Source organism: Pseudonaja textilis, chromosome 1 (assembly GCF_049901715.1).
Source record: "Pseudonaja textilis isolate UNSWEBS1 chromosome 1, rPseTex1.2, whole genome shotgun sequence".
Taxonomy (NCBI): domain Eukaryota; kingdom Metazoa; phylum Chordata; class Lepidosauria; order Squamata; family Elapidae; genus Pseudonaja; species Pseudonaja textilis.
In genome coordinates, this window is record NC_141990.1 from 194,747,594 (window position 1) to 194,984,386 (window position 236,793).

General features: G+C 38.8%; 3 protein-coding genes across 13 annotated transcripts; 1 reads left to right on the forward strand and 2 right to left on the reverse strand.

Annotated features, from left to right (window-relative positions):
• The first annotated feature begins 618 nt into the window (after positions 1-618).
• WDSUB1 (WD repeat, sterile alpha motif and U-box domain containing 1) lies at positions 619-40,056 on the forward strand. 7 transcript variants are annotated; one of them, XM_087920160.1, is made up of 12 exons: positions 1,069-1,286; positions 2,072-2,487; positions 3,738-3,922; positions 5,417-5,506; positions 6,238-6,331; positions 7,605-7,638; positions 10,385-10,425; positions 10,572-10,678; positions 12,203-12,382; positions 14,796-14,936; positions 20,728-20,950; positions 24,501-25,227. In XM_087920160.1, exons 2-11 carry the CDS (start codon positions 2,090-2,092, stop codon positions 20,904-20,906), a joined length of 1,449 nt encoding a protein of 482 aa, XP_087776286.1. In that variant the 5' UTR covers positions 1,069-1,286; positions 2,072-2,089; the 3' UTR covers positions 20,907-20,950; positions 24,501-25,227. The 7 variants fall into 7 exon arrangements, with proteins under 7 accessions (XP_087776285.1, XP_087776286.1, XP_087776284.1 ...); XM_026697184.2 differs by lacking the exon at positions 24,501-25,227 and adding an exon at positions 39,878-40,056 and having other exon boundaries at positions 1,098-1,275; XM_087920162.1 differs by lacking the exon at positions 24,501-25,227 and adding an exon at positions 39,878-40,056 and having other exon boundaries at positions 1,098-1,269.
• On the reverse strand, positions 22,127-183,272 carry TANC1 (tetratricopeptide repeat, ankyrin repeat and coiled-coil containing 1). Of its 5 annotated transcripts, none has more exons than XM_026697174.2 (26): positions 182,883-183,272; positions 119,389-119,468; positions 93,017-93,217; positions 81,637-81,741; positions 77,247-77,377; positions 75,636-75,825; positions 72,394-72,651; positions 66,763-66,888; positions 65,405-65,683; positions 62,756-62,907; positions 60,529-60,760; positions 57,873-58,039; positions 56,074-56,681; positions 52,470-52,578; positions 49,897-50,019; positions 46,576-46,812; positions 44,485-44,670; positions 39,833-39,911; positions 37,913-38,046; positions 37,071-37,194; positions 36,626-36,801; positions 35,066-35,198; positions 32,759-32,850; positions 26,615-26,761; positions 26,016-26,116; positions 22,127-24,708 (listed from the first exon to the last, which is right to left on the reverse strand). In XM_026697174.2, exons 2-26 carry the CDS (start codon positions 119,447-119,449, stop codon positions 23,352-23,354), a joined length of 5,508 nt encoding a protein of 1,835 aa, XP_026552959.1. In that variant the 5' UTR covers positions 119,450-119,468; positions 182,883-183,272; the 3' UTR covers positions 22,127-23,351. The 5 variants fall into 5 exon arrangements, with proteins under 5 accessions (XP_026552959.1, XP_087776280.1, XP_087776281.1 ...); XM_087920154.1 differs by lacking the exon at positions 182,883-183,272 and adding an exon at positions 182,206-182,308; XM_087920155.1 differs by lacking the exon at positions 119,389-119,468 and having other exon boundaries at positions 182,883-183,202.
• Positions 183,273-204,103: 20,831 nt separating this feature from the next.
• On the reverse strand, positions 204,104-219,954 carry DAPL1 (death associated protein like 1). Its single transcript, XM_026697187.2, has 4 exons — positions 219,764-219,954; positions 208,989-209,076; positions 206,865-206,925; positions 204,104-204,355 (listed from the first exon to the last, which is right to left on the reverse strand). Exons 1-4 carry the CDS (start codon positions 219,825-219,827, stop codon positions 204,236-204,238), a joined length of 333 nt encoding a protein of 110 aa, XP_026552972.1. The 5' UTR covers positions 219,828-219,954; the 3' UTR covers positions 204,104-204,235.
• Positions 219,955-236,793: the final 16,839 nt, after the last annotated feature.

Consider the following 236,793-nt stretch of genomic DNA (forward strand, 5'->3'; position numbering starts at 1 on the left):
AATTTTATTTTAGCTCTCCTCCCCTCCCACTTTTGCAGTCATCCAATGAAGATGAATAGTCTGGGATCCAGGACACATAAAAGGAAGCACTTCATACCACACATAGTTATACTATGGAGTTTCCTATCAGGTAATGGCCACTGATCCAAACACCTTAAAATTATATCTGATTCACCTCTGAGACAGGATGTTTCCTTAAGAACTCCTTCGGAATGATTCAGTAAAAGACAGCAGTCATTTATCAACTTTATGGATTATTGCTTGTTCAAGTGACATTAAATCTAACATATCTTAATCCCATCAAATGTTTAAAAATTTAAAAATTCTGATTGGAACTCACATTTGACTAAACATTTAAAATCTTTACATTCCTGATTATTCTGAGTATCAGTAAATTATACATAATTGGATTCAACCTCTTAAAGCTATTATTAACTATCAGGAGCTATTTATAGCAGCACCATTTATTAAAATAGTAGGCAAATTACATTCTATCTACTGCATTTGCCTAGAAAGAATTAGTGCATTCAAAGCCACCACACCTGACATCTGTGGATATGATTGGTAACACACCGGCACTCACACCCACTTCTAGACAAATGACTGTCTTCCTGTGTTATGTCAGGAATACTTGGATCTGGCAACCCAGGTTAAAGATTAAAGCTTCAATTACTTGTTTATGTTGCAATCATTACAATCTTGAAATTTAGATGGGGGACTGTTGAACGTCTGCCAGTTGAAAAATCTGGAAATTGAACAGTTGACCAAGTGCAATTTCTTCCAACACACCTGTAAGTCGCAGCGATTATTTTTAAGGGGTTTAAGTTCAAGGCAAGTCTGCAAAAGACCCATTATTCTTTAATCCGGTCACATTTGTTGGACTATTACGGCTCGCAACCCTTTTTTCCCCCCATTTTGGTCTTAAATGCAGTTTCCGCCTTTGCCAATGCATAGGATCGGAGAAAACCGGAACGGAGACTCCAGACCTTGTTTAGCATGGTGACGTCACGCCACCAACACGCGCCCCCTCCCTTATTTTGCTTCCGCGTTCTTAAGAGACGGTCACGTGAGCACAGGTTCGGCCGGTTTTTAACCGTACGGCCCTTCCATCTTTCCCTTCCGGAGAGAGAGAGAGAGTTTGAGAGAGAGAGAGAGAGAGAGAGCAATGGGCGCGGCCACGTGATCTTGTTTTGCTTCTGACAGGTCGGGTGTCCTCGTGCCGCGCGCCTCCCTCAGTTCCTGGCCGACAGAACGGGCGAATTCCCGAAGGTAGAGGTAGGAATAGAGTGGAGGGAGGGTTTCCCGCCCCCCTCCCGGATTGCGAGTGCTGGGGTCCGCTTCGGGGCCGTTAGAACGAGAGCGCCCTCCGGTGGTGGGTGGTCCCCTGTGTGCCTGTCATAACCGCTTTATTCTGGGGTTCTCCCGCCTTCTTCTGGAAAGAGGAAACGGGGAAGAGAATCTCTTAGTTTGAGTCTTAAGTCTTTGAAAGGATGGGACTTTTGCCTTAAAAATGTTTCCAAGTACGTCTCTCGAACATGAAGCAGACAAGATTTAAGTGTTAGGGACTTCAGGAAATTATTCTGACGTTGTTGGAGGCTGTGTCAAACAAAATCCAAATAGGCATTTATTTCCAGTGTGCCTGATTAATAGGAGACCTGCAGCGCCCATGTGTCCTTGGGGGAAAAAAGACCAGCCTGAAAAAAAGGGAAAATCTGAAAGAGGTTTATAAGAAGAACAAAAATAATAATAATTATGTTTAAAACTTTGTTTTTCAAAGGGCAATTCAAGAGCGAAACCAAGCAAAGAATTAAATTTAAAGGACGGCTTTCTAAAATAAAGAATAATGGATGTAAGGTCTCTATAAGTATGCAACGTAATCCACAAATTATGGTTTATTATTTTGGGTTTAGCTTTTTACCTTTATTCTGATTTAAAACTAGTGACAAAGCATTTTTTGTGAGGACCAATATTTTGGTAATGATAAATCGGCTTTCTTAGTAGAATGTTCAATGGAGTGTAACTTAATCCAGAAATTACGAATCATCTTGATTTTTGGTTCTCTTTATTTCAGGTAACTTTACATCACCAAATGGTTAAATTAATTTGCACTTTGGCAGACCACAAAGATGATGTCAACTATTGTGCCTTCTCTTCTTCCTATTTGGCTACATGTTCCTTGGACAAAACAGTCCGTCTGTATTCGTTAAACAATTTTGGTGAGGTTTCTTACTCACCACTGAAAGGCCACACTTACGCTGTCCATTGCTGTTGCTTCTCTACTTCGGGACACATTTTGGCTTCATGTTCTACAGACGGCAACACAATTTTGTGGAATACTCAAGATGGGTTGAAGGTGGCAGTGTTGGAGCATCCCTGTAGAAACCCTCTAAGAATTTGTCGATTTTCCCCTGATTCTACATATTTAGTTTCAGGAGCAGCTGATGGAAGTATAAATGTGTGGAATGTTCAGACGCTAAAATTGTATCGGTGAGTATATCAAAGCTGAGGCTGTTAGAAATTGTAGAATTAAGTCTAGCTTTATTTGTATCTCATGCTTAATATAATCTAAGAAGTTGCATTCCCATTTCTACTCCAATAGCTGTCTTAGCCAGGGGTGTGATTCTACCGGTTTGGCCCGGTTCTATAGAACTGGTAGCTCCGAAGAGCAGCTGACACCAAACCGTTCTCTCCGAAGATCTTCTTTTCTTTGGTTGGGCCCACTTGCCTGCTCAGGCTCTAGGCTGTCCTTAGTTGCTTTGCGCAGCACAGCTAAGTGCCGTACATCAGCAGGAGATGGTGATTGCTTGCAGGAGAAGTTGTTTTGCAAGTATTGCACAGGTGCGCACAGCGTGCACTCATCGAACTGGTTGTTATGCCGATAGGATCCCATCCCAGGTCTTAGCCTTGTGAACTAGACCTCAAGAGAGTTTTAGGTCCAATAAGTGTTGATGGTACCACTTGGGAATGGCTGATCAGGCTGTCTCATTTAATGATAAAGTTAGGACTGCTTCTGTGGAAGTCAGGGCAAACTTGTTCCTTGGATTTCAATGGATTGAAGAGAATTCTTGAAATTCAAGTATTTGTTTCTGTTGTTTTTTTAAAATGGCATGTCCTTCTGTACAGTATCATGTTTAAAACCACTCTATTAAGTATGAAACAATGCAGTTTTATGTCTGCATAATTATTATTTTAGGCATAAAATATTTCAATAAGAATGATTAATTTTTTTGTGTTGCATTCATGTGAATCAGTCAACTGACTGGACATAGTGCTAAACTGTGACTCTAGCCCTCTTTTCCTTAGGTGCGACTGCAGTATCCTGTATTTTTTGTTTCTACGAAATTAATTTACCTATTATGTGAATCCTGGAATATCTTAGAATAAACCAATTACAAATTAAGTTAATGATTCTTGCTTACTTTAAATAATTATAATTAAGATTTAACATAATTTAGAATTTACACATAATACAAAATGGAGCAAAAAAAGGAGTATAAGTAGTTTCCTAAATTTCAACGAGGCCTTTTAAATATAGCCCTGGCCTTGACAAGGGATTCACAATGTCTTGATATTTTATAATTACACAAATTAAAATGTTGCAATATATTTATAGCTTAGATAATTGCTCTGTTTGTTACATCAAAGATTAGTTTGAAATATTCTTTTAGATTTAATTTGTTTCCCCCAAACATGTAACAGGGTTTTAACTACCAAATTAATTTGTTCTTGCTTTTTAGATCTGGTAATGTTAAAGATGGATCATTGGTAGCTTGTGCATTTGCTCCTAATGGACGCTTCTTTGTGACGGGATCATCCTGTGGAGATCTAACTTTCTGGGATGACAAAATGAAGTGCTTATATAATGAGAAAGCTCATGACCTTGGTGTTACCTGCTGTGACTTTTCTTCAAGGGCACATTCTGGTGAGATAATTTACTGCTTAAATACATCTTTTTAAAAATATCTTGTCGGTTCCAGCCTTAACTTTTATTTGTATTCTTGTCCTTAGTATCTATAATTGATGAATATAAATTCCTTTTGAAGTTTCTCTTTAATTTAATTCCAATGTAATGGATCTAAAACCACCTTTTTCCCCTTAAGTAATATTTCCTGTCTAGTGATCTGTCTCTTTTGCAGTATGTAGGGCATATAGACTGATCTTAAAGATATTTACTGGGGGTAAGCCCTATTGATCACAGTAGGAGTTAATTCTTAGTAGATATGCAGAGGATTGTATTGTGTAAAAAGTTTATCATATTCTACTTTCACTTAGAAAGTGCTTCAAGTAGAAAAGAATTTTGGCTGCAATTAAAATCATGCGAAATTACTTATGATTTTTATTTGATTTTATCTCACTGTTTTACTTTATAAGTAATTCAAGGCAACAATCGTACATAATGCTGCTTTGCTTTCACTGAACACACTTTAAAAGGACAATAACTTTAACTTCTTCATATGAAAGATGTTGTCAAATTCAAAGCAATTAATTTCATTTTTTTATTTTTTCCTAATAAACATGTTTTTAGAATTGCTAATTGGCTTCTAATTGAATATTCTATGCTCAGTTCAGCTAGTGTTATGATTTCAAATTCCAGTATCATAGGAAAAATGTCAACATCCATATATCAAATTAAGCCCTTCTAAAATATATACAATATTTTTAAGTTATTGTTAAAATTAGAATGAAAGATGTCCATTTATCCTTGTCTATTTGGGATTCCTTATGTTATACTAAACGTGTGTGAATTGGAGGGGTTACATAGAACAATTGTTATGTTATGGAAAAAATCTTTCCATTCTAGCATATTTTTATTGCTTCCGTGCTGCTGCTAAATTCAAGAACCGTCTGATTTACAACACAAAACAAACTAGATATAGCTAGTCTTCAACTTTCCACCATTTGTTTAGCCCCCGCTTGAAGTTGCAGTAGCAGAGAAAAAGGTGATTTATAATCAGTCCTTGCACTGACAACTGTCCCCATAGTCATGTGATCAAAATTTGGGCGCTTAGCAACTGACATGTATTTATGACGGTTACATCATCCCGGAGTAATTGATTTGAAGCTTTCCCAGCTGGCTTCTGACATGCAAAATCAATGGGGGAAACTGAATTTGTTTAATGATCACATGATTCACTTAACAATTCTGGTTACTTACTTAACAAATGTGGCAAGAAAAAGTAATAAATTCAGCCATTCCTCATTTATTTACCGCTTTGCTTAGCAACAGAAATTTTGGTCACAATTCTGGTCATAAGACAAGGACTACATTTAGTCCACCAGATTTGTGAGTTGTGCGCAGCAAACTTCTAATTATGCTTAGTTTACTAGAAGAGGATATTGAAAAAAATAGAAAACCTTATTTTGCTATGTTCCTCATGCATTTCTCATGCATTTCTGAATATATCTTTTTTATTAGATAAGCAAGATGCTGATTATTTCAGAATGGCATCTTCTGGTCAGGATGGCATAAGTAAGATCTGGCTCATTTCATCTTCTGATTCTACAGGTATCTTGAATTTAAAAATGCTTATTCTTTAAAAAAAAATTACTTGCCTTTCCACTGCTTGGATTTTTAATTAGGTCTTGTTCAAACAATAAACTAACCCATAAGACAAAAAAAGTATCTTACTGAACAACTGAATAATCCTTTTTGACAATTGTATAAAAAATAAAGAAAATAATTGATGATACAGTAAAGTAACATATTACAATAAATCAATAAAAACACTAACAACAGAGAGAGAAAGGTAAAGAAAGTAATCATTCTTAAGAGAGTGTGCAGCTTTTTCATGTAATTATTGTTCATAATTTTGATTGATATTAGAATGAGGGTTAAAAGTTATATTTTTCATTCATTAATATGAATATGAATTCATTAACATGCATTCATTAATAATACCCAGTGAGGTATGGCTCTGTCAAATCAAAATATCCCCTATTTTGGCCCCAGAATTGACTCTAAAGAGCTTCCAAAGCACATTTGGGGGTAGGGGGGTGGGCGGAGAAAATTTTGTTATGAAAATAGCATTTTTAAAAAAGCCTTCCTTTCTATCCTACTCTCCTTGCTTTCATGGAATACAGAACTAGAAAATTAAAGAGCAGCCAGATTTACAACACAAAATACAACCTAGATACTGCATTGTGCAGTATATTTTACTTTCTATTCAAAGGTGACAAGGTTGTAATTTGATAAAAAAAATATTTTCATTAAATGTTTGTTCACCTTTCAATGTTTAGGATTTGACCTGAGATGTAGATGTACCTTAAGTGGACATACTGCCCCCGTTCTGGCTTGTGCTTTTTCCTCCAATGGGCAGGTTTTAGTTACTGGGTAAGAATCTTTGTTTAATGTATATGTTTTACTTCTGTAGTTGGTTTGCTCAGTTGGTTCTTAGTTTTTCCCAGTTCTGTGTTTTATAAAGATAGACCTTTATTTACCTTATTTCTAAATTGATAAGTGCTATGATGCCATTGACAATACTGAGCATCACATTATATCCATCTTAGCTCATGAATCATTTTAAGAGAAGGCTGTTTGAAAACAGTGTTGAGCATTTGTAATTAACTCAAAATCATTATAGACCAATCTCCCACATTTTAAAAAAAATATGTAAGGAAAAATATATTTGCAAGTTCTGTACCGATCATCAAACTTTTTATGTGTATTGAAAAAAATAAATATTTTTTTTTAAAAGATGGCATGCTTCCATTAAATACATTTGCAAAACATATGTTTTTGCAACAGAAAGTAAATATAAACAATCATACATTTAAGATGCAATATCAAAAGAATGTTCCTACTCAAATGTCAATTGCTTTTGAAGAAAGGGTTATTCTACATTAATATAGTGCATTTCAAGGTTATGGAGCACGGCAGCCCTAATACTACTTTTGTTCAACCAAGCAGTGGATCAGAACTACAGGTAGTCCTTGAGTTATGACTGTAATTGAGTCTGGAATTATGATCATAAGTCATGCTGGTTGTTAAGCAGATGTCTGATTTTTCAACCTTTCTTGCAGCAGTCATTAAGTGAGTCACCACAACTAAATGAGCACAGCAGCCATTAAGTGAATCCATTGTCTGCAATAGGCAGTTTTCCTGAAGAAAATGCCCAGGGGGGTTGGGGGGGGAGAAACATCGAAAATTGCACCCAAAATGTAATCACAATGGGGGCTGTTGCAATTTTAGGTTGTAAGTAGGGCTCCATAATAACTTCAAATGTTCACTAAGCGACTGGTCATAAATCGATGACTACCTGTACACAGAATACAAATCAAAGCCAACAAGCAAAATCATTTAAGAAGTATATATTACTTCTTAGAGAAGAGATAATTCTTAATTATTGGATTCTCAGCTTTTAAAATATTCAACATATTATTTTGGTGGTTCTAATTCTTCTGGATTTCTTTTCATTCCCTTTGAGTTGCAAAGAAGGTTATTGGAAAGTTAACTATTCATAATAATCACTGCACTCTAGTACTGAGCTTTTTGCTCACTGTTTGCTGTAATATTATTATGATTCTTGTATGATTGAAACCTTTTTTTAACTACTCAAGGATGAGTACTGATGCAGTTATGATATATCATCTTTTTTCCTTGATAGGTCTGTGGACAAAACTGTAATGATTTTTGAAACTGTAAGTATTTAAGTATTTAAGAGGGAAAGCCCTCATTATACAAGGATAACAATATATTAACATTCTGTTAGTAGGCATTGCAAAAATTGCTTATTTGGTAACTCTTATTTTTATTTTATTCTATTTTAAATTGTAAAAAGTTCAGCAAAAGTTTTCTATACTTGTAAGCCTAGTCATAAGTCCCCCACACTTTTATAGGAGTTGGGCAACTAAACCATCCTATAATAAGTATCCAAACTCATATTGTTTAATTCATGTTTTTTAAGTAGCATACAAACAGTGAACTTTATGAATCAATATTGTTCCTGATTTTTCAGGTGTAGATTTTATCTGCCCCCATTACATTGTCATTTACATTTCTTTCTACGGTGAATAAGTCCTGGTTTCAGGTTTTTATGTCTGAAAGAAAAGAAAAAAATGCAGTTTTAAGCCCTCTGATCAGTTTCATGTTTTGGGTTTTCTTAATCATTGTACTATGTCTTGTCTCAGCAATCCATCAGAAAATATAGATCAGAGTTACAGAAATTAAATATCTTCCACTATCATTATTTTCATTGCCAGTCACTTGTCTTCTGTATTTTTCCTTTCCTTTTTGACCCTCTTCTGTGGACTGGAAGGACGGATTTATATGAACTTAGCTTCTTGAGTAAGTTCATGGAAACATAAAACAGCAGAGAAATTTAGTAATTAAAAAAAAAAGATAAATACTTTCTGAGAGTTGAAAGTTGCCGTTAGGAACTTGACTCCTATCATTTACAAATGCCAAACTAGTGTGTTTCATGATAAGCTATGTAGGCCAGGTATTTGCTTTAGCCTTTTTTTCCCTTTGAATCTATTATTCCACAGAATTATTTGTAAAAAAATATTTAGAATATTTATATGTCACTTGTTCGCATTACAGTTCCAAGTAGTTTACAGGGTGTAGAGAAAAAGTTTCCCTTCTTGACAACCAGAAAATGTTCTACTTCATTAAAAATTATAACTTTAATTAAAAATGAAATAAGAAGATGGATTATATCCAAGATCAACTATCTGCCAGCGGATAAATTTCATCAGCCATTTACCAAAATTGATTTAGGGGGCTGCAACTTTCTAATGCAGATGGGGAAAAAATTTTGGGAAGAGGAGACAAAGGCATTTTTAATATCCAATGTACTGTTAATGTGGAAAAGATTGCAGTCTCAACTGAAACATGACTCTGATATTTTTTTTCCGTGTACTTTTTGGTCACTTAGAGGAATATATCTATCTTTAAATGGTACAAAAGTTTTAGCCACTGTTAGTCCAAATGTCTTTGAAAGTTAAAAATAGAAAATGGGGATTTGATATACACAATAGCAGGGTAGATTCTTTGGCTTTGTAAAAACAAGCAGATAGCAAGTTCTGTAAGCAGTTATGTGATAGTGAATATACAATGAAATATTGTACAGTACACAACTGCTTATACAACTTGCTATCTGCCCATCACTGGTCTTTACAAAGCCAAAGAATCTTCCTTGCTATTTGGTATATCAAATGGTGATGTGCTTGCTATCTGTTTGTAAAGTTTTATTGCAAGCTTGTTTTTTATACAATCATGGGAAATTTTAATAGTTAATTTTGGAATATTTCTCTAGTATTTTTGAGGTTAATTTGAGTACTGTATGTATAATACTTCAATGTCTTACTTTAGATAAGTGTTAGAAAAAATTATGAATTGCAAAAATAATAAGAAAGACTTTTATGGTACCTTAGGAATGAGCAAAATTATTATTGGAAACTATAAACTGACCCTAGTGCTTTAAAAAATAGCTTTTTCAATGGAAGAACAATGTTTGTGAAGGGGTAGCATCTCGTGGTGAAGATGCTAACTACAGAATTTGTTATCCACTTAACTTGGGTGGTAGCATAATGAATTCTAGTCACATTTATGTTACTTTTTAATATTTTTGAAGAATGTGGTAATCCATAATCCTAAATAATCTTCGAAAATATATATAAACATTGGGTAGTGGTTTTTTCAAAAAATATTCTGCAAGAATGTCCCAAAGGTGCTTTTTCAGGAGGCAACTGGACTTTCTGGGTATTTTTCTTTCCCTTCTCATCCAAGAAGCTTCTTCAGTTCTGACTAGATGGTGGGGAATGGAAGGATTTATATTCCTTGCAGACAGCTGGTCATTTGCTTCCTTTTAGAGGGTCTCTGAAGCACCTGGAGGTTTATCAGTCCCCTCAGGGTCACCTGAGTAGTGCTCCTGTAGTGTTCCTGTAGTCTGCAGTTCTTTCCTCTGGAAATCCATTTTTACTCCCACACCATTCAAAGGGTGTTCATCCCAAACTGTATAGCTAAAAGTTTGTCGAGATTCTCAGTCACCCAGGTCCTGGTTGTTCCAAAGGGGCTTTTTCAGGAGGCAACTGGACTTTTGTTTTTTTCCTTTTGAAGACATTTCACTTCTTATCCACAAAGCTTCTTCAGCTCTGGCAGGATAGTGGGGAATGGAAGAATTTATACTCCTTGCAGACAGATGGTCATTTGCTTCCTTTTAGGACATTCTGCATGAATATTTTTCCTGTAAGCCCAGTTGAGTAAGGGATACCTTTTTCTCTATGTTTGATAATGATCTACTGCAATTTTTAATAGATTCAGTTTCCTGTATTATAGATCTCTCTAAATGTATTCTGTACACCTGTACTCTTTGGATGTAAGAATGGTGTGTAAAGTTAGTTGTAAATTCCCTTATTTTTTTATTTGTTTGTTTGGTTTGGACAGAACACTGGGAGCAACCTGCACATTTTGACTCAGCATACCAGGTAGGCCATTGGCATGTATTAGTATATTGCTATATTATTATTATTATTATTATTATTATTATTATTATTATTATTATTATTATTATTCAATTAAGGATAGCATTTGAAACGTAACATATATTTATCAAATAACGTGTTATTTCTAGATATGTTACAACTTGTACCTTTGCACCAGATATGCCATTATTTGCTACCGGTTCAATGGATAAATGTGTCCACATCTGGGAACTGGAATCAGAACAACTTTTCACAGGTCAGTACTAAAACATTTTTTTCTCCTGCCTTATAAACATTATATCAATTTGTTTTACATCCTTACCATCCAAGTTTAAACCCACATACTTTTATATGTAAAATACTTTCTTGGTTGCCTTTTGCCTCAAGTAAGACTCCAAATAGAAGCCTTATCTAATCCCAAGCCTCAATGAGAAATAATCAATTTGCTTCCAAGAAAAATTCCTATTCCATAATTTTTGAAAGATACAGTTGGAAATCCAGTTGTACTTTTGGATTAAATTGGCCCTCCATTTTTATCCAACCATCTTAAATCACACATGTCAGTTCATAATATTAATCCAGGATTAAATCATCATGTTGTTATATACTTTTCAATTAATATTAGTTTGTTGTACTAGTGGCCAAATCAAGCAACCCAATCAACTATGCAATTATTGTAGCCAACCATCTGAAATAGGCTGAGGCTAGCACCTCACCTGCCCCAACCAATTAATTCCCCCACAAAATATTCTTACTGCTCTACCAATTTCTCATTACTTTTGGTATATAGGCAGATCTAAAAGGATTGACACTCATTTGTACATTAAAGAAATTACCCAAGAAAGAACTCGTGTCTGTTTCCTCAGTAGAAGAAACAATCAATTTTTGTATCACCCTAGATGATTCTATCTTTACTTATAATCAAAGGCAAGTTATTCCGTTCATCTGAATGTATTGTTTTTCAGACTGGCAATTCAGCTTAGTCATTCTTGTCTCTGTTTGGCCTCAAAGAGGTCTCCAGCAAGAGTTTTCTATCCTATTAAAATTCAAGGAAAGACACATTTTAATTGTATAATTTTGAACTGTGTACATCAGACTTTGATGCACTAACTATAGCAATAGCACTTAGACTTATATCCGCTTTACAGTGCTTTACAGCCCTCTCTAAGTGGTTTATAGAGTCAGCCTAACAATCTGGATCCTCATTTTACCCACCTTGGAAGGATGGAAAGCTGAGTCAAGCCTGAGCCTGGTGAGATTTGAACTGCCAAATTGCAGGCAGCCAGCAGTACTGCACTCTAACCACTGTGCCACTGCAGCTCCTATAGACTGTCCCTCTCCATTAGTTGAGAAAATGGGATCCTCCAGAAGCTGTACATTGGAAGAAGAGGATAGAGTGACTCATCAATTCACTCTTTCCTTGCTACCCATGGCTTTGTGAATTGTAACACTGTTCTCAAGTATCTCTCAGCCTTCCAAAAGTACTTTTTTTGGAAACACAGATGGAAAAATTAATCAGGTTAAAAAAAGTAAAAAAAATTAACAGCACAAGGAAATATATGTTGAACATGTGTCAGGATCAATACATTAAAAGAAAATAATAAATATATGTCTTCTAATTATATAGCATATCAAAAAGATTTATGTTACATTGCACTTGCTAAAATCTGATGTAAAATCTGATATATTTGTGCCACCCTTTATACTTGGAGCAATGTTTTAATTGTTTCTTTTAATTTGTGTTATTTAGCTATGTGAGTTCATTTTAATCTTTTCTCAGGAAGTCCTCTGATACGGGAATCAAAGATTTCTATTGATAACTGGACAGAAGATGATGTTTCCATTTGGCTTCAAACACATAACTTGCAAGACCTAGTTGAGATTTTTAAAAGAAACAATATTGATGGTAAAGAATTGTTAAATCTTACAAAAGAGAGCTTGACTGATGATTTAAAAATAGGTAAGACCATTGAATGAAGTATTTTACATATTTTTTAAGCTGAATATTCTGAACATAATTTATGCAAAACAGCATAGCTATTAGTAACATTAATGGTTTTAGGAATGTTTGCATTTGTCTTACATAGAACAATATGAACATTTTGAAAAATAACAAGTCCAGGTTGTCAAAACATTCCATTCTCATGTGAACCTATGATGTATTTATCAACTGATTGCCATTTAATAAATAATTTTATATAGTTTTTTTGGCATAGAATCCAAGCAACAGGTTTTAGGCCTAAATACTTGATTTCGTAAGCAAGTTATAGAACTTCAGTGCCTTTTCGTATAAAATATACAGATTATTTGACTCTTATAATCAAATACATTCTATTCCTTGATTTTACCCCTTGTCAGATTCTTTTTTTTATTGAAATAATCATACAGTCAAACAATGATTTGATCATACAAACAAGTGAGAATGAGGATTGTATAACAGACTTGGCTTTAACAAGAAATAACATGTCGAATAGAATGATCTTCCTTTTTGTTAGTCTTTTATTCATGTTTACTATTCATTGTACTACTAGTGAGAACCACAAAGCCATTTCACCAAATGATCTTTCTAAGTCTTAAAAATAATTGTTAGTTTCTATAAATAAATATATGATATATATGTGTGTGTGTGTATGTGTGTGTGTGTATGTGTATATGTATATTTGAACATTATCTGTGAGTTTCATACACATAGAAATCACAGATAATTTTCATAATGGTTCCCTTTTGTTCCATGAATTTTGTTGAATATTCAAGGGTACTGAAGTTGCCAAAGCTTATCAGTTGAGACTAATTACATAATGCTGATGATAGGCTTATATAAAAATTGAAATCAGTGGGATTGAAGATAGGCTGACCTCTCCCGCAAGTGCACCAGCACTCTGTGGAAATATCAACATAATACGTCAGCGTATAGGGACTTTTAATGACACCCCTAAGAATTAATTACTAGTTACAAACAGGAAAATAAGAAGAAACTTGGCAGAGTTGATCATAATGAGATCTGCAATAAAAGGTAGATAAACAAAATGTAAAATACATTAGTTAGCAGAATTTGCTGAGCTCCATAATTCTGATAAAGCTAACTGAATAGGAAGAAGGCAGGTGTACCTGCAGGTGTGTGTCATTCCTTCATTGCTTTACCGCACAATATTTCTCAGCCTATAATCGAATATAAATTTGTCTTCCTGATGTTTAACTCAGGCTGTGACTGTGATTGAAAACAGTTGTGCAGGCCCTCTTCATCATGATCACTGTAGAACAGAACTGTTGTTAGCTTATTTACTGAGTTTTTCTAATTCCAAAACTTGAATTGTACAGTACTGAAATCTGAAATGCACTTTATTATCATTAAACAACAGGAGATTAAACATTATTCTATGTAACTTAGAGCGGGGATGTCCAACTCGCGGCCCACGGGCCACCCCAGCCCCTTTTTAGTGAAGGGGGGAAAGCCGCACTATGTCACATGACAACAATGTGACGCCATGAGTTTGACTCCCCTGACTTAGAGCATCTTTGACTTTTATTGTTTTATCAACATACAAATTACAAAGAAAAATAAAAAAAAGGAAATTAAGGGAATGAAAAGAGGGGGAAAGAAAATATGAGATGCAAAGGAAGAAAGAAAAAAGTGTTGACTCACAACTTTTTTTAGCACAGTATTTATTCTATATAACTTTACCTAATAATATTACATTCTGTTTCAACATTTCGTGTCAATGTTATGTAGAGATAGATTAATTTGAAAACAAGAAAAAAATTCTTATTCTTGAAAAATCCTCATTTCCAAATTTGAAATAAATTTACATTGTTTTTTATAAAAATGGAGTCCAGGGCAGCTTAAAAAGCTCTTTTGATTCTTCAGATAAAGATGATACTTGTAATATTTATTACAGTCATTGACTAGAATTCAATAAGCGAGCAGCAGATGAAACAACATAAAACAGTATTATTTACTACAGGATTACTGATGCAATGTAAATGTATCTGTTTTTTTCAAACAGCATAACAAAACATGGCCATTTAGAGATACTGTTTGGCCATGTCAAGCCATACATGTTCATGCTTGTTTTCTTGACTATAATTTTTTTCTGTTTATAATATCTTTCTGTCACTTGAACTAAACGTAAGTAGGCAAAAAAGAATGTATTTTTTTCATTTTATATTGTCCCTATTACAGATAGCTTTACATAAAACCATTGTTTGAAGTGTTCTCTCTGCAAATTTAAAAGAGAGACATGATTTTAGCTTGTAATATTTAGGAGAATTACATCAAAAAGAAAATTATTTTACATAATTTGTTAACCGTAGGTTGCCTTGTATTATTTTCCAGTTAGATCTAATCACTGAAGTCTCTAATGTGACTTTTCCAGAATCTCTAGGTCTTCGCAGTAAAGTTTTGCGTAACATTGAGGAGCTCAGGAATGAGATGAAAACTGCCTCTCTAGATATTCCTGATGAATTCCTGTGTCCCATAACCAAAGAACTTATGAAAGAGCCTGTGATTGCTGCAGGTAAGCATTCTGAAGGTAGCTTAGTTTTATTTATTGTTTTGGTAGAGATTTAGTAATGAAGAATATGTGTTTATAAAGCAAGTTCTGTATATTCTTTTTCTATCAATCAAAGGCGCAAGAAAACATTTTTAGTTTTAAGTATCACCATGTTGATTACATTCACAGAAACCAATAGAAATGAACCATAGTATAATCATGATACAGTGAAAGTCTATTAGACAATTTGATATACTATATTATATATGATGGAGGGTGTGTCCTAATAGGTGGCTTTTCTGTGTTCTCATTTGATATGTCCATAACTGGCTGACCAATACTGCATAATGTCCACATTTGTCTTTTCCGAGATGCATGAAGGAGAATCTCATTAAATCTGAAGCAAAATTGTGTGAAGCCAAAAACTGGAGCTTTTCTCATACCTGATTATTATCAGTTTTTAGATTTAGAAATACTCTTCATTCTTTTTAAATGTTGAATTATACAACTTATAACCACAGTGGAGCCCAACATTTATGTTGGTCAGTAAGAAATTTGTTAAGTGAGTTTTGCTCCATTTGACGACTTTTCTTGCCACATTTGTTAAATGATTCACTACAGTTGTTTAATTAGTAACACAGTTGTTAAGTGAACCTGGCTTCCCCATTGACTTTGTTTGTCAGAAAGTTGCAACGAGATCACACGACCCCAGAAAACTGCAACTGTCATAAATGTGAGTCAGTCGTCAAGCATCCAGATGTAAATCATGTGACCATGGGGATGCTGTAATGATTGTAAGTGTGAAAAACGATCCTAAGTCACTTTTTTCAGTGTCATTGTAACTGAATGGTCACTAAGCAAAATGTTGTAAGTCGAGGACTATCTGTATTTTAAATTGACCATTTTGAAAATTCAGGGAGGATTTAATGTTCTCAAATCAATTTCAGTGCCAGCATAATTCAGAGCCTCAGAGACCAACCTATTTGTGGTGGTGTTGAAGATTTCCTGGTTTTAAGAGGTTGTTTGCAAGCTTGCAGTAGAAGTAGTACCACAACTTATGGCAAGGACAGCCAAAGGTTCCCCTTGAATGTTGGCCTTTTCAGTCTGGCTAGAACTCTCTTGCTTGGTCCCCAAATGTATAAACATTCTTTAAAGTGTTTTTTTTAAAGCCTGGATGCTTGGTTTTCACATTTGAGTATGTCATCAAGCCTCAAACCTCCTATTTCAAAGGGGTTTGGATGCGTTTGACTCTTTCATTTAAAATTAAGTCCTTCTTCCCTTCCGTCCTTTTTTCTTTTCCTTTCATTCCTTTCTTTTTTTCTTTCTTCCAACCTATCTCAATCAGTGTCTTTGGAAGGCTTACAGTTCAAAAAATATATTTCAATCAAAATAGTAAAGCATTTTAAAATAATAAAACCAATAGGAACAATAATCATAGAATACACCGACACTTCAGACTTAATAGAATTGCATATAATCTGTGGACATATGATTGTCAATTGAACAGTGATAGGTTTAAATAATGGGTGGAGGTTGCTTTAATCATGTAAACTATCTGTCAACCTAGCTTTTTTAAAGCAGCATCCCTCTGGCAAAGGTTCATGGAATGGCTATCATTCTGTTCAGTTCTCCATTATGTATAAAGTTTGTAAAAACATAGAGGTCACGAGAACATCGGAACGTAGTAGGCATTTTGTAAGGGAACTTACAAATTACAAAGGTGAACTGAGGTAGAAGAGGGGCATTTGGCTGATTTTGTGGCCTGGTGTGGATTCTTGGCCCGGGGGTAGATTGCTTGTTTGCTGAGCACGTAGTCCGAATTTACAGATGTAGCTGACTCAGTAATCAAGTGACTGCTAATGGTTGGAACTGCATTTGTCAGCAAGCGGCTACCCCTCAGGCATCATTCCTAGGAAGAGATCAGGCAACAAGGAGTTTGTGACTAGAGTGAGTTAGCCAGCCAGCAACAGCAGCCAATGAACTTTGCTGGGGAAGAACAAGGCAAACTGAGATCTGACAGAGAAAATGAGGAATATTCTGTGATTATCTGCCAGGAATGCACTGTTTATACTAGAGTGGTACCTTAATTGTGCCTATTGCAAATGGAAACTTGTCTTTTTAATGAAGCATAAGGTAAAAGAATTGGAGGACATCTTCTCTTAAGACACATCGGAGAAGCAAAGTCCAGGATTGCTCAGAGCTTTTCATGAAACAGCTGATTTCCAAGGAGGGGAAGGCACAGAATGTTTGGGACCAGGATGGATAAGAAGGGGGCCACAAAGAGGAATGCTGGAGCGAGCACTTGGTGATATCTAGCAAAGAACAGTGGGCAAACTAGGAATAGGTTTGTCCTCTGGAGCCAGCAGCCAATTTGAACATGTGAAAATGAAAAGCTAGCTACAATTCCTGAGATAATTCAGTTACCCCAGGCTTTCCAAAATAATTGAAAGGACTCTCAACACTGCGTGGATCAACAAAACCAAAAGCTTTTCACTGAGAAACAAAAAAATAGTGTCGGTGTTGATGAAAGGATCACCCTTGCAAGGGTCAGAAGCGGATGTGTGTGGACCAGGCTAGTTATTGTGAGAAGAATGGTGTCTTCTTGGTGCACGTATTTAGGACTTCATGGAAACATTACTGTGGCTCATGCATTCATTCTGGTCACTAGCCATTCCTTCTTATGCATAAGGGAACAAATAAAGAAAAGTATAAAAGCGATGTGAGGGGTTATATCAGATAACCAGTCTACTTGCCAAAATGATAATGGGAGTTTTCAATTATCCTAGTTTCTACTTGGAATTTTACTCTGCCCAAAGTCAGAAATTTAACAAATTTCTTTCCTCTCTTGTTGATAACCTCATTTGTCTGGAGGTGGAAAGCCACAAGACAATCTGTTGTCTTGGACTTGCCTGCTGAAGACTTGCATGCCATTTACACATTGTAATGCACATAACTGGAAAAATGCATCAGATTTGAAATTAAGTTGGATTGCCTCCTATAAGTACACATTTTGACTGTCAGCAGACACAGAGTCAAACTATAGTTTGCTTTGTTGACAGAATGAAGCCTTTGACATTCAACCAGATCATTCTTGGGGGATTAATGATCTGGACAAAGCAAAATCCGGATCATTGCAGTTGATTCGTCTTTTGGCCCAGACAAATACACTGAACTGTTAAAGGAGCTGACTTTATTTCTCTCATAGTTCTCTTCCTCTTGTTGCTCTGCACCTACTCAGTGGGCCTGCCCTGCCTTTCCAGCACCATGAGCCTCCTCACCTACTACTGTTGCTTTAAAAATGATTTCTATCAGTACTTGATATTAAAACAGGATGCTTCATAATTCCTCAGAATATTTAAATAAGTTTCTAAGGATTTAATTTTAGAAATTTGAGAATGATTAATGAATTCTCAGTTTTACAAGTTAAGCATTGCTTTTTTAGCTATTTTATTTTACCCACTGCAGCCTTTGATACCATGCCAAGCTTTATTTTGATACCATGCCAAGCTTTATTTTCAAAGTTATTTCTGATGAAGTAGGAATTAGGAAGATGTGAACCTCCATATTGGTATCTTCCCATTCTATTAAATCAGCAGGCAAGGTATGCTCCAGGTCCCGTCCGCAATGGCGCGCCATCTGGCGTGCCTAGAAAGACTTCATCCTGAAGTTTTCTGGCTTTTCACGGGGCCTTAATGATCTGGTTTTGCCATCAAGCCAGGACTCCTGGTAATATAGGGTGGAGCCAGTTCCTGGTTGTATCAATTGTGGGATGCAGTGAAAGTCTTCTGCTGCTATTTTATGCAATTTATAATTTTGGTTATTGATTTTACTCATTTTTAATTGTTGGCTGCCCAGAGTCATGTGTGTTGGATTGGTGGCCATATGAAATTATAACAAATACAAATCTTCCTGAAAAATAACTATTGTAGCTAAGCACAACGGAAATGGAGACCCCAAATTTGAAAGCCCACATTCTTGATGGAAAGCTATATCTGAATGGAAAAGGAAAGCTATATCTGAATGCAGCATGTGCTAAATTATTTCTTTCTTATTTCAAAAGGAAGGTGAGGGAAAGTAGATTACAAATTTCTAAATTCTTTGGAAAGTCTATGTGACTTAAGTAGGCAACATTCCCTACAAAAATTGGTAGTACATTTATATGCTATTTCTTTTTCTTAGCAGAACTGAATATCACCTAGTAACGTCACAATTTTGTGCTTCTGTTTTATACATGAAGAGCTTAGGACACAAGGGACTCTGTGTAGCAGTTTTGATGATTCCTTTGACAGCTTTGTGATGAGTTTCTGGAAATTAATTTTAAACTCCAGGATTAAAGTAACAGACTCGGCATACTGAGAATTTTAGCTCACTTATAACAAACTAGGAGAGAGTGAGATGTGTTTATCCATCAGTAGAAAATGTTTAGTGACACATTTTTATTCCATCTTTTTGATTTCATGAAAATCAGTTATTTCCAGATGAGAAAATATTCATATTGTCTGATGAATGACTGTATGGTATGAGGTTCAGATATATTTGATTGGAATACAGTATTTTAATTCTTGCAGGGGGGAGGCGGGGGGAGAGGGGATATTTTTGTACTCGTGGGGCTGCCAATGTCAGTGCCTGCTGCTCACGTGAGTGGGGCTATGAGTGCCTGCATCTGGCTCTTACAAAGTGGGGCTGCGAGCATCAGTGCTCACTGCTCGCATGAGTGGAAAAGTGCACATGTGCGCTCACCTGCCACTGGCACATCTTAGCTCCTAATGGGCCACAGCCCGGTAGTAGGCCGCAGCCCAGGGGTTGGGGAACCCTGTTCTAAAGCATTAACACAAAGAGAAATTGAGCCTTTTCTGTTTCTAAAACCTACATTCTGCCCCACAATAGCTATGTAAAATTGAATAATGTTTAAAATACAAGAAAAATATTTTATTTGCAAGTTCCTTCATTATTCCATGCTTATGTTCTTATTTGGCATTATTGAGAATGGGTTTTTATCAAATCTTTGCAATCTCAATTTTTTTTTCAATCCTGCATTTTTTGGGGGGTGGGGCAAAGACTTTGCTTACAATTATAAAAATGTCTTACTAGTACATAAAATTGTAGCCCTTAATGAGGCTGTCATCTGTAAGTATAATACACAGGACTTAGTTTTGAGGGGAGCAGGAAGAGACATGCTTTTCCTGTTTACATACTGCAGGTGAAGAAAATTTCAGTGTGTGAAGGTAACACTTGTACAGTCCGGATCCTGCAAACAGGAATTTAAATTGTCAAGAAAGGCCTTTTCACATAGCAGAGTTCTCAGCAATTGTGGCCCTCCAGTGCATCCATGTATGCATTATGACAGTGCAAAGCTATTTGGATCAGTTCGCCATGCTGGGGCCTTTCAAAAGCTCTGTGTGGCTGCCTCAGGAGCCGCCTCACAGCGTCTGAATATGAATGACTAGTCAAGACAGCACTTCCAGTCTGAATTGCTGCCAAAGCAGCAGGAGCCTTCTGTAAAAGATGTAAAAGACACAACACTTTGTCACTTCAAGCAGTGGCGCTGAATGATTTTGTGTAACATAAAACAGTACTTAATGAAATTTTCTACATTGTATTAATCTTTTACATCTGTGCATTAGTAGATTCTTATTGCGTTAGAGTCAGAGGATGCAGTTACGAAGTTCATACTGATTTCTTCCAAATAATATATGTACATTTGTGTCTATTGATACAAAGTTGATCCATTTCCTATCTGAAGAGACTAGTTTTTGCTTTCAGGTATGATTTATAGAGCACGACTGTTTTCAGGAATGCTTATTTCTTTCTTTAGATGGCTACTCCTATGAGAAAGAAGCAATAGAAAATTGGATAATTAAAAAACGCCGTTCTAGTCCAATGACGAATCTCCCTCTTCAGAGACTTTTACTTACCCCAAACCGAGCACTAAAAATGGCTATTAATCGCTGGTTGGAAACTCAGCCAAAATATAATGAAAAGCAAGCACCTTAAAGACTGTCACCTTTTTTTCCAAATTAGAGGAAATGAATCTAAAGGTATGTAAAACATTTCAATAGTGAGCTGCTTCCTGTTGATACGGTGCACCTTTTTTTAAACCATGGGTTAATTGATAACATTATCTCAAATAATTTAACAAATGTCAGCTATTGAGTGTTACAAATGATTTTAAGTGTCTGTTATTGAATGAAATCATGGCTGCAGTGATATTTATATTAAAATGGATTCCATTGACGTAGGACTTGGTTTTGATTAAGTATGCATGGGTTAGAAAGTAAGTTTTATTAATTTCAAGACAGTATATAGCTTGTAATAGATTATGCTCTGCAGTAAGTTATTTAGCAACCAGCCAAGTAATGATGTGACTTTTCCTAGATTTCGATATCAGAGCTTGCCAAAAACTCCTGGGCTGAGCCCATAGTAGACCAGAAATAAAGAATTGAGGCCAGGGAGATGCACGTTTTTCTATCCCTGTCCTGGATCTCTAAGTGTACATATTTATGTTCCTGTTTATTCCAAAGAATGTGGGAACACCATGGCCCTGACAGAGAGCAACAGGTACTTAGATCTTTGGGATCAAAAGCCTTCTTGCTCAGCCTTCTTCCAAATACCTTGTGAAATGGGTCTGGGGTCATGTTTGGTTGAGCTCAGAAAGAGCTAGTACAAGGAGCAAGAATCTGAAGTTAGTTTTCCAGTTCTCAGATTTCCTAGGACTCTTTATCAAGTTGACATGACCATGTGCTGTTAGATTTTGCATGACCTGGTGTTAACAGCAGAATTATTGCCCTGAAACCATGTTCCTTTTATTAAATGTGTTACAAACGACCCTTGTCTTCAGAGGACTATGATCAAGAATGAAGTGAAAAACTTCCCAGACTATGCAGTTTAACTAAAAGGGCATCTCACGACCAATTATATACTTTGTACAACTGCAATACATTCCTATTTCAGTGCCTTTCTAGATGTGTAGCCTAGATAGAAAGTTGACAATTCAACCAAAGTTGTGGCATGGAATAATTGTCAACTTATTGGAGACCAGCTGTTGAGTTCATCTACAAATATTAAACACTCACTTGGGTTCCAACAATTTTTGGAAGAGAGAAGTAATCTATGCAGATTGTTCATATATTTTACATTTGAAATGGATCCTAATTAAGCTTGCATTAATGATGACCTCAGCGTTGTGCTGTAAAACTACACTACTGAACCAGAAACTATATTAATAATCTTTTATTTAATAAGAGAAAAATACAGTAGCTGTGCAAAAAATAGATCTACAGAACAAGAGAATAAGATTGTACAAATACCAAGATAAACAATAAATAAGCTACAGAATAGATTAAGTCATTCCAAAACAGACTTTTTAATGCTTTTTTTAAAAAAATGTGTGAAGTTGTTATAATGTAACATATATTCTGTACATATGGAAATAAATTTGTTAAAGGGACTACAGAATTTTCCAGCTTATACAACCAGCCTTTATTACTTACAGGAGCATCCTTACAAATGTGCCTCTTCAAGAACAATTTGTAATTTAAATAGATATTTCCTACTGCATACTGAGGAAAGTATCAATGGCCTTTATGTAAGCTTCTCCCTCAGATAGATATTAGATGTTCTATAAAAAATACTCTATGACCTGTATTTCTCTTTGTTTTTCTGATATAACACCTCAAAAGATGTTTAGATAAACTATGTAAAGTGCTGATTGTATGTTGTTAACTTGTCATATGAGTCAGTGCAATAACAAAGATGTTGAATAAAATGCATGCAAAATTTTACTTCTTGCCTCGCAATAATGATAGACAGCCTCAGTTGCATGGAATAAAATATCACTGCTGAAATATTTGTAAAGATGATACATTTGCCAGGTTTATAAAAGTGGGAGAATAACAGTCAAATCTTCCTTCTAAGAAAATACTCATTGACAAAAGTAAAGGTTCTGTGGGTTCCATCCTCTGGAACCAATAAATCAAATTTAAACAATAAACAATATACATGACCGAACAAAGTGAGTTTTACAACACAATCCTATAGTCTGAGAAGTAAATTATATTTATGTTCATTGAGACTTAGTCCCCAGTGACTGTATATACCACTGCAGCTTCAGGACTGCAGATTTTTAAAGTACATTTTTTTTTTTAAAAAAAAAGAAAAATTAGTTTGCTATACTGCCACAGGCTGCGTAAATCCGAACTTGCAAAGATTGGCATAATTGATGGAACTTTTCAACTGTGTTAAGAAATACCTTAAGAACCTATTTAAAAAAAAAACGACAATAGGATAGCTGGGTTAATGTTCATATTGCAGCTATAAGATCACATTTTTGTGATACACTCCCTAAAATATGAATAATAGCAGTAACCTATATGCCACTATTGCAATATGTGTTACAGCCAAAAGCTCATCCCTGTTATTAATTTGCAACAGAACAGTGGCTCATACATTAGATTCTACAAAAGATCGCTTTGGTTTTGCAGAAGTGATGTGACTGGAATGAATGTCTTTGCTTAGCTGAGAATGCTGTTTGGAAAGAGCTTCCTGATATAAATGAGCCACCGGCTTACCTATCCTGTTATCTTGAGGACCGGCAGATGCTTGGTGCCTTAATTCCTCCAGTTCTTTAGATTGAGTTCCATTTTGGAGATTGTCTCCTATTATTAGGGAAGAGGGAGAGAAAGATAAACCCTGATGTGCAGAGTTGCTTGCTGGTTTGGAAGAAAACTCACAGCTTGCAGATAAAGCTGTCCCAGAACTCTTCAGGACCCCTTCTGTAGCTTGGCTGTGCCAACTGCGATTTGAGGGGTTCATCTGCTGCTGTTGGAAGCGTACAGTTTTATCCATGATCCCCATGAACGGAATACTGCGGGACCGGTGTTCGGCTGAACCACTCGGACCAAGCCCAGCTTTGTTCTCCTTGAGTCGAGTGTCGAGATTTTGTCCTGCCATGCATTCAGAAAAGCTGCTGCTAGATGACAAACTGCTTGTTGAGCTGGAAGGTGCCATGTTGACAGAAAGTAAACTGGCGCTACTTGGCTGCCTTAATTCACCAGTTCCTTGACTTAATGGAGGAGGAGGATACACCGCCAGCTTCTCATGTGTCTTGGACTTACTCATGAAAGATCCTTTGTCACCATGCTGCTGCAAGTAGGGAACCTGGCCAGCTGCTAATCTTTCATTGAAAAGTGCACAGGTACCGCCTGCTGATACTGTGTGTGCCCCATGCTGTGCTTTATTGTTCGGAGTCATATGGTGCCTGGAAGTGGCAGGGCTTGAAGGAAGATACTGAAGGTGCTGAATCTTTGTGCCAGACTGGCTAGAACTAAGTCTTGCCCCAGCCTGGGCAGAATTCAGATGCTGACTGGTTTTTACTATCTGAGCTTGTTTCGTGGACTGCACAGACAAGCCAGGCTCTCGCAAGTATGCACTGCCAGCTCTGTTTGGAGGAGATACAGGCCTAAATTTCTGCTGGGTACCTTCCTGAGGGTTTCTGCTACAAGATAAAGAAGCCTGGGAAAGTGGCAATCTTGGCCTAGCTGGACCAGGTTCCTGTTCACACAAAAACTCTTCCTCTTTTATCTCTTCCAGGCTGAAGTGATCCTGCACAAGTACTTCACCCTCATAGTCAGAGTCATTGCTCTGCTGCATCGCCTGAAAACACTGCTGCTTTTGTTGCTGCGTTCTCTGGAGCTGTTTGCACTCCTCTTCAACTCGAGCTAGCAGTCTCTTGATTTCTTGGTTTCCAGGGCACAACTTTATGGCTTCCCGCAGATCTGTGAGGGCTGCCTGAAATTGCCTGGAAGAAAGGAAATCCAAAAAACAATGGGTTCGACACATTCCTCTTTTCGGTACAACAAGCCACAGTATATATATTTTGGCAGTTCTTTATATATATTTCATAACCCCACTTGTAAATCCCTTCCAAGAGTACCATGATAAGCTCCTGGCCTTATTTCCCAAAGCAGTTTCAAAAAAAGCAATCCCTTGTCAAAAATGCCCTTAGCAATAAAACCGTTTTCATGAAAGCGGCTTCTTTTCTGCAATGGGCTTTCTTCTGAAGGAGATAAAGGACATTGTGTATAATCCAGAATGGTCCTGAGGAGTCTGGAAAGGTTCCTCTGCAGAACTGTGTGTCTTCCCTTAACATTGTATTCTTAAGTCATATGCACATCTGTGTACATTTCATACTATGGTAAGTTTTGGATGTGCTACAATATGCATCTAGAGAGCATGCAAAAATGTAAAATAGTAAAAAGTTTTATGTTGATGAATGGTGTAAAAATAAATTTGATATATTAAATAAAGATAAGATAAATAACTTGGTAAATGTTCTCTTATGTCAGCGACAAAACAGTATAATCTGCTACTTCCAAATATAGGAACAATAGGCCTCAAAACTCTTTTAAAAAATTACTGACAAAGAACAATAGAAAACCTAACCTAGTAAATTAAATAAATGTGGAATAATAGTTATGCTTTAACATAATTTTCTGTTATTACCTTTAAATGGTATTTGTTATCTTGGCCTCATCCAGTTTTTAAAATGTGGCTCCTGACTCAAAAAAGCTAATGTACTGCTGTTTTAGACAGAGCGCCCAGTCCAAAAAAATGTATCTCAGTTTGGAAAGGAAATAAATACACATAACCAAGCCTTGCTTTTAGCAAAGCATTATGTTTTCTCCTCTTTTTAGAAAATTATACCAAAAAGGGTGATAGTAAGGCTGTTTCCATATATATTGCACATCCCAATATTTTCAATTTCGTTGAAGTCAGTGTTTGATTATGGCATTTAAGGAGGTGATTTTAGCCATTTTTTGTGCTCCTTCCAAAAATATCCCAATTAATTTTTTCCTCATAATACTGTAAGTGTCAGTTAACAGTTTTTCTGTTCAGTTACACAGACCATCATGGTACCCCACTAAGACTGGAAATTCTGCCAGCATAAACAAACAAAAGTAACACAAAATATCCATTAACAGCTTGGAAACCAGTAGAAAACTTCTCAGTCTTTTGTCAAAATGTAATATTGAAGGCCGTATCATCATTCTTACACATTTTTTTTAAAATATTACCAAAATATTATTGCAAAAGGGCTTTAAGTACCTGCTGTTCCTCTTGGCTCTTGCCCTAGCATAATATGCTTCATAGGATGTGGGTTTGAGGTCAAGGGCCTTGGTAGCAAATTCCTCTGCCATGCCAAAATCCTGCCAAAAATAACAGTGCAGAAATTAATGTAACCATTTGACTGAGGAGTATCTGCTTAGATAACCTCAAGACATCTTCCTAATCCCACTTCTGAATCTGTTTGTGATCCATCTATACCTGAGATACAGATGATTGCCATGAATTGAAGATGTGGGTACCCAAATTGCTTTCAGAAATACCTTGATGTCTGAAAGATCAGACATTGTAAAAGATGTCTGAAAAGATATGCAAGCAGTCACACTTAAACACTGTCCAGAACACATGGTGCCCTCCCTCATCCCCCACCCAATTTAAACAATACTAAAAGAGCCAAAACTTTCAAAAACTTTATGTTCTTGGATGAAACTGTAAGTCATTACAAATGGTTTTTTTTTTTTTAAGGCAATTGTCCATTATCCAAAAAAGCTGCTGATTTAGTATTATCTAAACTGGCACTTCCGCCCAGAATTATTTTCTGCAAGTCATACCATGCGGGAAAAACTTGGAAAGGAGCTTACATTAGTTTTTCTGCGACATCTTGATAAATTCAGGTATAAGGAAACCCTGAGTTCATTGAAAGCTTTCATTTCTTCTCCAAAACTCTCTCGAGGAAACTTCCTTAAGGCATACTGATACCGCTGTGCTGCCTCTTTCATCTTCCCTTTCTGCAGATCAAACCACAGAACAATAATATTTCATTGCTGAAAGTGTTTTCAACTTTAAAATAAACTGGTAGTCCAGTGGGCATCATTAAAGACTAAAAAAAAGGTTGACTTCCGGTTTGAAGGGCTTCGGCGACAGACAGAAATCCACGATCATGCGCGGTTTCTGTCTGGGCTAGCCACTGGAGCGCCCCGAGCCAGTTGGTTTCGGGGCTAAGCCACCCCATAGAGGTGGTGAAGAGGGGGGAGACCGCCAGCAGGGTTGAGGAAAGACGCATCTGTCCTCTTCAGCTGACCATTACTCCCTTTCCCAAAGGCGGTTGTAGCGGTGGTCAGAAATGGCCAGAACGCAACCGGAAAAGAATGTGCAGGAGGAAGATAAGAAGTGAAAGTTTTGGCTGACCGGGTTAAATTGTAAAAGCAACAACCAAGGTACCCTGGAATTTAAACTTACAAAAATAACATCGCTCCCAAAAAAGTCGGAAGCAGCGAAGGAAAGTGAAAAGGGAAAGGTTTGGCTTTTTTATTTCTTCTCTCTCTTTCCCTATACTGACAACTAAGAGACTTAAATAAGAAATCGGAAAATTCCGCTTTGACATCAATAGGCAATTAAGCTGAAAATAAAACAAAATGCCAAAGGGATAATAAAGATTTCTGGACATTAAAATTTTTCTTTTTCATAAGCAGGTAGGGAGAGAAAAAGAATAAGGGCAGGATCTGGAAGAGGGAGGAGTCTGCCTGGAATTAAAAAGTATCTACAGTAAAACTTCAACAAGACTTCTAAAAGATACATTTTAACTGAAACTTTGCAACTAAATAGTAACCCCAGGAAGAGAAAGTGAAAAAAAAGAGCAAAAAAGAAACAGCTTGCGTGTATTTGGATTATTTGGTGATATTTGGATTCTTGGTTATTATGTTTGAATGACTAAAATCAATTGGGTGATTGTTAAAAAATTTATACAATGGCACCACTTCTGGATGAATTGAAAATGGAACTTAAAAAGTACAAAGAAGATGCACAAGAAGGGAAGGGTTCTTTTGGCTTCGTTTTTCAATTCTTAGAAATGGAGATTTGGAACTACGAGAAACAACAAGAAACGCCTGCAAAACAAGAAGACTGGGACAAAGAAGAAGCCATCTTTAATGAACAAGCAATTTTATGTGGGGAAGAAAAAGGAAAGGGAGAAAAGAGAATGGAGAATTTAAGACTTAAAAAAAACAACCAAAGAAAAGAAATATAATTCAAAAAATAAGTATAATACTGGAAAGCAACAGAAAAGGGGAATGCAGAAGAGAGAAATAGAGGTAGAGAGACAAGGGGGTAAAAAGGGGAGAGAGAAGAAGAGAGGGAAGAAGGAAAGGAAAAGGAGTTACAAAGGACCGGAGCAAGATATAGAGAAACAGGACCTATTTAGAGATAATGGGTGAAAATCTAACTGAAAAGGGGATTCTGTAAAGGTACATAAGATTGTATTGTTATATTAGCAATAGAAATAACTTTAGAAAATTGGAAATAACATATGATTAAAATGAGGGATAAAATAGTGTAATTTATTGAAATGTTTGTGAATAAAATAAGTGAAATAAAATAAATGAGAAAATTGAATTAGGAAGGAACGGGAACATTTTAATTAGTTAATCTTTTTTAAAATATAAGTGAAAGGGGGGGTTAACTATGCAAAGCTTATAATTGTTCCCATAGAAGTATGATATTTAATTGAAAAGTAATGTTAAATATGTTAAGACTTTAATGGATATTAATATTAATGATAGAATTGAATTGGAATGGAATGTTGTTTTAATTATATACATTTATAATTTTTTCTTTTTTTAAGAATACAGTGTGTATTTTAAGAATGTACCAAGCAGAATCCGAATGGAAGTTATGTATTATATTGAACGTTACAACTTTAGGGAAAAGATATAAAGGCGTCATACTCCAATCAGTAACTACAGGAGAAATTTTGTTTAATGAGAAAAGGTAATAGATAATTGAAACAGGACAGACAAAAAAATATAAATACAATGATTTGAATTGAGATAATTAAAATAAAATTGAGAAAATTAAAAGAGGGGAGAAGCTATGCAGAAAATGTAAAATAGTAATAAGATATGGAATAGAATATAAAAATGAGCATGAAACTGAATTTGTGTCTGTACAAAGAAATGTAACCTGGGATTACGCTACTTTCAAAAAAGATGTTTTATTTGTATTTTTTTTCTCTTTGTGAAAACTCAAATAAAATTTACAAAAAAAACCCTAAAAAAGGTTGATTTTTCTTGATAAACAGTTTGTACTTCACATATTTTACTAAAAATAATTTTTACTGGATAATATAGACTTGGAATTTCATGGAGATTGTTTGAGGAATACTTGCATGCTTACTTTCAGGGCCTATTTATGTGAGTCTGCTGTGATATGATAGGGACCACAAAGATTTTTTTAAAAACTAATTAAATCTGAAACTCCATTCTGTATCTTAATGAACCTGGGTTGTTTAAAAATATTTTAAACAATACCCTATGTAAATGTGTAACATCTTACCAATCAGTTTAAAAATTATGAAGCTATTTCATTTTGGAAGCTAACTAGATTTCAACAATAATGATCTTTTACATCAGGTACGGAAGCAAATAATATAGTTGATGAAACCTAACTATATTTGCTTCATACCTGAACTAAATACATGGGAGTGCTTTGAATATTCTTTGAAAAACAAGTTATATCTGTAATAAAGACAATATTTTTTCATTTACAGGTATTTTTCTGTTTTAACATGTATATTTGTAAAGAGAAAAAGATTATACAATACAAAATAGTGTAATTCAGAGCTACAAAGCTATGAGTAAACTACACTGCTAAATTGAATTATGCATGGATTTTATCAACTTTAGAGATATTTCAGAAGGAAGCGTGCAGAGTAGTAACTGTATATTTAGATAATATTTATGAATCATTAAAGGATATCTTTATACGTAAACCCACTTAAATCAAAATTAATTAACACATAAGGCAGATTCACAAATGATAGTTCTATAAAAAGAATGAGAAAGTAGGGAGTGATCAGGTGCAATTCCATAAATCTCATTAAAATACAATCTTTCAACTTGCATCTTAACTTTTACTTGAAAGTCATTTAATTAATTTAAACTTAAGTTATCATACTGATTTTTTTTTTAAATGAACAGAAAGACATCCAATATATTTTAACTACTAATATAACCCTAATATGCCTTACATCTGGACATAATTCAGATTTATTTGTGCCTCTTAACTTTGGCAATTTTACAAAATGCGTAGACTTCAAAAACACAAAATATGCTATCTGGAGAATTCTGGGAGTTGAAGTCCATGCCTCTTAAAGTTGGTTGAGAAACACTTATACAGATACTGAACTTAAGGCAAGCCTTGCTGTGCACTGTGATTCAAATAGAACTGTGCATTGTTTTGAATGTGGAAAAAGGCCATTTCAAAGCACATTGGCGCATGTGCAGCATCACTTGGCAACTCCTTAAACCAACACCAACATTTCCTGGGATCATGTTGTAGCTGCAGAAGGCAGCTGCTGATGGCTGTTAGCTGTGAAGTACTCCCCCCTTTCTCTCTTGGTTTTATTCATCACACACAAAGGCCTGTGCAAATTATGGTTCTGGAACATTCTAAAAGCTTAGCTTTATCATTATATCAACCTTTAGCATTTCAATTTACTGAGCTGAGTTCCAAAGGCTACTCCTTGGCCAGGGCTTTTAACTCCTTTTGGAAGTGTTGTAAAACGACATAAGTCTTGTTAACGAGAAATGGATTTCCATCAGGAAGAATCCTGTGCACCTTAAAACATAGCTCTTGGTTCCCTATGCTCTCATTTAAAAACAAATGCTTGAAGGCAGGGGTGTCAAACTCACATCGTCATGGTGGCGTCACGTGACTATCGGGACTTTCCCCCCCCTTCGCTAAACAGGGCATGGACGTGGCCAGCTTGTGACGCATCCGGCCTGCAGGCCAGAGTTTGACAGCCCTGCTTTAAGGCATCAACGGGATTTTTTTACCCTTCATCCTCAAACTGGCTTCGTGTAATTATCTAGATTGGTTCGACCTCTCTTGCTAGTTCTTTAAAGTCCCTTGTGCTAGTGAACCATACACAGAACTTGGCAGTCATAGCTCCATATCTAAAAATGAAATTGAGAGGAAAGGAGAGGCGAAATCTCGCAAAAGCTTGCATCTCTGGTTCTCTTTTCTCAGAGTGGGCAGAGATCAATTATCACAGGGTCCAGGGTGTCCCTCCACTTCTCACTACTCTGCTTAGGTTTCCTGCTTCTTCTTTTCCCTTTGGAGAATAAGCACAAGCTCCCTTAATCACTTTTTCCCCTCAATCTTTTAATTTAAAAAATACTGAATGGATTCACAGTTTATGAAATCATCTTCTATTCTCAAAAGTCTTTCAAAAATTGCTAGGACCTAAGGCAACTTACTTCTCCAAGGGCTGCTGACCATGAAAATTGTTCTCTTGGTTAATTACTTCTCTATGTCACACCGAAGAACTCTGTGCTCTGCAGACCAGTGAACCTTACATTGTTTCACACAAGGAAAGTTAGAGACCTGCCAGAAAACTCAGCACATTTTTTGTCACAAAGACCTCAAAGCTCCATGCCTTTCATGGTGGGAATTGGCTTACTTCATAGCTCATCCGATTCTAAAGGGCTGCTTTTAATGGCTGCTGTCACTGCCAGAGGATACCCTATCAGGACACTCATGGAGGGTTCCCAGCTCCAATCCATCCAACATTACGGCTTGGATGTTGCTGACTGGCCTCATGCAGATTTTCACAAGACAGAGCACTATTCTATGTTATCGCAGACCATCACTCTACAATATGCTTTCTATTCTCTAATATGAATCACGTAGGGAGTCATAAAGAATAATGAGAGGTCAGTTTTCTATAACTGCAATTCTTCTCAGTAATCATCTGCACATTCAGGCACTTCTCCTTTTGAGCCTCTTATCGCATCAAGCTCCTTAACCCTACACTCTGGAGGGGCATCTGTAATAAGAAGGAAATGACCCAACCAAATGATCAATTTTAGAATGTTCTAGAGCAGGGGTCCCCAACCACCGGTCCCCGGACTGGTACTGGTCCATGGAACAATTTCTACTGGGCCGCCGGTTTGCTGGGCGCCGCCATCTTGTTTTGATGAAAAAGTGCTTCCGGTGAGCTTTTCCGGGTAGAAAGCGGCGTTTGGGTGCTGAAAGAATCCTCGCGCCTTAGTTTCATCGAGGGGGGGGGGGCGGCTTCGAACAAAACCAAGGCGCGAGGGTTCTTTCAGCATGCATGGCAAGGCGAGCCGAGCGACTGTCCCGAAGCCGTCGCGAAGCCCATCAACACAAGTACAAAGGAGGAGTTGAAGGTGGCGGGGAGAAGTGGGGGACGGCTGGCTGGCTGGTCGCTCGGCTTGCCTTGCCATGCATGCTGATGCCGGTACCGGGCCGCGGATGATTTTGTGATGCCGGTACCGGGCCGTGGCACAAAAACGGTTGGGGACCACTGTTCTAGAGCTATAGCCTTCACGGGCACAAAACTGTAAATCTGAATGTACTGGTTAGAAGTATACAACTAGTCATTGTTATTTCTCCTATGTAAGATTACACAGGAATCACAATTACCTATACTATGTGATTTTTACTATCATTAGGGAAACCTTACTAGAATCAGAATTACATTGTATTATATTCATGCACAATTCACATATGAGTACAGAAATCAACATTTAAACAGTTGCAATAACCATTGCCTTGATTACACCTTTATATTTTAAATGAAGTTATTTTATCTTTTTCAGTCAAGATTAAGATTATTAATATTACAAATTAAAGCAAATATACTGTAGTACAAAGCCACTCTGCATGTTACAGTAGTTTAGCAATCCATACTATGGATATTTTACCAGTACGTACACCAGTTCACTCATTCATTCAGATCTCAATCAATACAAGTATCCACCTACTTTATACATTATGTTTCCTTCTTCAATTAACTTCTGTAGAAGGATAATCAGAATATCAGGTTTTGAAGTAGCCATGGCCCATGCTGCGTTTCCTGAAATAAGTAAAATTAACACTTAAATGCATTCTAAGATTTTTTTTTTCAAACTCCTATATTTAGGTAACTCAACAGTGCCTCTTAGCTGATGCTATCAGGAGTTCTCCCCCATCCCAATTTTTATCTAAATATGAAGCTTTACAGCATAATGGTTTGTCTGGCTAGAACAAACCAGCTCTTTTACAAATAAAGAATGCAATTAAGAAAGCAATCTTAGCTTTTAGGCTGTTGTTGAATTTTCAGGCTAAATCCTGACATGAAAAAGGGATGTTGCTTGCAAGTAAATCAACAATTCCTGCTAGCTGTTCATGATCCAAGAGTCCCATACAAAGGGGGATGCTTTAGTCTGTCTTCCAACAATATCAGGAGGTCTTGCTGATCTCAAACCATCATCTTTGAAACGGATTCTGCAGGCTCTTGAAACTCAAGGTGCTCTAGAACAGTTTTCCTGTACTGGGTTATATTAGTATGGCTTGCTGGTTTTTGGAATTCCATGTATGTCACTACAACTATCTCTTCAAATCTGGGTATCTGGATGTATTGTTTAAAGGAACACGTTCTAGGATTTTCACAGGCTTTACTAAGCCTATATATTGAGGGCTGAAAAAGAAGATTCAAACTTTTGTTTTGTTTTGTTTTGACACCTGGACTGAAGAGAGCGGCTCTTGGCTTTACAAGTACCTCATTATACTTGCCACCTTAGCACTTGTGGAAGTGTGGAAATAACTTTCCTCAAACAGAGTTCTTTCTTCCCAAGAAGAAATGGACCCTACCTCACTGTTCTGGATAGTGGGAAACAAAAGCAGCACAGAAGAATTGCAATATGCAAAGAAACAAAGCCATTCCACCCTGGATATAGTGCGCAGTTCCTCATCCAGAGTCAGGAGGAAGTCAGGGTCTCAGTGAGATGACTCAAGGTGAACGTCAAACCAAGCAAGCTGGATGTGTTGTCTAGGAATCATCTGCTTCCTTATTTGTCCCAGCGATTAAAGACATTAACAATACAAGGGTTGTCCGAGTTAACCAAATCAGATTTATTGTTTTTATTGCTCAGTTTCTAAATGCTTTGAGTCCTTTGTTGTAACTGTATAAAGAACTTAATAAATCACTCTAAAGTAGGAGTGCTTCTCCAAAGGAGCAGGTCCAGAACTTTTAGACGAATGTTTTTTGTTGGACCCTACTTGCATGAGGAACCCTACCTGCATTGAGGAAAACCTGGAGCAATTATCCAGCCCCTTCTAGGTCAAATTACTGCAATATGCTTTACATAGGGCTATTTTTTAAAACTATTTGATAGTGACAATTAATAAATAATGCACAGCCACTCCAGGTGCAGTCTCTGGAAATGTCCAGCATAACTATTCAGGGCACTGTGTTAGTAGCCAGTGGACTTTTGGTTACAATTTCAATAGCTAGCTATTACTTTTAAAATTCTACACAATTTTACATAATCCAGATATGCTTAGAACTGAAGACAAGCAATCTATCCAGGATATATACTAGACAGGGACCATGGATTATGGGTGAAGGGGTTTGGCTCTCTCTATATGCTCCATCCTGAAGGAATTTCGCCTTCCCCAATAGCTTTCACAGAAGAACATTCAGAGTGCAATGTTGCCAGGCATTGCTATGGGAGGGATTTAAATATAACTTTAATGAAAATATTAATTTTGTATAATGAGTTATGCACCACTGAAAGTCCACATGGAGTCGGCAGCCTAGAAATATTGTAATAAGCTTAGCAATGTCGAATAATCTATTTCTGTCTTGTTCTTGGACAACTCCATTCTTTCTAATCTTGTTTTGTTTCTATTATAGCTGCTAATTTTTCACGATCTGTAACAGATATATAACCTTCGAATGTCTACGCTCTAAAAAAACCAGTCGTGAAATGTTATATGAATTAACTGAACTATTAATCTGATTATTCTTCATGTGTTTAATAAGTCTACCTTTTTGTCACAATAGTAATTACAATTCAGCATTGTTTGGAGGTACCTGGGAGTTAATGCTCAAGCTTTGGATAGTTATAGGCTAAGAATTTAACTTAAAATAGATAACATTTGAATTGCTAAAAATCTCAGTTTATTTAGGATATGGATGATATTAGTACTAATATTAATATTTAGAATATTTATAAAAGTCTAGTGCAAACACTTTGGGCTTTAAAACATTCCTAAAAGGTGTTATTTTCTCAACACCTTTCACTGACCTAACTTGGCTCCTTTTCGAAGCAAGGTGACAACCACCGATGTATTTCGACATCCAATGGCTCTGTCCAGCGGGCGCATTCCACTGTTATCAACATGCTCAATTACAGCTCCCTTCTCCACTAAATACTGCACCTGTAAGCAATAAAAATGTAAAGCAATAAAGCTTTTTTTCAAAAAAAAATCAACAACATTACTTTGTGGTAATCGGTGCAGCCACTCAATCCTCAATTTGAAACAATACAATTGGGAACAGTTATTTCATGTATTCGTTTTGTACATCAAATTCCTACTACTGTAATGCTTAGGCTACTTGATCAATTAAGTGCTCTACAGCTGTTTTTCCAGGAAGCATAATCTTGAAAGACATGATTAATTCATATTTCTTAATGTATTCCATCAAGCTTCAAAAAACCTTTGGCATAACTTGGTTTGTAAATTAAAATATTTTCTACAGGCAGACACTGTATTTAAAAAACACCAGGTTCTTAAACCATTTATATTACGAATATCCAGACTTTAACCATAAAATACCCTAAGCATTTTTTATACTTTTATACTTGGCTAATCCAGAACATAACCGCCTGAAAAATTTTACTCAAGCCTAGACTTGCACCTGTGTCATCTCTTCTGCAGAAGCTGCAGGTACAATTCACAGTGCTGGTTATCATGTTTAAAGCCCTACATGGCTTAGGGCCAGGTTATTTGATGGTCCACGTCTCCCCTATTCTATCCACCCACCTCATCAGGGTAGGAGGAATATTACGGGTCTCATCAATTACAGAATGTCATCTGATGGAACCACAAAAAAGGGTCTTCTCAGTGGTAGCCCCTTTGTTACCCCCCGCCCCCCCGAAGATATGGTTGGTCCCCACCCTGCTCCTTCTCCAAAAAGCCATAAAAACATTGCTTTGTTAGTAGGCCTCGATGGAAATGGAAGTAATTAAGTGGCTAATCTAATCGGACTGTTCTACCATGAGGGGTAGGATAGGGTTTATTATTATATGATGGGATCTTTTAAATTTTTAAATGTTGTAAGCTGTTTGAAGTCACTTATATGTGAGTTGGGCAGCTATACAAATTTGTTGGATGAATAAATAGTTCTGCAGCTAGACTGTTGTTACAGGCATCCGTACCATATGAAAGTGTACAATGTACAAATATATAAAGTACAAGCTACAAAAATTAACACAGAAGTTATACTCAAAGACCTCTTTCGAAGATCTTTTTTGCATCTCATCTATTGAAATCACAATAAACAATGCAATTTTGAAGTTAGGCAGTTAGAAAAAAAGGGTATAATGTTACTCCTTTCGGTATTTTGATCTGATGGTGTGACACAGCATTGAAAGTATTTTAATTGAGAATCAAACGAGCAAAATATATGCATTTCTAAAGTATTCAACATTAAATAGCAGCTCCATTAAAAAAAGTCTGCTAAATGTCTTTCCTGCACCTACAAAAAAAGCAACATGAATTTGCTTAAATAGTAAGGTAATGATAGTTTTACTTGATTTCAGGTAGTGAAATTGACAGAGAAGATAAAATGCATCCTGGCTTACAATATCTGAGTCTCCATAGAATGCTGCTAGATCCAAAGGTGTCCTTCCATTCTTGTCTGTTTGTCCTATTTTGGCATCTTTTTCAACCAAATATTGGACCAGACTCTTATGTCCTTTGAGGCAAGCCCAGCTCAATGCTGTCAGGCCTTCCTTATCCACTAATGAAATATCAGCACCTATATGCAAACAAACAAAAAGGAATGAGAAAATGTTTTTTTTAATTAAGCTGATATTCATATGTGGTATCTTTCATTTAACTGTTTAACTTTCCCTAGAAAACTCACAACACACACACATTTTAATTTCAACTGGAGTTTGGGTCTTTGCCTGGATTCATAAAAGTTTATGTTCAAAAATACATCAACAATAAATAGTATCTATATTAGAATAATTGGAAAAATAAGGTCATTTGGAAAAAAAGCTTTGGAGAAGCCATTCATTGTACCTTTAGAGACTAGAAATTCAACAGTGCTCAGATGTCCTTCACAAGATGCCACCATGAGTGGTGTTCTGCTTTGCCTGTCACTTAAATTTATATCAGCACCATGTTCCAATAGAAGTTTTGCTATCTGGAAAAATGAAAAAAAAAAAAACCTCATTAGTCACACTGCAAAATTGCAATCATTGAAAACAAAAGATGTCTTTCACATGAACATCTGAACCTACAGAAATTCTGGCCAGCTGACTGAAACACATTTAAACCACAAAATACAAATTTCTCCTAACCATATTTGACCAGAGGATAGTAGGGAGTTTCCAGAAGTAAAGATGTGACCCAGAAGTTCTTTGAGATGCCCCAGAAATAATTACCTGACAAAAAAGCCCTATTTTGGGACAAGTCACTTCAAGGATACACATCAAAGGATTTATTAAGAGCCTTGGTGGCGCAGTGGTTAGAGTGCAGTACTGCAGGCTATTTCTGCTGACAGCCAGCTGCCTGCAATTTGGCAGATCGAATCTCACCAGGCTCAAGTTTGACTCAGCCTTCCAAGGTGGGTAAAATGAGGACTCAGATTGTTGAGGGTCTGCAACTGAGAACACTGAGAGCTTATGCATCAGAGACAAATTCCTTGTGTGTCCAATCATGCTTGGCCAATAAAGAATTCTCTTCTCTTCTCTCCTCTCTTCTCCCTACTCTTTCCTAAATCAACTAGTTTTACACATTTGTAGTTATATCTAAACAAAGTCTTGGCTTTTGTTAATTCATCAGATTTCCTTTTGATTTTGAAAATGGCTACACTGAGTTTATATTATGGATGTTTCCTTCCTTCTGTCAATTAAACTCACCTGCCAGTGACCCTGACGCACGGCACAGAAAAGTGGAGCTATCCCTCTCTTATTAGGTCGTGTAACTAGGGCCCCATGTTCCAGTAAGAGCTCACACGCTTCCAGTTTTCCTCTCCCAGCAGCAGCAGTCAATGCTAAAAATGAAAGAAAAAGGGGGAAAATGTACTATTAAGGATTTAAAGGGGACCAGAAAAACCATAAGAACATTCTATGTATTAAGGCTACATAGAACATATAATTCAATAATCACTGCAAGGGAACTTCCCTATACTCTCAGATTTTAACCTTCATTATCATTATAGAGAGGAAAATAATTCAGTTTGCTTGTATTAAAAATCAGAACACTTGTCCCTATCTCAATAAGGTTATTTGACTCAAAAATATGCTTGAACTTTTATCTAAAATACTACAGGAAATACACATACAGTTTTTAAAAACAAGGCATTTGGCATTGGGGACAACTCTACTTATTTTAGGATTGTGCTGACCCAAGCAGTCTGATAGTTGGATTTATTCTTTCTAACTGATCACTTATGGGTAGTGTAAGGCAAGGCTAGCCATCATTGTAAAAACAGAATGCAGACCTGTCTTCTATCTCAGCATTGCTCATAGCTCTAAGGTCACTTAAGATACAAAAACAATGAATCTCAAGTATACCATATTGGGGAAAAAGCAAGGCCAAAGATTAGCTTGTACTGGGCTTAAAACAAACAAGCTCCTCTGGGACAAAAAAAAAACCCCAACTATGCTCAGGAATGCTAACCATTCTAGTTGAGAACTCCCATCTTTAATCTGTCTGATGAATTCTGACTTTAGGAAAGAAGTTTAAATGAAAATCTAAACAAGAAGCTGATGCAAAATGGAAAATATGAGAGCAACCCATTAGACCAGAGGAATGCTGCCACAAATGTTGAAAAAAGTTGGGGTGAAGGAAAGAACATTTTTCAGTTAAATGATTTGAACAGCTGAAAGCTGCCGTACTCAATATAAACTGTCTCATTCGCTTTCCTGTATCTCACATGGCATTTCAAATAATATCCGTTTCACAAATGCTGGCTTTTGTGCAACTTCTGACACAGTGGAGCAAAACATATTGGAATTTAATTTCTAGAATACATCTTTTCTGGCAAAATAGGACAGCAGCTTTTGCACTACTGAATCAGGCCATGACTGATTTCATCTCACTGTTTTCCATCATGACCGCAGAATTTCAGGCAGATGTATTTTTTTGTGTGCAACCCAAGATAGAAATTACAATCTTCTGCAAGTCAAACACAGCCTCTATTGAACACTGAGCACCCTTCCATTCTCAGATACTGGTCTAGTGTTGTACATCACCTAATTAGACAGACCCACTGAAAAAAGAAAAGGATCGTTCCCTAATAAATAAATAAAAATCATACAAAGAAATGGAAATTAATACCTTGAGCCTCACTATGCGTGGGGGCAATCCGAAACCACTAATTAGAATTAAAATGACAAGAAGATGCACTAACTTCATTTAATTAAGTACTTTTTCATTGCACACTTTCCACAAAGAAATGAGAAGAGGCTCTGACAAAAGAAGCAAGCAAACTTTAAAATAAACAAGCACTGCCATGACAAAAAATTGTTTTGAATTTTTACGTCTAACATTGCTTCACAGAAGGTAACAGTGTTAAAAAGTTCAGTTCCCGATTCATGCTTATCCTGAGTATTAATACCATGACATAGTCACCCTGACACTATCATTGCTATCTCTGGGTACACAAACTATCACCAGGTTTTCAATAGTGAATTAAGTTTGGTAATTATGTGTCCTTCCCCCCCACCCCCACCCGCACCCCAATTGGTTAGCATTGCAATCTACACAATTCACTCAGCTTTTACAATGTACCATTGTTTGGAAAGGTTAAAAAAAAAAACTTTTAGCACATATACCTGTTTCTCCCCACAAAGTATCTGTTTCGTTGATGTCAATTATAGGCTCCTTGTCAATTCTTATCAAAAAACGAATGACCTAAGGGAAGAAAAATGAAAAGGGAGGAACAGAGGACAAACAATTGATGAAGTCCATCAAATCATGAGTTTGCTCAACTGTTGCCCTTCATTACTCTGAATGGTGCTTGTGTAAACACTGGGTTTCAATTAAAGGACATATTATACGTAGATCGTACTGTATTAAATTAACAGCAAAGCTGACATGGATGTAGCTTGTGAATAAAGCAGGTCTTTTTGCCTTTTAGCTTTGAAAAGTTCCAAATTAAAACTCCCCAGTATTCATCAACTAGGTCAGTGGTTCTCAACCTTCATCACGGACCACCTTTAAATACCTTTTCTGGCCACGAAACATGACCTCAGACCCGCCCCCCAAGACTTAAGATTTAAATCATAACATTTCTTCAAAAGTCTTCAAGGACTTCCTGTGACGACACTACCCTCCCCCAAGGAATCCTCAGACCACAGATTGAGAACTACTGAACTAGATCATCATCAGGTGTGGCCAACAGATTGTCTCAGAAGACGATGTGCCTATTAACTGTTATCTTATTCCCTGCAATGTGCAGCTATATAAGAATACACATATTTCTCATTAAAGTGGCAATAAGTCCCAACAGATTTTTGCATAAAAAAACAAAAATCAAACAATTCCATGGGAAATGCTTAGATGATTCTGAGTATGATTCTCTTGAAGACTGAAATCATCGCTGACATATAAATACAACCTTGAAAACATAAGAGCTGAATTCAATGTTGTTTGACTTGTGTTATCCATCAATATTCAATATAATTATGTTGCACTTTGTATAGAAGACAACTGGGTTGGATTTGGATGGTTTTATGGAACTTTATGGAAAAGAAATTTGGCTAAAGCTAAATGTACACAATATAAAACACAAGTGCGGTATATATGTTAAGAGAACTGTAGGTGGGGAATTAAAAAGTTCAAAATCTGGAAAATAAGTAGGTGACTTATCAACACTAAGTCTAAGTTCTAATGAGTAAGACTTATTAGAGAAAAAAAAGTAAGGGTTTAAACAAAGAAGTCTGATAACTATTTCTACTTTCAAAGGTGAATCCTACATATAGTATATCACAGAAGTAATACCCCCTCACATTTTGTAAATACTTAAAGATATCTTTTCATGTGGCAACACTGAAGAAATGACACCTGGCTACAATGTAAAGTAGTGAGTATACAGCTTGTATAACAGTGTAAATGTGCTGTCCCCTCAAAATAACGCAACACACAGCCATTAATGTCTAAACTGCTGGCAACAAAAGTGAGTACACCCCTAAGTGATAATGTCCAAATGGGGCCCAAAGTGCCAATATTTTGTGTAGCCACCATTATTTTCCAGCACTGCCTTAACTCTCGAGCATAGAGTTCACCACAGCTTCACAGATTGCCACTGGAGTCCTCTTCTACTCTTCCATGATGACGTCACAGAGCTAGTGGATGTTAGAGACCTTGCGCACCAACACCTTCCGTTTCAGGATGCCCCACAAATGCTCAATAGGGTTTAGGTCTGGAGACAGGCTTGGCCAGTCCATCACCTTTACCTTCAGCTTCTTTAGCAGGCAGTGGTCATTTTGGAAGTGTGTTTGGGGTCATTATCATGTTGGAACACTACCCTGCGGCCCAGTCTCCGAAGGGAGGGGATCATGCTCTGCTTCAGTATGTCACAGTACATGTTGGCATTCATGGTTCCCTCAATGAACTGTAGCTTCTCAGTGCTAGCAGCACTCAGACCATGACACCATGCTTGACTGTAGGCAAGACACACTTGTCTTTGTAGTCCACACCTGGTTGCCGCCATACACGGTTGACACCATCTGAACCAAATAAGTTTATCTTGGTCTCACCGGACCACAGGATATGGTTCCGGAAAGTCCATGTCCTTAATCTGCTTGTCTGCAGCAAACTGTTTGTGGGCTTTCTTGTGCATCATTTAACCCTGGATCAGAGGTTGCCACTTAGAAGAGCCAAAGAAACATGGCTTCTCATTACCCCCTGTTGTCGAGTGGTATCTCTCCAGACATTTGAATAGCCCTGATGATCAATGACTTGTGAAGACTTAGCTACTTCATCAAGCCAAACAGGCAGGGATGCTATTAATATCTTTCTAGATGAGTAATGCCTCTTTTTAATGTTTGAATTCCGATGTATGTATATACAGCTGTTTTATAATGTATTACCTTGGTTTTAATCTTTGATCATTATATAATTATTTTAAATAAAATTTATGAATTTGAATCCTATGGAATGGCCTATAAACCCTGCAAGCAGCCAAATTTAACACAAATTACTCTCCTATCCCCCCCCCGGCACATCTGGACTAGGAAGAGGAGAAGAAAGGACAGGCTGCTCTGCAGTTGACTACTGTAGCACAATTGCTAGCCTCTTTATCATACCAACTAGAGGAGCAGTATTAGATGTATTGCCTTGGCCTGTGGGAGGAAACACAAAGAGCACAAAATTGTAGGTCTGCAGTGGTCTAGCATGAATTCACATCCATCTGTTACATCCTGTGTACAGCCATGTTCCAATTTCTGAGATTTTACAGAATTATTAACTTCATTACTACGCAGGTATGACTCAGTACTTTTTGCTTCTGGATATTATAAATTCAAAGATAACACAATCATTTTCCCAGAACACATTCATCACCATTCTTCAACCAATTCTTCCTTCTTGGTGAGGGTTAGGTTCAGGACAGCAGATACTCTTGTGCATTTTGATCAAGTTATGAATAATAATAAAAGGGATTTTTTTGTTATATCTAATTCTCAGCAGTTATATTCCTAGCAAAAGTCAGTTCAAATTCCCTTTTCTCTGACACAAAAAAGCCTCATCTGCATAGCCTGTTTGCTCATAAACTCTGTTGTAAATTCCCATGTCTATTCTCAGCAGATGTATGTCTGACTGATGGGGGAAATCTGTGATATTTGGGTAAGAGACCACTTCTATGCTAGGGTCTGGGTGTGATGTGAACCTCAAAGGAATTTCTTGTTGAGAAGTTTCTTGGCTCACGAATGAGAGGACTGATTGCAACAAACCAGTTTAATAAATGCCTCTCTATGCTTTGTGACCTTTCACCAAAAAAAAAAGAAAGCCATTTATGCCTATTAGAGGGTGAAAATTTGTTCCCACAATGGCATTTTTGGAGCCTGAAGTTTGAATCTTAGGTGCCTCTGATAGGAGGGTTAAATAAAAGTTAACAATTAAAAAGCAGAAAAAAGTAAAACATCAGTAAAGAATAATCTTTACTTTAAAGTAAAAAAGCTGTGAAGATCAAAAACAAACAGAAGGGAGGATTGGCATGGGAATGTGTGTGTGTGAGCCTTACCCTGAACATTTTGTAAGCTATACACATACACACACACACACATCTACACACACACGTCTATAATATTAACTTGCTATTTTGGATATATATTCTGCCTCACTTAAAACAAAAAATTAAAGAAGCAATTCTTTGTTTTTACTGTTTTTTTTATACAGTAGATGATTTCTTTCAGAAGCTTCTAAAGCAGAGGTGTCCAACTTGTGGCCTGTGGGCCAGATGTGTCATGCGCTGGCCTCGCCCATGCCCAGTTTAGAGAAGGGGGGAAATGTCATGATATGTCATGTGATGATGCTGCGAGTTTGACGGCCCTGCTCTACAGGATCTACTGCTAATAATGAAGGAACGTATAAAAAAGCAAACTATTTCAATATGAATTGAATCACAAATCATTATTGTTCATAACTATCTGGATATTCTGTTCCAATTAAACAGAAATTTTTCACTTTGTTTGGATTTTATTTTAAAACCAAAAGGAATCTTCTATTTATAAAGGAGACCTAATCCTGCTTTACTCCATGCACAGCATAGAGTTTAACATGTTTTTAAAAGTGGTAATAAAATATTACAAATGTTAAAGTGTGCAAGCAAAGATTAATTTCATAAAATTATAGATGCATCAGCTGAACTTTTGAGCCCAACATCATCAATGAAGTAGTTTTAGTTGCAAACTAAAGTATGTTGTCTAGCTAGCTGAAACCAAGCCCAAAATCAAAGGCAGTTAAAAAAATATAATACCAGTCAAGACTCTTTTTTACTATACTTATTAAAATTGTGAGCATCCAAGTTTGGCAGTGGTGCAGGCTGGCTTCAGTGTCAATCCAGTATAAACAAGCCTATTGTATATGCTAACCATTTTTTGGGGAGGTTCCCATATTACACAAAGATGCAATAAATATAGTTCTTTATATGGGGGAAAAGCATCTGTTTTTTAAATTTATGAACAGATGTAATGAGCAGTTGGAACAACCTTGAGGAACAGGAAGGAGAGCTGGAACCCAAAGAATCGATAAAAGAAACCTGAGTCCAGGCCAGAACTGTAGCCTGAGAAAGCACTACAGACAAGAAATTCCCAAGTTCTCATAAAGATAAAGAAGGGAGGAAGGGGATGGAGGTGTATTCATACTGGTGAGATTCTGTTAGAACAGCTCTATAATAAAAGCTCCCCCCCCCCCATGACTTTCCTAATCTGGTCTACCCCGAAGGAGTGAGGCTGTGGAAAACCGAGAGGAGGAGACAAGTTACCTGGCCGTGTCCCATGCTTGAAGAGGCTGTCAGGGCCTGCTGAAGAGCCTGCTTCTTTGACAGGGAGCTTTGCTGGTGAGGCGAAGTCTGCCAATCTATGCTGAGCATATATTCGAGAATATCAGAGTGACCTCTTAGAGCACTGTGAACCAAAGCACACTGTCCCTTTTTGTCCAAGTGATCGATCTATTTTAAAGGGAGAAGAAAATGATGCATCAAGCAAAATAATAACCAAAATAACAATCTAATAATCCAGTTAAGAGTCCATCATACCAGGACAAGGACCCTGAGGCCTTTAGGGCTTTGGTTTCAGCACTCCACGTATTACAAAACAAACATACTGTCTGCTGAAACTAAATTTATTATAAGGTCATTTTTAAAAAAAAGAGTTATTAGAAGGCCTGATACTACATTTCAAACAAAATGATTTTTCCCTTCCCCAAATGATTTCAATGTAGGTATTATAAACCACTGTAGTCGTTGCTTTTCAGACACAAAAGATTGGCCAAGGTACATGCAAAAGATAAAAATCCTAAATTCTTGGCAACCTATCATTACAGGGTACCAAGAATTATTTACTAGCCAATGTTTCCTTCATAGTATCAACAACGGGAAACAGTGCGTGATAGATCAAAGTAATAATAATTAATAATAATTTATCAGACTTGAATACCCTGAGTCTACAAAAAAACCACCCTACTTGGAACAGCTTATATCCTCCGACGCTACCTTAACAGTTCCTAGGTCCTTGGTTAGGACTTGAGCTGTTGAGCTACCAACCAGCCCCAAAGGCTGTGAATCTCAACAACAACAACAACAACAATAAAGGGGTGATCTAATTTGACTATACACTGATGCTTTAGGAAGCTCAGAGGAAGAAGAAAAAGGCAGTAACAGCACCATAAAATGTGTTGGAGGGAGAGGCAATCTGTTAATTAGTAATTATTTCTCCTGACTCAAAAGAATCTGTAGAAAGGGAGGGATGAGATCAAAGCTACAGCAAGCTCAAGATCCCACAAAAATTGCACTGGAGTGTCATGCTATACATTTTAGGGTATGTTTGCAATGTCAAAACCCACAGAAAAAGGATGGGGCTTATGGAGTTGTCAGGGTTCCAAGTAATAATCCCATATCAAGCAAAACTTTGAGGCAGGCGAAGTCCTCAAGGAATAGCTTTATTGGAAATACCATACTGGCACCGATCTGGTGAAAACTGACTCTAAAAGTTCCTGCGTTTTCCACCTAATTAAAAGTGAAAGTTTGTCACTTCCCTCAAACCCTCAGTCACATGGTCCAGTCAGTACACAGTCCAGTTGCTAGGTGACTTCAGTCCCCTCCTTCTGAACACCTGTGGGACTGTCCTTGGTTCCCATGGGGAAGCATTTTGTTTTGACTACAGCACCCCAGCTATCTCTATTCCCCCTTGCCTATCCCTTAGCTCCAGTATGTGTCAGCACTGAAGTGGAAAAATAAACATGGCCTCAATTCAGCCAACTTACAGTTGACAGTAGTGCTGCTGTTCTTGTAAGCATGACCCTTCTTGCTCTCCATAGAGGCCACTGGATGAGGCTGATTTTGTAGCACGCACAGGTACACGTCAATATTCTACCTCTCAAATCTCTGGAAGGGCACAAGCTTCTTCTAATAATCTTACACCTCTGAACAACACATGTCTCAATTTGAACTCTTTCCTCTGTTCATTTCTTTTACTTCTTGCAAAGCATCTACTCTTACTCAAGGATCCTGTTAATGCTTCCATTTCATTACTTATATTACCATTTTAACCATTTCTTGGTAAATAATTCTCAAATAATAAAAATACTTATCCCCAACTCTTTAAGAGACACTAAATGTTAGGGAAGTAGGGCCATATGTTGTTGCATCATGTGGCTTTAACTTGAATTTTCTTCAAGCAATTTTGCGTAAACTTGAGCAGGACATCAGCCCCAGGGTTACAGTTTTATACATAATTTTTTACGTTTCACTGACAGAAAGCCTGCTACAACTAAAGCACTGTGGAGAGGAATATAAGTCTAAGTGCCATTGCTATTGCTACCATTCCAAGCATGCAAAGCCTCTTATGACACTTACCTTTGCTCCTCTTTTGCTAAGAAGTGAAACTATGTGCATATGGCCTGCAGCTGCTGCACAGCAAAGTGATGTCATCCCATTTTCAGACGCTCCATCAATCAAAGCCCCAAATTCTAGAAGGAGGAGGACCATTTCTTCATGCCCAAGATGGGATTGCACGCACAATATTGGGGCATTGTTGAGGACTTCTGTCCTGTAATTTACATTTGCACCAGCCAGAATCAACAGACGACTCACCTAGGTTTAAAAATAAATAAATTACCATCTCATTTTGATAATATTATTTTTGAAATTCATTTGATTCTGAGTGTTAAAGCATGAAATTGATTCACCCGAAGGCCACTCCTTTATTCTATTAATAAAATATGTATATATACTTATCCTTTATTATTTTATAGGTAGTCCTCAAATTATGACCAACGTTGAGCCCAAAATTTCTGTTGCTAAGCGAGACAGCTGTTAAGTGAACTTTGCACTTTTCTTGGCACATTGTTAAGTGAATCACTGCAGTTGTTAAGTTATTAACATGGTTCTTAAATGAATCTGGCTTCTCCGTTGACTTTGCTTGTCAGAAGCTTGTAAAATGTGGTCTCATGTCCCTAGGACACTGCAACAGCCATAAGTGTCTGAATTTTGATCACCTGAGCATGAGCATGCTTCAACGGTCATAAATGTGAAACCCTTAAGGCCCTTTTTTCAGGACGTTGTAACTTTAATCACTAAATGTTGTAAGTCGAGGACCAGCTATATAATCTAAGACTAAATAAACATTGAAACCAGAAGTGGTATTCAGCAGGTTCTGACCAGTTCTGGAGAACCGGTAGTGGAAATTTTGAGTCGTTCGGAGAACCGGCAAATACCAACTGACTGGCCCCGCCCCCATCTATTCTCTGCCTCCCATTGAGTCCCAGCTGATTGGCTGGGTCTTCTTTTGTTGCCCTGCAAAGGAGAACGGAGCTGGAAAGCAGGTTAGTGGGGTGGGGTGGGGGGGAAATGGGGATTTTTGCAGTAACCTTCCTTCCCCTGGAGTGGGGAGGGAATGGGGATTTTATAGTATGCTTCCCCTGCCACGCCCACCAAGCCACACCCACAGAACCAGGAGTAAAAAAATTTGAATCCCACCACTGATTGAAACTTATACAACAATTCAAATGTACACAGAAAAATGACAGCCCAAACCAATCAAAACTGTAAGGAAGGTGCTAATCAATTCCAATAAGTTAAAGCTACAGATTGAAATTTCACTACTGTCCTTTATACTTTATAAAAATCAACAACAAGGAAAGCACGGGTATCCCTTGTTGTGAGCAATAAAATATATAAGTGGCTCTTTCTGGGTTTTTTTTAAGATGAAGACATTCTGCACAGCCTACTTTTTTCATCCTATGCTATCCCCCCAAAAACCTTCTAATTGGGACAAAGAAGAATAATATAAAACCAGGTGGCAGGAGGTTTAAAAGGAATAAGAATGATTGTATAAGCTGTTTATGCACACAATGGCACACAGTCCTCTGTGTTTGCATTATTATTATGGGTCATATTTATAGGCTGCTGTGCCTTAAATTATTCATTTCACAAGTGCAGTATCTATTGTCTAGATGCCACTTTTATAATCTACAGCAACTAACTGATGTTCAGCATAACATTTAATACAATCTATACAGGTAGTCCTTAACCAATTACCACAATTGAGCCCAAAATTTATGTTGCTAAGTGAGATGGTTGTTAAGTGAATTTTGCTCCATTTTACGACCTTTCTTGCCACAGTTGTTAAGTGAATCACTGGAGCTTCCCCATTGACTTTGCTTATCAGAAGGTCGCAAAAAGTGATCACACCATCCCAGGACACTGCACCCGTCATAAATATGAACCAGTTGCCAAGTATTCAAATTCTGATCACGTGACCATGGAATGCTGCAATGGCTGTAAGTGTGAAAAATGGTCATGTAACTTTGAATGGTCACTAAATAAATGATGGTAAGTCGAGGACTACCTGTGCATATTAAACAGAGCAGTTTTGGTGTAGTGATTAGGGCATCAGGCTAGAAACCAGGAAAATGGGCAATCTAGTCCTGACTTGGGCACAAAGCCAGCTGAGTGACCTTGGACTAGTGACTTTGTCTGAGCCCTAGGAAGGAGACAATGGCAAACCACTTCTGAAAAACCTTGCCAAGAAAACTGCAGAGACCTGCCCATGCAGTCTCCAAGAATCAGACATGACTGAACGGAAGAAAAAGGAGCATATTATAGCATTTTCTGTATAAGAGAACCAGAGAGACCAATGGTCTCCCAACATGTTTTAGTAATATCTTAATGTAATATTTATCTGGGACTGCTGCAGTCACAGACTTTAATCTAATTGACTCAGTATGATTTTCCACTTAAATATTGCTCTGGAGTAAGCTAATAAACATTATTATGGCAATTCATTGGCAATTTACTCAGTATAACTGCTGCCATTATTACCATAAATTTAGAATCCTACAGATTACAGTTCCTTAATACAAATGCAAGCTGAGTTGCACTGAATTCTATGGCTCACTATTAAACAATTACAATGTTATAATTCTTAAAATTATAAAGACTATACACACAAACAATCTCTAGTCCTCTAATGGTAGTGTATCAGGCCAAATGACACTAATGAGGACATTTGATTTGATTAATTTGAAGTATGATTACATTCAATGGAATCCCAGTTGAGGCTAACTTCAGCTAGTCCAGTGTGGATGACTTTGATGTAAATGAAGAATCAGTTTATTCAAGTAATGTACATCCATTCATAATATAAAAGGCAGAACTCTATCTACCCTGTATAGAGAATTTGGCCACCTTAACTAGTCTAGCCTTAATATTTGTAGAAGCAATGACTTCATCCAGCTTTCTTCCACTGAGGTTTTTCTCCTGATTGCAGATAGCCAAATATCAGAATCTGGGCATATTTTTGTAATAGCACATGCCTTCTTTCATAAAATTGGTTGCTTTTTCTGGCCTTACTCTCACTGGTTCTGTTTGCCATCTTAACTAGTAATTTTTCAAAAACAACGAACTTTTGAAGGAAAAAAAAACTTTTCAAAAACAACCTCAATTGAGCTGAGGTTGGATACAATGGCTGACAGGGCATCTTTCAACTTTATGATTTGAAGACTGATGGAATATTCCAGTATTTCTCTTCATACTGTAACAAATTCGCAACACATTTAAAACCTACTATTATTTCCAAGTTCTATTTTTTAAAAAAGAAAGTTGTTTCTCATCCTGCCATACGAACTACCAATCAGAACACAAATTGGAAACATAACCAATAATTTATTTTCTTACCTTTACATTTGGTGTGTAGAGATTTCTCAAAGAGGCAAGTGCTGCAGACAAACTATCAGTGCTGTAGCCAATCCACAGAGCCTGAAGGTGACTGGAAGAAATGCCCATTTTTCTACCGAGCCCCTGGCGAGACACAATGAAAGGTGATGATAGCAAAAACTCAAACAACAGAATTGCAGGGAGGGGAAACTACACAACGCCTTGGATGTTCCTTGACATTAAAAAAAAAAAAAAAGCCCTCATGGACTAAATTCTCACAGTTCAAAGTGGTTATCATAGTGGCTTATCAGACATGAAAATAAATTTTAGGTGTATAATCCTTTAAAGCACATGTAGCCACTCTGAACCCTAAAGGCCTTAGGGCAGGGGTCTCAAACACAATTTACCTGGGGGCCACTGGAGGCAGAGTCTGGGTGAGGCTGGGCCGCATAATATTATACTTTATATTATACTTTATATTTATATTATACACTAATATTATACTTTCATATCACGGTGGGGGCCACAGGATATCGTCCTGTGGGCCGCAATTGGCCCGCGGGCCGCGAGAATGAGACCTCTGCCTTAGGGTCTGTCCCTGCTGCCTGTTGAGTGTTTTTTGTGCCACCGCATGGATATAGCAACAGGCAGCAGAGCTTTCTCCCTGCCTGAAAGGGGGGTGGGGGGAGTTTTACCTTCTTTTTTTTCTGACCTATAACATAAAGAAAACTAGAATCTGATGGAGTGCCCAGAAGGGAGACAGACATCTAACTATGCATGTTTGCATAGATATAGATGCAGCTCTTGGAACAAAAAAATTGCCCATCCAATGTAAAGGTCCCTGAATGGTCTGTCCACTCCTGAGGAAGCTCGCTCTACATCCAGAGATTTGCTAACGGTTGCCCTACTACTAATATCCCTTTATAGAACAAGTGGTTGAGAGAATGCTATAGGTGTAGCTCTAGTCTTTCCCCCAATTATCTCAAGCTTTTTCAATTTCAGTTCCAATCTGGCTTTGGGGGAAAAAAATAATCTGTCTTTCTAGTTATCTGACTATTCAATTTATCTAATCAGTTTATATAGACATCTCTCTCATATTTTATGATTCTGGTCAGCTTACAATTAAAATCGTAACAAAAAGAAATCTAGAAAATAAAGCAACCATACAAACAATACAACCATTAAAAACAATTAAAACAAAAAAATCCCATACAGTATAACCATGGTCATCCTGTCAGATAATCATACGGGAGACAGAGAAAGTGCAATTTCGGGACATTTGGATGCTACCAATTATGATATCCTCCTATATTGCCTTGAGAAATTTACAGCAATGAATTATATAGTTACATGGTGTGGATGAGGGTGTACATGGTGTTTTTGATTCTGGTTTGGAGACACAGATTCAGAAAGTAGTATCTGAGAGCTGTGAATAATTTACTGGCATGATTTTGATCCTACCAGCATTTAGCATCAAGATAAAGCCCTACAGCTGAGTGCCATCAATAGGAGTTAGTAAAGGTTAGCAATGTTACTGGATCTGCAACCAGCATCTACTGAATGGGGTGGATGAAGGTCAATAAACTGAGGCAAGACGGACACTTTTTGGATGGGTAGTTCCTAAGTACTGGAATTGGGATGCTGCCACATTCAACGGGGTTTAGATTCTCTCAGAAGAATAGACATATGATTTGGAAGCGTTCCAAGAGCCATCAAGAATATGCGAGGTCTATGAATAACCAGGAGACCCTATTGCTAACTTCAGCGGGTATTCAAATATGCTCTTAAACTAACTATTCTAATAGTCTAACTATTAATATTCAGGCACTGATAAATTCAGATTTATTAGATTATTTTAATGCATGTATTTATAACATTTATTTTATACTCTTCAAGTTGGTTTCAAAAGGGGGAGCTTGGTTAGAATGCAGGTTACTTATGTCAATTTTACACCTCTGTTGAAGAAACTGCCACGGCTGTCAATTATATCCTGGGGTAGGTTCAAAACTCTAAACAACCTAAGGTCAGGACAGCCAAGGGATCATCTTTGTTGTTCAAAGCTGATCCTATTTCTGAGATCATTGGGGGAGGATTTAATGCATGTACTCAGAAAAACAAGGAACTGTTTGGTGGCCTTCTGTTGGCAATCTGTTGTTTAGTGATATTTAAAGGTTTTCTCTTTTTTGTCTCCATTCTGGAATGCTCAAATCACTGAAATTCTCAGAGCACCTATTATTATAATTTAATGTTACACTTGAAAATCCGTACTTAAACCAAGCCTTCTCCATTTGAACGTTGAAGTAATGACTTATGTTTCTGCATTTGTTTCCTTTTCTCCGTTGTTTTAAAAACTGGGTATTTTGTGTTTTATAAATTGTTTTGGAATGCTTTTGTATATGAGGTAACAATAATAAAGAACAACTATATTGCACAACAACATGAGGTTCACAGCTGCCAGTTCTTTAATGGTTTTGGCCTCCAGTTCTTTCCAAGCACCAAGAATGTTGTACTGTAAAAGGCACTGTGACAGAAATACCTAACAAAGAATAAGACAAAAGGGCAGATTAAATGGCAGAATAAGATATATCTCTTACCTTAAAAATGTGAGCTTTAAGAATGTGATGCCCGAGTTCCATTGTTTGCTGACGGTTAAGTTTGCCTTCCTGACGTGAAAAGAGGAATGCAAGAAGGGCATGCCCGTTCCTAAAGGCAACGATAAGAAGAATGGAGACAAATTTTAAAAGGTTCCTAATAAGTCCCTTCAGAATATCTCAACCGACAGATCGTCATTCTCTCTTTCCTCTGCCTAAAGTTTAAATGTCAAAATATATTAAACTTAGGAAGTAACAAAGCTATTAGCGCTACAGATAGTCCCTGACTTATAAACACGATTGAACCTAGACTTTTGGTTGTAAGTTGTTGCAATTGTAAACCAAGTCACCACGGGACCAGATTCAATTTCATGACCATTTTATGAAAGCCATTAAGTGAGATCAGTAAGTAAATCATATGGTTATAAGTCCTCATTCAACTTATCCAATGGCCTTTTTTTTTTTTTTGCTGGAAAAGCTATTCTCCAAAGCACCTAAAGGCAGAAGAAACAATAGATGGAAGCTAACCAAGGAGAGAAGCAACTTAGAACTAAGGAGAAATTTCCTGAGAGTTAGAACAATTAATCAGTGGAACAACTGGCCTCCAGAAGCTGTGAATGCTCCAACACTGGAAGTTTTTAAGAAGAGATTGGACCACCACTGGTCTGAAGTGGTGTGGGGTTTCCTGCCTAGGCAGGGGGTTGGACTAGAAGACCTCCAAGGTCCCTTCCAACTCTGGTACTCTGGTCTGTTATTCTGTTATTTGTACATCATTCTGAAACTAAACTAGTTCTTTTTAGGAAGAAAACATATTGTATTTATAATACCAGTACAAATCAAGTATAAAGATGCATGATTACAAAGTTCTGCAAACTCCCTGCACAATATTCAAACAGCAAGCAGATATACAAATATTTTAGTTTTCCCCCAATCATAATAAAACTATGGCAATGTAACTATGCTAATGTAAGTCAACGTTAGATCTTCCAAAAGATGACTTCCAATGTATTTCAATGGATTAATATGTTATGCATGTTAAGAGATTAAAAGAAACAAAAAGGTAAACACTTATTTGAGCTCAGCTTCGTGACCTCATCATATTATATTCTTCAAATAATACAGAAAGCTTTTTTTTTTTTGCTAACTTCTCAGTCTAGCCTCAGAATTTCCTTCCAATTAAGGACTAACGATTAGTTTTCAAGATCAATCAAAATATATGCTGCCTACATAAAAACAATAATAAAAAAAGAATTATCAAGTAATGCAGTATAATTTAATGTAATTTATTAAATCTACATGCCACCCATCTTGAAGTTCGGGGCAACTATTGAGTAATTACAGTCATTACAATGATAAGGGAAGGCAATGCTTTGGTGACAATGGACACTCTTAGCATTTTGTGAGATGGTGAGGGCCACAAAATGGGTGAAGCCACATCATATATACAGGTAGTCCCTGACTTACAACAGTTCATTTACTGACCGTTCAGTTACAAGAAGTAGGGCAAAAAGTGACTTATGACCATTTTCACACTTATGACCATTGTAGCATCCCCATGATCACGTGATAAAATTTCAGATGCTCGGTAACGGGTTCTTCTTATTTATGATGGTTGCAGTGTCCTGAGGTCAAGTGACGATCACCCTTTGTGGCCTTCTGACAAGCAAATTCAATGGGGAAGCCAGGCTCACTTAACAGCCATGTTACTAACTTAACAACTGCAACGATTCACTCAACAACTGGGGCAATAAAGGTCATAAAATGGGGCAAAACTCACTTAACAAACATTTCACTTAGCAACTTAAATTTTGGGCCCAATTATGGTCATAGGTTGAGGACTACCTGTACAACTGGGGGGAGGAGGGCAGGGGAAGAGATTTTAGAAATCTTCCTGAGTCAATTGTGCCTATCTAGGGCAGTGATGGCTAACCTTTTTGTCGTCACGTGCCTGCACCCATAATGCAATGCGCGCACAACCCTCCCGCCCCCTGCGCGGGCAACCCCCTGCATGCACTGTGTGCCTCTGTGCATGTATGTGTGACCCCCACTTGCTCTGTGCATGCGCCTCTCGCACATGCCCTGCCACCCAAGCATGCGCAGCAATACCTGACAATCAGTTGGCTGGTAGTAGGCGCCCGCGGATACGCAGTGGACCTGATCTGGGGGGGACAGCTTGCGTGTTAGCAGAGATGGCTCTGCGTGCTACTTTCGGCATGCGTGCCATGGGTTCACCATCTTGGATCTAGAGTCTTTGTGTCTGTGTCTGTGTGTGTGTGTGTGTGTGTGTGTGTTTTCATAAGGTTTTATTAGTATAGTATAGTATAGTATAGTATAGTATAGTATAGCATAGCATAGCATAGCATAGCATAGCATAGCATAGCATAATAATAAACTATATCAACTATAATGTATTCCTTTTTTCCTCAAAATAGGAGGAAATTATGTCTTCAGGTTTGGGGAATCCTCAGACAGGCCTCCTGGGCCACAAAAAATGTTTACTGCAGACTTGGGGCTGCAAGTTAGCCACCCTTGACTAGCACAACCTGTCTACCACAAGGTTATTTGTGATAAATGCCTCTTCGTTCTGAACTGAAAGACACCTTGGAGCAAATTACTTTAGTGCTATTTAATGGTTTTCACACACGTAACTGAACTTTCATTATTTTTATTTTGAACAATAATCTCCCCCAAAGTCATATCACAGTGTTTTTAAAGCACGCCTGGGTTTCAGTTGTACCTTACTGTAATTTTTGGTGGCATGAAAAACTCATCTGAAGACCCGTTAGAGCCTCAGTCAGTGTTACGTTTGTGTAGCTAAGAGAGCCTCGAAGGATAGACAAGCCGGGCACGAAGTCCCCAATTTTGCATACTGAAATGCTCGGATTGCCAGAACTGCAGCAGCAGCGGGACTAGCATGCAAATGATACATCTGCTCAGCAAAAGAGACCTGATGAAGTGCATTTCTCCAGGAGCCAACATGCTCATTCATTCTCCTTCATTAAATTTTGAACGGCTTCTAAATTTAGAGCACCAAGCAGCAGGGGCCCATAAATCTCAGAGAGCTGAACCTTTTTCCCCACCCAAATGAGACGAATGTCACTGTAGACATCAATAATCCCATTACAGACCGTACCCAAATTTATTTATAGGATTCACAAACGACAACTGGGGCAGAAAAATACTTATCAATGTCCCAAATTTAAAAACTTAATAGAATTCCTCCGATGGGTTCCCTCCTACCCTATTATTCTATATGATGGGAGGATATATAAACATTTGGAATAGATAAAGTAAAACAAATATCCCGTCTGTCCGAGTGTCTATAATCTCTGCAAACCTGACAAAGTCTTGTCTGAAAGTATGCGCAAGAATAATTTGGTGAAGAATTTTCAATGCCGGACAGACTCACTAGCATTATAGCAGTTGAGAACACCATCCTTGCTGTTACTAAATTTAATAATTAATAATTTATTCCTTAACAACTGTAGGACACTCTACTTTTGGATATGCACACACATCTTTTTATTTATGTATCTCTCAACCAACCTAAGTGTACAATGTGATGGCTCTTTAAAAGTTTTTCTCTTTAGTATCTCCTATATTTTACCTTGGCTCACACAAGAAGTCAGTGCTTTCCCCATCTGCTCTCCAAACAAGCCACTCCCTGAAGGAGGGATGGCAGAACATGCGTGTTTTGTCACGTCTTTTTATCAGAAAGCCTGAAAGGGCCTCCATCCTTTGCGAGAACTCTTCCCACTCCTGTTCACCATGTATCTGGCCAGCATTAATTGCTTGGAAGATCTGGTCATCTGTCATTGGATGAAGAGATGCTAGAGCCACATTCAGCACCGGGAGGGCTCTTTCAAAGGCTGAATTTGTCATGAATTTCATGTTGCACTGAAGCAAATAAAGCTCAGAAAGAGATACTGGAACGACTTTGTAACTTGCACTTTTAATCACCAGGTGATCCTTCTGGAAGAGATCTAGCGTCAATTTCAAATAGAGATAAGATCCCATGCTCCTCAAGATCAAGTGGTTGCTCACTTTCCCAATAGTCATGGCATCAACTTTTCCATTGAGGGAAATATTGTTTATTATATCCTGGCTGGCATTGATCCTGTACTGAATATATGCATTTAAATCAGACTGTATTTCTTTGTTTTCCGAAAAATCATCTAGGGAGATTGTGAAGAAAGGATGTGAGCTGGTTATTTCCTGCATTAGAGAAAGAAGGAGAAAGAAATAGGTACTTTATAGCAATTTGTCAAACTTCATTATTATATTTACTGATTGTAAACCCATGCTAAATTAAAGCTGGTGAAAGCTTTTTGAGTGAGAGTCAGAAAGACACATTAGCACTAGTGTGTATTTATTGAATGAACAGGAACACTTTGGTCTATCAATACCTTTGTTCATTTCCTATATTCATACAGACAATTAAATATTCAAACACTTATTATCAGAGTCAAAAAAACAACAACCAGATTCCTTATGTGCACAAAAAAACCCAATGCATTTATTCTAGTCTGCCTGAATGGTTTATATAAAAAGCATTCAAAATATTTTATTTGCACTCTAAAATGGCAATCTTTGATACAGGTCAAGTTCAATAACTTAACAGTGGTAGACCCTGACCCTGTTCTTGTGACCAAACAAGAGTTACTTAAAAGCTAAAGGCCCAATTTACAGTAAACAAGGGGATATGGAAAACAATGAGACATCTTATACTCATGAAAAACCTTTCCCCAATATGCTTTAATAGGGGACAATCATATGACTTTCTGACATATTGTTCTGATAGTCTTCCTGGTTAGGCCATGGTCAAGATTGGGAAGTGAATCCCGCTCTATACTGATCCCTATCATTCTTCAATTCAGAGATTTATAGTCTACAATACACCTTGAAATCAGATTGTATTGGAGAAAAGGAATTTAAAAACAAAACTTTGAAACCACAGATGTTTCATAACAAAAGAGAAAATGGAAAGAATAGAAATTCTAGCAAAAGGACCTGTGTGGTACATAATCATAATCAGGTCACTGCAGATGCTTCAGAATGCTACATTGCTCTCAACTCCTACGTTTTAGATTTTAGTGAGCATCAGTGTGAGTCAAACTGACTTCACAGTGGCTTTGGTGTGGAGCAACATTTTTACTACACAATGAAAACACTTGAATACAAATATTGCAGACTCAAAACAAATACATTATGACCTTTTGTACAAGCCTCCACTGCGTATAAACTATGATGACAGCCATTGCTAGGTATGTATAGTTAGTAAGAGCAAAAACTGTCAAAGTGTTCAGATTAGTCCTTCCAAGTAAAATTTAAAACAGTATTTTCTGTTCTGAGAGTGCAATGTTATTAACAGAGAAAAAAATATACCACCATTTGCTTAAATATTACCTGAAAGTTTGTTCTTACAGTCACAATCAGTTTTAGCCATGGTGGAAATTTAGAAATAATATTTGTGATAAATGAAGAAACTGTATCTCCATAATCAGGTTTATGAAATTCAGCTTCATTTAATCCATCTATCAAAATGATGCATTCTTCTTCTGAAATTTTCTGTTCTGAAAGACACGATTGTGAAAAAGCAAAAGAGGTAAGAACATTTATTAATAAATTGCAGCAATGAGATTTCTGATTAGAAAAGCAAATATTAATGCCCTTTAATTTTTATATAGTGGAACATAGGATGAAGCAAATAATAAAAGGCTATTTCCTCTTGACACACATTGGCCAACTTATTTAAATATAAAAAGTGGCCTATTTTCTAAGAAACCTACAGTGAAGATTCCTTTACAATTTCCCCAAAACATGTCATACTTTTAAATAGTTAAAATATTTTGAAAAAAAAAAGATCCTTTGCATGTTAATAGAAATGCTAAAATATATTAAAGATAAAAGAAAAAAAGAAGATACGGAATATTTTCAAACATGGGACTTGTTTCACCAATGGTTGGACAATAGAGGTAGAAATTAGGAACTAGAAAAATATTATTATGTAAGCAAATGATCCAGACAATACGCTGTTCACAAAGCACTTATGTATGATAAAAGAAAATGTATAAATAAACTGTTAAAAAAAAAGAAATACTAAAATAGTTCACTCAAGCAAAATGTTATTTTTGGCAATAGTACTAATTTAAAAGCTGACAATAGGTCCAAGATATTTATTGATAAGAAGTCAACATGCTTTAATGTGCTTTCATTCCCTGGAAAAACAGTTCCTACATGCCCAAATATTCATATTTTATGCTATTTTTTATGCAGCAATATAATCTATCAACGTATTACCAAAATTCTCAAGGTGTGATTTCTTTGTTATTGTTCTATTTGAAAACATTATTAAATACATATTTTAAGCACACACTATCTAATTATAACCTACAGCACTTCTTTGTATAGAAGGATTTAACTAAAAACGGTAGGAATATTAATATAAAACAATACTGACACAAATTCTGAAATTCATTACAAAGGTCAACGAGAATAAAAACAACAACACAGCACTGAGTAGCTTCACGCCTTCTTGAAGGAACCCAAACATCCCATTTCAAATTTACACAATGAATTATAGACCAAAAAGATAAAACAAATACTGTATTATGTTGTCATTTTAGAATCTTAGGAACAATAGAGAAGATGATCAAGCATGACTAACAACCAAAAAAAAAAAAAAAAGTGCTACATGTTTTATCCACTTAGTTATTTCATCAAAAAGTAGCAATCCAGGCTGGTATTTGTTTCAATTTCTATCTAACAAATATACTTAAATGAACAGATAGCAATTGCATTCCATTTTATCTAGAGAGTGGCAACATTGCTAAAAGTGGAATGATTACAAAGCATTTCTGGATTGTGGAATAAACATATGCGCGAACCCACTGCTGAGGTTCCATTTTGCAAATGGACGCACAGCGCCTCTCATGAATAATTTGTGTTTCCCATTATTGTATAGATCAAACCGTTTGGAAGTATATCAATAAATAGACAAAATTATAATCTAGAAAACTTTTGATGCTAATGTTCATTATTAATTTAAGACTAATATATCAACTCTCTCTTTCTCTCTCTCTCTCCTATCTAATAAATATATACATAATCTGGAGAGCTCCATGCATTCACAGCTCCTGCTAGAATAGAAGGTGTCATCTGTGGCAAGAGAGCTTTTGCACAATACCATCTGGCAACGTAACTTCAGATAGTCATTCATGCCCTAGTCACCTTAGTTACCAAGCACCTTGCCATGGCAGACCCACATAGCACCTCTGCTTCATGAACTGTATTGATTACCAATTTGTTTCCGGGTACAAGCCAAAGTGCTGATTTTTACTTATAAAGCCCTATGATATATACACGGCAATACCATCTCTAGAACCCTGGATGTATGTCTTCTCTCTAGAAGCACCTGCTTTCTGTAATGGGGTTCATCCTGAGATCCAGATTGCTCCCCCACTCCCCCCCCCCGCTGTTTACAAGAGCTGTGAAGCCCTGGGAAGGGAAGGAATGAGCAAGGAAGAGTGACATCCCTCACTTCATCACGCTTTGCTGTCTTTTAACAATGTATCATTCACTGTAATTTATTTGGTTGTTGTGAGCTGCCCCAGAGTCCAACAGCATACAAGTTTAACTAATAATAACACCATTCAAAGGTGCTGAGCTTGTCAATTGGAAAGCTTCACACCCCAGGTTTGAACCTGAGCACCACGCAATGGGGTGAGCTCCAGTTCCTGCCCATCTAGCAGGTTGAAAGCATGCAAACGCGAGTAGATAAATAGGTACCAGTTTGGTGGGGAAATTGTGTGTGCCTTTGGCATATAGCCATGCTGGTCACATGAGCACTTGGCCAGGAAACAGGTGACCATTGCACCCTAGAGTCAGACACGACTGAACAGGAAACCTTTACCTTCTTTACATCACCCCCATCCCATTTCACTCTGTATGGTATTTGTTCTCTTCTTTCAAAGAAAGGAAACCTCTCCATTGTTCTCCAGACCGCTGCTATGAAATACTCTACACTTTTCCATATTGGCCACGTGTATGTTTTCCTGCTTACCTCTCCTAAGATTCACCAGTGGTTCCAACACGCCTCGTTTGAATGCTGCCACAGGATCTTGAACACAAGACCTAAGGCTAAGCATACTTTGTAGGTGTGGTTCCTTTATCAAAAGTTCTCTGTATGCTGTTAACTGAGGTGAGCGGCAAAGTAGAGCTGCGATACTATGCACAAATTCTGGGACAAGGCATGTGTAAGTGTTGTCAGCTTGGCAGTAATGATAGGCAACAACCTTTAAAAAAAAAACACTGTTTAGAATTTCTGGCTGATAACCACACAAAATAATGAAAAAGGAGTATCCCAGGGTGAAATGCACTCTTAATTATTCCTTAATTAACCATTTGAGACATAAAACTCAGAAGAATATGCAGTGTATGTGCAGATCTCACTGCTCTATTTTAATACGCAATAATTAAAATTAGCAAACCTTTTTCTTCAGTGTGCATGCATATATTTTTACATCCGTTAGCTAAATATATTTGGCCCCCCAGCATTGTACATCTAATATAATTCTCTATGCAACAGTTGAGTAATTTGTTTTTATTTTTTGCAACAGCAGAATCACAATATGGCATTTTTTCTTAACTGTATAATTTCATTTACAAATATGTCTATAAAACATTATTTTTCTTTTCTAAAAAAATCTTTACATTACATAATATAATACATAATATGTAAGAGTTTTAAGAATATTCAAGAAACGTTTAGGGTAGAGTTCTTAATTTATGCTCGGTATTTCACAGAAACTCTTAAAAGGCCCTTGAAAGTCATCAGATATAATTCATTTGATGGCCTGTATGTGAGTTTTCAAGAGAAACTCATTATCAGTTTCATCCATTCTACAGAACATTGTCTTATTCAAGAATACAGACACATTTTGTCCCCCATTACATCATCTAAATCATCTAAGGACTGGGAATGGGGAGATGTAGCTAATTTATCATTCTTTCACTTCATTTAAGGAAGCAAAAGAACTTTTTTTGGCAAGGCCAATTGCAAACAAAAGCACCCCCCACCTCACCCCGGGGCCAATTAGGATCAATTCTTCAGCAGGAGAAAATGTTTTAAAAGCTGCTACTTTCCATCTTATAATCTTGGTCAGCATCAGAGATCCTGTGTTGCACATTGAAAGAATTTATTCTGTACCCAATGCCAGAATAAACAGTTAAAGCAACAGGAAATAAACATGGCACCTCATTAACCCCATGGGGAAGTTCCTGCCAATACGTAAATAAAACCGGAAAGTTTTAGTCCACATATTCAATAGAGTGGCAACCCAATCCAGTGTGTACAGCCTGTCATTTTGTTCATTTGTTTGCTTTTTAGCAGAATGCTATTTGGTTGCTGACAATCAACTCTACCTTTCTTTGGAAGTGTGGTTTCAAAGAATTAAATAATTGTCATGAACCTTCTTTTGGAGTCTCCACAGTTTAGGTACATTCAATTAGTGTTCAATTCAATTTAATTTCAGCAATTGTATTCCATTATTCAGAAATACAGCTGAATTCCAGAGTGCAAACCCAAGCAAGGGTGCATAAAACTATAGCTTTAATTAAATTACACTACATTAATGTGTGTGCTTTCTAAACATAGCATGGCATTGAGGATGACAGCATTAGGATAATAGTTACTTTAAGTAAATACTTCAACACCAAAGCAAATCCTCTTCTATTTCCAATCTTTTGCAAAGCTTTCCTATTTTCACAATCCTTCCTCCAAAGTAAAGGCATTAGAATTATCCCTGGTGCAATCTGCTAATTCCAGTTTACATAACTGTTAGATACATCAGTGACGAACACACTGTAAGCTGCTAAATCCAGTGTTTTATTTCTCCTCCCTCCCTCTTCATACCCATCATATGAAGATGAGGAAGGAAGTTATATTGAATAAACTACTAGGAGGAAGGGTTGTTCTTTTTGGAATTACAGATAAACTCTGCCAAAGTCAGATAGAAGCAGCAAAATTAGGAAGGGGAAAATAGTCTCTTCTCTGCCTTCATGCAGCAAAGTGAGCAAGTTTTATTAAACTAAAAACAATGAAATAAAATGGTGAGACACAGCCTTGTCTACCTACACAGCATCCTGAATTGTTTGTTTATATACATATACCATACGTGTCTGTGTGTGTGTACAGTACAGTATAAATGTCGCAGGGAGAATGTTCACAAACCATGGCTTTTGTATTTTCATAAGACTGCGGGGGGGGGAAATATCATTCAATGTACTACCTTGGATGCAAGGCGTCTAACTGATTCATCCGTTTGGTTCTGATGTTCCTCGACAGGAGGACCGGCTGAAGTTTTGGCTGGACTGGTACCAGCTGAAGGAACCAGAGATGGGGGGAGCTGGCTGAGAGGAATCTCCTGACCAGGATCATTGGCTGCAGGGGAAGAAGCAGAGACCAGAGTTATAACCGACGGCATCCATTTGTGGTATAAATTATGTCTCTGTAATGCTGGAGATGTTTAGTCTTCAAGAGAAACCTAAACCTTGTTTGAATTTTGTGTTCTTTTCTCAGGTGTTACCAGTTATGACTCCAGAGTATAGCTTCTGGCTAGGCTTCCCTTTGGAGTCTTCTAGTAACAAAATCTTGGCACGAGAAGTTAACTGAAACAAGCCAGCATCTCCAAAGAAGTGGATTACAGAAAGGGCATTGTACGTGCATGCATGCAAACACACACATTTTTTTTTTCTCCTGCTACCACAAAACTGTGTCATGCTACACTGATTTCTGTTTGTATCTTCATGTCAGGAATTTGAAAAACAATCACATTTTGTCATACAGTCTTACTCCAAAAAGGCTACAAATCAGCAAACAGTATATATAGGTGTGTGTGTGTGTAGGTGGGTGGGAAGAGGGGGGGGAAATAGACGGACAGGCATTAATTATGAGATACAATGGACCTCAACAGTATTTAGAAACCAGCCAAGAACTCAAGGCCAAAAGCACTCATGCTACTGTAGAGTATACAAATACTGTGTGGAGAGGGCATCTAATGAATACATGATGAAAAAAGACCTCTCCTTCCATTCTACACACACCCCCTCCAAGTTCATCCCAGTTTCAGGGGGCCTATTAAATGTGGTGATTAGCTATGCTGTGATCAGGAAGGGAAGGGAAAAGAATAGTAAGCGAGAAGTAGAATTTGTGTCCAGCTCTGAACATGAACATCAACTGAATCAATTCAAATTTGGTACAAAGTCATCTTGTGAAACAAAACAAATAAGTTAAGTATTGAATCTGTAGATTTGCCAGGAATATACGATTATTTCTTCCCTTCAATATATGATTCAGTACATGAATTTCCATTTTTTTTCCCTTTAAAGTAGAGTCTATTTTCTTCTTTAGAACTCCCTAGACGTCTTTTTAAAGTGGTTGATCTTCTGGCCTTCCACAATTTTATCTGTAGCCTCTGGCTGAAGCTCTGTGTCCTCTCTTCACACACCAGTTTTTGCATCATTTCTGGAAACAGGATAAATAGCTCCCTGTCACCAGCTGTCAAATCCATCCGGCACATATAAGATGGCACCTAGAATCCTGCCCATGTGGATAAAGAAGGCTGACATAGGCTGACTAGAATCTGGACGTGATCCACACACTTTTCACTGAAGCCTTCAGGAGAAATAGCTCTTCAGTTTCCCTGCCAAAACATGATCCAAGAAAATGGCAGGCGGCATCATCAACACAATGGGCCTTTCACTTGCTCTCCCCCCCCCTCCGCCCCCCCCCTTCCTCTTAATTTTCTTCAGAGTTTCCTTTTCCAAGCCGCTTTAGCTTCTTGGCCCACTTCTTTCAGAACCTTTTCCAGGATCTTTATGAGAAAAAGCACACTACCCCAGTGAATGGAGCAGAAAGGAACCGCATCTTCATCTCCGCTCCGGGCGAATAGGAGTAATCTCCCAATAGGCAAGTGATCCTAGGGTTGGATTAAGGAATGCAAAGCGCATAGGTCATAAAGGAGGTGAACTTTGCAGCCAAACAACTTTCACATTTAGTATAAAAAAGACTGTTTACAGGACCATGTACAGAGAGTCCTTGACTTACGATCACAACAGAGGCCAGAATTTCTGTTGCTAAGTGAGAAATTTCTTGAGTTTTGCTCCATTTTATGGCCTTTGTTGCCACAGTTGTTAAGTCAAGGGTCTTCAGACTTTGCAAATTTAAGACTTGTGGACTTCAACTCCCAGAATTCCTGAGCTGACTGTTGGAGGAATTCTGGGAGTTGAAGTCCACAAGTCTTAAAGCTGTCAAATTTGAAGACACTTGTGTTAAGCCAATCACTGTTAAGTTAGTAACATGGTTGTTAGGGGAATCTGGCTTTCTCATTGCCTTTGCTTGTTAGAAAGTTAGAAAAGAAGCTCACATGACCTTAGGACATTGCAATTGTCATCAGTCAGATGCCAAGCGCCTGAATTTTGATCACATGGCTCTCTAAAAGGATGCAAATGACCAAGCTATCTGCAAGGAATATAAATCCTTCCATTCCCCAACATCCACTCAGAGCTGAAGAAGCTTCTTGGATGAGAAGCGAAACATCTTTGAAAGAAAAACCAGAAAGTCCAGTTGCCTCCAGAATAAGCACCTTTGGGACAACGATGGCCTGGATGAATGAGAATATCAGTAGTAAAACAGTGAAACACTGTTTTTTCAACAGTGACTAAACAAATGGTTGTAAATCAAAGAATACCTTGTCTTTCCATATTAATGGGGGGTGGGGGTGGGGTAATAACAGTTTTATGATCGGTTAATGGAAAGTTTACTACCCTTTAGGAATGGCAATCCATATAAGACACATTTACACAAAAACATATATAGCTCCCCTTTATGAATTGAATATTTTTTTCCTTAAATAGGAAAAAAAAAGTTTCAAACCTACTTTTGGGAGAAGCAGAGCTGGTGGAAGCAATTTGCCTCATGCGACCTCCATGGCAGCTCAGTGCCACAAGCTTGGAAATAATGGCCGTCTTCCCAAATCCCACATTTCCAATGACAACAGCTCCCCTCGTCTCTGTCTGCTTGGGATTCTTCAACTTTTCTTCTATTGTTTGAAACAGCCAGTCTCTTCCGACAAACACAGAGTCTGTTGTTATGCTTGGCACTTCAAACAATAATGGCTTTAGCAAAATATCTTGAGGCTTATATGGGACAAAACGTGCTAAAAAAAAAGGAAAGACTTCATGAGAAGACAAAGCAATGAAAAAACTGGGGTTGTTGTTTTTATTAAAAAAAGAACTTAAATCCTACAGAAACATCTAATCTGCTTTGAAATTCAATAATCTAGTCCAGATACAGTGAGTCCATTTTAAAACGGAAAAAAAACACACATATTTGTCCAGGCTGTTCCCTTACTCTCACATGACTCCTTCTTCCAGTAGGAGTGCTAAACAAATTGGGAAGTTAGGCTCTCTAATGAGCACGCTAGATTTTTCACCCAAAATGCTCTTAGTTTCAACAATCATGTTCAGTAAGCCTTATCCCTAATTCTACTAAATAAATGTGTGATTTAAGACTTAACAGATATGAAGGAGGATTAAGGAAAGGATGGGGATCCAGCATTTATCATATAAATTAGAAAGAGAAAAGGCGGCAGAACAAGTCACAAATTCTGAGAATACCCGCTATGAAGACAGATAGCCCAAAGGGAGGAAAAAGACGGCAGCAAATTATAAAACCGGGTATCAAGCAATGGAAAATGAGTTCTAACTAATGTTGACTTTAAACACTCAGGTATAATGTTCTGGGCCCAGAACTTATTATTTTGAAAAAATACAATATTTAAAAACAAGTCACCTTTGTCTTTCATGACCATAGATATAGTGCGGAGTTCTTGGTGCTCTCTGAGCCTGGTTGTTTTCTTGCAGACATTTCATTACAAAACTAAGTAACATCATCAGTGCTAGATGTCAGCACTGATGATGTTACCTAACACTGGTGATTTCCCTAGTTTGGTAATGAAGCATCTGCAAGCAAACAACCAAGCTCTGAGAGCACCTAGGACCCCACAGTTCAACCCTGACCCACAAATATTCTCTTCTCTTGACACAGTCATAGTCCTCACGTTTTAATAGAAGTTCAAATTGAGGCGGGATAAATCAGTTCTAAGAATTGTCATAAAGAAGGGAACAGACTTCAGCAGTTTTCCACAAATACACCATCTTCAGCTTCTACGAGTAGCATGGCCTTCTAAAAAAGGGATAGTGGTCTTTTATATCGTGGCTTTGTCATAAATCTTACCTTTTATTTCTTGCTGAACTCTCCCTCCAGCAGTGCTGTGCCAAGGTAAGCGAATGGAGGTCCGCAAAGGAGTATTCCTCTGTCCATCCAAATAGCTCAGATCTTCAAGCTTTGTGGAACTTGTTGCTGTAATGAGAATAGCTAGGTAATCAGGAAGGTAAGAAGAACTGAACAAGGCTGAATGCAAGGATCAAAATTCAAGTGTGTAGCTCCAAAAACAAGGAAACCACACAGTATATCAGTTTTTCATCTTCATGCATGGATTATAAAGCTATCCTCAAATAAGACATGTAAGGACCTTGCATGCTACCACATAGTCTCATAGTGTTGCCATACTGGGTCTCGGAAAAAAGATGATTTGATGATGTTAAGTATCATTAAGTAGGAAAAGTACAAGGGTTAAAAAAAATGCTACCTGACCCTATCAGTTCAGACAAAGAACATTTCTTTCTTTGAGAAAGAGAAAATGTGTTGTCTAGAATTCTTTGGAAAAACTAATATGAACAAGAAACAACAACAGCAGCAGCAGCAGCAATCATCTTTGAAATGTTTCCTTGTCAGAACCATATCACGACTTTTGGCAGTTTTGTCACTCTGAAAATAAAGCCTTGAACTTTCATGGATATTAAGTTAATTCAGAGTTAAATTACTATTCTCTACTAATATGTCAATCGCAATATCCCATAGCCATAAATTTTAAGAATGTATTATGTTTCAAGTGATTGTTGTATTATGAAATATCAGATACTCAAGAAATTTCCATATTCTTCTTTTGAAGACATAATGTAACCCGAAATAGTTTATAGTAGGAAATAAATCTGTGCATGAAAGCCACTTTTACTATGTATAGTTTCCTGTTTGTAAATAAAACATTTTTCAAACATCCTACTTCTGCCCAAATTGCCTGGGTCCAAGCTCCTTTCTTTCAATTAAATACATGATTTGTGATGTGTATTTTTAATATAAAGTAACACTGGAAAGGGTTTAAATCTGATTTACGGTTAGGCAGTATCCGACTCAATTTTAATAGGATGTTTGACATTCGAATTATGTATTAAACTTTCTGCTTTTCTATATGACAAGACAGCTGAGATGACTTTTGAGTCAATGGATATCCAAAGGAGCAAGAAAGACTTTGTGCAGCATTTAACAATAAACTGTTATTGATTGGGTTCCCAGCTTCTCTTTTCCCAAGATTACTAATCATAAAATCTTTTCAAGAGATTGGGAAACAGACTAGTAAGACTAACACATTAATAAGAGGAGGTATATCAAAATAGAGAGTTCTGGTCCATACCACAGACCTTTACCTAAGTCCAAGTTGTTGCTTTTTTGGGAAGGTAGGGAGGCGGGGGGGCAAGATTGTTATACAATAGCACAACCTACAAAGGTATAACCTTCAACAATCTTGCCTTTTTAGAACTCTGAGTTATGTAGCAGAAATTAAAAAAAACACCTTGGGTTAACATTTATATATAAATTAAAAGGGAAACCCCAAACATATCCAACTGTAATAAATAGTAGTTGTTGAAACATTTCTCATTTACTGAGCAACTTTTGAGTCAAACAAGACAAAAGCAGAGACCAGCTAGTAACAATTAGCATCCTGATATTTGTGTGATGTTTTCCAAAAGAGCAAAACTCACTTTAGACATAATTTAGTTTGGAGATTTGGATAATTTCCAATATCTTGGAATAAGGGACTGTCCCCATTTAGCTCTTTCCCACTTAAGCAAGGTCTATCTTCCTCATTTCTCAAGTATTTCTAACTGAAGTGACAACAATTTGTACCCTGGCATAGCTCCAGTTCTCAAATAAACTGAATAACAGAATTAATTTTTGAAGAGTTCTGATGTACATATTGCAGTAGAGTCAAAAGTTCATTAATGTAAAGAGATTCTGAGTTTGTTTGCATGTAGAGAGTGAAATCCTTCAACTCTTACAATACATCCACATACAAGTCTGGGAATTAAGACTTATATACAAACCAAAAGCTGTCTTTAATCTGGAAGAAGTTTTTAAATTATTCTTTTTATTATTAAGAAAAGGCAAATTAGAAATTCTGGAAGTATTTCAAAGGATTTAAGCATCTCTTAGAGTTACTAAACATTGCTATAGAAGAAATAACAAAAACTTTTTAAAACTTCAAAACCAAAAATAAGAAAGTTGACAAACAGATCAGAAAAGCAAAGGGAGTAAAGTTAACTGTAATAAATAAAATGACAATAATTAGTTGGGTTTTTTTTGATGCATAGCAGAAAACAGGGGCTTGGAAATAGAAACATATTAGATTAAAAGGAGAGCTATTACTTCTAACTGTAGATCAAGAAACCAGGTTTTAACATTAGCTATATGCATTTAGCAGACAGCTAAATGCCGTTTAAGGGAAAGGGATCCATGAGGAGACAGACGCCCAGAGGAATTATGAGCTTTGTAATTCCCACAAAGAACACCATCGGTTCATCTCAAAGAAGCAACAGCCCAACATGCAAGAGGGAGTCCTTGAACTCAGATACAGCTTCTTTCATCCCTTCTTTAGAATCGCCATTCGAGGGCAGGCGAAGATCCAGCAGCTCTTATCCATGCCTGGATTGCTCAAGCAGTGACATTTACAATGGAAAAGGCACCTCCTTGTCTAAGTGGGCCAACTGCACTAACAGGGAAAAGAACTCCAGGGCACTTGCCTGCACTTGCGGAGCCACTTCAAGCTGGAAAGAAAATTGGAAAGCAGAGATCCATGGAAATGGGCCTCTGCGGTAAACCGGGGGGAGAGGAAGGAGGTCTATTGGGGAGCCCAATATCTCTATGGAATTACAGAAGATACAAGGCCACATCTGATGGATTCGTTCAGCTAATAAAAGAAAGCATAAAAACAACTCCAAATAGGAAAGCACTGGTAACTTTACGGAACGCAGGGAAGCAAGAGTTCTTAAACTTTGCAATCTAGGGCTAGTCTCTAAAATGGTAAATGAATGTGTGCGATCTCCCGTTGAAAAACACTATAAACTTTAACTAACTAAATAAAATTTCTGTGATAGGCACCAGGTTTTGACCTTCGCCTCCAGTTTGCCTAGATAAGCCCACTGCAGGTTTGCCCAAGGAAAACAGAAATAAGCTTTGACAGTTTTGCCTACACAGCCTTATCTGCTTTAAAAAAGATCAGTCTTCAAAGATTCAACTTGAAAGTGACCACTTCTTTTTTTATGTTTAAAATGTATTGTTCCGTAGCCTCTTGCAGAGGATTTATAATGGTTATATAACTTTCCAACAGGAAGTTTATGCCACATGAAGCATATCCAAAGCTGGACAAGGTAATAATGCAGCAACTATCCTTAGAGCAAATTCAGGATATAGTTCTTTCTTTTATGTATCCTGAATTAATCTTAAGAGTCCTATTGGAAGATGCAAGGGAATACCGTAAGCTGCTGGTGTAGCGTGCCTGGGCTACCGCTGCCAGTGCAATCACACTGTTTTGATGTGTAGAATAGCAAACCGCTTACTCTCTTGCAAACACTACCTCTCCAAACTCTCTGCTCGGTAGGGAGGGAAAGGGTCAGGCAAAGGAGAAATTGCCATAGAAAGTCCTTACTTTATTTCTCCCCCGTACACAAACAGGTTAAGTTATTTATTTATTTAGCATATGGCATAATAAACATTGACTGACAATGTATACTAATATTTCACCTAAATGAAAAAATAAATTAAATATGAATAAATACATGGAAAGATCTATATTCAGATACTAATGTCTAGGTCATCCAATCACTGAAGTGCAGTATTTGTTTATCTGGAAAAAAAAAATCAGAAACTGGAATGAGATATATACTCAGCTTACAGCCAGTCACGATGTGATCTACAGTTTGACGCGGGACCCCACAGTCACACTGAGGGAAGATGTTATACCCCATTTATAAAGTGAATCTCAGCAGACACCGTGTGAGGTGCAAATACTATGCAGGATTGTCCACTGCTGGCAAGATAGAACCTGGCACCTAGAATCATCTATATGTCTTCTTTGATTGGGCATTGAGCAACTGATTTGGCTTATACTATTCAGCTTATAATACTCTCTTACAATTCCTTCATCTGCAACCTCTCTGCTCTGACAGTAAGGGGAGGGTAAAGGTAAGAGAAAGGAGAGATTGCCTATAAAATCATGTTTCCTCCCTTCATCCAATAGTGGAGAGGTTAGAGAAGAAAAAATGTCAAGAGAATAAACTGTTGTGTCCAACCAGTTACTGTGTCCAACCAGTGACTGTAATGGAGATCACGAGGCTTGGGGATGCTGCAAAGGTGGTAAATTGACTGCAGATGAATTCTTCCACGCTATTGTAACTTCAAACAGTCACTCAATGAGTGGTCTGTAAGAGAGAACTACCTGTATATGAGCACCAACATTATTTATTATCAACAAGGTGGGGAACTAAGCAGGAATGAATTGTAATTCCGTTGCTCTAACTTTTATCTAAATGACTTGATAAGATTACCTGTCAAATTTGCACTTTCATATTCTTAAACTGGGAAATAAATTTGTTTCCACTTCATTATAGACAGTGTGGTAATATTATGTGGGACTCTATATAGTCTCAGAAGAACCCTTTATTTAATTCTACAGGAAGAATATATTGGGAATTAACTATCAAAAGACTAAAATCATGAGTTTGGCTAGAAGATCTGAAAGACATGCCAGGCATATAAATAGGCACTCAAGCAATTATGTAATTTGAACATCATTTTTCATACATTCATTAAGTAAAGAACCTCACGCTTCTGATTCAGCCCATAATGCTAAAATCTGTATATATTCCATCTTCATTTCTTGCAAAAAGAAGAGGATAGTTCTATTCCTGCTGCCTTGAAATTATTTGCAATAAAAACATTAGCACAAATGCTATATTATACACAGCTGGGTCACCCTCTGGTTTAAGCTTACTGGACCAAGTTCAATCCAATGGACTGACACTTCATAGCAACCTCATCAGAAAAGCAAGTCATGCGATTGGGTGACCAGTTCTTACCCATTTGCTTAATATACTTCCAGCAGTGTGGAACAAGCTCTTCTCACTAAGGCAACAATCCTGTCCATCCATCCTATGACGGCTATATTTTTAACCAAGAATTAACTACATGAGCCATAAATATAGGGGTGAGGAATTTGAGTTATTTAGCCTTCACAAAAAAAAATCATTTAAAAATAAAGATAGGCAGGAACCACCACCACCACCCAATTTAAAACTTATACAAACAAACAGAAGAGAACTCAGCAGAAACTGCTGACTATTGACTATATTTTAAAGTACTTCCATATATGACAAATTTCTCTTCTCAATCAAGGGGACATGAACCTCCGTTCCCTGACTAGAATCCTATAAAATTGCATAGGTGGCTTTTTGTAAGAACTATTACAAAAGGCAGAATATTCTATAAGCAGACTTATGGTTTATGTTGTACTTTTAAAAAAAATCCTGTTGTTGAGCTCTGCCTCTGTCTGTCCATTAGCTAAAGAACAGATCTAAATTTACGAGAATTGCCTTATGCTAATACAAGAGCAACATTAAAGGGAAATGTTTCCACTTCAGTAGAAGAAAATCTGGAAGGCAAACCAACATGAACTCTTCAGTTCTTTCTTACCTGCAACGGAATTGGGCCGAGGCATTCCTAACGAGCCACAGTTTTGAATGTAAGTAATCGGGCCATCTCCAGAAGATGCTTCCACTTTCAACGAACTTTCTGGGGATTCTGTGGTCTCCTCTTCTGCAACTGGTGAACAATTATCTGTCCTTCGGTCAATAATTCCTTGGTGTACACCAGTTCTGAGATTTCCTTCTTTAGACCATTCTAAACTTGATCCACTCCGGTCGTCATTTTCAGATGAACTTGTTACTGTCCCTAAAAACCCAACAAACAAAAATCCATAAAAATATACTCCTGGGTAAGAGTAAGTACACTTTTGGTTACACCCACACAATCATGGGAAACTCTGAATTGACGTAAGGAGAAATGATAGTTATGTGACCCATCTGGCAAATCTACAAGTTCTTTCATGTCATTTTAAATTATAATCCTTGGGAAAATATAGGATAGTCACTGTTCTTAGTTTTCACTATATATACTGTACGCCTCTGAACATTCAAGAAAATATGCCGTGACAACTACTATCATTTTATTGCGATGACTAACAACTCAAGCACTATTAAAAAATGTAAAAATTTGAAGAGAGCCTTATGGTATGCTTCCATGTGACAGAATTATTAAATGTTTTGATTTTTTAAAAATTGGGTCTTTTGATATATTATGAAAGAAAACTCCCTCCTGATTTTCTAATTGAGGGAAGAGGTTTTCCACTCAAGTCTGTAACCCTGAAAAGAAGGCATCTTGCCAAATGTCTCTCCCCGCCCCCTCTTTGGCCACTATCCCAGACCTTTCTCTTCTTTAGTTCACTGGAAAAGACGAAATTCTGCCTTTACTTTTTTTTTTATGTCAGTGGAGGCACAGACAATTTCAACTAAGGCAATAAAACACCAGAAAGAGAAGAAAAGCTATCTGAGCCAGTAAAAAGTGTGGGAGGGAGGAGGAGAAGGTGGTCTTTCGCTCAAAGGAGCTACTGGCCCAGAATAACGTAGTAGGAATGGAAACAGAATGGAAGCCAACTTAAGTGGCATAGAACAACTATTTTCATGGTTGAGCAAAGCTTGCCCTCTCTCCCCAAGAACACTTTACAAAAGGCGTACTTATTAAACTGTGTGCCGAATGAACATTAATGCTAGTAATATATTCACACACATAAAACTAAAAAAAAAAAAAAGTTCTGGTAGGTTTGCAAAATGGAGTCTGCTTCCCTTATCAAATAAATGCAGAATAAGTAAATTTATAAGAAACTCATGCAACATTTCGTTATTAGTTTGGCATTCTTTTAATGCTGTGAAGTGACTTGAGAGTTGTATGAATGAAAAGATGGGAAATAAAGTGAACAGATAAATGTAAACAGAAGGAACAGTCCATCATTTTCATTCCATTTTAAATTTTCTCTTTCAAAAACCACTACCGTCTTTCAATATTTGCTGGTAAGTATGTGTGACAGACTGATGGATCTTATATATTTTTATAACAGCACTAAGAATAAATGATATGAACTTATGTACATTGAGACAGATGCTCTTTCAGGATCCTTATTGTCCCAGCTATTTTTCCTTGGTTTTCTTCTAGATTTTTCTAAAGCTTTCATTTTAGCTCAGATCTCTATAGCTTACTCTGTGTTCATTTTACATTCCCAATTTTAAAAGAAGTATGCAAACCATTCCTTAGTATACAAATTCCTCTGCTTCCACATCTTAAAAATAAGCCACAATGTCTTATTTCTTGGAAGAGAAGCAGCATTTTACCAGTGTCCATTGTTTGCCTTCAACTACCATTCTGAACTGCAAGCTTGACCTTGCCACAGCAACTTCAAAGTAAACAGCTAAATGCTTTGTGTACTGCCACTTCCCAGGGAAATATATAGCTTCACAAAAATTGTAAGAAATCTTATTTGTATTTATTTATCAAATTAATTGTGCCAATTTCACAGAAAACAACTCTTCAATGTCCAGCTTGCAAATTTACTTCAGATTTTTTGGGGGGGAATTTCATACAGACCAATGTTGTTTTTCCAGTATAAGAAAACTAATTTTCCAGGCAATTAAACCTGGCATGGTAACTTCCAATTAACACAGACATCATGGTGGAGATGAGCCTTTTGCTGAGCAATAGAGCACTAGGTCATTCATAGGCACAATATATGCACAGCTATTTCCATATTTTAGACTGGAGTTCTCCAATCTTTCAGGCTTTGTGGACCGGCAGGAGGGAGGGGGTAGAGGGCATGGTTCTGTTTGATTGGCTAGCACGTGTGTGCATGCGCGTAGCTCCATTTACACAAGCTGCGTGCATGTGTGTCCATTGCTCACAAAAATACAGTTCTCCTCAAAGGGTTGTTGTTGTGGGGAAAATAAGAGGAGGAAGAAGTTGGGTTGGATATATTCACCACCTCGAATTACTTGTGAAAATAATAAAGGTGCAATATAAATGAAATTACTTAATGAAAACATATCTAATGTTTTACCTTAGTGGTCAACTTACTTCAAATATATGGTGGTAGTGGTGGTGTTAAAAGAATTGTTTGCGGATACATCTTAAAGCACGGGTGTCAAATTCACGGTGTCACATTGCTGTCATGTGATGTATCACAATGTTTTTTCCCTTCAGGGAGGTGGGTATGGCCTGTGCGGGACGCATCTGGCCTGTGGGCCACCAATTTGACACCCCTGTTTTAAAGGAATGAGGGTGAGAGAAACTTCTTTAAAACTACCACCAGATCGGTCAGTATTGTCCTTGCATTCCAGATGAGATTCAGAGACAATCTTATCAACTTTGAAAATACTTCAACAAGTTCATAGGGGTACTGAAATCTGAAGAAGGGACTTTGAAATTCATAACTCTATTAACTATTACACCATAGCCACATTATCGGTTTCTACAGCAAAACTACAATCTTCTCCATTCAACATATACCTCTGAAAACCACAATCTTGTAATCAATGAAGTTAGGTTTTCAGCTCCTTCTGGCCCAATAAGAGGTATAAGTAAATAGAACACAATTACATACCTAAAAAAATAGTCAAAGGAATCCCAGAGAATGACATAGCATTGAATGAAAGATCACGTTACATTTTTGTTTAAATAAACTGGAGTTACACGCCACCAGGAATTAAGATAAGAGCACTTCAGCTCCCTTTTCTTTGCAGCAGATAGCCTTTGCAGACATACACACACACACACACATAATAAAAAAGACAGCCAGAAGTGACTGCATTAACAGGAATTAAACTGCTTACCTATAATTCCACTGTCCTTGCTTTCCAATGTGGAGCTTGGGCTGCTAATGGTCCCACAGGGACTACTTTTGTTGGCCGCTGTTTTGTCAGCACAGCTATTCAGAGTAGAACAGGGACTATCGGTGCTAGGAGACGTAGTGCTGCTTGTTAGTGTAGAACAAGGACTGACTCCTTGACTAGCTACTGTGCACTAAAAAATGAATGAAACAAGGAATTAACAAACACAGCACAGATCAATCCACAAAGAGAACAGTTCATATTCAGCAGAAAAAAAAAAAAACCTGCACAGACATACAAAGTTCCCCTGGAAATTTCCCAGAATGATCTGTTGAATACTTTTCAGGGAGTTAGTACAGCCATGACCACATAAGAAGTTAAATCAACTTATGGACCTTTTGACTCTCTAGGTCAGAACTGTACAGGATTTTCCGAAATACTGGTGAAAAATCATCTTGCTAAAAGCCAGCCATATCAGACCCAACTATTGAGCTTTCAGGATGAAGATAAAATGCAGAATATATTTAATTTGCTTTTTATACAAAGAAAAAAGAAAACCCCAAACCAGAACCATATAGAAGATCTTACTTAAAATTATTTAGTCATAACTGATTATAGGTTTAGAATGAAGCAGATTAATAAGCCGCATATTCTTTTAGACAGAGATTCCATTCTTTAAATGTTTTGCAGAATATTTTCTATATCATGCTAAACGATAAATTTGTCTAATTGAAAAGCATTTAATTCAATATAGAGAGAGTTCATGTGAAAAATAACTTATGCATGTTGCACTGTAAGAAAAATAAAATCATCTCAACTTGCATTATGACTCAAAATTGATTTCCAAACATCAGACAAAAATTGTACAGAGTTCATTTTTCTGCCAGGAGAGAATTTCATTTAGCTTTTCTTCACAGATCCAGCAAGCCAAGTACCATATCCTGTATCATTGTGGCTTTAGACAAGAAAAGGATAAGAGCTAAATATTCTAAATGTTTTAAAAAATATTTTCTAGGTCAAGCAGTTTGAATTGTCTGAATTAAAAAAAAACAATTACTCCATAGTATTCTAATAATTCTATGTGGTGCATTTTTAAGTAGCGTTTCTGTAGAAAAAGCAAAGAAAATTACCAATAAATATATCAGTTATTTACTACAGGTAGACCACAATTGAGCTCAACATTTCTGTTGCTAAGTGAGACAGTTAAGTGACTTTTGTCCCGTTTTACAACTTTTTAGCCACAGTTGTTATGTGAATCACTATTAAGTTAGTGACACGATTGTTAAATAAATCTAGATTTCCCATTGATTTTGCTTGTCAGAAGGTCACAAAAGGGAATCAGGATCCTGGGACATTGCAACTATCATAAATATGAGTCAGTTGCCAAGCATCTGATTTTTGATCACGTGATCATGTGGATGTTGCAACAGCTATTGGTTTGAAAAATGGTCGTAAGTCACTATTTTCAGTGTAACTTTGAACAGTCAGTAAACCAACTGTGTTAAGTCAAGGGTTATCTGTAGTTATTTGCATGACACATTTACATGTTTTGGTGAAATATTTTGAAAGCAAGAAATGGGTAGCATTTTAGAGACTATTTTTCCATTCGCATACCATAGTTTCATGTTTTTCTTCTGTGGAGATATGGGCAGAAGTTGGAAGGCCTTCTCCCAGTAAAAACCCAAGTCTGGTCATCAGTTCCTGAGCTGCTGGTGAACAGCTGGATTCCTTCTCTGACTTTGCTTCTGTTCAAAAAAGGTAATTTCAAGGGAAAAATATTAATTCATGTTTATATTCATGTCAAATGAGTGTAGCTTCCAACATAAAGGCAAATCATGAAATTGAAACAGGTTATTATCAACACATTTTATTTTGCCATATTCTAACAACTCTTACCAAAAAAAGCACCTTTAATGTCCATTTATTAAATAGAACTCCCTATATAAAGGGAGATCTTTTAGCACATGTTTCACTTCTGAAACTGAAGAATTAAACTAGGTGTAAATACTAGCTCTGCAATCTAGAATTAAATTATTTTGATTTTGCATCCAACATGAGTTTTTAGAATATAAAGAAAGCTTTTCCCTCTCACACATAAATAGAATCTGATGGTGCTATTTTTCCATGGCTTAAAACACAAAAGTGCACAGAATATGTTTGTAAGAGTATGTGATCATATATGAGCTTCTTTTATGTATGAGTGTATGTGTGTGTGCATATGTATGTATATAAGTGTCTGCACATCTATATCTATATTCTCATGGAAACTGATAGCAACCTCTAAAATGATACAGACTGGGAAATGACCAAAAGAGCTCAATGTGATTTTTTTCCCAGGCTCTTCTACGTTAACCAAACAAAGCTATGAAATTGTCTACCAATATAAATAGGGTAATGCCTCATGACTGATCATATGAAACGATTCAGTTAGCAGCTGTGCTACCAACAAATATACCTTCAGGCTTCCTGGACGTTATGCTGTTATATTTGGTTGTTTGCATTGCTAAGTTTCTGTTAAATAACTACATTTAACAAATAAATAAATGTGTTTTCTGTTTTAAATTGCACCAACAATTCTATGAGTAATAAACATGGCTGTTTTGGAAGAGCATTGCCTTTTTAATTCTTGCGATCAGATAATATTCCAGCATGCTAATCCTCCCATATACAAAACAAATAATCAGAAAATTAATCAGTGGAAGGACTTGTGGGTCCTCCAACACTGGAGTTTTTTAAGAAGAGATTGGACAACCATTTGACTGAAATGGTATAGGGTTTCTTGCTTGAGCAGGGGGTTGGACTAGAAGACCTCCAAGGTCTCTTCCAACTGTTAAATAGAACCAACAGCTGGAAAGGAGGTATTTAAATGGGAGAAACATCCTCACCCATGTCCGATACCCTATTTTCTTCCATTGTACTATTGTTTTATATATAGGTAAAGATAGACATTCCAACCGGAACCTGTCACATCAGCATTAATTAGCCTAGAGTAGCCCCATGGTGAGATAGGCAGCAAGTGAATTTACCAAATAATAAGTGATGTGCTAAAAAATAAAACAATCTTAATAACAGTAAGATTTTAAATGATGTCCATTGAGAGGACAACATTCTAATGCAAGGATCCACATGCTTCAGTTTTACTTGGCAATCTGTTTTCTTCTAAGACAAAAAAAATCTATGATTTCTAACATGCTCTGAAGTCTTCTTGCAACTAGCTACTCCAGAAAGCGAGACTTGTCTACTTCTCATTCTCTGTAATGTACATCAAAGTTTCACTTGGTTCCATCCAAAGTAAATTCTTCTAATCTGCCCCATGTTACATCTCCAGAGACCTTTTCATCAGCTATAGAAGCTAAGGGAATTTTCATGTCCAAACACAGTTAATTCTGAATACCAGATGCTCAGGACAAGAAGGGGAATGCTCTTGTCATCATATAACACTTCTATAAGCTTTATACACAGATTTAGCAGCTGTTTGTTGTTGGAATCATGATATATGAGATTGAGACAAAAAAAACTACCTACAACAGCAACCTGATTACAAGAAGAAGACAATGTTAAATCCACACAACGCACAATTCCTATGACCACATTTGTGCTGTTATCACTGTGGTTGACATTACAAAAAAGCAAATTTGTGAGTCAGAGATTCAAATAACTTGCCCAAACTCATATTCTGGGAAGTCAACATCACATTGACTAAGTTTACTCAACCCACTAAAACACTGTTTGTTTTGCTTATTCTCCTTTATTGGTACAGTTTGTTTCATCAGGTCTTTTCAATAACTACAGTAGCTGGTTTCTCATATCATATCAAACAAGACAAGACAAATTTAATATTTTGTCGTCTTCTCCAATGTATTGACTTTTCTTTCAACCTTTTTTATGTCTAACCTCAGGTATAAATTTTCATGGATGAATGTTTTGTGAAAAGTAGAGGATGAGGTAAAAGGGCTAATCTAGAATTGAAGGTATTTGGTGGATGAAATATATACATTTAGAAAGCCTTCCTTTTACAATTGATGACACTGCCAGAGCTTTCCCAACAATGGAAAACCCAATTTAACTACTGATTAGAGACAAATTTATCTGAATGCCGTTCAATCCTATATTAGGTCAACTTGCCAAAGATTCAAAATGCTTAAATCAAAATATTGCAATTTAATTATCGCTTGCCCACAAATATGAGCCAAAGCACCTTCACTCCGACCAGCTCCACGATCACAAACCTAGAAGATTGCACAAGCATAGCGCTCCTGGGACAAGCAGACAAACTTTCTCCTAAATCAGAATCAGATTTTCCTAGCTGAAATAACCAAATTGAATAAGTAGATAGTAGAGAAAACACCTAACAAAGACTTGTATGGATCTGATCTAAGAATGTTTTGTATAATGTAGTGAAAGTTAAAAGATATAATCTTATCATGTCTGTCAGGTATGCCATGGCATTCATATAATGCCTGCTATGCCAAAAATCTTACTTAGCAATGGCTTTGCTATCTTATCTATTTGAGTCCATTCATGAAAGTCCTTTCTCAAAAAAAAAAAAAAAATTCCTATAGCAATCTTTACATGGTTATAAACAATGCAGAATAACAGTCAAAACTAATCGGTGCATCTGTGATGTCTATGATTTCTTCTACCTATTTTATCAAATATTAGACCTTATTTTATTTTTTGTCTGAATTTGTTATTTTTAATATATTAAGAATAAATAATACATACAGGCTAGTGATTGTGTGGCATCCTGTCATATGGGACTGATAAAGTGAAGATTTAAATCAACTAACTAGCAAAATTAATACATTTCTTCAGGTTTATAGGATGTTCTTTAATCACTTTTCTGGATTAGTCCTAGCTAGGTCTTCTCTACTCAGTAAACAGAACTAGTACATTGGCGATGATAGAAGAATTCTTATGCACTATTAACTCCAATGTTTCTTCTACAAAAAAGACATTGCCTTTTGATCAACAAAACTGCCAATCCTTCCCAGCTACTGCATGCACATCTCATAGAATAAAAGAATGAGCATAGCATTTTGAAGGAAAGTACCTCAAAATCAATACATTATAACTGTCAACCATTTTAGACTTGACATCTATGACAGGATTAATATACATAAAACTATAACTGGAAATTATAAAAAGTAAATCGTTTTTGCTCTCCATTAATTTCCTGAATCTGTGGGAAAAACGGGAGGCGCAAACATGGTGTTGTAGAAATTAGCTTTGCTATACCCAAAGGAGAATCAGGGCCATAATAGATTTCTCATTAAAGAAGGGGAGGGGGAAGGTGTGAGATGTGGGGGGAACAGGCAAACAAAGCTTTCAATTCTGCTAGAAAAATTTATGCCTCAAATAGCAAGAGATTTTGAGAGTTTCAAGCTCAAGTAAAAAAACAAAGTAATAATTTACTTAACTATATGTTATATACTGATTTTGCTGATGTCGACCAGGTTGTAAATCTAAAATAAAATGCTGAAGATGAAATTCTTATTATATTAGGAATACTTATAGAGCATTTGATTGTAATTTCTCACTGACATTCATTGAAACTGCACTCTGTTATGCCGTGGTCAAATTTAATGAACATGGAACTTTTCAAGAATACCAATTAACTCCAGGGTCAGGCTGTTACTAGTCTTGCTGACACAGTCATCTATTGTTATTGCTGTCTGATTTAGCAAGCTTTTCATTGCTGTGGCAAGGCACATCACTTTAACATGGCATAAGTGGAACACTCTGATTTGGGGAAACCCTGAAAGCAAGTTTAGAAACGAACTCCAAGCAGGCCTCTCACGTTAAAAGTGGCCCCCCACCAACTATCAGACTAAATTTCGCTTGAAGATTAGACACACATCATCATTCCCGAATGTCAAACAACCAAACACAAGCATACATTCATCGACGCAAGGTCCGTAAAACCTTCATCCCCATTTCCCTTTCAAGGCAAAATCCAGCCATTCAGTCAAAAAATGAAACTATTCCAAATACCCAGGCTTACCATTCTGGTTAGGTTCTGTTGGCTCCAACACTTTTCTCATTGGAACGACAACTGTATCTGCAGGTATGCGAGGACTTTCCACATACTTGGGCTTCCTAACCGGACCTGGAATGGGAAACAATGTACTTACTATTATCTTTTGTAATATTTTTTCCAAAGGGAATACAGATTTCCAGAAGACATAATCAGAATACACTAAAAGCAGACGTTCATCATGCAATTACTGTCCTCGACATATACTATAGTGAATACAGCAATCTCTCTCATACTTCCTCTTGTGCAGTCTGTTGTCAGGGGGAAAAGCAGCAACAGCAAGCTGTATTTAGGCTCACTTTTTGGAATGTAAACTCTTCTGTAGAACAAAAGCAGATTCCTAGCTGTGATGCCCCTGAAGCAGCCTCCAGCATATGTAAAGAGAGTGGCTCTAACATGATCAAAAGCCACGCAAGCATCAGCACTGGCCTCTGGAGGCCAAATCCCTATTTTTCACCTCAATTGAAAGATAACCCTTGTTTACAAGAATAATCTTTGAAACTGGGAGGCAATGATTACAAAGGCAGCTTGCAGCATTAGCCCTCTTAATACCCCTGGCTATAGCTTTATATTACTGAGTACTGTATTTTTGGCCAAGTCGATGACGCAGGCAGGTCAGTGATAAGTGAAAATAAAAGAGAAAAAAAAATATATATATATCCATCTGGCAGCTTTCTCAATGTTTTCATTTTAAAAAAGATCTACAGCAATTTGCCAATGGATAGCTACGTTAAGCCAAAGCGTATTCAGTATTTCCACAAGCATGCCTTTTCACTTGGGTCGGTGCGGAGGTAACTGTTCATCAAACAGATTTCATCAAGTGTAAAAGAAAGAAAACAAAAGGCCTAAGTACTTTCATTAGGGTATTTAAATTATTAATGACGATGTACTTTAACAAATGCAACAATTTCTGGAAATATTAAAGGAACAATAGAATTTGTAGTCGCAATGAAAATACTGCCATCTAAAGTTTCTTTAGAGAAAGGCTGTCAGTACTGAGGCAATAGCTTTAATCTGGACTCTTTTACGTTCTCACTGCAAACTGTCATCCTTACCCCCACCCCACCCCATCCCCGTGGCTACCTGATCCGAATTCAGATGCTTGGCAACTGGTTCATAGTTATGACCGTTGCTGCGGCCCCCAATGCCACGGAATCCCCTTTTGCGACCTTCTGACAAGCAAAGTCAATGGGGAAGCCAGATTCCTTTAACTATCGGGTTACTAATTTATTAATCACATTGATTCACTTAACAACTGTGGCAAGAAAGGTTGCAAGATGAGGCAAAACTCACTTAAAAATGTCTCACTTAACAACAGAAATGTTGGGCTCAATCGTGGTCTTAACTTGAGGACTCCCTGTAATTCACATGTCTTTAATTATCTATTTTGTTTCTTTGAAAGTTCTTTTAGCATGTATTTTTACAGAGTAAAAAATAAAACCAGCAAAGTACCGTATGTGTCTGACTTAATTTCAATTCCTTGCAGTTCTACCTAATTACTAATTGTATCATTTTCTATTTCTTAGTTAAACTATAGTGATCTGGATTTTTGAAGCCAAATAGGCTTTCAATTAGGAAGAGACAAGTTTCCAATACAGTAGGATTATTCTTAAACCTAACTATATTTTCACTGGGTAACTTTTTCACTATGTTCAAGAATAAACCATCGACAGCTTCAATATCTCAACTAATAACTGTCTTTCCTGAGGGTGGGAGAACTAATAAAATGGGACTTCTTGCCTATTTTGGCTCTATCAGAGAGTAAGGTTGGCTATGTGCAAAAGCCTATTCAATTCAAAAGCTATATCTCCTTAACAGACGTTGGGATAGCATAAAAATACAAGATAGGGGAAAAAAGGATTTTACTAATGGGACTATGCAAACCAATACAAGCATTTCAATTTCAAAAATACCCTAGTTCAGCTGTGAAGTAGCCTATTTTGAATGCAAAATATGCTGCCTTGAACACTTGAACAACATTTGTTTCAAGTAGGGAAACACTTCAGCTTAAAACCTCCAAAATGTTCAAAATCTCCAATCTGCATATGAGGTAGAGTATTGTGTATTTGAGATGCCATGTTACAAGTTTAAGAGGGTTCAGTCTGAAATGTTTTGCACAACCTTAATTAATCATGACTTTGCTTTCAGAGCCTCAAGTGGATTTTCAAATTAAATTATTCATAATTGTCCTTATTCTGAATTTACTGGAACATTGTTTTTCTTACAGTATTGTCTCTGGGTCGTAAACTGTTGCTTTTTTAAAACGGCACAGTTTTAAATTTCACTAATATACCACACTTGAGCTCATACCAACCCCATGTATAAAATAAAAATAGCTTTTATTCTGTACTTCATCTTGGCAGTCAATACTACTCTTTTCTTCCACTCAATCTAAACTAATCTAAACATGACAATATTTATTTTCTTACATACAGAAGTAGCAAAAAGATATAGGCCAATGATAGTAACTTTAAAATGAGCTCCACCAGAAGTAACTTCATTTGTAAAGATCTGAAATATAAAAAACATTCACACCTGCTTGTTGGGATCCAGAGAAGTTACTCCAACCCTCCCCCATTTTGAACTAGAAGAAGAGCAATTAGAGGAAGAGCAATTGAAGGATTTACTCAGTTACCCAGCTATACCAGGGAAGAAAAAACAACAAAGTTCCTTCAGTCTCTGTTAAAAGGAAAAACTGTAATAAGCTAGGACAACTTGCTGTGGCCAACTCACCATGGCCAACTCACCACAGCCAACTTGTCCCGAGACAACTCACTGTGAGATAATTCAACACTGTATAAATCATTTCATTCAATTACTTTTATTATTGGCGATCATGTTTTCATAAAAATTATTGTATAATTTTATTTCTAGATTGACTTTCTTTATTTTATTACTATTGGCCACGGTTCCACTGAAATTAACTTTTGAGATTAACTTTTGTATTGTTGAATTGTCCATGGCAAGTTGGCCTGTGACAAGTTGGCCACATCGAGTTGTCCCGCAGTGAGTTGGCTATGGCGAGTTGTCCCATTCCAAAGCTGGAAGTCCAAGAAGGCACAAAGACAAAGAAGCCAAATCAACAGGGATTTGAGGGGGTGGGCAAGTGAGAAAAGTCTATATATAAATAAAATGTGTAAGGAAATCCAGTATCAATAAAACAGTGTCTTCCTTATTCCTTATTCAAATAACTGAGAAAGCAGGTAATCCACATACTGCTAAAGATTTACAAGTAGTAGTAATAAAAACTGTAATGAATGTCCCAAGAATTTCAAATGTGCAGCATCACAGATAATGATGCCAAAATAAATTGAAATGTTGAAAGGAACAAAAAAGGGTCACTTGATTTCAGTATAGTCTAATATTTCAATACAGTAAAATTAAACTTTTACTCAGTGGAGTTTGGATGCATCAGACAACATTTTTCTTTTGGTCTCACCCCCAAATAATGACAACGTTCACTTTATCAGAGTAACCCAAACAACTGAAAATGTTTACATAATTTGCATCTGTTTACATCTTTTATATAATTATAGGTATTTTTATGATTCTAATAGAAATTCAGGTTTAAAGATACCCTTTCCTCTCAAATGATCCATTACATTGTCGATTTACTGGATTTCTAGACACAAAAGCTGCTACGTGAGATTTAAAAAAATACTTGCACAATAACCCTTTTCCAGCAGCCACTCTTAAGAAAGCAAGGGAAACCAAATTAATAGTCTCAGTTGATGTTTAATGGAAGCTTCTTTTTAAAATAATAAACATTGATAGTTTTAAGGAAAAAACGAATAGTGCAAATACTATTTCCAATTCATTTTATTGCCAACATTTTCTAAGCTTAGTAATAGAATCAAAACTTAACTATTGAAAAAAAGGACTTGGCTTGTATCATGTGTATCCACAAGAATCATTCTTCCACAGTTATCAATTGTAATGAATTTCAGGGCAACTTGTGATTCATTCAAGAAATATATTTACTGAGAACAATTTAAAGTCACATATGTGAGATGGTAGAAGTCACTTAAACATTTTGATTCAGAGACTACTGAAATAGTAATCCCAACTTTTAACATTAACAGTTTCTTCTATTTGTCATTTCTTCCATTTGAGCAATTCATTTTTGAAAAAGTTGGGAATGGGAAAAGATAGGAAGTTTGTAATCAAGCAGAATATATTTTTCTTAGAAACAAACTGGTCAGAATTTTCCAAAGTAGTGAATAAAGAAAGGTTTTATCAAAAGGTCACAAACGTTTTTCTGCTATGCAAGTTGTTACAGGTGTTCCTCGACTTATGACCACAACTGAGCCCAAAATTTCCATTGCTAAGTTGTTAAGTGATTTGTCCCATTGTACAATCTTTTTTGCCACAATTGTTAGGCAAATCACTATAGTTGTTAAGTGAATCCGGCTTCCCCATTAACTTGGCTTGTAGGAAGTCAGCTGGGAAGGTTACAAATGGTGTTCACATGACTCCAGGACACTCCAAATGTCATAAATATATGCCAGTTGCCAAGCCCTGAATTTTGATCATGGGACCATGAGGAAGCTGTAATGGTTATAAGTGTGAAAAGCACCATCAGTCACTTATTTCAGTGTAACTTCAAACAGGCAGTAAACAATTGATTGTAAGCCGAGAACTACCTGTAGTTTTTTACGATCTAATCAAGAAGCAACATTCAAATGACAGAAAAGTGTCTGTATTTAAGTGAACTTTTGTTTTTGCTCTTATAGAAACCTATAGGTTACAGCTTGAGAAACCTAATTTAACTATATCTTGAAGACCGGTACCTTAAATCAGGGTTTAAACTATATACCTATATATCTATATCTATGTATCTAATAAGGGACACGTTGGCTCAGTGGCTAATACACTGAGCTTGTCGATCAGAAAGGTTGGAAGTTCAGCAATTTGAATCCCTAGCACCATGTAACAAAGTTACTTGTCCCAGATTGTGCCAACCTAGCAGTTTGAAAGCATGTAAAAATGCAATTAGAAAAATAGGGACCACTTTGGTGGGAAGGAAACAGTGTTCCGTGCGCCTTCAGCATTTAGTCATGCCAGCCACATGACCACGGAGGCGTCTTCAGACAGCGCTGGCTCTTTGGCTTTGTAACGGAGATGAGCATCGCCCCCTAGAGCTAGAAATGACTAGCAAGTAGGTGCGAGGGGAACCTTATTTACCTTATATATCCAATATCTATCTATCTATCTATCTATCTATCTATCTATCTATCTATCTATCTATCTATCTATCTATCTATCTATCTATCTATCTATCTCTTACAGAATTCTGAAATAAGTTTAGCAAAATGTAGCAAAATGTAGTAAGCGTTCTACATTCAATACAAGAGAGATGCAGCAGCAGAAAAATACTTTTACAAATCTAAAAATCAAAGATTTAAATATAAAAATACCAGTAGAGGGTGCTACTTTTATATGTGTTTGCTCATAAATAAAAGCAGCAAGACCAAATGAAAATGGAGTAACCCTAATATTCATAATTTAACATTCATACCACATCCTTTCAAAAGACAATTCCTTTCTCTTCTTTATTGCAAAGGAATGCTATAATTAGATACAATAAACTAGTACATCAGAGGACAACCATTTGGAGGCCGGATTAGAGTAATAAACAAGAAAGGGTAAAATTACATTACAGCCTGAAAAGATCCTAAATCTCCAACTGACGCAGCTTCCCTGCAAAGTTTCATTATTGTAGGAACAATGGAAACTTACTGCTGAAATCATCATAGACCAGAATCACAGCAATGTTTAAAACAAACAAACAAAAAAGCCGCAGACTATTGTCATGAACTTCTAACCACAAATTTAAGGGCAAACCCTGGAAAATGAAAACTTTAAAACTGTTTGGAGTGATACAGCTGTTATGGGGAAATATAAAGCTTTCAGAATCAGTCACCATTGTCTTCAAAATTTCTTAATTTACTTTGCATCAGGTAAAAAGCCGTATAAAAAAGAGCTGTAGAATCAAGGACCATCCCAAAATAAAACAGTTAAGTCTTTAGATCATCTTGCCGATAAATTAGCACAATTTGGTCAGCCAAAAAGAAACAGTACAAACAAAATACAATAGAAGTAGAACTAGAGGAAACACTGAAATAAATGTGAATCGATCAGTATTCAATTTCACTGCGGCTCTGAATTCCTCTGAATTCCTCTGAATACCAAAGAAAATATTAAATGTATACAACACAGCAATCCCTTTTGATTTCATGCATGTTTGAATGAAACTCGTTCAAGTGACATTATAAACATATCCCACCAGTTTGGAAACTGCAAATAAGGAGGAAGTTGTGTCCCTCCATCATTTGACCTATAATTTCCTACATTCTCACTGTTGCTACTCCTGAATGTCCCTTGAGTTGCTGATCCTTTACTCTATGTTTCAGTATTCCCTTTGCTCTTTTCTTCAACGATTATTCCTATTCCTAAGCTGCCCAGAAATTATTCTACTATCGTCCATATGGTGTCAGCAATTATTATGTTTAATATTTGAATTACATAAATGAAACATCAGAATTGTTATAACATAAAAATGACATACTTACTAAGTGGACAGGTTATGCTCTTCCAAACATAACTGGATAAAGCCTCCAGAGTTCTCCAAATTGCCTCTGGACTGTAATTGTAATGTAACTCAAATGATTAATAATTATATTGGTCACTTGTTTGTTAATTATACCAGGGGTGAGATGCAAATATTTTTACTATAAGTTCTGTGGGTGTGGCTAGGTGGGAGTGATTAGATGGGCATGGCCATGTGATTGGTTGGGCATGGCTTCTTTTTTTGTGTAGTAGTCCCTCCCACACTCTGTTTTTTTGCCTCCTGGGCCTCGGGGAAAGCCTCCTGGGCAAAGCAGTAAGACAGCGAAGGGGATCCCAGCACAGCTGATGATCAGGAGGAAAAAGAAATAAATACCGGTTTGGCCAAACCGGTAGATTTTTTTTAACTACTGGTTTGGCCAAGCGGTAGCATTTCTTACTCCCGGTTCGCCTGAACTGGGCCAAATTGGTAGAATATCACCACCGAATTATACTTATTTAATTTATAACAAATTTAAATGTTTAATACCGTGTTTCTCATATAAATAATTATTTATTTATATAATAATTATATATTTTTTTTGAGCCCTGAAAAAATGGCTAGGCCGTCTTTTCGGGGGGTGACTTAATTTCCCCCCCCCTTGCATCTTCGGGCAGGTGGGCAACGACGGCTTGGATGTTGACCTCGGTGTTGGTGGGGCACTTCGTATCAGGGTCAACGCAGGCAGCACCATATCCGGGTGTGCCACAAAAGTACTTCCTAACGGTAAGCCCCCCCACCATTCCCCCCCATTTGGCATGTTTTAATATAGACCTTAATTTGGGGAGAGGGGCTTAATTTCATTTCATGCTTATAAAACATGCTGGGACTTCTATTGGGGGAGGCCGGATTGTTGGAGAAAGAGGGTATTTGTCTGGTTCCCATCTAATTTTTCATTCTGATATTTACTATTCCAGTATTCATCTCAAAATAAAAGTAAGCTGTTTAGTCCCAAAAGCATTGGGCCCTAATATTGGGCCATCTGACTGGGTGCTTTGTTTATTTACTAAATATTAACTAAATATTTTAGTTACGTTCAGGAATTAACTACAATCAAGTTGATATATTTTTCTGTAAAAGTTAGAAAAATGTAGGTGTATTGGAAATATTTTCTATTCGTACTAGGATAAAAAGAAATTTTAAAACCAAAATAAATTCTAGCTGGATTTTAAAAATATATTGAATTTTTAAGGCAAAACTATTTTTAAATTAAGTTCCTAGATGGACAATAATATTTAATTTTAATAGCTTACCTAGGAAATCAATTAAAGCTTCCTTGGTGTTTGTACTGAGCAGTACACTAATGTATAAAAGTAAAAAAAATGGAAGCAATTACATATCTTTCTATGTGTGCTTTTCTCTTGACAAAAAAAGTACTCAAAGAAGGATCTTTTAGAGCAGGGGTCACCAACTTTTTGGACCTCAGGGACCACCAAACTCATAATTTCAAATCCCGTGGACCACTAATATGAATTTTGGTTGACTGTGGCTTGCTGATGTTGATGGGAAAGTTGGTCCCATATTCCAGAGCTGCAGTAGTCACAGGACTGGCCTGTGCACCAGCCTGCCATGGATGAGCTGCTCTGGGATGACCAAAGGGCCAATGTTGTGACTACTGCAGCTCTGGAATATGAGACCAGCCTGTGGTGGAATTGGAAATCTCCGCCGTAGGGGTTGGCACCTGTAATGTGCAAATTTGCAGGTGGTGCAACATGTAAAAAGCAGCACAGCTCTCGCCAGCCAGGACGAGGTTAATGGTGCTGTTGCAGCAAGAGGGGACTGGCAGCACAGGCAGGCTGAAGCAACGATGGAGATGGCTAGAAGGTGCAGGAGCGCCATGCTACTGGCATTTGCACAGCACTCCCGCACCTTCCAGCTCGACTCTCCTGGCCTGGGCTCTTTCTCGATGGCCACGAGTTGTAGGAATGGCTCGGGGCAGGAAAAGTACTGGCTGATGGTGGTGAGAAGGGGCGGAGGAGGCAAGTCTGCGCTCACCATCCAGTTCAGAGGTCTGGAATGGGGTGTCAGCATCAGTTTTCTCGTCCCTCTCGGCGCTCTGCTCTGCTGCCCCCGCCCCCACAGCCCCAGCCATTGCTGCCCAGGGAAGCCACAGGAAAAGAAAGCAAGCAGAAACATAGCTCTCACTGGGGCAGAAGAGTGGAAATTGGGGAAGGCACAGGCAACAGAAAGCGGCGCTTTTCAGAGGCGGCAGCTTGCATCTTCTGTTGCCTGTGCTTTCCTTGATCTCAGCTCTTTCGCCCAAGTGAGATCTATGTTTCTGCTCACTTTTCCTGTGCCTTCCCCGGGCAGCAATGGCTAGGGCCGTGAGGGGGGAGCAGCAGATCAGAGTGCCGAGAGGGACAAGAAAACTGATGCCAATAACCCATTCTGGACTTGCCCCCTCCGCCCCCTCCCACCACCAGCAGCCAGTACTTTTCCTGCCCCGGGCCGTCCCTACAGCCCATGGCCATCAAAGAAGAGCCCAGGCCAGGAGAGGCAAGCTAGAAGGTGCAGGAGTGCCGTGCAAATGCAAGTAGCGCATCACTCCTGCACCTTCCAGCCATCTCTTTTGTTGCTTCAGCCCGACTGTGCCTCCAGCCCCCTCTTGCTGCAACGGCATCATTTCCTCGTCCTGGTCGGTGAGGGCTGCGCTGTTCTTTGCAGGCTTGCACTTGGGTAAAGTGTGGGGGCCAGCAGGTGAACAGGCCATGGGGGCGGCACAGCCTTGTATTCCCATGCAGCCTGGATTAATTGCTTTGGGAAGGTGCTTTGGTGGGGACATTTCTCTGTGGATCACCAAAATTTTCTCACGGACGATTAGTGGGCCATGGCCCACCGGTTGGCGACTGCTGATTTAGAGCAGGAGTGTTAAACTGGCAGCCCATGGGCCGGATGCATAACTCCCAGCTCCACGAATGGGGAAAACATCCTGAAATGTCACATGATGGCAATATGACATGGTGAGTTTGACACCCATGATTTAGAGTAACCAAAAACTAGATAAAAAGCACCTGGCAAACTATGGCAGATGCCTAGAACTCTAGCCTGGCAACATCAAAATGATGTTATACTGGACTGACATATCTAATATATTGATTAAAAGGAAGTTAGTAGGTACACCTTATTTAGTAAGATATGTACACAAACATTTATTGTTACAAATAAATCTTTTCAAGAATTGTTCTTTCCAAACCCAAACAGTTTTCCATTTTTTGAATCTAGGCATAGCATTATAGTCCCAGTGTCCATGTTTTCTAAAATCTGTATGAAATAAGAACTTTAGGAAAGTAATATAGCCAAATTCTTCCTCCTGAAAAATCTAGGTAAATATGCTATAATCGCTTCTTTCTGACTTCACGCTTACTTTACAAGGACAAAATATGACACACTTATAACTACTTTTACCAAATAAATTTCTAATTACATCAACAGGTTACAAAAAGTCTTTCATGCAGTATTCGCTATGTCACTGGACACTTATAACTATCTTTTCCTGTTGATTCCTCATTCTATTACCTTAAATATTATTTTCAACTCTATGTTGACGCTCGTAAATATGCAGAACTTGTGAAGTGTGCAGAACTTGTTAGCACAGAAGTGTGCTAACACATTTGTATCAGTTGTTAGGGTGCTACTCAGCCCTATATATTGAACAGTGCTTTGCCTTAGGAAAAGAACATGGAGATTGTTTTCACCCAATTTATTTATTAATCATTTTTTAAAGATGGAAAATTTAAACATTGCTTAAGGTGATATGGCATGGGTTATATATGTATATTCATATGTATGACCGTTGCTATCTCCCAAGGTCATGTAATCATCTTTTGTGACCTTCTCACAAGTTAAATCAATGGGGAAGCCAGATTCACTTAACAACTAACTAACTTATCAATTACAGTGATTCACTTAACAACAGAAGCAAGAAATGATGTAAAATGGGGCAAAATCCATTTAACAGATGTCCCATTTAATAATGTATATATTTTTTTTGCTCAACTGTGGTCATACGTCAAGGACTACCTGTGAGATAAAAATGTTCATCCATATTTATCTGTTAAAATGTAGAAATAATTCATTTCAGGTATTAAATCAGAAGCACAAAAAGTAGGATATTCCCAGGGTTGGGATTCTACCAGTTTGCACCTATTCCCTAGAACCTGTTGTTAACATTCTAAGCAGTTTGAAGAACCAGTTGTTAGAAGAAATTACCGGCCAAATCCTGTAAGGAAGGCAGGAAGGAAACATTCTGGTGTTGCTTACAGAAACTGCCTCTCCGTTAACCTTTATTACATTCTTGGCAGGACTAGACTTCCTGCCTCAGGAACTTCTCTGGAGGTTTTTTTCCCTCCTTTGCTGTTACTTTGCTTGTGTGGAGTGACCATTTAAAGTTACAATGGCACTGAAAAAAGTGACTTATGACCATTTTTTCACACTTACGACTGTTGCAGCATCCCCACAGTCTTAAGAGGCCAGGCGAGGAGATGCATGCCTCAATGTGAGTGATATTGAGTTGGTCACGTCCAGCCAATAACATGACCACCAAACCATGTCCGCCCAGTCACATGACCACCAAGCCACACCTACCACCTAAGCCACACCCACAGAACCCGCTGTTAAAATTTTTGAATCCCACCCCTGGATATTCCCCCCCAAATTCAACAAGGCAGTAATGAAACCTGAATGAAAAGATCTGTAAAACATGGCCATAGTGTGGAGTTGCAAGTGCATCTTTCTAGTTACCTGGAGATTTTTTGCTTACTCTTGTCTGCATCAAATAAGCATGACGAGGCAATAAAGGTGATGATGGCAAGGAGACTGAAACTCCTTTGGCCAAATTCATTCTGTAGACGTCTTCAGATACAGATTGGATGCCACTTTGACAATTTGCACTGTGGTCAGATGTGGATATGATCTGCGGTACATTTTCTGAACATGAATCACCTAAAACAAACAGTGAAAAATTAAGCTACTTAGCAAATGAAATCTCATAAGTCCTACAAAATTGATCAGAGCTGTATGACATAGGACACGTATCTCTTTGATGTAGTGGCAACAGAGCAAAAATTAATTTTAGTGGCACTGGTCACAAGAGAGAACTAGAAACAGAAATAGTTAGTGAACAGGACAAACTGTGCTTCAGGTTCTAAGAATTAGAACAAAAAGGTTTACGTTAGTTTGTTTTGTACTAAAATCATGTTGCTACACCAGTGTCAAACTCTTAAATGTGAATTAGCACACACAATGTCAAAAAAAAAAGAAGCTATTCCAGATTTTTTTGCTAGGAACTGGACCACTGCTGTTGTTCTTCATGTTTATCCTGTTTAGTTGGAAAAAATATTTATTTATTAAATAAATAAATAGGAACTGGACCACTGCTGTTGTTCTTCATGTTTACCCTGTTCAGTTGGGAAAAATATTTATTTATTAAATTGATACGGTGTCCATCTCACTCTGAAAAGCAGCTGTAGGTGATTTATAATTAAAAACATAAATAAAGTATTAAAATATTAAATAAGTTAAATACAAAAGCAAAGATCTATTTGTTTTCTTATAGCACAGCTGTAACATTTATCTCTAAAGACAGCTAGTTAGCTATAGTGATTAAGGCACTAAGCTAGAGAAGGTAAGTCCTGGTCCTGCCCTGCCAATTGGGCCAGTCACTTTTTCTCAGCCCCGGGAAGCAGGAAATAGCAAACCATTTCTGAACTCTTGCAACTGTAGGGACTTATCCAGGCAGTCACCAGGAATCAACACTGATTTAGAGGTACGCGCACAAAAATGCAACTCTCCCAAACTATTAGCTCTATTGGTATTAAATAAGGATTTATAATAAAAAAAAAAAAACTATTAAAAGAATAACTATTAAAATTATACAGTACTAAAAAAATAAAAACTGTTAAGAAGCTATTTCGACATGCTGGATGTAACGTTTTAAAATTATACACCACAGATTATTTTTACAAGAAGGCCATGGCAAGGGACAAGCTCCTTGATCATCCTTAGTCTCAAACACTTAGAAAGAGCATCTGCAAGGATGTTGATGTCCTAACCTCAAAAGAACACTTGGCTCCAAATGCCTGTTGCCATAGGATGCCAGAGCCGAAGAGAAGGATATGCTGTCTCCATTCATCATCCAAAGAACTACTAGGAGGTGGGAAAGTTTGTTTTGTTTTACAGCAGTCTGTTGCAGAAGACCAACTATAAATCTTCAAAATAAATAGAACTTGGAAGCCTTGCAACAAAATGTTGTAGTAAAGGGTTTTTTTTTTTTTCCAAATTACATCAACTCAGTATTTCTTTCTCTTGCTGAAATCTGCCACATCTGGAGAGCATTGGGTTGGGGAAAGCTGATCTGGTATCTTGTTGGTGTGTCTGTTTATTTCATAGAATTAATGACAGAACAGTCCCACAATCACAGTCTACAGCTGCCAATTTCTAGCCACTGAATCATTAATTACATGCACACCAATAAATCAGTTTAACAGTTTGTATATTTTACGTCTTGTAAACCGGTAGTACTTTATAACAGAAGACTTAGATTAGGATGAAGTAGAGGGGGAAAAATAAACTTTTTAAGAAAATTAAGTAACTCATCCTCAAATATAGATATTAACAAAATTAGGGTTTTTCTACCTGTTTTCAGATTTTTTCTGTTTCAATCAACGAATAGCTGGAAAATAGCAAAGTCTCTATTTTTATTAAGTCTTTATTAAGACTAACCAAAATAACAGAAAAACATATACAGGGCTTTTTAGCTTTCCAGTATTTTTATAGTTAAGGAAGGATGTTAGAAAAAATAACTGGAAACAAGACATAAAATTCCGAAAACTGTGTTTAAGTCATAAGGTTTGCAATGCAAAGTCAGCACAAAGCTACAAACTACAGACTGAATCATTATGACCTTATCTGTCCTAGTAAAGATAATGCCCAGTTATGGATGCTTAAGAATGTTTCTCTTTATTTAAACCAGAGTTTTTTCATCTATATTAAGAGCAACAGATTGTGCTGTTGTTATGGGAAAGTATGGGTGGGGATTTTAAAAGTCTGGCCCCGAAATTATATATTACACAAGCTGGGTTTTTTTTTCATTGACCTAGGGAAGTTTCTCTGATTCACAGCATAGTCCTGTTTATTTGAATAAAAACATTATTATAATATTACGTTCTGGCTTTGTTAATCAAGAGCAGCCATCACCTTCATCGGGGGTATCAAACTCATGGCCTGCAGGCCAGATGCGTCATGCGTTGCCCGATTTAGCAAAGGGGAAAGAAGTCCCGATACGTCCAGTGACATTGCCGTGATGATGCGAATTTGACACCCCTGACCTACTTGTACCACAACTACCACTGATTCCAAAAGCAGAGATATTAATGAGTACCAAAATTGTGTGCCCTTCTCAATACAATGTAACTAAAAGTGGGAAGCTTCTGCTAATCACTGTTCCCTTTTTCATTAGAACCAGGAATTGATATTTGCCAGATCTATGAGAGAAAGATATTAAAGCACAGTTTTAATATCTGTAGAATTTATGGTTGTATTAGGACATCTCATGCATATTTGAAGTACTGAATGCATCAAAGATCCTGTAAAACAGGGGTCCCCAACCACCGGGCCGCGGACCGGTACCAGTCCGTGGATCATTTGGTACCAGGCCGCAAAGAAAAAAAAAATAAAATAAAAATGGCGGCTTTCTTCGCCTTTGGTGAATGCTGCTGGGATCAGGGATCAAGGACACAAATGAAAGAAGGGGAGGGAGGAAGCAACCAAAGCCTGTCCTGCTCTCCGGCTCAGCGGCTTCGGTTTCCTCCCGCCTCGTTCCTCTCTCAGTCGCTCTCTCGCTCCTCCACCAGCCCAGGAAGAAACTGCTTCAAAGAAGCCAGCAGGGTGGTTTTTCCTGTCGGCGCAGCTTCTCCAAAGCGCCCGTTCACCCCCACCCTGCCGCCCGCGGTTCAATCCAGTGCTCCGTTCTGCCTGCCTGCCTTCGTTTCTGGTTGTTTCGGAGTAGCTTTGGCTGAGAATAATAACTATTCGCCTCTTTTACTCAGCCGAAGCTGCTCCAAAACAACCAGAAACGAAGGCAGGCAGGCAGACAGGCAGAACGGAGCACTGGATTGAACCGCAGGCGGCAGGGTGGGGGTGAACGGGCACTTTGGAGGAGCTGCGCCGACAGGAAAAACCACCCTACCGGCTTCTTTGAAGCAGTTTCTTCCTGGGCTGGTGAAGGAGCAAGAGAGCGACTGAGAGAGGAACGAGGCAGACACCTGAGGGATAAGGCTGAGGGTGGGAGACACCTGAGGGATGAGGCTGAGGGAGGCAGGGCTGAGAGGCGGGGCTTCTCAGCCATCCTGCAGGGAATTGTCCTGACCTCCCTGAATTTGGTGGTTTGCTGGCAGACGTTTTATTACCCGACTAGGTAACAACATCAGATGTTATCTAGTCAGATAATGAAACGTCTGCAAGCAAACCACCAAACTCGGACTCCTCCCCCTCCCCCCCTCCTTGAAAAAGTGTCCCCCCCCCCCCCCCCGGTCCTTGAAAAAGTGTTTCTGCGTGAAACTGGTCCCTGGTACAAAAAAGGTTGGGGACCACTGCTGTAAAAGATAAACCATATATTTTTGCAATTCTTGTGGAGCAAATCTTAAATCACTAAACCTTGCTGCAGTTAAGAACATGATCTCAGATTCTAATTCAATTTTCAACTCAAACACAAATTCATTAGTCTCACTTTACATAGATTACCCTTAATGTTACCCTTAACAATTCTATTAGACTGTTGTGTCGAAAAGGGCCCACAACCTGAAAAATTGTTATTCTCGCTCTTTATTTGAAAGTACAGTTTTTGCCTTCAGTGTACTAATTCTTTTTAGGATTCAAAACATCATATGGAATTAGGAATGCTTACCAAAAAAAAAAAAATACCATAAATGTTATAAGATTTCAGGCTGAGAAAAGTATTCAGGATAAATGCCCTAATTAGTCATTCATACCTAGCTGATTAACATTGTTTGATAAGAATGCCATTGTCCACACCCAGTTATGTCTTTGGCTGCCCGCCAGGGGATTTCCTGCAACAAACATCCCTACATATCTTATCCATCTGAAGAGCTCAGGACAGAAATAAAACATCTAAATATCCTATGCTGAATATCTGAAATCATTCATTCATTACAATACAATAGTGAGAGTCCAGGTAAAGGTACTCAAGTTATTAAAGAGGAAAATGTGACGCTCAAGTTGTTCAAGAGGAAAAGTGTATTTTCTATTTACATGTCAGATCGTGTAAGAGTCAGGCAGCATATTTTAAAGAACCAGGTTGGTTTGCAAGAATCAATACAAAAAAGCCCATTTACATCTGAGAGTAATTTTGAGGATAGGATGAAAACATTGTTCCATATTAATTCATTATGATGGTGTAATATTTAATACTAGCCACTGTAATTTATAAACCATGATTTATGGCTTAGTATGTTGTGAACCGAAGCAGTTCTGATTAATTATTCTTTATTTGATAGATTTCGATTAGACGTTTCTTCAGGAACTCAAAGGTGGCCTGATGATTGAACCCAGTCCCTGTGTACTCCTTTTACTTAACGTTTTCTAGCAGTCCCTGGAAAATGGGTCTTATCTCTATTAATGTAAATGTCTCTTCCAGGATTAATATAATGCAGAGGGCAAGAATTTCATCTTTATAGCAATAGCACTTAGACTTATATACCGCTTTACAGTGCTTTACAGCCCTCTCAAAGCCCTTTACAGAGTCAGCATATTGCCCCAACAATCTGGGTCCTCATTTTACCCACCTCAGAAGGATGGAAGGCTGAGTCAACCTTGAGCCTGGTGAGATTCGATCTGCCAAATTGCAGTAGAAGTAGCTTGCAGTACTGCACTCTAACTACAGCACTACCGAGGCTTTATCACACCAATGAGGAAAATATTTTAATTTCTCTCCATGTAATTGTATTTTTGCCACAAATATATGTAGTTTTTCATTGGGCATTTAGTTTTATTTACTTTTAACTTACCTCAACTATAATTTGAAATAATGTTAAATTTATGCAATATGCAATTCTAGAAATAACAGGAAGACTGCAAATAAAAATTAATCTTACACTTTTATTTTTAGAACACATGTTACAAAAATAGTTATTTCACACTTCAAAACTATATACTGCTAAGAATACTAATGTTCACACTTCCTGGCCTTACAATCTAAAATATACTGATAAGTGAAGGTTGAACAGCCGTTAATAAAAATTGATTAAAGGAATGTTGTATATATTGTAGATACTAAAGAGAAGACATGTTTGCCCATTTTTCCAATTACACTCTCATTAACAGTAAAAGCTGTATTATTATATTGCAGTTGTAAATAATTTAATTCTCTTTTCCTTAGTGTGTATCAGTACCCAAAGTATCATGCTACCTCCCAGTTGGTGGGAAGCAGACAACAATATGTTGGCTTACAAGACAGTCTCTAGATCAGAGATTCTATCTTGCCTAGAATAGAATATATCCCTGAGGAAAATATATACTTTCCATTAGCAAAATCGTTGCATATAGCATAGTTGTAATCTAGTCTAGATCCCTTTTTAATTTATTAAAAATTACCATGTGAAAACCCCAATTATACAAGACATGACAGGTCACAAAGGATAGCAACTATGGCCCCATCTCTGACAAGTATGGTCTATGGAAGATTCTGTTTTGGAATGTAGGAGGAGTAAGTAGTAAAGAACATGAATTAATTAAAATTAAAAATAAAAATGTTGTGTGTAAAACAAAGTCAAACAGAAAGAATGTAATAGATCTAATTGGCGGTTTGATTTTATGCAGTGGAATTCATGAATACATGTAGAAAAATAAAGGTATAAGTTTACTATGAATGAAAAGGCAAAACATACAGTATTTTTAAAAAGTACGTACTGATGTCATCTATATTGTAACGGCCTAGACTTGCCTCAAATAGCAAGCTGGATGGTATATAATAAATATATATAAATAAATAAATAAGAATCCATAGGTTGATGAAAATTTCAGTTTATGTTCCATAGAATGGGGATAACTGATAATAATTTTCTACTAGTGCGACCCAGTGACATCTAGCCTGATTTACACCATCTTACAGAGTATCCAGACATGATTCCACACTCATGTATTCATGAAATGATATTAGGAATTAGAGATTTCTGGCCCAACTATAAGATAACATCAGCATAGTGATATATTTTCTACCTCTATAATTCACTGATGTTTTCAAGCAAGACAAAAACAAGATTAACAATCTCAAAACCTAAAGGACGGGCTTAAATACCACCTAAAAAGCAGTGTCTTGCTGAGAAAACAAAAATGAAATATACATAAGAAATGACTCTTTTCAATTTCAGTACCTAATTCGCCTAATGGACTATCACTTTCATTAATAGATTAAAGCTTTATGATTCTAGCAAAGCATTCTGTTTTGCAACACAATACTTTGCTGCTTGCTTAAAAGTAAACCTGGGTTTATTTTGGGGAAAATAGAATAAAATTGGAATGAAAAATAGAAAAGCAAATGCTATGTTTTTAAAATGCTAAGTAACTTGATCAATGGTGGGATTAAAACATTTTTACTACCGGTTCTGTGGATGTGGCTTGATGGGCATGGAAGGGGAAAAATCTCCATTTCCTCCCCAGTCCTGGGGGGAAATTACTGCAAAATCCCCATTTCCTCCCCACTTTTGGGGGAAGGTTACTGCAAAATCCCCATTCCCTCCCCACCCCACTAACCTGCTTTCCAGCTCCATTCTCCTGTGCAGGGCAACAAAAGAAGACCCAGCCAATCAGCTGGGACTTGGGAGGCAGAGAATAGATGGGGGCGGGGCCAGTCAGAGGTGGTATTTGCCAGTTCTCCGAACTACTCAAAATTTCTGCTACCGGTTCTCCAGAACTGGTCAGAACCTGCTGAATACCACCTCTGAACTTGATAAATTAGATAGAAAAAAGAGTTCCAAATGGTAGAAACAGCGTAATAAAGAGGACAAAGATTATTAGAGCAGTAGCATGGAAGAGAAGAAAGAAAACAAATACAAAAGCATTAAGAAATGTATGACAAACTAAGACTTCTGAAGGAGTTATGCCTAATTGTTTGAAGCACTGACAATTAGCTGACCACCAGGCAAAAATCAAGGAACCTGGGAGTAGACTGATTCCTTGGAACCTCTTCAGATGAGAATGGAATATGACTCACATCTGCTCTGAAAAGCTGTTCCTCATGAGGAGACTGCAGAACTGTGTTTTCCATGGCAAAACCACAAGGAGATGATGGGACCAGGTATTTTACTTGCAATTGCAGTGGACATTCTTAAGGACACTAAAGCTTTGAAGCATCATTTTCTAATCACTTTCAGAAATTGCCTATTTACCATTTTAAACATATTAGAGATCTTTAGAATGACAAGGTTGAAAAGTCCTCATTGGGTGGATCTAAACAAAAAATAATAATAATGAATTGAAGAATTTAGAAGAATTTGAAATAAACAGCTAAAACTAAATAAACTTTTGATCTGATGAAGTTATAAATAGATTAAGGATCCAAGTAGATTTGGAATATTGGCTTTTACAAAAAGATTTTGGAATTAAATCATAAAAAATAGCTTCTTGGGGAAAACAAATTTATTTTGACTATCCTAGCTATTGTATGCCATAACAAAGATAAGTGATGGTTTTAGAAACTGGGCACTAGAGGGACTAAAGATTCGAAGCAGAAGGAAAAAAGATACAAGCCTGTTTTTGATGTCAGGGACTTACATTTTTTAACCATACGTCAGCCATATGTATAGTAAACTTTTATCTTTTAATTCTGGTGACCTAATATTAAAGCCGAAGGAAGAACTTGAATCAGAAGGTTACGTTTGCCATTGGTTTATTTATCAGCAACTGAAAGAAAGGTTTAAACTAGATAACAAGTGTTATGGATTTGACTTTGTTGAAAATGAATTGGAAATTTTATTATGTGGCAACAATGAACATATTATTGTTACGATCTATAAAATGTTACTGAAATTGAATTTGGAAAATGAACATGTAAAACATTGTGTGATTCAGTGGCCAAAGGAATTCTGGATAGAATGTGATGCTTGAACAATGGGAAAATATGTGGACGAAGGGTTTAAAATTTACATTAAATTATATATTTTTAAAAAAAATTCTACAAAATGATGTATCACTGGTATTTAGCACCAGCTAAGTTATCTCAGATGTATAAAGGTATGTCAAATGAATGGAAGTGTAAAAGCAAAGAAGGGACTTTTTATCATCTATGGTGGACATGTGATAAAGCAATTTTTTTTAGTATGATTCATATTTTAATACAGAAAAATTTGAAAATGGAAATAAACATGAAACCAGAACTTTTCCTTTTAGGACTAATGGAAAAAGAACTGGAGGAAAAAAATGGAACTAGCAGCAAGACTATTTATTGTACACACAAAAATGGAAGGACACTTCGATTCCTCCTATGGACAAATGGTTTCAGAAATTGATGGAATTGGCTGAAATGGCAAAACTGATGACTTTGATTAAAGAAAAGAACATAAGTACTTTTGTTTCCACATGGAGACCACTTCTGAACTTCATGCTCGATGTGGAAAAGAATGAAACTCTGACTTCAGGTTTTGCATATTAGACTGATAGATTATAGAAATGGCTTGTTTATATTATTATGGAAAAGCAAAAAGTTGTGATTTGATGTTAATGCCTTATTTTACTATAACAGAGTCGAAAGTCAATGCTTTTCTTTCCCCCTCCCCTATCTTTCCTCACTTCTCTTCCCCCTTTCTCTTTCCCCCCTCATTGACTCTTCTATTTACTTTTGTATTTTGTATTTTATAATACTCTGTAACTCAATAAAAATGCTTATATGAGCATATTGGGACTTACAAATTGGCATCAAAGATTATAACTTTGGAAATATTAAAGGAGATCTTTGAAGAATGGAGCCGTAAATTAGTAGCTACAATAACCAACACTGTCAATACAGAAAATGGAACAACAAATGACAGAATGATTTAGAAAAGGATGCTTTGCTGCATATTGAAAAGAAACTGGCTGAAATTCTAAAAAAATAAAAGGAAAATAGAAATGATAAACCAAGAGAACGACCTGGTATTGAGGAGAATAGAGGAAATATGAAGTCATGAAAGAGACATTCAACTGAAACACGTAGATGTGTGTTGTATCTCTATCAAAAACTAATTTTACAGAAGATGTTAAAAAATGGAAATGTTGCATGCATGTTAGCCAGATCAACAGAACTTTGTGATCTCCATGATACTTCACTTAAATAAAACAGACATGCTGTGATATTCAGCAGGCAGCATAGATGTCTGCATCACTTTCATTATACTTATACAGTAAGCAATGCAAGGGCTCTTTTCTCAATAAACATATTATCCATACATTCCAGCCGGGCATATATTGACACAAAACATTCTGGCGCCAATTTTTTTTTTTAACTAATTTATTTTCCCATTGAACGTAATTCTATAGAACTGGTACATTCATGGATAATAAATCATATTCAGTTGCCTAGAATAAGAGGCATTTTATTTTTAGAAGCAGTAAAAAGACAAGAAAGGACAGATGGAATAGAAATCCCAAAGAACTGTTATTTTGCATCTGCTCTAAACCAACAATGAAGAACCAGGAAATACTAGCAATTGGGTCAAAAGTCAAAGCAACAATTTAGAGGAATTCTTTCCATCGGTACAGTCTAATATAGCCACAGTAAAAAAACGCGCACATTTTCTTCAAGTAGTCGACCACCAGAGTGCCTGAGAGTTAAAACGATAGTTTTAGAGGTTATATTTTGAATAACATTTACCTGAATCAGTTCCTTGGCAGTTTATACAATTAAAGCATGTATTATTAAAATACAGGCCATTCCAGTATGGCAGGGGTTTCAAACTCAAGGCCCACGAGCCAGATCTGGCCTCTGGTGTGCTTAGATCTGGCCCACAGGACTGTTCTGGGAACAGCGGAAGATCGGTCCGTGGTGCCTCTGCCAGGGAAAGCGGAGCTTGGGAGGGCTGCGTGTTTGCTGGCAGAGGGTTGCAGGAGCCCATTGCAGCCAAAAATGGAGCTCGGGAACTTGCTTTTGCTGGCAGGGCGCTCAGGGCTGCTGTCACAAATGATGTCAGGTTGGTCACACCTACCCTGGCCACGCCCACCCCAGTCCCCGAGGTCAAATACAACCTTGATGTGGTCCTCAATGAAATTGAGTTTGACATCCCTGCTTCAACCCATTAGCTGTTTCAGAGGCATTTGAAGTACTTGAATATTTAAAAGCTAAGTATTTGTAATAAAGCCAATTATATACAAAACCCAAAACATATTGGTTAATATATGATCTGTGGAGTAAAGACTTGGAATATCTAAAGCTTAGAAATCCAATGGGCCCAAGCTTTTAAAATTGTAGTACTGTTATTATAGGCATTGGTCAGCATTTTATACATATTTTTGTAAAAGGGCTACAGAGTTCAGATTAAGATACACAAATATTTTCTAGATGATTCATAGAAACAAAATGAATCAAATTAAAAGAACACTATAAGCAATAGTAGCATATTATTATAAATACTTAAAACTAGTTCACTAGAAAACAATTTTATGAATAAAGTACTGAATTACTAAACTACTTTGTGAGACCAGTGACAAGAACAGAAACGGTGTCCTGCCCTTATGGCCCATCTAGTCCACTGCTTTGTTCTCACAATCCAACCAACTGCACAAGAAAGCAGCTAGTCTTCCACCAGATGGCCTTAAGAGCTGTGGTGGCACAGTGGTTAGAATACAGTATTGCAGGCTAACTCTCACTGCCGGGAGCTCAATCCTGTTCAATACTAGCTCAAGGTTGATTCAGCGTTCCATCCTTCCAAGGTTGGTAAAATGAGAACAAAGATGATTGGGGGTACTGATTCTGTGATTCTTCTAAGGTATTAAAGTTCTGACTTTATAACAAAGTACTAGATGAAATCGATTTCAGAAGCAATGAAACTCCTCAACTTACAACCACAATTAAACCCAAAATTTCCATTGCAAAGCAAGACAGTTATTAAGTGGGTTTTGCCATTTTACAAACTGTATTGCCCAAGTTGTTAACAACTCAGTTTTTAAAGTGAATCTGGCTTCCCCATTGCCTTTGCTTCTCAGAATGCCACAAAAAGTCATCATTTGATCATGCCTCACTGCAATCTTCATAATTAGATGCCAAAGCATCTGAATTTAATCATGTGGTGCTGCTACAGTCATCAGTGTAAAAAATGGTCATAAGTAATTTTTTCAATTCCATTAAAGATGGAATAGAACAGAACAGAACACAACAGAGTAACAGAGTTGGAAGGGACCTTGGAGGTCTTGGACTCCAACCTGCTGCTTGGGCAGTAAACTATACCATTTCAGACAAATGGTTGTCCAATCTCTTCTTTAAAAAGGGCGTTGGTACTTACCTGATACGCCCATTCTCTGTAAGCTGTGAAGAGCATCCAGTGATGGGAAGGTGCTTCAGTCCCTTCTAGGAAGGCTGGGCTTAAACTTGAGGACACTCCTCCTCCTCCACGAGACTCCTCCTTAGCGTCCCCAGTTTTGCGAAGCTGAGGTATTGATACCCTATATGCTTAAGCCTATGTAATAACCCTGGCCGGAACAGACCCCCTACCAGACGGAATAAAAGGGAGGGGCTGGATGCTCTGCTCAGCTCACATTGAACGGGCATATCAGGTAAGTACCAACGCCCTTTCTCTTATGGGCTGTTCAGAGCATCCAGTGATGGGACATACCAAAGCTTGGCACTGTCCTAAGGGAGGGACTCCGTCTGGGTTGCAGACCTAACTGTCTCTGAAATAACTTGCTGCAAAACTCACCTACCAAATGAAGCCTCAGCAGAAGCAAATACGTCAATTTTATAATTTCTAATAAATGGAGATGGAGAAGCCCAGGTTGCAGCTCGGCAAATCTCCTCTATTGTAGCTTGGGTCGCCCATGCTGCTGTGATGGCTGCACTCCTGGTGGAGTGAGCGGTAATGCCTTGGGGCACTGGAATTGAGTGAGAGTCATACGACTTAGTGATGGTGGCCCTTAACCATTTACCTTTGGTAGAGGGTGAAACCTTGCACCCCAGGGTGTTAGGCTGAAAGGACAGAAAGAGGGCTTCTGTCTTTCTGGAGGGCGCCGTATGCTCTATGTAAATGCATAAGGCTCTTCTTACGTCCAAGTGGTGCCATTGGTGTTCGAGCCTGTGTGATGGACATGAGCAAAAATTTGGGAGCACCAGCTCTTGAGCTCTATGGAATGCCGAATTAACTTTTGGAATGAAGGAGAGATCTGGTCTGAGAACCACTCTATCCGAATGGAAAATGCAGAGATCTTTGCGCACCGATAATGCAGCTAATTCGGAGATTCTTCGGGCAGATGTAATTGCTATCAGGAAAACTACTTTGTAGGTTAGAAATTGAAGCATCGTGGTCCTTAGTGGCTTGAAGGGACCTGTAGTAAAGGCCAATTATTTAAGTCCCAAGTTGGGTATCGGTGCACTACGGGGAGCCTCAAGTTCTTGGCACCGCACAGAAAACTGTGAATGCGAGGGTGATGAGATATGGAGGTAAAATCATCCCAAGATATGACCAAAGCCAGGGCCGCCACCTGTCTCCGAAGAGTATTGGGTGATAACCCTTTGTTTAGGCCCTCCTGTAAAAATTCTAATAACTGCGCTACTGATGGGGATCTGAACCTTCTGACACTAATGGAAGAAGCTAGATCAGGTGGCCTCATAGATTTGATTTGTCGAAAGACATCGAGCCGACTGAATAGTGTGAATAACTTGAGTAGAAAGGTGTTCATCTCTCAGACGTCACCATTCAACTTCCATACAGCTAAGTTTAGCCATTGGGGGTCCGGGTGTAGCACTGGGCCTTGAGACAGCAATATGACCGCTGATGGGATCCTCCAAGGTAGTACTGTTGAGAGATCCTTCAGGTCTGCGAACGATGCTCACCTTAGCCAATAAGGAGGCACTAATAGGAGGTCTGTTTTTTCTTCCAGCAACTTCTGAATCAATCTGGGAATCATGGGGGGAGGAAAGGCACATAGCAGTCTGGTGGGCCAGTGATATCTGAGTGCGTTCATGTCCTCCACCCGCTGCGATGGGTAACGAGAAATGAATCGGGGAAGCTGTGCATTGAGTGGGGAGGAAAATAGGTTGACTACCGGTTGGCCCAACCTCCGAGTAGCCTCCAGAAAGATCTTGGGGTCCAGATGCCACTCTAATTGGTCCAATGTGGCTCTGCTGGGCCAATCCGCTTGTACATTCACTACTCCAGATATGTGCTCCCCCTTTAGAGAGAGAAGATGAATTTCGGCCTACAGGAATAGTCTTTCTGCTCCCCACATTAGTTGATTGGAATAAGTGCCCCCTTGTTTGTTGATATGGGCCTTTGTAGTTACGTTGTCTGTTAAGATGAGCATGTTTGCAATAGAGATGCGGGAGGAATTGTCGAAGTGCCAAGTACACCGCTCTCAGTTCTAGCCAATTGATATTGTGTGCCTTCTCTGAATCCGTCCAAAGGCCTTGTACTGTATGTGATTGGAAGTGGGGCCCCCATCCCACTAGACTGGCGCCTGTTGTAACAATCGACCTGCGTGGATCCTTGAAAGGGCATCCCTTGTTGATTTCGGGTCATGTCCACCATCATAGAGACCATAAGAACGGTTGATGGAACTTTTATGCAAGTCCTGCCATCGTCTCTCCCGGCACGTTGGTATGGCAACAGGAACCACTGCAGGGTTCTTGCATGGAACCGGACCCAAGGGATAATAGAAAAACAAGAAATCATTTTTCCGAGCAATTTAGAAAGGAGACATAGTTGTACTTTCCTAAGAGTTCTGATCTGTTGAGCCAAATCTCTAATGCTTTCTTGTCTGTCAGGGGAGAGGAAAACTTTGCAGGGTGTCAATGATGGCGCAAAGGTGAATGAGTCTAGTAAAGGGTGTTAAATGATTTTTTGACTAACTGATTGAGAACCCATTTTGTTGTAAGGTTACAAGAGTAATTTGAGTGTTAGAATTAGCTTGATTGATGGAAGATGCCAGAATAAAAATGTCATTCAAGTAGCATTGAAGTCGGATGGACCTATCTCTGAGTGATGCTGCCAAGGCAGCCAAGACCTTTGTAAAAGTTCTGAGAGCTGAAGCTAAGCCAAATGGGAGAGCAATATATTCATAATGGACGTTGTTGTAACAGAAACGAAGGAATTTGAAATGCGAGGGCCTAATTGGGATATGTAAGTAAGCTTCTGTGAGGTCTATGGAGGTAAGGACATCGTTTTTTCTGATGCTGAGTAAGATGGAGTGGAGAGTTGTCATTTTAAATTTTCAGTAAATGAAATATTGGTTTAGACATTTTAAGTCCAGGATTGCCCTCCATCCCCCCGAACTTTTAGGGACCATGAAGAGGTGCGAATAAAACCAAGACCTTTTTGATAAGAAGGGACAGGTTGTATGGCCCGGATCTCTAGTAGATGTGCTATGGCTGTGTCCATGAGAAACCTTTTTTCTGCGTCCCTGGAAATTGGGGACTTCATAAAAAAATCTGGGGGTGGGGGTGGAGCTGAACTCCAGTGCCAGACCAAATCGTACTGTGTTCCTGACCCATGCGTCAGTGGTAGAGGAGTCCCATTGGTCGGCAAACCTTTTTAGGTGACCGCCAATGGGAATCTCGTTGTGGTTGTTACTTGGACCTGCGGAAGGGCCTAGATCCTGTTCCTCAAAATTGTCTCCTAGGATGGAGACAATCCTGTCCCCAGGTTCAATTCTATCTGTCTGTTGTCTGAATCTGGGCTGTCTTTGAAATCTTGGATAGTAGGGTTGGTAGAAGGGGTGAAAGGAACCCCTACGAAAGGGCTGTAGTGATCTGGACTCTGATCGATGAAAAAGAGAGGGAAGAATTTTCTTTTTGATTCTGGTTTCAATTAGGAGAGGTTCAAGCGCAATGCCAAATAGTTTGTTCTCTGAGATGGGAGCTGAGGCAAGCTGCCAGTTATGCTTAACATCTGCCTGCCAATGCCTGAGCCAAAGTAACATTCTTGCCGCAATTTGGGAAGCAATGGCCCTAGAGGAAAATGTAACTACACTGAAGGTAGCATCTACTGAAAACTCTGCAGCAGTGATTAATTTAGCCACATCTTGATGTGCCCTAATGTTTGAGGCTGGAATGGTATCCCTCAGGTGGCGGAGCCATCTGAGAGATGATTTGGTGAAAAAGGAGGCAGCTGTGGCCGCTCTGATGACCCATGCATCCGAGACATGTGCCCTGCAGAGGGCTAGTTCCGCCCTCTTTTCCTCAGGCTTGAGAGCCTCTTCAGCTTCACTTGGGATGGCTGAGGAAGATGCAAACGGAATGATAGGCCCATCCACTTCTGGAGTGTTTAGAAATTTAGAGAACTCGGGTGCCAAATTATAGTATTTTTTATCATGTCCTGTGGGAGCGGGATATGAGGCTGCTGCAGCCCATTGTTTTTGTACTAAATTGGAAAACATGTGTGGCACAGGGATAACCTCTGCCTCAGTGACTGGTTGAGAGAATATGAGATCCTCTGCTTCCCTGGAGTATTTGGTGGGGGAGGGGTACCCGTATTATCCAGTCATGCGGTGTTCTTGGCCTTAAACAGCAGGGATTTAAATAATTGTGGGCGGAATAATCCTGTAAATACGGGGAGGTCAGGTGAGAGGCCTTCATTGTCAGACATCCTCCTTTCTACCGGATACCTGGATACCTCTGACAATACCTGGTCAACGGTGTGTACCAACCCCTCCTCCATTTGATCCATTGGATCCCCTTGTTCTCCCATATCCTGTGTGTACTGAGGGTCTCTGACAATGGGCAATGATAGTTCTGCAGGGGTGGTGGTAGTACCTGATGAAGATGTGGATCCGTGATGCCCAGAGATCGTTCAGAAGGAGATCTGCAACCCGAAGCTGAGAGTGTTCATCCTGCCTGAATAGCCTGTTGGATGCCTGCTGCTATGCCCTTCTGGATAGCTAGCTCCATCCACGCCCTCATATTTGCAGGGATTTCCTCCGGAACTTCCTCCTCTTGTCTGAGGCCAGCTGCAGTTGGCGTGAATGTTGCCTCTGGGGCCCTCCTTGGGGAGGGAATGTTAGAAAGAGCCTCCTGGGGAGGTTGTATCGATAAGCTGCTCCTTCTGGATAAATCCAGAGGGGCGGTTGGAGGGTTCTGGGCCTGTGAGGTAGAGGGTATGATGAGTGGTGAAGAGGTGGGCTGTACACCTGCTCATGTATGTTTTTCCACCTGCCTTTCTAATGCCTGATGATGTCTGTGTGCATCCTTCTCTGCTGCGTTAAGAGGTGTTTTTCGGCTCCGTGGACTTATCTCTATTTTTAGCAGTTAGTCTAGATCTGGAGTTGTAGCTATTGGCCATGGTAATGCCTTTGATAGCAATGGAAAGAGGCTATGAAATTAGGTGGCTGGAACACCTAGAGGCCTGCTCCCTTAAGGGGCAGGGGATCCTGGAATAGTTCCCCAATGCCTTTAGCAAATGTCTCCTTGTTCTGTTTTTCTTTGTTATCTATTTATCTATATTTTAATAACTTAAAGATTTGTAGAATTTAAGTCAATCAAGTCAATTTTTGAATAAAGTACTTGTAATATTAAATATGGAGACCAGAACACTCCACTCCATACCCGGCACCTATATGAGGGCACAGAGGTCTGTAACTGATAATTAGATCAGTTTAGCTGCACTTATTGCCTGTGGAATCCAGCAGTTCAAGTCCTCTATTATCCAGTGGACTGGTGGCAGGGACTTCCCCTTCCCAGGTCCCCAAGAAAGGAAACCTTGTTGGGAAACTTTCCTCACAGACAGCAACAAATACTTAGCAAATTTAACCATGCAGCCTTTAAAATGCTGGCTGCCTTGTGGCAGAATGAAAATGAAAGCAGTTATCACCACCCGACCTGCTGAAAGCAAAACCACTCAGCAGGAAGGCGCAGGGGCTAGTTCCCTGTCCTGAGGAGTTCTGCAGGGAAAACCTCGTAATAAAAAGGAAAAAAGGCTGCACTTTTAAATGGAAGCTTCAAACCTTGAAGGGACAGAGCATTTACTCAGCCGGCTGGGAGATGGGAGAGATAAGCTTCCTTGTTTAGAAGTTTAAGGTAGCATGTCTCTGAAAGGAGAGGCTTTTAGCCTCAGGGCACACTGGAAAGATAAGCCTCCCCGTTTATGAGGCTGAGCAAAAAAACTTTTGGAGGTTCCCAGGGGTGGTGGGCATAGTTAGTGACAGAAACTATGGTTTTACCTGACCTAAGAAATAAATCAGCTAAATCAGCTAAATCGCCAGTGTTCTGTTCCGACCAGGAAAACAATAACACAACCTGTCTGAAGAAAGGCTGAGCTAAAACTGGAGACGCTAAGGAGGAGTCTCGTGGAGGAGGAGGAGTGTCCTCAAGTTTAAGCCCAGCCTTCCTAGAAGGGACTGAAGCACCTTCCCATCACTGGATGCTCTGAACAACTCATGGGAGAACTTCCAGTGTTGAAGCATTCACAACTTCTTATTGAGCCGCGGTGGTGCAGTGGTTAGAATGCAGTACTGCAGGCTACTTCTGCTGACTGCCAGCTGCCTGCAATTTGGCAGTTTGAATCTTACCAGCTCAAGGGTGACTCAGCCTTCCATCCTTGGATAAAATGAGGATCAGATTGTTGGGAGCAATATGCTGACTTTGTAAACCACTTAGAGAGCACTATAAAGCAATATATAAGCCTAAGTGCTATTGCTATTCTGGAGGCATGTCATTCCACTGATTGTTCTGTCAGGAAACTTCTCCTTCTAGGTTGCTTCTCCCCTTGATTAGTTTCCACCCATTGCTTCTTTTCCTGCCCTCGGGTGCTTTGGAGAATATCTTGACTACCTCTTCTTTGTGGAAGCCCCTGAGACATTGGAACATTGTGATCATGTCACCCCAAGTCCTGTTTTCATCAAATTAGACATACCCAATTCCAGCTACCGTTCTTTATATGTTTTAGCCTCCAGTCCCCTAATTATCTTTGTTGTTCTTCTCTGCGCTCTTTCTACAGTCTCAACATCTTTTTTCTGTTGTGGTGACCAAAACACTAAACAAATATCACTAAACAAATGATTGTACATTGAGGACTACTTATATAGGTGGAAAGAAAACAATATTGCAGAGGGCATAGAACCCAATCACGCATATTAGATTTAATAATATGTTAAAGGACTGAATTGGCTCTCTTATTAATACTATATATTCTTTCTTGTTTCTTTTTCTGAGGTTTTAGATTATTTTATCTCTTATTATTTATGATAGAAACACCTTTTCCCCATTTAAATTCTGCTTATTGCCCCAGAATTCTCCCAATTCTATTACTTTTTATTCTAAAACACTATAGGTTCTAAGAGAAAGATAGTTAAGTATGTACAGTTTATTATGCCAGTTTGAAATAATGAATGAAACACTGGTTTTAATACTTAAAAATTTAACGAGAGTTTTTTTTAAAACCCTAGAGTATGTAATATTATATAAAATGCCAACTGTGCTGTAGAAATGTTACCATATTAAACTTTTTATAATAATCAACAACAGAAAACTGGAATAGGATTCAATAAATCATAAACAGATCCATATATTTAATATTGTTTAAACAAATCTTCTGTTGAGGAAATTGTGCTAAAAATCAGATTGCAACTTGAAAAGATTCCAAGGAAAGCTCCACATTTACAATGAACAGATCTGAACCTTTTATGCCAGAAAATTAAAAGCCTGTCACACATGGCCTATATGATGCACATCAACGGAGTGTGCCTGTTTTAGCTTTCCAGATGTCAAAGATGATTTTTATAATTTTGAAAATTGAAGATCTTGGAAACCTATCACAGAAATACTAATAACTAATATTTCAGTTTGCAATTGTGTTCACATACCACTAAAAAAGAGAGAGAAACACAGGAATTATAATTCTGGCATCAATTAGAGATCTCCCCATAGAAGATAATGGCTTTTTAATTACGTAACACATTCAACGGTCACAAATTGGCACTGCAGGAGTGTAATCCTGCAGCTAAACCTGTACTGAAAAGAATCCTGAACCCCAAGCAGTTGGAATCCATAAAGTGTTATTTTCAACAGCTATGTGCTACTCTTCCCATCCTTCATTTGCTTTCCCACTCTTGGGGGCTTCTTTTGAACATGATGATTTGACATCCATTCCATCAATCGAGGATCTATCTAGCTGCATCCTTTTTATAACCATTTAAAGGGAAAGACAACTTGATAACAGCAAATATGTTAAATTATCAACCTTAGATAATAATCCTTTTTAACTTCAGCTTTTCTTTTGCATTTGGGACTTCAAATAATTTATAGTTTGCTTGAGCAATAGTAGGGAGTAGAATAGCATAACTGCACGGTCATTTTAACTATCTTTGGTAAAAGTCTGGTTCAGCCAATAGGACTTTATATAGTGCTTTATTTATATAATATTAAGCCAGCTGTCAAAAGGAGTGGAGGTGGAGTGAAAGAATTTCTGTTGTTTTTCACAAGATGCTGCAGTGTTAGAAATGCAATCAGTATTATTTGATTCAATCTGTTTAATTTAATACAATTAAGGAAAAGCATCCATTTAAATTTTGCTCAGGAATACGCTTTATTGAACACAACTGGATTTATATCCAAATGTATAAAATCACATTGTGCAAATAGCAGTAGTAACATTCTATAGGAAAACAAACTGGTTCATAGATCTTTTTTTATCATTCTGGAAGGGAATTCCTGTCTCATTAGAACATTGAATTTATTACTCACATCTCAGTAAAGAGGTTAGAATTCTGTGCATATTGAATATAGAGAATTTGCTGTTTCTTTGGAAATGTATTAGGTTTGGACTTTGAGAAAGCAAGATAAAGTAGCAATAGCACTTAGAAGTATATACCGGTTCATAGTGCTTTACAGCCCTCTCAAAGCGGTTTACAGAGTCAACATATTGCCCCTAACAATCTATATCCTCATTTTACTGACTTTGGAAGGATGGAAGGCCAAGTCAACCTTGAGCTGGTGAGAATTGAACTGCTGGCAGTCAGCAGAATTAGCCTGCAATACTGCATTCTAACCATGTGCTGCTACGGCTCAGTATTGATGCTTTTGAACTTTGGTACTGGAAAAAACTCTTTAAAGAACTCTTTAAAAAACTCTTTAAACTCTTAGCTATCTATGGATAGCCAAGAAAACAATCAATTCAGAGTTTTCATTTGAGGCACAAATAATTTGGCTCAAATTATCATATATTGGAAACATTATGTCTAAAAATCATCTACCATCACTGGATAAGCCCACAATGCTGATAAAGATGGAAAGAATGAGAAAAAGAGGATGCCCATTGGTAAGGTAGATGAATTCATTCACAGCAGCAATGGATGCATCATTAGAAGATCCAGAGGAACAGATTGAAGACAGATTCTCCTGGAGATAATCTATGAGTCCAGTAAAAGTTTTTAACAACTCAGTGGCACACAATCAATAAATCATTTTCAGGGCTGTTTTAATTTTGAAGTTATCAAAATTGGAATGCAACCCTTCAAGAATTGCTTGATTATCTTGATTGGTTTATTTTATTTATCTATTTTCTACATCGGCAATCAAGCCTAAATGTCTTTACAATAAAAATTTAAATACTATTTTATGCCGAGCCTTTAAAAATGGGCTTTATCCACAATATATATCGCAGCTAGTATAACTGCATAAAATAGTAAACTAGGTTAATGGGGAATCACAGTTTACAGTGAATAAACTGTGTGCAAAATGTATTTGCTCCACTGGGCCTTTCTGCTACTTTGAGCAACTTCAAGATCTCAATGGAATTGGGGCTCCCAGTCAGTTGCATCTATTACAAACCATAGTGGTTAGTCAGTTTTACTCTTGATTTGCAAACTGTGGTACAGTAAACCAGAAAACTCTAGCAAGGGCCAAAAGGAAGCAAACACATTATTATTTTAGTTTTTCCACAATAATTCAAAATTATATGTTTTAATCAGACTTCTTCATATATTTACTTGTTCAATTTACAGTTAGGATTCCCATATTTTGGCTGAGCAACTACTAGATAAAGAAAATTCCAACTCATTACAGTCATCTGGCATAGATATTGAAACCCGATTCATAGTCCATACACTGTTCCAGGCATTGCATAAGTTATGTCCCTGCACAGTGGACAGCCTGGAAACTGTGTGGAATTAGATGGGGAAGAACCATCTTTGAATAACTCTTACCAAGACCTAGTGACATGGGACCTCCCAAATCCGAAGATATTCCAACTTTTGGGACAGGGTGTTATGCAATTTGAGGTTATTTAGATTCACAGGTCCTGCTTGGTGTGTAAGGCCTTTATCTAGTGAGTTTTGCCTTTTTCTAGATTGGGAAGAGACCTTCACACACACACAAACACACACACACACACACACACACACTCAGGCCCAGGTCACTTTATGATTGAATACATGGGCTGTCTTTAAACATCAACCCAAAACCCAGAAGCTTCAGCTGGTCCACAATTCAGCGGTGCAGGTAGAAATGGGCATGCATTAGAATGCCCATGTAACAATCTCTGCTTTGCAAACTGCACTGGTTTCCACTGCAATGGAATGTATGGATGGTTTTGGGGAACAAGGGGAAGAGATAGCACCTAGGAAACAATCAGACAAGAGACACAGGAGCTCTAAATGGCTTAACAGTCAGAGAAAGAACGTAGGAATATCCTAATAGGTTGAGGAGTTAAAAGTGGTGGGTGGGAAGTTAGTGCTTTCAGACTTGTAAGATTCTGTTAATGTAGCCTTACAATAAAGTAGGATTAGTTCATGCAGCCGTTTTACATAGGAGGGTTAACAAACAGGTGCAATCAAGGTGCTGGTCTGCCTATAAAGCCCTACATGGCATAGGCCCTAGTTATTTAAGGAACTGCCTGTCTCCCGTTGTTATCTGTCCAGCTGACTCGATCTAGCAGAGGTGGCATACTCTGGGTTCCATTGATTAAACAATACCATCTTTTGGGAATCCAAGGAGTGTCTGACCTCTGAAAAGAAGTTTTTCTGAGATATGAATGGTCTCCACCCTGGTGTTGTTTAAAAAGGTTCTGAAGACCTGACTCTTTGCCCAAGTCTTTGGTAAGCACAACTGATGTCCTTTTATTTCCTTTTCCTTGTTCTTCTTCTCGGTTTTGTCAGCCATCTTGGTTCTTTGCTTTTGTTTCTAGTATTATCCTTTTTAAAAAAAAAATATTTTTAGCAATTTGTAAACCACCCAGAGTCACTGAGAATCAGGCAGCATATAAATGTGATAAATTATTATTATTGCAGGGAGATCTTTCAATGTTTTATCCCCACAACAACAAACCTGTGAGAAAGGTTGGACTGAGAAACTGGTTTGAAGTGAGTTTCCAGGAGCGAAGATGGACTTAGCGCATTAATCTACCTATTTCAGGATCTTAAAGGCCTAGAATTTGGCTGATGCCAAACAGAGATATGAAACTACAGACAAATGTCACATTGTAAATCTTTCCCTGACACTTTTACAAACCATTCCTTCTCTTCTTACTCCGCCTGACAATATAAGTTTTGCTTACAAGATTTTTACTCTTTAGCCTAGCTGTATCCTGTTGTTTGGGGGGAGGGAAATCTGAAGGACTTTACGGGCATTTTAATCTGTGTCTCATTAACAATAACAAATGCATATTTAGTCTTAGCTATAGTAGCAACAATATAACAGATGTAGTTGTACTTTGAACTACAACTTCCCTCACGATCAAGAGTACCCACACATTTCTTATTAAAATGTTCTTCCAACAATTCCCATAGCTGCTTCTCTTTGCAAGACCCCATTATTACTAATGCCTACTTTTCCTACATACTCACCAGTAAAAATGTAGTAGTTTAAAACCATTCTTATTGAAAAAAGCAACCGTAAGAGAATGAAGTTTTGCCCTGGAGGCTTCAGAATAAAACTTCTGCTGTGGATCATAAGAGAACAGTCATGATTCCTGCCCCTTTCAGCAACCAACTACACTCAGTTCTGAAATGGCTCTGATGGAGAGTAACTCTATATTCAAAGGAGGTGAAGGAAAACAAATTAACAAGAGACAAACTAAAGACTGTTTGATATAATTATTTTTGCGCAAGAGTCTGACTTTAAAAAAAAATACAATTAAATCAAACTACAGATTTCCGGCTGCTTATTCCCTCCAGCTGTTTTAGATCACAATTTTGCTACTCGCCACGCTGGTTGGGGGTGATGAGAGTTAAATCTTGCCATAGAGTTTCATCCTGTACTGCAAACTATTCCAGACGGTCCAACCAGAACAAAGATTCACTAGTGAGCCAGAAAATAATTTCTTGTTTGAAAAAATAACCTTTTAGTACGTTATCAAGCAGCAAAGAACATACTAAAAGGTTATTTTTTCAAACAAGAAATTATTTTCTTTGCTATGTTTACAGCAAAGTTTTTCTAATATGTTTTCTTTATGTTGCAAGATGACTTATTAAGATTGGGTGGGGGCAGATAAATGACAGAAGCCTTTTCAATGTGGTTTGGATTTTCTCACATTGTGTAGCAGCACGGAAAGGCAGCATTTTGCGGTACACATGCCACTAACTTAGCAAAGAAAGGGCCTTTTAGTATGGGGATGCTGTAGTCTTATATGTCAGCGGTCCACAACCTTTCTGGCTTGGCAGACCGATGGAAAAGGTGCAGTGGCAATGAGGAGGGAATGGTTTCATACGTACCACTTTCACAAAAGCAGCTTCACAGACACATGCGCGTGCACCAGAGGTGGTATTCAGCAGGTTCTAACCAGTTCTGGAGAACCAGTAGCAGAAATTTTGAGTAGTTCAGAGAACCGGGAAATGCCACCTCTGACAGGAGATTTTACAGTATCCTCCCCCTCTCAAGCCCACCAAGACATGCCCACAGAACTGTTAGTAAAAACATTTGAATCCCACCACTGGCGTACACGCTCGTCCACCACTTCTGAAGCCCGGTCCCTAAAGAGTTGCAGCCCAGGGGCTGGGAACCCTGTTATATGTGATCCAGTTCTATCCATCAGAAGAGGAAATGAAGGATGCGCTCGTCAATTTCGTTCTAAAATATAGTTGCTAGCTAACTAGCCTCATCCATTTCAATTATGTCATGATATCACTGGGCAGGCATTGAAGGAAGATAAAAGTCAAAAAAAGTTGCCTACTCTTGGCTTAAGTTCTTTGTTTAGGAAAGTTTATATTTTACAAGCAAACTGAAGAGACCGCTTGCTCATAGGACATTTGGCTAAAAATCTCTAATTTCACTATACAGCTAAGATGGAAATCTATGACAAAATGATTTGTGCTTAGAAATGAACACCAGCCTTAGCCAAATAGCTGTGGTTTGTACACCACTATTCTCACAATATTTTTCACCAGCTGAAGGAGAAATGACATCTAATTTAGTCTTAAATAGCTTCAGGAATAAATAAATATATAGTAAATATTACAAGTTGCATCATCCAAGATACATTTTTATTATTTTGTTATAACTTATCTGAAGCTTGCAGAGATTGAGGAAAAGGATTCTGATATCAGTTTATGGCTTCTCCTGAATATTTTATGGTACGCTGCATTTATGAGGCCTGCACATCTAGAATTCACAAAATATAGTGCGCTAATACCTATAAAATTTAGACTGAGAAAAAAGTTCTAAAATTTAGGCTAATAAAAGGAACTCAATTATTTGAATCCAGATCCTCTTAGTCTCCAACATATTAATCATATATACCAGAAGCCCATAAATCACACATTAACAATGTATTCAGAGGATAAGAATGTAGGTAGCACAAAGCCTCAAGTCTCACTGAGGTATGTCTCCAATCAAAATGAAATATATTTTATCGAAACATCGCAACTGCCTCATGGTGCATACCGTTCAAGCCTAAAACTTAAGTATCCCTTCTTTTTTTGATGGACTTTCTCAGGAAGCTGGCTGAATTCTTTATCAAGTAAATCATATGAAAAACACATAATCCTGGTGAAAGAAATAAACAGGCACTCCTTTCCTTTTTTTAAGAGCTAAGTTATTGCAGTTATTTTCTAAAGGGGAATTGCGTTCAAGTATTTAACTTTACCTTGTAAGTACAATATATTAGCACTCACACCTGCATAAGGAATACTTTTAGAGTTACTATTAAATCCAGTATCTCATCACTCTTTTAACCTCAAGACTTTCTCAAAACCCTCCCAAAAATTGTGCTTCCACAAAAATTGGGGGTGGGGAGGATCAACCTATTTTCAAAGTACCAAAATGCAAGATAAAAAACAGTGGATGGAAACTAATCAAGGAGAGAAGCAACCTAGGACTAAGGATAAATTTCCTAACGGTGAGAACAATTAACCAGTGGAATGCCTTGCGTCAGAAGTTGCGTGTGCCCTGTCACTGGAGGCTTTTAGGAAGAGACTGGACAGCCACTTGTCCACTTGAAATGGAAAAGGATCTCCTATTTGAGCAGGGAGTTAGACTAGAAGTCCTCTAAGATCCCTTCAAACTCTGTTAATTACATTTCTGTTTTCCTGGAAGAAATCAGGACTGAAAGAAAATACATCTTGCCAGAAGACTAAGGGTCACTGATCAGCATCATCCTAAGGACCAAGGCCCATTAAAAAGTTGCATATCTTTCATCTCTTGACAAAGGAGATTAGCCTTGTTCAACGACTGAAGATGCACCTGCAAAAAGATTCATTTCTCTTCTCTTACTTTCCAAAGAACATCCATGTTCATCTTTCCATTACTCTAGGATTGATCAGCTAAAAGGATATTCCCTCTAGTCCCATACAGTCCTCAAGAAACGAACAATCACTCATTACAATCTATTTCAAGAGTGAGAAATCTTTTATTTCCTAGGAATGTTCAATCTGCAGAGGAGAAGGGAACTAAGAGTTACTGCTGAGGGACACAGATTCTTCGCTTGTCACCAACTGTATAATACTTAGAAATCAACTGCTCATAATATGTGTTTAAATAAAGTAAAATATCCTACCAGATTCCTTCTTGTTTGCCTTTCCACCATCTCTGCTTTTTTTCAAAACTGCTTTTAACATTTTAGCACTGTTCTTTTTCCTAAAACAGAACACAGGATATAATAATCTTACATGACTGCACAGGGAGATAATACCAGTGTATTTAATTTTTGCACATTGCATGCAAATAAACAAATGTAATAATTCAAAACATGTTAAGGGCATACTTTTATTTTTAAACCATCACATTATACTAGTGAACCAAATACTGAAGATAAAAAGAATGTTTTAATAGTAAAAGCAAGTGGCCAGGGGTTTACTGTCTCGTTATAAAGAAAAACAGCACACAACATTCTTCACATTCCACATATAATTAAGGTTAGAAGGCTAAACCTGGATAAGTTACCGTTAGGCACTTGGGCACAAGCATGTCTGGTTTTTGACCGGAGTTCATCAAGAGGAGAAATAATCTGTACCATTACACTGTCTACTATAAACGGAGGGAAGTCTAGGCAAGATAAGCATCCTTGAAAGAACATTCCTCAGTGTGTTTTAAAACTCCTATATAAAAATAGATACAAAATGAAGTCTGAATGATAGAAGTAGAAGAAATAGAGGTTTCCAAATATTTCCTGAACTTCAACCCACAACATCCTTTACCATTGGTCATGCTTTCTGGAACTATAAAGGGTCGTAGTTAGCAACATCTGTAGGACTATAGTTTCCACATCCTTGAAGGATCATCCTTAAATACTCCAGATGCCCCATGGATGATACTTTTTTAAAGGTGGGATTTTTAGTATAATACCCTCTAGAAGTATTTTCCCCACTTTCTTAACAACTTATATGTTAGGTAACAGCTTGGTGCGAGACTTTTGGACTGAAGGTAAAAAGATGCTTCAAAATGTGCAGAAGCAGAATAGAAGCTATCTTTAACCCGTTAGTTAAATACATCTATTTGCTTGGATGGAGTTGCACCTATGAACAGCAGCTGTGCGATTCCTGAAAAGGCAGGGCTGCTTTATGGAGTTGCAAATAAATGCTACACTCATACATCCCTGGGTTTTAAACTACATTTTTGCTTTCAGACCTGTGTGTCTGAAATACTCTAGTATTTTGGCATCTTGGACTTGTCTATTTCATTTAAAAGTGCCAATTTTTAAAAATTAAACACAGGTTTTATTAAACACATTTTTATGATTGCCCAATTCATATATGGTGACTCTGGGTGGCTTACAATACTGTAAGAAAAATCTGTAAGGTATAGCTCTAACCCTTCCTACGCCGTCATCAGAAGTACAAATATCTGGTCACCTTGACAATATGTCCCAATAATATTCCTATTTTCACAGAAATCTAATAGTACCACCTAAAATGAGTGCAATCTGGTACTTCTGATTTCAAGGAGACCATCTCTCGTCAAAAGAATTACGAAGTTATATTTAATCACAAAGTAGCTAAAACATTTAAGTTTTCCCACCTGAGGACTGGACAAAATGTTCTTATGCAACATGTGCCAACCAACTCTCCAATTCTAGAATATCTAGTACAATAATTGTTTTATGACTATCTAGTGCCAAGAAAGTCATTATTGCTTCAGTTTTTGGGTTTCTCTCTACTCCTGCCATGGTCTTTTTTGTAGATTACCCATTACATCTGTTCCATGATGTGAAACTATTTGGCATAACTATAGTATTTGATTATTATCTGGACAAAATTTTAATCAGTATCATGAAAGTACTTTTTCACTTAATGTAATGCATTTAAATTGCAACAACTGCATTAAAATTTATTTCTTCTTCATGAATAGATATGGAGAAAAATCCTTGTCCTAACAGTTATTTAGAAGAGTTGCATTAAGTGGAAGAACATGGCCCATTTTTTAAATTTGAAAATTTGGGTAGTTAGTAAGGAAATGACTTATCATGAAAGGGATACTTTTTGCATGAAATGAAATTTACTCTTATCAAAGGAGCATACATCATATGAACTATAATATAGTCCATGAAAGCTTATACCACAAAGTCTTTGACTACATTAAGACACCATGGCTAAACTATTTTTTTAAATTTGAGATATTCTGTAGGTGAGGGAAATGGCTACACAATTAGTCTGAGCTTGTGGTGTAAGATCAATCCCTTTCTATTTGGGTAAAATCCCAGGGATGGGAATGGGGACACTGTAAGAAAAATCTCTAAATATAATTATTTTCGTTTTCTTTACTTTGTACAATATTATTCACTTATGAATTGTGCAGAAGTGGTAGTAAACAGCAAGGAATAAAAAGTAAGTTATTACTTTCCAAACAAAGCTGATACCTCTGTTCTGGATATGTCAATTTTCTTATCAACACTGAGGAAACAGTATTACTCTTTCTTTAGTGTAAGGCAAAGACATGTTTTTAATACAAAAGCCTTTTCCTTTGTGACTATTTTGCAACTGAATACAGTATGTTCTTTATATATTCTTTAATGTACTTTTTTTAAATGTTCATGGCTCCAACTTATAAAAGAGGGACAAATTATTCCATGTGGTCGAGTCCATATGTTTTCTGCTCAAAGTATCAGCAGACTTCTTTGATGTTTTCAGAGCCACACAGCTGTGCAAGTACTGCAAGATCATGAGACGGCTGTGATTTACATCTCTAACATTCCAGCCAAAACTACTAGGAGCCTCCATTGTTGCTACTTCCTCTTGCAAACACCAGATTCTTAATCTCATTGTTCTCTTTTCCACTCTCCTGAACAACATTTTAGAACAGCATGGTTCTAATTTTAGGCAGCACCCCAAGGCCTTTTTCCAACATTTCAAGTCACTTTTTTGCGTTTCCCACATTTATAATCTGAATTCAATTCAGTACTTAGAATAGCCAGATCACATTTGGTTTTTTAAAATAACTTTTTCAGCATCCTAACTCATGTGAATCTCAGTAGAGCAGCCTTTAATGTCACCTATGAAAAGCATTCAAATGTTTCTATTTGCACTGCAAAACAGTGCTCTGGGAACATGGTACAATCTTAGATTTGCCAATCATGTTTTTTCTTAAACTCCTATCATATTTACAAGCGTCTAATGGACAATCCTTCCATAACAGTTATTTTACCTTTCCAAAGGATAATATGGATACTAGTGGTATGCAAGTTCATATGGCTGAATGGAAATTCTAACCTCAGTGAAGAGTGTGATTTGTGTGTATCTTCTACAATGCTTTCATAACAAAGCAGTAAGTCAGAAGTAGGAGTTGCAACAAATACTTAACTATCCAAAGGTAAGCATTGGGTAGTTTTCTACTTCGCAAGTGATCTTCACACCTCAGAACTAAAAATTATGAACAAATGGCAAACTGGCCCCCTTTTTCCATGTTGTCCCTGCCAATGTTCAATTTCAGTATATTTGTTTCAGCCACAAGTCACATGAAGAATTTTTTTTAGAAATTGGAAAAAGTACTGTATAATAATATGTAATTAGTAGGTCAAAGTCATGGGATCACATTCCACAAGTTCTGCCAATGTATTTCATAGCCGTTTCAAAAACAGCATCAAGCATTATTTCTTATGCCTTCTCTTGGGTTATGAAATCAGGAAACCAAAAAAGGGAAATTAAAAACGATTTGCACGTTTCCCCCCTTCCAGTTATTGATATAAAGTAGCGGAAAAGAAAATGAGAGGCCTGAAATAATGTAGACTTCATGAACATAAAAACTTTCAATCATTCTATCCAAAAATAAATGGAATGCCTTATGTTCTGACAAGAAAACAAGCCCTAATGTCTGGAAAAATAGAATACTGTAGGAACAAAGCAATTAGATTTGCAATTACACATTAAACATAATCTCAAGAGTCTTTTAATATATATATATATATATATATATATATATATATATATATATATATATATATATATATATATATATATATATAGGCAACATTTATAATTGGCAATAAGTAGCATCTATGTTAAGGGGATTTTAAAACCAAACAGAGTGGTGATTTATAGTTTGCATGGAAATATTAACCGATCTACTGTGAAATCAGGACATGTGGTGAATAATTAATTGGTATTCTATGCAGTGCACAGACTTGGAAGGTGACTTTGAAATATCAGGGAACGGCTTAGTGCAAAGCAGTGAAAAAGATGCCCAAACAAAAGAAAGCTGGCAAAGAAGACTTTAGTAAAGCTGAATGTTTCATAAGCAATCCCTTAAAATTAGATGTTATCTTCTCTCCTCCCCGGGCTTTCGTCCTTTCTCATTGATTCATTTCACATGCTTTGCTGGGTGGGGAATTTTTAGAAAAATCTGGAAGCAAGCAGGGAAACTTCATGGATGTTTTCCTCAACGTTGATGGGAGACTAAGTTTCCATCAGTTGAACAACATCCATGAAATTTCGCTGTCTTCTTACAGAATACCTTCTTCTACTTCTCACAAGTTTTCAAGACTTACCCTACCGTAAATCCTTGGCTTCATCTTATCCTTTGTAGTCCTCTCAAAGTAAGTTGCATATATGTACTCTTATCAATAGCACCAAACTGAACTAGATGTGCAGTTCCTGAGCCTCTGGAGGACACCCAGGGTGTGTTCATGCTCTTTGACCATAAAAATCGAGAGTAATTAAAATTTATTCTCAATTTTCATGGTCAAAAGAGCAGTGTGACTTTCTCCATCCCGCGCGTCAGCCAAGAGGCTCAAGTCACACATGGCACTGTAAAGCAGTATATTAGATAATATTTGGTCATTAAAAATGCTATGATTTCTGTCCAAGTTCTATAATACAGAATATATGGGCTCTATATTTGGCTCAAGAGACGTGAACACACTATATATTTATATATACATATATATACTCACGCACACACACACACACTGATATTAGCACAATGAATCATTTGAAGCTATATAGGGCAACTTGCCTAAGGACCAGTAATCAGCATAAAACTGCTAGCATAGCTTTTTTGACAAGTCTATCAGAAAAAAAGGCAGTCTGTTGACAATAAACACTATTTTTCATTATATCAACTGCTTCCTGAATGTTCACAAGGAGTTCAGCTCTAACAGGTTTTAGCAGGACAGGCATGATTATTATCAATCATAAGTCTTCTATGTATCTGCAATTATTTATACTGTTCTTCATAATTGCTTTTAGTCATGCACATATCCCAAACCTGTATCACCATAAAAATCTGCTTTTGGAAGAAAAACAATTCTGAAAGCTAAGGTGCCTATGTTCATTCATTCTGAATCCTGGGTGCACACAGCTAGTCCACAACTTACAACCATTCATTCAGGGACCGTTTGAAGTTACATCAGCACTGGAAAAAGTGGCTAGTTTTTCACACTCACTTCTGACTGTTGCCAGTATCCCTATGGTCATGTGATCAACGTTTGGGAGCTTAGCAATGCATGTATCCCAGCCTGCCTCCGAAAGCAAAGTCAATGGGGAAGCCAGATACACTTAATGACATGATCCACTTAACAACTGCAGTGATTCACTTAAACTAGGGCAAAACTCACTTAACTGCCTTGCTTAACCACAGAAAAGCTGGGCTCAATTGTGGTGGATATATAGGTCGTCAAGTTTTCTTGAAAATAATATGGACGTAGTTTGCCACTGTTTTCTTCTGAGTCATTTTAGTGGCTCCTGGGGTGGAATAAAGGAAGAGATAGGGAGGTATCCTCAGCAGTTTGTGTTCTGGAAAACTGCCGCTTTATAAGGTGCAAACCCTTTGATTCAGTTCAGAAGAGGTGCTTCAGAATATGTGGAAGTATGAACAGAGCTCCTGTCTTCCTCCCCACAGTCATTGTGCAATCCTGAAAACAGGCCCAGCTACTTCACTGAGCTGCAAAAAATTGCCACAATTATTTTCCAGTATCTTTGGCAAAGCAACTCTGAAGCACTACACACATTATGGTTATGCCTTCTATAGCAGTGGTTGCCAACCGGTGGGCCCGGGACCACTGGTGGTCCTTGAGAAAATTTTGCTGGTCCACAGAGAAAAGTCCCCCCAAAAGCACTCCCCCCAAAGCAATTAATCCAGGCTGCGTGGGAACACAAGGCTACACCGCCCACATGGCCCGCCCACCCACCGGCCCCCATCCTTTGGCCGAGCGCAAACCTTACCTTGAGCAGAGCCACGTGAGCTGGAACTGGAAGGTAAGGCCAATGGCAGGGGAGGGAAATCCGCTCCACGGTGGCTTGCTGATGTTGGTGGGAAAGTCGGTCCTATATTCCAGAGCTGCAGTAGTCACAAGACTGGCCTTTGGTCATCCCAGAGCAGCTCCTCCAGTCCATGGCAGGCCAGTGCACCCGGGTGGAGGAGCAGCTGCTCCGGGATGACCAAAGAACCAGTCCTGTGACTACTGCAGCTCTGGAATATGGGACTGACTTTCCCACCAACATCAGCAAGCCACCGCCAGTCAAAATTCATATTAGTGGTCCGATTTAAAATTATGAGTTTGGTGATCCCTGAGATCCAAAAGGTTGGTGACCCCTGTTCTATAGCAGTAATTGCATTTAGATGCTGTGAGCTTTCAAGATGGGGCTGACTCCTAGCAACTGCCTGGACAGGTTTTGGGTTTTTTTGGCAAGGTTTCAGAAGCGATTGGCCATTGCCTGCTCCTTCTTATGGCTGAGAAAGTGAATGGCTCAAGGTCACCCAACTGGCTTTGTGTTTCAGGTGGAACTAGAACTCAAAATCTCATTTCTAGGCTGCTTCCTTAACCACTACACCAAACTGGCTCACTCTAGAAGATGCTCATTACATAATCTCAATCTTTTAAATGCACAGCTTCTTCCAGAAAAGATGGGAGAATCCCATGCATTAGCAATGCAAAGGTGCCTAAGCAATTCGTAAGTAGAAAGAAACAGAATTTTGTGGATTCATTCCACTTCTCATTTCCAATTTTATAACCAATTGTAAATTGAGTCAAACAGCACATTTTGTAAGTTTTTATCTTAGAAAGAATTATCAGTGTAGGGGAGGTAACAGGTTCTTTTTTGTTTGTTTGTTCCCTTTCATATCTGTGTTTGCTCTAATACTGAACAACTGAATTGCCTACCATTATATTAATGCCCAGAGAGGAACTTTGAAAAACGTTTGCTATTGGGCTCTTTTCTCACTGACTCTACCAAGAAAACATTGACAACATGCCAGAACAGCAGTTAAACATTAAACATTCGTACTAACTCCAGCAAAGCAAAAGTTATAAACATCATTGGAAGGATTTAAGGAAGTTTTGGAGGGGAAAAAAAAAAAAGAATAAAAATGCATAAAAGTGAAAACCTCTCCTTCCAGAGCAGCTGTGTTTTGGCTTACCAAACTGGTTTTAAACCAGGCAAGTCTAGTAAAGTCCATGAAGCAAACAGACACAAAAGAGCCATGCTTAAGATAATACTACACACTTCTGAAATTCTTCAATATATGCTGCACCTTTTAAGCCAGTGGCAAAACCCTCTTTTGTCACAACTCTTCTTTTTCCCCGTGGGATCAGGGAATCTCCTGGTTCTTGTAATGATTCCCACCCACCATCTCAATATAACAATGTATGTTCTCATAGGAGTGAATACTGTAGCTTACATCTTAACGATGATGGATCAGCGTTAATTATGAAAACTTTATGCTTAGAAAGAGCGGCACATATGGAAAGGGAGAAAAGAGCAAGTTAGAATTCAGCCTAATTTTTTTTTTTAAAAAAAAGAGGGAAAAATATGTCAAGAGGTGTACACCAGGCCCCTTGCTGCATTCTAAAATAAAGTAAAATGCACAAAGCCTGACTTAATTTAATACCGGATCCTGAAGCTTGTTTTGATGTTCTCCTTCCAGTTACTAGGGCTTCTTAAGAATTCTTGCAATAGATGTTGAAGGGCACCAGATCGATGGTTCCTAAGGACTGAGATATGTAAAGACCAAACCATTTGAGCAAAGGGAAAATGACAGAGATTGTTTTTAAGATTTTAGAGGAAATGGGAATAATGTGGTAGGTATTTTGGAAGGCTGCCAGGGAGCGATCATGTAAAAAGGAAGGGTGTGCTGTGAAATATAGTTTAATATAGGAAAACACTGATCTGAGACTATTTACCAGCTTTCAAAGGAGATCAGACTGAGAGACTGCAGGCTTTAACAGGTTATTACAACCATAAACAAATCATTACTACATCACAGTGAAGTCCACCAGACTAATAATTCTGTAGCAAATCAGGGCTAAATAGAATCATCTCTAGATGAGATAGGTGGAATATAAATCTAATAATAAATCCTGATTTTTTTTTTAGTAAATAGCTGAATACATCATATTCTGTACATATGCAGTCCAATTCTTCCTTAAAAGCCACATAAGCATCATTTTTGTTTACAGTCTGCCATCACGCCACAATGAGAGCCTATCAACATGGTTTTTAGTGGTGGATACAGACTTTTCCTTAGAGCATAATTTTTGAAAATAATTAAGATTAAATACATTTTTTTCTTTAATGTGAGAGATCAATTATAAATTTGGTTTATAACACAATTGTATGATCAAGTGGCAATATTTACAGGTTTACCATATGGAAGCTATTTATATCAGGCACAGGAAATCAGGAGCCAGGATACAGTTCAAAAGCATTGTGAGTTTATTCCATGCAACCTATATATACGATTCTGATCTTTTAATGGTCGAGGTGAATTGACGCTAGATAACAGTCAATGGATTTCAAGGGAAGGGTGGGAGCTGGACCAGGTCTCTTACGAGGTTATATAGAGACTCTAGTCTAAACTGATGCCTCTGATCCCACCCCTGGGCTCAGCTGGGTCATCTCCTACATGTTGAATGTCTTGGTCTTAACTTTCTCAGGGTCAACTTTTGTGTCACCAGGAGCTGGACTTTGTTCTTATTGTATTGCATTTATTTGGCCATCAAAAGTCATTGGAGTCTGGTGGTAACACAGTGATCACAGGAAGCACAATAGAAGCATTAACAGCAAGATTAATGCACCTCTTCTGCCAGCTTGTAGATACATTTGGTACTATTTTCTTGGAGGTGCCTAGCAGTTACAAAAATTTGGCTAGGTTCACAGGCTGTCCAACTCTGATCTCCAACTGAAAAGGCATTCCTACACAGATTTCAAATGGTTTCATAGATCAGTTCCAAATACTAATGTAATTAGATCAATAATTTCTATGATAAGAAATAGTTGAAGTTTAGTTGAAGTTCATATTAAACCAATAAAACAATAGCTAGGTAAGAGAACATTCAACCTGACCACACAAACTACTTGTTGGTTTAATACACTTAAATCCTTATTTTAAACTCCATCATTTCCTGAGGGGGTGGAGGTAACCACATGAAGGAACTTATTTTATAGTCCTATCAGAGGCTCAATAGTCTAATCACCAAAATTAACTGATAAATATGCTTGAACTGAAGGATAAATGTTGTTTTTATTTAAAGATGGAAGAATTTCAGCTAAATGGTTGCTTTTCAGCTTCTACATTTCTAATCACAATGCTTTGTTGTGCAGGCTTCTTATTTTTTCATTCATTTCACTCTTTTGTTCTTAAAATACATTGTTTGCATAATGTGGGTAGAATTAAAGGTTCACAGATATGTTTTTTCTATGAATGCCTTTGGACACTGAAGAAATCTCTAAAAGGCTAGAATTTTCTTCATGATAGGTTTTCAGCAGTTCAGTACACAAGGAAGGTCAGAGAAATAGTGCTCAAAATGTATTTGGGGATGAACGCATAGTTAGTATGGCACAAGAGTGAAAATGCTTTCCATTTGTGGCTAAACAATATTCATTTCAAACTTAAAAGCACAGTTCCACCCTAGTAACTGGTGTGGCAACATTTAGAAGAAAGGAAGAAACCAGCAGATTAGAGAGTTACTGAACCCAAGAAGTAACCACTAATAACAGACTTGCAAATCAGGGAAGGGTTTGGTAAGGAAAGAAGACTAATTAAATGGTCTTGTTAAACAGAGATCCAGAGAAGACTTCAAACATTTTTCAAGCAAACTGCATTTCATAACATCAAATCTCTATATGGACGACTTTACAGCTTGACCATTTTCCTTAATGATTATGGTTAGGTAATAGGTAATGTACTAACTCATTGCTAATTATTTAACCCAAGCACAACACTATGGTCTATCTGAAATCTAATAAATGCAATGAAGGATGACAGTAAAGGACTGATTTATTTATGTAGATGCATTTAATTTACAAAATATTAAAACTCTGGAACCTACCTCATGATGCTAGAAAAAATAAAGCTGTTAAGGATATAGCAACAAAAACAATTTTGTGGGCATATTTCTTTATTTGTGAAGATAAAATATTCATAGCAATCTCCTCTTTTTCAACTTATATTGTGGAAAGATATAGCTGAGGACTTAATTTTCTTGCCAAAAATTAAGTCCTCAGTGACTTTTAGATCCTTATAAATATTGGTCATTATTGTTCCTGGATATTTTCCTTTTCTTTTCTCTTTTGTTCTGACTGAAATTTAATTTTTAAAAAGTGCTCCTATTTGCCAAGTACACTGTATGGTGAAGAAATGCATGGAGAGTTATAAAAAAAGAAAACCCTCCTTCATTTTTGGAAGCCATTCAAAGGGATCGTCTTCACTTCAAATAGTGAAGTGTCTTGTTCAGCTCAATGAAACGTCCTGGGTCTGGCTGCTCTCTGAAACTTTTCCTCATCACTTCTTCTCCCATGAGCACAAGCTGCTTCTGCAGACCAAAGAGTTTGCCACGGTTGCCACATCAAATACAACAGTAGCATTGCTTGTTTCTGCTCAGCTGTACTGGCACTTCCCTGGCACTGATGGAAGTTCATCTGGCTCCTTCTTGTCACAGTAATATAAACCTTATATTACTTCCATAAGGCATAACCAGTTGGGACTTCCAGAAGATGCAAATGGAAACTACTACTGAAAATGCAATTACATATCCAATATCCAGTATCAAATTCCATCAAAATTAGCTATTTCCTTTAAATCCTGTGTCAAATTTTCATGCAAAATCTCTGTCTTTTTCTCTGTCTCCCTCCCTCTCTCTCTCTCTTTTTCTCTCTCATTGCCACTTAAAAAAATATTACAGCAATTTCCCCCAACCTGGAGCTTTAAGTATGTGGACTTCAGCTCCTACAACTCCAACATAAGGAGTGAAATATCTTACCAAAAACTACAGTGTGGTTTCATCCAATACATTAAATATATTACAGGTAGTCCAAATTAACAATCATAATCAAGACTGAGAACTCCAACACTAAGCAAAAAGGTTGTAAAACAAATGACAGCCTTGACTTACAGTGGCAGTTCTGGTGGCAGTCATTAAGCAAATCATGCAGAGTTATTAAACACAAAGTTACACGAGCAAAACTTCTGATTTCCTGCCAGCTTCCCCATTGGCTTTATTTGTCAGAAGCTGGCAGCAAAAGTTTCAAATGATAACCAAGTGATTGTGGGATTTGCCACTATCATTAAGTGTGTGCCAGCCGCAAAACGTCTGAATTCACGATCACATGACTGTGGGAACCCTATGACAGCTGCAATTTCAAGGACCAACTGTAATCCTCCTCGTTCAGCACTGTCATAACTTTGAATTGGTCACTAAGCAAGTGGTCGCTAAGCAAGGACTACCTGTAACAATCCTTGGTTGCTCTGCTATTCTCAATTAGCATGGTTTTCACATACGGGATGGGGAGGTAGCGGGTAAAGAGGAAGAAGCAAAAAGAACTGCAATGTTTCAGACTTTATTTGGAGGAAAAAACTATTTTGGACACGTAAGAGAACCTGCCAGTCAGTGCTTTGGCTATGTAATCTTGAGAACAGATGCTATTGCTGTAATAAGTTTAGACCAGTTGTGCATTTGTGCTCCAAAGGTCTCTTCTGGATTGAATTCAAGGTAGCACACAACCGTCGCAATAATAGAGATGAAAAATCATTACATCTGATTTACATTTTTCTAGCACTACCAATCAACAAGCATCATCTCTCCATTCTATCATTATAATAGGAAAGAAGGGGGGGACTGTGAAGACACAGAATATGTTTTAAATAGAGAAGTAAAAACACCTGCAGTCCCATAAAATTCCCTATGTGAGGTAATGTGGCAGTACAAAACATCTTACATAAAAGCTCCTTGTTTTTTTTTAAACAGGATAAACAACTTTAAAAAATGAATTGTTTCTCTCTTCCTTGCAATTTTTTGTATCATACATCAATGAAATACTTTCCTTTGCTTTTTTTACATGGCTACACAGGTTAACATATTAAAAATTATTAGAAAAAAATAGCATTTAATCCTGCTTTTTTTTGCAATAATGGGACATGGTGCATGGAGGAAAAAGTAAACATTCTATGAATCCATTTAAAATTTTTATAAAGCTTAATAAAGCTATACAGGAAAGCTAAATTTAGAATTTCCCCCTCCTTTCCAGAAATAGGTAGAATTTATGGAAAAAAAACTATTTCCTTTGGAGCAGAATGTATATTCCACTTATCCTAAATTGTCAGAAATTTTAAAAAACAAAAACAAAACAAAATCAGAAATTTCTGATTTTATACAGTAAAAAAAAAGCACCACTGAACTATGAAAAAGGCCACCTTCTTCCAAAATACACAAAACAAAGCATCAGAAAATAAGTTTGCATTCTCAAGTTTTAATACTATGTTTGATACTGGCTTAATACTATGTTTCATGGTTCCATTGTTGAAGTGGTTCTTCTTACTCTCCTTCACCTATGGTTTGTATATTTGCTTATTATATTTATTAACATAGATTTTTATATTTTACACCTTTTCTCCATTTGTTCTTTTATCTTATTGTTGGGCACTGTCCAAAGTGTTTTTGGTGAGATGGAAAAACATATGAATTTGATAAATAAATACCCAGTTTATTAATAGCTATGTTCAGGAATAAATTCCTTCAAGTTAAAGTAGATTTGTGCTAATACTAAGAAAATATTCATACTGAATTCTGAACAGGAACACAGGCTGGCTCAGGAATTCTGAGAGTTGAAGTCCACAAGTCATAAAAGTTTCTCATCTCTGAACCACTTGATTCCTAAATCGAATTGTAGTTCTATAGTAATCTCCCATTTCAGTCCTAACCAGGTAAATCCTGTTGAGCTTCAAGGCCCAAATATGATCAACCAGGTGCTGAGACTACTGAGAAAACGCCGGTGAAACACCCAGGAATGCCTTAGTTGGATCAATGTTTAACTAAAATCCCATTAATTTCAATGTGATCATAAGAATCAGAGGGACAGATGTATACAGTGAATAATCTGGAGATATGAAAGATTTGTCTGCATACAAGTTCAACTTTATTGGAGATGGTGAAGTCTGTGATAATGTTTGAAAAATTCTGGCCAAGTCTTAAACTCAATTATTCACAACACACATACCCAACATGTCAACAATTCTCCACTTTAAAAATCCATTCTGAATGAGTCTATTTTAAGTAACAACAGATTGATAGCCAAGCAACAAGAAATGTTAACACTGGAAAACAGCAAACTCTCCCAAAAGTGAAACTTGAGAAAAGCTGCTAGATGTAAGAGGCAAGCTACATGTAGTATTTAATAAAATAAGACACAATCATCAGATTTATGGCTTTAAGAATTCTTTCAAAATGTAATTATATTAACAACACTGATTGTTTCTTTATGTGACTACAATATGTTATCTCAGCTTAAGAGTATCAGGAAATGAAAGTGGATAATGGAGCTGATCTTGAATTATTATTATTCTCCATTAAATGAAATTTCTTTGAAAGGAAGCTACAAGAGAACAGAGGAAGATCATTGTGTTCTTTATAAGCTTCCTATAAATATGCTGCTCAAAAAACTAAAGAGAACACAAAAATAAGACATCCTAGATCAGAATGAATGAAATATTCTTATTAAATACTTTGTTCATTACATAGTTGAATGTGCTGACAACAAAATCACACAAAAATTATCAATGGAAATCAAATTTAGCAACCCATGGGGGGTCTGGATTTGGAGTTACACTCAAAATTAAAGTGGAAAAAAACACTACAGGCTGATCCAACTTTGATGTCATGTCCTTAAAACAAGTCAAAATGAGGCTCAGTAGTGTGTGTGGCCTCCACGAGCCTATATGACCTCCCTACAACGCCTGGGCATGCTCCTGATGAGGTGGCGGATGGTCTTCTGAGGGATCTCCTCCCACACCTGGACTAAAGCATCCCCCAACTCCTGGACAGTCTGTGGTGCAACAGGGCGTTGGTGGATGGAGCGAGACATGATGTCCCAGATGTGCTCAACTGGATTCAGGTCTGGGGAATGGGTGGGCCAATCCATAGCATCAATGTCTGTCTTGCAGGAACTGCTGACACACTCCAGCCACATGAGGTCTAGCATTGTCGTGCATTAGGAGGAACCCAGGGCCAACCGCACCAGCATATGGTCTCACAAGGGGTCTGAGGATCTTATCTCGGTACCTAATGGCAGTCAGGCTACCTCTGGCGAGCACATGGAGGGCTGTGCGGCCCCCTAAAGAAATGCCACCCCATACCATTACTGACCCACTGCCAAACCACTCATGCTGGAGGATGGTGCAGGCAGCAGAACATTTTCCATGGTGTCTCCAGACCCTGTCACATCTGTCACATGTGCTCAGTGTGAACCTGCTTTCATCTGTGAAGAACACAGGGCGCCAGTGGAGAATTTGCCAATCTTGGTGTTCTCTGGCAAATGCCAACGTCCTACAGTGTTGGGCTGTAAGCACAACCCTCACCTGTGGACATTGGGCCCTCATACCACCCTCATGGAGTCTGTTTCTGACCATTTGAGCAGCCACATGCACATTTGTGACCCGCTGGAGGTCATTTTGCAGGGCTTTGGCAGTGCTCCTCCTGTCCCTCCTTGCACAAAGGCGGAGGTAGCAGTCTTGATGCTGGGTTGTTGCCCTCTTACGGCCTCCTCCATGTCTCCAGATGGACTGGCCTGTCTCCTGGTAGCGCCTCCATGCTCTGGACGCTACCCTGACAGACACAGCAAACTTCTTACCACAGCTCGCATTGATGTGCCATCCTGGATGAGCTGCACTACCTGAGCCACTTGTGTGGGTTGTAGACTCCGTCTCATTCTACCACTAGAGTGAAAGCACCACCAGCATTCAAAAGTGACCAAACCATCAGCCAGAAAGCATAGGAACTGAGAAGTGGTCTGTGGTCACCACCTGCAGAACCACTCCTTTATTGGGGATGTCTTGCTAACTGCCTATGCTTTCCACCTGTTGTCTATTCCATTTGCACAACAGCATGTGAAATTGATTGTCAATCAGTGTTGCTACCTAAGTGGACAGTTTGATTTCACAGAAGTGTGATTGACCTGGAGTTACACTGTGTTGTTTAAGTGGTCCCTTTATTTTTTTGAGCAGTGTATTTTACTCTGCAAGACATTGCAGAGTAAACATATCTTATAACAGGCATGAGGTTTTCTTTCTATTTTTTCAAAATCTGTTTTATGGAAATGAGACACTATAAATAAAAAAATCAGGACTCCCAATGATGCAAAAAAAAAAAAAAACCATAAAGTGGATGACCACTGCTAGGACTTGGATGGGTGTGTGTGTGACCCTTCTGGTCTTTAGCAGTGTTCAATACCATCAACCTTGGAATCCTTCTGGGCTGTCATTGGGGACTAGGGCAGGGTGTCAAACTCATGTTGTCATGTCATCACGTAACGTATCATGAATTTTTTCCTCTTTGCTAAATTGGGGGTGGGCGTGGCCAGTACGTGATACATCCAGCCCACGGGCCATGAGTTTGACACCCCTAAACGAGAGGCACTGTTCTGCTCCTTCCAGCAGCTGGCTCCAATTGGGGATAGTAAGGAAAGAGGGTTTAGTCAGTCAATCAGTCAGTCTGTCTGATTTATACAGTCATCCACCTCACCCAAAGCAACTCTGGACAGACATAACAATCAAATAAAACAACAAAAGTAAAAACAAGCCTTCTCTTTCTTGATATTTAACATTTAGGTGAAACTATTAGAAGAGGTCATGAGTTGGACTGGGATACAGCAGCACCAAAGTGAGGATGATATGCAGTTTTCCATCATAAGTGTTGTATCAAATGTTTTATGATGAATGTATTTTACAATGACTGTGTTAATGATCTATCACTATTGTTGTATGTACACTGAGAGCTTACGCACCAGAAACAAATTCCCTGTATGTGTAATCACACTTGGCCAATAAAGAATTCAATTCAATTCAATTCAATCCTATTCTATCCCATCCCAACCCAACCCAACCCAAGATCATGCTGAAGATCATCTAGGAGTATGGCAGTCTAAAGCAGAGCCCAACAAACAAGATGTCTGATTGTTTAAATCAAGAGGCTCTGTTGGCTACATTATTTTCCCTTGTCAAGGAAGGGGTCCTCCTAAACTCAGCTTATTGTTGGTTGATCAAAAGGAGGTTGTGGCTAGAGGCCCTTCATCCCACTCTATATGGTAAGCCAGCTGTGGTTCTATTCGGTGGGACACCCTGCAGAATAATTCATGCTGTGTTTTTACTATCTGCATGGACTGCTACATGTGCTATACAGAAGATTATCTCTAAAGAACACTAAGAAATAATAGGTGGTACAAGATGCAGTACCCTGTGTCTTAGGGAGCAGTTGTTGGGAGGACTTTACACCACCAGTGGCTTCCAACAGAATTCAGAATCCAATACAAAGTGCTGATTTTTCCCTATATAGCCCTATGTATCATGATATCTTTTCCTTCGACAGCACTGGCTCTTCGGTTTTGGAATGGAGATGAGCACCACCCCCTAGAGCCAGAAACAACTAGCACGTATATGTGAGGGGAAGCTTCACCTTTACCTGTAGCAGCAGATATGCAGGACCTCATTCTTGTCCTCCATTGTGAAGGAAAGCCAAAAGAACCCAGATGCTCAGCCTGGATAACACAAATGTCAGGGTACAAAATTGAATTGAGGGAATGAAGATATAACTAAAGAAATGAGTGCAGAATGCCTGTAGTATGTGATGTTTTACAAGCCGATTTTGCTAATAAAAGCTGCGGAGCACACTTATCAAGCACAGGAAAATCAGAAGTCCCAAGCAGTTCAACTGAATATAAATGTTTCTTGCAAGCTTATGCTCCCTATAAGAATCTGAACTATTAACAGTCAAAGCAAATTGGTGGTAGATAAGAGTCAATGGAATTCAAAGTGTGCTGGACTTAGCTCTCTTGTGGGCGTGAAGAGACTTAAGACTGATGACTCATTTGACTCTTCCCTCAACCTTACAACTCTTTTCTTAGATGTTAGTTACACTTTTGAGGTGAGACCAACCCAGTCTGGAACTGAGAAGCAGCCTTGCAGGAAATTTGGCTTATTCTCCAAACATAGATGAGCCAAACTACTTCATTGCCTGCACTCAAGATTTGAGGACACTGTAATAGACTTTGTCCTCATCCATCTTCCTCGACTATAGGAGGATGCATCAGGGATCTGCTTATCTTGCTCACAGGCAAGAGAATATATCAAATATAACAAACCCAATAGTTTCAAAACCAGTGGAAGAGCCAGGAGGTAAGGTGAACTAAATAAGCTTTGGAACAAAAGGACAAAGTATCTTCTGGATGCATACAATATCTTGAGGCATAAGGAAACAATATTGCATAACAACATCATCAATACTTCTTTGGTTCATCTTATCCTGCCACCCTCACTTCCAGATGCTGCCCATGTCTTCTAATCATTTCCCTTTCAAAGAATGCAAAATGGAGAAAATGTCAAAAACAGGTGAATTCCTAATGACTATATTTATGCTAAAACATGTATTTTAACTGAGTACAATAAATATGCTTTCAAACTGATCCTACAACTTAAAAAAAAAAAAACTCTTAAACAAGTATTAAAAGGAAAGAGTGGGGGCAAGTCCACCAGGAAGATGTTGAAGCATTTTTAAAACATAAATTGAACTGCCATATCATCAATTTAAAAATGTTTACTTCCAGAAACATTTGTCAGATGTACCGTATGCCCTATCTGATCTCTGTAGAAAGATAGCTGATAAGCTTAGCCAGGATCAAAAATTAATTTACCAAAATGCTCGCACAAAACAGGATTCAACCTTCTACATGTGGTTTGCATTACAGATAGGAAAATACTTGATTCTCTGGATAAAATAGGGCTATGAGTATAATTGGAACATTAAATCAAGACCTACTGTAAGTCCTTTGAATTAACTCCATGCTTTTCAAACTAGAGGCCTTCCCAAACCATTAAAAGAATGATTCTTGGAAACAGATGCCAGATTCCTTTGTTTAACTTAAAGAACTGCATTAGAGCAGATATGTATCTATTGATAATGAATTTATACATAAACTTCTAAAAATGATCCCTCTAAACAATTTGCAATAAACCTCAAACAATAAAGTGACCAGCAGAAGTCTGCAAGAAAGCATAATCTTATAACCTTTGTATGTTTTGACTGAAATATGCCAGATGTACTATTAATGACATTAAATGATTCTGTTTTGTTTAGCTTAATTATACTACTTTTTACAAAACAATTTCAGCAGACAACTATAATACTTATTTTCAGCCAAGAGTGCGTGCACAGTATCTGTTCCAAAGCACAAGATGGTGGAGATATAACATTCCTGAGGATGTTGTTACACAATTAATCTCCTCCAAAACATGAAGAGAGAGGAGAAAATACATGGTTTTATATGAGAACATTTGCCTAGAGTATTTTTAGGTTTACAGACAAGCCAGCTTTTTAAATGAAGCCCTAGAAAAACATAATCAATGTGCTTAAGTTATTTCCTCAAAAGTTTATTAGAGTCACTGCAATGAGTTATAAAGACAATATAACTGGGCAGCTTAAAAAGGAAGAAAAAGCTAATTAGAAATGATACAAAAATGTCTTGGGCATATTTCTGATATATTTCTATATTTCTGATAGTTTCCTTTACTGAATCCAGAGAATTGTTACATCATTAAAGTATTGGTGAATGTTCTCTATAGATTTTTTTTTCTGAAAATTATATGATTAGAATGGCGTGGAAGCTATATAGTAGCAGTTACCCTATCAGTTAATTGGAAATTAGTTTGCAAAATGCCACTGGCTTATTTATTTGTTCTTTTTTATTTTCTATATACAACAGTAATTGCAGAATTTTCATCAAAGGAAACAAATAGCATCATCAATTTATATAAATCTAACAATGTTCCTTACAATACTGATCTGTATTTTTTGAATCAGATATGTTTTTTATCACCATCAAACTGCTGGGGGAAAACTGAAGCAAAACATTTCTCTTAGTATATAGAGTTGAATCTGTTCTTTTCCATTCTAATTAAAACAGCATGTTTCATTTCTTAGAACTATATCCAATGATGGAAGGTCACTATGGACACAAGGCTTTTGATCCAATAGAGGCTTCCACTACCAGATAAGGAACGGTGACAATTTTTGATAATTGCCTTCCCACTATGACAATTTTTTGGCATTTTCCAAAAGCCTCCAATCTTTTGAAATAATCTTGGGGGAGCCACAAAATTCTGTTGATTAAGCCTTCACTAAATCAAATACTTTTTCATCAACATCAGTACTGAATACTCCTTTGTGCATTAGTTACATATGAACAAGCTCAAGATGTCTCAAACTCTAAAGATTTCATTCATGTTATGTTTTACAGACTTAAAAGAAACAACAACTACCATAAGATAGTATTTTAAGTATTTCTTCATTAGTGCATTCCTGACTTTACTTCTAAGCAAACCAAATTCAGAGTTGGTTTATCCCATTTTTCACAGCACTAGTTCTTCAATTGAGAGAACGCTTTCTTACTTGGTTTTTAAGAATTGGACACATTTTAAAGTAAGCTTTTGATACCAGATTTTGTAATATTTCAGGTTAATTCTCATTTTATTATATTAAAAACTACTGTGAGTTAATTAGCAATATAAACATTTGGTAATAAAACATATAATACTTCCTTTCCATTCTTTGCTATTCCCCCAGCCATTTTATACTGCAAATGCCAATATTATGCAATCTTGTAAGATGAATTGAAAATGTGGAACAAATATACTATCTCCAATAATCACTTCTTTCCCATATACAGCTAGTCCTTGTTTAGTGACCACAATCGGGAGCCATCAGTAATGAGTGATGATGACTCAGTCATTAAACAAAGTGATAGACTGTGCCATCAAAATGTTTTTGACTCCTAGGAACCATACATTGCAAATAAAATTTCTTCAAAGAAATCCATCTCCAACCTATTATTTAATGTGTCCCAACGAAACACTTATCACCACCTTGCTGATAATTGCCCTCTTCTCTTTTCTAGCAAAATGATTACTAAGTAAAAAAAAAAAAATCACACGACCACAACTGTGTTTATAGTTTTACTTCAACTTTCTTTGCTCAACAACATCAGAAAGATATGACCCCCAAAAGCTGGGTTAGCCCAAATAGTGGGGAAAGTTTCTGGAACTTGTCTAACAAGGACGCTGGACAAAACAGCAAATCCTATAGCCCATTTTCCTCCGCACTCCCCTGCCCAGCGGAATGCTGATCCTGGCACTGGGATGATTAGCAAAAAGGAAATTAATGTTTGTATTTACATTCTTTGAAGAGGAAGGGATTACAAGAGAGTAAACAGGCACACAATGGGGAATACATGTTGAAAGCAATCCACTAGTGTCCGCTGTTTGCCTAGCATACTCATGGATGTCAACCATAAGCCACTTAGGAAGCAGTGTGAAACTGATTAGGGTCTTGTTGGGGTCAGGTAGCAGTGTCAGCCAGCTGTAGCATTCTAATCAATTAAGGTCATAGAGTAGACTTGTTGCAGTTAGACCAAGATCAGGCACAGAACAATGCATACTAAGAGACTGTAATGGTGGACATGAGGAAAACAAAAAGAGAGACACATTGCAAAGATATAACACAAGCATTAGTTAGTTGCAAAGCTATTTTTTCATCATCACTGTAACTGAGAACAGTGCTAAACAAGAATTACCTATAGAAGGTTGGCCTACTGTAATAAAAGGTGATTTAAATGTTCTTTTTTAAGCCGGAGTTCGTATTTTAACTTAAAAGCACGGCTTGTTAGGTTTGGCAAAAATCTTACAAGAAAAAGCTACAAGGATATAATACTTCAGCAGGCATATCAACAGATAGATATGAAATTTGTGCTTTTCCATCAATCAATAAAATCTTTTTTTTTTTTTTGCAAGGTGATTTTTACTGATTGGTGCCATTAGTTACACTATAACAGATATTGAAAGAGGCTCAGGAGGTATAATTTGACATCCACATAGAAACACAGAAACATTGTAAAACTTGGTCTTATCAGATGAGGATCTTTTATCAAGAGGCACATAATACAGTATTTTAAAAACACCAATATAACAAGTAAAGTGGAAACCCCACAAGTCAGTAAATGTTGTCACCATGCAGAAAAGAGATTTTTTTAAAAAAATAAAAAAGGGGGCCTAATAAACACTTCCACTTTTTTCTTTTACTTTACAGTTTAGCAACATTTAATAAAACTAGGCAAAAGGTGGGGTAGGAGGAGAGAAGGTAAAAACATGTGTTGCTTATGTTGTATTGAATACTATTTTTTGCTGTCTACTAGCTTTTTTTAAGTCTAGTTGTCATGAAGTGTAGGAAAATCCATCTAGTTCAGGGGTGTCAAACTCGTAATTGGCATGGTGTTGGCACGGCACTGGTGCGTGATATATTGCAACTTCCCCCCCTTCACTAAACAGGGCATGGGCGTGGCAAGCATATGACACAACCGGCCCGCAGGCCACAAGTTTGACAGTCCCAATCTGGTTGATCCATGGAAATGATTTACACAGAGGCATCCTCAATCACCTCCTTATATCCTTTCTATGTTTTGTACTGTTTTTGTTTGGGTTTTTTTCTTCCTGGAGCACTCACTATTGAACTTTCCCCAATATCTCAATCACCTAAACCTCAGCTGCTCAGAAATATTACAAAGCTTGTTTCTATATCCTATCCTTATTCAATATTTGCATTTTGAAAAAAAAAAATTAATCCGTTAGAGAGTACCTTTGCAACCCCATCATTCTGGCATTAAGTTTTTTGGTAAAGATCAAGTCGAGAGAGGGTAACATCTGAGCAAATACCTGTTAAAAATGCCACTTTCGCTTTTTATAGAACATCTACTTTTTCAATGTAGAATTCCACAATATTGATTTTTCATTTTTTGTATCATCTTGGCCATAGTTTTACTGCAGGAATCTTCAACAATTATCACTATGTACCTGGTCAGCGGGCAGTTTGAGGATGAACAGTACAATCCCCTCAAATATCATAAAGTCCAATGTTGTACCTGTTAAATTAAATTTGCTCAACTTTTATAATTAAAAATATCTTACAGGGTAATACTTTGGTTTAAGAAGTTATGGAGAGAGGACATCCATTAAACCAAACTACAAGATTGGTTAAATACAATAATCTATTCTAAACAGGGTTCAATATAATGTTTTAATTACAGGTAGTCAACCCACATTTTAGAAAAATTGGTATTTATGTAACAAAATTAATATGTTGCTTTCAGCTATGGTTAATGAATGCTTGGAATTCTTGGCCTCCTTTTGGTCAGAATTTCAACCAATGAATTTTTAGAGTTAATTTTCACATTATTATTACAGTATTAATATTACTAACAGTGGTAATCTTTCCTCGTGCCTTTCATCTGAGTAGAAAAGGTAATGAAATTAATTTACTGAGTTAATGAATGAAAAACTTGCTCTTCTTCTAAATTTCACTATCTTTGATGCATAATAGTAAAAGGGAACTAAATTAAACATAACATAGACTTATTCCATGCAAAAATGATGCTCCCATGTAAAAAATTCTTCAAAAATTGTTTTTAATCAGTTCTGTCAAATCTATCAATAAGTCTGTATTGCAGGCACTTTGTCCCTGGTCATTTTCCTCTTATAAGATATGTCAGGATTGTGTTGAAATGTCTGGCCAAACAGAACACAATCCTTTGAACTTGTAATCAGATCTGCACAATCCAAGACCTCAAGACTATCTATCAGGAATATACAGTATTACCCCGAAAGCTGTAATTGTGGTCCAATTTCTCCCAACATCGCTGCCAGACTGAACATCCTATTAAAATTTAACATGACAGAATAGGAAAGATTTTTATAAGAATAGTAATCTTATTAGTTATATTTCAATTAACTGCATTTTACTGAATTAATCATTCTGAATTTGTCTGTCTTGGCCCTGTTCATTTTTTGGTGCAGCTCTGTAAAAAGAGAAGGTGATTTTCAATTAAAAAAAAATATTGCAGACACCTGATATAAAGTAATGTGCCAGATGCCTTGCATAACTTGATCAGTTTTGGTTTTGGTGCATTTCATAATTCTGGGAACATTGCTTTCTGTAAATTTACAATTTTCCCTGGTATTGGTTTCAAAAAAACATGACAAAACAAGTCTTTGTTGCAATTACCAGAAAAATACACTCATTTTAATATAACTTCTGGAAAGCCATATATAAAATGAGAGGAAAAACACTTAAGAGTGCAGAATTCCCTGAGCGCATTAATATTTGTTTAATTTAAACACAGCCCAGATGACTTCTGGTACTTTCTGAAGGAGTGTGTGTGTGAGAGAGGGAGTATGAGTAAATCAACGGTTTTGTGCATCTGCTGTATATAGCATGACAGCTTGAAAACCCTCTGCTGAATTACTGCAAGGAACAGCAGGTCTGTTCGAAGATACTACAGCAGACTCCTTGTTGCATTGCCTGGGTGGAAAAAAAAAAAGAATATGTGGCACTCTGTCACTACTAATCATTATGGAGGATGAACAGCAAACAGAAAATTAAAGATAGCATTACAATAGTGCCTTCTTTGATCTTGCTACATCTAAAGGACACTGCTGTGGTAAATAAATAAAACACAGACCTAAATGAATGGGGGAGCTACATGATATTAAAAAGGATAAATGGTTCAACTGACAGAATTGAGGTATTGTGAGTTCCAGGAAACACACATTCCATAACTTTAGAATGAACCCTCATTCAATATATCATTTTGGAGAGCAAAATATCAAAAATACCAGGGTGGCATTGTAGCCGTCTCTACTCAGTCAGTGGAGGCTTTCTTCATACTACATTACATATTTCCTTAACAGTGCTTTGAAATAAGCCTAAAAGGCTTTCTAAACAAAAGTCTTTTTGTGCTACAAATTGAAGAGGGGGAAAAAAAAGAAACCCTCAATAAGCACATTGCTATCCAAAGACAGGAGCAAAAGGGAGGAAGCGTCTCCAAAATGCAGAATGCAAACTCCCACATACATTTTGATGAACTGAAAAATGTTCTACTCTACTGCAGACTTTGGTGACAAAGATCCTGTCGCACATATTTGAAAAAGCAAGGCCTGAAGCACACAGTGGAAAAAGAGAAAGGAATGTCCAGGTGACAGCCAATCGTCTTTTGCTGGTTCCAAAAGAGGATATTAGATGTGTGCAGTCTCGATCCTACCAAATTAATTGCTTTTGTTTTTTTGGATGGAATGCTAGGTCAAGACTGCCAACCGCACAGTATGTCAATCCTCAACTGCAACAAATTGAAATTATGTTTTCTCTCCCCCCACTTCCAACCCCCTCTTCTATCTTGTCTTCAGAGGTAAGATTTTTAATTAAACTTCTAGGAGTATGTCCATTGCCCCCCTCCCAATAAAACAAACATAACAATGCTATTTGTGCTCATTATTCTGAATAAACCCAAATCATTTCACAGATAGGGAAAGCAATACAAGATGCATTATATATTCAAAGAGATGGAATAGAATTCTTTATTGGCCAAGTGTGATTGGACACACAAGGAATTTGTCTTGGTGTAAATACTCTCAGTATACATAAAAGAAAAGATACATTCGTCAAGAGTCAAGACTCATCAGGTACAACACTTAATAAAAGCCATAGGGTACAATAAACAATCAAATCATACTAGGAAACAGTCAATAAAAATTGTTAGGATACAAGCAACAAGATTACAGTCACAGTCATAAGTGGGAGATGCATTGTATACTTAAATAAAGATACAGAAAAGGGGGAAACCTGGGGTTCTTCTGAAAAACCAGCTGAACCCTCAAAATTCTGTAAGCATTTAAAAGAAATGTATAAACTTGACATTAATTCTACTACGCCCTGATGTACATTACCTTTACAATGTAAGGTGAAAAAACAGAAACAGAATGAAAATGGAGAGAGTAAGTTTAATTCTCAGTTGGTGAAAATGGGTGTTGGATTACCTGAACACCTGTTCTCCTTGTAAGCAAGACAGGTCAGGAGTGGGTGTTGCTCTTGTCCTAGCTGCTTGGACTGAATCTATCTAAAAGGCTTACTAGACTAGCTCCACCCACTCTGGGTAGCTCCTCCCAGCTTTCTGCGAAGTCATCATGGCAGACAGGACTGCCTCTGAGAAAAACAAAATCAAAAGAAACCGTTATCGGTTCCCCCCTCCCATAGGCCCACCGTAAGGACCAGTTTCACCAGGGTGGGGCTGACCTGTCTTGCCTACAAGTAGAACAGGTGCTCAGGTAATCCAACACCCATTCTCCCTTGTAAGGCTGCGATAGGTCAGGAGTGGGACATACCAAAACTGGGTTGTCCTCAGGAGGCATTAAGATTGGTCCTAGTCACCATGCTCCCTTACTAATTGTTGCAGGACCTGTCTGCCAAACGCTACATTTGCTGAAGCAAAGGTGTCCAGCCGGTAATGGCGGATGAAAGGCGATGGGGACGTCCATGTGGCTGCTTTGCAGACCTCTTCCACAGATGCCTGCATTGCCCAGGCCGCAGTCGTCGCAGCGCTACGAGTGGAGTGCGCCGTAATGCCTCTGGGTACCGGGAAAGACCAACCCGAGTAAGCCCTGGCTATACAAGCCTTGATCCATCTGCTGTGGATGGAGTTACTTTTCCTCCCAACGAGGAAGGTTGGAAGGAACAAAAAAGGGATTCCGTCCTACAGAATTCAGATGTCCTTTTTATATATACCTTCAGTGCCCTGCGCACATTCAAAGTGTGCCAAGTCATGGACCGGATGGGGACAAAAATCTGGACGAACTAGCTCCTGAGACCTGTGGAACAAGGTATTGACCTTGGGGATAAATGCCAGGTCCAATCACAAAACTACCCAATGAGGGTGAAAGATACAGAGATCGGGGCGAACTGAGAGGGCGACCAACTCAGATACTCTTCTGGCTGAAGTGACTGCCACCAAGAAGGCAACTTTCAGGGTAAGAAGGTGTAGACTAGCTTGTCAAAGAGGCTCAAATGGAGCCTTTGTAAGGGACTGCAATACCCTGGTCAGATCCCATGTAGGGTACCTGTGTTGGTCGCCCCTCTGAGAAACTGTAAGATGCTGTGTTAAGGATTCCAATTTGCCACAAGTTAACACCAAAGAAATAGCTGCCACCTGACAGTGAAGGGTGTTGGAGGAAAGGCCTCTGTCCAGACCAGCCTCTAAAAATTCCAAAACTTTGCCACAGAGGCCTGTAAAGGCTGAATGCTTGTTTTGGAGCACCACCTAGAAAAGGCTTGCCATGTAGCATCATAGACACGGATGGTCGAGGGTCTCCTGGAGGCCCGAATGGTTCTGATTACTTTGTTGGAGAGATGGGCGCGTTTTAGCATGCCCCACTCAATCGTCAAACTGTCAGATGTAGCCACTGGGGTTCCGGATGACTCAGGGACCCCTGGAGGAGAGAGACATCCTCCGCAGGGATGGGCAACTGAGAGACCCATTAAATCAGCAAACCAAGGATGCCAAGGCCAATAAGGAGCCACTAACACCCCTTCAGCTTTTTCTATCAATTTTTTTTGCACCACAGCCTGGGCCAGCAAAGACAATGGGGGGAAGACGTATAACAAACCTGGTGGCCAATTACTGCATAAGGGGTTGGTCCCCTCCACCCCAGGGATGGCAAATCTAGTAAAAGATCTGGGTAACTGAGCATCAAGAGGAGTAGCAAACAAATCTACTACTGGCAGCCCAAATCTCTGAGTAATTTGAATAAAGAACGAAGGATGCAGGCTCCATTCCGTGTGGTTGATGGTAGCTGAGCTGAGCCAATTCTGCCTGCACATTATCTGAGCCAGAAATATGTTCAGCTCGGATGGACAGAAGGATGCCCATCTGCCCAAAACCTCCGCTTCTGCCATAAGGGATTTGGACTTGGTGCCCCCGACTATTGATATAGGCTTTTGTGGCTACGTTATCAGTCGTGACAAGAACATGCGAGCCAGAGACCTGATGTGAAAATTTCCTAAGAACTAAACAAACCACTCTTAGCTCCAACCAATTTATGTTATGCACCTGTTCCTCCGCAGACCATAAGCCTTGGGCCATGTGAGAATCCAGGTGAGCTCCCCATCCTGATAAGGAGGCATCAGTTGTGAGGATGAGTCTGTCCTCCACTTTGAAGGACTGGCCCTTGGAAATGGCTCTGGAGACCCACCAATGAAAGGAAAGCAACACTTGCTTGGTCAACTTCACCTTCAATAAAGAATGACTCTTACCAGCCTTCTGATAAATAAAAACCACTGAAGGGCCCTGGCGTGAAGCCTGGCCCAGGGAACAATACCAATACAAGAAATCATCTTACCCAGAAATTGGGAGAGATGGGCTAAAGGAGTAGAACTCTTATTCTTAGCCAACCCCTGCAGGCTGTCTTGCCTTTCCTGTGAAAGGAGAACTTGACGCGCTTTTTAATGTTAATAGAGAAACCAAGATCCTGCAGTGGCCTGCAGGTCTCGCTGAGCCCTTTGAAAAGAAGAGGACAGTATCAAAATATTGTCTAAATAACATTGCAGACACACTGGGAAGGAACAAAGGTGCGCTGCTTGGGGAGCCAAAACTTTGGTGAAAGCTCTAGGGGTGGAAGATAACCCAAAGGGGAGAGCTCTATATTGATAGCGCTGCCCCAATAACAAAACCTTAAGAACTTCCTATGGGAAAGACAGATAGGAATATGTAAGTAACCTTCCATCAAATCAATGGACGAGAGAAAGTCCCCCTGCCTAACGCTCTCCAGAATGGTCTTCAGGGAATGCACTTTAAAACGCCTGTAAACAATGAAATCATTGAGTCTTTTCAAGTCAAGAATTGTTCTCCATCCCCCACCCCCCTGAGGCCTTGAGGATAACAAAGATTCTGGAGTAAAACCCCGTCCCCAGTTGGGCTAGTGGGACCCTTTGGATGGCTCTGAGTTCCAGCAGGTATTGGATAGCTGACTCCATGAGCCCCCTTCTCCCTGAATCTCTAGAAACCGGGCAGGAGATAAAAAAAACTCGGAGTAGAGTAGAACTCAAGTGAAAGACCCAATCTCACAGTGCTTAACACCGAGGCATCAGAAGTTATCTCTCCCCATTTGTTGGCAAACCAAACTAATTGACCTCCAATGGGGGAAGCATGAGCAATGCTAGTGTTGGTGATGGTATGGGCGACTTCCCTCCTCCTCAAAAGGGCCGTTTCACCGAGAACTGCTGTCTGCCCTTGCCTGAACGATCTGAAGGAGGCTCAGGACGTTGGTAAGGGGCCTTGGCTGAACACTGGAAGCTGGAACTAGATTCACCCCTGAACGAAGGGCGCTTGAAGTATGGAGCAGGTCGATGTTCTGCTCTCTTGAAAAGGGATGGAAGTACTTTCCTTTTATCTTTCATTTCGACCAGGAACGGTTCCAAGGCTTCCCCAAAAAGCTTAACTCCTAGGACCAGAGTTGAAGCAAGCTTCCACTTCCTTCTTCCATCAGACTGCCAATTGTGCAACCAGCACATGCATCTGGCAGCCACCGAACAAGTAATAGCTAGCCCCATGAATGGTGGCATCAGCAGTGAACTCAGTTTCAATTTTATTGAGGTCCTGATGGGCCTGAATATCTGTCATCATCTTGAAAGCAGAAAGGCGTAGTCTGGACTGGAAGTCCTGTGCAAGGAGAACACATGAAGGGATTTGTATAAGAACTTCAGGGGATGTCTTGTTTTCAATCCCCTACCTCCAACAACCACTCTTTTCCGCCCTATGCAAATGAGAGACCGATGGCCTAGTGCTGGCACAGGTGCAAGACTGGTTGGAGGAGCAGGCTGAGCCTCTTCAAAATGCTGCCTCCGGCCTGGGAAGTCTTCAAAATGGCCACCTAGACATGAGGTCTTCCAAAATGGCCACTTCAGGCTACAAGGCTCTCTGCTTCACCAGGGAGCCCTGAGGAGGGAGCCCTGGCCTTTCGCTGCTCCCTCAATGGCAGGGGCAGCTCCTAGAAAGGCAGCTCAAAGAGCGGCTTCCTTCTTCGCCGCAGAGGCTCCAAAACGGCCTCATGGCTCTGGACAGAGTGGGCAGAAGCACCTGCCCTCGAAAATGGCCGTCCGGATGTCCAACAGCCTCTTTGCCATGGAGGGCCTCAAACGGCCCCACGTCCCTCTGCAAGCAGCTCTCAGCTGTTACGCAGCTCCAAAAACCAGCTGAAAAGTGGAGCCATGTAATTTCAAATATGAGGCTTTTGGGGGGCTTTTTTTCCATTGTAAGGCTACCTTTGGAGAAAAATCTTCTATAGGCAGGAGAGGCAGTGACTTGCATCCATCTTGGTTGCGGACTGAGTCAAAAGCTGGGAGGAGCTACCCAGAGTGGGCAGAGCTAGGCAAATAAGTTTTTTAGACAGGCTCAGTCCAAGCAGCTAGGACAAGAGCAACACCCACTCCTGACCTGTCACAGCCTTACAAGGGAGAATACATGAAGCAGACAATATAGCACACTTCATTTCTCCTCTCCTATCTCTCTCTCAGGTAATTCTTGCTTAAAAGACATTCATTCAGGGACAATTTGAAGTTATCACAGTGCTGAACAGAAGGTGCCTGCATCAGGTTCCCGAAGTAGTATCGGTTGCAGCACCCGGGTAATCATACGGTTAAAATTTGGGCACTTGGCACCCCATGCCCACTTACACCTGCAGGGGTGCTTCAAGTCCTTCCATCTGCCTATCCCCGCTTTTTTAACGATCCTGCACAGTGTTACACCTCTGGGCCAGCAACTCTGGTGCTGAAGTTAAGTCCCTGGTTCTTCAGCAGTCTCAGTTGCCCTCACCCTGGGCCTCTACTTCAGCCCCAGAGCCACTGCCGAAAAATGCTGACTGTCCCACAGCCAATCGCCCCAGCCACCTTGCAGCGCAACTGCTCATTTGGGGATAGTGCCACCCCATCAAAGGACAGTATGGGTTGAGAATACCAGCCTTACTTTTTTTAGGCGTGTTTAAAAAAAAACTGGCGGAACTTAAGCAGTGGGTGTGAAAGTCAAACTTTCAGGCCAACAAAACCCCACTTTTTCATAAAGGTTAGTGCCACCTATCAACAGACATCACTGAAGCAGACAGGGAATTCTAATGGACAAACAGTAACTCTTGATTTGTTTTCTTATGAAATGGACACTGACTGTGTCCAATTCTCAAGTCCGTGCAGTTTTCTTAGCAAAGTCCTTCAGAAATAGTTTGCCAGTATTCTCCTTACTAAGGCTGAGAAAAAGTGTCTTTTTCCATAGAGCTGTCTCGAGTGTCCAGGTTGGGAGGAGCTCCAGTCTCGGCTCTCACAGGCTGAGCTTGAGATTGAGGCACGCCTCTCACCATCACGTGGTCCTCCGGGCGCGCCCCAGTTTTTTGCTCAGCCTCGTGGCAGTCAGGCTGGTTTTCTTTTTGCTCCTGGTCGTTCTAGCACCTCGTGTTTTCTTTTTTTTTGATCAACTTGGACTCTCAGACAGCGCAGGAAACTGAGGTTTGAGCTCCCTAGGGAGCCTTTTTTTCTCTAAGGGAATTGTTTCACTATCCTTTTAAGGGAGAATCCAGCGCTTCGAGCGCTGCCCCCCTCCGATTGCTGCCTTTTCGCTCTGTGCGAAGCTGCATCGTTCTTTTCCTGCCTGGTTTTGTTCTTTGGCCGTTTCCCCCACGAACGCCCTCTAACCCAGGGAGATGCTTCCCTGCCTCTCCCAGGTACTTCTTTGTGGCCTCCGGGCCTTTTAACTTCTCCTGGGTGATAGCCGCCGCTGGGGATTGCCTCGTCATTGCGCCCTCCATTTTGGGCTCCCTGTGGTGTCAGCCATCTTGGGAGTGGCAGGAGTCGCCGCCATCTTGTGTGTGGCCGCATGGCCGGGCGCCATTTTTCAGAGGCCTATAACAGGGTTTTTCTTAATGTTTTATAGGCAGACTCCGGACTGCCTATATCCTTGCCTGTTTGCGCTTAGTTTCTATCAGGCTAACCAGGGCTAGTTGGCTCTGTAGCCCTTCCCCCAGCAGGCGAGTTAGCAGCTCTGCCATCCCCCTTCCCCGGTCCGTCCGGCAGGGGTAGCTGCCTGGCGTTCAACTTTTGGCTAATTGGCTTCTGGGCTAGGCCCTGCTGTGCAACAGCCTCCTATTTTAAATACAAAAAAAAATTTTTTTTGATCAAAAGGGGGGTGCGAAACGTGCGCTAGGATCCCCGGCCTCTACGTAGGCCGCATCCAAATGTGCAACTGTCCGAGGACCCGTGATGGCACTTTACTTTAAAATTTTTGGTTGGTAGCCCCAGGGACGCCTGCCACTGCTCGAGGCCTACCTGCAGGCCGCATTGTGTTTGATTCCTGGGCAGATCCTTGGAATGTCCAAATCCCTGCTGGTACCTTGCAATCCTGCCTTGGTACTCCTCTAGATATAGGAGTCTACTGGCTACACAGTCTCTCCCCAGCAAGGGAGGTAGCAGCTCCGCCATCCCCCTTCCCGGTCCGCCCGGCAGGGCGGTTTTTAGCGTCCATCTTTGGCAATTGGCTTCTGGGCTAGGCCCTACTTCTCAACAACGTGCAAAGCACCTCTGTTGCCCTTGACCTAGGGGGTGCGAAAGCAGTACTGGGTTTCCCAGCCCCTGCTTAGGCTGTGTCCAGCCTTGTTAATCACCTCACGTTAATCAAGAACTTTTCCTCCTTTCTCCTCTCCAGATGGCAGACGACAATGCATCTCGTGGCACTTCCCTGAAGGCCAAGGCTAAGTCTCACCACCTGCGCAAACAAGCACAGGAAACATCCAAAGCCTCTCAAAGGGATGCCCTTAGGCGACACAGGGCCCTTGAAAAGGAGATTGACAGACGCTCTAAGGAGTCAAGCTCTGTGCCTCTGGACCCTTCCAATCCCACTCCCTCTACCTCCACCCATCCTCCCTCCTCCCCTGCTTCTGCCTCTTCATCGCAGCCTGGACAGGCCCCTGAGGCCACCTTCCCCCGCGGCTGCAGGTCTGCGCCCGGAGGAGCCTCACCCACCCCCACGGTGGAAATCCCGAAAATCTCAAGCGAGCGATGGAGCTGGCCATCCGGCACGGGATAGCACAACAGTTTCAGCAGCTGACCGGTCTGGCCCCTAGGCCTGAGGCCCCTGAGGCTCGAGGATCAGCAACTCGCATGGTCAGGTAGCTCTCCACGGGACTTGACCCTGCCCTTGGAGATGGAGGAGATGGAGGCCCAGGAACTCGGGGACCCTACCCTCTTTGGGGACGAGGAGGATCTCGAATTGGGGTCTGTCGTAGACAGTGAACTCCTCTCGGGAGCAGGCCCCCAGAAGGGGACATGTCGGAGGACGAGGGCCTCTCTCCAGGCCAGCCCGCGTTTCTGGGGCTGTTTAAACCACATCTATTTAGGTCCCTCCTGTTCAAGGCCAGGAATACCTCGGGCCTGAACCCTCCCCCCACCCAACCCAGCGGCATCGGGGTTCCTCCCGACTCCATTTTCTCCCAGCCTGTGGTGGAAACCGAAGTGATTCCTGTCCCACCCATATTCTCTGACATGGTCTCAAGGCAGCTAGCCTCCTCGGGGCCTCCTCCCCCTCCCAACGCCCAGGACAAGCGGTTTTTCATCTTGAACCGCAGTTCTCTACCTTGCTCGATCCCCGCCCTGTGGACGAGCCCGTAGTAGGTCTGGCCTCCCGCTCAACTCCCAGCGAGTCCCTCGAAGCTCTCCAGCCCGAGGACAAACGAGTTGAACTGGCCCTGCGCCGCGCTCATCTCTCTGATGCCTGGGCGGTCAGGGCCTCCACGGCCGCGTCTTTTTCACCAGAACCTCCATCAAGTGGCTCCAGCAGCTCAAGCAGCACGTCCCCGCAGCTAATCTCAGAGCGCACCAGGATATTGCCAAGATCCTGGCCGCAGCCGAGTTCTCTGCAGACGCCACCTTCCAGGCTGCAAAATTCTCCACCAGGGCCATCTCGTCCCAGGTCACTGCCCGTCGCCTTCTCTGGCTCCGCCACTGGCAGGCGGACGTAAAAAACAAGGCTAAGCTAGCATCAGCCCCCATCTCTGGGGGGAAGCTATTTGGACCGGTTCTCGACCCATTCCTGGCCGAGACCCGCAACAAGCGCAAATATCTCCCTTCTCTTGCTAGGAGGTCTGATTTCAGAGGTTCCTCTCCCTCTTCTCGCCAAGGTTCTTCCCGCTCTTCCTCCTTCCCCAGGTACTACCAATCATCTCCCTACAGGCCTCCTGACTGATCGGAACCAGACAGGTCCGGAGGCACCTCGTCCAGGAAGCCCTCCCGGGGATCCGGGAGAGGTTCGTTCCGTCGTTCCCGATAATGCAGTCGCCCCCAGGTGGCTGCCCCCTCCCCCCCCAAAAAAAAGAAAGAAAGAAAGAAAGAAACAAGTATAAAAACGAGGAGAAGGAGAGCGAGAAAGCCAATCCTCTTCAGGCTTCTCGCCTAGTCTGGCTCCACTCTGACACTTAACTCCTGCAAAATCTCTTTCTCTTCAGCCTTGCCCAAACCGTTGGGGAAGCCTAATCCTCATATCTGCCTTACCTCTCCATACCAAGACTCCCGGTAGACCATACGGCTCCCGGACGCAGGCTCATAGTCTGGAGCACCCTTGTCCTCCTCACCTTGCCCCAGGGCATCTGGCCGGCAACACATTTATCCCCACCCCATGTTAGCTGGGGTTCCTTCTCTGGGCCCCCGGCCCACAGCCTCATAATCCAGATACACGGACCCCTTGCCCTGGTCCTCACTACTACCCTTAGTTCCCTCTGGGGCGGTCCTCGGTCAGTTGGCTCTTGAGCAGGGCCGACCGCCTCGCTCTGGGCGGAACCAAACTTGGTCCCCACTAGCACAGGTCACAGTTCGGGAACTCCTTACGTCTCCCCTCCATCACTCTGACCTGGAGTTCTCTCAGGGGGGTTCCCAACAGGGTCTATCCCATAACACCCTAGGGCGTCCCATCGCCACCCTCGCAACGGTGACCCTCCGGTTATTGAGGGCGCCTCCCCTCACTCTGGCTAGGTCTTCTCAGGGGAACTTCCATCCTCGCCTCTGCCCGGGCTCCTCGTACCGGGTCCCTAACAAGGTTTTGGCCGCTCTACCTAGTCTCCTTGCCCCACGGTCTCAGTAAGCATCCGTGGCATCCCCGGCAGGGCTACCTTTAGACAGCCCTGTCTCCATCAGGCCCTCTCGTTGAGGCATTCCAACCTCCGAGGGGTTCTCCTGTTGGGCGTGCCCTCCAGCGGGTCATCAGGGTTCCAGGAGAGGTCCCATTCCAGACGGGAGCCCGCCCGCAGGACTAGCCAAGCTTTGGTATGTCCCAACCTGGACACTCGAGACAGCTCTATGGAAAAGGGCGTTGGTTCTTACCTGATACGCTTCTTTTCGTAGAGCTGTTGAGAGTGTCCAGCCCCACCGTAGGCCGTCTGGTGGGAAACCCTGCTGTTCGACCGAGCAAACTAATATTTTTTTCCTGAGTAAGATGAGAACAGGACCTTCCTTCTCGTCTTCGCAAAACTGGGGCGCGCCCGGAGGACCACGTGATGGTGAGAGGCGTGCCTCAATCTCAAGCTCAGCCTGTGAGAGCCGAGACTGGAGCTCCTCCCAACCTGGACACTCTCAACAGCTCTACGAAAAGAAGCGTATCAGGTAAGAACCAACGCCCCTTCTCCTCCACAACTTATGGTAATTAAAGTAGGACAATGCCTGCTGCATAGCACAAATAGAACCAAGCAGAAAAGTTCATACAGTCAAAAGATAAGTTCATTACTGGATAAGCAATCTTGCTTTTTCTCAGCCTACAAAATTCTTTTTCATTCTAAAATGAGTGGTGTAGCCCAGTTCAGTAAGAGGGAGGGAGGGAGGGCGGTTACAATTTAAATAATCATGTTTGATTCTACAGAAGATTTTCAACAAAACACAGTATAAGTAGTGAGGATTATTTCATTTCAATATTTCATTTTTCCCCCAATCATAACCTTACATATTTATCATCTTTGCTTGGTTTTGTAATTTTTGCTTCATCAAATAAAACTAACTCTTAAGTCACTCAACTTCATTTCTTTCATCTAGCTATCACATTTCACTTGTTGTAGTGTTTTGTCTAAAGATGGTTGAAGTTTTTGTCTATATATTTTCTCCATATCTTGGAACAGAACATGCAAATTATCAACTTATTTTTCTTTCTTCAAAACAGTTCACGTGATAAACATGACATCAACATCCTTCTCTTCTTGGAAAAAACCAAACTATTTTTGCATATCCTGAAATGTATTGTGAAAAAAAAAAAATCTGGGACCTGACTTTCTTTCAAGCTCAGATTTTCTGTAGTGCTTGAAATATTTTCCATACATTTAATAAATCACAAATGAGACCAAGCTCTGAGATAGTTCACTGAGACACAACTTATATGAACACAATCTTATTTGTACCAGAACTGAAAAGGCTGGTCATTTTCATAGCAAAGGGTGAAGTTTTCAAATAACAAGGAAAAATGCTTTAAAATCCAATTGATATACATCTATTAAGCATTCTGATTTCATTTTCCTGTAAATAGCATATGACCATTATTTACCTGTTTGTATCCCACCTTTATTATTTTTACAAATAACTCAAAGTGCTGGCTAACGTAAGTAACACACCTTCTTCCTCCTATTTTCCCAATAACAGCCTTGTGAACTAGGTTGGGAAGAGAAAGAGTGACTGGCCCAAGGTGACTCAGACAGCTTTCACAGCCAGAAATCACCCATGTTCTAGTCATTATTTATTAAGTGTATATTGTTGCAGCTACTTTGGGCAGCTTAAAAATGATACAAGGGTAAACAAAGATAATACAAAGCTATTAAAATTAAGAAAGATTAAATAAAGACTAAAAACCAAGAGGACAGGAAATATGGAGGCGGGGATGTTCTCTCTACAGCCATCCCCAGCATAAAGCACCCCTATCCTCCAGGCCAACTGGCAGAACGGGGTGTTCTGGCTTCCCGGAAGGCCACGAGTGTGGGACCAACCTTACTTCCTGCAGCATTATAAAGGATAGGGCTACAGCATAAAAAGCTCTTCTCCTGGACCCCAACAGCCAAAATTCTTTGGCAGATGGGATCTGAAGAAAGCCTGCACCAAAATCTGTGATTCTTGCAGATCCAGAATCTGCTGCAAGCATCATATATAAATCTACATACAGATACTTCCTACATTCATTGAATTTTAACTGGCTCATTGGACCAGCAGGCTTATCATAGATTTTCAAAAATACAAATACCTTAAGCATTTTCAAGGAAAAAACAACTGCATACAAACTGTTATGTGAGGGGTCCTTGGTGCTCTCTGAGCTTGGTTGTTTTCTTGCAGATATTTCATTACCCAAACTAAGTAACATCATCATTTCAACCCTAAGCTACAAATATTCTCCTTTATTGAAACTGTTAAGTGCTCCAGGAATAAATTGGGGGTTTTTTCTTGCTGAAGAAACCATTCATATTTGTAACAATAAATCCATATAGTAAATTAGATATACAAGCCATGTGTAAATCAGTCATAAGTATAAATAATAGATAGAAGAAAACTGCATAAATAATTCTGGCAATAATTGCTACAAAGGTGAATAGAAAATCAAAAGATAATGAATTATTTGTCATTTGTAGGTAGGAGATTTATGGAGGCTACTAAGACTGCTTAGCTAATTAAGAATTCAAATAGTGCTAAAAGCAATAAATTATCAGTGGATCAAAGAAAGAATTCAATGTGTGTGTATGTGTTTTTCTCAAAATAAGGAAAATGGCCTTTTATGAACACATTGTTTCTGTGTGTAATTAGAGAGGCAAAGTCTATACTTTACAGCCTCAAGGTCTTGCCTAATCCTGTCGAAACTTCATTGTCGTCTTAGATGTTCTCAGAAGACCCATAAGTCTCTTCAGAAATAAGGGTGGAGAAAATAAGAGGTAAGAATTTCACTGAAATGGTATCACAGCAGTGCACACCTACGCACCCCATCATCATCCAGTATCTGTCCTTTTGCTAAAATCAAGAGCTAAGGCTCTTGCCCCTAAGAAGGCAACTCAGGCTAAGTTGAGGGCAGAAAAGCGCAGACATGCAGCCCTAGAGAGACAGTTCAACAGAACTATTCAACAGAAGGGAGTGCAATTACAGCAGGTTTCAGGCGATACCCGTGGGCCCCAGCCAAGCCCTCCCAGGGGAGGAGAAGTTATCTATGAGCCTTTCCATCCTCCATCCTGGTCTCCTGAGGCTTTGGCAGTACAATATGATCCTCAGGATCTAAGCAGATCTGGGCCTTATTTCCAACAGGCTTCTGGGCCCTATGCTCCTCCCCCTCCCTCCAGGCCTTGAACCTCTTCTCAATCTAGGCCTGAAGCCACCTTCACTCCCACAGCAGCGGGCATTCGGCCTTCGGCCTTTACCTTTGAGCATAGACCAGGGAATATCCCAAGATGTTGTCTCATTGGCCATTAGGCAGGGATTGGCTGAAGGCTTCAAGCTAATTCTTCGACCTCTGGAAAGGGCTCAGGCCCTTCTCCCTTCTCAATCTATAAATTCCCTGCCTCATCACCCTGATTTAGGGTGAGACCTTTGACCAAAATCTTTCAGAGGAAAAGGACTCTCACCCAGAGCAGACATCCTCTACATTGGTCTTCAATCCTTCTCTCTTCAGGCCATTACTCAGCAAGGCCTTGGTCACTGCCAAGTTGTTGCCAGAGGAAGTGGCTCCCGAGCCACAAGGAAATCCCTCTAGCCAGGGAGACTCACTCTTCTCCAAGCCTGTAGTGTATGCAGAGCTTTTGCCTTCTCCCACTTTGCTCCTGGACATAGTCAAGGAACAGTGCGCTTTCCCTTCGGCAGGCCCTTGCCCATCTTCTCTGAATAAGCATTTCTACAACGTCAGCGCAGCCCTGGACAATGACCTGGCAGTGCCCTCTGTTGACATTCCGGTTCTGGCCTCATTCTCCTCTTCTGGCACTCCCACCGAGTCAGAAGATACCTGAAACCGGATGATAAATGTTCCAAACAGGCCCTCAAGCGCAATCACCAGGCCGCTGAAAGAGCTGTTCGGTCTTCAACAGCAGCATCCTTTTTTCACGAGGGCATCCATACGGTGGCTGCACCAATTCCAGGTAAGATTGCCTACATCTGACCTCCAGTCTCACCAAGACCTTAACAAGATTATCGCAGCGGCGGAATTCACTGCAGATGCCACTCTCAATTCCGCCAAATTTGCATCTAGGGCCATGGCATCTTCAGTAGCAGCAAGAAGACTGTTATGGCTCAGAAATTGGCAGGCGGAGCCACGCCATAAATGGAACCTGGCTTCAGTTCCATTTGCAGGTGATAAGCTTTTGGGCGATGCTCTGGAATCTTATCTCATCGAAACCAGAGATAAACGTAAAATTATCTCTTCCTCTGGGAAGAGAGCCAACTATCACCCATCTCTTTATCGCCCTCCTGCCTTTCGAGCGGAGATCTCATCCCGCTTCCCCCAGTCTAAGAGGCCATACTCCCAACACCAAGACCAATGTGCAGAAGCATTTGGCAGGCAACAACCTTCTACTGGTAAGCAGCCCTTTTGGGGGTGGGGTTGTTCCTTCCGTCGCTCAAAGTAATCCCTCATTCTCCCCACCCATAGGAGGTCGCCTAGCCTTCTTTGCCTCCAAATGGGAGGAGTCAACGACGGACGCCTGCGTGCTCAGCGCTATTAGGTCAGGGTTACAATTGGACTTTCTAATGCCACCCCCAAAAAGAAAAAAAAATATTTTTTTTGAGCTGGCATGTCTCTCGGGACATTTCAAGGTAAGACCTCATGAAACAGGCCATTCAACACCTTCTTAAAATCCGACCTATTCAACCTGTTCCCCACTCTCAACAGGGACGTGGGCTTTACTCTCACCTTTTCATCATTCCCAAAGCCTCGGGGGGGGGGGTGGCATTTCTAAAATACAGACAAATTAAAATGTAGACTCTGCATTCTATTTTAGACAGTGTTCAGGAGGGCGATCTCCTCTCTTCCACTGATCTCATGGAGGCTTCTTCCACATCCCCTTTTGGCCTCATCATCGCCAGTTTCTCCGTTTCTGTTATCAGAATACCCATTATCAGTATTGAGCACTTCCCTTCCGCCTCTCATCAGCTTCAAGGGTCTTCACAAAGGTTCTGGCAGCATTGATGGCATTTCTGCGTTCTGTTCCAGTGAGGATCCAATGCTACTGGGATGACATTTTCATTCTGTCCTCCTCCATCCATGCAGCCCATCAGGACCTGCAAATTACCCTGTCATATCTCCAGAGCTACGGATTTTTCCACTCCCGTCCACTCCAATGGTTCCTGCTTCCCTACCAATGAACAGGAACCAGCCTCTCATCCATCAAGGTCCCGCTCCCACCACAAATCCGGAGATCTCTTAATTGGTGGCATTCCCCGTTAATCTGGGTCTCCCTTTCAGGGTCCCAGACAGGCTAGTGATAACCACCGATGCCAGCCTCCTGGGTTGGTATTCCCATATGCAGGGCCAGATAGCTCAGGACCTTGGTCCAGGTCAGAGCTGGCCCTTCCCATAAATTGGCTAAAGCTCAGAGCCATTTTTCTAGCTCTCAAGCATTTTAGGCACTCAGTGACCGGCTCTCATATTCTAGTCCTTATGGACAACGTGGCCGCCATAGCTCATGTCAACCGTCAAGAGGGGACTAGGTCCAGAGCCCTCATGGGAGAGGTGCTACGGTTGGTGTTATGGGCAGCGAAACACCTGTTGTCAATCTTTGCGGACCACATCCCCGGGATCGACAACTCCCAGGCCGACTGGCTCAGCAGGAGCCTAGTCTACCAGGTAGAATGGTCCATTCCCCCATCTCTATTCAGGGACCTTTCCCTTAGATTCGGAACACTGGAGGTGGATCTCTTCTCTACACCTCAAATCGCCCAGGTCACCAGATTCTTCACCAGGTTTTCTTGCCAGGGAGCAAAGGGGGCTAATGCTCTTCGGTGCAGATGGCCCCAAAGTCTACTCTATGCCTTTCCCCCGCTTCCTATCATTCCGGCAGTAATTCGGAAGATGTTGGAGGAATGAGCGGAGCTCCTCCTCCTGACACCCTATTGGCTAAGGACACCCTGGTTTGCGGATCTGATCAGCCTATCGGGGGCTTCTCCTTGGAGTATCCCAGCCCATCTAACCTCCCTTCAACAGGATTCTGCTCCACCCGGAGCCCCTGTGGCTCAAGATGACGATGTGGCACTTGAGCGGCAGCGGCTAGGGGTGGCTGATCTTCCTGAAAGGGTCATCATCACTATCCTGGCATCTCGCAAACCTTATACAAGGTGCATCTATGATGCCACCTGGAAGGCCCTTCCCAAGAGTGCCTTAGGGAGGGTCTCTCTCCTGCTTCATCCCAGTTGGCAGAGGTTCTTAGATTCCTTCAGCATGATCTGTAGAAAGGTTTGGCCTCCAACACCTTACGCAGGCAGGTTGAGGCCCTCTCCTCGGTTCTTGCATGGGGTTCGCTTCCTTCCTTATCCCATCACCCTTCAGTCAGGAAGTTTTTTTGAAAGGGGACTTCCAACCTGCACCCCCGGTGGTTCACAGGTATCCTTCCTGGGATCTTCATAAGGTCCTTAATGCCCTTATGAAGCCCCCCTTTGAACCCCTTATAACACTGTCTCTCCATTTCCTGACTCTGAAGGTAGTGTTCCCCATTTCCATCACTTCAGCCAGGCGGGTATCCGAGCTCACTGCTCTTTCCATCAGACAGGACCTTTGTTCCTTTCACGATGATTGGGTTGTCCTCAGACCCCTCATTTCTTCCAAAGGTTAACACCTGGTTCCACAGGTCCCAGGACATTATGTTGCCTGGCTTCTGCCCCCTCCCGCACCATGACTTAGAGCAGCAGTGGCACACGCTAGACGTAGGAAGCAGTCTTAGAATATACATTAAGCGCATTTCCTCCTTCAGGAAGACGGAAGCCATGTTTGTTTCCTTTTCCCTTCTCACTTGGGCACAAGGCCTCTTCTCCTACTATTAGCAGGTGGGTCAGATCTTGCATTGAGCAGGCCTACAAAGCTGCGGCCCTTCCAGTTCCTTGAGGTCTGAAGGCACACTCTAACAGAAACGCAGCCACTTCGGCTGCCTGGGCGACCCAAGCACCCTTGGAGGAGATCTGTCATACGGCCACGTGGACATCTCCATCTCCTTTCATCAGATACTACCGTCTGGATGCCTTTGCCTCAGCAACTTCAGCCTTTGGCAGACGGGTGCTTCAATGAGTGGTTCAACAGTCGGTGTGATGAGCCAGATGAGGACCCGCCTGTGGACATGCAAGCTTTGGTATGTCCCATCCTGGGCTCTCAATGCAGCATGGAGAATGGGCGTGAACACCCTTTCTATCTATGCTGCAAGAGAGCCCAGCCCCTCCCTTGATTCATCTGGAGAGGGTAAGTCATATTTCTGTATTCATTTGTGCTTTCAGAGACACCTTTCAGTCTGTCAAGCATCTTCGCCAAAACTGGGGTATCTTCCGGGGGCTGGCTTTTATATCTTAGTACAGACTCAGCTAAATGACATCATAGGAAGGAGCCATGCATCCTGGGCTGTCTCGCAGCATAGATAGAAAGGGCGTTCAGGGTAACTTCTACCAACGCCCATTCCATTAGAAATACATACCTTTGTTACTTTTAATCTTATCATTACACACTTTATATGAGATGGCCTTTAAGTATGTCTTGTAATTACAATTGGTACAAAATGAAGAGGATTTGTTTCAAAGTAGGACAAGAAACTTCCCAAGTGTATAAGCCTAATGATGCTTGAAGATAAAACAGTTGTTAGGCTTTTTAAATATAGTTTATGTCCAAGTTTCAGAGACCAACCAGTTTATAGTGGTCTTACATCTTTACAAATGCCTTCTCTGGGATGGAGAGGCATGTTACCCTCTAGGGCAGGGGTGTCCAACCTTTCACCTTCCCTGGACCACATTAGAAGATGAAAATTTGGTTTGGGCAGCACATAAAATAAAATAACAGTAACGATACCTGATCATCCAAAAAAACCATAGAAAACATAGTTAACATATTAAATTTATTTGGAAATGAAGTTAGTGAGATGTTTTTATTATTAATTATTTATTAAAAATTATTTATTTTTTAATCACAGTTTTTTTATCATGTTTTTTTTATCATGGTTTATTTTCCGGCCACATTTTGCAGGGGGGGGGGGAGAAAGCTCGCCTGCCTCGCGCCTACCTCTCCTCCTGCAAATGGCCTGGCTGGATGAGGCAGGACTGGAAGGCAGAAGCAGCAGCAGTGGCGGGGGCAGAAGCAGCGGCGGGGGCAGTGGCGGCGGGGCAGAAGCAGCAGCGGTGGCGGGGGCAGAAGCGGCGGGGCAGAAGCGGCAGCGGCAGGGGCAGAAGCGGCAGTGATGGCAGGGGCAGAAGTGGCAGCGGGGGCAGAAGCGGCGGGGGCAGAAGCGGCGGCGATGGCGGTGGTGGCAACAGCAGGAGGTGGCGCTCTGACGGCGCCTGCTTTTTCTGTTGCTGCTTGGCCTGGCGCTCGCCTCGCCCTGCCTCGCGCTGCTTCTCCTACTCCTCCTCGCTGGCTCTGGCACGAAGGTTGGGGTGGGCACTGGGCCGCATTACAAGGTGACTTGGGCCGCATGCGGCCCATGGGCCGCAGGTTGGACAAGCCTGATCTAGGGGGTTCTTAAAACTTATTTTAGTCTAGTCAAAATTAACTGAGATTTTGTCCTGCTACTACTTTATCAGGTATATTTTGCCGATTGAACAGAGTCATTATTCTGTGTGTATGAAGCATGCTATAAATCTGTTAAACTAATGGAAATGCATATGGCATGGCTGTATGGATGTATGGATGTACTCCCAACCAGGCACCACCTGCCTATTTCAAAAAGCTTTAAAAATTGAACGTAATGTTTTAAAATATTGGCTACAATTTTTGTAGGGTTAGGTGTTTGCTTTTATCTGAAAGCAAGGGAAGATGCTATGTATGAATGATTAGAATTAGGCAAACTTCTCACTACTTTGGTTGAAAGTGCTCTGTGGATAAGAATCAAACGTGATTATTTAAACTGTCGCATCTGATGATGTTTTTGTTATTGTAAATGAAGGCTATTTTTATGAACCATTATAAGAAAGAATGGTTTTAACCAAAAGAGGAAATGGCTGGCACCTCTGGAACTGAGGTGAATTCTGTCGTTTTTAAATGCTTCATTTCGTCAGTTCATTTTTTAAACTGTTTTTCCTACAAAACGGGCGGGGGGGGGGGGGACCTATACATTGCTATTTTGAAGATACTTTGTTTACAATCCTTTGTCTTACCTTGAATATGCCTCACTGAACTAAATGGTTACTTCTGAAGAGCCATGTATAGGACTGCATTGCCAATCAGCTGCTTGTAGCAAAGTGACTTTCTCACAGCTCAGATGGAAAAATGGAACTCCAGATGACAAGTGGGTGTAACACAACACAACTTCTGAGCAGAATGAAGCCTTATGCTTCTTTATATCCATTTTTTCCTTACAACAAAATACTTTTTTTAAAAAAATAGCACACAATGTACTTCTCAAGTTTAACCACAGTTTATGGTAATTAGCGAACACGCAAATCAATTGAATTCAGAGACATTATAATAACTGTAATTTTATCCAGAATGGATTGCACTAAAATAAAATCATTAAACTTTGAGGCTGGGTAGAGGCAAAGTCAATAGTAATGCACTAAAGGTTGTAGCCCCAGGCATCTGGAAAGTACCAGGCCGATTGTGGCCATTCGGATTAGCAACATCCAGAATACAATCTCTCCTCAATCGGTCGGCATCTCAGTTCCATGTCTCTTCAATCACAAATATAGCTTTGAAATCTATACAAATTTGCTTAGAACCCTTCCTCCAATGCCACTATTCACAGGCTGATGTAGAACCATGTTGTCAAGGAAAAGATGCTTTCAGCCTATAGTCAAGCGATGGGCTGCTGGGAGTTCGCAGGTGTTTGGGAGATCCTCTAGTTAAGATTTCGTGCAGTTCGGAAAACCCCCAAATCCCACTCCTGGCTGGCCCCACACACCCCTCCCCCACCCCTCCCAGGAGTCCCCACGCGGCCTGTTTTAGATGCAGGTAAGTGCAGGACGCATGTGGAGGGTCAAGGAGAGCAAAAAATAGGCCTCACGGAAGTTTGGGAAGGCTGGAAACGGGCCTGTTTCAGGCTTTCAGAGAGCCTCCGGAGCCCAGGGAGGTTGTTTTCGCCCTCCCAGAGGGAGCCTTGAGGAAAGCCTCCGGAGCCCAGTGAAGGCAAAAACGCCCCCCTGCCATGGTGCAGGAGGCAGAATAAGTCACACCCACCATGGCCACGCCTACCCAGCAACCGAGCAGACAACCTGTTGCTAAAAATTTTGAAGTCCACCCCTGCGTATAGTGATCCTATAAGATTCACTCATCTATATGATCCTGAGATAATATGAATATGTTATGCACAGGAATTTATGCAGAAAGTGTCACAGTTGAGGCAAATATATTTGTCTGAATTCAACAGAGTCGATTTCCAACAGTACACCGGCTTGCTGTATTTGCTTTCTAAACCATCCAAAAGATAAGAGTTTTAGCAATAAGAAAAGAATTATCAGACTTCATCTAATCTTCATATTAAACTAGAATTACTCTTTTCTTGCCAAAATATTTCCCAAAACAGGAAACAGGAATTTTACAAAAGCAATAAATGTTGAATTTCATGAAATGTTTTCATGGTGCTTTAAAAAATGAGCCACTTGTGAATGTAGAGGAAGCTGTTAACTACAAACCCAGAAGAACAAGTACAAGTCCTTTCAAGCTATGTTTATCATTATCACAGAACACACAGCTTCATCTCCAAATGGAAACAGACTTGAAAATTGGCAGAAACAATTCCTTACCATCCATCTTAGAACACAGAACAAACATATGGCTATTTTTCTCTATGGGTTACAATCCCCTGGCTTTGTCAACACGCATTTGAAGTTGCTTTTTATATATAAATACATATAAATTGGTATAATCAATCATATTCATTTCATTGAATATTTATGGAATATGCTGAACTTTAGGTGCATCGAAGGACTTCAGGTATCCTACAATTCAACAATGACAATGGAAATAAATACAATCTTGTTTTGTTCTATGGGATGGATTCAAAACAATGGGCTATCTACATATACTATAATATGTTGGACCACAACAAGTATTCTTAAACTCATTGCTCTGCCTCCCAAATGGATATGGTTAACATTTGTAGCTTATTCAGCATGTCATATTAATCCAGAGTTTGCCTTATACAATGAAACCATCATTTATGGTTTGTTAATTGTATACCCATGGAAAAAGGCATTGGGTATCATTGAGCTTACCTATAACTACATCATATGCTTAACATGACATGCAAACAGAGTCACCACCTGATGTGATATTCCACGTCTACTTTTATTTGAAGTTAAATCCCCTTTCACATTAATTCTTATCTTCTGCTGGAAGAAAAGGGAAGAGGGGGAAAGTTTGATTCCCAAGAAAAAGTTAATTCCAAACTTCTAATATCTTTCTTACCCAATAGTTATTCTGTTTGTTTTTATTCTAGCTAAAGGCAGACTGCAAGAACTTCACATTGCTTTGAATTCTTAAAAAAAAAATCCTTCCTAAAAGCTAAAGTGGTTTATAGCTAATGAAAACCAGCAAGTTCTTGGATTTTTTGTAATTAAAAGCTTTTCAAACTGGTCTGCAAAAGATTCAGATCTACAGTGCATTTAAACTGAGTTTGATGTAGGATATTTCCTCCCACTTTCTTTTTAAAAAGGTTCAGAGGAAGCAGGAATTTATATCACACCACATGTTTCAGAGCTACCCTAAAAGCAAATAGAGTTTGCAACAAGTACTTCCAGATACACAGTTCTTAATCATATATGGTAAAGCCCTATACACACCTCTTGGTTAAGGGCGTTTCTCGGATTAACAAGTTGCAGCTTCTCTCCGGTAAGACTTGCTTTTATTTAAAACATCCCATAGAAAACTACCTTTACCTTGTTTGTTAAGCAAGTCTTCAAAACTATTGTGTTTTCCTGCACACCTGCCAATATACCACATACAGGCTTCCTCACACCTTGCTTAATTAAAAACCAGTTCTGGCCTTCTCACAGATCTTGCTCATATCTTTCATATTCATTTAATGTGAAATAAGCACATGTGGAATGAGGTCCAAGAGATCTTCTTTGAACAACCCTTGGTAACTCCTGCCTTCAAATATGATAAAAGCTAGTATATCCCTTTACGCATATAATGTCCCTAATCTAATTCTGTGGCTAAAAGAAACATATAAAAATTATTTTGAGACATAATCCACCCACCAACCCTTGATAGCCTATCTAAACTTCTTGGAATATTATATTAATAAAATGCAAAATGGTCCCAGGTACAAAAGATTAAATGAAAATGTTCTAGTCAATATCATGTATTCCACAAAATAGTTCAAGCCAATCAACGCTCATATAAAGCAAGATGCCCTGCCTCTCCCCATCAACATTATTGCTAACTGTACATTTGAGAACTGAATATTGATAGTCCTCGACTTATGACTGAGCCCAAAATTTCTGTTGTTAAGTGAGCTTTGCCCCATTTTACCACCTTTTCCCCAGAAGTTAAGTGAACCACTGAAGTTGATAAGTTAGTAACATGGTTGTTAAGTGAATCTGACTTCCCCATTGGCTTTGCTTGTCAAAAGGTTGCATAAGAGGATCACATGACCTTGGGACACAGCAACAGTCGTAAGTATGAACCAACTGTCAAGCATCTGAATTTTGATCACATGATTATGGGGCTACTACAAGCCAAGAAGACCAACAACAGGAAAGGAAAGACAAATGATGAAAAATGATCACAAGTCACTTTTTTCAGTGCTGTTGTAATTTTGAACAGTCACTAAATGAATTTCTATAAGTCAAGAACTACCTATATCTGTGTCAAGGAATGCCATCAATAAAACTGGAGTTTTCAAAATGGTGGATGAAACATGGAGAAAACTTCACAAAAAGGCAATTTGCTTCCTCCCACCCCTAGTTACTACCCTGAGTTCCGTAGTGCTTCTTCTCCATGGAACCATTAAATATATTCTCTATAGATCCCCATAATACATATTAGCAGACTTGTCTGACTTCCATGAGATCAGAAGATCACCCAGAACAATTACTTCAAACCATGAGCTCCCTATTCGCACAAGGTACCATTTTCTCCTGCTCTATATCTCGCCTAAGAGGGAAGGACTTATTTCTCTTCAGGGTCATTCTTATCCTGCCTGTTGAATTAATGGTTTAAAAACTGGTTCCTTGAGACATCCAGCAAAGTAGGTCACCTAGTCTCCCTTAGGTTGCTGTTCCACATTGAAAATCAGCTTATTTCCCAAGTTTAATGTAGCCTGCTAATTTTACAACCAACTTGCTTATACTAGAAATCCCTCAATCCAGTTTTATTCAATTTCAGCAACAGTTATTCAAGCTGCAATAGACTCCTAATACTTTGGCAGGAGAAGGCAACAAGGTGTCCTCCAAAAGTTCTGGATTACAGTTCCCACGATTCCTTATTATATGGCTAGGGCTGAAGGGAATAGAAGTCCAAATTTTCCAGAGTACATCAGGATGAATTACTAGTTTCAGTTTCTTGTCTCTGACTCATCATCTACCTGATTGTCTTGAAGTTCAGTCTCCTGTAACCATGTATAGCCTCAGTCTCTAACAACAGGCACCAGCTCCGCCTCCGCAAACTACATTATGGGTTCACACATGATATTAAGGCAAAATTAACCCCACACGATGCTGAACAAAAACTGATCAAATCATGTTATTAAAGTATTTGTATTCCAAGCAGGGAAGAGCACTTTGGATGAGGTGTAAGCAGCTGACAGTGTAACAATACTTATGCCAGAATAGGACCCAAGCACTATACAGCTCTACACGATATATTTTGCTAAAATATGTGAAGATGTTTTTGCTGTGAAGATTGTTTTTACCATGTTTGCTATAATAAATATGGTAGTTCCCTCTCTATTTTTGTGCCAAGTAAAACTGCATGATATCATTATAAATTACCACACAGGATTAATCTTTCCTTCTCAACAGTCTCCCACTTCTATGCCAGGGAAAACTTTTATGAGAAAAGATTAAGCCTCTCTCATCTTACACATTCTCTATGAAGTAAATAAAAAATAGAGATGAAAATATATTTGATATACAGAGTCATTTTCAGGCAACTATGTTCTGAAGCAGTTTCTCTATCCCAGGGGATTATTAATAAAGGGGGAGTTTTAAGGTTTCATTATTTATAGTAACCAAACCTTACACAAAAATTGCTATTTTAGCATATTTAAGATTACTTCAATAGTTTAGTATCCCATATTTTGGCAATTATGTAAATTAACAGCTGTCAAGTATTTTAGACTTCCTCAAATATGTTATCACTTTTCTTTTTTAATTATGAACTTTGTAACTTTGTATGAAAATGTGTACAATTTAATTTTTAAAATGTAAAAAATAATAATAGAGATGATTCAGTACCAAAATGTGTTAGATTCAAGAAATAAATAAAATAAAATAAAATAACTCCTATCAGCTGAGAAAAATGGCTCAAGAGGACTTAATCTCTCTCTCCCCCACAAGTATTTGCCTATAGGAGTAGAGGGTAGGGAAACAAGCCTAAAGCAATCTTATGATGTAGTATGATACTATTAAGGCTTTTTAAAATATTAAGACTAAACAATGATTAAATTTCTTTTTCTCTAAACTGCATAACGGCCAATCCAAAGGAAATGAAGGAAAACAGTTATCTAGTCTTTCAATTCTTTCAAAAGTAGTGGTAGGAAGGCCCAAACTGGATAAAACAGGGAAAGGGGAATAACATTTCCCTTTTGTACTATTTTCTTCATTGTATCTATTTCTTTTAAGCTGTTATTTACCACAGTAGAGAACACATAACTTGAATAAAATGACTGGCCCAAGGTCATCCAGCTGGCTTTCATGGCTAAAGAGGGAGCTCAACTCAGTTTCTTGCTTTCTAGCATGGTGCCTTAACCACTACAACCAAACTGGCTCAGTTTGGTTAGTTCTTAATTTGTGTAAACTAGCCTATGCAGTAACTAATTGGGCTAATTTCACCAACCATGATTAACCATGAATATTGGGTCAGCTTGTCATCCGAATACAGACTGAGTGTAGGAAAACAGCAGCTAAGAATTCGCATTCCCACACCAATCCCTGCGGGGGTGTCAACCTCAAGGCCTGCGGGCAGATCTGGCCTATGGGGTACTTAGATCTGGCCTGCAGGGCTACCCTGGAAACAGTGAAGGACTGGCCCGTGGTGCCTCTGTCAGCAGAAATGGAGCTCCATTTTTGCTGGCACAGGGTTGCAGGAGGCTGTTGCAGCCCAAAATGGAGATTAGGAGCCCATTTTCACTGACGGAATGCTCTGGCCATCACAGTCACCAACACGAGTGATGTCATGCTGGCCACGCCGACCCTGGCCCTCCGAGATCAAACAAACCTTGATGCAGCCCTCAATGAAATCAAGTTTGACACTCCTGAACTAGGTCTTTCTGGACTGGAAGCATAGAAGCATACACAAGAGAAAATTCAAGCATGTCTTCTATAAAATAAATATACACCAGCTTGCATATTTAAACTCTAAAAAAATTCATAGGAATCGGTCACCAATATTTCAAGGAATAATAGTTTGTACACTTATTTTTAAGGGTACCTGATTATTACTTCCAATAAGCATTCCAACTAACAATCTCCAACCCAATAAACTCCAAGGTAAGCATTTTCTCAAAATGCCATTTTATTAGAGTTGTTATATTGGCACATCTGGGAAAATCCAAATCTGAGAGTTCTGGGTTTTTCCTTCCCAATAGAAATTCAAAGATCCATCCCCTGCACCCATCACATGGTCCAATCAAACATCATCCCAACTGGAGACATTCCTCCAGACACTCTACAGGGTAACATGTCCTTGATTTTATAAGAAAGAATGCTGTTAAGTCTAATCTTCCAACCCACTATGAAATCCCCCCTCCCAAATTCCCAGGCACTAAATGTGGCAGCTTCGACGCTTCTAAGTGAAATATGGCTCCCAAGACTGACACCTAATCTGAACTGCATGCTTCCAGTAATAATATTTTGTACCACAACACATTTATAGTGTAAACAAGTACCGTGATTATGTACACACGCAGCCCATATACAAACTAAGAAGCTGAAAACCCCATGAGACTCTACTTTCCATAAAGTGTAGATAAGTGCTAAGATCACAGTATACTCTTATTACTTTCAAGGAACTACTATTAATACATCTTGTTCTCCAATATACAAGTCATAATTTGTCAAACCAAGCCAGTAAAAACCTGTGAAAGGAAGCTAAGAGCTAGAAAAGTTTGTTATGGATCACATCCAGGTAAGAAATTATTAACAACAAAGCTGGATTTTTTCCTGAAATTCTACAAAATTGAATGTTATTAATTTTAATTATTTTAAGCATTCCTTAAAATATCAAGAGATTTCAAAATAGATGAATATGATGGAACATAATGAAAATATGCACTTTTATCCGATAATCATTCCAACCCACCTCTGGAAGTACCTGATAAAAGTTAGGATTTGGAACTACATTCAAATACTTATAAGGTAATGCATATAAATATTGTGAGACGTTCAGAAGCAACACTGGATATTCAATTAATATTTATCTAGATAAATGGCTTAATGACTTCCAGCTAGATTCACATTTACATCATGTAACTTGATGCATTACTTTATGCAAAGAACCAAACCTGTATACTAAGTAAATATTATGCAATTGAAATAAAGCCAGTTTTGCTTTATAAAGCAAATTGGTAATATTTTACTTGCATGTCAAGTATTATAAAAATTGTAACTGGCCACTGTGCCTTAATTCTAAACATATTCCCATCTAGCTCACTGATGCAAAAGGCAGACTTCATTTATGTCTTCCACATGTTCACATTCATGTGTATTTTACATGTACTTATATACAGACATGTGCGTGCATCAATTTTGTTCCATGATCATACTAATGATATCTTTGGGAACAAGTGTATGAGAAATATCTACCACATAATATGGCTTTTCTGCAGCTACTATAGTAATGTAACAAAAAAACTTAAATGAACATATCACACACTTCCTTTTATAGCATAGTCACTAACACAAATGAGGGAACAGTTTTGTTTGACGTATCCCGCCTTTCCTCCAGGAACTAGAGGCTTGATGCTCCTTTCTCCAATTTTCTCCCAATCATCTTGTGAGAAAGATTGAGCTGAAAGAGATTGATTAGCTCAAACCCTTCGTTGCTAAGGGTTATTGGCTGCCCATCTTACTATACTCTAGCTTACAATTACATCTAAGCTACAGTAAAACATAAAAAGTTAAAATCAAACATTAAAAACAAAGACGTGGGGAGAGCGGGGGTGGAGTAAGGGGGTAGGTTGGATCTGTTATTACTCAATCAACCACCTCCATTGCGTTGTTCGCCCCCTAGGATACCAAGTCAACTGGCAAAGCCACGTCTTTAGGCGCTTATGAAATGTAGGAGGGTTGGGGATAATCTCACATGGGGGGGGGGGATGTTCCGGAAGGCAGGAGCAACAGCAGAAAAGGCCCTCCTCCTGGACCCCGCTAGTTGGATTAATCGGACTGATGGGACCCGCAGCACCAGTGGTAGGAGCCAATTCCAGTGGGGTGAGACGGTCCCTCAAGTAACCTGGACCCATAAAGTTTCTGGAACTTTACTCGCAAGGAAGCTGAATAAAATGGCAAATCTCATAGCCCCTTTTCCCCAACCCCACACCCTTTGGGATGCTCACCCGGCACGGGGATAATTGGCAAGAGAACTGATATTTGTATCTACATTCATTGCAGAGGCCAGGATTACAAGAGAGTAAGCATGCACACAATGGAGAAATCACCTGGATAGGAATGCACCAGCTGCTTAGGAGGCAAAAAACAAAAATACTTCAGTGTGAAATTAGGGTCTGGTCAGTGTAAGGCAGCAGAACCTGTCAACTAGCAATTAAGGTCATAGAGGTGAGCTTGTTAACTCTTTAGGTGCTGCACTGCAGAGAACAGCTGCCCATAAAGAGATAGCTTCTTTAATGAAGGGGGGGGGGAGAAAGACATAGGACTAATAGTAATGGCAAACACATGACTGAGAGATGCTAATAAAGTTGTAAATAAGGGCATCGGTCACAAAATTGCCTTTTCATCACTGTTGTAACTGCAAAAACTCATTGACTGATACAGTCTCTAAACAAGGACTACCTGTATAAATAATCAGAATCAAAGATGTAAAGGGAGATGAGTAGTTAAGAAATATGAAATATAAATATGTTGTGAGATTCATGCATTCCATATAAATAATAATATCCTGATTCTTAAGTTTGTATGCCACTTGACTCTCAATGACTCTCAGCTTTTTCTTCTACTTCTTTCTTATCTTCAAATAATATTATTTATAAAATGTCTCCAGGAAATTATATGACACCTTAGCATATCAAACTCAACTGTTGTGTGGTGTTCATTTCTATCAGTAAGCTCACGAATAAAGAAATGTTAAACTTTGGAGAACACAATCTTGCTAGAACTAAGCATCTGCATATTACATAATTGTTTTTATATTATAAAATAGAATTAGAAAGCAGAATTGTTAAATAATGAAAGTGTGTTAACTGGGTGACAGCCTTAATAAGTTTCTCAGAAGTGATGCTTTTCCGAAGACATTTAAACTCTCATTTGTTTGAAATGGCATAGGGCAGTGGTGGCGAAACTTTTCGGCACCACATGCCAAAACAGGAGCACACGCATGCACGCAAACCGGAAGAGCAGCTTCCCGGCGCACATGGGAGCGCTGAAAACCAGGTCAGCTTCCTGGTGCACAGATGCGTGCCAGCCATCTGATCTTCTGGTTTATAATGTGCATGTGCGTGCAAGGACCAGCTGCCTGGCACGCATGCGCACACTGGAACCCGGAAGAACAACAAGCAATGCCTGGAGTGCCCAGAGAGATGGTTCTGTGTGCTACTTCCGGCATGCGTGCCATAGGTTCGCTATCAAGGGTATAGGGTTTATCTAGGGGCTTAGACTAGAAGACCTCCAAGGTCCCTTCTAACTCTGTTATTCTGTTATTTATTAAACAGCCCAGCCGTTTTTTATTCAGTTTTCCTTAAGTGGTAACACCTATAATGGTAAATACAGATGACCTTTGAAATCTTTAAATATTTCCTTTTATTAACCAAGCAAAACTTTAACCAACTTTTTCATAATTCTGTAATTCTTGTTTTGAGATATCCTATGCATTTCAGTGAAACTTATTCTCCAGGGGGCTGTTTTCAGAATGGAGGGACTAAGCCAGTGGTGACTAATCGTTTTCAGCTCCCACGCCGATTATTGCGTGTGTACTTGCTTGTGTGCGCGCACGTGCCAGCACCCAGAAGGCAATGCGTGCTGCCCCCCATGCCCCTACGCATGCGCACGCGACCCCCCTCACGTGCTGCATGTCTGTGTGTGCGATTTCCCACGCACGTGCCGTGCATGTGTGCATGATTCCCCCCTCGTGCACTGTGTCTTTGCACATGAATGCGCAATTTCCCCCTCGTGCACTGCACATCTTTTTGCATGCGTGCACAATTCCCCCTCACGCACCGTGCGTCTCCCACACACACCCCTCCGCATGTGTGCCAGATATCCGACAATCAGCTGTCAGGTGGCGCCGCATGCACGCATGTGCAGTGGGGCTCTTCTGAGCGACCTCTTGCATGCTGGGGAAAATAGTTCTGCGTGCCACTTCCAGCACACGTGGCATAGGTTCGCCAACAGGGGACTAAGCTGTTGGCTAGATTGAGACACCTAATGACTGAAACTTACTGCTAAATTGTTATGCCTAAGCAATTATATCATTTTAAAATGGCATATTTAGATTTCTTTTAAAAATTATCTATCAGCAATTCAGTAATAAGCAACTTTGGACAACTAGGATAACATTGAGACTGAGTTCACATTACCACAAAAACCAAAACCAAAACACAGATCCATTATATTCAATTGGTTTCAAAAATAAGTCTCTGCATAGTATTCAGTAATCATGATTATGGAAACCTTGGCTTAGAGATACAGTATGTGTGATCCATCCAGATACATTGTCTGTCTCTTCCTCTCTTTCTCACACACAAATGCATTCAAAATCCATATAAAGTTTGTGTATCATTTGAAAGACATTATTGTGACATTATTATAATATGTTATGTTATATGGACAATAGTTCAAAACCATGTGTGGTAGTTAACCCAAAATATAAAACTATAGGGCAATCTCTGTAGCAAGCAGATTTGAACAAGGGGTATTCTTAAAAAAAGCTTTTTCTTAGAATATGCATCTTTATGATGAAATAGGTTTAAAGCCTTAATGAACCTAGCTGAAGATAATTCACAAAAGGCTACTTTCCCAACTTCTCCCTTCTTAATCTCCCTTGGCTCCTCTACCACCCCACCCAAAAAATCTAACAAGATATTTATCTAATTTACCTAATAAAGAATTGAATTTCTATACCACCAAAGCAACCATACATTCCTGTCACTTTACAGTAAGGAATAACAGCAAAGCATCTACAGTGTACAATCAAGAATTGTATCATAATTATCATCCTCTCCTATTGTGTGTCTTTTAAAATTATTTTTAAGTGTGATTGTTTTATGTATTTATTGTTTTTAATTAAGTATTGTACACTGTCCAAAGTCACTTTTATGCAAGACGAGCAGTTACACAAATATGAGAAATAAATAAATTTAAAATAGAAATAAGGGTCCTTTTGAAAACATGGAAGAGGGCAAATTTGGTCTTCCTTTAACACATTGCTGTAGCTCCTCCCACATCATTCAAAAATCTTGAATATAATGACATATTTTAGAGGTCACAACTGGATACAAGGGAAGAAGAAGCAGATGAAAATCTCCATCTATTAACCTTCTTAAACTAGATAGGACCCATGCTATGCATAAAAAAAGAGTTTACCATTTTATATCCACAGAGCTCATATCCAGAACCACAAGAGTTAGATTTATTTTTGTGCTACAGCTTCCACGTGGAATAATTCTAAAAATACTCCCCTCATCATAGTTATAATATGCAAAAACCACTAACCATATCCCCATTATGTCTTAACAATTGTATTGTTAAAATTATGTTTAGCAATTATACATTTTACAGTTACAAAGGCGCTTAAAATTATGATATATGAAATCCATTTACATGACAACAGAAGGAATCCAAATATGTCACTCCTGTATGCAGCAGTCACCATGTGGGGGGGGGGGGGAGATCACCCTTTTCATATGCCTACACGATGAAAGGAAAACATATGGATGTAAACGAGTCTTTTGATGTAGGATTGTAAATCATTTCAAGCTTCTGCAATCATAATCTGGTGGCCTACATCAAGAGAATCATATGTATGCAATATAAAGGTCTCTGCAGGAATCCATTCCCTGGATCACATTAAAAGCAATGGCTTGCAAATTTATTGAAGTCTCTGCATGAATCTATTTCCTGGATCACATTAAAAGCAATGGTTTGCAAATTGAGCATCCACTGTGTCCTTCCCAGGAACAGAGCAAATCCAGAAGAAAGTAATCTGGAGGTTCTTCCTTCCCCATAGATCACATGTACTGTTAGAAGGGTAAACTAGCATGGACAAGGCTGGAAGTCTTAATTTTTCCACTTTTAAGTTTGTAATTGTAATGGTGATAGTATTGTGTTCTTCTATTATAAACCAACTGGGATTCATTTGTTTTATAAATAAATGCTTCAAAGGGAAGAGCTCTTATTCAAGTGTATTTCTTTTCCCAAATATCCAGTTCCATCCTCTTTTCCCACCCCATATAAATCAGTCAGGGACACTGAACAGGGACAAATCTAACATTTGAGTGTTGGGGAAGGAGAAGTTTCAGTCATAGGTTTCTTTGCACTTCTATAACTTTGTAGAGTTCCTTTAAATATGTTTATAGTATCTTCTCATAGAAGCGATTAGACTAGGATTAGTCATAAAAATTGCACAAAATCAGCATTATAGTATAAACAAGCTGGTAAGTAGATGCCACTCACTCCCACAAACTAAAAATGCAACTGTGAGTTGGGATGAGCGATCTATGACTGTATATGCTGATAAATCAATTACCTGCAATACTATTGCAGTGCAATAGGAACAATATAGGTCAAAAGAACTGTTGCATCCTCTGGCAATGAAAGGGATAAAGAATTTCTATAAGCAAGTATTTTTCTACAGATGACAAGAGAATGTATTGTTCCCTGAAATACACAAACTTCTCACAATCATAATCATGAGCATTTCCCAAGGTATATATGATTATTTGGTTTCAAGTTTTCTATATGGTTATTTCAAGGATGACACCATTTTTTTAAATATATAATAGATTAGACCCTATTTTTATACCTCCATCAATCCATTTTGGGCTTAGAAAGTTTTCAAAGGCTTTTTAAAGTTCTAAGTCTAGAAAACATCAAATAATTTTCACAACCTAGTTTTAAATATTAATATACTTGGTTTAATTAGAAAGTGGCTTGCATAATTCAAGAAAAACTTTCCCTAGATGGCATTTTTCCTTAAACACAAACACTTTAGTAAAGATTCCATAGCTGACTTTAAAATGATGTCCTCCAATTCAGAACTGCTATGGCATGGATTGTACAGGACTCCAGTTAAAGGCAGAAACTGCCTCTTTCCTAGAGGCAGCGATGGGAAGCAAGCAATTCTGGAAAAAAACCAAGTATGCTTTGGCCTCTGTAGTAGACCTAATTTATCATCATTTGGACATTCCAGTGGTTAGCTAAACCAAGAAAGCAGAACTGGTACTTTATACTGTTGAGCAAAGTACTACCCTATCAAAGTTATAGACATGTCCTGCACATCAAGAGCAATCTTCACATACAGTCATAACAGATTTAAATAAATATCGTAACATCCAATTCCTCATTAGTGTTCTTCAAAAAGTAGGAAATCTCATAGCAGTTCTATATCCCAAACACACGCACATAAATAAAATCAGCTTTTAAAAGGAAATTCTGAAGGATGTAAGATACTGCCTTCATTTCCTTTTGTAATGCAAGCTGAGACCAAAGTTTATAGCTGACAGACAAATTCTGCAAACAGTTGATAATTCACTGTCTACTCTGCCCCTGATTTTTTTTAATGGAACAACTAAATAAAGCACATAATGGATTTGTCTATGTGTTTGTGCAGGTGTGTATGTACTGCATGTTTTGGTCTCATTTGTTTAATTGGATTGTCTTTATCTAGTCCAGGGGTGTCAAACTGGATTTCTTCAAGATCAGCGCTGTAGTTCTCCTCCATGGGCCAGCGGGGGGAACGGGGACAGATGGATGCCTCCTGCAGCACCCTGTCAGCCAAAAACGGGGTGCAACTGTGGTCCCCTGCGCCTCATTTTCACCCTCCATGGCCTCCTGCAGCACTCTGCTGGCCATTTTCAGCCTATTTTTTGACCCATTTTCAGCTGGCAATGGAGGGTTAAAACGAGGCACACAGGGGGGCGTGCACACAGCCATTTTAGCCACCAGAAGCAGTGTGGGCCAGTCATTTAATATTTCCAGGCCAGGTCTGTGGGACAGATTTAAGCACCCCAAGGGCTGGATGCCGCCCGTGGGCCTTGAGTTTGCCACCCCTGATCTAGTCTTAGGACTTATATTCAGAACAGATAATATTTTAGGTCATATCTGTGTAGAAATATTGAAAATTTCCAAAGTGTTCAAAAACCTTTAAGCACCACTGTGTATGTCCATGCACATGTGTGCACACACTATAACAAACATAACACTATAACACTATAACAAACTAGAATCAAAGGAAGTTACTATTTCATTTCCATGAAAGCATGGAAATGAAATAGTAACTTCCTATGATCCTAGTAAGCAAAAGAACCATACTATTAGAAAGAAATTTCAACAAACACATTAATAAAGTAGTATGTTTTCCCCTTCATCCCAAATATATTATTTATGGGTCACTTTTGTTGTTGCCACAATAAGAAAAATGGGGAAAATATGAAAAAAAGGAGGGAGAAAACAACTCCAATTAAAGCTTTCATTTTAGTTCAGTGGAGCTTAGAACTAAAGGTTTGATCATTTTAGATTTTCACTGAGATACTATGGTTTGGGCAACAATTTCATTTATACATAAAATCATCGTCTCAACCCATAATTCGTTTTCCAAATAAACCACAATTGATTGAGTTCACACTACACTAAACTAGTACCAAGGAAATTGCATGACTTCTCAGTATCATTTACAATTTAATTAGTTTTATAATATGCACAGATTTTGAATCAGTATCTAACATAAATTTCAATTACCAATTATTTGGGAATGTTTCAAGTTAAGTTTCTAAAAACCCTGTTAAATGATGAGTTCAAAATTTGTCTTTCAAATTTATTCAAAATGGATTATAAGTTGATAATTCACAGAGAAGTTGACAGTTACCTTGGCTTCTACTACTTTAAAGTGAAATAACTCCATCTGAACATTATTGTTTTGTTCCATTTTAAAGCAAAAAAAAAATCTGCCTAAAACCCAAAATGTTAAAGTAGACTTAGTACTGTTTAACAAACAAACAAACCACACTCACCCTGATTCCCAGAAAGAGGAAACAAAGATCCCTGAGCCGCTCATCAACACAACACAGCTCTGCCCGCTACCATATCTGAGCTGCAAAATCAAGATGACCAGAAGATGGCACCATATATAATATATACTCTCTGGTGCCATCAAATTGTATCCCAGATTCTGGAGCCCAAATATGGTAGCTATAAACTTTGTTGTGCATCCCATCTTTAGCACTTCTGTTGTTAAAGATATCTTCAAGGTGCTCAACCCTGTTTAAAGATTTAGAACCAGATTTAGATACCACATATGAATAATTTTTCAAATCTTAATTCTTGGAAATTAAGATTTAGTTATTAATCTTTTCCACATTTATTAATCTTGGGACTTTGGATACCCTACTGTCAGATACTTTTAATATGAGACAGTGTCACTAGTATGTACTGCTATCCATATACAATGGAGTCATAACTATATATGACAGAATGGTATTAAGAAAGAACCATGAGTATCATCAACAAAATTTCAGTGTTATCTGGGGAAACATTCCATAAGTATTAATAGTCGTTGCACCCACAATAACAGTTTCTCTACTGACAGCTAGTCTTAAGAGCTAAAGTATAAACAGAGTCTTCAACTTACTGCTAATCAGGTAGCTTTTGAAAAATTATTCTTCCCTCAATAGTTTCCCATGAACAATTTGGTGATCATATGAATTTGTAGAGATGGATTAGCATTGAACTATATACAAAATATTTTAAAGATTTATACAACCATAAATGCTGAAAATTACCAGTTCACAGTGTTTATTTGCCATCATAGGATCCTTCCTTATACCAAGTCAGGCACTGGTTTATCTAATTTAGCACTGTCAACTCCGTTTGGCAGAGATTGAGAACACTCAACAAGCAAGTACAGAATGTGTTTGGCCAATATGTGGCACAATGTGTTATGAAAATTCAGCTTGATTAGCTGACATATATTGGGTAAACTCAAGCAACTGAACTAATTACTAAATCTTGGTCAAATTAACTGTGGTTAAGTATGTTGAAAAACATAGCCAGTAACCCCTCTGGTATTTCTGGTAAAAACACTTCTTGCCCTATGATAAGACAACATTACTTGCATGTAAAATATGTGCTCAGTGAACATTTCTAAAATGGATAAATATAAAACATTTAACCATTAGGAGACAGTGGTTGTTGAGATTCAATATATCCAATTATAATATTGTCTGTTTGTTTGTGATTGACCATATTATGTGAACTCAGTCACTGCAGTTTGTAATTCATGGCTTAGCAAGTGGCATGAATGCAAAACAATTCTGACCAGTGGTGGGATTCAATTTTTTTTTACTACCGGTTCTTTGTGCGTAGCTTGGTGGGAGTGTCAGGGGAAGGATACTGTAAAATATCTAGTCAGAGGTGGTATTTGCTGGTTCTCCAAACTACTCAAAATTTCTGCTACCGGTTCTCCAGAACTGGTCCGAACCTGCTGATTACCACCTCTGATTCTGACTCATTGTTCAATCATTAAACAAGTCACAATTTAGTATATAAAGACAGCAACTTAATTCACTTAACACGTTTAAAGCAACTGGGGAAGGGAGGTATGGATAGCTTGTTCAAATACTTATTGGGCCAGAAGCAACTGTGAGTCAAACTATCCTCTCCTAGTTAATTATGTTATGAAAACTTGAAAATCCAATCATGTATAGGACACAGTCCAAGTCTGACTCAAAAAAACACTCCATTGCAAAACAGAGTATCAAGGCAATACCTTCCAACTCCTGATTGCGGACTACACTCATGATCTCTACTGCCTCCTGGCCAATGGGGAAAAGGAGGTATTGATGTAATAAAGCCTTGCCGGTGCTTTTCCAACAAAAGTGCTCATCAGTTATGACTCCCTACTGGAGGAAATATTCCTAAAATGGCAACCCTTGAACCAACTACTGCACAGGTGTCAAACTTGCATCACGTTGTTGTCATGTGACATATTGCGACAATTATTTCCCTTCATGGAGCTCAGGTGGGTGTGGCCTGCACATGATGTATCTGGCCCGTGGGCCGCCAGTTTGACACCTCTGATTTTACTGGGACTGTCAGCAGTTATGTAAAAGATTTGTGGCTAAGGGGTTTAGGCATTTCTGAGTGAAAGGACCAGCTTGTACTGTATGTTTAGAAAATGGTAAAACGACAAGAATCCTCAGTACACAGTAAAGGAAATATCTGCCCTTAACAACACACAAATAATAATGACAGCACTCAATGAAAACCTGGCAATGTAAAACATAAAAATGAAGCCAGTTTATTAAAAACTGTTCTGCTTGCTTCACTGCAGGTCTCTGTTCAGTGGATTGGAATGACACCCCAAAGAGGTCCAACTGCTGCAAAGATACAGTAGACAACGCCAGGGATATTTGTGGAACAAGAATTGGATTAAAAGGAATTCACGTATTACACTAATCAAGCCATGGTTTATTGGAAACAAATGGCTAGGTTCTAACAGCATGCCCTAAGACATGATTTACAATAGATAAATGCCTGTACTAACGTAAGCCAAAACCAAACAAACCACATTCTGTCTTAGCACAATATATTAACACAGCCTTAAAATCATGCTTGACTCAACTTGTTTGAGCAAATAGGCTGTTCAACAATACACAGAAAAGAAAGGTTTTACATAAAACTTACGTTGAAGTAGGTTATCCATTAAACCTGAACTAAATCCACAGGTCTTACTGAGAACAGGACTACCTTGGACACCTTTCCTTTTGCCTAGATTATCTCTTCTTTTTCCTTACCTTCACTGGGCAACTCTGTTACCTTCATCTTTCTAATTGTCAAATGTCAAATTAACCAAGGCGGAAACATGCCATCTGATTCTGTGCCTTTCCACTTCTAATTACAGGTGATATTTACTTGATAAAGGCCAATACAAAATAAGTTGTCTATGTTGCAAAACAACATTTAATCCTGAATTTTTTTCACATACACAGACATCATCATTTGTAAGTAGGATACACAATAAGCACACTTAACTGAGAGGGAAAAAATAAAATGTGCTTGTCTACTTGTCTGCCAAAAATATTATTTCACCTTTTCATACAAAAGCCTATTTGGAACATTTCCATTTGGAAACACCACTATAAGCTTAGCCTTCCTTTTTAAAAAAACAACCATAATACCAACTGCCTCAATCTTCCTTAAACCTATTTTTCCAAGAGGATCAATATACAACAGTATTAACTACCTCCCTCTCTGCTCTATATCCTATTTCCAAACAGAACATACGGAGCATACTCCTGTGATCAATGTTTAACTTGAAAAATAACTTTCTAATGTTAAACTCTTGCTTTCTAATGTCAAGGGGGCTAGGATGACAGTACTGGAGATTAACTCAGTGATGACATTAAAACATTCTGCCTAGGTCTTAGATTCTTCATTCTAAGAGAAATGCACAAATTTGAAGCGACCCAGACTAAACCTTCCTGCCAACTTCTCTTATAACTGTGCTGTTTCATGATCCTCTCCCCCTCACCCCCCAAAAAACCCTAGGAAAATCACATCCCACAAATACAACACATCTCGAACAACTGATCTGTTTTAGTCTGTTTTCCCACACATGCATGTTGACTTCTATCCTGCTCAAGTAAGTTGCAGCATTCTTCCAGCCATGTATAAAAATTGCCACCTGTGAAGTGACACTCCGAAGATGCCTTTGACAATTGGGCACACATGCCACTCAAGAAGAACTCTTTTCTTTCCGTTCACCATTGACCTTGTCCCTATGTACCACGCAGCCCGTTTTAAAACATTGGCTACTCCATAAAACCCATTTACCAAGTCTATGGCTCATCCACTGGGCGAGATCCCCCCTTTTCCCCTCAAATTCCCGAGTCCAGTTTGAACGCCACGTCGTGGTCATTTCGATTTCCTCTGGCGCCTGTGAGGTAAAGATCAAGATTGTTTTTGCTTCTAGCTTCGCCGGCCCCGCACCGCCTCTAGGCCCTTGAAAACCTCGCCGTCCATGCCAGCCTCCGATGCCCACAATGGAATCCGATACGCGAAGCTTTAGAGCTTTTTTTTTTTTTTTTCCCTTTTGCCCAGCTCCACCCTCACCTGGGCTTCCACCTTTCCCAGAGGGCTACCCGATCCGGCTGCGAATAAAATCATCTCGAGGATCACGAGAAGTGAACAAAACGGGGGGAGAGAAAACGGCAGTGCTTTTCCTTGCCGCCTCGTGGTCGTCCGCGTTTCTGCAACGCCAGAGACGGCACCCCGTATTCGAAGCAGGGAGCCTCAAAATCTTTCCCGCAGACTGAACCCGCACCTTTGCCCCAGCCAGAAACTTCGACCCGCTTTGCTTCCATTCAACAGACACGGTTACCTCTATTTCTATATAGGAAAGGCTGTAAACACCGAGGCGGGGGAAGTCGGGGCGGTGCAAAGCGAGAAGCTCGGGAAGCGCCCTGCTTGTCGCCGCCGCCGCCGCCGCCGTTGTGCGAGCGGGCACTTACCGCCTTGCCTTGGCCGTCCAGCGCCTCTAAGAAGGCGCTTCGGGGTCTCTCGGAGAGTCTCTCGACCGAGACTCCTCCAGTAGCGCCGGGCAGGCAAAGCAAAGCAAGGCGGCTGAGCTCATTGGAAGCCAGCAGCCCCAGTCCCCGCCTTCCGCGGTTCTCCCTAAGGCCGCCTATACCCTGAGCAGCCAGTCTCGTGCTGGGGGAAGGGAAGGGGTTTCCAGGTTGCAAATGGATGCGTCGCGTCTTCCCTTTTTCTCCTCCACCCCATCGGATTTGGACGGCAGGGCAAGGCTGGGCTGAGGCTCCGCAGCTTAAGCCAAACTCACCCACCCCCGGGCGCGGCCAACTCACCGCGGCAACCCCATTTCCCACCCCCACCCCCACCCCGTCCTCCTCGGTTCCTGCCCGCACTTCACCCTCCCCCACCCCGGGCGGCCAAAGTTCCTGTTGCTTGGTAAAAAAAAAAAGAAAGAAAGAAAAAAAAGGCACAACTATCTGGGACCAATTAGCAGGAAGAGGCTCAGCAGGATTGCAGGCCGGGTTTTAGAGCCCCGGCCTTTGGCATTCCTGCCTTCCCCCTCTCCTTCCCAGGATCAACACAAGGCGAACTAGAAGCCCGGGTGGGGGAGGCATGATACTCAAAGGGGGCTGAGGAAGCGGCGTGGAGTCAGTCGGCCGAAAAGGGCGGGGTGGGGGGGGTGGAAATGCAACTGACATCTGTCTGCTACTGCACGTTGTTTTTCAAGATCTGTGAGGGGTTTGTCCTTTTGCTGGCTGGGTTCAAAGAAAGCCATCTCGGGTATCTATCGGCGAAGTATGAAATAACCTGCGTGTTGCGACCGGCTTCCACACAACAATATAAGCGCTGCCATTGTGTGCACTTGGGAGTTCATTGCTGTGGTCCCAAGAGACCAGGTTTTTCACCTGAGGGGTTTTCAGGATTGCAAAGCGGGGTAAGCGTTGGGATTGAAAAATGCGGGGGAAGGTGTTTTAAGAGGAGTTAAACGTTCCCCTTTGATGAAGGCAGAATCTTCAAAAGTTGTCATTAAAAAAAGAACATCTTTATAGTTGTTTTTTTTTTAACCTGCCTTCAGGTGACTCATATATCTTGTCCTTTGAGTAAAAAATACTTTTTAAGTATTTGGTAAATCTGGCTGAATTCTAACTATATCTTATTTTCCTTTTTTTAAAAAGAAAAGATACTTATAAAAACCTTTTCAAACAGATTTTATTTGTTTTTCCTCTTTTTCAGGACCTTCTTTCTGGTGAGTTACACAAGAATAAATCCATGGAGTACATGTAGTTCTGAACTTACATAACCATTTGGTTAGTGGCTGAAGTGAATCGGAAACTGAAAGAAGTGACTTATAACTGGGTCCTCACTTGAACATCACAGTATAGTATCCTCACAATCGTGATTAAAATTCAGGCACTTGGCAACAGGCAATGTATTTTTGACAGTTGGAGCACCTTGGGTCCATATGATTATCATTTGTGACCTTTCCAACTAGATTTCAACAAGCAAAGTCAGTGGGGGGGAACTGGATTCACTTAGTGACCATGTGATTTGCTTAACAACTGCCTTAGTAACAGAAATTCTTGTCTCGTTCATAGTTGTAAATCGAGAACTATCTGTACATGGAAGCAGCAAAAGAGCAAAACAAAATATGGAGAACTACTTTTCCTCTTAATTTAGTAGGATTTGTGCATTAGAGCCAAAAATTTTCTCTGCTTGCACCTAAACATAATACAGCATATTCTGGATGCTTCTTCTCCTGTTCCCACATAACATTGATTACTCATTCTAGGATTAATGCTCTATTTTCCTTCCTCTTCCCACTTCTTCCAACAGTAGCAACAAGGCCTATAAAATTGTCTAGCTAGAGGAGATTTAAGGGGATTGCTAACCTGAAATAGGCAACAGATCTGTAATGGGGACGGCAGATTTCATGTATATAAAAAGTTTTCTGTCAGCTGAAGGATATGAGTCAAACCCAAATAAACTGCATTATGGCTTGAATCCAGTCTTCCACTGCCTTCTGTCAGCCAAAAGCCTAAACTTATTGTAGAAAGGGATTTCTTTTATCTGTCATTTTTACTCTTCTGTGCCAGAAGTCTGAACTGATCACTTACACAGAACTTTCTCTTACTCAATCTGTTGTAACTCTTCCAACTTTTTTCTCTCTCGCTGCCTTTCTCCTGTGTTTTTTGCCCTCCATCAAATTAGCGTTGGGACAGAACAGCTCAGCCCTGCTTTAAAAAATAAAACCTTTTAGAGAAAATCAAACATTTTGTTTTATTTTTAAATTTTATATAGCTGTCCGTCTCACGATTGATTTCTAGAATGAGTAAATTCGTAATTATTTGGAGTTGTGGAATTTGAATTCAGCCAATAAATAATGCTTCACAGATAGTCCTTATTTAGCCCATTTGCAGTTATGACACTGATGAAAAAATATTTTATGATCAAACCTTGCATTTGCAAACTTTGCAGGTCTATAAAACAAAGAAACACAGTTGCAGTTTTATTCAGCAATTGCTTTGTTTAACAAATTGCTGGTCCCAATCATGGTCATTAAATGAGAACTACCTGTATTTGTATTTGTATCTGATTACAGGTAGTCCTCAACTTAATGTTGCATGGCAACCATTTTAAGTTATAACAGGCCTACCTGGAGGCTCTTACAATCCAGGATGTAAGTCTGATGGTTGCCTCCCCTTAGCAGTCACATGACCAAACCTCAGGCACTCAGTATCCTGGCCACATTTATAGCTGTTTAACATCCTGTAGTCACATGATCATATTTTACCACAGTTTTGTCAAAAATCGGCAGTTACTTCCAGTTTTCAGCAAGATCATGGGTTCACTTAACGACCATGGTGTCTGCTTTATGACTATCATAAAAGAGATCACATGAAGATTCCTTTTGCAATTCTCCCAACTTATGGCCATAATGTCCATTATAGTTGTAAGTCAAGGACTACCAGTATGTAACTGATTTCAAATAGCCTAAGACTTTTGAAACATGGTAATCTTAAAATGAACCTACCATCTTTATAATAGAACTATTTCTTCTGGTACACAAATGTAGCTATTTAACATTTGGGTCCAGTTTGATTATTCTGCATATATCTCTCTAAACAATGGAATCACCTGTTTATTCAGAACAGCCATTTAATAAGAATTACTTATAAGTAACTGCATCAGTAACAGTTGAATTTTAAGTGACAGTTAACACAATCTTGATAGGCTGGTGCTTTATAATTATATTGATTTAATTTGCTGCATAATATTAAAAAATAAAAAAATTCTTCATCACAATTTAGTGTGACCTTCAAAGTTGAAAGCAACCCTTTTAGTTTAGTTGAGAACTCACAATTAGCCCTGTTGTTGTGAGAAATTACTGGTTTATATCAATCTAGCTGCAGACATCTTACTTACCTATGTATCGTTCCCCTGGTGTCTTTTATGTCCCAACATTTATAGTTTCTGGAGGATCTTTTAATATTGGAACATACAGGATAATATCAGTCTGTCTGCTACTTTGTCAATTATATTTTGTGAGTAGAATCAGTTGAAAATCTTTCCTTATTTGGAATTACACCAATTTCCCTTCCACAAGAAGACCAGAATAATGATCAGTTGAATTCTCTAAAAACTTTACTAGAAAAGATGAGAGATGAAGCCATTTCAAAAATCCTGAAAGCTTTTAATCATGGAGTGCAATAATCTCTATGATTACTTTGCTCCTAGCCCGTACCATATTGTTGTCCACACCTTTAGGCCAAGCAGTTTTACCATTTTCTTAAGCAAATTTCTCACATTTTGTTTAGTCATCTTTCATGATTTACAAATCATTACACCCCATAGTATCATTTGCTTTCTTTTAGTGTATCACAACATGGGGATCAAGCCATTTTGGTTTTATAAACAGTGGTTATAAATAGTGGTCAACAAATCATATTTAAATGTTAACTCATAGTGAGATGGGCAGCAAACAAAATTAATAAATATAAATAAATAAAAAGATGTGTGAATCTAAGTAGGTTTTGTAGTCATTTAACATAAAGCACGGAGAACAAATTAATGCATAGTCTTATAAATCTAAGCTGCCTTTAATTCTGAACAAAATACAGCTGTAGAAAAGTTATTGGAGATGGTTGTGTTGGGAAGCACCCAGCCTGGAGGGAAAGAAGGATCAAATGTGGAACTAGTCTGGAGTCACTGCACAACCTCAAAAGAGCTAGGTCTGACCCACCCGCCCCTTTAGTTCTTTAAAGACTTATCTATTTGTTCCCAGAAGTAAATTGCCAGATTGGGGAAATTCCTGTATTATAGGCAGAAGATAATAAAGTAGTTTGAACTTTGCACATGTGAGTATGATTGTTCACTTGTAACAGGTTGAGATTGAGGTCCTCAGATTTCAAACTAAGAATCTCTTTATAATTTCACTTAGTTCTCTGCATTCCTCCCACTCTTAAATGCTCCACTAGAATTACACTCACATTGTATACAGAACATATACCAATAAAGAAATAGATGCAAAGAAAAACAACAGCCATTCTTGTCATGATGCAGATTCTGTCCTTGGTCAATGGGTTCCACCCCACAGAACTCCCAGTGCTTTTCTGCATGGGCCCATAACCTTGGGGAAAATCTCCTTTCCCCATTTTATATAATCATCTGACTTGGACAAACTTTGCCATCTGGCTTGCGTACATATTCCAAGGGTTATTCAGGTTGAAGTGAATTGCAAGAGACAAGATTAGAAGCTCCTGACTTGTCTCCCTTTCATCCTGTGTTGACAGATGATGTAAATAAAAGAACAGTTATCTCTGGAAGAATTTAATGCCCATTAAGTAGTGAAGTCCCAGAAGGTGTGGCTGAAATATGTTGGAATGTCTTGTTCACATAATCAGGGAATGGTTATCTCAGCATAACCCTGAGATAAGGCATGGTTTAAAGTGTGAGCTCAAGAAATGGGATACCTTGATTTAAAATGTCATCCTGAAGACAATTTTTCTTCTGCCAGTGGGAACAAGACTGTTACATATCCCACTAACCCATTACATGGCTTATTCTTTTGACTGAAGCTATGTTTGCCTAATTAGCATGATATTCCCCTTCCTCACTCCCATGCAGCACTTTAATTGAAGACATAGCCTTATCTACTTCAGCTTTAACCACAACAATACAAGAGCACACAACAGATACAAACTCAATGTAAACCGCTTCAAACTTGATTGCAAAAAATATGACTTCAGCAACAGAGTGGCCAATGCCTGGAATGCACTACCTGACTCTGTTGTTACATCCTCTAACCCCCATTCCTTTAACCTCAAACTATCCACTATTGACCTCACCCCATTCCTAAGAGGTCTGTAAGGGGTGTGCATAAGTGCATCATCGTGCCTACTGTTCCTGTCCTATTGTCCCCATTTAATCATACCTATTTCCTGTATTATTCTTACTCATATTTATACTTATATCTATTATATTGTAAGTGATTGACAAATAATTCTGGCCTGAATCCCAAGCGGCTGCCATTTAGAGCTGGGCTGTCAAACTCAGTCCGGCCAGTGGGCCGGATGCATCACATGCTGGCACCATCCCCTGCCCAGTTTAGCAAAGGCGGGGAAAGTCCTGATACGTCACGTGATCCTGCCCTGACGACATGCCTTTGACACTCCTGATTTAGAGTTTACAAAAACCAGAATGGGTATCCATGGTTTGTCATAGGTAACAACCTAGTTTTTGTAATCCTAAATACTGCAGTAGCTGATTGAAGAAAAAGATATAGTTTCACCAAGCAGATTTTTCAAGTTAGCATGTAGTGCAGTTGAGCTTTAGTATATCATCGGAATTCACAAGTATAATTTATCATTCTTAATAAATGACTCAGCATGAATATATGAATGAACCCAGCTAAATACATTTTCAACAAACAACAGTTAAACCATGGTTTAGTGTCATTGCACATTTCAGGAAACCCAGTAGGAAACTTCTTACAGCCAAGGCATTTCTGATTTATTACATTCCTTTAATAGTACACAAATTGGATTATCAAACCTCTGCAGAAATTCAGACCACCACTAAATAGCAAAAAAAAAAAAACACCCTATTGTACTTTTCTGTATCACTTTTCTGCATTTTGATCTTTGTTAACCAGATATGGTAATCCCTGTGCATTATAATACGATCTGGAATACTTAAATGTAAAAGAAACAAATCAGGTTGAATCTCAACAGAATGGTTTGGAATCTGGAATATTACGCTGCTTTTAAGGCACTATGTTTAATGATACGGAAAGGAAGAAACAGAATATTATCTTCAGGAGCTTCCTCCTAGGAGGAGCCAAATTCACAGCTGCTCTTCCACTTAAGATTTCTCCTCTTGCTCTGATATTCATATAATTTGCCTGAGCCAAACGGCTTTCTGAACCTTTTTTTTTTTTTTAAATAGGAGCTGTGTCTGCTTTCAGAGTCTCAAATTTCCCCTTGCAAAAATTGAAAGTATTGAGAAATCTGTTCAAGTTATCAACCACCATAACTTGAGCTAGGAATGACAGCAGCAAAAGGCTGCTCCAGCTTTGGGAGTTCAGAAACTTTCCCTCCTGCTATATAATGTATTTCTTCCTGGCCATTTTATTTTAGCTACTTTCTACTATGGTTTCCAGTTACAAAATGTAGCTTCTCTTTTGGTTGTGTTCCTTTGTTCAGACAACTGCAATTAGAAGAAAGCTATTCAAAGGAGCTCCTCATTTTGTGCAGCACACAGGCACCAAAATGTAACTCGTTCCAGGATAAGAGGCAATGGTCACAGTGCTTACAGTTGATGGCTAATAATTATCAATTTTGTTTTAGCACAAGCAGCTGACCCTAAAAGGTTTTTTAAGGGTATAAATAGAGAGCCCAGCATATAGTTTAGAACAATAGAGCTTTCATGAGATACAGCTGCTTCTTGGAACATGTTTGCACAGAAGCTTCCCACGGTCTCTGTTTGGTCTTTTACAAAGAACTAAAAAATTAGGGACCCAGGAGCACCAAATACAAAAACAAGAATATATTTTGCAGAAGTTTTGGAGACCTCAAGGACCTTTTGTTTTTTTTACCTATAATGATGGTGTCATTTCATTCTTCTGCCTTGCAGATAATTGTTTAGACCAAGGGCACAAAGTCTCTGACTCTTTTCACCTGTATTTTGTTCATGGAAAACCATTTTGAATTGTTTGAGAGGAGGAGCCTTGGATTATGTTTCTACACCTCCAGCAAAAGTAATTTTTTTGTAGGTTTTTATCAGCTGTACTAGGTAAAACAGACCTAATCAAATCAACTCTACAGTTGCCTAAAATTGCTTAAAATTATTGAGATTGGCTAGAACAATAGAATCTAGCCTGACTTATACTTCAATGAATTCTGGAGGCATCTTCCTGAGCCAATATCAACTGTCATTCTGGACTTTAAAAATACTAGATATTGGTTCCTGTATACTTATGTAAAAGTGATCTTTGTTGTCCTCTGTAGTTTTGCTGCATCAGATACCAATTTCTTTCTAAACTGCTAAAATTGCCTAAAGTCTGAATGACAGGTTCATGTGTGTGCATGCAGTTAGCAGATTAGGATTGCAAAATTTCATTTGACCAATAGATGGAAGCAAAGAGCTATATTTTAAAAGTTTAAATTATAAAATGCTGTCAATCTCTGGTCATCCTTATATTTTTGTTTTGGTTGGTTAATATTGGATAATTCTTTAGGCTCAATCTCCAAAGGATGCCCACTCACTTTAAAAGTTTTGGATCACCAATCTTAACATATGTGAATGACCAAATGTCAACTTTGGTCTCTATTTAGTAAACTAAACAAACCATTAGGGCTGTGCAGTACTTTGGATTTGATCTACAAAGATGCTTTTGAGCTGGGAACATTCATAAAATGGCCACTTACTGAATACCAAGTACTGAAAAACAAACTGGTGATAGTGCTTCCCCCTGCTGCTTATCACCTACAACAAGGGTGTCAAACTCAATTTCATTGAGGGCCGCATCAGGGTTACATTTGACCTTGGGGATGGATGGGCATGGCCAGGGTGGGCGTGGCCAGCTCAACATCACCTGTGTCAGTTCACCTGTGGTGGCCCGAGAGCTCTGCCAGCTCCATAGAAGCACCGTGGACTGGTTCTTTGCTGTTTCCAGGGTGGCTCCGCGAGCCAGATCTAAGCACCCGTGGGCCAGATTCTGCCCGCGGGCATTGAGTTTGACACCCCTGACGTACGATATTTTTCAAGTCTGCAGTTGAGGTCAATAACTTTCTTTCCTTGCTACTTTCCAACAGCCAATATTTAAGCCCTGATACAGATGACTGATAAACACCAATCCCCCCAGCAACTCTCTGCCTACTCACCAGATTAGGTGATCTCCCTGTAGGAATATATGGAATCTCCCTAACCAAGTTGCTCAGACCGAAGAAGCTACTTGGATAAGGAGCAAAATGTTTTGAACCAACAAGAAAAGAAATAACAGTTGCCATGACTCAGCTTCCAGACAACTCTACCAGGATGACTAAGAATCCTCACCGATATGTTGCCACACATTTTGAGGAAGAAACCCTGAGGCAGGTGCTGGAATATGAAAAGACAGCAAAAATATAGCAGACTACAGGAATCAACTATGTTTCTACCTCAGGTGTAGACAACAGAGCTTCATCCCAATGAACCTATGGCTGCAATCCACAGTCAAGGGTTGGTTACAGAGCAGACAAGATCCTACAGAAAGCAGAAGAACATTTCCTTGATGAAAGGATAAGACAGGTCCACTTCACTATTGACATTTTGCAACACAAGTGCTCTTTTTACAGCAACTGCTCCCTGATTTTTTTCATTGAGATATGACTTCAAAATCCTCTTCCTGTTTTGTCACAGTCAGTAAGCATCCCATCAATGTATAGGTGAAGTTTCCTTCCTTTGTTCCAGTGTGGATCTCTTTACATTTGTTTACAATGAACTACTTGCATTTGTCATTGTAAAGTCTGTTCATCCATTTTTTTTTAATTTCTTTGCAATCCGTTTTGATTTTACTACCCTGAAGATATAGTAACATGAGCAAAGACGACAAGGAGCACAGTGGCTCATGAAGTAGGTTGAGGTGACGATTGGTAGGCTTGCATTCGAGACCCATTGCTGCCATGGGGTGGGGTGAGCTCCGTTTACACCAGAGGTGGTATTCAGCAGGTTCTGACCAGTTCTGGAGAACCAGTAGCGGAAATTTTGAGTAGATCGGAGAACCAGCAAATACTACCTCTGACTGGAGATTTTACCCCTGCCATGCCAACCAACCAAGCCACTCCCACAGAACCAGTAGTAAAACAAATTTGAATCCCACCACTGGTTTACACACTGCGGCTCCTGCCAATCCAGCAGTTTAAAAGTGGGCGACCACGAGTAGATAGGTGAGTACCTCTTTGGTGAGCAACTTTATGGGACATAAAGTGACATGAAAGGAACCAACTGGATGTCTCCTGGGCAATAGTGATATTACCGGCAAATCCTTCCACCACTGAAGTGCTTCCAACACAGAAGTATTAGTAGTAGCAAAGATGACCAAACATGTGATATATGAAAAAGTATGGTATGTTATGGTATTTGAATTTATATTGAACAGAATTGTCTAATTAGCTACCTGATTATAATATTTGTTATCTTAGGAATTCTACTTGGAGGAAGAAATTGATTCTGATTTATGAAATTGTGTTGTTTTCAAGTAGCCTGCATTATATCCTAACTGAATTTATTGTTTTAGAAGGTAGCTTTTCTTCTGTTTTTAAGAGGATATTCGGATTTCCATTCCTGACCTGCCCACTCTTGCTCATACATTTCTTCTATATTTATTTTAAATAGGTGCGAAAGTAACCAAACGCAGGCAAGTGAAAATTCCAGCACCCCAGTCTCTGTATATGACTTCTCCTAAACTATGGGTAATGCTTCAGAGGACAGAACGCTGATAAATTCTGCACATCCATGTTGGATTTTTGCAAAGCAGCTGAAGAAACTTGGGCAGTGAACCAGAGGTGCTTTAAAGCAGTGGTCCCCAAACTTTTCTGGCACCAGGGGCTAGTTTTGTGGAAGAAAAATTTTCTGCAGACCTGGGATGGTAGAGGTGGTTTCAGTTTAATTCTCACCCATCACTCACCTCCAGCTAGGTGGCCCAGTCCTAACAAGTCTGTGGTCCAGGAGTTGGAGACCCCCTATTTTAAAAGTAAAGGCAAAATCATTGTAGATAGCAATATACCAATTCTACATTTTATACTTTTAAGAAGCCTGTAATGAATGAATAAGGATTAGTACTATATTGAGATTAAAAGCAAAAATAGAAGAGGATTGGGAGGGAGGGTTATATGACCTCCACAGCATGTCACTCACAAGGGGACGATGCATTTTGAAGGAAAGGAACTCAAATGTATGATCTAATAACATAGATCTGTGAAATGGTTAAAACATATCTTTTTCTTTTAACTTGGCTATTTCCAAGATAGCATTCATATCTTACTTTCATTTTGTAATTGTTACGCTATGTGATATCATGAAGAGATGGTAGCATCATTTCTCTTCATTAGTATAATATCCAAACCTGGCTTATTACATCTAAATAAGCAAAAACTGAAAATAAACAATCTCATATTGATTATGAATTTGGAAATCCTGTCTTGCTTGGAAGCAACAAACCTTGATAAATAATGCTAATATTATATTGCACATAAAGATAGGTTATTTCCATCTCATATTAAGTTACACAAGCCAGGATGTGCTGTACATATATCCATTCATGACTCTTTAGAAATGCTGGCATGAAATTGTATAATTGAATTTAAGTGTTTAAATAAAAGCAATGTTTATTATTAAGATTAAAGATCAATATGTTTAGTATAGAGTTTATATTAGACAAAGCATCAGTACCTATGAAAATTATTATTATTATAGTTTATTGCATTATCCACCTCACGTTATTTGGCATTTTTATCCATCTTTCGATTCCTTCCCAAGGACTTGGGATAAGCAGATGTTGCTGAATGATGGTATTGTAGGATTGCTCATAGGATGTAAGCTGTTCCAAGTAAAGCTGCCTTTTGCAATGACCCAATGGTGGTTTTGTCAATTGCACTTAAGGCCTCTGTTATTGTGGAGTCCTTGATGCTCTCTGAGCTTGGTTGTTTTCTTGCAGATGTTTCATTACCAAACTAGATAACATCATCAATGCACTGCTGATGTTACTTAGTTTGGTAATGAAACATCTGCAAGAAAGCAGCCAAACTTAGAGAGTGTCAAAGAACCACCACCCCCATTTCAACCCTGAGTTACAAATATTCTCTTCTATAGGTAATACCAATTATTATTATTATTATTAGTAGTAGTAGTAGTAGTAGTAGTAATATTATTAGTATTATTATTACCATTATTACCAGAATCTGATGCTAAATAACAGCCTAAAAACTTTCTTGACTCTTTTGAATATCGTTAGTGTTCTTTGGCAAAAGAAATTAATTGCAATCTCCTGTAGCACTATTTTTGTTTGGAAATGTACTAAACTTTGTAAATAAACTTTGGCATAATAAAGCTTGTCTTTAAGGTAGCAGAAATCTTTGTAATATAACATTCATAATGCATGGTGTTTAAAAATTATATTGAGCTTTAGGTAACTCCAAAAGCAGATAAGCCATGGTGTAAGTTAAATCTGCAAGGAAATCTGCACAGATGATCGTTAAAATATTCCCATTCCCGTCCCATTCACTATAAAATTCTACTGTGAAAAAATTGGTGGTGCTGTTTTGGCAGAAAGATGATCTTACACAGTAAAGGTGTAGAGCGATGTTCTTTCAATCATTTCAGCCACGTAGGACACTATAGTGACTGTTATTTATAGGCGACTCTCAAAAGATAGGACAAAACTGTACATCTTTTAAGAGTGCAACTTTGATTTAGAGGAGGATACAAACATTTCCCTGTACATGATCTATAACATTTCCCCCCATTTTTATTGCCTGTTGCTCAAGGAAAATTACAATCTGTTTTTGATTATTTCAGCCTGCTGGCTGTCAGAGTTAATTTATTTGTCAATCAGTTCTGATGCTGCTGGGTGGTTACTATGAAAGTAATTATTATCGGAAAGCTCAGGGGATGACACAAAGACATGCTTTTTTCAAGGTCACATTTCAAAAATAAAGGAAACTTATAGACAAGATTAAGCGAGGCCACACACAGCAAAGATTTAACATGCTTTCTGGACTGCTCCCTTCAGATATTTTCCTAGGGAATCTTACACAATATGGGTAGGCGTTGCAGTCTTTCACAGATGTTCTCCAAAGCACCTGAAGGCGATGGATGGAAACTAATCAAGGAGAAAAGCAACCTAGAACTAAGGAGAAATTTCCTACCCAGTTAGAATAATTAATCAGTGGAACAATTTGCCTCCAGGAGTTGTGGGTGTTCTTTCACTGAAGGTTTTTAAGAAGAGATTGGGCAACCCATTTGTCTGAAATGGTATAGGGCCGTGATGGCGAACCTATGGCATGAGTGCCACAGGTGGCACACAGAGCCATTTGTGCCAGCATGCGAGCTGCAGGAAAATTTACCTCACTGGACATGTGCACGCCTCACAGCTGATTTTCGGCTGGTTTGAGGCCTTTTTTGGCCTCCCAAAGGAAGGCTTCTGTAGGCTTCTGCAGGGTTTGCAGGCCAAAAACTAGCCCCATTCATCACTTCCTGTTTTTCCAAAAATACCAGAAGTGATAAAAAGGGACTAGTTTTCGGCCTGCACAGCCTGCAGAAGCCTTCCTCGAGCCTTTAGGAGGCTGAAAAGCTTCAAACCGGCCAAATATCAGCTGTGAGGTGCATGCGTAGGGGGCATGGGGGGGGCGCACATTGCCTTCTGGGCACAATTTTTGGCACAGGAGCCCAAAAAGGTTAGCCACCATTGGTATAGGCTTTCCTGCTTAAGCAGGGGGTTGGACCAGAAGACTTCCAAGGTCCCTTCCAACTCTGTTATTCTGATATTCTTTCACTTTGCACTACAACTATCATCAGTCCACTCCTCTACCATTAATGGCTAAATGTGATTAAAGTGTTATCTCCTGAATAACTGACAGAAATGCAAAGCAGAGTGCCTAGTCCTAACATAGGACAAAAACATTACACTTAAAATGGGTTCCAGTTAGTATATCACAATCCCAGTTGCATTATCTTGTATGGGTAATATGACATAAGCATATTACTGTATCTGGTGTCAGCCAACTGAATTCTTGGGCAGATGCAAGGATCCTAGTCCTCAAGCAGGATCTATTGCTGATATCTGTCCCGATTTCTGTGCATGCTTTAGTAGTTCAGAGGCACCATAAAAGCTTCCTATGGAACATCAGAATGCTTCTGCCGAAGTGTTGCTGTTTGTCATTAGAAGAAATTTAAACAAGAGACTTGAATCATTGCTACCAGATGAGGCCATGAAAGCTTTTGGCAGAAGCCAGAAGACAATGATTTACGAGGGGCCAAATTAGGGCATTATGTGTGTGGGAAGAGAGCGGGCCTTAAATGTAAACAATTTTTTACTCTGTGTAAAATATACCTAGTGTAAGCATCTGCAGATCTTTTTGCTTGGTGAATTCCTAAGTGTGGAACTGAGAGCTATGAAGTTCCTTTCTCTGAGAGACCTAAGCCAGCTAAAACTTTTAAGTATATTTCAGGCTGACAATTCATGATACAAATTCTGTAATAGATCACCTCAGTTGTTAGACAAATTTGAATTCCAGGCATGTTGGTGGCTCCACTTGGTCAGGATTTCCATACTGATCTGTATAATTAACAAATCCACTCTGTCTTTGGTTAATGCTGACTTTTCTATGGAGCCAAGCCTCTGAATTCATTCTACAGAAAAGCATGAATTAGTTGCTGATACAGGCTTTTTAAAAATGATCACATTTACCATATGCCCCAAGGTCAGTGTTCTTCCCAAGTTACCCATGAGACCCTTAAAATAACTAAACCAAAATTATTATTCTTGCCGTACATAAAACATCCTGAGTATCTCACAATTACTTGGACTGTATGTAGAAGAAACAAATGTCCTAATTTAGGCAAAACTCTTCTGCACATTTATGTCACATTGCTCATACCACAAACAAAAGGAATTGTGACTGACTCCTTCCCCGATCAAAGGTTCCTGAACAAACGTAGCAGTCATGGGATAAGAGATATCCTTTTATCCTTCAGAGACTAATAATTTGGAGAATAGGAATAAAAACCACGGGGCTAGTAAGTCAGATAACAAACTATAAACATTTACATACTATTTAACATTTTGCTGAGAACTTGATCCTAAGGCAAATACAAAAGAAGAGTTATGATACTGGAAGAAGTTTTCCTGCTTGCTTGAGGTGCTTTTGTAAAAAGCAAGAACAATATCCAGAAGTTTGAATCTCAGAGGAAAGGAAATCTGACTAGAAAGAAAACATGGCCTAGAAAGAGAAAAGGAAGAAACCTATAATCCCATGATGGTGAACCTATGGAAGTGGCACGCAGAGTCCTCTCTCTGGGCATGCGAGCCGTCACCCTAGCCCAGCTTTGTTGCACATCCACGCGTGCCTCCCACCAGCCAGCTGGACTTTGGGTCACTGCCGTGCATGTGCGGGGGGGTCCCCCACACGTGCAGGAGTAGGGTGCACATGTGCGTGGAGTCAGGACAGGCGCATGGGCTGTGAATGCATGCACAGGGTCGCAAGGGGTCACACGTGCATGCACAGGGCTCAGGGGGATCATGTGTGCATGCGCAGGTGGAAGGCCAGGTGTGGGCATTGCATTTTGAGGATGTGCACACGTGCTTTGGGCATTTGCTGCCAAAAAAGTTAGCCATCACTACTATAATCTGTTGAAAAACAATTCATTGATCAGGCATAGACTGCTATGGGAAATAATGGGCATTTAAGATCAGGAAACTCAATCAGCTCTATAAAGAAGTTGAGTTAACCGTGTTCCACTAATGCTGGATTATAGTTTAGTTATTTTGATAATTGCTGGAACCAAATGTTTCTTTTTAAAATGCATACTATCATAACACCATTCCTGGCCATCACAACTGATCTTTGAAGAATCAGGTCAGATGCAGCAATCAAATGTGAATGACTGACTAAAGACCACCATCCTTTCTGTTACATATATTTTAAAATTCTTTTTAACTCAAGAAATGTTGTTGGGGAAAATATGTAAAGGGCCTTGAGACTCTATCTGCCACCAGCTGGTAAATTCTCTCAAAATTGAGCGGAACAGAGCCAAATTGGACATGACAGAAGAAACTGGCAAAAGAAATGCCGAGTTTCAAAATGGGCCAGATCAAGCAACATTTAAGAAAAATATCACAGTGGGGCAGTGTTGCAGACAGGTCCACTCTCTTGCTCAGATAGCTCAGATAGACCATACAGCTTGCCCTGTGCTTACCACTGCACATATACCACTTTGACACAAAGATGCAACATTAAGATTATAAATACAGAGACAACATGTTACTTTGTGACATAGAAACCAACATAGGCATTTACCGTGTTTCCTCAAAAATAAGACCCAACCAGAAAATAAGCCCTAGCATGATTTTTCAGGATGCTTGTAATATAGTATAAGCCCTACCCCCAAAATAAGGCTGATAAGATCTTCAGCCAGATGGACGCATTTAGTATCGTGTTTCCCCAAAAAGAAGACCTATACAGAAAATAAGCCTTAATGCATCTTTTAGAGCAGAAATTAATATTAGACCTGTTCTTATTTTGGGGGAAATACAATACTAGGGTCATTGTTAGTTGTCAGTCCTTCAGATTAAGTCTGACTAAGAAACCAATGTCATAAAGTAGTTTAAACTACTTTAATTACAGTAGCTGTAGTAATAGAATTTTGCAAGTCTGAATGGGCTTCCCACTTCCTCTCTGTATCTCTGTTTTCTCAAATTAGTTTTGGGAATGGACTTAAGCTGCACTTGCCTAAGTAGTGCCCTTTAGATGGGTAAAATGATTGGAAGAATTCTGTAGGCTTTCTGTTATTTGATCTGTTGGTAAGGAATGTGGACAGATCCACTCTGTGTTTGGACTCTGATGTATGTGGCTTCCCTTTATTCAGTCTCAGTTATGACCAGGCAGTGTGTGAACATAATGTAAATAAACTTTTCCTCCCAATCCTAGGACTTGTTAAATTTAAATATTAAGAATGTGCAGCTGATCCAGCCAGGCCCCAATCTATATACAGTACTTTGTCTCTTTCCCATCAGTTGTCAAATAAAATCAGTGAAATGCTTCTGAATGTAAGCTGGTATATTGAATGATGTATTTAAGGAGGAAAGAACCATAACCAATATACTGACAACTCTCAGCCCAGTAACTTGCTGAAATACACTTAAATAGAGTGTGTTGAGAGCAGCTTAAGGAAAGAGTTAAGGCAGCCAATCCATGAAGCCAGAATGTTATTTATTTATTTTATTTCTTATTTATTTCATGAATTTATATACAATACTACTTTTTAAAACCAACTGGATTTACTATAATGAAAACATTCTCAGTCATAAAAAATGTGTATAATAAAATCAGTACAATTTAAACTTTATAAAAGTATATCAACTTACAAACATTATATTAATATACAAATATTATACAATGAAATATCAATTTGAGCAATAAACACATAGGGTACAATACAATGGAATCACATACAGACATAGGTATGATTCCACTATATTCATTTTACATACACATATAATTGCAGCCTTTTGTTTGGAAGGCTGCCATATTATTTTAAAATGACAAAGGCAAAATCACCTAAATTCATAAGTTTTTAAAAAGTTCATTTGATTTAACTTTTCTTCCTAAAACATATATATTAATGTATAAAAGTGATAAAGGAATTAAGTGAGTTATTATTTATTTGTTAAATGTATTGACTGCCCATCTCACCAGAGAGTAACTCTGATTTCCAAGAGACTTAAGCATACTTATATATTTAAAACTGTTCATTGTGTCATGGCCCAATTTTAATTCATTATTTATACATGCACTCAGAGGAGAGATGAATGCGAAGTTCAATATATTATGAAATACAAAATTTTCTTAGCTGTTGTAGTCATATTTTATTTAAAGATTGAACAGAAATGTCAAGAATGGAAAAAAGATTTAGTTCAATGATAACTTCAAATTGTCTGAATTGTGTGTGTGTGTATATATATAAATACATATATATATATATACATACAATTATATATACAATATATAATATTGCAGGCATCTACTACCCTCTTGTGGCAACAAAATAAAATTTAGAGCAGACAACTAATACTGAATAATGCCATATCAAAACAAAACAAAAATATGTCAAAGTGATAACTATTCTGATTAAAATATTGGATGAATAATGTCCAAAATAATGCTCAGTAAAAATAAAGGTTTGGAGCACTGGTTACAATATTGAAACACTTATGTAAAATCAAGAATACCATCAAAATATACTCAGGAAAAAAGAGCTATTTTAAATAATTCTGATTCATTGAGATGAAGTCCAAAAGTTACTGAATTCAATTGTCATCCATTATGTGTTTAGATTCTGAAGAATTTAATTCTGGTGGTTATGAAATGTTGGTTGGATAATACAAAGAGTGTGACTATCTAAATATAGTAATATTTCAGGCTCTGAATGACTTTCTGAATGTGAAATACCATCTAGTTCATAAAACTATAATGTAGAAAGGAGTCATCTGCTGACCTATAGGTATCGTTGAAGTACAATGCCAACCATTAAAGCCTCATATAATAGGCAGAGCTGGAGGCTGTGTTTCAGCATACATGGAGATCTACAAGTTGCCTACTCCTGTAACAACCTGCTTTTGTTAACTTTTGAAAACTGTTCCACAGTACAGTACATCATTCTTGTGTACCAAAGTAAATGGAAGAGAATTAGGATGGTGAAATAAAACCATTCCAAGAAATGGAGATTCTCTGTCTTCCAAATAAGCCAAACTATGATTCCCAGAAGCTTAATTCACTATGGCAATGGTGGGTGAGAGAAAGTTGTGGGTGAGACAGCTGGTAGTTGTCATTTGGCAATTCCAGGAAAGCCAGATTACAAATGCAACAATCATAAAACCTATGCAAACACACTCATTGTTTGAATAACAGTCTTGTTTTGATTTAATCGTTAAATAGTATCTAACTATATTGTGATTGTGGGGTTGTGCAGGATTATAGAACAATCAGAAAAGGTGTACAGATAGTCCTTGACTTACAATAGTTCAATCAATGACCGTTTGAAGTTACAATGGCACTGAAAAATGTGACTTATGACATTTACGACTATTGCAGCATTCCCATGGTCATATGATCAAAATTCAGGCATTTGTCAACTCACTCATATTTATGACCATTGCTGTGTCCCAAGGTTATGTGATCACCTTTTGTGACTTTCTCCCAAGCAAAGTCAATGGGAAAGCCAGATTCGCTTAACAACCGGGTTACTAACTTATTAACTGCAATGAGTCACTTAACAACTGTGGCAAGAAAGGTCATAAAATGGGACAAAGCTCACTTAACAAACGTCTTACAACAACGGAAATACTGGGCTCAATTGTGGTCATAAGTTGAGGACTATCTGTACAAGCAAAACCATGCTGTTAGGACAAAAGTTTAATTTAAACAAGATATTTTCAGTCAAACATTTTAGAAAGGTTAAAAACAAGACTCCAGTTTGGGTTGGAAAAGGTGCTGGATGCCCATGAAAGCACCATCATGGATGGAATTTCGACAGATAAAAGAGATTTTAAGTGGTTGCAAGGTTAAACCCAATATGCTATACTGATGCCTGTTTTTAGGACAGTGGAAATCCATTTTCTTCATATTGTGTATCACTCATTTCATGACACAAAAAATTTCCTAGTCCACTTCTATTCTAGAAAATACACATTTTCTGCAATGTGCTGAAGTTTCCTAGCAGAAGGCCGAGAGTTTTCCAACAGATGAGATCATGCAAAAAGTGCTATTTGCAGAATTACTGAACACCACTGCATTCATTTTTATGCTAATAATATGTTTTCATTTATCAAACCAAACTTCTGTCTAATCCATTCTAAATTCTAGATTCTCCATTTCTGCCTGACAACTCGGAAGACATGCTCATCATGCAAAAGAGCAAGAGTTGCAAGATAAAAAAAAAAAAAAAAAACTTTCTCCTTATTCTCTTTTTTTCTTTCTACATGTTTGTACTCCTGAAAAATGCAAACAACTTACTTTAAAAAGAGTCCCTTTTTATTTCTCTACTCTGTTCTTTTCAAGACTAAAGTAAGCTGTTCCAAATCCTTAAAGGGGAAAAAAAAGTCAGTGAGCTATTAAAAATTATATGTAGAATATTTTAGGCACTAAAGTCTTTCCTAAGCACCAGTCTGAAGATCTTAATGTTTGTTCGATTTAACTTCTGATATTCTGTTTGGGGGAAAAATGGCATCACAATGGCTGGTACCCATTCTTAATGATATAGAAGCCAACTTTGGAATGATATAGAAGCCAACTTTGGAAGATGCAGTTTTGAAGATTTATGAAGATGCTATTGAAACCTGTTGACCCATTTTTACAAGACTGACACCTGCACCTCTTAATTTGGATTAGTACAATTTGGGAGAATTAATACAAGAGTAGAATGTTGAATCATACTATAATTAAGGATGTTTTATTCAAAAATACTCTGTCTTAAATACTTACATCGTACGTACAAATGTCTTTGGTGCTCTCTGACCTTGTTTTCTTGCAGACATTTCATTACCCAAACTAGCTAACATCATTAGTGCTAGTCTGAAAGTAAACAAGTAAGCTCAGAGAGCAACAAGGACCCCTCATGACAACCCGGAGCTATAAATATTCTCCTTTATTGGCACTAATGTCTTTCTGGGCAGAAATGTAAAGTTTATATTTTTCTTTAAAAGTAGCTATATATTTATGCCCAGTCCCAAATTGTGTAGATTTTCCCACCTTTTAAAATATTTATTACTGTGTAGTATTCTGCCGTTTGCTGTTTGCATCTTGCTTATCTGTTTTCTGCCATCTCAAACAAATATTGTCAAACATGTATCCAATGGGCCTTGAGTCATTAGGGGGTAGGATTCTGTACAAAGTAGGTTAGCTCCATCTCTGCTACTCTTCGATTAGCAGGCAGAGACATTTTTTAGCTAGGTTCACTTTCATTTAAGATGACTTCCTACTCAATTAGGAATTATTGCTTATGCTTGCTGGATTACATTCGAATTCTCACTCAGGCATGAAACCCTCAGCCTCACAGGGTTGTGAGTCAATAATATTGCAGAATGAAGAACCACATACATATCTTTGGGTTCCTGGAGGAAAAAGGAAGATATAAATGGGATAGAGTTGGTTTTACCTGAAGGTTTCTAAAAGCTACATTATATTCAATCATTGTTAATCAGTCCAAGCACTAACATGCAGAGGCATTCAAACAGCAGGACTTAAAATATATTATTTGGTGTGTCACCTATTTTTCTAGAAACTTTGTTATCTTTTTTTTTTTTGGCTATTATTCCATGGTACTGTTGCTGGTTGCATCAGAATATAACTTTTACTGAAGTCTTTGGAATAGAAATCATGGCCATTAAAGATGCATGCTCCTTGACATAGCCTATACTACCATATTACTAAACCTAGATTCTAAGGAGTAAGTCAAATTATTTATTCTGTGTGCAAAAAAGTTAATTTTTCATGTGCTGGTAATGAACTCATCAGTATAGCAACTAATAATTATTTTTCTCTTTCAAACCAACCAAACTCTATCCTGAGACACAAAGTGTCTCTATTTATTCTTCCTATCCTCAGTGCACCTGTACTATTAACAGGGAACAACTAGTTTATTAACAATAATTGGTATCTACTGTAAGTTTAAATAGGGAAGTTAGGAAAGTTCTACTGTTATCTATTTTCTCTATATATCCACATTCTCAATGGTTTTGTTTGCTTTCTTTTAAAAGGACACATAATGAGGCTAGAATATTTCTGCCACTCTAGCAGATATAGTTTCAGAAAAGTGCTTCTCTATTCCAAGCTGTAATTGCTATAATAACATGGTGGAAAATAGTAAAATAAGGGTTTGTGCTCACTAAGAAGCTATGCTAAAACAAAAATGAAAACCATCATTTCAAGAAAAAACAACAACAATGGAATATACACAGTTTTTATTGTGAGAAAAACAAAATGCCTGAGTGATTTGGTCTATTTACTGCTTGCCTAGCTAACTGGTGATTTTGTTAAGTGCAAGTCTGTCAAATATATGAATATTTTATTCTACACATTTAACATTTCCGTGGCTGCTGAATAATGCACATTCGTTTGGGCAATACAATTTTTTCCAGAGTAGGTCGTGGCTTCTCATATGCTCCTTGTGCTGCGGCAGCTGGAAATGTATGCCTCAACTGCAGGAGTTAAAAAAGAAAAAACAATTTTAATTGTTGCTTACAAATCATCCACGGTCAAATCCAACCTGACAAAAGACCTCCCTTATTAGTTATGTATCAAACTGATGGCTCAGTTTCAAAATATTCAGAGTGCTCCTGATCAATTAATAGACAGCTAGATTTAAAGATGAGGGGAAAATGGGCCTATGAGAAAAAGGAGAAGAATGAAGCAGCAAACTTTTAAATATCCTAGAACTTTAATACCAAATTAAAAAAAGAATACTAAATTAGAACGAACAAACAAAATAAATATCCTGGAAATATATAGTTAATTTATATTATAAAAGGGAAGGGATGGCACAGTGGCTCAGCATTTAACATGCTGGATTTGTTGGCTGGAAAGCCAACAGCCTAGATTTGAAAGCCGAGCGCCATGCATCAGAGTGAGCTCCCATCCTCACCTTAGCTCCCACCAACCTAGCAGTTCAAAAGCATGCAAAAGCAAGTAGATCAATAGGTACCACTTCATTAGGAAGGTAACAGCATTCTGTAATGTCCTGCTGGCCATATGACTATGGAAATGTCTTTGGATGGCCTTGAAATGGTAAAGTCAGCAGGTAGTGGAGTAAAATCCACAGGGAAACAAGGGAGGGATGTAGCAAAATAACAAGAAAGCAGGCCTGAAATCCTATCCTTGCCTTAATGTTCTTCTTTTCAGATTCTTTGATATGATCCCTGCTTTCATTCACTACCCAAAAGCAAAGGTCAATAATAAGCCCCCTCCCCCCCAAAAAAGATCAGAAGTCCAGAGTTGTTATTTTAGTTTTTGTCTATCCCCTTTTTATATTATTAGCAATTTGGGAGTGGGTGACAGATAAATAACTTATATAATTTGGCTTTATTCCTGAATTAAGACATCCTTTTGCCTTCTTCTCCCTTTCTTTTTAAAATCAGCCGTCGTTTGTAGATTCTGAATGGCACATAAGGTAAAAATATAGAATAAAAACAAAATTAATAGAAAAGAGACACCTACACTTGAGACCACTAGTTGCAGAGAACAGTATTTTTCTTCTGTAGTCCTTACAAATATATTTCCATTTTATTCTGCATTGGTCAGATCTTTTTCAAATGCTAGGCCCAGTTATGGATATTACTTTTTAAGAAAGGTTCAGAGAAACTGGCACATGTGCAGTGAATGGAAACAAGGATGGCTGGAGTTTGGAAAATGAGAATAGACTGAGGGAACTGGAACATTTAGCCTTGAGAACAAATGACTAAATGAGGGATATGATAGAGCAGCCATTGCTCTTCAAGTAAAAACTGTCACACGCCTCATTCAAACCTTTAACACGCCTTTAACAAACATGTCAATATATAGATCAATGTTTAAAAAACACAAATACTTGATACATATTTTTGTTCTTAAGTAAAAATAAGCAAAAATAACTTTCTCCTAACAAAAAATAATTGAAATGCAATTCAATAATAGAAACAAAATGAATTTGCCTCCATGCCATCTATCAGCTCATCCATTCCTTACTTTCCAACCACTAATCTTTAATATATTTCCATTCTCTCCATCAGATTGATCTTTTCCCAGTCCACTAGACCTCCTTTTGAAAATTACTGCATCTTTTATATTGATCATTGTTCTATAAATTCCATATCTCCACACCCCTATTAGAATGTCTTCAGGTTCTCCAGAACATACCTCCTAATTTGCAATACAAATAGGACAGCTTCTATGCCCAGTGTATATGTATACAAAGTACAATGACTGTTCACAATCGTAAGAATTGATTACAGAATCACCCATTTAGATCCAATATCCTGACTGCATATCTTAAAACAGTTAACATGTCATCTATCAATGACAAACTAAATTTGTTATTTACTAAAAACAAAACAAAACTATACTGGCTCTCCAAAGATTATTGTGTTCCTATTATCAATTCATGTTTCAAAGTGGTCACAAATAACAGAAAAACAGAGTTGGAAGGGACCTTGGAGGTCTTCTAGTCCAACCCCCTTCTCAAGTGGGAAACCTACAAATGACTGTCCAATGTCTTCTTTAAAATCTCCAGTGATGGAGACCCACAACATCTAAAAGCAAGCCATTCCACTGATTAATCATTCTCACCATCAGAAATTTTCTCCTTATTTCTAGGTTGGTTCTCTCCTTGGTAAGCTTCTATCCATTGTAATATAATTCACACAAAAATGTTACTGACTGTATGGCAGTCTGTCCAATTTTTTTGCCCACTTCTATAACTACACTTATAAAATATATACACTTATAAAATATATAAAATATGCTAGGTGAGGATCTTCAATTGAAAAAAGAAACTAATAAAACAAGGTCAGAAAATTACTTCATAACAGTTCAATTACCTAGGGATTAAAATATCATACTACTCATTTTTCCCTGTGTTGCTGTACACTAATATATACACCGGTTTCTGGACATTGCCATTTTCAATTAAATGAGAAATCTTGAATGAAGTATTACTCTTTGCTTTATACTTACTTTTTGAAAGGTGTCTGTCAGTAACATACTTATGCTCTGTACTTTTTTGACTGGAGCAGAGCTACAAAGCAGAAATAGAAAAGTTTTTTTTATATTACCAATTAAATTTCCCTCACCAAATGTATGATTAAATCAGATGACACTGAGCATCTGGCCCCTTATAGATTCAGTTTTTATTCTTCTTAAATAACACTTAAATATTTATAATTTTATTCTTCTTAAATAACACTCCCATGCCATAGTCCTACTATGATTACACTTTAACTTGATGTATAAATCAGATACTGTAAGGAAGCTGTATAGCATAAATGTGGAACTTTTTATATTGGGTAAAATAAATATAATTTCATTATTTCATTATTCAGTATTTGCACTGAATTTTTTTTGTGGAAAAATAAGCTATCTGTCAAGGTTAGTGAATAATGCAATAAAGTTCTTGATAAAAGCTTATTTTGCAGGTGGAAAACCCCCAGTATTTTGATTTTTAAAAATGCCAGAGTCACTGAATAGACTTAGGAAAATGTTCCCCAGTAATAATTTTAAATCAGTCTGAAGATGGAGAGATTGACAGAAGTTTTACAGCTCTATATTTTATGCTCACAGGTGAGACACAATCAATTATACATTTCTGCCCTTCTTCTTCCCCAGACTTCCCTTCTTTGGTATAGTAACTGGCTCTTATTTAACTAGGGATTAAAAAGGTTAAGGGCAACTCCAGCATTGTTGATTGAGTCCTTGTCTTAGGGATGTAAATACAAAAATGGCTGAGGTTTTCCAGATTATTTAGATAACAATTATGTCAATTATGACTAGTAAGCACTGTGGAACCAGAATAAGAAAGTACAGTGACACATTTCAAACATATTTTAAAACATTTTCTACTATAAAAGGCAATAATTAAAGAGAGCAAACTCTATCTTGCTCATTAGTGGAAAGGAAAGTCAGTGATAATAGTTTAGCCTAATTTCAGGAATAGGATTATAAGATTAAAGAAAAAACTGCAATTGTTGTTTTGCGTGTGAGATTTTGAAAAAAAAAATTCTGTTAGTTCCAGAGAAAATAACAATAAACCACTCAGCATTGTTATATAAAGCACACCTCCTCAGCTTTTATTTAAATTTTATTTTAAAGTTTAAATGTGTATCTTGTTTTTCAAATAATAGAATAAATGCTTTATGAATTTTATTACAAGTAGCTCTCATCAATATGCTCTCAATAATAAAACACACACTAAGGAACAAATGTCATGGTTGTGGGATTTTTAGGCAGTAGTGATAAAGACCATCATTGTAATGTTTAAGATGTAGTTCAAAATGTTATGTCCTGAAACAGTTACATATACTTTAGCAACTGAAAGAATGAGATGGAAAACAATGAAAAGTTTTCAGTGCATTTTCTTCAGGAAGTTAGAATTAAATAAATGCCAAAAACAACTTGTGGTAATGTAGCAATTTAAACATTTATCCCTGCATGTAGAAGCTGAGCAGCTACAAATTAAAGAAGAATTGAAGTCTGGAAAGATCCTTAATTTAGAACAGTTAAAGCAGCTATCCACACATAATTTCCTAGGCTTGGGATATGTCTGATGCTCAAATAGAAGAAAATAAATGTAGCTAGAGTTGAACTGTGAGTCTTTGGGGTCTTTGGTGTTCTGGATTGCCACAATGCATTTGTATTTGTCTGAACAATGTCCTTACACAATTCCTCTTATGAATGGTTGGGTTATTGCTTTGGTAAGAACCAAGTGCTATTAGCAAAGTAATAACCTCCCACAAGAGGAGCTAGGGAGGAACAAGTGCAAAACAATACTGTAATCAAAGAGCTACCAAAGAGAAAAATCACACCCCCATCAAAATTGGCAAGGTAAGCCACTGAATTTAAACATGAAGCAAACCCCAGACTGATGATGTTACCTAGTTGAGTAATGAAACGCCTGAAAGCAAACAACTAATTCGGAGAGCACCAAGGACTTCACTGTATTTGATATTTTTCTCTCTGAATTGTTTCATATAACCTTCATTTTGTTGCTGAAGTGCTATTTACAATACAAAACCTTCTGTTATGCCTTCATTCATCTTCTGTACAAGAGAAATAAAGTAAGAAAAACATGAGCAGGTCATATACCTAGTCTTCTCTTTTCCAGCGAATTTAGAACTTCTTTCAACTGGTGCATTTTCCAGCTTCTTAGAAACTCTCATGCCTCCAGTTTTGACTGTTGAAAAAAAAAGCAGGAATATTGTATTTTCCAATATTATACAAATATTATCAAATCTTCATTCAAAAATGCTAAAAAATAAGGTTAAGTTCATACATCATATGCTCAGCTTTGTTTTAATCAAGGTTTGTTTCACACAACATGATAACCTACAAACAAGTATGCAGGAATTGGCTAGTATAGAGATATTTGTACACAAACAAGTCAACTGCACTTTGGCTTGAGATGTTACATAAATGTTGTCACAGACTCAATTAACACATTATGCTAAGCCAGACACACTCAAAGTATGGTTCACAGCCCAAAGAATTAGGAGCAATTATGGGGGAGAGAGTTATGGTCACAGATTTTTTTTACAATCTGATCAGACTTGTATAAGGAAAGTTTGAGGACGGTCACTGCTCACTCCCTTTTTTGCCTGTGTTAGCCCACCAAGTTGGAAAATTCTTGTGACACGTAGAGTAAAACTAATTATTAAAAATGATACATTTATTACACTTATTTCTTATCCAACCCTAACCCCATCAAAATAATTAGATATCTTTTTTGGAAGAGGATGTCAAATAGATAAGCATCTATGCTATGCTTACTAGCTAAGTTCACAAAACCATATTATGGCTTTGCAACTTGGATAAATTCGGCTGTTGGATCAATCCACAGATCTGCTTCCCTCCATATTGTTTTCTGGCACAGCTGCTTTGGTCTTCAAACAGAATATTTCTTATTCACTTGAAAGCATCAGCAGCCACATATTTTCTGTCTACAAGTTACTCCCCTTGAATACCTTGATTCTTAGGCTACACTTAAAGACAGAGATATTATTGTCCCTCTTATTCAGTGAAGAACACATTCATGCATTTACATGCACATAAGCTGAATGAATGCTGGTGATATTTAACCAGAAACATTGTGTTTATAACAACTGTGAAATTTGTTGCCTTACGATGCTGTCCCATATAGCTACTGAGAACCAGTTTAATCTAGGTGTTAAGGCCTCAGGCTAGAAACCAGGATACTGGCAAGGACTGTGAGTTCTAGACCTGCCTTACACCTGAAAGCTAGCTAGGTGAATTTAGGTCTCAATCTCTCTCAGCCCAAATCATTGCACAGAGTTGTTGTTGAGGAAATAGAAGGAGGAAGGAGTACAAGGTATGTTCGCTGCCTGGAAATATTTATAAAAATAAACATGGTCTAAATATAAGGAAAGAAGGAGAGGAAGGAGGGAGGGAGGAAGGAAGAAGGGAAGGAAGGAAGGTTGCCAGCCTACAACCATAAGGAACGCCATTAGTAGCTACAATTCATAAGGCTACCTCTTTTTCCTAGTGGGATGTCAATAAATTGAAAAACATCATGTAGTTGTGGCATTAATGAAGATATCAGCAGACTATCCCATGTATTTATAGCAATTATCTTCAGGCAGCTTAATATAAACCATATTGGAAGTGCTGCAGTTACCACCATACCTAACAATATTTACTTAAAAATTACATTTGTACATGAAAATGCTTTTTATAATTTTCCAAAATACTGAAAGAGAAATAAAGATTTTATTTTAATTCACTGCTAAGGTAAAAGTAATGGTTTCCCACCTAATTGTGTCTGATTCTAGGTGCTCATCTTCATTTCTTGGCCGAGGGAACCATTGTTGTCCAAAGACATTTCCATGATCAGGTGGCCAATATGGCCATGTGCCAAAGGCACATGGAACACTGTTACCTTCCCATCAAAGTGGTACCCATTCATCTACTTGCATTTGTATGCTTTTGAACTGCTAGATGGGTAGGAGGTGGAGCAGAAACAGGAGCTCACCCCACTGTGCATTACTTAGGTCTCAAACCCAGGGCGGTCAGCTTTTGAGATGATAAACTCAACGTTTTAACTGCTGAGCAGTTGCAATCCAATTCATTGCTAACTATGCCTTAAGTTTCTGCCAACAGTTTAAAAATTTATTTTGAGTCATAACAGTGAATAAGATTCGTTTTTTAGAATTTTGAACAGTGCTTGTTAGAATTGTATAAACATATTACTTGTCTTTGAACATCTGATATTTCATGAGAAATGGCATAGCACTGATTTTCCCAAGAGTATATTAAAATATTTTTGCTGTGTTAGTCAAATTTACACTGTTACATAATAATATTCCTGCCAGTTAAAAAAAAAAACCCAATTAGCACTCATTAAAGCCATGCTACAATTTAAAATGGAAGTTAAAGTCCTACAGAAAAGTTTGAAATCAACAGCCCAGCTATCTAGATTTCTGTATGGCATACGGATATTTATTTATTTAATTTATTTAAAAATTTTATTTAGCCACCCATCTTCTAACCAACTTTGAGTAGCACCCAATCAAAAGTTAAAACAACATGCACTATCATATTAAAACTATAAAGCGAAATAGATTAAGACATTAAAAACAACAAAGACCTGGCATCAAGTCAACCTTCTAACGTCCTTTTGTCCAATTGTAACCTGATACCTGAGGGAAAAGCCAGGTCTTTGAAGCTTTATGGAAAAGTAGGAGAATGCAGTGGTGGGTTTCAAAATGTGAGCGTGTGCTTTTCACGCGCTTTACATGTGTGCTGCAAGCCTGGTGTGTAAAACAGCTGATGTGCAGAAATTGGCTGTGCCGCGCAAAGCAGCTGAGGTTGAAAAGCAGGAAATAAAGGTAAGAATAGAGCTGGAGTGGGCAGGTGGGCCCAGCAGCTGATCATTGGAGCGAACCAGTTTGCTCACAGATGATATTCGGAGCTACCGATTCGGCTGAACTCAGCCGAACTGGTAGAATACCACTGCTGGGAGAATGGTGCTGCTGAACTTCATGAGGCAAAGTATTCCGTAGGGCAGGGCCTGCCACCGCTTCCTACTTCTCATTAGATCAGGGATCCCCAAACCCTGGTCCACAGACTGGTACCAATCCACGGCACATTGGGAACTGGTCCGCACAAGTGGCAAGCTAGTGTGTGAAGCTCCATTTGCACAAGTGACAGGCACTCATGTAAAACCATCCCCCCGCCTCCCGCCGCCTCAGGCACTGCCAGTCCATGGAGTTGGAAAGTTTTGGGACTGCTTCATTAGATGACAATATTTGGGGAAGGGACTAGAAGCATGTCCACCATGCTTACCTGGTTGGACAGGTGGATGTCCAATATTGCTAGATATTGCTCACCTCAATTTAAACAACAGCGTGATATGTATGTATGTATGTATTTTATTTATTTATATTGTTCATCCCAAATTAAACAGAGTGATATTTATGTATTTATATCCTGCCTTTATTATTTTTACAAGTAACTCAAGACAGCAAACATATCCAGCCCACCTTTTTCTTCCTCCTGTTTTCCCCACAATAACATCCCTGTGAGGAGAGTTGGGCTGAGAGAAAGTGACTGGCCCAAGGATACCCAGCTGGCTTTCAAGGACTTGAGCTCAATATGTTCACAATCTGAGAGTCACACCCCAGCCATCCTGACTTTCGTCTCTTATTAAGACAATACATTGTAAAAAGTTTCTGCCTTAACTAAGGGATTTATGGTATTCTAAACCTGAAATCTGCTTGGTGCTAAGCTTTTTAAACTTCATCTTATTGTCTTCAGTAAAATTCTCAAAGAGAAACTTGCCTTCCATTGAAGTGGACTACAAAGAAACCAATAGTAGGAAAGAGAAAAAGGACAGTGTGTGCAGTAAAAATTACTCTTGAAGCATAAAAACCATTATTTGGAATATAAAAAAAACATCACCACAGTAAGATAATTTAGGCAAACATGACATTCAGATACATATTTAAATACTTGTACAATGATTACATCTTCTCTTTTAAGCTGCACAGGAACCTCAATATACTGTAGTTTACAGTTGGTAAAAATTAACCAGGAAAATATTAACAGTATGTAACAAACAGGATTCCATTATAATGAAACTTTAACTCACACAGGACCTGTAACTGGTAGTGTACAGAAGAACACATGACAGCATACTATATTGATGGTATACTGGAGAAAAAGCCCCTGCCTAGGAAAGAGATATATTATTTAGATTTTGTCTGAGGGAAAAAAGTGACAGTTTTTTTTAAAAAAAATGGTATGTAGCTGAGGAAGTTGACTAAGGGTTAAGGAGAACGTTTTAAAGCAAACGAGAGGGAAGAGAATGTACGGTATCTACACCAGGTGGCTTGGTATGTTTTGGCACCATGTGAGCTATTTTTGTCAAGATTCTTAAAGCAGCATTTTTAAATGTTTGATTTCTTCTGAATTATTCATGTAATATCTGGATTTTTGCTTTTAGGCACTACCTTCTGGGCAGAAAAAGAAAATAAGACTTCAGCAAACAAGTATTTTAAATGCAACATGTTGTTGCAATTACTTGATGTTCTAAGTTGGCTTAAATATTTAATTGCTACATGTTTCCACAAGAAATAACTATGTATCTCTTTGTCTTCTGGACAATGTCCAGATCACAATATCAAATGATCTCCATGCATTTCTATTTTGACTACTTAGCAGGTGTCTATTAATTAACAGGATTTCAGCAGGTGGCACCAATTTTCTGATCTTATTTAAATCCATAAACTAACTAAGGTTAGTCCTAGTTAATACTGGGGATGAGAAACTACCAAACAAGCCCAAGGTTATAAACTAACCTGGAAAATAATTTTTTAAAAATCTGGAATATGACCAAGAGAACTACACAGATGTATCTGTAAAATCATCAAGATTTAGTCTCAATTTAAAGACGACTTGATTTTACAATTAGGAAAAATGTCCAAAATATTTGACCAAATTACTTAGTAAAGTGTTCTTCCTTATCTCAATCAACTAAAGAATATTACCAAAAACACATTTTAATAATCTATTGTTGCAAAACAAACTTAGCTTTCTTCTCCTAGTATTGTATATATTTATTTTGGCCATCATCCATTTGTGAAAATCTAGTTCTTGATATTTTAATAAAGTCCAACTACTGGAGACAAACATATCCACACCAAACAGTATGTTCTTACCCTGCAGTGATTTGTTCTAAGTCATGTTATTTTTTTTTTCATTTCAAATAAAAATTTGGTACGACACAACTAGAACATGTAGAAAGTTACCATCCACCCATTTCCTAGAAGAATGAAATATTTTGAGAAATATTAAAAAGGCAGAATATTATGTTTCCATGGATGATAAAAGAAAAAAACAAGTTTTAAAGACAGAAAGCAGCTGCCTGCCTCCAGCAGATATTTGGTGCCCATTAAGAAAGATTGGGCCAGCCTATCTATAAGACAAAAGGCCTTCAGCTTCAGGGTGATGGGAGTAAGACAGATAAGGTTACCTAGAAATATTTTACAACACAAGAGTCTTCAAATATCAACTAAGATACTGCAATGTCCACAAGGCTGGAGTTTCAAAATGTCTTTGCTTCCTACAAAGAATGTCTGATTCACAGCTGGCTTTTATCTTCTTAAAGAAGGGGCCATTACTTTCAGCCTTACTCCCGAGTCACCCTTGCTGCTGCAGCTGCTCTTTCCTACAAGCAACCCTACGCACATGCGCACTTGGCACAGGCTTCTCGGGAACCTCCTCCTCGCTGCTGCCAGCCCCCACAATCTCTGAAGGCAGCAGGTCCACTCCCTAATGGTCCTGGCCCCTCATCTGAGTCCTCGCCCTCCTCAGCTGTCCATACTTGCTGCCAGCTAACCACAACACATTGCCACCAAGGTTTACAGTATTATTTTGGGGGTTATCGAATTATACCTGCAATATAGATAGTCCTTGACTTATGACCACAGTTCAGCCCAAAATTTCTGTTGTTAAGTGAGACATTTGTTAAGTGAGTTTTGCCCCATTTTACCTTTCTTGCCTCAGTTAAGTAATCCACCTAACAACTGAGGCAAGAAAAGTTGATAAATTAGTTGTTAAGTGAAACTGGCTTCCCCATTGACTTTGCTTGTCAGAAAGTCACAAAAGGTGAACACATGACCTTGGCCAACGGGTTCATAAACATGAACCTGTTGCCAAGCATCTGAATTTTGATCATCTGATCACGAGGATGCTGCAAAGGTTGTAACTGAAAAACAGTCACAAGTCACTTTGTTCAGTTGTAACTTTGATCGGGTAAAGGAACTGTGGCTATCTGTACTTTTTCTGGAAGTATAATTTTATTTAAAAAAGAAACTAATGCCACATTTTTAAAGCAACCTTCTATCATTCAATTTCAAAGCTCCAAAATCACCTGAACAGTATCCATTCCATCAATTTACTATAAAAATAGATTGCTGGTTTAGGAACCTCAACTGATTCCTCCCAAAGATGGAAGTTCAAAAGCAGCACACTCTGACTGAATAATTACAGTATTGATTTGCTTGCAGTATTGATCTGCTAAGAATTATATTTAGGTAAGTCAAATGTAAGGGTCTCCCAACCGTAAAGGGTAATGGAAGGTATTAGGATGCGTTATTCAGGAAGAATTCAGTTAAATAAAATTGGAGAGTTCTCTGCTGCTTTTTTCTGTTAGAGAATAAAGCTATGATTTTTGCAATTCTTGATCAATCAGTAGTGTGTTTAAACAAAGTTAAATTAATACAATTTTTATTCCAGTCTTACGCTAGGAGTTTCAGGACAGTATTTACATCTTCCTTACTATAAGGAAAATAAAGATTAGGATGAAGTATAGTGTTGTGACTGGCCCACAGTTTAACATTACTGTGTACTTTTTGAATTGACAAATCATTGTTTTTAAATCTTTTTTTAAACATTTTTTAATTCCAGTGTAGAAAGTTAGCACCCACCTAGAAGAATGAAATATTTTGAGAAATATTAAAAAAGCAGCTTATTATCTTTCCCTGGATGAGAAATGGAGAAACAGACCCTACCTTCCTTAATAGTCCACAGCAGATGTAAGCAGTTAAGAGATAAAGAGATAGATAGCTCTATTCATAAGCAAATACCTTCACCCAAGATCCAACGAAGGTAAGGTTAGCCCTTAGCCACAATAAGAATTGCCCAATGCCCCTTCATTGCATAATCCTCAGAAACTTCAACCAAACTTAGCTCAGACAAACTCCTAGGATTTGTACATGGCCCCATGGGAGTCTGACAACAGCCAATAGAATACATGCTCTTGAACAGGAAGTTCAAGTGCAAAACTCAAGAGAAGGTATAAATACCTCCCCAACTCAACTCCATGTGATCAGCTGCCCAAAACCACCCATGTGTTTCAGCTTCATTATCAAACCATCTTTCCAATCAGCCTCTGACCACCATTTTGTCTCCAGTGCCTTTCTCTCAGTTTGAACTGAACCAGACTGTTATTTTCTCCAACTCCAGCTTTATTGTTTTTATAAATAACTCAAGGTGACAAACATACTTAACACTCCTTCCTCCTCCAATTTTCTCCACAACCATCACCCTGTGAAGTGAGTTGGGCTGAGAGAGAGGAACTGACCCAGCTGGCTTTCAGGATTAGGGTTAGAGTTAAGGTAGAACTCAAACTTGTACCGTGTTTCTCCAACAATACGCCCCCCCCCAATAGGAAGACCCAGCATGTTTTCTAGGCATAAAATGAAGTTAAGCCCCTCCCCCCAAATTTAGGCCTAGTTTAAAAAATGCAAAATTGGGGGGGGGAGGCAGGGGGGAACTTGCCATTAGGAGTGCCCAGCGGGCAGCTATGCCTCACCATCAGCCTCTCCTAGTACCATGGTGGAGCACAGAGGGCTCCCTTACCTGGGTCAGCAGGTGGGCGGCATCGACGTGGATATCCGGCAGCATTTCAGCTACTTCTCAGGCCTCCGTAGCTTCCACGATTCCCACCGGTGCTGACACCTCTCTCACCAGCGCCATCTCCAACAACAGCATCTGAGTCACTCCCACTTTTCCCCCGTCCCCATAACAGGAAAAAAAAATTGTTGAGGTACCTGGGAGCGCCGTGTGCTGCTTTTTGGTTTAATACCGAGCAGTTGGGTGGGCGTTAAAAGAGCTGAGTGAGTGTCTCTGCTGCTGCTACCCTTGGTGCTCCAGCCTCAGGCTCTGCAAGTTTGCAAAAGTCCCTGTGCACAGCCTGTTCCTGCATTCCAAGCGCCCAGGCCAAGCTGCAGCTGTCCCTCTCTTGCCAGTGCCGTCTCCAATAACAGCGGCAGCAGTGGAGGGAACCGTGGAACCTTTCAGCTGCTTCTTGGGTGGGGGAGCTGCCTCTGTAACTTCCACAGTTCCCGCCGCTGCTGCCACTGGAGATGGCGCTGGTGAGAGAGGGATAGCTGCAGCTCGGCCTGGGCGCTTGGAATGCAGGAACGGACTGTGCACTGGGACTTTTGCAAACTTGCAGGGCCCGAGACTGGAGCACCAAGCATAGCAGTAGCAGAGACACTTGCTTGGCTCTTCTCATGCCCACCCAGCCGCTCGGGATTAAACCAAAATGCAGCATGCGGTGCTCCCAGGTACCTCAAAATGTTTTTTTTTCCTGTTGTTATGGGGACAGGGGAAAAATGGGAGCAACTCAGAAGCTGTTGTTGGAGACAGCTCTGGTGCGCGGGGGAGAAATTAATTCACCCCGAAAAGACATCCTAGCCATTTTTGGGGGGCTCAAAAAAAAAATAAGGCCCAGCCTTATTTTGTGAGAAACACAGTAGTCTTTCTAGCCTGGTGCCTTAACCACTAGATCAAACTGATTTTTGGACAAGCAACTATATTTGACAGTTGCACAGCACATTGACCCAGAGTTTACTGAACTATCCCAAATCAGCTGTTTTCGCACAATATTGTCTCTCTTGTGGCGAGATGGGTGGCAAATAAATTTAATAAACATAGTCAACAAATGATTACTAGGTCCTACATGCTACACATATCCATAATCCTGATTAATTCAATTTAATTAAAAAAAAATCTTTCCTTGGTCAGATTGGGGTACAAGAAGCAAAATCCCCACTAAGTTCTTCAAGAGAACAATATTGTCTTTAAAAAAAGACTTAGAGTATACAACACTGATTGGCTGCTATGTTCCAGCCAAACCCACTTTTCCTTTCCCAACCAATGAGGAAGGAGTATCAGATAGAACTGGAGAAAGGGGGAAAGGCGTTTATACAGTATCACTGCTGTAACTCACTATCAGTGCTGTCTTACCATTTGCTATGACTATAATTGTCTGGATAAACAAAACTGTAGCTGTCTCAATAAACAAGTCACATCAAGACAAACTACCCACATTTTAATCTATGTGTTGTGCAATCCCAGCCAAAGGTGAGCAGTCTGGACATAGCTCCACTTTAATTATGGTTTACAATCTTTTAGATCCACTTGCTGATTGAAACAGGAGTAAGGTAAGGAGTAAGCCTTACTTAGGTTGGTGCATAAGCGCACCAGCGTGCCTGCTGTCTCTGTCCTACTGTTCCCATTTATTCATGCTCATTATGTATATACTTATACCTGTTTATACTTGTTTATATATGTTCATACTTATACTTGTTTTCTCATACATGCTTGACAAACTAAACTAACTAAACATAAAAGCCAGCATATTTGTCTTCCTTTGGCATTCTTATGTTGCCTTTTGATTTCTACCAGATTGTGGGGAATGTTAGGGGCGGTAGTCCAATACAACTTTCTTATTGGTGTGGAATCTTAGTTGGAGGAAACATTAGATTGACAGGTGACTGCTGGTCATCTCAGTTTCCTAACCTCCATTCAAAATAAATAAACTTTATTGTCACTTTGTACACTAATGGCATACTTTAAAATGAAATTTCATTGCACACAGCTCTCAAAGGGTCACCCCCTCCAATATACACTATGTAAACACAATAAAATAAATACAAAATTATGCATATGCCCACTTATATGACACAGAGAAACAACGGTCTAAGTTCGGAGGTTTGTTTGGGAGTCACAGGTAACCATTAAACTAAGCCAATACCATATTTAACCGACTAGTGATGTATCTCACTTGCTAACCGGATCGAACCCAATTGCCAGGCTTAACCGCAAGCATCTATGAAGAAGCTGAAGTCAGAAGGCGCATGTGTGGCGCGTCTTTAGCCCTTGGGTCCCTTCCCAAAAGGGAAGAACTGTGGAAATGCAGAGGATCGGCTTTCAAAACATCTGGGATGGAAACAACCACTGCGTCGTTGAGACAGCGCATGAATGCAGCCGCTGAGAGGGAAGGGGAGGAGCCCCTTTCTGGATGGCGCCGAGAAAGTGAAGGGCTCAGGTCGTAAAAAACCACAGCCGCCATAAAGATCAAAGCGCCGCCCTTCCCCCACACCAGCGCTCCGCTGCTCCCGAGTAAAAGTAAACCCGAGCCAAAACAAGGCTTGTACTTCGGCCCCTATGTATGAGGAAAGAGAGTGAGCCCGGCCGAGGCATCCCAGGCGGGCGGAAAAGGGGCAACCGCGACCCTTGCAGCCTCACCTGACGCTGGAGAGGAGGAGGGGGGGGGGGACCGGTGAAAGCGCCATATATCTAGCGTTCACTTTCACATCCCCCCCTCCCCAATTGTTACTGTGCAGGCTAAGCTGACCCTTTAGGCTTTAAACAACTCGTAAGTCCAACGCCGTTACTGAAGGGAGGTGGGAGCCCCCTCATTCTCCTTCAGTAAATCTTAGCTTTTGGGGGGGGGGCGGGGGAGGGGGAAAAGAATCAGCTTCTCTCAGGAAACTTTCCGAGGAAAAACTGCGTCACGGGCTCCCCCGCCTGCCCCTCTCCCCTTCTCTCCTTACCTGCGGGAAAGTCCCCCCCTTTAACCGGGGAAGGCGGCTGCGGGGACAATTCCGGATTCGCCATGAAGAGTTCGGGGAAAGAGCACGCGATCTCGCTATTAGGTAGCGTTACTACTAGTCCTAGTACGCAGGGCGCCGCTGGGCTGTTTTTATATTGGGAAAGATAAAAGCGGGGCGGGGCGGCCCAAAAGAAAGGGGCTGGAGAGAGGAAAGCTTGGCGCAGTTTCACAAAATTTCGGGGCGTGCTTCATTTGAGGCGTAAAAAAAAAGCGAAGGAGAGGAGATCATTAGGGTAACGCCTCCTGCTTAACAAAACTTTTCTTTTTCTTTTTTTTTTGGTCCCCAAGTCAAAATTGACTGAACCGTGTTTGATTCGGGTTTTTGAGTAGCTTGAGAATTCCGGTCATTATATTTTAAATGATGGTTTGTCTGTTGTTAGAGGAAACCCAAAAGGCGGTAGCTAGAATTTTAAGTAAGGTTTTACGTCACTCTGCTGCTTTCTCTTCATCACCCAACTGGATGACAGGCTTCCCACCAAGCCATCATGTATTTTGTTGTGTTTGGTTTTAGGTTTGTGTCAATCAGCCAATGCTGGTTTGTTAATCTAGTGGTTAAAATTAACCACTGGGCTAGAAAGAGGGGACCATGAATTCAAGTCTCCCCTTAAGGGTTGAGTAAACTTCTCCAGCACTGCACATCGGGCAATAGGCATTGTTGTTTTGGTGACAGTTGCACAGCTGTCGCATTTATAACTTGCAAATGTTCGTTGGGGCTAGGAGTGCTCAAACAGCAAAGCACAGAGCAGGAAGTTGGATCAACCAATCAGCATGCAGGACGTGCACCTCCACACAACCGCAAGTGGTATTTTGGGGAGATGTATGCATCACCCCGTCTGTAGCTTATGCTTATTCATCAAGCCCTTGGCAGTGTAACTATGTGGCAGGACCTGTGCAAGGTTGCAGGCAACTCTAATCCAGCCTTTAGCCATGAAACCCAGCTTGGTTGACTTTGGATCAGTCATTCTCTCTCAGCCATCCCACCTCACAGGTTGTTGCTGTGGGGAAAATAGGAGGAAGGTGTGTTGGATATGGTCACCTCCTTGAGTTTTTATAAAAATAATAAAGGCAGGGTATAAATAAAATTGTAACTGGGCACCCAGCTAATAAAAGAATACAAGTCACTAGTCTGAAGAAAGTTAAACTAAACCACCTTTTCCACTGTATAAAGAGAGAAAGTATGAGCAGGCAAAATTCAGCAATCTCATATCTATCTGTAGCATCTTTAAGAAGATTTTTTTTAAACTGCTAGTTTTTGCCTGGGGAATAGTAGGAAACTGACCTTCTCTGAGAGTCTGATAAAACTTTCCGTGATCATGTGGGTAGCATAACTATATCTTCAGGTGCACTGAAAGTTGTTACTTTCCCAGTTAAATGGTGCCTCTTTATCTACTTGCATTTGCATGCTTTTATAGTTTTTGATGCGCAGGAGCTAAGGTAAGTAACATGAGCTCATCCCGCGCTGTAGCACTCGGGTCTCGAACTCTGGCTTGTAAACTTTCCAGCTGACAAGCTCAGCATCTTTGACCCACTGAGCCATTGGGCATCCTATATACGGGGAGCCTCCTGCTTTAGAGGCAGGGCTTAGAAAGGTTCTAATGTTGCTTTGTGTGGGGAAAGGACAGCTCTTCCCCAGTTTTGGAGGGGCAAGCCAAAAAAAAAAAAAAAGGACAAAAGAATTTCATTTCTTGAGAAATGTAGGAGTAATGGAAGCTATAGAGATGAGGCATTTTTTGATGATTGATTGCTCTAATTATTAATTAATTCTCAGGACATAGTCCAAGAATGGGAAAACTGAAAAGAAGGGATGGAGGAATTTGGATGGAAAATATTTTTCCTCTGTTCTGCTGAGAAAACAAAGGAAAGGGGAAAAAAATACTATTTTAATAATTTATCCTTATCCTGCTATATAAGCATACTTTTTCACAAGTTGCTTAGCATCGAGAATAGTTAGGATTTATCAGCACCTTAGATTTTCAGGCAAACTTCCTTCTTCACCTTGTAATTCTCACTTAAACTAAAAAGGATCTAACAAACCAAATTCATCAGTTCCAAGAATTTAATTTTTTTTTGCTCTAAGTGCCTAAACAAAAGCTTCTAAAGCATCTCCCAACTGGACTAAGATTATGATTCAGTTTCAAGTGCTTTAAGCTCAAATATTTCCTTTCTCCCACATTCATTGGTGTAAAATAGGGGTATCCAGTATTTTTATTTCCCTTTCCCATTAAACCTAGTTTATTTTTATCTAGCTTAACGGAAATATGATGGCTTTTGGTGGTTTAAAAAACAAAGTAACAATTGAAAATCACTGTTTTATCACATACGGCAGCAGATAAGATTCATAATAGTTTTTCTGTTTTCTGACATATGACATCTCAACACAAGGCCTCTGTTACATTTCAGAAGCAGCTACAGGCATGTTTGATCTCATAATGTTGGCTCTTTGGGGAGATAAATGATAAGATTAGTTGAAACCAGAGCAAAGTTAGATCATTGCTTTGTACCCCTGCACCCCTGCAGAGCCTGAACAGCTTTCAAAGCCACCTGCTGTCTGTCCATTGATGGCTGAAAAATGACAGCACCATTTCCTGCCATTTTGAGTTGAAAATCAGAGAAACCCTGTAATATAAGTCCTAAAATAAACAAACCACTGCTCCAAAACACTCGGCAGCAGTTCAGTCCTGCCCACACATGCGATCTGGTTACACCTATTCTGCAGACTTCCAGGTTCCAAAACCATTGTATTAAAAATGCTGTACAGCCTTTTGTTGCCAGTAGGTTGAAGGCCTTGCTTGCTCTTTTTATCTGTTGCTCAAGAATAAGCCTGAACTCAACTTTGGCATTGGAAACCTCAGTATTATCCCCAGAGCAGCCTGCTGCATTTATGGAAATATTTGGAAAAAAGGGCTATGACACTAGAGCAGGGGTTGGTAACCCACAGCTCTGGAGCCGCATGTGGCTCTTTCATTTTTGTGCTGAGGTTCCAGTGTCAACAGTCAGCGCCACAATTTTGAGAGGAGCTTCTGGTTGGGGAGGGGGGAACGCACGGCGCACCAGGAGGAAATTCTATGGCAAAGGGCAGGTTTTCTGGTCTGCCTCACAATTGATAGGGCTTTCAGTTAGGACAGGTAGAGGAAAAAGGAAGCTATGCTAGGAGAGACTCTATGGTGGGGGAACTGGACTTCCGATTGGCTCCAGAATTGAATAGCTTCCGGTTAGGATCTTTATGGCTCTTTTGAGTGTTTAAGGTTGCCGATCCCTGTACTAAGGAAAAGACCTAAGCCTTCTCAGCTCTCTGTGCTGTTCTTTTAAGATCTATAAAGTGAGAGCAGTTTCTAGGGACTGCAGTTATAAGTTATACAGCTTTGGAAGCATGTTTAGGATGGAAGAGCTTGCAAAACATATCAAATGGGTAGCAATATCTATTTGGCACATGATTATTTTGAGCTCCTGTAGACATGCATAAATAAACTTTAAACAACCTTCTTGCATAAAAACAAAAAAAAGAGTCAAAGCCATCAGCCTCCAGTGACTTCCTTCCAAAGGAAATCATGTCTGGATAATTTATTTATTTATTTGATTTGTCAATTGCTTACAAGATAATAGGTATAAGTATATACATAGTTATGAATACATGAAATGGGTACATATAAGAAAAATTAAAAGAAACAATAGGACAGGGATGGTAGGCACGTTGGTGCACTTATGCACGCCCCCTACAGACCTCTTAGGAAAGGGGTGAGGTCAATAGTAGACAGTCAAAGGTTAAAGTTTTGGGGGTTTGGGGAAGAAACTACAGAGTCAGGTAGAGTATTCCAGACATTGACCACTCTGTTGCTGAAGTTGTAATGCCTGCACTTAATAATGCCTGCACTTGTTATATTTTCAAGAAAAACAGGATAATGAGAAATATAACAATAGGGATCAAGGACAGCCTGTCCTTGTACATGAAATCCTGGTAATTTTGTTAGAGATTTGAAAGTGTGTAAAAATAGTTTTGTTGGTGCTCACATAATGCATTTCAGTTCCTGAATGATTGTACAAAACATCTTGGGAAGACTGTAGGCTTAAAAAGCATCTCAAAATTGACTGAATTGACAAACCAAAACAGCTGTTTGGATGAAAACTACCAGCCATTGCTGGATGTGCAGGAATTGTGATTAAATAGTTAAACTGTTGAGAGAGAAAATTTGTAAAATAAAATAAATAAAACTTTTGTGCAGCACAGTTGTAAATGAATGTAAACAATTTGAATATTGATTTTTTTTAAATGCAGGTCCTGTGCATAGCAAGAAGTTTAAATATGGCAACTATTAATTAGCAAGGTTGTAGCATAGCTGCAAGTCTGTTAGCAGTTAGATTTCAAGAGGAAGTTGACCAGAGAATTATAACTAATGCAAACATGTGGCTTCACATTTAACCAGTGTGATACAGCATAGACAATCTATTTAAACTTGTTCCCTTTTTATATAAGTAATCCTTGACTTACAACAGTTCATTTAGTGACCATTCAAAGTTACAATGGCATTGAAAAAAAGTGACATGACTGTTTTTCACACTTAAACCATTGTAGCATCCCTATGGTCACGTGATCAAAATTCAGATGCTGGACAACTGACTTGTATTTTTGAGTTTCAGTGTCCCAGGGTGATGTGATCCCTGTTAGCAACTTTCTGATAGGTAAAATCAATGGGGAACCCAGTTCCACTTAACAACAGGGTTACTAACTTAACTGCAGTGATTCACTTAACAACAGTAGCCACAAAGGTAATACAATGGGGCAAAATCCACTTAACTGTCTCACTTAGCAACATAAATGTTGAGCTCAATTGTGATCGTAAGTCGAGGACTATCTGTAATCAATTTGTAAACACCAGTCCTGTTGTATTCCTGTAGTTCCTTGTTGCTCAGTCATAAATACAGATAGTCCTCTCTCATTCAATGACTGTTCAAGTCTACAGCACTGATTAAGTGGAGTTAATGACAGTCCTTGTAGTTGTGGCTGTTATAGTCCTTCTGCAGAAGAGGTGGGGGACTTACAACCCTTTGATGACTTGTGGACTTCAACTCCCAGAAATCTACAGGTCATAGTTCCCCATTCAGTCATGTGATGGTGATTCAGGCGCTTGGCTGCAGCCTCTCAATTCTGACATCACAGCATCCCACAGTGATAGTGAAGTGATTGACATTTACCATCTTTACTGCTAGTTTCTGATAAGCAAAGTCAATGAGGAAGCCGTCAGAAGGTTGCAAATGGTGATTATATGATCACAGGTTGCTGTAACTCAAGGGTGTCAAACTCAAGTTGTCATGGCGGCATCACGTTACATATCAAGACTTCCCCCCCTTCACTAAACCAGGCATGGGGCGTGGCCAGTGCATGACACATCCAGCCCATGGGCCAGGAGTTTGACAGGTCCTAAAAAGGGCAAAATTCACTTAACTGTCTCGCTTGGCTGTAACTGCACTGGATTCACCTAATGACAGCAACTGGGACTAGCAGAATTGCCATTGCAAGTTATGCACTCACCTGATAATTGTACTTTATAATTGTGTTGCTTAGGAATGGAGCTACCACTCCCAATTACCATCATTAAGCTATTTTCTCTGTTTTGAGGCCCTGTCCATGGAGTACTACTAAGCAGGTCCTCGTTTGCCTGATCTGGGTTTGCAAACAATGTAATAAACTTTGGAAACTGAAAGCCTCTGGTGTCCTGTTTGACTGGGGAAAATGAAGTTTATTTTATCCTTAGGGACCCAAGTGAGAAGGAAGAAAAAAGTTATTAAATCATAAGTGTGATGAAAATGAGTTCAGGAGTTCTATCTTGGACATTTTTCTCCAACATAGTCATATGCAAGCTTGTTAAGCAGCCAATCCCAGACTGATCACTCATGGTTTTCCTAGTTAGGTGTATTTTTCTTTCTACTTTTTGTTTGATTAAAAGACAAAGAATTCCTGAATAAAGGAATGTTTTCATATATGTTTTCATATCTGTATATCTAATGCATAACAGCAGATGGAATTTTGATTGCCTCTCTATACCTTAAACATAAAGATTACCTATTTCTTTCTGTCCAGATTATTTTATCTAAGCACACTGGAGATAAAGTAGAAAATAATGTGAAGGTGCCACTAAATAAATAATAACTCAGAATTGCTATGAGCAGACTACGTTATAACACTTCTTTCTGGAATTGCTATTTTAATTGGAACACTTCATTCTAAGTTACGATGCCTTGTGTCCTTTCAGTTTTGCCAAAACCTAGTCAGCATCTTGTTTTAAGAATACAGTATGTTAACATTCTCCTTATAGGAAAGCTGGTTTAGGTTTTGCTTTCCAAGAGGAATTTCAACTTACATAATTATTCCTGTGTTGATACTTGTTCTACGATCATGATGGGCGTAACTATTTGTGCTCAAAGACTATAAGAATTACGCAATACCTATTAAGAGGCGTAATCATACAGTTAAAACATCACACAAATATTGTCTAGCTTTTGGGGGAGGGTATTTCCACTTCCATTGTACTAGTAGAGACTTGCCGTCTACTAATATGAAAGTCCTCGGTTAGCCTTTGGGAATGAACAATGCATATCCTTTCCAGGGAATAAACTATACCAAACACTCCCTTTTACATTTTCTGTAAATCCTAATTTCAACTCTTCAACTAGTCATAATTATTTTGTTCTGTTCCAATGCAATCTAACCATCTTCATTTAGATATAATCCCACTATGACTTCTTGATTTGGTATAAGCTAGGTTCAGAAACTTTTAGAAAACACTTTAAAACAAACACTTCAGGTTCAGTTGTGCAACAGCAAGAAACTGCCAGGACATCTCTTCAAGTAATGCATCTCATCCTGGTGCCCTTCACATGTATTGCACTAAGAACCCCCACAATTTCTAACAGCCCTCTAGGAATTGTAATCTGACATGTCCAAAAAGCACCAGATTGGAATTTCCTGACTATCCTGCAATAGTGTTTAAAATGCAACTGTATCTGTTATAAATGTTAAATTAGGTTTTTCCTGAGCATTAGGCTTCAGAACGTAAACAATTTGATTGCTTACGCAGCAATATATTACTGTTCATTTACACTACTGTTTTATATACTCTTTCAGCAAATGCTTCTAAAGGTCTTTACTGAGAGCTTTTCTACAAGGGATAGGCCTGATGATGACCTTGCCCTGCTTTTGATAACAGTTGGAGACAATTTCAATTACCTCAGCATTTTAAACGGTTTCTGTTGCTTGCTGATTTAGCAAGCCATATCTCTCAACATTAGTATATTGATGTTTTAATTTTTAATATTGTTGTAACAGCCTTAAAGTAAGTAGAGCTTGGAATTCTTTTAAAGAAGGTGACTGTTTATCATTTTATTAACAAACATCCATATAATGTGTGTATTTCAGGATATAATGATGAATGAAAGCACTCAAATAATACTTTTAAGAATCACATGAAGTTCATCCAATTGTCATCCTTATACTAATTCCAGAAGTATTACTTTTCCCCATATTGAGATTTGGAAAGTGGAGAACTGAGTGTGAGAAACAGAATCACAAAGGGTGGACAACAAAATAGTGAGATAGGAAAAACCTCAATTTCCTGCCAGCTTCCCCATTGAGTTTCCTTGTAGGAAGCTCTTAGGACACATAATTTTTTTTCCCTTTCTTTCTCCCGCCATTCTTTCCTTCCATTCTTTCTTCCACCATTCCTTTCTTTCCATCCTCTTTCTACATTACTTCCCTGTCTTTTCCTTCCTTCCTTCCTTCCTTCCTTCCTTCCTTCTTCCCTCCCTCCCTCCCTCCCTTTCTTCCTTCTTGCCAGTGGGGAAGCCTGCTGGAAGTTGCAAGTCTAAGGCCAGCAGGCATCTAAGTGGCTGCTGCTGGGTGAGGGAGGGAGTGGAGGTGCAGATCAGGAATGGCACGTGAGGGTATGTGAGAGGTGTTGTGTGGGTTGGGAAAGGTGTGTGGGTGTGCGCCAGAGATGCCACATAGGTCGGGGAGGGTACACAGTAGGCAGTGTAGGTCAGGAGTGTGTGGAAGTCATGGGTGTGTAAAAGGTGCTGTTCAGGTCAAGTAAAGTGTATGAGGGGGGCACGGATCAAGAATGCATGGGGGTTGCAGGGATGACAAGTACGGTTTGAGTATGGCACATGGGGAATGGCATAGGTTGGAAAGAGGATGCTTGAGAATGTGCAAGAGGTGCTGTGAAGATCAGGGATGGCACATGAGGGGGTGGTGTAGTTTGAAAAGGGTGTGTTGGTGTGATGAAAAGGTGATGCATGGGTCGGGGAAGACATGGGAATGGTGGCATGGGTCAGAGCGCATGCAAGAGAATGAACAATACGTACTGTGTAAGTCAGGAAAGAGCTGTGATGGTGCAGTGGTTAGAATGCAGTACGGCAGGCTATTTCTGCTGACTGCCAGCAGTTCAGCAGTTCGATTCTGACTGGCTCAAGGTTGACTCAGCCTTCTGACTTCCAAGGTTGGTAAAATGAGGACCCAGATTGTTGGGGGAAACAACAATCTGGGTCTATAAAGCTGACTCTATAAAGCTTAGAGAGGGCTGTAAAGCACTGTGAAGCTGTATGTAAGTCTAAGTGCTGGTGCTAGTGCTACATGGGGATGTGCTACATGGGGATGTGGGTTGAGGAAGGCGCACAATGAATGGTACAGGTCAGAGGAACACATAGGTTAGCGTGGGTTGGAAAGGGTGTGTAGGTTCCTTCCTCCCCATGCCCCCTTCCCTTTCCAGTAGCAATTAAGTAGCTGTTGCTGGGTTGAGGGGAGTGGGGAGGAAATGAGGACTGGCCTGGGAACTTTGAAAATGAAAATCATGTTATTGCCTCAGCAGCATAGCAGCAGCTAGTAGCACTGAAGCAGGTACAACTTCCCCAAATTTCATTCCCTTGGGAATCATGGATCCTGGAAATTTTGGACACAGTCTGTAAGTTAGTCCATTTGAGATCCTTGGTTCAAAAATTGTTGCCATATGATGCCCCTTTTCACCCTGTTAAAAAAGGTCATGAAAATGAATAGTCTCTCTCTCTCTCTCTCCTTCCCTCCCTCTCTCCTTTCCTCCCCCTCCCCCCCTCTCTCCCTCCCTCCCCACTCCCTGTGTGTATGCAGAAAAATTCTTATATGAATGGCCATGGGCTTCTTGTGACACAGTTCAGGTGCAATCTTACCACTCTATTCCTTCTTTGTGTGAATGCACCTTTATAGTCGGACTTTGTCTTTCAATGCAATCCACCTTAAATAGTACTCAGGAAGAGAAAATGGGACATTATGTTCATAGCTGAAACTCAGATCTTATAAGAATGGCTTTCATTACCCCTTGTTTTGCTTCTTGTATAAAAGCAAAAATATTCCTTCCTTTTATTGCAAGTATTCATTGAAAATATGCCACAGAGATAATTCCTGTCTATTCAAGCATAAGGTTCCGATTCCTAAGAATGCCAACATAATATTTTTTCTCTTTTGGCTTTCTTAAGAATGTACTCATATTTTTTTTCCAGAGAACATTACACCTCTAGCACCAATGAGGCTATTATAAGTTGCAATTCAAGCATGGTGGGGCTGATTTAGAAATACCAGTAGGAAATCCATTAGAGAAGCAACAATTTCCTCTTTTTTTCATATTATTGCAAATAAACTAATCTTGTTTATACAGTATTTGTAAGGGAATGCTTTTTGAATTAGAAATAGAAAGAGTGCACACAGAAAAAAAGAAGCTTCCAGATAAGATTCTTTTATTGTGTTCTCGCTCTAACTCATTCACAGAAGTTTTCAAAAAAATAAATAAATGCCATTCCCTTGTAGTTCTCCAGAGCTAATGCAGCACTTTTATTGTGTCTTTCATATAAGTGAAAAGCAAACAAACAAACATACCTGTTACAGGGAAGTAAAACACCAGGTGTGCAGGGGCTTTTGGTAAGAGGAATGAAGCACTTTTATCTCATACAACTATTCAGAATAAGGAGCTTTTAATGCATCCAGAATTAAAGACTATAAGAATTATAGGATTGGAAGATATGACAACTATTTATTTATTTATTTGTCAAACATCTACAAGATAACATGTATAAGTATGAACATAAGAACAAAGGGAATAAATACAGATAAATGGGGACAGTAAGACAGGGACAGTAGACACGCTTGTGCGCTTATGCACGCCCCCTTTAAGGACCCCTTAGGAATGGGGTGAGGTCTAGGGTAGACAGTTTGAGGTTGAAGCCATGTGGGGTTGAGGCTGTAACAACGGAATTGGGTAGGGCGTTCCAGGCATTGACCACTCTGTTGCTGAAGTTGTATTTTCTGCCATCGAGTTTGGAGCAGTTTACCTTGAGTTTGTATTGGTTGTTTTCCCGTGTATTATTGTGATTGAGGCTGAAGAAGTTGTTGACAGGCAAGATGTTATAGCAGACAATTTTGTCTGCTATAACATCTTATAACATAGGGTCGGAACTGGAAGTTGCTATGTTGTTCAGTTACTAAGTTGTGTTCAACTCCTCGCAACCCCCATGGACCATAGCATACTTGCCCCCCCCCCCCATCCTCCATTGTCTCCCAGAGCTTGTCCACATTCATATTGATTGCACCAATGACTCTATCTAACCATCTCATCCTCTGCTGTCCCCTTCTTCTTTTGCCTTAATCTTTCCCAACATCAGGGACTTTTCCGATGAGTCTTCTCTTCTGATTAGGTGACCAAAGTATTTGATTAATGACTGCGACAGTCAGTTTACAATTGCTACAAAAGTAATAAAATTGGGTCCAGTCGCATGGTGACCACTTTATGACCTTCATGAATTACAATCCTATTGGCCAATTGTACATCAAGGACTACCTATATCCATACCCAAACCTATCCGTGCCAGCATGAATTTGACAACAGACACCCGCTCACCCTAACTCCATGTCACCCTGAAATTTGCCACTAGGTACTGTCCCCACTCTTAGGCGCCACCTGTCCAGGCCCCGGTGAAGGAAGTGCAAAACAATGTATACACCTGAAAGCTCTTTTGGCCAGCTTAAGAGGAAAAATGCTACCATATTGGCCTTTTTATCTGTTTTGGTTCTTTCAGTTTTATTTTGATGATCAGCACAAGATGGATAGACTCAGTTATAGAGATGTTGGAAGTCCTGAAAGACCAGGTCAAGGATAGGATATGCAGTACCTAAAAGTTGATATTGACATGATGGCACATAATTAATTGTATATGTGCACACAAAGCTTTTATACATACAGAATACAAAATTAGCATCAATTTTTTTGCAAATGTAATCATCCACCCTCTTTTACTACTTTGTTCGACCATCTCTCATATTTTATTTTTTATATCCTATTTCTCTGCCCCTAGTGCAGGCATTTAGAGGCTTGCTAATGCCAATTGAAAAAGGAATCAACTTAATATGCCATTTAAAAATGTTAAAATAATTATAAGCCTACTAAAAATAGCCTCCAAAAGCTTGGGCTCTCTCCTAACATCAGGAATAGCAATAGGGAAAAGCAAAAGAGCTTGTTCCACATCCTGGGACCAACAAAGAAGAAGGGGGCTTTCTTGTGTGTGCTTGGCAAATGCATTTCTGGCAGTGAGAGCTTCATAAAGATTTCACACCCCTCAAACACTCCGGTTCCAAACTAGTTGGGGGTTTAAAGGTCAATTTAACTAGCATTATGATTCCTGAAAAAGAATGTTTAATGTTCTGTAGGCCTTCAGATGGCTTAGTTTTTGTGCCTTCAACCTCCCATTAATTTCACTGATACCCAAATTATTTGCTAAATTATTATTATTATTTGCAAATTTGGGATCTCTCCAAATCTGTTTTTAACTCTCAATGGAGTTAAAGTTAGACTCTTATTTCACAATAGCATAAATTATACCCATGTAACATAAATAATATGAAAAAGTGACTTAATGGCTTTCTGTAGTTAAAATGTAAATACATTTCTACATAACTGAGATACAAAATATCCATCTTATTGATTTATATGATGGAATTTGTTTACTTTTTAGTAACTAAATAACATGCAGATTGGATATGCTGCATTAATTCATACAAGTTATATTTAGTTTTCATTTAAATATGACACAAACATCTCATCCAGACTTTATTTATTTCCTCAGTTTTGGTCCAAAGTATTTGTTCTTACTTTAGGTTTAGGATATCTGGGTTGAGTTATTTTGCTAATTTAATCAGCTACAGTTTTTTCTTTACTAATTGCTTAAATTTTGCATTCTCTAATTGTTAGAAAATTCTTGGTGCTCTTTCCATGTAAACAAATATACAACTTACCTCCAGAAAGAACATGCAAAGTTTCTTAAAGGCATAAGCAATATTTGAGAGATGAAGCAACCTGAACAAATATTTATGTTTAATAATTCAAAATACTTTTACTATTATTCCCACATCAAACGTAACTCACATCAAATTAAAATTATTTAAACAAACATAATAATGCAAGCATGACATAGAACCTATTTGGAAAAGTTCTAGGAAAAGTTGCTCTTGTTAAAAACAGTGTGGTTCACTCAAAAGAGGATATAAATCATTTTTTTTAATTAGGAGAAGTAGAAGCATTTGTTAGACCAGAGGTGTCAAACTCAATGCCCATGGAGCCACTCTGGAAACAGTGAAGGACTGGCCCACAATGCCTCTGCCAGCAAAAATGAGCTGAGGCGGGGTTCACGCGGCCCTCCCAAGCTCTGTTTTTGCTGGCAGAAGATTGCAGGAGGCAGTCACAGCTGAAAACGTAACTCAGGAGCCCGTTTTCTGTGGCAGATTGCTTGGGCCATCACAGGTGCCCTCAACATGAGTGACATTGAGCTGGCCACATCCATTCTGGCCATTCCCAACCTAGCCCCCTGAAGTCAAACACAACCCTGATGTGGCCCTCAGTGAAATTGAATTTGACACCCCTGAGTTAGACCATAAGATCCTAAGACTCTCAAAGTAATGGTGGTGGTGGGGGGATGACTTTGGGAAACAGGAGGAAGAGCCACAGACTAGACAACAGTCTGATAAAAATATCTTAGCCAGTAACACAAATGTGGGCATTGCAAATGTCGCAAAAGGGATTCTACTTAGTTTCCTGGGCTGTAAAAATGGGAGTGGGGTACTTTCAGTCTTGCAAGATTCTGTTAATGTAACCTTATAATCAACTAGAATTAGTTCATCTAGTCATGCTTTCTGTCAGGACTAACTTGCAAGGCTGGCAGTCAATAATAGTTGGGAAGTGCCTAGCCAAATAGAGGAGGAATCAAGCAGAGAAGTAGCCCTGAATCACTGTACAGCCACAGGTAATCCAGGAATGACCCCCCCCCACCCCATTCCAACTGCCATGGAACCATATTTATCTGTTTCCAAGGGAAGACAAGAAGCCTGGGGAGATTCCTGTATTATGGGTAGCAATTCAATAAAGTTGTGAATTTGAATTTTTCATGCATTGATCTATTGCCTGGATCTGATCAATAACCTGGCAAATGATCTGATGATCTTCCTTTTCCCAGTCCATTTCATGATTAAGGGAATTCAGAGGAGCCAAGAGGTTTCAGTTATAGGTCTGTGTCCTCAAAGGACCTCCATAATCCCAGAGAAAAGGGTAGCTCTGAGTGTCATTATTGATTGACAAAGCAAAACTTTGAAAATCGTAATGCCTACTTTCCTGGATGGCAAGTATTTTGTTTCACATATTATAATTGTACCGTGCAGCATGATTCATAATGCAGATACCTCACTCCCACATTTCACTAATGCAGTCTGAGGAGAGACAGGCAGACAAAAAGAAAGATTTATTTTTAAAAGTATGTGTCTTATTCAGTTTATTTTGTCTATGGGATATTAACAATGCATTTAAAATAACTATTCACATGATACTGCCATCAGCTGCTTGTATTCTTAATTTTGACAATCACTGTTCATGTGATGAAAATACTGCTTTTTAAAAACATATCAGCCTACATTTTCATGGAGTTTGAAAAACAAACCCTTCAGTGTAATAGTCACAATTGTGGTATGAATATTTGAACGTGTGAATTCATGTAGAAACAGGAGTGCATTTTTATCACATATGACTATAAAATATGGGTTTGGAGATTTCAGTATAATTCAAAACCAATTTGCTTTGGAGTAGGAAGCATATTATGTTTATATATGAGACTTTCAGGATGGAAGATATGGATGAACAGCAGTTTCCATTGAGGATCACATTTCTCCTGGGGTGATTTCTTGGGTCCATGGGGTAGATGGGATCTCAGCAAAAAGTAGATGGGCCAGAATAAAATATATGTGTAGGTCAGAGGTGGTATTCAGCAGGTTCTGACCAGTTCTGGAGAACCGGTAGTGGAAATTTTGAGTAGTTTGGAGAACCAGCAATTACCACCTCTGACTGCCCCACCCCCATCTATTCTCTGCCTCCCGAGTCCCAGCTGGGTCTCCTTTTGTTGCCCTGCACAGGAGAACAGAGCTGGAAAGCAGGTTAATGGGGTGGGGAGGGAATGGAGACTTTACAGTATCCTTCCCCTACCACGCCCACAAAGCCACACCACACCCGTCAAGCCACCCCCACAGAACCGGTAGTAAAAAATTTTGAATCCCACTACTGGTGTAGGTACTAATTAGATGTAGTTGCACAACAAGCAAAGGTAAGCATGATGCTATTTACACTGTCTTGATACTGGGTTTATTTGTCATACCTAACCATATAAATTATGTATGACCCAGTGGTGGGATTCAAACTTTTTTACTACTCTGGGCGTGGTTTGGTGAGCGTGGCATTGCTAGGTGGGCGTGGCAGGGGAAGGTTACTGCAAAATCCCCATTCCCTCCCCACCCCACTATCCTGCTTTCCAGCTCCGTTCTCCTGTGCAGGGAAATGAAAGAAGACCCAGCCAATCAGCTGGGACTCAGTGGGAGGAAGAGAATAGATGGGGGTGGGGCCAGTCAGAGGTGGTATTTGCCGGTTCTCCCAACTACTCAAAATTTCCACTACCGGTTCTCCAGAACTGGTCAGAACCTGCAGAATACCACCCCTGGTATGACCCTTAAGCTTTATTTCCTATTAGAAACATTACTCCTCTCAACTAATTTTAATGGCATTTTTTCATAATATATAAGGGGCTAGAGATGGTCCCCCATCTTTTCATTGATTGGAATCATATCTCTTAAATTCTTTTTTTTTAATTACACACCTAATGAAAAAAGGGTTTTAGAAAAAAAAATCTCACAAATGTAAGGTGTGTATTTGGTATGTGTACATGAGTAAGGAGATGTGTGTCTTTTTAGTATATGAAATTACATTTCCTTTTTTGCAAATTTTATTAAAAAATATAAATGAAAGAAAGAAAATCAAATGCAAATTATGAATAATGCAAACAGATACAGAAAGGGGAAAAAAGGTATGAAAAAGGAAAGTGAAAAGAAAGAGTAACTTCATCCCAGTAATTAAAGACAATTTTAATAACTCATCACATTTCTTCATACAACATAATCTCTCACCCACCCACCCATAGTTCATCACTTGGTAAAAAAAACATAATTCACATACTTCATCAATTGTTCCTTGTCAGTAAAAGTCAAGTAGGGGAACTGAATATAACTGTTTTCTTCTTTTAGCTCTGATCAAATAAGCCAACTTTCTAAACTTTCCCTTAATTTTTAAGGGTCTCATTTTTAATCCCTTCAGAAGCAGATTTATTATTACCAGTATTTTATTATTTATTTTTACCAGTATGTTGTATGGCTAGTATTTCCAAGTGTCAAGACTGTAAACTTTTCCATATTTTTCTTTCATCAGATAGTCCTTGAGGGTACAAGGATATCGTGTTGTGTGTTAGCTTTTGTCTGTAGCTAAAAAGATTAATTGGTGGGAAGAGAGTGCTGTTTTTGAGCAAAGTTTGCTCCAAATTCCACTTGATTAAAGCAGCACAAACAGATAGTCTAAAAAAAAAAAAAGCTTCTGGATTCTTTTTCACTGCAAAGGGAGTTGCGTTGTGTACCATGTCTCAGTCCATGTCTACCACATCGCTATGCTTCTGCAAGCAAGTTCCCACTGACATGGCTAATGACACCAATCTGTCTGCATGGCAGTAACAGATGTTCATCCTCTCTCAAGCGGATGCATAGATTGAACACTATGCAATTTTATGCATGAGATCTCGCTTGTTCACTGCAGTTGCCGAATCTTTCTTTTTTTACACTAAAGTTATTGTAGTAACTTTATTGAATAGAATGTGCTCTTTGCCTCTTTTAACACTTTCTATCGATCATCTATATCTACCTATTTATTTGTCTGTCTGTCTGTCTGTCTATCTGTCTGTCTGTCTGTCTATCTATCTATCTATCTATCTATCTATCTATCTATCTATCTATCTATCTATCTTCTATCTATCTATCTCTACCATCATCCATCTATCATTAACAAAATTAATATTATGTAGCATGGGAGAAGAGGGAGAAGGGAATGAAAGGAGGGTGTTTTGGCGGGAAATAAGGGAGAGGATGTTTTGGCGGGAAATAAGGGAGAGTAAGGGGGGGAGAGAGGCGATAGGGATAGGTGACTCTCTTTGGGGGGACAGGCCTGAGGGAAAAGAGAGAGAAGAGAAGCAGGGACTACTGGCTAATCTGGCCTTGACCCCACCGAGTGAAAGGGGAATGAAAAAGAGGAGGTTTTGGCAAAAAAGGAGAGGAGAGCAAGGATTAGAGAGAGAAGGCAAGAGAGAGAGCTGAGCCTCTTTGGGAGACAGACCTGAAGACAAAGGGAGAGAAGTTGGGCCTCCTGTCCCACTTGGTCTCCACCCCACTGAGTGAAGGGCAGGGGAAAGACTACTTGAGGATAGGTTGAGGAAAGGTAGAAGAAAGGAATGGGGGAGAAGGTGGGGAAAGGAATGTGGGGAAAGGTAGGGAAAATTGTGTGAGGAAAGGTTGAGGAAAGAGCAGAAGGAAGAGAAAAGAGAGTGAAAGAT

Coding starts and splice junctions, on each gene's coding strand:
- WDSUB1 (XM_087920159.1), top strand. CDS start 2,090: ATGGTTAAATTAATTTGCACTTTGGCAGACCACAAAGATGATGTCAAC. Junction 2,488..3,737: donor CAGACGCTAAAATTGTATCG/GTGAGTATATCA, acceptor CTTGCTTTTTAG/ATCTGGTAATGTTAAAGATG. Junction 10,426..10,571: donor ATTTTGACTCAGCATACCAG/GTAGGCCATTGG, acceptor TGTTATTTCTAG/ATATGTTACAACTTGTACCT.
- TANC1 (XM_026697174.2), bottom strand. CDS start 119,449: ATGTTAAAAGCAGTTTTGAAAAAAAGCAGAGATGGTGGAAAGGCAAAC. Junction 81,742..93,016: donor AGTAAGCAAAAAATCTCCAG/GTAACTAGAAAG, acceptor TTCCCATTCCAG/GTCCGGTTAGGAAGCCCAAG. Junction 32,851..35,065: donor TCGAAAAGGAGCCAAGTTAG/GTCAGTGAAAGG, acceptor TACTTATTTCAG/GAAACGCAGCATGGGCCATG.
- DAPL1 (XM_026697187.2), bottom strand. CDS start 219,827: ATGGCGAATCCGGAATTGTCCCCGCAGCCGCCTTCCCCGGTTAAAGGG. Junction 209,077..219,763: donor AGGGGGGGACTTTCCCGCAG/GTAAGGAGAGAA, acceptor TTTTTTCAACAG/TCAAAACTGGAGGCATGAGA. Junction 206,926..208,988: donor GCTGGAAAAGAGAAGACTAG/GTATATGACCTG, acceptor TCTGCTTTGTAG/CTCTGCTCCAGTCAAAAAAG.